This window comes from Oncorhynchus keta, chromosome 22 (genome assembly GCF_023373465.1).
Source record: "Oncorhynchus keta strain PuntledgeMale-10-30-2019 chromosome 22, Oket_V2, whole genome shotgun sequence".
In the NCBI taxonomy this organism is placed as follows: Eukaryota; Metazoa; Chordata; class Actinopteri; order Salmoniformes; family Salmonidae; genus Oncorhynchus; species Oncorhynchus keta.
Window position 1 is genome coordinate 16,183,144 of NC_068442.1, and position 288,358 is coordinate 16,471,501.

The window sequence follows — 288,358 nt, forward strand, 5'->3', positions numbered from 1 at the left end:
CAAAACATTTATTTTGTCATTACAGGTATTTGGCATCTGGAGACTATTTGCAGCCTGGCCTTCACCTATTGTCTTGGATTCGAGACAGTGTCGCAGTGCATTATGGATACCTGTGAGGCCATAGAGAGGAGGATACTGACGACTCATTTGCCACGACCCACTGAGGAAATCTGGAGACAATCTACCCAACAGTTGAATGAAAAATTGGACATTCCCAATTGTTTGGGATCAGTTGATGGAAAACATGACCACCAAACTCAGGGAGCTGTTTTTTTAATTGTAAAAAGGAACCTTTCGCCCTTGTGGATGCTAATTACCGCTTCACAGCTATTCAAGTGGGGGATTTTGGGAGAAACAGCGACGGAGGAGTCTATGCCAACTCCCCAAGGGCAATGGTGTCAAAAACCCTGCAGGTGCCCCAAGATGCCTTTCTGCCTTTGGGTGAAGATTTTGGAAAGATACCATGCACAATGGTGGGGGACACTCCCTTCCCACTAAAGCCCTACCTGATGAGGCCATAAGCTGGGCACAACATCAGCTACGAGAAAGAAATGTTCAACTATCGTCTCTGTCGAGCTAGAATGACAGTGGAGAAGGCATTCGGGATCCTTGCGGCCAGATGGAGGGTCCTCTACAAAAAAATAAACCTACTGCCAAGCAAGGTTGATACCCTAGTGGTTGCAATGTGCATCCGCCATAACTTCCTCACAAAGCCTTGTGATGTGGCTACAGCTGGGTGGAGCAGGGATGAGTCAAGGCATGAGAGGCATTGCCATCCAGGCCAACAGAGCGGGTCACAGGAGGCAGTTTCTGTCAGGGAAAAATTTAAAGTATTTCACCTCTGTGGAAAGCAGAATTGACTGCCAGGACAGAATGGTTGTAGCTAGGCCTACTTAGATGCACTATGTGTCAATGTGTGTAGTTACAAAATCCTTCTACCTGATTGTTTATCAACATGGGACAGTAAGTTCAACTCTGACAAGACCTTAATTTGTTTTGTGTATTCATTATACACTTTAAAACTATGGTACAATTCCACAATGAACAACTAGTAATTTTCAAACAAATTTTCTCACATGGCTGTTGGCTTCAGAGGATTTCTGTATTAAAAGAAAATGCATACAGCACACAAATCACATACATACCTCACAGTGAAATTCTTACTTACAAGCCCTTAACCAACAATACAGTTTAAGAAAATACCTACAAAGGAAGAGATAAGAATAACAAATCATTAAAGAGCAGCAGTAAAACAACAATAGCGGGGCTATATACAGGGGGTACCGGTACAGAGTCAATGTGTGGGGGGCACCGGTGTCGAGGTAATTATGTATATGTAGGTAGAGTTATTAAAGTGGCTATGCATTGATAACAGAGTAGCAGCAGCGTGGGGGGGAATGCAAATAGTCTGTGCAGCTGTTCAGGAGTCTTATGGCTTGGGGGTAGAAGCTGTTCAGAAGCCTTGAACCTAGACTTGGTGCTCTGGTTCAGCTTGCCGTGCGGTAGCAGAGAGAACAGTCTATGACTAGGGTGGCTGGAGTCTGACAATTCTTAGGGCCTTCCTCTGACACCGCCTGGTATAGAGGTCCTGGGTGGCAGGAAGCTTGGCCCCTGTGATTTACTGGGCCGTACGCACTACCCTCTGTAGTGCCTTGCGGTTGGAGGCCGAGCAGTTGCCACACCAGGCAGTGAAGCAACCCGTCAGGATGCTCTCGATGGTGTAGCTGTAAAACCTTTTCAGGATCTGAGGACCCATGCCAAATCTTTTCAGTGTCCTGAGGGGGAATAGGTTTTGTTGTGCCCTCTTCACGACTATCTTGGTGTGCTTGGACCATGTTAGTTAATTGGTGATGTGGACGCCACGGAACTTGAAGCTCTCAACCTGCTCCACTACATCCCCATTGATGAGAATGGGGGTGTGCTTGGTCCTCCTTTTCCTGTCGTCCACAATCATCTACTTTCATATAATTTGTCTTGATCATGTTGAGGGAGAGGTTGTTGTCCTTGCACCCCACAGTCAGGTCTCTGACCTCCTACCTATAGGCCGTCTCATCGTTGTGTGTCATCGGCAAGCGTAATGATGGTGTTGGAGTAGAGCCTGGACGTGCAGTCATGAGTGAACAGGGAGTACAGGAGGGGACTGAGCACGCCCCTGAGGGGCCCCTGTGTTGAGGATTGGCATGGCGGATGTGTTGTTACCTACCTTACAACCAGGATCCAGTTGCAGAGGGAGGTGTTTAGTCCCAGTCCCTTAGCTTATTAATGAGCTTTGAAGGCACTATGGTGTTGAACGCTGAGCTGTAGTCAATGAATAGCATTCTCACATAGGTGTTCCTTTTGTCCAGGTGGGAAAGGGCAGTGTGGAGTGCAATAGAGATAGCATCATCTGTGGATATGTTGGTGCGGTATGGGAATTGAAGTGGGTCTAGGATTTCTGGCATAATTGTGCTGATGTGAGCCTTTCAAAGCATTTCATGGCTACAGACGTGAGTGCTATGGGTCGGTAGTCATTTAGGCAGGCTACCTTAGTGTTCTTGGGCACAGGGACTATGGTGGTCTGCTTGAAACATGTTGTTTATTACAGAGTCTGACAGGGAGAAGTTGAAAAGGTCAGGGAAGACACTTGCCAGCAGTACATGTCCTGATAATCCATCTGGCCTAGCGGCCTTGTGAATGTTGACCTGTTTAAAGGTCTTACTCACATCTGTTGCAGAGAGTGTGATCTCACAGTCGCTTGGAACAGCTGATGCTCTCATATGTTTCAGTGTTACTTGCCTCAAAGTGAGCATAGAAGTTATTTAGCTCGTATGGTAGGCTTGTGTTACTGGGCAGTTCTCGGCTGTGCTTCCCTTTGTAGTCTGTAATAGTTTGCAAGCCCTGCCACATCCGACGAGCATCGGAGCCGGTGTAGTACGATTCGATCTTAGTCCTATATTGATGCTTTGCCTGTTTGATGGTTCGTCGGAGGGCATAGCGGGATTTCTTATAAGCTTCCGGGTTAGAGTCCCGCTCTTTGAAAGTGGCAGCTCTACCCTTTAGCTCAGTGCGAATGTTGCCTGTAATCCATGGCTTCTGGTTGGGATATGTACGTATATTCACTGTGGGGATAACGTCCTCAATGCACTTCTTGATAAAGCCAGTGACTGATGTGGTGTACTCCTCAATGCCATCGGAAGAATCCCGGAACATATTCCAGTCTGTGCTAGCAAAACAGTCCTGTAGTTTAGCATCTGCTTCATCTGACCACATTTTCTATAGACCGAGTCACTGGTGCTTCTTGCTTGAAAGCAGAAATCAGGAGGATAGAGTTATGGTCAGATTTGCCAAATGTAGGGCAAGATTTGTATGCGTATGGAGTAAAGGTGGTCTAGTATTTTCTTCCCTCTGGTTGCACATTTAACATGCTGATAGAAAAACTGATTTAAGTTTCCCTGCATTAAAGTCCCCGGCCACTAGGAGTGCCGCCTCTTAATGAGCATTTTCCTGTTTGTTTATGGCGGAATACAGCTCGTTAGGTGCGGTGTTAGTGTCAGCCTCAGTCTCTGGTGGTATGTAGACCTACGAAAAATACAGATAAATTCTCTAGGTAGATAGTGTGGTCTACAGCTTATCATGAGATACTCTACCTCAGGCGAGCTAAACCCTGAGACTTCCTTAGATATTGTGCACCAGCTATTGTTTACAAATTTGCATAGGCCCCTGCCCCGTGTCTTACCAGAGGCTGCTGTTCTGTCCTGCCGATAGAGTGTATAACCTGCCAACTGTATGTTCTTATTCACCGAGTCGTGGCTGAACGACGACAAACATAAGATATTTGGGGCGGCAGGTAGCCTAGTGGTTAGAGCGTTGGATCGAATCCCCGAGCTGACAAGGTAAAACGTGGTCATTCTGCCCCTGAACAAGGCAGTTAACCCTGTAGCCTGTATTTTTAACTGACTTTCCTCGTTCAATAAAGATACAAAAATATTATAGTTTTTAATGTCCCGTTGGTAAGATAAACATGCTTTCAGTTCGTCCCATTTATTTTCCAGCGATTGAATTTTAGCTAGCAGAATGGAAGGCAAGGGCAGATTTGTCACCTGATCCTCACAAGGCATCTTGATCTCTTTCCACGAAACCTAAAGTTTCCTTTTCCAGCGATTCACGGGGATCTGGGACTGACCGGGTGACCATAGTATATCTCTCGCGTTCGACTCAATGACTCCTCGTACAATTTGAGGGGAGTAATCCTACTTCTGATGTCCAGTAGCTCTTTTCAGTCATAATAGATGGTAGCAGCAATATTATGTACAAAACAAGTTACGAACAACGCAGCCCTACCCTCTGCCGCCAGCTTTCTAAATGTTCACATGCTATTTACAATCAGCTAGGCAAGTCAGTTAAGAACAAATTCTTATTTACAATGACTGCCTACTAAAAAGCAAAAGGCCTCCTGCGGGGATGGGATTAAAAATAAATGTGTTATAAATATAGGACAAAACGCACATCACAACAAGAGAGACAACACTACATAAAGAGAGACCTAAGACAACAACATGGCAAGGCAGCAACACGCTGATGCTGGAGACATATACACTGCTCAAAAAAATAAAGGGAACACTTAAACAACACAATGTAACTCCAAGTCAATCACACTTCTGTGAAATCAAACTGTCCACTTAGGAAGCAACAATAAATGTCACATGCTGTTGTGCAAATGGAATAGACAACAGGTGGAAATTATAGGCAATTAGCAAGACACCCCCAATAAAGGAGTGGTTCTGCAGGTGGTAACCACAGACCACTTCTCAGTTCCTATGCTTCCTAGCTGATGTTTTGGTCACTTTTGAATGCTGGCGGTGCTTTCACTCTAGTGGTATGAGTCTACAACCCACACAAGTGGCTCAGGTAGTGCAGCTCATCCAGGATGACACATCATTGCGAGCTGTGGCAAGAAGGTTTGCTCTGTCTGTCAGCGTAGTGTCCAGAACATGGAGGCGCTACCAGGAGACAGGCCAGTACATCAGGAGATGTGGAGGAGGCCGTAGGAGGGCAACAACCCAGCAGCGGGACCGCTACCTCCGCCTTTGTGCAAGGAGGAGCAGGAGGAGCACTGCCAGAGCCCTGCAAAATGACCTCCAGCAGGCCACAAATGTGCATGTGTCTGCTCAAACGGTCAGAAACAGACTCCATGAGGGTGGTATGAGGGCCCGACGTCCACAGGTGGGGGTTGTTCTTACAGCCCAACACTGTGCAGGACGTTTGGCATTTGCCAGAGAACACCAAGATTGGCAAATTCGCCACTGGCGCCCTGTGCTCTTCACAGATGAAAGCAGGTTCACACTGAGCTCATGTGACAGACGTGACAGTCTGGAGACGACGTGGAGAACGTTCTGCTGCCTGCAACATCCTCCAGCATGACCGGTTTGGCGGTGGGTCATTCATGTTGTGGGGTGGCATTTCTTTGGGGGGCCGCACAGCCCTCCATGTGCTCGCCAGAGGTAGCCTGACTGCCATTAGGTCCCGAGATGGGATCCTCAGACCCCTTTTGAGACCATATGCTGGTGCGGTTGGCCCTGGGTTCCTCCTAATGCAAGACAATGCTAGACCTCATGTGGCTGGAGTGTGTCAGCAGTTCCTGCAAGAGGAAGGCATTGATGCTATGGACTGGCCCGCCCTTTCCCCAGACCTGAATCCAATTGAGCACATCTGAGACATCATGTCTCGCTCCATCCACCAAGGCCACGTTGCACCACAGACTGTCCAGGAGTTGGCGGATGCTTTAGTTCAGGTCTGGGAGGAGATCCCTCAGGAAACCATCCGCCACCTCATCAGGAGCATGCCCAGGCGTTGTAGGGAGGTCATAAAGGCACGTGGAAGCCACACATACTACTGAGCCTCATTTTGACTTGTTTTAAGGACATTACATCAAAGTTGGATCAGTGTGGTATTCCACTTTAATTTTGAGGTTGACTCCAAATCCAGACCTCCATGGGTTGATAAATTTGATTTCCATTGATAATTTTTGTGTGATTTTGTTGTCAGCACATTCAACTATGTAAAGAAAAAAGTATTTAATAAGAATATTTCATAAACTCAGATCTAGGATGTGTTATTTTAGTGTTCCCTTTATTCTTTTGAGCAGTGTATTTCTCTCACTAACTTTAAACATCAACTATCTGAGCAGCAAACCGATCGCTGCAGCTGTACATAGTCCATCTGTAAATAGCCCTCCCAATCTACCTACCTCATCCCCATATTTGTTTTATTTACTTTTCTGCTCTTTTCCAGTATCTCTACTTGCACATCATCTGCTCATTTATCACTCCAGTGTTAATCTGCTACATTTGAATTACTTCGCTACTGTGGCCTATTTATTGCCTACCTCCTCACGCCATTTGCACACACTGTATATAGACTTACTTTTTTTCTATTGTGTTATTGACTGTATGCTTGTTTATTCCATGTGTAACTCTGTGTTGTTTATGTCGCACTGCGTTGCTTTATCTTGGCCAGGTTGCCATTGTAAATGAGAACTTGTTCTCAAATTTCTTACCTGGTTAAATAAAGGTGAAAATAAAACAAACACTGCATGCTAGCAACACAACATGACAACAACATGGTAGCAACACAATGTGGTAGCAGCACAAAAACATCACACAAACATTATTGGGCACAGACAACAGCACAACGGGCAAGAAGGTAGCGACAACAATACATCACGCAAAGCAGCCACAACTGTCAGTAACAGTGTCCATGATTGAGTCTTTGAATGAAGAGATTGAGATACAACTGTCCAGTTTGAGTGTTTGTTGCAGCTCATTCCAGTTGTTAGCTGCAGCGAACTGAAAAGACGAGCGACCCAGGGATGTGTGTGCTTTCGGGGCATTTAACAGAATGTGACAGCCAGAACGGGTGTTGTATGTGGAGGATGATGGCTGCAGTAGGTATCTCAGATAGGGGGGAGTGAGGCCTAAGATGGTTTTATAAATAAGCATCAACCAGTGGGTCTTGCAACGGGTATACAGAGATGACCAGTTTACAGAGGAGTATAATAGAGTGCAGTGATGTGTCCTATAAGGAGCATTGATGGCAAATCTGATGAGCAAATGGTAAAGAACATCTACCCGCTCGAGAGCACCCTTACCTGACAATCTATAAATTATGTCTCTAATCTAGCATGGGTAGGATGGTCATCTGAATCAGGGTTAGTTTGGCAGATGGGGTGAAAGAAGATAAATTACGATTGAGGAAACCAAGTCTTGATTTTAACTTTAGCCTCCACCTTTGATATGTGCTGAGAGAAGGAAAGTGTACCGTCTAGCCATACTCCCAAGTACTTGTATGAGGTGACTACCTCAAGCTCTAAACCCTCAGCGGTAGTAATCACACCTGCAGGGAGAGGGTCATTCTTCTTACCAAACCACATGACCTTTGTTTTGGAGGTGTTCAGAACAAGGTTAAGGGTAGAGAAAGCTTGTTGGACACGAAGAAAGCTTTGTTATAGAGCATTTAACACAACATCCGGGGAGGGGCCAGCTGAGTATAAGACTATCATCTGCATATAAATGGAAGAGAGCTTCCTACTGCCTGAGCTATGATGTTGATGTAAATTGAGAAGAGCATGCAGCCTAGGATTGAGCCTTGGGGTACTCCTTGGGGACAGGAAGTGGCTGAGACAGCAGACTTTCTGACTTTATACACTGCACTCTTTGAGAGAGGTTGTTAGCAAACCAGGTCAAAGACCCCTCAGAGAAATCACTACTCCTTAGCCGGCCCACAAGAATGGAATGGTCTACTGTATCAAAAGCTTTGGCCAAGTCAATAAAAATAGCAGCCATACAAAGTTAATTTACTTTTTTGAACATTTCATATGATTAATTTAAGCGATTATTTTTGTCAAAAATAACGATTCACTTTGCCATTGTCTAAATAATTAGATTTTGTCAATCGTGAACATTAATATTAGGATTTATTTTTAGATGTAGCCTTTCTTTTGGATTAAGTGACTTAAACTTGTTTTGTAGATACTTCCAGTTGATTTAAGCATCTAATGTATGGGACATTGTAACTTAATAAATGCTAGTCAGCATGCAAAGTAAACACTTCTAAGGTAGCTAAAATAAATGACTGAACTAGAAAAGCTACATTTCCTGAAAATTTGTGGGCTTGCTTCAGCTGAATAAAAAGATTTGTAGCCTACCATAACCATTTCATTTTTGATATATTGAATGAGCAAATTATTTAAAAAGGCAAAAAATGTATTTGGTTACAATGTTTTAGATCAAGGGTGGTCAACCATCCTCCAGGAGAGCTAATGGGTGTGCAGTCTTTTATTCCTGTCCCCCTCCAAACAAACCACATTTTTAGAAATAAGCTGCTCAACCGGACCTTGATAAACGGCTTAATCAAAAGCCTGCACACCCAGTAGCTCTCCAGACAGAGGTTTGACCACATTATACAGTTTCCGAACCGGTATTCTTCTTTCTGGGGAGTTAAGGGCCTTGCTCATTGACAGGACATGGTACATGGGATCAGAGAACAGCCTCCCAGTGTCATTACCACATTACGCTTACTATTTTATACAGTGTCCTCTGTAAATATTGGGACAGTGACACATATTTTGTTGTTTTGGCTCTATACTCCAGCACTTTGGATTTTAAATGATACAATGAGTGAGAGTTACAGATGCACAAATATCATACCCCCAAGACATGCTAACCTCTCCCCATTACAATAAGAGGGGAGGTTAGCATTTTTGAGGGGGGTATGATACTAGTGCATTTGTAACTTTCTCACTCATCATTATCCACGATTAATTCAGGACTATCCGTAATCACGGTAGCATCCACAGAGAACTGTTAAGAATCATATTCTGAAACATAACCAAAACAAACAACAAATGCATCTACAAGTTGCAGAGTCAAATCAAACTTTATTTGTCACATGTGCCGAATACAACAAGTGTAGACCTTACCGTGAAATGCTTACTTACAAGCCCTTAACCAACAGTCCAGTTCAAGAAGAGTTAAGAAAATATTTACCTACTTACAAAGCATGTAGAGGTCTGACATTTTTATCATAGGTACACTTCAACCGTGAGAGATGGAATCTCAAACAAAAATCCAGAAAATCACATTGTATGATTTTTAAGTAATTAATTTGCATTTTATTGCATGACATAAGTATTTGATACATCAGAAAAGGAGAACATAATATTTGGTACAGAAACCTTTGTTTGCAATTACAGAGATCATACGTTTCCTGTAGTTCTTGACCAGGTTCGCACAAACTGCAGCAGGGATTTTGGCCCACTCCTCCATACAGACCTTCTCCAGATCTTTCAGGTTTCGGGCTGTCCCTGGGCAATACGGACTTTCAGCTCCCTCCAAAGATTTTCTATTGGGTTCAGGTCTTGAGATGCTTCTTACGGAGCCACTCCTTAGTTGCCCTGGCTGTGTGTTTCGGGTCGTTGTCATGCTGGAAGACCCAGCCACGACCCATCTTCAATGCTCTTACAGAGGGAAGTAGGTTGTTGGCCAAGATCTCACGATGCATGGCCTCATCCATCCTCCCCTCAATATGGTGCAGTCGTCCTGTCCCCTTTGCAGAAAAACATCCCAAAGAAGGATGTTTCCACCTCCATGCTTCACGGTTGGGATGGTATTCTTGGGGTTGTACTCATCCTTCTTCTACCTCCAAACACGGCAAGTGGAGTTTAGACCAAAAAGCTCTATTTTTGTCTCATCAGACCACATGACCTTCTCCCATTCCTCCTCTGGATCACCCAGATGGTCATTGGCAAACCTCAGATGGGCCTGGACATGTGTTGGCTTGAGCAGGGGGACCTTGCATGCGCTGCAGGATTTTAATCCATGACGGCGTAGTGTGTTACTAATGGTTTTCTTTGAGACTGTGGTCCCAGCTCTCTTCAGGTCATTGACAAGGTCCTGCCGTGTAGTTCTGGGCTGATCCCTCACCTTCCTCATGATCATTGATGCCCCACTAGGGGAGATCTTGCATGGAGCCCCAGACCGAGGGTGATTGACCGTCATCTTGAACTTCTTCAATTTTCTAATACAGTGGGGCAAAAAAGTATTTAGTCAGCCACCAATTGTGCAAGATCTCCCACTTAAAAAGATGAGAGAGGCCTGTAATTTTCATCATAGGTACACTTCAACTATGACAGACAAAATGAGTGAAAAAAAAATCCAGAAAATCACATTTCAGGATGTAGGATTTTTAATTAATTTATTTGCAAATTATGGTGGAAAATAAGTATTTGGTCAATAACAAAAGTTTATCTCAATACTTTGTTATATACCCTTTGTTGGCAATGACAGAGGTCAAACGTTTTCTGTAAGTCTTCACAAGGTTTTCACACACTGTTGCTGGTATTTTGGCCCATTCCTCCATGCAGATCTCTTCTAGAGCAGTGATGTTTTGGGGCTGTTGCTGGGCAACACAGACTTTCAACTCCCTCCAAAGATTTTCTTTGGGGTTGAGATCTGGAGACTGGCTAGGCCACTCCAGGACCTTGAAATGCTTCTTACGAAGCCACTCCTTCGTTGCCCGGGCAGTGTGTTTGGGATCATTGTCATGCTGAAAGACCCAGCCACGTTTCATCTTCAATGCCCTTGCTGATGGAAGGAGGTTTTCACTCAAAATCTCACAAAACATGGCCCCATTCATTCTTTCCTTTACACGGATCAGTCGTCCTGGTCCCTTTGCATAAAAACAGCCCCAAAGCATGATGTTTCCACCCCCATGCTTCACAGTAGGTATGGTGTTCTTTGGATGCAACTCAGCATTCTTTGTCCTCCAAACACGACGAGTTGCCAAAAAGTTCTATTTTGATTTCATCATATGACATTCTCCCAATCTTCTTCTGGATCATCCAAATGCTCTCAAGCAAACTTCAGATGGGCCTGGACATGTACTGGCTTAAGCAGGGGGACACGTCTGGCGACATCGACATCATTGATATATACAGAGAAAAGAGTCGGCCCCAGAATTGCACCCTGTGGGACAACAGGCCCTCCGATTTGACACACTGAACTCTATCTGAGAAGAAGTTGGTGAACCAGGCGAGGCAGTCATTTGAGAAACCAAGGCTCTTGAGTCTTCCGAAAATAATACGGTGATTGACATATACCTTTTGCAAATTCGTAACATATTGTACGTTTGCAAATTCGTAACATTTTGTACATTTTGCAAATTCGTAATATGTCATACGAAATGGAGTCCCTCAGATTTACGTACAGAATAATACAAAATGCTCTGAGACCAGGTTGAGGGCCTGAGGGTGATCTCCACAGTACAGAGAGGAGAGCCTGCTGTGCCTTTATGGGAGGGGGATAATGGAGCCAGGGAGGTAGAGGGCTGAGAGGAGAGATGATGCTGGAGGAATCCTGGGGCAACAAAACACTCTGCATTGTAATCCGTTTTATCAGATGGGATTTATTTCTGGATTAACAGAATTTGACCTTTTGACTGACCTTTTTAACAACAGTAATACTATTCCTTATCTTATCCTGTAGATAAGATACTATTTATTCTTTATTTTGTAGCTTGTCTTTGTACTAGACTGGTAGCATTTTATCCTGATTTTCTATGTTTTTGCCCAGTATTTCGTATTCTGTTCCTTGGCAGAAACAGGCATGTTACAGAACTACTCAAATTGAACCAAGAGCTTAAAAGGCCAACTTCGCAAACTAACTGAAACACTAGTGAACAGTATTCCATAGACCATGACTGTTCTACGGGGATCTGCTTAATAGCCAGGAGCAGAATCCATCCTGCCAGCCTTGCCCCCTCCAGGAGATCCAAACCAGCCAGATACCCTCCACTACAGTAGATCCTTCCTCCATCCCCCTGCAGAACGACAAAGAGACAGACTAAATGACCACTGAACAACCCCTACAGCACACCCACACACAAGTACATGGGTCAGTGAATGACAAGTGACTCTCCATCTCCTCAGATTCAACACATGCACAGACACATTAATTCGCTCACTCACTCAACACACATACTTTCCATGCAAGGTATGCACAGGTTCTCCCTGTAGATCTAATTATGGGGTGCATTCAGAATGTACTATTATCTTAGACCTGCTCCCCTCTACTGGGGAATGGAGGACATTTCCTGTTAATGAACTCCACAAATACAACCTACAGACACGCAAAACTTTCCATATGAATCTAGTTTAAATATTAATGTCCTTGTATTTCAGCAGTATTTAGGACGAGAGGAAGTTATTGTATCTTAGGGGGTTGTGGTGATGTTCTTCCGGTAGCTGGAGAAAGTGGAAGAGAAAACGGTAGAGGACAGAAGCCCTAGATATCAGGAAGTGGGCTTGTGTATCGCTGGCGGGCACTGACAAAGCATTAGTGGCGTGTGTGTTGTGAGTGTCTGTAAGCTTTTGCTGACTGCTGTGAAACCACGCCGAAACAGAGCTCCACAAGGGTGATACAGAGCACAGAATGGGTCAACACACCAGCTTTCATCTCACATGACCTACAAAGTCATTTTTATTTTAGCATGACATTTATCCCCACAATATTGACATCAGTTAAATAAAAAAGGATAAAATATAAAAGGATAGAAAATACAATCTATTTAAAATATGCTGTAACTGATCTATAAACATTTCACCATAGCAGTTCTTATCACATACAATACTCAAGAGCTTTGATTGTATAGACCAGTCCAAAATATGTGTTCTTAAAGTTGACAAATAACTTAATAATGCCTGACTCAAATACCTGCAGGCCAATACATTTGCTTGTCAAAATATGTGAAATGTGTAATAACAAGAGAAAGCTATTATCTTTTTTCCACTGATAAAGACTTGGCAGAGAAACAAACCCTGAAAATCAATAGAGCCTCCATATGGGGAAAATGAAGACAAAATTATCTTATTTCTTGCCGATAGCAAGAGAATAGAGACATGTTGAGAAGGTCAAATAGCTTTGGGTTAAGTGTTTTTTTTCATCTTCTACATCAGAAAGATGGGAACACAGTACTGCAGGGTTGGTAATCCTTCTGTAAGTAACCCACTGTGCAAATGAAAAAAGTGTCTGACTAACATTACCTGCCATCCCTTCACCCACTTGTTCTGTAGTGTATCTGTTTGCTGATTGATGCATGAGCTTTCTACTTACATCCCAAAACCACAATACTAGAAGTTTGGCCTTTCAACAATTATCTATATTGGTATTAAGTGCTTGTAAGCTGTTGGTGACAATATTGCCAAGCTAAAGCTCAATAGTTATCAAAACCTTGAAGACTACACCAAAGAAAGTCTGTGCTGTATTTTTGATGTGTTGTCTATATTGGGGTTTTATTAGCTGATCAAGAAATGCTGGAGCCCACTGATTATGGAGAAGAGTAGGAAGCTCAAAAAACAAACGGTAGGAAAAAGTGTCACAAAAAAAGTGTTTGAAGGCCCAGTGCAGTCAAAAATGTGATTCTCCTGTGTTTTATATATATTGCCACACTACGAGATTGGAATAATACTGTGAAATTATAAAAAAAAAGGTTGATAATGCCCTTTTAGTGTAAGAGCTGTTTGAAAAGACACTGTTTTGGTGGGATGGAGTTTTGGCCTGCCTGGTGACATCACCAGGCAATAAGAATGAGCGTTCCAAACCTCTGCCAATAACAGCTAGTTTTCCTCTCCCCACTTAGACCACTCCCAAACAGTCCGAGAAAAATAATTGTTTGAGAAATTGCTCTTGCTAACAATTTTTTCCCCCAATCAAATGGTTAAAAAAACTATCACAGTAATGTACTCAATTGTTACCCCAAAATTATTTGATATTGAGAAAAAACGTCTGCATTGGGCCTAACCCCTTACACTCGTGGGACTATTGATAGGGCTAAATTGAAAGGTTTCTTACAGAATAAATATTAAAAGCATATGCATAACCATGGAAGCAATTGAAAGGAACAGTTTGGAGATTATGGGAGATTCTAAGACTGAAAGGTGAGGAAACAACAGTTCATCTGACTGAATCAAAACATTACACTGTCTATTAGTGCTGAGCGATTAACCAAAATGTCAGTTATTTTTCAGTTTTCAAACAACTAATTGACCGTAGTCGTTCGTTAAAAAAAATGTATCTGTAAACTCAATGCTCACATCACTCAGTTTCTCTAGAGATAATTCCGATCCAGCCTGAACTGTGTGATGTAGTAGGGAGTTGTGGTTTCCAATTGGCCAATATCCTACATAGTTCAGCGCATAAAACGTGGAAATTAACTACAATCACCATAATCCATTGCTCATCTACTTGTTCAGTCGGTCTTTCTTAAATGACAGCTACCGGAGAGAGAAGAATGCGCGATCCTGAGGGAATTTAGAGAGCAGCTGTTGTTTAGCGTGGTGTCTCTACCTGAAAATACATGATCTAAGTGATTGATAGTTGCTATTCAGCAGTCATAAAAGTATGCCTTAATTTACTTTGAAGAACTACAAAATAGTGATTTTGTCAGACAGCATAGGCAGCAGCTCTATAGAGATGAGATGATGACATGGAATGAAACAAATGTAATATACACAACAACTTAAATATTTTATTAAAGTAATGTGAATAAATGATGGTTCATAAGTGATAAACAGTAATGGGCAGTCACTACCATCATTGTATTTTATTAATTGTTTTATTCTGTGTTGTTACAGCATTCAACCTACATAATGCATAGAGCATTTCATGTAAAAAAAAACATCGAAACCGACATCGAAAATCGCTTAGCACTACTGATAAGAGTGAGAGTGAGAGGACTAACTGGTGTCTCCAAGTGGCCACACACCTCTCCAAAGCACGTTTCCTAAGTAATTTCAATGCACTTATATGACTCAAAGAACAGCCTTCAACTATAAGCTGCTGTTTTGAGCTCTCCTAGATGTGCCGTTGAGGAACTAGAGCAAGCACACTTGAAGTTGTTTTGTTTGGAACACAACCCATTGTCCCTGTTCAGAATAACCCAGGGTATGACGCCATGTGATCTTGTAACTGTACCTTAAATATAGATCATATACGGAAATGTGAAGTACACATTTGGACTCATGGGTGTTTGGCTTGCTTGTATGACATCAAAACAGTATTTAGTTATAATCCTCAACGTCTCATCTTTCAAAATACATAGTGTCATTAATTTACAGCTTTCCCTCACTCAGTCAACAAAAAAAGTTGCCCAATTAGTGAGCGAGATTGGGGCAACTTCATATCGCGTGCGGTGTTCAAGTGCAGAACCGCTGTCAGTCGAAACCCATCCGGCGCTGTGAAGCGCAGAGCTTGAGGTCTGACGTCATGTGTAGCATGTTACTGTACAGCCACTGCGTTCAAATGTAGGCATTTATCGGTGCCCAAATCTGCAACTTTCTCTCATTCTCGCACATTAAATAAAACCCTGTTGTGGTCCTCATCCAATCAGAAACTGTGTTGGGAGGCTATTCAGTTCTTGTCTACAAAGTCACTGTCACATAGGCACACATGTATACTAATACATACGGACATATCTTTTGACATCTGCTTAAAGGAAAACTCCACCCCAAAACTATCTTTTGTTTCATTAGTCCATTGTTGATATAGTCCCAAAATGTTTTGCATGTCACAGCAATCAAGTTTTCAAGATATGCAACTTTCAAAATACAGAAATTGGCCTTTCTACAATAAACTAAAGGTCAATGGGAAATAATAGTGAAAACTGTACTTTACCTTTACCTAGACCCTTGGGCCAGGGCAAATAATCTTATTCAAGTGTTTAAAAGCAAAAAATACAACAAAAATAATATATATCTATATAGTCATTATAAAACAAAAACATTTTCAGTTGATTAATGCTTGAGGGTGAATCAGTGGACCAGGAGGTGCTTGCTGGGCTGAGCCATTACATCCCTGGATCAGAATCTCTGTCTATTAGCCAGGGACAATGCCTAAACCAGACTCACACTACAGACCCATGAGCTCTAGCAGAGGGAGGGGCTGGAGAGACCAAACCCTCTGAAGAGAGTTTCCTCCAGATGTAGGGGTCAGAGAGGGGGCTAGAGAGAGCTCTGTGTCCTGATAAAGGCAGTCCTCTCACTGTGGCAGTTCAGCTCTTCACTGTCGGAATCAGAGCCCCCCAATGTTACCTGGTCCTCGTCAACCCACACGGTGGGGATCCCCTTATAGGATACCCTGCCCTGCCTCTCCCAGCCTAGCCCCAGGCCGAAGCCCCCCGAGGCCCATCCCCCCGTCTCCACAGACTGCAGTTTGGTCCTCCGGGCCCAAGGGGCGCCACCAGTGCGCAGCTGCAGCATAAAAAAGACCCCGGCAAAGGCTGCCAGGATGAAGGCACAGCTGAGCACAGCCAGGAGGGTGGCCAGAGGGGAGGACAGGGCCAGGATAGGTCCTGGAGGCTCCCCCACTCCCCCACCTCTCCCCTGCTCTAACCCCACTGGGCTTTCCCCTGGTCCACCCACATCTCCCTGGAGGTCGGGGCCAGTGGGGGACTTGCGCTGGATCTGGTTCTGGTGCAGGCAGGCGGTGAGGACCAGGTGGCTGTGAGGGGGGCAAGAGAGGCAATCGCTGGGCCCGGGGCCGGAACAGGTGAGGCAAGCAGGGTGGCATGGCAGGCAGGACTGGACGGAGGACAAGTCCACCCAGTTGTCCAGGGACATGTTGAGGAGCTGGGGGCCCGTGGTGAAGCCGGGGGGACAGAGCTTCACACAACCCTGCAGGAACAGGGAGAAGCCTAGGCTGCACTCTGGAAAGGGTAGAGAGGGGAAGAGAGAGAGGAAGAGATGAGTGAGAGAAAAAGAAACACTGAGAAAGCAAGATGATACACACACATGGGGATGAGGTGCTGATTTTCTGAGCATTCAGTGGGGACAAAGGCTTGAATATACACCCACACACAAAAAAGCAAAAACATTCCACGAATTAAGCCTTTTTACACTCCTGTTATATGTGCAGGTTGATGTTTATTGTCATGAGTCTTGCCCTGGAGGCAGAACTGAGTGGTTTCGCTAGATGGGCCAGCTGCAAAGTCAAAATTGGCTATATCGTAGAAATGTATGAAAGCAAAAATGTGCGTTTAGGTCTTAATTTAAGGTTAGGTTTAGGCATTATGGTAAAACCGGGTGTACACTACACGACTTTCAAAATCCTAACATCGCTGAGCCTCTCACATTAAACGACTCTCTTTCCTGTGGTTTTTTGTCTTGCCAAAGTAGTGGTACGCACACTATACGATGTGGCACAGATGGGGTGTCACACTACAAGATTCTTCACTTGGCCGTGAGGATTTTCGATACCACCACAATGTCTCACGAAAATGTTTTCAGTCAGACATTCACACCTGCCATACAGAGTTAAAATATTTAGTCAACATTTTGATTTGAATAACATTGCCTGTGAACGTCAGAGGCGTTTGTCACTTTGGTTAAAGGCAAGTACAAATGCATCGCTCCTGCTCGAGAGTCTACACATTTTGTGTGATGCGAAACAACGTCATCATCTCACTGGATACTTTTTTTGAAAGCTCTCATAGGCTATTGCTGATCACCTTTCTTAAAACTTGTCATTGCACATCTCACACTGCAAGAGCATTGAAGATTTTGTGCTGATAAAATCCAACATTTTTGAAAATATTGGGATGTCTGGAACTGCTCAAAGATGGAATCAGATTGTGTCGCTTACTCGCTCACATTAAACGAGTGTTGGGGCCAGCGCGCACCCCGAGTAGGCAACAAGAATTTTGTCTCTGATCTCAAAAACTATATTGGGGCCAAAACCGTGTTGTGTATACCTGGCTTTAGCAGTGTGGTGGAGGTTAAGCATAGGTTTAAAATCCGATTTGATAACTTTGTGGCTGTGCCAGCTAGTGACCACTCTGCAGAGCTGCCTCTAGTACATGAGTCATCTCAAAAAATGCCAACCTGCATCATATGCAGAACCCCACATCCACATGCTGAGTGTCACCAAGAGGCTTCTAATCCCATCTGGAATCTTTTAGTGCTACAGATGTCTGTGTGTCTTGGACAGTCAGTCTCACCGATGCAGATCTGCTGGGAGTCGAAGGTCTTGCAGCTGTTGTTGGAAGGCCGGGGGAAGTCAGGAGACGAGGGGTTATTGGAGCTGGAGCCCGTACCGTACAGGATCAGAGTAAACTGACTCAACTCACCTGGGAGGGGTGGAGGAGAAAGGAAGAGAGAGAGAGAGGGTGAACACATTTCAAATTCATGGGAGAAAGAATAACAGAAGGAATGAACAATTCAATACCTCTAAGAGGAGAGAATGGGTGAGTGTCAGAGAGATACTAATATGATGACGGTGAAGAGGTAGGTGAACTGACTGACAAACACAGGGAGAGGAGAACAATTGCTGATTAAGAACGAGAGAGAGAACTGATATGGTGTGGACAGGAATATGGATGAAGAGGAGGCAGAGGGAGTAAAGAGAATCACTCATCTTATTTCTCCTGCTGTGCTGAGACTGTAACAAAAACGACAGCAGAGACCTTCTGAAGTAAGGAGAAGGGAAAGGAGAGAGGAAAGAGGAGGGAGGAGCCTCTCCCGTGTATGTGAGGAGGGGTATGACGGTACACAGATGTCCTCTTACCATAGTCGTGTCCTTGTTCTGAGACGTTCTCGATCTCCAGGGTCCACTCCCCTCGAGGGTCCTCATCCCACATGTGGGTGGTCATGAATGCCCAGTCAATAAATCCCTCTGGCGAATAGTCTTTAGGCCTGAAAAGAGGGGGAGAAAGAGAGAGACACAGAGAGAGTAGTTAGGGCTCACAGCCAAAAACATAGATATCATAGCAACCATCCTAAACCATGAAGGGCTCTTCAAAAACAATATCTCCCAGAACGGCTGCTAAAAATACACAGCACTTCAAGCAAACATAAATTAAAAACGACAAACACTACACTGTGTTATTCCGTGAATATGTTTATGTTTACCTGGAGGATGGTGTATCTATCAGACTGATATGAGGTTGATGAGGTTTCCTTTGTATTTCTACAGTAGGCGTGTGTGAGGGTGTACCTGGGAGCCAGCAGGGTAGAGCGTGTCCCTAGGGGGCTGATGAGGTGTATAGCCAGGTTTCCTCTGTGGTTGTAGGAGAGAGTGAGGCGGGCCTGGACATGCTCCAGAGAGTTGACATACTCTGGTCTGCCCCAGCAGGAGTCCAATGTCTTACTGAACAGCAGCCGGCTACCTATGTCCCTCGGCTCTGAGAGCATGGTGAGGACACACTGGTGCTGTGGGCCCACGCTGGTCCAGTTCTGAGCCAGAGCCACCATGGCCCCCGCATCCAGCAAACCATACCCATACGAATGACTCACTGACAGAGACAGAAAAACCATGAGTGAAGTTCCAAAGAGTCAGAGTGTCCACTTATCATGTAGTTCAGTCAGCCAAGGCATGTCCAATGAGAGCTCTCCTGTTACCTTTGCGGCCCACTCCATTGGTCCTCCAGTCGTCAGTGCTGAGGTGGGCGGGGTGAGAGGTTCTCACCACCAAGTGCTGCATGTCCCGCCACGTCAGGTTCATACTATACAGAGAGAGAAAGATATGTACTCTTATATTAGAGATGTCAGAATAAAAGAGAGTTTATGAGACATTTCTAGAGAGAGAGAGAGAGAGATGTCCGTCCACATCAGGTTCATAGTTCAGACAGATAGGAAAGAAAGACATGCAACACAAAAAAGGTGGATACAAACACCACTAGAGACATGTCAATGTCAGTCACACACAGCAGTGAAATGGACGTGCACCTGGTCCATAAGGTTTTATCAGCAGTGTCCAGTAACAGCACCATAATAAAAGGCAGCCATAAAACACTGGTGTTTAATGGTGAGAGAACACAGTAACACCTTAAAGTAGTATAGCAGAGTACTGTACTGAACAGTAGCCCACGTAGAGCAGTCAGTAATGCCGTCAAGCCGGGCTGCTAAAGGTTTTGTTCTTGAAGGACGCCAGGACGGGTCACCTTCCACTAAATAGAAGGGCCACATTAAACCTCTCCAGCTGATTTAGCAGGGAGCGGCAGTATGTAGGTAGGTAGAGCAGAGAGGACAAGAAGTTTAGGGAGCTCATGCCTTTGGAGTGAGCAGAGAAATGGAGGCCCGCGGGCAAAGATAATCAAACCATGAATCACATGGGTTTACAGCTCAACTCGCTGCCTGCGCCGGGCAGAGGCAGAAATAGAAGCGCTAGAACTGCTCCGCAGCTTGACAGAGGTAGTGGAAGCAGCAGACTCTCACCTCAACAACCTTTCACATCCATACACTCCCTCCGTCACCATTCACGTCTCACACTCATGTGTTATTAATGGACATCCCTCCATCCACTCAATGTCACCTCGCTGGAAAAACAGCGCTCTCCCTATTAAATGATTCAATCTCCATGAATTCCATCTGCTGGAGAAATGCAGGCAGATCTGTTATTATTGCTCTCTCTCAGGAAATGCTGAGGTGATCTACACTTTGTGGAGAATTATTGGGTTTGGACATTCATTGTCTTTGTATATTGAAGCAAACTTCCTCCCTGCATTGACAACGCCCTTCTCTGTGGCTGCAGTGGCTGGAGGGTTGCAATGACTACCAGTATGCAGTACATACAGTGCATTCGGAAAGTATTCAGACCCCTTGACTTTTTCCTTTATGAAAACCTGATCCACCTAAGCGCACAGCCAAGACAATGCCAGAGTGGTTTAGGGACAAATCTCTGAATTTCATTGAGTGGCCCAGGCAGAGCCCGGACTTGAACCCGATCGAACACCTCTGGAGAGACCTGAAAATAACTGTGCAACAATGCTCCCCATCCAATCTGACAGAGCCTCAGAGGATCTGCAGAGAAGAATGGCAGAAACTACCCAAATACATGTGTGCCAAGCTTGTAGCGTCATACCCAAGACTCTAAGCTGTAATCGCTGCCAAAGGTGCTTCAACAAAGTACCAATGTAAATACTTATGTAAATGTAAAATTTCGGTGTGGAATTGTTTCTACATTTGCAAAAATGTATAAAATCCTGTTTTTTATGGGGAATTGTGTGTAGATTGATGAGAAAAAACAATTTAATCAATTTTAGAATAAGGTTGTAACGTAACAAAATGTGGAAAAAGTCAAGGGGTCTGAATACTTTCCGAATGCACCGTATACTACCATACACACCTTTTTGTCTTTGCCCAGTGACAGTGTTTGTGGGGGGACAGTTCGGACACATACCAGGCATGCGCTAATGAAGATGTAGAGTGTATGAGCCTGAGGACTGACAGCTGACTGGATCTGACAGCCTATCAATAATGAGGGAGGAGATACAAAGAGATGTAGGCTACTATAGGAGTAGTCTACAGACCTGATCACCGGCTGGCCATGCCAGTCTCACAAGCCACCACACACTATTCTTTTCAGGGCAGTTGTCTTATTCTATTGAGATACTATATGTTCTACTGAGAGACTAGTTAAACAGAGGTGTTCTACTGTTCTTGGGGGGGCTATCCTCCTGTAGGTTTTCGCTTCTACCCCAGTTGTAACTAACCTGATTCAGCTTATCAACCAGCCAATTATAAGAATCAGGTGCGCTAGATTAGGGTTGAAGCGAAAGCCTACAAGATGATAGATTTTTATCGGGTAAAAAAACAAAACAAAATTAAACATGCTCTGGACCAATCAGAATGACGCGAATGCACATGGCAGAGGTAAACAGTGGACAGGATGCTTTTCTACATAGTTTTTCGCCATGATAGAACTGATTATGTTACAAAAATAGTTTCTGGTGAGTAATTTTGCATAGATCTGTCAGGTCTAATTGAAACTCTGTATGCGCCCTGTAGTTGCTATTTGAAGTGGGTGGAAATAGCATACTGATGTCAGGGCAGACAAGGGCTAAACGCGCAGCAGTAGGTCAACGGGTGGTTATAAAAAACTACATTCAAAAATGTGTTGTTTTATTAAATAAAGTATTTCAAATGCCACATTGTCAAAATAAGCCTAAAAAGAAATTCTCCAAAAAGAACACTCACTCAAGTTATCGAATACTAACGACCGTTCGGATTTCCAGATAACCGCGCCCATCCCTAAACAGAGGTAACTCACTTGGCCTCCAGAGCCAGGGCGATGATCCCAGCAGCCAGGGGGGCCGATGCTGACGTCCCTGTGTGGGTGTCTGTACACTTCTGTCTCAGGTCTGTGGTCACCTAGGGGAAGAGAGACAAGAAAAAATAACAGTCATATAGATTCCTACAGAAACGGGCTGATCTCACATGCAAATGGAACAACTCATTTAAACGCATTACTTATCTATGCAAAATAAAGAGTTGTGAGTATTTTGACATTGGGTGACTTCTGCCCAGGAGGGACAAAAAAATGATAGAGAAGAAAGGGGGAGGCACAGCAAAGTCCAGAGTGTTGTACCTGTTGTCAGAGGCAGAGTTAATGAGGCATGTATGGAGCAATGTGAAGACACATCAGGTATGACAGGCAGAACGTTAGCTAATCAACCCACTCAGTGTGTGTGTGTCTGTGTAACTTACAAGCTACTGTATGTCCCAGAACACTGAAAATACTACGGTCTAGTGAACACATCTCTTTAGAACCACGCTGAAAAGAGATGGCGTTCATTTTAGGGTATCAAGACAGGTTCTTACAGCTTACATCACTGGAATAATGACACAAAAGCAGAGGGTCTTCCACGAACTGAATCCATGAACTGAAACACCACCTGCAACTTGGTCCTGTCACAAACATTGTGACTGGTTATTGTCTTGTAACCGTACCGATAACAGAGTATAAACATTGAGATTGATTGCTTGTTGAGACAGCAAGCAGCATGCGACTACTAAAACAGAAGTGCATTAGTTGGAGCATTGTGCCTTCAGTTAACCACCTCAGAGTAAGACAATGACACTGCCAGACTGAGAGACGTGTTTGTTCACCTGCAGCAGCCCTCTGGTGTGTTTGGGAGGAACGCGGAGAAAGCATTGAGTTGCAGGAGGATTCATATTAGTTGTGGTCAGGGAAGAGTGGTGTATATTAGTCACTATAGTTTGGTATATTAGTCACTATAGTCATATTAGTCACTATAGTGACTATATTAGTCGCACTATATTAGTCAATAGTTTGGAATGAATCACTATCTGTTTCAAGTGGAGTTTTACGCTGCTGTGTGTTTGTGTTTCAGTGTCAATTTGTTTCTATGAGGTTTCCTCTGATGTGTGTTGGAGCGATCCTAGAGGTGTGTGTGTGTGCGTATCAGAGGTACTTGCTAAATGTTTCTGGTTGAGGTTGAAGTGGGTGTGTGGGTGTTTCGATATGCTTCATTATTAGGAGACGGTTTTATGTTGTACTTTCTGCTTTGTTGTATGTGATAAAGATCATCCTGGACCTCGAGGGATTGCTAATGATGACTCACATCATCTGTTTCTCATTGGGGTTTCTAGAGCTGAAAATGCGTGGAAGATGTGTGTGTGTGTGTGTGTGTGTGTGTGTAAGAGAGTGTGTGTGTCAGTACGACTCACTATCTGTTTCTCGTTAGGGTTCCCAGAGCTGAAGGTGGTGGCGAGTGTGGAGGAGCAGGCCTCGCTGTACCAGGGCACCATGCCGTACTGGGTGGTGCTGCTGATGGACAGGGTGTAGATGCTGTTGGTGTAACCATCACAGTTACAGCTGTCCTTCTCACGACCACCGTTCCCCGACGCCCACACAAAGATGGAGCCCAGCCCGCCGCGGCCCTGGAAATGAACACATATAGGCAAGGATGACACACGGGTATCTACACAAAAAAAAGACATACAGTATAGCACAGACAGACACACAGAGACATACAGTATAGCAGACAGACAGACAGACAGACAGACAGACAGACAGACAGACAGACAGACAGACAGACAGACAGACAGACAGACAGACAGACAGACAGACAGACAGACAGTATAGCAGACAGACAGACAGACAGACAGACAGACAGACAGACAGACAGACAGACAGACAGACAGACAGACAGACAGACAGACAGACAGACAGACAGACAGACAGACAGACAGACAGACAGACAGACAGACAGTATAGCAGACAGACAGACACACAGACAGACATACAGTATAGCACACAGACAGACATACAGAGACATACAGTATAGCACACAGACATATATACAGAGACATACAGTATAGCACACAGACAGACATACAGAGACATACAGTATAGCACACAGACAGACAGTATAGCACACAGACAGACATACAGAGACATACAGTATAGCACAGACACACATAGAGCCATACAGTATAGCACAGACAGACACAGACACAGAGACATACAGTATAGCACAGACAGACACAGACACAGAGACATACAGTATAGCACAGACAGACACAGACACAGAGACATACAGTATAGCACAGACAGACACAGATACACAGAGACATACAGTATAGCACAGACAGACACAGACACAGAGACATACAGTATAGCACAGACAGACACAGATACACAGAGACATACAGTATAGCACAGACAGACACAGACACAGAGACATACAGTATAGCACAGACAGACACAGATACACAGAGACATACAGTATAGCACAGACACATACAGAGACAAACAGTACAGCACAGACAGACACACAGACATACAGAGACATACAGTATAGCAGACATAGACACACAGAGACATACAGTGTAGCACAGACAGACACAGACACAGAGACATACAGTATAGCACAGACACAGAGACATACAGTATAGCACAGACACACAGACACATACAGTATAGCACAGACAGACACAGACACACAGAGACATACAGTATAGCACAGACAGACACACAGACATACAGATAGACATACAGAGACAAACAGTATAGCATACAGACACACAGACACATACAGTATAGCACAGACGGACACAGACACACAGAGACATACAGTATAGCACAGACAGACACACAGACATACAGATAGACTTACAGAGACAAACAGTATAGCACACAGACACACAGACACACAGACACATACAGTATAGCACAGACAGAGACAGACATACAGAGACATACAGTATAGCACAGACAGACACACAGACATACAGTATAGCACACAGACATACATACAGAGACATACAGTATAGCAGACACACACAGATAGACATACAGAGACAAACAGTATAGCACAGACAGACATACAGTATAGCACGCAGGCATAGATATAACACACACGCACGTTCAAGTGTGTGTATGTGGAGAGATGGATGCAGATGGAGTTTGTGTGTGTGTGCGTGCATGCATCTGTATGTGTGAGTTTTCAGTTGAGAGACTGATAGTGTGAAATATTGCACCAGACAAGGATGTTTACCCCTCCATCCTGTAAAAGCCTTGACATCCTTTCACTGGATGTGATATGCTGTTGTATTCTTTCTGACACACACTGCACTGCTGCCGGCATAACTCTTATTAATGCATCATGAACTATATGGTAGACTACTGCTGCGAAAAAGCCAGTTAAAAAATGATCACTTCATCACTGAAGTTAGTTCGATCGCATCCCACAACTGTCCCAGACTGTTTGGAATATTTATTTCCCGCGCAGAATAGGTCTATTTTTGTACTATAGGGGATAGTAGATTGACATATACTAGTGCTTTTGCTGTTCGGTAGGCCTACTCATCTTGTTGGCTGACGAAAACTAAATGTGGACAGTTTTTCCAATCTATTTATTTATTTAACCTTTATTTAACTAATAACAAATTATTATTTACAATGACAGCCTACCCCGGCCAAACCATAACGCAGACGACGCTGGAACAATTGTGCGCCGCCCTATGAGAGTCCCAATCAAGGCCGGTTGTCATACAGCCCGGAATCGAACCAGGGTCTTTAGTGACGCCTCTAGCACTGAGACGCAGTGCCTTAGACCGTTGCGCAACTCGGGAGGGCATGATTGTACTGGACTGGTAGGAGGAGCAGCAGCTGCATGATGATACAGTATAATATTATCGACTGAATACACATACATCCAACTTATCTCCTTCTGTCATCTCCATAAGGAGGCCATTAGTCACAACTGGGCCATTCCATCATAACCATGGAAATGCAGGCATATCACAATAAAGATACACTTTGAAGCTTTTTCTTTTCAGAGCCAAATATATAAGAGGAGCTACATACTGAGGAGAAAATATCCTTCAGATGGAGAGTACAGAGAGAAAGGAGAGAAATAGAGAGTGCAGAGAGAAAGGAGAGAAATAGAGAGTACAGAGAGAAAGGAGAGAAATAGAGAGTGCAGAGAGAAAGGAGAGAAATAGAGAGTGCAGAGAGAAAGGAGAGAAATAGAGAGTGCAGAGAGAAAGGAGAGAAATAGAGAGTGCAGAGAGAAAGGAGAGAAATAGAGAGTGCAGAGAGAAAGGAGAGAAATAGAGAGTGCAGAGAGAAAGGAGAGAAATAGAGAGTGCAGAGAGAAAGGAGAGAAATAGAGAGTACAGAGAGAAATAGAGAGTGCAGAGAGAAAGGAGAGAAATAGAGAGTGCAGAGAGAAAGGAGAGAAATAGAGAGTGCAGAGAGAAAGGAGAGAAATAGAGAGTGCAGAGAGAAAGGAGAGAAATAGAGAGTGCAGAGAGAAATGAGAGAAATAGAGAGTGCAGAGAGAAAGGAGAGAAATAGAGAGTGCAGAGAGAAAGGAGAGAAATAGAGAGTGCAGAGAGAAATGAGAGAAATAGAGAGTGCAGAGAGAAAGGAGAGAAATAGAGAGTGCAGAGAGAAAGGAGAGAAATAGAGAGTGCAGAGAGAAAGGAGAGAAATAGAGAGTACAGAGAGAAAGGAGAGAAATAGAGAGTGCAGAGAGAAAGGAGAGAAATAGAGAGTACAGAGAGAAAGGAGAGAAATAGAGAGTGCAGAGAGAAAGGAGAGAAATAGAGAGTGCAGAGAGAAAGGAGAGAAATAGAGAGTGCAGAGAGAAAGGAGAGAAATAGAGAGTGCAGAGAGAAATGAGAGAAATAGAGAGTGCAGAGAGAAAGGAGAGAAATAGAGAGTGCAGAGAGAAAGGAGAGAAATAGAGAGTGCAGAGAGAAAGGAGAGAAATAGAGAGTGCAGAGAGAAAGGAGAGAAAAAGAGAGAAATAGAGTGCAGAGAGAAAGGAGAGAAATAGAGAGTGCAGAGAGAAAGGAGAGAAATAGAGAGTGCAGAGAGAAAGGAGAGAAATAGAGAGTGCAGAGAGAAAGGAGAGAAATAGAGAGTGCAGAGAGAAAGGAGAGAAATAGAGAGTGCAGAGAGAAAGAGAGAGAAATAGAGAGTGCAGAGAGAAAGGAGAGAAATAGAGAGTGCAGAGAGAAAGGAGAGAAATAGAGAGTGCAGAGAGAAAGGAGAGAAATAGAGAGTGCAGAGAGAAAGGAGAGAAATAGAGAGTACAGAGAGAAAGGAGAGAAATAGAGAGTGCAGAGAGAAAGGAGAGAAATAGAGAGTGCAGAGAGAAAGAGAGAAAGGAGAGAAATAGAGAGTGCAGAGAGAAAGGAGAGAAATAGAGAGTGCAGAGAGAAAGGAGAGAAATAGAGAGTGCAGAGAGAAAGGAGAGAAATAGAGAGTGCAGAGAGAAAGGAGAGAAATAGAGAGTGCAGAGAGAAAGGAGAGAAATAGAGAGTGCAGAGAGAAAGGAGAGAAATAGAGAGTGCAGAGAGAAAGGAGAGAAATAGAGAGTGCAGAGAGAAATGAGAGAAATAGAGAGTGCAGAGAGAAAGGAGAGAAATAGAGAGTGCAGAGAGAAAGGAGAGAAATAGAGAGTGCAGAGAGAAAGGAGAGAAATAGAGAGTGCAGAGAGAAAGGAGAGAAATAGAGAGTACAGAGAGAAAGGAGAGAAATAGAGAGTGCAGAGAGAAATGAGAGAAATAGAGAGTACAGAGAGAAAGGAGAGAAATAGAGAGTGCAGAGAGAAAGGAGAGAAATAGAGAGTACAGAGAGAAAGGAGAGAAATAGAGAGTGCAGAGAGAAAGGAGAGAAATAGAGAGTACAGAGAGAAATAGAGAGTACAGAGAGAAAGGAGAGAAATAGAGAGTGCAGAGAGAAAGGAGAGAAATAGAGAGTGCAGAGAGAAAGGAGAGAAATAGAGAGTGCAGAGAGAAATAGAGAGTGGGAGAGAGAAGAGGAAGAGGGAAAACAATAGAGATGGAGAAAGACAACATTCAACAATGAAAAGCATATGGATATAGCAGAGCGGCACAGTTGAACAAATATGCAGAATACGGATGGGCATTTGACATTATTTCACTGTTCGAATAATATCACATTTCTTCGGATATAGTCGAAATTCACAATAAATAAAAAAAAGTGACTCTTGTCCAGACAGAATGATGCAAATGCACCTGGGAGAGGTAAACACAGGACAGGCTGCTTTTCTCCATAGTGTTCCGCAAAAAGTAACAGGTCATGGTATATCCTTTAACAATGTCACAAGGAAAATCTAATTGAATTTATAACAACACTTTTTCCATGATCAAAATAGGCCTATTACCCCCCCCCAAATGTTACCTATATTTAACTAGGCAAGTCAATTAAGAACAAATTCTTATTAACAATGACGTCCTACCCCAGCCAAACTCAGACAACGCTGGGCCAATTGTGCGCCGCCCCATGGGACTCCCAATCACGGCCGGATGTGATACAGCCTGGATTTGAACCAGGGACTGTAGTGACACCTCTTGCACTGAGATGCAGTGCCTTAGACCGCTACACCTCTCGGAACCCCACTAAGTAATCGAATACTAATGTCCGTTCGGATATCCGTGCTCATCCCCAATGGAGAAATAGAGGGATTGATTGAAAATGTGAAAGAGGTTGCATAAAAGAGCAGGGGCTAGAAAGAGATATGACGGGAAGGAGGGACTAGATAGGCACACACTGTGTTGTGCCTCAACTCCAGCTGAGACTGAGATGAGAAACAGTGGAGGTGGGAGTGGGAGTGCCAACGACATGAACAAAACAAATCGTATCTCACACATGCATTACAGTACTGCTTAGGGAATGCACCCACAGTCTTTATGGATCTAAAGAAGTGCTGTGAGAATGTTATTTCCCAATCCCTATCCCCTGTGGAGGGTTTGTCCCAGCGTGTGACTCAGTGGGACTCTCCTGCTCTCTTACAGCTCACCAGTCCTGATACCTTAAAAAGAAGACCATCTCTTTTCAGCATGGTTCTACTGATGCATTGCTTTGTTTTCTTATGGATTAAATCTAAATCAACAGGTATTCCCCAGTTCAAATCATTATGGGAATCTTTTCAGTAAAACACAAAATGTCCTGTTTTGCTGCAGGCTATTATTTTCTTTCCATCGGTCCATTATCCTAGGAGTGTTAGATGTGAGATTTATGTTATATGAATCATATTTCTTACATTGAAACTCCCTCTCCCCACATTCTTACAGCAATGGCTATCCTCTATTCCCTTCCTATCTAAATCTAACTCTGTGTCAGCGATTTTGCTCCCAATTCTCCTCTGCCATTTGTCATTGCAGATTTGTTTCTAGTTTCAAAGTTTATTGGCCACATGCACAACAGGTGTTGCGGAAATCCAAGATGGCGTAGCAGTCAGATGTATTTGTATATATATTTTATATATTTCTTCCCATATCTTTTTATATTTTTCTAAACCCTTACTTCAAAATACTCTCCTGCAACCCGCCTCACCCAATGTGGTGTGGACCTGCTTTTTCTCTAACGTATTTTTCTTTGCCTCTTACTGGAATCTCTCCAACATAAACTAGCCAGCTAACAAGCCAGCTAACGGTCATCAGCTAACCTTAGCTCGGAAAGCTCTCGCCAGTTTGTATAACGCGATTCAACCATAGCATACCGGACCTATTTTTCTCTCCATACCCCCGGATTCCTATCGCAAGCTCTGAACCTTCTCACCTTCCTACCTTCGCAGCTAACGTCCCCTGAATGCTAGCTGTCTAGAGCACAACGAACGGACTGTTGGCTTACGAGGCCCATCGAATACATTCCGAAGCCACTAGCTAGCAGTCAGCTATCCTTTGCTAGCGGTCATCAGCTACCTTTATCCCGGACAACTCTCACCAGTCTGTACAGCGTGACTCAAACCAGAGCTAGTCGGACTTATTGTTCTCGATATCTCCGGATTCCTACCGCAAGCTCTGAACCTATTTTTTAAATTTTTTAAAAGCTTTTATTATGATATGTTTTTTTTTCTCCACCTGGAATTATAGCAGCTACCGACCCCTGAACGCACAGCCGCTAATCTGCGGCCTGCTAGCTGTCTAAAGCACATTGGACTTCTGGCTTAAGAGGCCCTTCGGACATATTTCTTTGGCCACTATACATATTTTGCCAATTGGCCTGGTTTACCACATGGAGCCCTGCTGATCCGTCCACTGATGTAACTGCACGAGGGGGCCACAACAGACTTCCCTCCGTCGCGTCATCCCTCTAAGGCCTTTCTGTTAGCCTGCTAGCCCCGTGCCGCTAGCTGCCTGAAGCCACGCACTGGACTTGTATGATCACCCGGCTATGCATGCCTTTCCCTAACGTCACCATGCCGTGTCGATTGCTGTTCTGGTTTGTAACTATTGTTTTATTTCACTGTAGAGCCTCTAGCACTGCTCAACACGCCTCGGCTAACAATTTAGTTCCACCCCCACACACGCAGTGACATCCCCTGGTTTAAATGCTATTTCTAGAGACAATATCTCTTTCATTATCACTATATACACAGGTTTACCCCCACTGTATTCACATCCTACTATACCTTTGTCTGTACATTATGCCTTGAATATATTCTACCGTGCCCAGAAATCTGCTCCTTTTACTCTCTGTTCTGAACGTACTAGGCATCCAGTTCTGTTAGCCTTTAGCCGTACCGTACCCTTATCCTACTCCTCCTCTGTTCCTCTGGTGATGTAGAGGTTAATCCAGGCCCTGCAGTGTCTACCTCCACTCCCATCCCCCAGGCTCACTCATTTGTTGACTTCTGCAACCGTAAAAGCCTTGGTTTCATGCATGTTAACATTAGAAGCCTCCTCCCTAAGTTTGTTTTATTCACTGCCCTAGCACACTCCACCAATCCAGATGTCCTAGCCGTGTCTGAATCCTGGCTTAGGAAGACCACCAAAAACCTTGAAATTTCCATTCCTAACTATAACATTTTCCGACAAGATAGAACTGCCAAAGGGGGCGGTGTTGGAATTTACTGCAAAGATAACCTGCAGAGTTCTGTCTTACTATCCAGGTCTGTACCCAAACAATTTGAGTTTCTACTTCTAAAAAATAACCTTTCCAGAAACAAGTCTCTCACCGTTGCCACTTGCTATAGACCACCCTCTGCCCCCAGCTGTGCCCTCGACAACATATGTGATATTGATTGCCCCCCATCTATCTTCTGAGCTCGTGCTGCTAGGTGACCTAAACTGGGACATGTTTAACACCACGGCCATCCTACAATCTAAGGTTGATGCCCTCAATCTCACACAATTTATCAATGAACCTACCAGATATAACCCCAAATCCGTAAACACTCCTGTGGCGTTCTGCATTAGCATCGAATAGCCCCCGTGATATGCAACTTTTCAGGGAAGTTAGTAACCAATATACACAGGCAGTTAGGAAAGCTAAGGCTAGCTTTTTTAAACATAAATTTGCATCCTGCAGTACAAACTCAAAAAGGTTCTGGGACACTGTAAAGTCCATGGAGAATAAGAGCACCTCATCCCAGCTACCCACTGCTCTGAGGCTAGGAAACACTGTTACAACTGACAAATCCACTATAATTGAGAATTTCAAGAAGCATTTCTCTACGGCTGGCCATGCTTTCCACCTGGCTACCCCTATCCCGGTCAACTGCCTGGCACCCTCCACAGCAGCCCGCCCAAGCCCCCACCATTTCTCCTTCACCCATATCAAGATAGCTGATATTCTGAGACAGCTGCAAAATCTGGACCCCTACAAATCAGCCGGGCTAGACAATCTGGACCCTCTCTTTCTTAAATTATCTGCAGAAATTGCTGCAACCCCTATTACTAGCCTGTTCAACCTCTCTTTCGTATTGTCTGACATTCCCAAATATTGGAAAGCTGCCGCAGTCATCCCCCTTTTCAAAGGGGGAGACACTCTAGACCCAAACTGCTACAGACCTATATCTATCCTACCCTGCATCTCTAAGGTCTTCGAGAGCAAAGTTAACAAACAGATTACTGACCATTTTGAATCACATCGTACCTTCTCCGCTATGCAATCTGGTTTCCGAGCTGGTCATGGATGCACCTCAGCCACGCTCAAGGTCCTTAACAATATCATAACCGCCATCGATAAGAGACATTACTGTGCAGCTGTATTTATCGACCTGGCCAAGACTTTCGACTCTGTCAATCACCACATTCTTATTGGCAGACTCAACAGCCTTGGTTTCTCAAATGATTGCCTCGCCTGGTTCACCAACTACTTCTCTGATAGAGCTCAGTGTGTCAAATCGGAGGGCCTGTTGTCTGGACCTCTGGCTGTCTCTATGGGGGTACCACAGGGTTCAATTCTCGGGCCGACTCTCTTCTCTGTATACATCAATGATGTCGCTTTTGCTGCTGGTGATTCTCTAATCCACCTCTACGCAGATGACACCATTCTGTATACTTCTGGCCCTTCTTTGAACACTGTGTTAACTAACCTCCAGACGAGCTTCAATGCCATACAACTCTCCTTCCGTGGCCTCCCAACTGCTCTTAAAACACAAATAAAACTAAATGCATGCTATTCAACAGATCATTGCCCACACCTGCCCGCCCATCCAGCAGCACTACTCTGGACGTCTCTGACTTAGAATACGTGGATAACTACAAATACCTAGGTGTCTGGCTAGACTGTAAACTCTCCTTCCAGACTCACATTAAGCATCTGTAATCAAAAATTAAATCTAGAATTGGCTTCCTATTTCGCAACAAAGCTTCCCTCACTCATGCTGCCAAACATACCCTCGTAAAACTGACCATCCTACCGATCCTTGACTTCGGCGATGTCATCTATAAAATAACCTCCAACACTCTACTCAGCAAACCGGATGTAGTCTATCACAGTGCCATCTGTTTTGTCACCAAAGCCCCATATACTACCCACCACTGCGACCTGTACGCTCTCGTTGGCTGGCCCTCGCTTCATACTCGTCGCCAAACCCACTGGCTACAGGTTATCTACAAGTCTCTGCTAGGTAAAGCCCCGCCCTATCTCAGCTCGCTGGTCAACATAGCAGCACCTACTCATAGCACACGCTCCAGCAGGTATATCTCACTGGTCACCCCCAAAGCCAATTCCTCCTTTGGTCGCCTTTCCTTCCAGTTCTCTGCTGCCACTGACTGGAACGAACTGCAAAAATCACTGAAGCTGGAGATTCCCATCTCCCTCACTAGCTTTAAGAACCAGCTGTCAGAGCAGCTCACAGATCACTGCACCTGTTCATAGCCCATCTGTATACAGCCCATCTATCTACCTCATCCCCATACTGTATGCATTTATTTAGCTCCTTTTGCACCACAGTATCTCTACTTGCACATCCATCTTTTGCACATCGACCATTCCAGTGTTTAATTGCCATATAGTAATTACTTCGCCACCATTGCCTATTTATTGCCTTAACTCCCTTATTTGACCTTATTTGCACTCACTGTATATAGACTTTTTCTTTCTTTTTTTCTACTGTATTATTGACTGTATGTTTTGTTACATCCATGTGTAACTCTGTGTTGTTGTATGTGTCGAACTGCTATGCTTTATCTTGGCCAGGCCGCAGTTGCAAATGAGAACTTGTTCTCAACTACTTTACCTGGTTAAATAAAGGTGAAAAATAAATAAATAAAATGTGTAAAATAGTGCAGTGAAATTCTTACCTTGAGAGCTCTTTCCCAAAAATAGTGATAATAATAATAAAAATATAAATAATAGAAAATAGTATAAAAAAAGAAATAACTAAAAACACACAAGAACTACGATGAGAGTTAAAGAAACACAATAATGCAAGTATATACAGGTCAGTGCCAGTACCTTATTTTTTATTCAATGTGCAGGGGTACTGGAATGGTTGAAGAGGGTTTATACATAAAAAGTGACCAGTAGAAGGATATACATGTAAACAGGGCTGAAAGGTAGCTAGTAGAAGGATATGCATGTAAACATGGCTGAAAGGTCACTGGAAGAAGGATATAGAAAGGTGACTAATAGAAGGATATGCATGTAAACAGGGCTGAAAGGTGACTGGTAGTAGGATATGCATGTAAACAGGGCTGAAAGGTGACTAATATAAGGATATACATGTAAACAGGGCTGAAATGTGATTGGAAGTAGGATATACATGTAAACATGGCTGAAAGGTGACTGGTAGAAGGATATACCTGTAAACAGGGCTGAAAGGTGACTGGAAGAAGGATATACATGTAAACAGGGCTGAAAGGTGACTAGTAGAAGGATATGCATGTAAACAGGGCTGAAAGGTGACTAATAGAAGGATATGCATGTAAACAGGGCTGAAAGGTGACTAGTAGAAGGATATGCATGTAAACAGGGCTGAAAGGTGACTAATAGAAGGATATGCATGTAAACAGGGCTGAAAGGTGACTCGTAGAAGGATATGCATGTAAACATGGCTGAAAGGTGACTAATAGAAGGATATGCATGTAAACAGGGCTGAAAGGTGACTAATAGAAGGATATGCATGTAAACAGGGCTGAAAGGTGACTAGTGGAAGGATATGCATGTAAACAGGGCTGAAAGGTGACTAATAGAAGGATATGCATGTAAACAGGGCTGAAAGGTGACTAGTGGAAGGATATGCATGTAAACAGGGATGAAAGGTGACTAATAGAAGGATATTTTTTTATTTTTTTATTTCACCTTTATTTAACCAGGTAGGCTAGTTGAGAACAAGTTCTCATTTGCAACTGCGACCTGGCCAAGAGAAAGCATAGCAGTTTGAACAGACAACACAGAGTTACACATGGAGTCAACAATTAACAAGTCAATAACACAGTAGAAAAAAAGGGGAGTCTATATACATTGTGTGCAAAAGGCATGAAGAGGTAGGCGAATAATTACAATTTTGCAGATTAACACTGGAGTGATAAATGATCAGATGGTCATGTACAGGTAGAGATATTGGTGTGCAAAAGAGCAGAAAAGTAAATAAATAAAAACAGTATGGGGATGAGGTAGGTGAAAATGGGTGGGCTATTTACCAATAGACTATGTACAGCTGCAGCGATCGGTTAGCTGCTCAGATAGCAGATGTTTGAAGTTGGTGAGGGAGATAAAAGTCTCCAACTTCAGCGATTTTTGCAATTCGTTCCAGTCACAGGCAGCAGAGTACTGGAACGAAAGGCGGCCAAATGAGGTGTTGGCTTTAGGGATGATCAGTGAGATACACCTGCTGGAGCGGGTGCTACGGATGGGTGTTGCCATCGTGACCAGTGAACTGAGATAAGGCGGAGCTTTACCTAGCATGGACTTGTAGATGACCTGGAGCCAGTGGGTCTGGCGACGAATATGTAGCGAGGGCCAGCCGACTAGAGCATACAAGTCGCAGTGGTGGGTGGTATAAGGTGCTTTAGTGACAAAACGGATGGCACTGTGATAAACTGCATCCAGTTTGCTGAGTAGAGTGTTGGAAACTATTTTTTAGATGACATCGCCAACGTCGATGATCGGTAGGATAGTCAGTTTTACTAGGGTAAGTTTGGCGGCGTGAGTGAAGGAGGCTTTGTTGCGGAATAGAAAGCCGACTCTTGATTTGATTTTCGATTGGAGATGTTTGATATGAGTCTGGAAGGAGAGTTTTACAGTCGATCCAGACACCTAGGTACTTATAGATGTCCACATATTCAAGGTCGGAACCATCCAGGGTGGTGATGCTAGTCGGGCATGCGGGTGCAGGCAGCGATCGGTTGAAAAGCATGCATTTGGTTTTACTAGCGTTTAAGAGCAGTTGGAGGCCACGGAAGGAGTGTTGTATGGCATTGAAGCTCGTTTGGAGGTTAGATAGCACAGTGTCCAAGGACGGGCCGGAAGTATATTGAATGGTGTCGTCTGCGTAGAGGTGGATCAGGGAATCGCCTGCAGCAAGAACAACATCATTGATATATACAGAGAAAAGAGTCGGCCCGAGAATTGAACCCTGTGGCACCCCCATAGAGACTGCCAGAGGACCGGACAGCATGCCCTCCGATTTGACACACTGAACTCTGTCTGCAAAGTAATTGGTGAACCAGGCAAGGGAGTCACCCGAAAAACCGAGGCTACTGAGTCTGCTGATAAGAATATGGTGATTGACAGAGTCGAAAGCCTTGGCAAGGTCGATGAAGACGGCTGCACAGTACTGTCTTTTATCGATGGCGGTTATGATATCGTTTAGTACCTTGAGTGTGGCTGAGGTGCACCCGTGACCGGCTCGGAAACCAGATTGCACAGCGGAGAAGGTACGGTGGGATTCGAGATGGTCAGTGACCTGTTTGTTGACTTGGCTTTCGAAGACCTTAGATAGGCAGGGCACGATGGATATAGGTCTGTAACAGTTTGGGTCCAGGGTGTCTCCCCCTTTGAAGAGGGGGATGACTGCGGCAGCTTTCCAATCCTTGGGGATCTCAGACGATATGAAAGAGAGGTTGAACAGGCTGGTAATAGGGGTTGCGACAATGGCGGCGGATAGTTTCAGAAATAGAGGGTCCAGATTGTCAAGCCCAGCTGATTTGTACGGGTCCAGGTTTTGCAGCTCTTTCAGAACATCTGCTATCTGGATTTGGGTAAAGGAGAACCTGGAGAGGCTTGGGTGAGTAGCTGCGGGGGGGCGGAGCTGTTGGCCGAGGTTGGAGTAGCCAGGAGGAAGGCATGGCCAGCCGTTGAGAAATGCTTGTTGAAGTTTTCGATAATCATGGATTTATCGGTGGTGACCATGTTACCTAGCCTCAGTGCAGTGGGCAGCTGGGAGGAGGTGCTCTTGTTCTCCATGGACTTCACAGTGTCCCAGAACTTTTTTGGAGTTGGAGCTACAGGATGCAAACTTCTGCCTGAAGAAGCTGGCCTTAGCTTTCCTGACTGACTGCGTGTATTGGTTCCTGACTTCCCTGAACAGTTGCATATCGCGGGGACTATTCGATGCTATTGCAGTCCGCCACAAGATGTTTTTGTGCTGGTCGAGGGCAGTCAGGTCTGGAGTGAACCAAGGGCTGTATCTGTTCTTAGTTCTGCATTTTTTGAACGGAGCATGCTTATCTAAAATGGTGAGGAAGTTACTTTTAAGAATGACCAGGCATCCTCAACTGACGGGATGAGGTCAATGTCCTTCCAGGATACCCGGGCCAGGTCGATTAGAAAGGCCTGCTCACAGAAGTGTGAGCAGGGATGAAAGATGACTAATAGAAGGATATACATGTAAACAGGGCTGAAAGGTGATTTGTAGTAGGATATACATGTAAACAGGGCTGAAAGGTGACTGGTAGAAGGATATGCATGTAAACAGGGCTGAAAGGTGACTGGTAGAAGGATATACATGTAAACAGGGATGAAAGGTGACTAATAGAAGGATATGCATGTACACAGGGCTGAAAGGTGACTGGTAGAAGGATATACATGTAAACAGGGCTGAAAGGTGACTGGTAGTAGGATATACATGTAAACAGGGCTGAAAGGTGACTGGTAGAAGGATATGCATGTAAACAGGGCTGAAAGGTGACTGGTAGAAGGATATACATGTAAACAGGGCTGAAAGGTGACTGGTTGTAGGATATACATGTAAACAGGGGTGAAAGGTGACTGGTCTTAGGATATACATGTAAACATGGCTGAAAGGTGACTGGTAGAAGGATATACATGTAAACATGGCTGAAAGGTGACTAGTAGAAGGCTATACATGTAAACAGGGCTGAAAGGTGACTAGTAGAAGGATATGCATGTAAACAGGGATGAAAGGTGACTAATAGAAGGATATGCATGTAAACAGGGCTGAAAAGTGACTAGTAGAAGGATATACATGTAAACAGGTCTGAAAAGTGACTGGTAGCAGGAATATACACTGACACCTCCCTATTATTGAGTTACACCCCCTTTTGCCCTCAGAACAGCCTCAATTCATCGAGGCATGGACTCTACAAGGTGTTGAAAGCATGCTGGTGTTGGAAGCATCAACATGCTGGATCATGTTGACTCCAATGCCACAGTTGTGGCTGGGTGTCCTTTGTGTGGTGGACCATTCTTGATACACATGGGAAACTGTTGAGTGTGAAAAAACAGTAGCGTTGCAGACCTTGACACACTCAAACCGGTGCGCCAGGCACCTACTACCATACCTCGTTCAAAAGGCACTTAAATATTTTCTCTTGCCCATTCACCCTCTGGCACACATGACCTGGATTCACCTGATCAATCTATGTAATGGAAAGAGCAGGTGTTCCTAATGTTTTGTTCACTAAGTGGTAATATACTAGTGGTAATGTATACATGTAAATAGGAGTAATTGTGACCAGTAGCAGGATAAATAGGTGAATAATAATGGTAATGGCAGTCAATAATCAATGGACAGCAGAGTAAGGGAGTAATACATCTAATCAATAAGGCCAGCATCCCGGGGTGGTCTCTTCACTGTTGACGTTGAAACTGGAGTTTTGCGGGTACTACATTACATTACATTTAAGTCATTTAGCAGACGCTCTTATCCAGAGCGATAATGAAGCTGACAGTTAAGGACTTCTGAGGCGTCTGTTTCTCAAACTAGACACTAATGTACTTGTCCTCTTGCTCAGTTGTGCTCTGGAGGCCTCCCACTACTCTTTCTATTCTGGTTAGGGCCAGTTTGCGCTATTCTGTGAATGGAGTAGTACACAGCGTTGTACCAGATCTTCAGTTTCTTGGCAATTTCTCGCATTGGAATGGCCTTAATTTCTCAGAACAAGAATAGACTGACAAGTTTCAGAAGAAAGTTATTTGTTTCTGGCCATTTTGAACCTATAACAGAACCCACAAATGCTGATGCTCCAGATACTCAACTGGTCTAAAGAAGGCCAGTTTTATTGCTTCTTTAAATCAGCACAACAGTTGTCAGCTGTGCTGACATAATTGCAAAAGGGTTTTCTAATGATCAATTAGCCTTTTAAATTATAAACTTGGATTAGCTAACACAACGTGCCATTAGAACACAGATAGTTGCTGATAATGGGCCTCTGTACCCCTATGTAGATATTCCATAAAAAATCTGCCGTTTCCAGCTACAACAGTCATTTACAACATTAACAATGTCTAAACTGTATTTATGATCAATTTGATGTTATTTTAATGGACAAAAAATTTGATTTTCTTTCAAAAACAAGGACATTTTTAAGTGACCCCAAACTTTTGAACGGTAGTGTAGGTATTCCTCTTGTCCACGTGTGAGAGGGTAGTGTGGAGTGCATTGTCAGTTGATCTGTTGGGGCGGTATGCAAATTGAAGTGGGTCCAGGGTGTCTGGGATGATGGAGATAATGTGTTCTTGGGCACAGGAATGATGCTGGTCAGCATAAAACAAGTAGGGATTACAGACTGGGGCAATGAGAGATTGAAAATGACCGCGAAGATGCCTGCCAGCTGGTCTGTGCATGCTCTAAGAATGCGCCCTGGAATACCATATAGCTCCGTGGCCTTGGAGAGTGTTGACCAGATGAAAAACTTTACTCAAGTTGGCCTTGGAGAGCGAGATCACCCAGTCCTCTGGGACGGTAGGGGCCCTCATGCACAGCTCGAATAAATGTATTGCGTTCGACTGGTAGGGAGGCATCATGGCTAGGTCTACCTTTGTAATCCATAATGGACCGTAGCCTTTGCCACACGCATCGAGCGTCGGTGCCGGTATAATAGGATTCCACCTCGTTCCTATATTGTTATTTTGCCTGTTTGATGGTTCTGTGGAGGTCGTAGCGGGACTTCTTGTGCGTGTTCGTTTCCTTAGCCGTAGGCTCGGGGTTAGCTGCAATAGCCCTGTGTGCGGTAGCTCTGTCCTTTAGTTTAGCGCATATGTCAGTGTTAATCCGGTGTTTTTGATTGGGGAAGCAGTGAATCTTCACTGTGGAGACAACGTCTGCAATGTATTTCCTGATGAAGCATGAGATGGAGGTGGTTAGCGTGCCGATGGTATCAGCAGGAAAAACATATTCCAGTCAGCGCTAGCAAAGCAGTCCTGCAACATAGCCTCTGAACCTGTAAGCAGGATGCAGGAGTATAGAGACATGATCTGATTTGCCAAAGGGGGGACGGGGGAGGGTCTTGTATGCTTGTTTGTGGGTTGAGTAACAGTGGTCTAGGACTTTATCAGCCCCTGTGGAGAAGGAGATGTGTTGATACGTTTTTTTATTTTTTTATTTCACCTTTATTTAACAAGGTAGGCCAGTTGAGAACAAGTTCTCATTTACAACTGCGATCTGGCCAAGATAAAGCAAAGCAGTGATCGGTAAGCAGCTCAGACAGCTGATGCTTAAAGTTAGAGTATAAGACTCCAGCTTCAGAGATTTTTAAAATTCGTTCCAGTCATTTGCAGCAGAGAACTGGAAGGTGGCCAAAGGAAGTGTTGGCTTTGGGGATGATCAGTGCAATATACCTACCTGCTGGAGCACGTGCTACAGGTGGGCATCACGTGTCTTAGTAACGTGGAATTAAAATTGCCAGCAAAAAGAAAAGCAGCCTCTGGGTGAATGGTTTCCTGCTTGTTTATTGCCTCGTACAATTCATTAAGTGCCAGCTTGTTGTTGTTGTCCTGAGGTGGAATATATTCAGCAGTCACGATAACAAAGAAAACCCTTCTACCCAACCCTTCTACCTCTCGGGAGGTAGAAGGGTCAGTATTTGATCATCAGGTATTCCAAGACGGGTGAACAATAAGTAGAAACTTCCACTGCGCTAGAGTCTGCACCAAGGGTTGGAACCGGTTCAGGGAACAGAACTGAAAAATAACAAAATGATTTGAGGAACAGAACCTGAACCTAATGTGATCTATACTGTTCCGGAACAGAACTTATTTTTAAAGCATGGGAACCGGTTAATAATGTTATTTTAAACTTTAGTCCCACAAAAGTCACAACAAAGCGCCTATGCAAAGCCCTAACTCTGTCACTCAAACTCATTCCAGCGTCTGCCTGCCAGCTGGAAATCTTTGCCAGAGGGTGTGCGTGTGTGTGTAGGCTGGGATTACACGAGATCTGAATGACATGGGTAATGTATTGGGTGTTCTGTAAACTTGTCCCCAGGCTCAATTGCTACTGCATTTAAAGACTGGAAACACTGTGCAACAAAATAGGACTTGAAAGGGGCGTGGGTAGAGAGAGAGCATGCCACAGCTGTATTAAAATTCTGAAAATCGTCAATCAAAATAAATGTTCTATCACAGTGCCAATTTTATTTTTGGGTAGCCCAATTGATTCTGAGTTCAGATATTTAAAGTTATGTGAAAACTATTTCAAGATGCATACTTTCCGATATCCCGAACTCACCTCCTTGTTTGGCCTAAATCACTTGCGCAGCTCGCACTTTGAAACCCAGAGTTCAAGTTCAACTTTCAACTTTTATTTGTCACATGGACATGTACAGTGAAATGCTTAACTTTCAAGCCCCACCCAACAGTGCAGTATTCAATATCAAAATATTATAACTAATAAAAAATAACATGAGAAATAAGGAATAAGTGAGGAAGCTACAGCGCATTCAGAAAGTAGAACATAACGTTCAGACCCCTTGACATTTTACATTTTTGTTACGTAACAGCCTTATTTTTCCCCTCATCATTCTATACACAATACCCTATAACCACAAAGCAAAAAAACAAGTAATTGTTGAAGTACCTATGGCAGCGATTACAGCCTTGAGTCTTCATGGTTATGACGCTACAGGCTTGACACAACTGTATTTGGGGAGTTCCTCTGCAGATCCTCTCAAGCTTTGTCGGGTTGAATGGGAAGTGTCACTGCACTCAACTTTTTAATTTTTTTTAACCTTTATTTAAGAACAAATTCTTCTTTTCAATGACGGCCTAGGAACAGTGAGATAAAATGTGCAGTTTTGTAACACAACACTGCCACAGATCTCTCAAGTTTGGTATGCTGACAGCAGGAATGTCCACCAGAGCTGTTGCCAGAGAATTGAAAGTTAATTTCATCCCATAAGCCGCCTCCAATGTTATATTAGAGACATTGGTAGTACGTCCAACCGACCTCACAACCACAGACCACATGTAACCACGCCAGCCCAGGACCTCCACATCCGGCTTGTTCACCTGCGGGATTGTCTGAGACCAGCCACTCAGACAGCCAATGAAACTGAGGAGTATGTACGTCTGTAATAACGCCAATTTGTGGGAAAAAACTCATTCCAATTGGCTGGGGCTGGCTCCCCAGTAGGTGGGTCTGGCTCCCAAGAGGATGGCTGCACCACTGCCCAGTAATGTGAAATTCATAGATTAGGGCCAAATTCATTTATTTCAATTGACTGATTTCCTATGAACTTTAACTCAGTAAAATCATTGAAATTGTTGCATGTTGCATTTATATTTTTGTTCAGCATACATTTGAAAATAAGTCTAATGAACCATTTAATATACACCATCACATGAAATGCATTATTTATTTTGGTCAGGTCTAAAGAAACATAATATGAAGAAAAGGTATTTAAGAGGAACATAATGAGTTGGCCTATGTTATCTACATATGCTCTATGCCGTAGGTTTGTTAATTTAGCTGAAAAGATATGCTTATAAGTCCCCATGACACTATTTTATTTTGTAATAAGAAGAATACAATTTAACTTAGCTGAATAAAATAGAAAGGATATTTTTCCCATTATGGAGCGAGAGAGCGTATGAAGTGGCTATGTTGAGCGTAAAAGTGGTCATTTGAAACAGGTCCTATATGCTAGATTTAGAGTTATTTGGCAACTTGTGAGTGATACAAACCTTAGAATGTCTTAGAAATCAAAACATATGGGCTGCATGATGTGACTATAGACTATTGATGATTTGAGAAAGTAGAAATAAAAGCTTGAGCTCAGTTTCTTGCCTCAGGCTACACAGCTGTTCTCTCATCAAGTGATCATATTTTCACCCATCAGACTACTCTCAATGTAATTTTGTTTTTACTAATATGTCAAAATAGTTTAGATTTAGAATGACCCATTATCAAACGGGCAGGAACTTGAATAGTGAATGAAGGCTGCATGGTTTCCCATCGGTCTGTTTTGTCAGCTACTTCAGGTTTATAGTGGAGCATGTTCTTAATATGAGCAGCTGAAAAATAATTATAAGAACACTTATTTCACTCCATGCATCAACCACTGTTTGAGGAGCATGCTCTCGTTGCCCAACAGGTGATATTCCGTCCAAACTCTGTATGCCATGGGCTCTCCAACATCGATAGTAACATGTTTACGCACCTAAACATATTTCACTAAACTGTTGACAGCCTATCTGCGCGCTTGATAAAGGAGTAAAGCAGATATGTACTGTATAATGGCACAATCATACTTTTTATATTTATTTTAAAAAATGTGAGGGGGGGGGCTTAGGCTCATAAACTCTAATCTGCTCATGGGAGTCTTGAAATAATCATCACCTTAGAAAGCGCTGTCCATTTCGTTGTGTTAGGCTTTGAAACAACATCCACAACAACCATGTTTTACACTGTTTCAACCTGCTGTTGAACTTCTTTCTTCAAATTGATCATCACAGTGAGGTGAGTTGTAAAAGTATGATAGGCCTACTGTTTTGATGATAAGTGTTTGATGTGAATTTCGATTGTATTTGCATTGATGTCAGAGCGGTTGAGAGACAATAGAGCCCTGAGTACCAGGCCATTAACGACCTAATGGTCGTTAGCAAGTTGGGTACTACCAAAGCATGTCCAGAGTGCATAAAAGGAGATTACCGTGACTCAGGGGTCACAGAATATTTCTGCGGTCACGACTCGTGAATGCTGGTGTGGCAATAATAAGGTCATGGCAACAACCCTAGGTAGGTATGCATCATAAACCATGTGTGCTCCAGTAATGAATTAGCTCCACTGACTGACCTCAGTGACTCCTCGGAGGAATGCCTCCTTGGCCAGCTTGGCGGGGCCGTCTACCGTCTTCCCATCATCCTCTGGGCCCCAGCTGGCGCTGTAGATGTGGATGTGCTGCGAGTTGAGGCTGAGGGAGTGGGCCTCCACCACATCTGTCACCTCTCCATCCAGCATACGCACACCTGAACACACACACGCAAGGTCAGTACACAGATCGAAGGGAGAAAGAGAGGTGACAGAAAGAGAGAGACAGAGGAACATTGTGTCAGAGAGACAGCATGAGCGGTGAAGAGGTAGGGTGCTATAAACATGATGCAGTTGGGATACAAAGCCTTTTGTGTCTGGCTGTCATATTGACAAACACACTGGGGAGACAAAGGGCTTATGAGCCTGTCACTCTTGTCAGATGTGATGAGCAATTGTACTCTCAGACACAAGCATGCAGAAGTGTGCTCACTTACTCACACGCACACAATTTTTACTGTTGTGACTATAAAAAAGCACAGCTGGCCATTAAAACAAGAGTCAATACCTTCTCCTTCATTAAACAACCAGGTAGGAAAACATACATCTCGCAAACAACACAATATGGGCAGAACATTCCTTCTGACGAACAAGTGCGGGAGGGTTTTAGGGTTTTTACAGTGCCTCCAACAGTGTCTGTGACCTGAGGGAAACCAACTGGCCCAGTAGCAGGGTCATTCATTGAAATGAGTGCCTTATTTTTTAAGTAGAAATTGTGCACCAATATTGAATTTGAAAAGCCAGTTATATTAAATAAAGTGCCCTTTAATATAGACCACATAGAGAATTCAATAAATCCAAATTTGTATATGAATAAAGACTTGCTAAATTGTCAAAATTAGTCCCTCTGTATCCTCTGTGACTTCTAGGAAGATTTTAACTGCAAAATGTCTTCATCATAAAGCCTTCGTTGCTTTCGCAATATAATTTCTGAAGATTATTATTTATTTAATGTGATTAGTTTGTCTCTCATTTTAAAGTTAATCCTGTTACGTGAACTCTCGTTTTAATATGATGAAACTATTCATTTTAAAATATTTTTTTCAAAATAAATTTTGAACATCTAATAGTCAAAACATAACGTAAAAGCAGGTTTCTGGCCATTTTCTGGTGTTTTGTGGTAGGAAGCAGGCTAGAAATGTTTTAACAACATATTTTTAAAGCTTGCATTCAATATCCCCTACCTGCAGCACATATTAAGCTTCCATTCCCCCTGTCACAGGGGGATTCATGGCTGATTTAATGAAATCATCAACCCTGTACTTTAATTGACACTCAATAGGCACTTACTAGGGATGTGCATCTTACCCTTTCAAGACGATTCAAATTGAATCTAGATGCAGTGCCTCCAGAAAGTAGTCACACCCCTTGAAATTTCAACATTTTGTTGTATTACAGCCTGAATTTAAAATGTATTAAATTGAGATTTTGTGTCACTGGCCGACACACAATACCACAGTGTAAAAGTGGAAATATGTTGTTAGAAATTAATTAAAAATTAAAAGCTGAAATGTCTTTAGTCAATAAGTATTCTACCCCTTTGTTATGGCAAGCTTAAATAAGTTCAGGGGTAAAGATGTGCTTGACAAGCCACACCCAGTTGAAGTCGGAAGTTTACATACACTTTAGCCAAATACATTCAAACTCAGTTTACACAATTCCTGACATTTAATCTTAGTAAAATTCCCAGTCTTAGGTCACTTAGGATCACCACTTTATTTTAAGAATGTAAAGTGTCAGAATAATAGTAGAGAGAATTATATATTTCAGCTTTTATTTCTTTCATCACATTCCCAGTGGGTCAGAAGTTTACATACACTCAATTAGTATTTGGTAACATTGTCTTTAAATTGTTTGACTTGGATCAAAGGTTTTTCGGGGGCCTTCCACAAGCTTCCCACAATAAGTTGGGTGAATTTTGGCCCATTCCTCCTGACAGAGCTGGTGTAACTGAGTCAAGTTTGTAAGCCTCCTTGCTCGCACAAACTTTTTCATTTCTGCCCACAAATGTTCTATAAGATTGAGGTCAGGGCTTTGTGATGGCCACTCCAATACCTTGACTTTGTTGTTTGTTGTTTGTTGCCATTTTGCCACAACTTTGGAAGTATGCTTGGGGTCATTGTCCAGTTGGAAGACCCATTTGCGACCAAGCTTTAACTTCCTGACTGATGTCTTGAGATGTTGCTTCAATATATCCACAATTTTCCGACCTCATGATGCCATCTATTTTGTGAAGTGCACCAGCCCCTCCTGCAGCAAAGCACCCCCACAACATGATGCTCCCACCCCTGTGCCTCACGGTTGGGATGGTGTTCTTCGGTTTGCAAGCCTCCCTCTTTTTCCTCCAAACATAACGATGGTCATTACGACCAAACAGTTCTATTTTTGTTTCATCAGACCAAAAAGTATGATCTTTGACCCCATGTGCATTTGCAAACCGTAGTCAGGCTTTTTTATGGCGGTTTTGGAGCAGTGGCTTCTTCCTTGCTGAGCAGCCTTTCAGGTTATATCGATATAGGAATCGTTTAACTGTGGATATAAATACTTTTGTACCTTTTTCCTCCTGCATCTTCACAAGGTCCTTTGCTGTTGTTCTGTTTTCAACAGAACATTTGATAAAAATAACTTAGCAAATTACATTGGTTGTCACTCAACTAATAAAGCCTAATATTGAGCAACCCATTTTATAAACATTTGAATGCTGAAGCGCAGATGTGCCAGATCAGGAATAGGCCTACCTCTCCTTGGCCAGTGCGCACAGTTTGACTACGCTACTGATATTGCCTCGGGTTGTTTGGCATGCCAAATGACTTGCAGATTAATGACTGTCAACATAATTACATGCTTAGTTCGACACTGAAGGAGAGGACGCAGTTGTCACAAAAGATGAGAGGTATTTTTGGAAGGTAGAAAGCAAGTAATTTGAGCAATAAACATTTGTGAAACGGTGAATCGTAATGTTTGAATCGATTTTCTGACCGATGCATGCTCATGCATTTGGATCGGTTTGGAGTACCCACAGACTGATGCACTCATAACTTATATATTTGAACTAGAGGATGCATATTGGTGAATCGTTACTTACCTAGCACTTACTATAGTAATTGTTTTATTTAAGATCTTGGGATGGAAAAACTTGCTCTTTGTGACAGGGGCCTGTCTGCAGCTTTGATGTGGACCGCCTCAGATCAGTGTTCTGAACAGTAATGGTAGCAGAATGCGTGAAATGAGCCATCGTCAAATAAGTCCTACACTGCAATGGTACCTGACTAGCTAACCACAGGTTATCTGCTGTATCTCAGAGACAGATGATAAACCAAAGACTTAAATTACACACTCTAGAAAACATACCTGGTTAAATAAAGGTGAAAAAAATCAAATTAAAATAAATTAAATAAAAAAAAACAGGCCCTGCAGAGAGACACAAATTGATTGCGTGTGTATGGAGCAATCAGTCTGGATAAAAGCGTTTGAAATGGCGTTTGAAAGATGAATTGGGGTCAGGTAAATATGAATGGTAATGTCTTGAATCCTGCAGTAGCTAACACATTAATGCCGCTATAACAATCATCATCATAATCATTAGTGTCATGGGGCAGCAGGGTAGCCTAGTGGTTAGAGAGTTGGACCAGTAACCGAAAGGTTGCAAGTTCAAATCCCCAAGCTGACAAGGTACAAATCTGTCGTTCTGCCCCTGAACAGGCAATTAACCCACTGTACCTAGGCTGTCATTGAAAATAAGAATTTGTTCTTAACTGACTTGCCTAGTTAAATAAAGGTAAAAAAAAAAACAATCAAATTAAAATAAAAAAAACAACAAGGCAGTTAAACCCACTATTCCCAGACCATCATTGTGAATAATAATTTGTTCTTAACTGACTTGCCTAGTTACATAACATTTTAAAAATGGGCAGGAGGTTAGAATCCCATGGAGAGACACTGCTGGGTTACTTTCCATCCAGCTGTGTTCACTGACTCCTATCTAAAAGCTGTGAGCTGTGGGAGATGAGTGTGTGTGTGTGTCTTTGGGGGTGGGGTCAACGCAGCCACACACTGCACAGTAATTAGGAACGGCCCAGCAGGAGAACACACACACACTGAGCTGCTAGACCAGGCAGCATGCTAGGAGGAGTAGGAGAGTTATGGCTGACTGCTAGGGACTCCTCTCAAGGCTCCACTGTTGGCTGCTTGTCTTTGATAGAGTGCTTAGGGACACAAGTTGGTAAAGGCCAGACAGTTGCTTGATATAGTCCATTAGACTGATTCAATTACTTGGTTTTGACAAAAGATTAGAGACAAAAGTTTGTAAATATTCAGAAGAGGCAGCTAGCAAGTATAGAGATCGCTACGATGTGCTCTACTGAAATTGACTCCGGTTCAACTGACAGCAGACCCTAGTCAACCAATCACAATTAGCTATTGGCAGAGCATGCCTCAGTCACCTCCAATTTTGGCGTTGTAGGCCACGCCCACCCCACAAACATCGTTGTTGGCAGCCGCAGCAACCTCACCAGCACACCGTGTTCCATGTCTAGATGAGAGAGAGAGAGAGAGAGCGAGAGAGGTAGAGAGAAAGAGAGAACAAGAGAAGTTAGGATTCATTAACAAAAACACTCATTCCTCATAGCAACCACCCTGAACCGCGCAGGGATCTTCAAAAAGGGGCGGCAGCTAAGCCTAGTGGTTAGAGCGTTGGACTAGTAACCGGAAGGTTGCGAGTTCAAACCCCCGAGCTGACAAGGTACAAATCTGTCGTTCTGCCCCTGAACAGGCAGTAAACCCACTGTTCCCAGGCCGTCATTGAAAATAAGAATGTGTTCTTAACTGACTTGCCTGGTTAAAAAAAGGTAAAATTAAAAAAATAAAATAAAATAACTTCTAGAACGGCTGCTAAAAATACACAGCAGCACTAGGCTTGGGCGGTATACCGTATATATAACGTATACCGGGGTATTTGGAAAAATACTGTAATTTTTCAATACCGTAATACCGTCCAAACTATTTAATTTAAGTTTCAATAAATCTGAATATCAGTAGCTACTTTAATTAAGTTAATAACTGCAGTCAACTTGTGCAATACGCTAGAAGATAAAGCAGATTGCGATCATAATTTCACCTGTCACATTATTTTACATTATGAAGCTTACTGTAGTTCCTCAGAACAGTTGAGCCAACCACGTGTTTGTTTGTAAATTGTGCAATGGGAGAAAGCGGGAGCTGTTGAGTCCATAGCGTTCTATATCTATTGGCGAGTCGCTGTTGTGCGACGAACATGAGGTGACAACATTTGTATGCAATTTACTACTAAATGTTTGCCATCAGATATCTTATAACGGCTTTCTACCCTGTTTCAGAAGTCAAACAGCTCTGGATGAGTTCTGTACAGCTGCCATTCATACTATGATTTTTTTTCTGACTCCTTTTTTCCCCCCTTCTCCCCCCTCAATTTTCTCCCCTCCCATGTACACATGCACGCTTTTCTGAAGGAAAAGCAGCATCACAACTAGTTTGTTAGTTTTCGTCTATGTGATGTCGCTATTACTTGTGCTAATTTCGTTAGCATTCTTAGCATTGTTAGCATTTGTTAGCACACCATTGGGCTTTTTTTGATGTTGCATTTTTAGCGCTAACTTGTGTGCTATGCTGGTAATACCATAAATCCCATAATGTAAAAATATGGATACCGCCCAAGCCTAATCAGCACACCAACGAATAGACGAAAAACACTGAGAGCCAACTGTTCTGCCTGTGGCTATGGAACTCTGACCTGTTCACCGGACCTGCTACCTTGTCAAATGTGGAGATAAAACTGAAAGACATGGCACTGTCTAAAACTATGATGGACGGTCACTGGACGCAGGCCAACAGAGAGAAATATGGGATACTATTGATATGTCTGAATTATTTACTGTGACCTTCATCAATGATTATAAGCAGTATTGCCTTGTGTAAAGAGATAGAGACAGGCGATCTCAGGACGGCAGGTTCATCACACCTCTCAGTTCTACCTTGCTGCTGGCATGCTGTTGGGCATCACACAAGCACGCATGCAGCACGTACGTACACAAACACACTTGTAAGGCCGCAGGGCCAGACAGTATTCCAAGGCGTGTCCTCAGGGCATGTGAAGACCAGCTGGCAGGCATCTTGAAGGACATTTTCTACCTGTGATCCCCACATATCAAGCTGACTACGAGTATTCCTGTTCCCAAAAACTCTTAAGGCATCCTGCAACAATGACTACCGCCCTCTAACACTCACATCTGTAATAATGAAGTGCTTTGAAAGGCTGGTCATGGCATACCTCAACTCCATCATCCCAGACCCACTCTAATTTGCATACCTCCCCAACAGATCCACAGACAACACAATCACACTCCACACTGTCCTCTCCCACCTAGAAAAGAAGAATACCTATGTAAGGATGCTGTTTGACTACAGTTCAGCATTCAACACCATAGTTCCCTCCACCGACGACTCCGACTCCATCATCAAGTTTGCTGAAGACACAACAGTGGTAGGCCTGATCACCAACGGGAGGTCAGAGACCTGGCAATGTCGTGCCAGGACAACAACCTCTCCCTCAATGTCAGTAAGACCAAGGAGCTGATGGTGGACTACAGGAAACAGGGGCGGGTGCACACCCCCATCCACATCGACGGGGGCCGCAGTGGAGAGAGTCAAGAGCTTCAAGTACCTCGGTGTCCACATCACACATGGTTCTTTCACATCAGCACAGTCGTGAAGAAGGCATGGCAGTGCCTATTGGCCTTCGGGAGGCTGACATTTTTTCGCATGGCCCCTCAGGTCCTTAGCAACTTTTACAGCTGCAACATCGAGAGCATCCTGACTGGTTGTATCACCGTCTGGTATGGCAAATGCACTGCCCTCGACCGGAAGACCCTAGAGAGGGTGGTGCAGACGGACTAGTGCATCACTGAGGTTAACTCCCAGCCATCCAGGACATACATGCCAGGCGGTGTCAGAGAAAGGCCCGAAACATTTCCAAACACTCCAGCCACCCGAAACATGGACTGTTCTCCATGCTCCCGTCCGGCAGGTGGTACCGATGCATCAAGTCTCAGACCAACAGACTCCTTAACAGCTTCTATCCTCTGGCCATAAGACTGTTAAATAGCTAACAACTACTGCTATCCCTCACACCTAGGCTGCTGCTAAAAATATTATTGATTAGATTTATTACTACCACTAAGCTGCTGTTCATTAATTATTGATTGCCATTACCATTAGTATTTCTACCACTCACTTTGTACTAATCCCTACTTCAAATACTCCAGTATTGATAATCCCTGCACATTGTTAATTTGGTACTGGCACTGACCCTGGATATAGGATATAGCTTCCTCTCTTATTTCTCTTGGTCTTTAGTTCTTATGAGTTACACTATCTTGATATTGAATACTGCACTGTTTTGTAGGACTTGCAAGTTAAGCATTTCACTGTACTTACACGTGACCTATATAACTTGAACACACACAAGTATACGCACACACCTAAGAAGAGAGACATGCACTTGCTTTAGCAACTCCACTACATATACAAAATATATATATACAGCCCTTCAAATGAGTGGATTCGGCAATTTGAGCCACATCCGTTGCTGACAGGTGTATGAAATCGAGCACAAGGCCATGCCACCTCCATAGACAAACATTGGAAGTAGAATGGTCTTACTGAAGAGCTCAGTGACTTTCAACGTGGCACCGTCGCACAAGTCAGTTTGTCAAATTTCTGCCCTGCTTGAGCTGCCAATAAGTGCTGATATTGTGAAGTGGAAACATCTTAGGATCAACTAGGGATATGGTGGTCATGAAATTTTGTCAGCGAGTGATTGTCAAGTAAATAACTGTCAGTCTCATGGTAATTTACCATTATTAACATAAACATATTTAGCATCTCCTGGCTTTCATGCATAGCCTTCAACCCTTTGATGTAAACATTTGGAACATCTACATTTGAAAAAGTCTAATAAATCCATGTAATATATGAAGAAAATGTAGGCTATTTCAGAAGAACAGAATAGCATACTCTGAGATTTACTTATGTTAGGCCCTGATCTGGCTATGGCATATGGCTGTGGGCTACACTAGTTCATTTAGCAGACAAGATTTGCTTAGAATTCTATTTTATATTATGAAGAATACAATTGAACACAGCTGAATAAAATAGAAAGGATATTTTCTCTAAATGATTTGAGGGAATGTTGAGCGGTTAACAAAGAATCATGCTTCATTTTTAGTTATTTAAGTAACTTTAGTTGTGATACAAATGTTGAGCTATATGTTTTGATTTTTAACTTCCTGTAACAAGGGGGCAGTATTTTCATTTTTGGAAAAATAACGTTCCCAAAGTAAACGGGATATGTTGTCAGGACAAGATGCTAGAATATGCATATAATTGACAGATTAGGATAGAAAACACTCTAAAGTTTCAAAAACTGTAAAAATATTGTGAATATAACAGAACTGATATTGCAGGCGAAAGCCTGAGAAAAATCCAATCCGGAAGTGACTCATGTTTTGACATTTCTGCGTTCCGATGCGTCCCTATTGAGCAGTGAATGGGCTATCAACCAGATTACTTTTTCTACGTAATTCCCCAAGGTGTCTACAGCATTGTGACGTAGTTTTACGCCTATATGTTGAAGAATACCCGTAAGCGGCTACATTGTGGAAGTGGTCACCTGATGGCTCTCAGAGTGATTCTCGCGTAAAATACAGAGGTAGCCATTTTTCCTTTTGCTCCTACTGAAAAACCAATTGTCCCGGTGGATATATTATCGAATAGATATTTGAAAAACACCTTGAGGATTGATTATAATCAACGTTTGCCATGTTTCTGTCGATATTATGGAGCTAATTTGGAACAAAACAAAGCTATCTCGCCTACAAAAATAATATTTTTGGAAAAAAGGAACATTTGCTATCAAACTGGGAGTCTCGTGAGTGAAAACATCTGAAGCTCATCAAAGGTAAACTATTTAATTTGATTGCTTTTCTGGTTTTCGTGACCAAGTTACCTGCTGCTCGCTGGACATAATGCTATGCTAGGCTATCGATAAACTTACACAAATGCTTGTCTTGCTTTGGCTGTAAAACATATTTTGAAAATCTGAGATGACAGGGTGATTAACAAAAGGCTAAGCTGTGTTTCAATATATTTCACTTGTGATTTTCATGAATAGGAATATTTTCGAGTAATATTTATGTCCGTTGCGTTATGCTAATTAGTGTCAGTCGATGTTTACGCTCCCGGATCTGGGATGGGTAGTATCAAGAGGTTTTAATACATTCTAAGGCTGCATGATCCAACTCTAATGATGATTTGAAAAAAGTTGCAAGAAAGGCATGAGCTCTGCTTTCTTTTTTTTTTGCGCAGGCTGAACACACTACATCAGTCACTCATTCACAATTTGACAAGCACTTGATAATGCCTTGAATTTCCCGGCTGCATCCCCTTTGTGTGGCCACAATGCCCCCTAAAAAAATCCATGTATTTTGCAGCTAGTGGCCGTTGTGCACTTGGGCTGAATATAATAACTATAATTCCCTTCTCCCGGCTGCGCGCCGAAGCACCTCTCATTCACATGGCTCTCCATCACGTGATCGGGTCTTTCTCACAGGCTATAAGTGAAGTCAGACACATCGGGGACACAACTGCATGTGTCCTTATCCAATTCCGGTGCACACATTGAAGATATGACCGAGTGGCACAGTGGTCTGTGTCGCTACAGACCCGGGTTCGATCCCGGGCTGTATCACAACCGGCCATGAACGGGAGCCCCATTGTGGCTGCGCACAATTGGCCCAGCGTCGTCCGGGTTAGGGGAGGGTTTGGCTGGGGTAGGCCGTCATTGTAAATAAGGATTTGTTCTTAACTGACTTGCCCAGTTAAATAAAAAAGGTACAAAAAAAAATTATATTGGAAGAACAGTCCACATTTACTTTTCGTCAGCCAACAAGATGAGTAGCTCTAACGAACAGCAAATGCATTAGCATATGTCAATCTATTATCCCCCATAGTACAAAAGTAGACCTATTCTATATGAGAAATACATATGTTTGTTGGATGCGATAGATCCCAAATCAATACAACCACTAGCATCAAAAAACCTCTTAAGCAATGAGCCTGACGCAACAGATGAGAACGTTTAGCTTAAAATGTTAATAAACCATTAGGCTATTTCTTCACATTATAAGCACAGCAATGTGCACACGGCATTAGGCTATAAGCGCAAATGTTCCATTAGCAGGAAAACACCATTCTAAAAAGTGACCACAAATGTGATAATGCATGTAGTGCTTTTATTATAGAGGTGCATTTTTATGATGAAAATGATCTTCCCCAAACTTGAAACTCAAGCGCTGCGGATGGGTATAACTAGCCCTCTGGGGTAACTGCCCCCCAGCCCCGCTATTAGGGTTATGAATGCAAGCGGTACCGGAGCACCAGGTCGAGGTCCAAAAGGCTCCTTAACAGCTTCTATCCCCAAGCTATTAGACTGCTGAACAATTTATCAAATGGCCACCCAGACTATTTACATTTACTTTTGTTTTTACACTTATGCTACTTGCTGTTTATCATCTATGCATAGTCACTTTATCCCTAACTACATGTACAAATGACCACGACTGACCTGTACTCCCGCACATTGACTCGGTACCGGTACCCCCTGTACCCCCTTCTTATTGTTACTTTTTATTAGATTTTTACTTTAGTTTATTTAGTAAATATTTTCTTAACTCTATTTCTTGAACTGCATTGTTGGTTAAAGGCTTGTAAGTAAGCATTTCACAGTACCCTGCGCTTGTGACAAAACATTTGATTTGAATGTGTTTCCACCTGTCATTTAGATATTGCCTAGCCCAATTAGCGCTAGTTTATGCTAGCTTGCTAGCTAGCAACTTTACTAGCAGTCCACTAGGCACTGATAGCTTTACAATTAATGTTACTTTATAGCCTTTTAGTTATTTTACACAGCATTTTATGTCACATAGCTAGATAGCTACGTTTTTAAGAGAGCTTTTCAATTGGCATCTCTCCTCCTGTTTTCAGTCACAGGTGGGGACTGGATTAGGTGTGAGCAGTGTAGGAGGCTCATGAGTTGTGCTCTAATTTTATTGGGGATAACTTTGTACAAATTAGAATAGTTAAGAGAGTTGCCACATCAATTAATTTGTTAAGTTATTGTTATTAAATGTTATATTCTAATGTTATTTAATATTAGTTATATTCCATTCCAATATATATATTTTTTCTTTTTCTTCAATGAATTAAAAACAACCATTTTAAACCTTTTGCTCCTGACTGTCTTTTAAAAAAAAACTATCAAAATATATAGGCCTATGGGCTAGGTGTGCGACTATAATTTTAAAAAGTCACAAAAAAAGCATGTGCTGTTTCTTGCCTGAAGCTGGGCATCATTCACAAGCTCTATTATTGTCACCCATCACACAGTTCTTGATTTAATCCTGTCTTTACATATATTAAATACTATATGTTTATTATTTGTTTTGATTTAGAATGGACCATTATCATGCACCTGTCTCAAAACAGGGGCAGTGGAAAATAGCGAATGGAGGACACTTTTCCCATGGTTCATTTTCATACCAGCCAGGTAGACTATACTGTAGACTATACCTGTTGTAAAGCTGATGGGATCCTCCTCTTTTTAATAGAGTCCATCAATCTGTTTTCTCACGCAATTGCATAGCCTATAGAAATGTTGCGCAACATGAGCTAATGGGCTCTCATGAAGTGTTTGTTTGGATTACATTTGCATTGATGTCAGAGTGATTTGAGGGACAATAGAGTGCTGAGTAACAGGCAGTTAGCAAGTTTGGTAGGCTACTAATGACCATCAGCAGCATCAGAGCTTGGAGAAGCCTAATTATCGTGACTAAACGGTCATGTGGAATTTGACTGCCGTCACGACTCGTGACCGCTGGTGTGGCGGTAATACGGTCACCGTAACAACCACATACTTTTGATCATGTAGTGTGTTTTTGGGGAGCTCCTCTGAACAACAGGGTCCTGACGAGAGAGCACATTTTCTATACCAGGCTAAACCGTGCCTCATTAGCTCATTGTTTTTGCAAATGCAGCTACTGCAAATGCAGCTACTGTAGTTATTCTGGCTGTACTGTTTGAAGTGACTAAGTTAGCCGTAGTTGGCTCACTGGCAAGCAAGGGATAAGAACGAAATAACGCACGCTCTAGAATGCCCTTCAAGCCAATAAGAAATGAGTATTTAACAATGCCATGGTATAATTTTTTTATTTTATGAATCTAAGCTTTATTTTATATAATGTATTGTATTATACGGTATTATATGGACTTGAATTACACACCTCGCTCAAACCTTGAAGCTAGGAGAGAACATGCAATGCTGGTGGAAGTTACAATTATAGGCTAGCGAATTAGATTTAAATGTTGAAATATCATAGAACCTATTTTACATTTGTATAATTAGTAGGCGGACGCATATACCTTTCCTAATATTTCACCTAATGTTGTGTGAAGTGTGTATTACCTCCTCCTTGTCTCTTTATTGTTGCTTTATTCCTTCCTCCCTTCCAACAGTTAAAATAAATACGTTTTGTCCTTATCTTCATCATTGTAATGGCATGCTTGAATAATATAGGACTTGAATAAGATGCAGAAGGCTTTCGCTTCTCTTCCTGAAGACTGAATGGTTTTGGGTCTTCTTTTAAACTCCACTCAAGTTCTTTTGGCTGCTGTATTTAACATTCAGCAAACAAGAGCAAGCTTGCATCCATCTTCAATCCCTCTTGTGTGTGTGTGCCATTCAGAGAGTGAATGGGAAAGAAAAAACATTTAAGTGCCTTTGAACAGGGTATGGTGGTAGGTGCCAGCCGCACCGGTTTGTGTCAAGAACTAACGCTGCTGGGTTTTTCACGCTCATCAAGTATGGTCCACCAACTAAAGGACATCCAGCCAACTTGACACAACTGTGGGAAGCATTGGAGTCAACATGGGCCAGCATTCCACAGAGATGAGAAAGTCATTAAAAAATCTTGCTAAACACTATTATTGCACAGAGAGAGTCCATTAAACTTATTATGTGACTTGTTAAGCACATTTTTATTCATGAACTTATTTAGCCTTGCCCTAACAAAAGGGATGAATACTTATTGACTCAAGACATTTCAACCTGTCATTTTTTAATGAATTTTTGGGGATTCAATTTGAATGATATTTGAATGATAGAGGTTGTTTTAAAACTCTGCAGCTCCAATAAAAAAAAGATCTTTACAATAACAAAATAAAGCGAGATGGAGATGTGTAAATTAGACGCGCATTAATATTACTCTAGCATAGGCTGCAGCAAATGTAAAGTACCTGTCACAATACTTTTTTTTAACCAACTGATGACATGATACTGTACACATGCATTGCGAATTGTGCTGCATAATGTGGTGCACTTCCTGTTCCCACCCTGAGCGTTGATGATTGATCATGCAGATAGCAGAGAGGTCACGGAGATGCCAGATTTAGACATTGCATATAATCTAACAGTTCTATTTCACCTCATGCTGTTCATATAAATAATTAATTATAATTTACAGTTTTTCGCACAGTTATTTATCCCAGGATACAGAAGTGGGTTTGGGCAGGAAAACCCGGTTCCTGCTATTAAACCCTAGTACACAGTACCTTGCTGGTGCGTCAGAGGAAAAGGGTAGGTGCTCTATCTCAAGCTGAGAAGCTGATTACACTGGAGCGTCGCTCTGTAATTCATTACATTTCCCACCTGCTATTTACCCATAATGTATAGAAAAAAATGCAACACAAGACACTTTCACAATTCATACTAATCAACACGGAAAAGTTTTGCACAGCTCAAGAGAAATTGTGACAAAGGCTTGGAAAGTAGAGAAAAAAGTAAAATGATGTTTTCTACACTTCACTTATCGCGTGACCTCGGCTGTCACACGTTGGATTAGAGTGATTTATAAGCAATAACACTGTCATGAAAATGGCTATTCTTCACTGACAGCTCTGCCCTTTCCCCCAATATGCCATGCACAGCATATGCTAACATGTCGTACACCATCCGTGAACACAAAGAAGCAATTAAAGTTAAATCTTAGCAATTAAGATGTTGTGCTTGTTCGTTGTGTTGCTTTGGTAACATGTTTATCAGCCAATCCATGAATAGAACAGTCAACTTGTCAATGTGCACACACAATCACACATACCCATGCAAGAATGCACACACTGAACGTGACAGTTAACTCATGAACATGACTAAAAACGTGCACACTAGCGCATGTCACCCACAAACACAGTATATTCCTCTGGCTGCTGGCCAAACATACAAAACAAACCCACATTTTTATCCCTGCCATAGACAGAAACCCCGTGTCGCATTCGTTTCTAAGAGAGTCAGATTGAATTTTAAAGAAAGGGGGGATCCTAAGGCACAACATACTACATGTTTTTAATCACCATCAAGAGAGAAAGCAGCCCTACTAACCCAGAGTCTGTCTATACTGGTCCAATCCAGAACAGTAGCTAGGAGGCAACTGGCCTGTCTGGGCCTGCATTTTTCCTCAATTATTCCTGGCTGCCAGTGATATCATCATTTCATCCATAGGATCTCAAAATGGTATTTGTGGCAGTGGGTATCTTGGCACAATCGTAATTTGGCCAAATATGTGTAAGCGGGGAGGGTATCCACCACACTCATAGCGGCCAACAACTAAAGTACAAGCCATGGATGGACTTTCACATTTTTAAATTTGGGCTGCTTGAGGGTAGCCATCCAAATTTACCAGACACACAAACAGACAAATACACAGATGCAGAATGTAATTGAACTGGACCCCTTTCAGATGAGACAGATGACAGCTTCATGTGTGGAAGAGGCCCAGGAGTGTGGGTCTGACGACCAGATGACATCTTCATTCTACATTTGTCAAAACAAAAATCTCAGGAAATAATTTTAGAGGCACTTTATTGACCCACTCTCTTCCTTCTCTTTTTTCTGTACTTAATGCACTGGTTAAAGTGTCACACAGAACATGGAACAGACAAGACTGTCAAGTCAAAGGCTGTGTACTCGTAAAATAACACCTTCTCTGAACAGAACCTATTGTACCCAATTCCTAAGTCATGGGGTTAACTGAACAACCTGCTACATTCCCTATATGACTGAAGGAAGGGTTCGGTCCTCCAGTTAATCCATGTTAGGTGTTAAACATGTAAGAAGACCAATTATAAAGGTGCTGCATCCATCATGCAGCCTCCCCTCCTCAGTGTAAACCCAGAAGCCTGCATCCCCAAGTAGCTCTCCAGAAAGAGGGTTGGAAGGCCACCCCTGCAGTAGTCCATGGCAGACAAAGAAAGAAAGCCTAAACACTATCTACAAGGTCACTGTGCCCTCTTTATCTTATCTGAGGGATGGAGGGGGACAGCGAGGGAATATTTTGTATCTCTCTCTCCTTCAGGCTAATACAACCTCTTCCAGCCTATTGGTTGCCGTGTCCCTTTACTTCAGAATGGTATGAGGTAATGTGGTCATTTTGTGTTATTGTTTTGTCTCTTCCGCAAAGAATGTTCTGATTTTAGACACAGACAAAAAGGTCTGAAATATGCACCAGACACTATGGTGGACACCCCTTCAAATTAGTGGATTCGGCTATTTCAGCCACACCCGATGCTGACAGGTGTATAAAATCAATCACACAGCCATGCAATCTCCATAGACAAACACTGGCAGTAGAATGACCTTACTGAAGAGCTCAGTGACTTTCAACGTGGCACCATCATAGGATACCACGTTTCCAACAAGTCAGTTCATCAAATTTCTACCCTGCTAGAGCTGTCCCGGTCAAATGTAAGTGCTGTAATTGTGAAGTGGAAATGTCTCGGAGCAACAACGGCTTGTGAAGTGGTAGCCCACACAAGCTCACAGAATGGGACTGGTGAGTGCTGAAATGTGTAAAAATCGTCTGTCCTCGGTTGCAACACTCACTACCGAGTTCCAAACTGCCTCTGGAAGCAACTTCAGCACAATAACTGTTTGTGGGGATCTTCATGAAATGGGTTTCCATGGCCGAGCAGCCGCACACAAGCCTAAGATCACCATGCGCCATACCAACGCATCGGCTGGAGGGGTGTAAAGCTTGCTGCCATTGGACTCTGGAACAGTGGAAACTGGTTCTCTGGAATGATGAATCCCGCTTCACATTCTGGCAGTCCGGTGGACGAATCTGGGTTTGGCGGATACCAGGAGTACGCTACCTGCCCCAATGCATAGGCCCAACTGTAAAGTTTGGTGGAGGATGAATAATGGTCTGAGGCTGTTTTTCATGGTTCGGGCTAGGCCCCTTAGCTCCAGCGAAGGGACATCTTAACACTACAGCATACAGTGACATTCTAGACGATTCTGTGCTTCTAACTTTGTGGCAACAGTTTGGGGAAGGCCCTTTCCTGTTTCAGCATGACAATGCCCCCGTGCACAAAGCGAGGTCCATACAGAAATAGTTTGTCGAGATCAGTATGGAAGAACTTCACTGGCCTGCAGCCCTGAACTCAACCCCATCGAACACCTTTGGGATGAACTGGAACGCTGACTGCGAGCCAGGCCTAATCGCCCAACATCAGTGCCTGACCTCACTAATGCTCGTGGCTGAAGCAAGTCCCTGCAGCAATGTTCCAGCATCTAGTGGAAAGCGTTACCAGAAGAGTGGAGGCAGCAAATGGGGGCCCGACTCCATATTAATTCTCATGATTTTGGAATGAGATGTTGAATGAGAAGGTGTCCACATACATTTGGTCATGTAGTGTGTTATAGTGTGTGACTGATGCCGGAGGGATGTTTGGCTAACTTGGTGGATTTGTGCTCTGCCGCTGCCTACTGTAGTGGAGCTTTTGGCTGTGGGGTATCTGTGCTGTGGCAGTGTGAGTGAATGGGGCTGGATCCAGGGGCCTGCTAAAGGGATTAGGTTATTTTTTGCTTGGCTTAACTGAGCCCAGAGGAAGCTAGAGCCTTGGTTGCTGCTCAAACAGTTACTTGGAGTTCCTCCTGAGCCCAATCGATCGGGAGCATTCTCTCTCTTTCAGGCCTTGGGAAGAGGGCAATCTACTGCCCTTGTCAGTGCTCACACGTCTCTGGTTGCACATCTAAAGAGAATCGCTCATCAGGCAACTCGACCAGGCTCATGCGATTAAGACTACCTAACTGAATGATAAGCTTTCTGAAAATGGCTTTAGAAGATGCACGCCAACTCAATGAGACACACACTTTAACTATAATGAAGTGATTAATTCGGCAGTGGTTTAAAGGAGACTCGTGGGATAAAGCCAGTCAAACAAAGAGGCTTCTAAACAAAGAAACAAAGCAAGCCAAGCTAATGAGACAGACAGTTAAAAACGTGCCGTGTCTCACCGAGGAAGGACTAACTCTTCACACCACTGACACACCTGATTAAATCGTCCATTTATCAGGCCTTCTCAGTGTCTGTATCTGTATATTGGGGATGGTGTCTGGTCTGCTGGGGGTTTCAGGGGCTTAGACCATCTGCAGGGCTCAATCACTGCTCCCCACTGCCCTGGGCCTTATTGAAGTGGCTGGAGCAAGAGCACAGCAGCCTTACATCACACATACAGGCACAATTTCAATCATTCAGCCCTCTGGTCCCTCTCTCTGGACATTGAGGGTAATAATGGAACACACATACAGAGTGAGAGAGACATAGAGAGAGAAAGAGAGAGAGGAATCAGGTGTGAAGGTGGAAGGTTGGGCACCTGCCAACATCCTCTCCTGAAGTCTGTCTGTTGAATCATCTCAAAGCTCTGGGCTGTCTGGGAAATAAACACACGGCCTCAGACAGATAGAAACAGAGAAAGATGGTAAACAACATAGCCAGGCCTTTGAAAAGACGGGCACTTTTTATGTGTTGAACTTTGCGGTTAGGAGTCGGGGGCAAGGCTTTCGATTAAGTTGTGTAATAGAGAGAAAGAGAGGCAGTGAAAGAGGGAAAACATTTTCGTTATACCTGGCTCTCGCTCTTCGTATCACATAACTGCCTCCAACCCTGCATGAGTTTTATTTTTTTATTTACATTTTTTATTTCACCTTTATTTAACCAGGTAGGCCAGTCGAGAACAGGTTCTCATTTACAACTGCAACCTGGCCAAGATAAAGCAAAGCAGTGTGACACAAACAACAACACAGAGTTACACATGGAATAAACAAACGTACAGTCCATAACACAATAGAAAACATCTATATACCGTGTGTGCAAATAAGGTAAGATTAGGTAGGTAAGGCAATAAATAGGCCGTAGTGGTGAAGTAATTACAATTTAGCAATTAAACTCTGGAGTGATAGATGTGCAGAAGATGAATGTGCAAGTAGAGATACTGAGTGCAAAGGAGCAAAAAAATCAAATAACAAGGATGAGGTAGTTGGATGGGCTATTTACAGGTGCAGTGATCTTTGAGCTGCTCTGACGGCTGATGCTTAAAGTTAGTGAGGGAGATATGAGTCTCCAGCTTCAGTGATTTTTGCAATTTGTTCCAGTCATTGGCAGCAGAGAACTGGAAGGAAAGGCGGCCAAAGGGGGAATAGGCTTTGGGGGGTGACCAGTGAATTATACCTGTTGGAGCGTGTGCTACGGGTGGGTGCTGCTATGGTGACCAGTGAGCTGAGATAAGGCGGGGCTTTACCTAGCAAAGACTTATAGATGACCTGGAGCCTCCTTCTGCATACAGCTCAGTTGGTAGAGCATGGCGCTGCACTGTAATAACTGCCATTTGCTGGTAGTGTTGGGTAAATCGATTCAAGGATTGGACCATAGTCAGTTTTACATAGAATGTATGCATAACATGACTGCTTTAAGTTTAATTATTTCAAAGGTTCTTGGTATAAAAGCATCACAGCTAAATGGCATATATTATTATTATTATTATTATTATTAATCCACAGATGTCCATCTGTCTCCCCTGTATCAACACTGTGTTCTGCTGCCGTCCCCCAACACATTCCAACTCATTCCACAGCTATCTGTCTTTCTACAGAGGCCCAGTCTCCATCGATTCTATGCTTCTTTTCTGTCATTTATTTAATATCTAAATGTTCAAAATGTCAAATCCAACAGCAGCATGAGTGAAGGAGGCTTTGTTGCGAAATAGGAAGCCGATTATAGATTTAATTTTAGATTGGAGATGTTTAATGTGAGTCTGGAAGGAGAGTTTACAGTCTAACCAGACACCTAGGTATTTGTAATTGTCCACATATTCTAAGTCAGAATCGTCCAGAGTAGGTATGATGGACGGGCGGGCAGCGATCGGTTGAAGAGCATGCATTTAGTTTTACTTGCATTTAAGAGCAGTTGGAGGCCACGGAAGGAGAGTTGTATGGCATTGAAGCTCGTCTGGAGGTTAGTTAACACAGTGTTTAAAGAAGGGCCAGAAGTATACAAAATGGTGTTGTCTGCTTAGAGGTGGATCAGAGATCCAGGATCAAGTGGATCAGAGAATCACCAGCAGCAAGAGCGACATCATTGATGTATACAGCGAAAAGAGTCGGCCTGAGAATTTAACCCTGTGGCATCCCCATAGAGACTGCCAGAGGTCCGGACAACATGCCCTCCGATTTGACACACTCTGTCTGAGAAGTAGTTGGTGAACCAGGCCAGGCAATCAGGGGTGTAAGAGGTGTCCAGACTAGGTGAAGATTGTTCAGGGGAGGTGAAACAAAGGGAGGACATTCAAACATTACTATGCCAGTGGGTGGGTGTCACAGTAGAGTGCTTTGGATGTGAGAAGACCTGCTACAGCTAGCTGCTTCTCCTCACAGAGCTAAATGTATACTGGAACTACCTCATACTAACCAAGGTGCACCAATTAGGGATCCAAAGTGGAACTGTGTCACAGGATACGTCCACTGTGTCTCCCGATTGATAGGATATACAGTAACAGGGATTAAGGCCAAGCCCAGAGACCGACAGGGTGGTGGTTGGATTAGAAACTACAAGTCTGTGGACAGCAGCCCTGTCATCATGTTTCCCCATCAACAACAAATGGTATGCATACTCTAGAGCAGAGAGTTTCGTCCTATTGTTCACTCGACCTGGAATACCTGATGATCAAATGCCGATGCTTCGATTTCACATCTGTTATCATCATTGTACAAGGCTTTAAACAAACAGGAAACCGTACACCCCGAGGCTGTGTTTATTGTGGTGGGGGATTTTAACTCTGCATTACTAAAATGTGTGATGTATGACTTTTACCAGCACATCTCCTGTGCCACGAGAGCTGCAAAAATTCTGGACCACTGTTATTCAACCCACAAGGAAGCATACAAGGCCCTCCCTCATCCCCCTTTAGCAAATCAGATCACAACTCTATACTCCTGCTTCCTGTTTAAAAACAGGAAGTGCCTGTGATATGCTCAGTAGAGAAATGGTCTTACGAAGCAGATGATAAGCTACAGGACTGTTTTGCTAGTACAAACTGGAATAGGGAAAGTGAGTCAACGGAAATGTGTTTTCACATTTAACCGAACCCATCTGAATCAGAGAGGTGCAGGGGGCTGCCTTAATCTACATCCACGTCATCAGCGACCGGGGAACAGTGCGTTAACCGCCTTGCTCATGCGCAGAATGACATTATTATTTTCTTTACCTTGTCAGCTCAAGGATTCGATCCAGCAACCTTTGGGTTACTGGCCCAACACTTCTACCCGCCAGGCTACCTGCGAATATGTTCAGGGACTCCGCCGATAACTTTCGACAAGCTTATGACCTTTGTTACTGGCTTCATAAGAAAGTGCATCGAAGACATTGTCCCCACAGTGAAGGTCTGCTGTTTCCCCAACCAAAAGATTTATGGTGAGGTACTCGCTAAGCTAAAGGACAGGGCCACCACAAATAGGGCTATCACAGCTAACCCCGAGGCTACGGTTGAGGCCACAAACGCATACAAGAAGTCCAGTTACAACCTCAGAGTCATCAAACATGCAAAAGGACAATACAGGAATACGTTTAAATCCTTCTACACTGGCTCCAACACGTGGCAAGGATTATAGTTTTTTAAAAGGATTATAAAGGAAGAACCAGACGTGAGTTGCCCAACAACGCCTCCCTGCAAGACAAACTCAATGTTTTTTTGCTTGCTTTGATAAATCAGAGCTTTGCATGAGGGCCCCTGCTGTTTCCGGAGGACTGGGTGATCTCGCTCTCCGAGGCCGACATGAGTAAGACTTTTACACAGGTCAACAATCCCAACACCGCGGGCCAGATGGAACACCAGGGAACGTCCTCAGAGAATGCGCATGCAAGCATCTTCACAGACATTTGCAGCCTCTCCTTGTCCCAGTCTGTAATCCCCACATGCGTCAAGTTGACCACCACCATTCCTGTTCCCAAGAACTCTAAGGCAACCTGCTACAATGAATGCCGCCCTGTAGCACTCACATCTGTAATCATTAAGTGCTTTGAAAGGCTGGTCATGGCACACATCCAGTCCTTCATCCCATACACCCTGGACCCCCTCCAATTTGAATATTGACCCAACAGATCCACAGACAATGCAATCTCAATCCACACTGCCCTCTACCACTTTTTTAACAAATCAAAAACTGAAAAATTGGGCTCCTTGGGTGTTGCCATAGACTTACTTTAGAAGTGACCATCCAAGAAGGCTTATCTGTGGTCATCACCATAAATCCAGAGAATGCCAGACTTTGATGACAAAGGGGAGTCCAGAAATGTATTGTATGCTGCTGAAAGTAATACTATGTGTATGTTGTGTATAAAGCTGTTTGTAGCCCATGTGCCTCACCCTAATAATTTGGTCCTTTTGCCCTCCTAATTTAGCGTACTATTCTGACTTGGTGGTGCACATTTAGCCTATAGCCTGTTTTTAGAGATGTGTCATCATTGAATATTGTAAGAGCTTTCATTGTCTGTTTCTATGCCCCCTTTATTTGTCCTACGGTTCTGACTTGGTGTACAGGGAGAATACTGTAAGAGCGGCTCATGTTCTGAATTCTGTTGTTGTACATTTTAAAAGTGCTGAACAAATAGTTATATTGACTACATCCGTTGTTATATTGACTACATCCTGTGTCACTAGAGTCCTGCCTAGGAGTAAAGAACAATGTTTGACAGTTGTGGAGGAGACAGCCTATGAGGAACGGTTAAATATCAGTGCTTGTGTAAAATTGTCCTTGTCTGAATGCAGCTGTATTGACCCTCTGGGAAGAATTAGACTTGGTTAAGCTTTCAGTGTCCGTTGAGTTTTGTACTCTGAGAATTGGAGCCTAATACGAGTAAATCCAATTGCGAGTATCAAGTGTGATGAAATGGATACGATTACGAATATGACGAGATAGGCACACCCCTACAAGTGGAATACCTACACTGAGTGTACAAAACATTAAAGACACCTGCTCTTTCCATGAAAGACTGACCAGGAGAATCCAGGTGAAAGCTATGATCCCATACTGATGTCACTTGTTAAATCCACTTCAATCTGTGTAGATGAAGGGGAGGAGACAAGTTAAAGAAGGATGTTTAAGCTTACAGACAATTGAGACATTAATTTTGCATGTGTGCCATTCAGAGGGTGAATGGCCAAGGCAAAAATATTTACAGTTGAAGTCAGAAGTTTACATACACTTAGGTTGGAGTCATTAAAACTTGTTTTCAACCACTCCACAAAATTCTTGTTAAACTATAGTTTTGGCAAGTCGGTTAGGACATCTACTTTGTGCATGACACAAGTAATTTTTCCAACAATTATTTACAGACAGATTATTTCACTTACAGTGGGTCAGAAGTTTACATACATTAAGTTGACTGTGACTTTAAACAGCTTGGAAAATTCCAGAAAATGATGTCATGGCTTTAGAAGCTTCTGATATGCTAATTCACATAATTCGAGTCAATTGGCGGTGTACCTGTGGATGTATTTCAAGGCCTACCTAAAAAACTCAGTGCCTCTTTGCTTGACATCATGGGAAAATCAGCCAAGACCTCAGAAAAAATTGGAGACCTCCACAAGTCTGGTTCATCCTTGGAAGCAATTTACAAACGTCTGAAGGTACCACGTTCATCTGTACAAACAATAGCACGCAAATATCAACACCATGGGATCACGCAGATGTCATTCCGCTCAGGAGGTAGACTCGTTCTGTCTCCTAGAGATGAACGTACTTTGTGTGAAAAGTGCAAATCAATACCAGAACAACAGCAAAGGACCTTGTGAAGATGCTGGAGGAAACGGGTACAACAGTATCTATATCCACAGTAAAATGAGTCCTATATCGACATAACCTGAAAGGCCGCTCAGAAAGGAAGAAGCCCTGCTCCAAAACCGCCATAAAAAAGCCAACCTATGGTTTGCAACTTCACATGTGGAAAAAGATTGTACTTTTTGGAGAAATGCCCTCTGGTCTGATGAAACAAAAAGAGAACTGTTTGGCCATAATGACCATCATTATGTTTGGAGGAAAAACGGGGAGGCTTGTAAGCCGAAGAACACCATCCCAACCGTGAAGCACGGCGGTGGCGGCATCATGTTGTGGGGGTGCTTTGCTGCAGGATGGACTGGTGAACCTCACAAAATAGATGGCATCATGAGGTAGGAAAATTATGTGGATATATTGAAGCAACATCTCAAGACATCAGTCAGGAAGTTAAAGCTTGGTCGCAAATGAGTTTTCCAAATGGACAATGACCCCAAGCATACTTCCAAAGTTGTGGCAAAATGGCTTAAGTACAACAAAGTCAAGGTACTGAAGTGGCCATCACAAAGCCCTGACCTCAATCCCATAGAAAATCTGTGAGCAGAAATGAAAAAGTGAGTGCGAGCAAGGAGAACTACAAACCTGACTCAGTTACACCAGCTCTGTCAGTAGGAATGGGCCAAAATTCACCCAACTTATTGTGGGAAGCTTGTGGAAGGCTACCCAACACATTTGACCCAAGTTAAACAATTTAAAGGCAATGCTACCAAATACTAATTGAGTGTATGTAAACTTCTGACCCCCTGGGAATGTGATGAAAGAAATAAAAGCTGAAATAAATCACTCTCTGTCACGACTTCTACCGAAGTCGTTGCCTCTCCTTGTTCGGGCAGTACTCGGCGTTCGACGTCACCGGTCTTCTAGCCATCATTGATCTTTTTTTCATTTTCCATTGGTTTTGTCTTGTCTTCCCACACACCTGTTTTCAATCCAATTCATTACCTGATGTGTATTTAACCCTCTGTTTCCCCTCATGTCTTTGTCAGAGATTGTTTATTGTCAGTGTAGTGTTTTTGTTGTATAGGTGCGCGACGGGTCTTCGTACCTATATTTGTTTATGTTCTTTTCCTGTTTAGTGTTATGGAGCATGTTACTAGGACATTATTAAAAGACTCCATTTTACACTCCGTTTGACTCTCCTGCGCCTGACTTTCCTGCCACCTATACACATATGCCTGACACTCTCTCTACTATTATTCTGACATTTCACATTCTTAAAATAAAGTGGTGATCCTAACTGATCAAGACAGGGAATTCTAACTACGATTAAATGTCAGGAATTGTGAAAAACTGAGGTTAAATGTATTTGGCTAAGGTGTATGTAAAACTCAGACTTAAACTGTAAGTGCCTTTGAACAGAGTATGGTAGTAGTTGCACCGGTTCGCGTCAAGAACTGCAACGCTGCTGGGTTTAAGGAAGGTGTCCTTTTTGTCTTGTAAACTCAATGTATGGGAGAATGCTGTTCATTGACTACAGCTCAGCATTAAACACCATAGTGCTCTCCAAGCTCGTTACCAAGCTAGGCACCCTCTGACTGAACACCTCCCTCTGCAAGGATCCTGGACTTCCTGCCCTCGACTGCAAGGCTCTACAGAGGGTGGTGCGTATGGCCCAGTGCATCACTGGTGAAGAGCTCCCAGCCATTCAGGACATTCATGCCAGGCGATGTCTAAGAAAGGCCCGAAGAATTGCCATGGACTCCCATCACCCATACCATGGATTGTTCTCGCTGCTTCCGTTCGGCAAGCGGTACTGGAGCATCGGGTTTTTGACCAACATCTCCAATACAGCTTCTTTCCCCAAGCCATAAGAATCCTGAACAGCTAACTGCACTGACTGTTCACCCAGGTCTCTAGCAACACATTCTCACAATCTTACACACACACCCATCACCATGCACACACCCACTTACGCTGCTGCTATATTAATTAGTATTGATTATTATTACCATTAGTATTTATCCTGTTACCAGTCACTTTTTACATGTACATACCTACCCCATTTACTCCGGTAGACCTGCACATTGTAATGATGGTACTGGCACTGACCTGTTTCCAGCTTGCACGTGTTTTTTTCCCTTTCTTCTTTCATATACACTACCGTTCAACTGTTTGCGGTCACTTAGAAATGTCCTTGTTTTTGAAAAAAAAAGCCAATTTTTTGTCTATTTAAATAACATAACATTTATCGGAAGTACAGTGTAGACTATTGTAGCTGGAAACGGAAGATTATTTTATGGAATATCTACATAGGGGTACAGAGGCCCATTATCAGCAACCATCACTCCTGTGTTCCAATGGCACGTTGTGTTAACTAATCCAAGTTTATCATTTTAAAAGGCGAATTGACCATTAGAACCCCCCAACTACATGCATGCCCCTTTCAAAAAATGTAGAACTAAGAACAGATATAGCCCTTGGTTCACTCCAGACCCGACTGCCTTCGACAAGCACAAAAACATCCTCTGGAGGACTGCATTAGCATCGAATAGTCCCCACGATATGCAATTTTCAGAGAAGTCAGGAACCAATACACGCAGTCAGTTAGGAAAGCAAAGGCTAACTTTTTCAAACAGAAATTTGCATCCTGTAGCTCCAACTCCAAAAAGTTTGGGCATTGTAAAGTCCATGGAGTATGAGAGCACCTCCTCCTAGCTGCCCATTGTACTGAGGCTAGGAAACACTGTCACCACCGATAAATCCATGATAATCGAGAATTTCAATAAGCATTTCTCTACGGCTGGCCATGCTTTCCTCCTGGCTACCCCAACCCCGGCCAACAGCTCCGCACCACCCACAGCTACTTGCCCAAGCCTCCCCCAGCTTCTCCTTCACCCAAATCCAGATAGCAGATGTTCTGAAAGAGATGCAAAACCTGGACCCGTAAAAATCAGCTGGGCTAGACAATCTGGACCCTCTCTTTCTAAAATGATCCGCCGCCATTGTTCAACCTCTCTCTCGCATCGTCTGAGATTCCTAAAGATTGGAAAGCTGCCGCGGTCATCGCCCTCTTCACAGGGGGTGACACTCTAGACCCAAACTGTTATAGACCTATATCCATCCTGCCCTGCCTTTCTAAAGTCTGCGAAAGCCAAGTAAACAAAACAGATCACTGACCATTTCGAATCTCACCACTCCTTCTCCACTGTGCAATCCGGTTTCTGAGCTGGTCACGGGTGCACCTCAGCCACGCTCAAGGTATTAAACGATATCATAACCGCCATCGATAAAAGACAATACTGTGCAGCCGTCTTCATTGACCTGGCCAAGGCTTTCGACTCTGTCAATCACCGTATGCTTAACGGCAGACTCAACAGCCTTGGTTTCTCAAATGACTGCCTCGACTGGTTCACCAACTATAGAGTTCAGTGTGTCAAATCAGAGGGCCTGTTGTCCAAATTGCTGGCAGTCTCTATTGCTGTACCACAGGGTTCAATTCTCGGGCCGACACTTTTGTCTGTATATATCAACGATGTCGCTCTTTCTGAGGGTGATTCCTTGATTCACCTCTACACAGACGACAGCATTCTGTATACATCTGGCCCTTCTTTGGACACTGTATTAACAAACCTCCAAACGAGTTTCAATGCCATACAACACTCCTTCCGTGGCCTCCAACTGCTCTTAATCTAGTAAAACTAAATGGATGCTTTTCAACTGATCGCTGCCCGCACCCGCCAGCCCAACTAGCATCACTACTCTGGATGGTTCTGGCTTAGAATACGTGGACAACTAAAAATACCTAGGTGTCTGGCTAGACTGTCTCCTTCAGAAACATATTAAACATCTCCAATCCAAAATTAAGTATAGAATCAGCTTTTTTATTTCGCAACAAAGCCTCCACTCATGCTGCCAAACATACCCTCGTAAAACTGACTATCCTACCGATCCTCAACTTCGGTGATGTCATTTACAAAATAGCCTCCAACACTCTACTCAGCAAACTGGATGCAGTCTACCAAAGCCCTATAATCTACCCACCACTGCAACATGTATGCTCTCATCGGCTGGCCCTCGCTACATATTCGTCGCCAGACACACTGGCTCCCGGTCATCGATAAGTCTTTGCTAGGTAAAGCTCCGCCTTATCTCATTTCACTGGTCACCATAACAACACCCACCCGTAGCATGCGCTCCAGCAGATATATCTCACTGGTCATCCCCAAAGCTAACACCTCTTTGGCCGCCTTTCCTTTCAGTTCTCTGCTACCAATGACTGGAAAAATTGCAAAAATAGCTGAAGTTACATCTCCCTCACTAACTTTAAGCATCAGCTATCTGAGCAGCTTACCGATCGCTGCAGCTGTACACAGCCAATCTGTAAATAGCCAATCCAATTACCTACCTTATCCCCGTATTGTTTTTATTTACTTTTTTGCACAGTATTGCACATCAATATGCACATCTATCACTCCAGTGTTAATTTGCTAAATTGTAATTACTTCGCTATTATGGCCTATTTATTGCCTTACCTCCTATGCCATTTGCACAAACTGTATATAGATTTTTTTCTATTGTGTTATTGACTGTAGGTTTGTTTATTCCATGCGTAACTTTGTGTTTGTGTCGCACTGCTTTGTTTTATCTCGGCCAGGTCGCAGTTGTAAATGAGAACGTGTTCTCAACTGGCCTACCTGGTTAAATAAAGGTGAAATAAAATGTAAAAAATATATATTTTTTTACAACAATAACAATGTCTACACTGTATTTCTGATCAATTTGATGTTATATTAAATTGACAAAAAAAATGTGCTTTTCTTTCAAAAACAAAAACATTTCTAAGTGACCCCAAACTTTTGAACGGTAGTGTATATAAATATATTTTTTTAACCTATATTATTACTTTATTATTTCCTTCAAATTATTTCCTCTCACCTAGATATTGAATTGTTGGGAAAAAGCTTAGTAAGTAAACATTTCACTGAACTGTTTTACACCTGCTGTATGCTGTGCACCTGACAAATAAACTAAACCTGGGACTACTAGAATCTCAGGCTCTTCTCACCCTCTCTAATCTCCAATCCACAGTATTGACAGCACTATAATAGAGGAGAGGAGGAGAGAAAGCACAGAGGACAAACATTCTGATGATGGAGCACAAAAGAATTACCTGCTTGAGTGAGCCTCACCTGGCTTGAAACCCTTTCAACAGTACCTGCCAGTCCTGCCAACTTGCAGTACAAAGCAGCTACCCAGAACAACTACTAAATGGATGCAAATTCAAAACCCAACCTTGCATGTCACCAATACAAATGAAGCAGCCTTGGCAGGGGAAGGGGACGTAAGCTTCCGCCATAAGTCTCCTGTTCCCTTTTCTCCCCATGAAAATATTCATATAATCCCATTGTGGGGAGGCGGAGAGCATTACTCAGCATCTGGCCGCACGCCTCTATGGGGATTTACTGTACTCATCTGCTATAATTTCTTCTCAGGTCACTCCAAACACACAGTGCTCAGAGCTATTGACAGACACACTTGCTTCTCATTTCATGGTCAGATATTGATTCCGTCCTGGATAATTACCTTGACAGCAACAGCCGAACTCTGTGTGTAGTGTACTGTGTCTGTACTGTGTGTGTAGTGTACTGTGTCTGTACTGTGTGTGTAGTGTACTGTGTCTGTACTGTGTGTGCATGTGCTTGCTTAGGTACCATGTGTATACAGTGCCTTGATAAAGTATTTGCCGTGTTTCAGATTGTCTCAATTTTTGCATATTTCTGACACTGAATATTATGAGATATTTAACCAAAACCCAATATTAGATAAAGGGAACCTGAATGAATAAATAACAAAATGTTGACACTTATTTCATTAACTAAGTTATGCAACACCTAATGACCCTGTATGAAAAAGTAATTGCCCCCTTACACTCAATAACTGGTGGTGCAATAACTGCAACCAAACACTTCTTGTAGTTGTTGATCAGTCTTTGCTATATCTGGCAAAAACCAAACACTGCATACCAACGGTCAAGCATGGTGGTGGTAGTGTGATGGTTTGGGGATGATTTGCTGCCTCAGGACACGGACGACTTGCCATCATTGAAGGAACCATGAATTCTGCTCTGTATCAGATAATTCTGAAGGGGAATGTCAGGCCATCCATCTGTGAGCTGAAGAGCAGATGGAACACGCAGAAAGACAATGATCCAAAACACACAAGCAATGGCTCAAAAGCAACAAATATTTTTTTTATTATACATTTATTTAACTAGGCAAGTCAGTTAAAAACAAATTGTTATATACAATGACGGCCTACCCCGCCAAACCCGGACAACTGTGCACCGCCCTATGGGACTCCTAATCACGGCCGGGTGTGATACAGTCTGGATTCGAACCAGGGTGACACATCTTGCACTGAGATGCAGTGCCTTAGACCACTGCGCCACTCGGGAGCATGGCCTATAGAAATGGCCTATAGTCAAAGTAGCTGAGTTAAAGCAATTCTGCATGGAAGAGAGGGCCAAAATTCCTCCACAGGGATGTGAGAGACTGTTCAACAACTACAGGAAGCGTTTGGTTGCAGTCATCGCAGCTAAAGGTATAATTACTTTTTCACACGAGTGCATTGGGTGTTGCAAAACTTTGTTTATGAAATAAATGAAAAAAGTATCAATATGTTGTGTTATTTGTTCACTCGGGTTCCCTTAATCTAATATTAGGTTCTGGTTGAAGATCTGATAGCATTCAGTGTCCAAAATATGAAAAAAACTGAAAATCAGAAAGGGGGCTAATCATTTTTCAGGGCACCGTCTGTGTGCGTTTTCTGAAGTTCTGTGCAGCAGCAGCAGATCTGGAAAGGAGAAGCTTAACCAACCAAGGAGTAGCCCTGTGTTCCCTAGTCAGCAGAACTGAGTGGAACCTGCCTCAAACAGACAGGGGGGCAGGGGTGTACTAGGCAGAGCTACTCTAGTACTACTCCAGGCAACGATGGAAACAAGGTCCCTGGTTAAAGTGAAAGCCTTGGGCCTTGACAATGCAAACCAAGTGCTTTTCTCCCAGTGGGGAAAAGAGAGAGGGAATCTCTTCTGTAGAGACAGAATAAAACAGTGGACTTAAATGCTTTCGGTAATGCCAATCAATTGTTAAATCACTTCAATATGTACAGTAGATACAGTACAACTCACACCAATATGTACAGCAAAGAGGCAGCTTAAAAGAAGGCGGGGTTCTTGTTTAAGGGAAGGGAAAACATTTGGTGATACAACATGCAAAGCCCTTTTCAGTTCACTGGTAGAAATGCATTGAATCTCTTCAGTATTTACAGTAGAGGCAGAGGCAGCTCAAATAATGTAAATATGGGAAAGTTTAAACCATGCTGTGCTGTGGAGAGATTTTAGTTCTATCTGAAATATGTTTCGACAGTGTTATGAAAGACTCATTTATCATGTTTCCTGACATACTGCAAGATCCTGTTAAGCTTTGAAACAAAATAAATGAGAAAAACAAACAAAAAGACTGTGGGCCTTCAGAGTGGCGCAGCTGTCGAAGGCATTGCAGTGCTGAGGCACCACTACAGCATTGAGTTCGATCCCAGGCTGTCACAGCCGGATGTGCCCGGGAGCCCAAAAGGGCAGCACACAATTGGCCCAGCGCTGTCCGGGTTAGGGGAGGGTTTGGCCAGGGAGGGGTTTCCCCCTTTTCTAATCTCATCCACGGGAGATGGAGCCATGGCAGAAGACACAGCCACACGCTGGGGTCACGGTGAGGGAGTGAGAGGGGCTGAGGAGGAGGCGCTTTGGAGACCCCCTTTTACTTTTGGACCAGCGCTTTTTTACTTCAATCACCAAAAAGCTGTGAGAGAGGAGGTGGTATCAGCCAGGGGCAAATAAACTACTGCACTAGCTACAAACAAAGTTGCTCAGGCTCTGAGGTGGTGGTAGAAGTGGTGGGGTTGACCCTTTTTGCACTAACCCTTCACATACGCTGCTAAAACTGTTTTTTATCTATCCTGTTGCCTAGTCACTTTATCCATGCCTAAATGTACATATCTACAGAGCTTTCGGAAAGTATTCAGACCCATTGACTTTTTCCACATTCTGTTACGTTACAGCCTTATTCATTTTTTAAAAAGTATTAGTCAATCTACACACAATACCCCATAATGATAAAGCTAACCCATGTAAAAAAAAAAAAAAAACCTTAAACCAAATCGAAGTTTATTTGTCACGTGCGCCGAATACAACAGGTGTAGGTAGACCTTACAGTGAAATGCTTACTTACAGGCTCTAACCAATAGTGAAAAAAAGGTATTAGGTGAACAATAGGTAAGTAAAGAAATAAAAACAACAAAACAGGGGTTGGCGGGTGGTGGGGCACAATGCAGACCCTTTACGCAGTACTTCGTTGAAGCACTTTTGGCAGCGATAACAGCCTTGAGTCTTCTTGGGTATGACGCTACAAGCTTGGCACACCTGTATTTGGGGAGTTTCTCCCATTCTTCTCTGCAAATCCCTCAAGCTCTGTCAGGTTTGATGGGGAGAGTTGCTGTACAGCTATTTTCAGGTCTCTCCAGAGATGTTCGATCGGGTTCAAGTCCGGGCTCTGGCTGGGCCAAGGACATTCGACGACCCTAAGCTGTGTGCTTAGGGTCGTTGTCCTGTTGGAAGGTGAACCTTTGCCCCAGTCCGAGGTCCTGAATGCTCTGGAGCAGGTTTTCATCAAGGATCTCTCTGTACTGTGCTCCATTCATCTTTGCCTCTATTCTGACTAGTCTCCCAGTCTCTGCCGGTGAAAAACATACTCACAGCATGATGCTGCCACCACCATGCTTCACCGTAGGGACGGTATTGGCCAGGTGATGAGCTGGGCCTGGTTTCCTCCAGATGTGACGCTTGGCATTCAGGCAAAAGAGTTCAATCTTTCATCAGACCAAAGAATCTTGTTTGTAATGGTCTGAGAGTCCTGTAGGCGCCTTTTGGCAAACTCCAAGCGGGCTGTCATGCACAATTTACTGAAGAGTGGCTTCCGTCTGGCCACTCTACCATTGTGTTCTTGGGTACCTTCAATGCAGTGCATACTGGTATTTCATATGATTAAATCACCAGTCAACAATCCCCTCAAGTTATTAATGGATGACACTGCGTCAGAGAAGCAGTGTTGTTTGACTGCTGTAGGCTGTTGCTGTTTGTAAATGAGAGCAGACAGACTGAAAGACAAGTGCTTGCTTGAGGGCCAATTCTGAAAGAAACAGCGTTACATGATGCAGTGAACCTGCAAAATAAGCTTGCACAATCTAACAAACTTTTGACATAGCTCATTTGGCTGTATGTACTGTATGTATGGTCCAGTTTAGGAGTGTGGGGCAGAGCAGGGAAATCCCATTACAGTACCTGTTCTCGTTGCGCTGTGTGTAGCGTGGCTGGGGGTCAGAGTCTCCATCATTAACATCATAGCTGGCATCAGGGTCCTGGGAACAGAGACGGAAACAGGTGTCTGAGATGTGAGACTCAGGCTATGGCTGAAGAGCATCCTTTCCTTTCATGTTAAGGAAGTAAGCATATGGTAATAGTGAGAGTGACCACTCTCAGGATGAATCTCAATAGCCTTAAAGGCTCTGCATCGTCAATCCGACGTCTGCATTGGCAGTACACCATTTATTGCAATGCGGCCCCCGCAGAAGTCAGAGCCGACCGTGAGTTTCTGTTTTTTACAGAACCTCTCGCCCCCACCTACCGTCAACCAATCATGTCAATGCAGAGCTATACAGAGCCCTCCGCATTGTTCCAAAATTTGAGAAGCGCACGGAGATGCAGTACGGAGATCGATTTGGCCACTGCATATGTCTCCGAAGGCTCCGCAATTGCGTAACACCCTCCATACGAAGCCTCCGACCACATTGTCAGATCAAGCAGAAATTGGATTTTAAGAGTCTCTTTTCCTCCATCTGTTGCTGCACTCAAACGAAAGCAATTCCTGGAAATTTATTTGAGGTAGGTATTAGGGATGTACATCTTTCCCTTTCAAGACGATTTGATATGTATCTAGACACATGGGCTCCGATACAGGAACGATATGTTTTAATTGTAAATTATTCAGTGCGATTCGATTTTATTAGAGAACGAATCGATCGATACACTAACATTTGTTGCATAAATAAAATGAAAATCCGCTGCTGATGGAGCTCATGTGCTGTGCCTCTGAGCTGACTTCTGTGTTTGTGTTTGTGTTTGTGTGTGTGTGTGTGTGTGTGTGTGTGTGTGTGTGTGTGTGTGTGTGTGTGTGTGTGTGTGTGTGTGTGTGTGTGTGTAAATTATGTATGTCTAGGTGAGCCATTAGGGAGACTAGGCATCTACCACCCCACTACCACTATCAGATTTGGGCGGGCAATGTGGCCTATGTTTTTTGTCACTCCACTTTGGTTCTGAAATCACCATCACCCACTAATTAACCTGTCATTTTTGCAGATTAAGTTGTGGGGGCTAGTAATGTATCAATATTTATAATTTACAAATTAATTATGACATAGCCAATGTATATAACAGAACTTTGGATTTCACCCATTTTGACCGTTTGGAAGATTTATGAAGTGAGATTGTTTCTGTCCTCATGAAATGATCAACTTTACTCTGGTGGAAAAAAATATGAAATTGTCATACTTCAGTAAATGTAACCAGATACTTAACATAAAATGACTCAAGTTAAAGTAAAAGTCACCCAGTAAAATACTACTTGAGTAAAAGTATCTGGTTTTAAATATACTAAAGTACAGCTGTGGAAAAAGTACCCAATTGTCATTCTTGAGTAAAAGTAAATGCTATACATCAAATTCCTTATATTAAGCAAACCAAACAGCACAATTGTTTGATTGTATTTTACAGACAGACAGGGCCACACTCCAGCACTTAGACATCATTTACAAATGCAGTATTTGTGTTTCGTGAGTCCACCAGATCAAAGGCAGTTGGGATGACAATGCGTTATATTGATAGCTGCATGAATTGAACCATAATTCTGTCCTGCCTGAGCATTCGAAATGTAACAAGTACCTTAAGGTGCTCGGGAAAATTGATTGGAGTAAAAAGTAAATATTTTATTTAGGAATGTAGTGGAGTAAAACGTAGTCAAAAATATAGAAAGTAAAAGTACAAATACCCTAAAAAACATAAGTATTTTCACTTAATTATTTTTTACACCACTGCCTTTATATCTAAAAATGACCATATACACTGATTGTTTAAAGCGAAATTACCTAAACCGTTGCAGATGGAGAACCTGAACAATCAAAATAAAATCTATTGTAAGCCCTGTTCAGCAGGTAAAGTTAGATAAGAGTGTCTCCGGTAAAACACCATTTTCAACAGCGCATTGACAACAATAACCTTGCAAATTACAGTGCATTTGGAAAGTATTGACCCCACTCCACTTCTTCCAAATTTAGTTACATTACAGCCTTATTCTAAAATGCATTAAAGCGTTTTTTTCTCCTCATCAATCTACACACAATACCCCATAATGACAAAGCAAAAACAGGCTTTTAGAAATGTATGCAAATGTATAAAAAATACAAAACTGAAATATTACATTCACATAAGTATTCAGACCCTTTGCTATGAGACTCGAAATTGAGCTCAGCGGCATCCTGTTTCCATTGATCATCCTTAAGATGTTTCTACAACTTGATTGGAGTCCACCACTATTTTAAAAATGTAATCAATTTTAGAACAAGGCTGTAACGTAACAAAATGTGGATAAAGTCAAGGGTTCTGAATACTTTCCGAATGCACTGTACATGTCAGGACTACCTGACATGATGACTCCTTGCTGTCCCCAGTCCACCTGGCCATGCTGCTGCTCCAGTTTCAACTGTTCTGCCTTACTATTATTCGACCATGCTGGTCATTTATGAACATTTGAACATCTTGGCCATGTTCTGTTATAATCTCCACCCGGCACAGCCAGAAGAGGACGGGCCACCCCACATATGCTCTCTCTAATTCTCTCTTTCTTTCTTTCTCTCTCTCGGAGGACCTGAGCCCTAGGACCGTGCCCAGGACTACCTGACATGATGACTCCTTGCTGTCCCCAGTCCACCTGGCCATGCTGCTGCTCCAGTTTCAACTGTTCTGCCTTGTTATTATTCGACCATGCTGGTCATTTATGAACATTTGAACATCTTGGCCATGTTCTGTTATAATCTCCACCCGGCACAGCCAAAAGAGGACTGGCCACCCCACAGCCTGGTTCCTCTCTAGGTTTCTTCCTAGGTTTTGGCCTTTCTAGGGAGTTTTTCCTAGCCACCGTGCTTCTACACCTGCATTGCTTGCTGTTTGGGGTTTTAGGCTGGGTTTCTGTACAGCACTTTGAGATATCAGCTGATGTACGAAGGGCTATATAAATAAATTTGATTTGATTTTATTTGATACATAGGTTGACACTCGACTAATAAAGCCTAATATAGCGCAAGCCGTTTTCACATTTGGGGCTGGGGCTGTTCAGCAAAATGACTTGTAGATCAATGACAGTTACATGTTTAGTTCGACACTGAAGGAGAAGATGCATCAGTTGTCACAAAATATAAGTGGTATTTTCAGAAGGTAGAAAGAATGTAATATAAAAAAATTAATAGGCGATTCGTAACGTACTTATTCCATCTATCGAGACAGAGCGGGTTGTGGTTGCAATACTCACGTAGTTGGAGGCAAGGTCTGGGTGGTCTTTCTCTATGCCGTCATCCAGGATGGTGACCACCACTCCTCTCCCAGTGTACCCCTGGGACCACGCTCCCCTGGCATTCAGGTCTGCTTCGCTGGGGTTGGACTGGAGAGAACACAGAAGAACAAGCATTCATGAAGCCATTGCTATCACACAGGGTGTTTCTCAATATGCATACCACCGTGCTCCAAACTCTCATGCTCCGAGTGCATTCTCCGACCACGTTCTCTTGAGTACGTTCTTGTGAGGAAGAGTGTGGAGAATGAGCAAAACAATAGATTTGAAAAGGACTCACACTCCCCCTACTGTATTACCTCACCCTTTGGCTCCCCATTCACTGAAACTTCTTCCAAGATATACACAAAGCAAACGTTTTACTTCATAATTATCAGTTATATATGTGAATCGTAATAATCTAGCTAGCCAGCTAGTTAAACAGGCTAAAATTACTTAAAACTAATATTATTCAAGATAGATGTCAATTATTCATTGGTAGCTAAGCTAACAATTCTTTGTGGCCATCTGGCTAGCTAACAGTACTATTAGCTAACCAGTTAGCCCTATTGACTTACTATGAGCTTGCGATCTACAGTACGTAGGAAGGTCAACATTCCAAAATTAAACACACATGTACAGTGTATATGAAAAAAAAAAAATATATGCCATTTAGCTGACACTTTTATCCAAAGCGACTTACAGTCATGTGTGCATACATTCTACGTATGGGTGGTCCCGGGAATCGAACCCACTACCCTGGCGTTACAAGCGCCATGCTCTACCAACTGAGCCACAGAAGGACCACAATGGAAAGTTTCCAGACCCTTTGACTTTTTCCAAAATTTTTTACGTTACAGCCTTATTCTAGAATGGATTACATAGTTTCCCCCTCCTCAATCTACACACAATACACCATTGTGACAAAGCAAAAGCAGTTTTTTTAAAGAAATGTACGCAAATGTATTAAAAATAAAAACCTGAAATATCACATTTACGTAAGTATTTGGACCCTTTAGTCAGTACTTTAAAGAAAGCACCTTTGGCAGCGATTACAGTCTCTTCTTGGGTATGACGCTTCAAACTTGGCACACCTGTATTTGGGGAGTTTCTCCCATTCTTCTCTGCAGATCCTCTTAAACCCTGTCAGGTTGGATGGGGAGTGTCGCTGCACAGATACTTTCAGGTCTCTCCAGTGTCATGACTGTCCTGATCAGGTCAGGTTACAGGAGACCACAACCCTACAGATTATCTCTCAACCCCAACAGAGGAGGAGAGATCTAGGGGTCTGAAGATGTGGAATTTTATGACCCCTCACTCCCCTGGTAAATCTTAGGCCACAGACAAATTCCTTTTGTCCTGTTACTATGTAGAACCAGCCTCAGAACATTAAACATGAAATAAAGGGACTTTGGAACAATGGTTTCCGTCAGCCACAATGGTGGTCATGACAGTAGATGGAATATGAAAATGTCATTTTTGTTTTGTTATTAAAGGTTAATAGATGATGTTATTACGAAAACATTGTAACGTCAACAGTTTACCTAGTATATGTTTGAGGTTTATACATCAAAGAGAATGTTTTGGTAAAGATGAAATGTGAAGTTGTGTAAAATTGGATTTGAGTAAAATCTAGACCTTGCCTCTTAACTAGGTACGCCCAGAGAATTGCCCTAAAGGCGGTTACGCCCACTTCTGACACAAGGGTATAAAACATGTGAATAAAGAATTTACAGAGGAGACTACGTGACCCAAGCTGCAGCCGAGGTCTAAAAAAGTAAACAAACCCAAAACGCAACACAAGTTTGAAGACAAAGAAATATTTTTCTACCCAAGCTACGGATGAGTAGCTGTGTCTAAGCGGGTGAATTCAAGTCGAACCACCTAGCCTCCACTCCTCATCAAATCGGGGTATCTACACTGTTTCATTCCTACGCTGTGAGCTCTGAGCTACAGAGCGGTCTGTCCTCAGAAGAGCCCTTCCAGAACAAGGGCGAGGGAACAAACTCCTAAGCCAAAAGGACACTGACATTGTGAGTACGACCAGAGAGGTGCGCCGGAGAAGTGCCTCATTGAGCAGCCTGGACGGTGCACGCGGAGAATCCACAGAGACCTTTCCCACGTAATTACATCATTATATTCTGACCCATAAGAGCGGTAGTTTGGGGCAAGGCTAGGGTTAGAATAAGCATAGCTGACAAATTCACACAAATGTGTATTTCTCTCATGTACTCTCTCTTTTTCTCTCTCTTTTATATCCCCATTTTGGATAACACGCGCCATAGTGTGTTGGCCCGTTATACTAAGTTCTAATCAATAGCCTAGAATGTGTTTTTGTGTATGTGTATCTTTTATCATCAGGGTAGGGTAGACTAGTGGTTAGAGTGTTGGACTAGTAACCGGAAGGTTGCAAGTTCAAATCCCTGAGCTGACAAATCTGTTGTTCTGCCCCTGAACAGGCAGTTAACCCACTGTTCCTAGGCGTCATTGAAAATAAGAATTTGTTCTTAACTGACTTGCCTAGTTAAATTAAGGTAAAATTACATTTTAGCTTTCTAGTAAATAAATACTCAACTAAGATTGGTGTGGTACGAACTCATTGGTGAGAGCCGGGTCCGTGCAGATTCCCGGATTATGCGACGTTCAGAACGAGACTGTAGAGGTAACTGATTCATTTGCGGCTGTTGTAAAATCAATATTCTGATATTCTTTGAGTTCATTTGGGAAATAGAAACTCAACAAAAACATATTTTCCCATGGTGCCCCAGGTTAATGAGTTAATAATTGCTTGATTCAGTTAATCACGCAATTAGAAACTTTTAATCATTCGATGAGCAACAGTCGTCACATGAACTAATACAACGTCACGACACCAGAGATGTTCGATCGAGTTCAGGCTCTGGCTGGGCCACTCAAGGACACGCAGATACTTGTCCTGAAACCGCTCCTGCGCTGTGTGCTTAGGGTCATTGTGCTGTTGGATGTCGAATCTTCGTCCCCCCCCCCCAGTCCTGAGTCCTGAGCACTCTGGAGCAGGTTTTCATCAAGGATCTCTCTTTGCTCTGTTCATCTTTCCCTTGATCCTGAGTAGTTTCCTGGTCCCTGCCGCTGAAAAACATCCCCATGGTATGATGCTTCCTCATCACCACCTTAGGGATTGTGCCTGGTTTCCTCCAGACGTGACACTTGGCATTCAGGCCAAAGAATTCAATCTTAGTTTCATCAGATCAGAGAATCTTGTTTCTCATGGTCTGAGAGTCCTTTGGGTGCCTTTTGGCTAACTCCAAGCGGGCTGTCATGAGCCTTTTACTTTAGTTACTTCCATCTGGCCACTCTACCATAAAGGCCTGATTGGTGGAGTGCTGCAGAGATGGTTGTCCTTCTGTAAGTTTCTTGGTTGTTCCAAAACTTCTTCCATTTAAGAATGGCCACTGTGTTCTTGCGGACCTTCAATGCTGCAGAAATATTTTGGTACCCTTCCCCAGATCTGTGCCTCGACACAATCCTGTCTCGGGTTTCCATGGACAATTCCTTCAACCTCATGGCTTGGTTTTTGCTCTAACATACACTGTCAAATGTGGGACCTCATATAGACAGGTGTGTGCCTTTCCAAATAATGCCCAATCAATTGAATTTACCACAGGTGGACTCCAATCAAGTTGTATAAAAATCTCAAGGATGATCAATGGAAACAGGATGCACCTGAGCTCAATTTCGAGTCTCATAGCAAAGGGTCTGAATAATTAAGGAGAGGAGGAGGAGAGGAGTAAGGCCAAGTAAGCCCAAGTGCGCACTACCGGCAATCCGGATGGGACCCAAACTGGCTTAAAATTGACAGACTGAAGCCGTGGCTATAAAATACACCACATGGTTAGTCAACTTTCCTTTAATTAGACTAAGGGCTAAAAGAAAATAGTGCATATTTAGTCTGTACTAGTGTACAGCATTATGTGTTTATTTCTGAGCCAACTCCACCAGGACCTCGATGACCCAATGGGTTTGGGCACATTCAACATCAAGGAAAAGAGGGAGAGGCCAGGTGGAGAAGACCAAGACCAGGGAGCAGTTCTGGGCTCGGTTCAGAGAGGAGGTAAAAACATTGGTTTTCAAATGCTGTAATGAAACCAATGTTACATCATGTGCATTGGATAAACTAAAATAAACAGCTATTAATCACTTATTTTCTGTTTCGTGCTGTAATTAGGTAATGGATTCATATCTTGTTGGCCTCCAGGACAGCCTAGACCGGAAGTTCTAACACCTGGAGATTCTGGGGGCCTTCATTGTGTTGGGGCCTCAGGCTGCATTCTCTAGTGAGAGGAAAAGCACCTTTAACCTGACCCTCCTCTCCAGGCCGTTCTGGAGTGCCAGAGGCTGCTGTGTTGCGAGAGTGGCACTCTTACAAGCAACATGTGCTAGTTGGAGCATTTTAGGCCAGTGTTGCCCAACCCTTTTTCCTGTTGAACTACCACTCTGTTGGCTCTTCTTTAATGCTGTACATCTTTTTGTTTTTCATGCATTTCAGGGGTTGGACCAGCTGACGGCAATGACAAATACTGTATCTTCACGCCTAGAATAAAAACCTCCAGGCTTTCATCATAACTGTCAATTTATTGAACAAAACTATAAATTACAGGGGACGGTTTGGGAAAAAACTAATCGAATCGTCCGCTGGAAAAACAAAGTAATAATTACATAAGCAACGTTCTCTAGTAATACTAGTCCCGTGCAAATAGGTATTTGGTTGTGAGCATGCGATGCATACATGTCATGTAAAGAGAGCAAGGGTTGAGGATAAAAGGGAATGTTTTTCCTAAACAAATTAGGGGTTTTGGTAACGGAACTTTTCAGTCAGAAATGTCTGCAATTATGTTGCCGTTTCAGCAACAAGTACAGCTCGATAAACACTTTGACGTTCTGTGGTGGTCGCTGCAGCAGGAGAGAGACACACAATTGGTGCTAGTCACACAGTCACACAGTCACTCGCTGTTTTGTTTTTTACAAGTCTGAGCCTGGCCCGGCACAATCAGGGGCGGCAGGTAGCCTAGTGGTTAGAGTAACTGAAAGGTTGCTGGATCAAATACCCGATCTGACAAGGTAAAAATCTGTTGTTCTGCCCCTGAACAAGGCAGTTAACCCACTGTTCCCCGGTAGGCTGTCATTGTAAATAATGATTTGTTCTTAACTGGCTTGTCTAGTTAAATAAAAATCGAATCAATTGCTGGTCTGACTCCCTCTAGTCATTTGGGTTATTTAATCAAACTGTTTGTTTAAAGCATCAGACAAGCTCAGTGAATATATTTGATTTGATTAAAACACATAGAATTTGTCAATATATGGAAAAATACGTTTTAACATTTCTACCAATCGACTCCTGGTCGATCAAGATTTTTTTTTTAGTCGGGGACAGTCCTAATTGAGTGACAGGTTGGCACAAAAAAATCAGCACAGTGGACAGAGCGCGCAGCGGTGTGTATTGGGGGGCCATGGGAAGCCACTGGCCGGTTATCTTCTCCTTTCCCCCTTCTGATGACCAGGTGGCGAATCGCATCTCTGCATGTCTGGCAGACATATCAGTGTGGATGACGGATCACCACCTCAAGCTGAACCTCGGCAAGACGGAGCTGCTCTTCCTCCCGGGGAAGGATTGCCCGTTCCATGATCTCGCCATCACGGTTGACAACTCCATTGTGTCCTCCTCCCAGAGCGCTAAGAACCTTGGCGTGATCCTGGACAACACCCTGTCGTTCTCAACTAACATCAAGGCGGTGGCCCGTTCCTGTAGGTTCATGCTCTACAACATCCGCAGAGTACGACCCTGCCTCACACAGGAAGCGGCGCAGGTCCTAATCCAGGCATTTGTCATCTCCCGTCTGGATTACTGCAACTCGCTGTTGGCTGGGCTCCCTGCCTGTGCCATTAAACCCCTACAACTCATCCAGAACGCCGCAGCCCGTCTGGTGTTCAACCTTCCCAAGTTCTCTCACGTCACCCCGCTCCTCCGCTCTCTCCACTGGCTTCCAGTTGAAGCTCGCATCCGCTACAAGACCATGGTGCTTGCCTACGGAGCTGTGAGGGGGAACGGCACCTCAGTACCTCCAGGCTCTGATCAGGCCCTACACCCAAACAAGGGCGCTGCGTTCATCCACCTCTGGCTTGCTCGCCTCCCTACCACTGAGGAAGTACAGTTCCCGCTCAGCCCAGTCAAAACTGTTCGCTGCTCTGGCTCCCCAATGGTGGAACAAACTCCCTCACGACGCCAGGACAGCGGAGTCAATCACCACCTTCCGGAGACACCTGAAACCCCACCTCTTTAAGGAATACCTAGGATAGGATAAAGTAATCCTTCTCACCCCCCTTAAAAGATTTAGATGCACTATTGTAAAGTGGCTGTTCCACTGGATGTCATAAGGTGAATGCACCAATTTGTAAGTCGCTCTGGATAAGAGCGTCTGCTAAATGACTTAAATGTAAAATGTAAATGTTATGCATGCTCCTTTGGGTTTCTACAAAAAGCGGGGGAAAAAAACACTTCTCATCTCTACGGTAGCTGAATAACGTCATATGCCACCACCTGTAATATTTGATTTTGATTGATAAGGGCGGTGTCAAGTTTACAGTTGAAGCTGCTTCACTCTTAGCTAGTGTCACGGTCGTCATAATGAGGAGACCAAGGCGCAGCGTGATAAGCGTACATAACTCTTTTAATGAAAAGAACGAACACTGAACAAAACTATACAAAATGAACCGTGAAGCTATATGACTAGTGCAAACAGGCAACTAAACATAGAATAACAACCCACAAAATAATCAAGGAATATGGCTTCCTAAATATGGTTCCCAATCAGAGACAACGATAAACAGCTGCCTCTGATTGAGAACCAATCTAGGCAACTTAGACATTTAAACACCTAGACTAGAAAAAACCCTAGACATACAAAAACCCCTAGACAATACAAAACCTAAACAAACCACCCTTGTCACACCCTGACCTAACCAAATAATAAAGAAATTGGTCAGGGCGTGACAGCTAGCTAGCTGTAAAACGTGTTTGTGTTATTAGCCTTGGCCTATTTAGCCAGCTTGAACCAGCTAATCTGCCACAATGGATATCAGAAATGGCCTTTGCCAAAGTACCCAAACAAAGGAGGAGGAGAACGATGAGCAGCAGCATACCACCGAGGCTGCCGCTCAGCCCAGCAGCGATGATGCTGCCGATTTCCAGCTAGCTCCGTGTGCAGAGCCTACCCACGCCTCCACAAGTTCCGCCAGGACAATGCCTCCACAGCAGTTTCCATCTCAGACTATTTCTGATGATCTTGGAACAGAGGAGCCAGCCCAGGTTAGCCTAGATATCAGCGATTTCAACTGCCCCCTTAGTCACTTTATGCTGGCGCCGCGTCTGACACACAGTGTGTCTCTGGGAAGCCTCTTTGGCGGGGCTAAGCCGAACAAAGCAGGGGCTGACTATAATTTCCCTGTCAGAGGAAGCAGGCCTGCAGCTGGAAATATGAATAAGTGAGAGATCCTGATGAGAGCATTTACCTTGCTCAGGGGAATTATAAAAACAGCTCCACTTTAACCAGCAGGAAGAATTGCAGGAGGGGGAAGCGAGATAGAGGAGAATGTGTAGGAAGTGACAGATAAAGAGTGAAATGTAGGAGATGGGGAGTGAAGACAAAAATATAGAAAAAAGAGAGAAAGTGAAAGAAGGAAGGAGGCAGAGAGAAAAACAGAGTAAAAGAGGTAGAGTGAAAAAATATGCTTCCCCCTAGGGGGTCCTTTTTCCACCTCCCAAACCTCCCTGCTGATTTCTCCTAACAAGGCAATCATCCTGCTGGGCCAATGCAATGCCTTTAGCCCCAGGGACGCCACTGTGCTGCTGACATGGTCTAAGGAACTACACAGACTAAGGCAGTTATTTCCTGCTTGTGTCATCCTTGAGGCATACAGTATAATGTTGTCTTATTTATACAACCTATGAGGAAGCAAATGTTGTAACTATTTTCAATCGTTAGTTGAATAGTCTATGGCAGTACCTACTATGTGCAAACCCTGTATTCCATGAGGAAATACTCAGACAGGACAAATAAAAGGTTAGTATACACTGTCCAAAAGGCTTGTATGCAATATCACCCTATAACATCTGCATTCATCCCATGCAAACCTCATTACAAACAATCCTCCAGTGTTTGGCTTTAGAGGAACGGTGGAACAGCCTCAAACAAACAGCAGAACAGGCTCAGAGCCTTCAGCCGATTAGAGCAGTAATGCTGAATGACAGAGGTAGTTTCACAGTCTTCCATTCACAGGTGATTTATGTCTGGCCCAGTCAATGCTGGAATTAATCCATTCACATCACCACATGGCTTAGTTCACAAAATGAGGAGGAGGATAAGGGGAATTCAAAGCATCCCTGAGCCTATGAGAAGGAGAAAATGAGAGAAGGAGGATAGACATTGTCTATTTTTGAAAGCAACAGTGCTACAGGTTTCATCATGGCCTTCTGTTTCATTAGCTCTGATCTGGAGCCTTTCAAACATATGACAAACTGAGGAGTATTTGGTGACATTTATATTGATGAATGACAACCGGTTGATAACAGAGTCACAGTCCTGTTAATCAGCTTTCAACTTTGGCAAACTGTCCTTCCAGTGCTGCCTGCAGACAATGTATTATTTCCATGTAGTCATTGCCATCAATTATTTATTACACATGGCAAATAAACTTGGGCCTTGAAAGTTGAAGTAAACAAAGTGCCCTTTAGAACTTTTGACGACATTCAGTTTGATAAACGATACCCAGGTGATGAGTGCTCTCAGCAGGCAGCACATCCAGCTGGTTCAGCTAAATATCAAGAGACGTACAGACTGGGGGGAAACAAAGTCGGTTTCTCACTGAAATACTCTGAACATCCTGCCCTTTCTATACGACAGCGGGTTTCTTTGGTCTGAAGGTGTGAACAGGGTAAACAGCAGTGAAGTGCATTTCTATCGTTTCCCTACGGCTCCCTACGGCTACTCTAAATGCCCGGAGACAGCTATTCAATTAGCTCATTTGATTAGATCTTGTTTTCCTTGAGGCATTTAACACAGCTGCCTTGGCTTAATCCCTATATCACTACAGGTATTTGTGTTGCTGTCTTATACATTTGAGATAATATCAAAGGGGTGTTAAAGAGGTTCTAATTAAAATTGTCCAATGTTTTCAACAAGGGAGAACTCCTGGCATCGGTACAGTATAGAGGGTACAGTGTTATGGGGGATCTGACTTTTACCTTTCAGAAAGTGCCTTTGAGATACTTTCTGGAATAAAAAAAAGTGCTATATAAAATAAGTGAATAATTATTATTACTACCTTGCTCACCAGGTACCACTGCTGGGGGAATTTGGGGTCGGAAGGTTCGTTGTAGTCATCCCTCTTTTTCCTCCGCCTCGACACCTGCTGCTCCACCCAACGCACCTAGAGAGGAACACACACACACACACCCATTAGCTCTGGTAATGAAACAACCATGACATGAGAGACAACTATCCACAGTCTGCCTCCCACGTTGGCTTTCATGTGGCCGTCAACACTCTAATGGTTAAGGTCCTACAGCCGCATACAGACTTTACAAACTGTCCAGCGGGGTTAGTTTAGCAACATCTAAAGTGAGAGTTAGGAGGCAAATCTCATTAATCTGCTGAGAAGTTGTGTGTATGTGTGTGTGTATGTGTGTTTCATCACCCTGCTGTAGGCAAATGTGCCAGAACTTTCTGCTCGATATATGCGGTCCAGTGGGTAGTGTCTGTCTAGTGTCTGTCTAGTCATAGTGTCTAGCCCAATAAATTATCTTATTGAAAAAAGGACATGAAGCTAACTACAGTCAAACAAATGCAAATCTAATGCTGGGCTGCGAGACACTGTGTCTGGCTTATAGAGAGAGGAGATACATAAACCATAAGGCCACTGCCACAGCCTCCAGAATCACTGCACCATGTGTGTGTGTGTGTGTGTGTGTATGTGTGACATCTACAAACTCCACAGAGCGAGAGGAGATCAGAGAGAGTAGGGCCTGCAAATATCCCCTCCTAAGTATGCAATAAGTAACGGTGAGGCCCTGAAACATATCGATTCCTTCTGCCCCTCACGGAGAGAGTAGAGGAGAGGAAAAGAGAGAGAGAGAAAGTAGAGGAGAGGAAAAGAGAGAGAGAGTAGATGAGACGAAAAGAGAGAGAGTATGAGAAGAAGAGAGAGAGAGGTGAAAGGAAAAGAGAGAGAGAGAGAGAGAGATGAGAGGAAAAGAGAGAGAGAGAGAGAGTAGATGAGAAGAAGAGAGAGAGATGAGAGGAAAAGAGAGAGAGAGAAAGTAGGAGAGGAAAAGACAGAGAGAGAAAGTAGAGGAGAGGAAAAGAGAGAGAGAGAAAGTAGAGGAGAGGAAAAGACAGAGAGAGTAGATGAGACGAAAAGAGAGAGAGTATGAGAAGAAGAGAGAGAGAAGATGAGAAGGAGAGAGAGAGAGAGAGGTGAGAGAGAGTAGATGAGAAGAAGAGAGAGAGATGAGAGGAAAAGAGAGAGAGAGAAGATGAGAGGAAAAGAGAGAGAGAGAGAGAGAGAGACAGAAGATGAGAGGAAAAAGAGAGAGAGAGAGAGAGAGAGAGAGAGAGAGAGAGAGAGAGAGAGAGAGAAGATGAGAGGAAGAGAGAGAGAGAGAGAGTAGATGAGAAGAAAGAGAGAGAGAGAGAGAGAGAGAAAGGAGGAGAGGAAAAGAGAGAGAGAGAGAGAGAGAAGATGAGAGGAAAAGAGAGAGAGAGAGAAGATGAGAGGAAAATATGAGAGAGAGAGAGAGAGAGGAGAGAGAGAGAGTAGATGAGAGGAAAAGAGAGAGAGAGAGAGAGGATGAGAGGAAAAAGAGAGAGAGAGAAGATGAGAGGAAAATATGAGAGAGAGAGAGAGAGGAGAAGAGAGAGAGTAGATGAGAGGAAAAGAGAAAGAGAAAGAGAGAGAGAGAGAAGATGAGAGGAAAAGAGAGAGAGAGAGTACTGCACACACTACAATTAAAAATAAGCTCAACTGGACACCTTAATGAGGCAGTGAATGAGCTGAGAGACAAAGCATGCAGGGCATTCTACGCCATTAAAAAGCTAATTCAAATTGAAATACCTATTAAAATTTGGCTAAAACTAATTAAATATGTCATTGAACCAATTGCACTTTATGGCAGCGAGGTGTGGGGTCCACTTGCAAAACAAGATTTCATCAAATGGGACAAACACCCCATTGAAACCCTGCATGCAGAGTTCTGTAAGATTCTCCTACATGTCCAGAGGAAAACTACAAACAATGCATCCAGGGCAGAATTAGGCCAATATCCACTAAACATCTAAAATACAGTGACCACCTCTCATATCATTACCAAGCCCTGCAATGCCAAGAGCTGAGCAAAGAAAATAGTCCCCTCATCCAGCTGGTCCTGGGGCTGAGTTCACAAACCTGTTCTACTAACGAACTGAAGCCTCAGGACCAGAACATCCAATCAATCAGGATAGACCAAATTTATTACATAGTCAAAACAAAACTATAATGCTTATTGGGAAACACAAACACAAGCACAAAGCAAAATGCAGTGCTATTTGGCCCTAAATCGACAGTAGACTGTGGCTAAATATTTGACCATGGTTACTGATCAAAACTTTAGAAAAACCTTGACAAAGTACAGGCTTAGTGAGCACAGCCTTGCCATTGAGAAGGATAGACACAGGAAAACCTGGTTCCCTGTAGAGGAAAGGCTGTGCAACCACTGCACAACAGCAGAACCTGAGACAGAGCTGCATTTCCTGACAAAATGTAAAAAATATAAAACAATTAGAGAGTGTCATTTTCCCAAATTTGAAACCCTTATTCAAGGTTTCAAAGACCTCTCTGATGAGGAAGGGGGAGGACGCAGAGAGCTGTGGGTTGGCAGCGCACTACATTGCTGCCTGCCATAAGATTATTGGACAGTGTCTGACAGACCAATCAGCCTGCACATGTCCTCTACTGTATACTTATTGTTATTGTTGAATGTACGGTTTGAAACTTGGTTATTGTTGTTACTGTTGTCCCGTTGACAATTTGATTCTCATTTTTATTTATATTGTAAATATCCAAAATAAGCTTTGGCAATATGTACATTGTTACGTCATGCCAATAAAGCGAATTGAATTGAGAGAGAGAGTAGATGAGAGGAAAAGAGAGAGAGAGTAGATGAGAAGAAAAGAGAGAGAGAGAGTGAGAGAGAGAGAGTTGAGAGGAAAAGAAAGAGAGAGAGAGAAGAAGAGAAGAAGAGAGAGAGAGAGAGAGAAGATGAGAGGAAAAGAGAGAGAGAGAGAGAGAAGATGAGAGGAAAAGAGAGCGAGAGAGAGAGACAGAGAGTGAGATAGAGAGAGAGAGAGAGAGTTGAGAGGAAAAGAAAGAGAGAGAGAAGAAGAGAAGAAAAGAGAGAGAGAGATGAGAGGAAAAGGGAGAGAAGATGAGAGGAAAAGAGAGAGAAGATGAGAGGAAAAGAGAGAGAGAGAGAGAGAGAGAGAGAGAGAGAGAGAGAGAGAGAGAGAGAGGAAAGAGAGAGAGTAGAGGAGAGGAAAGAGAGAGAGTAGAGGAGAAGAAAAGAGAGAGAAAGAGATAGGAGAGGAGAAGAAAAGAGAGAGAGAGAGATAGGAGAGGAAAAGAGAGTAGAGGAAAAGAGAGAGATAGGAGAGGAGAGGAAAAGAGAGAGAGTAGAGAAGAGGAAAAGAGAGAGAGTAGAGGAGAGGAAAAGAGAGAGGGAGGAGGAGATTATAAATAGGGACGGGCACAGTTATTCAAATATATATATATTTTTAAAGGCTTTGTAATTCAATACAAATGTGACATCACTACACAGCCTACAAGGATAGACCATTACATTTAAAATGTTTATAAAACAATCATTTTAATGATTACACTCCACACTTATTGTTATTGTCAGTCAAAAAAGGGGCGTTACAGTCAGAGGCTCCATGTGTGACAAGTGAAGAGGGAGATTTCTAATTAAAATGGAATTCAAATGAAGGAATTAAGTTGGCTAAATGAGAAGGAGTAGGCTACAATGATCAACTAACAGGTAGGCTGTTGTTTCATATGAATGGAGTTACTTTGTACATCCATCTTGGGGAAAACACACACAAACCCAACACTATGAATGTGTTTTATTTAGAACAGGTGTGCATGCACCCACACACATTTGACCTTTTCTTAAGTGTATTGGCAACTCTACTGTTGTGGTCGCTGTCTGACAGAGTGCCCCTGGCCTCGCCCTGGGCAGGCTCTGTTAGAACGAGGTTACCCTGGACAAGCTGTTCCCCAGCCTGAACCCTTTTCATCTGCAGCCTGGGGGACGGGGGACTAATCCCTCTCTCTCTCTCTGTGTGTGTGTGTGACAAAGTTGCCCTATGTAGTAAAATATATCTAGTGAGATCTTTCTCTTCAACATCAGATGTTGTGTTTTTCTGTTTACACTAGCCTTGGAGGTCGTGTGGCCAAAGCCACATTCCTGCTTAATGTGTGAGTGCAGCTATTAGCATACCGTACATTCCATAGTAGACAGACAAACCAAATAAGGACAGCAATTCAAACTATACATGAGCTTCTCATCTTAACCATATTGTGCATAGTGTTGCACACTTGATTAATGCAATGATTCACAAATGTGTGAATATTTTACAAGCCTTTCATTTTCAATTTGGCTAACAGAGCAAAAATGCTGTCTCGTGGTATTAGGGTAATTAGGGTAATTATTACAGGGACGTGGTGTGGGAGAGCCGTTGTCTTAACATTGAACCATTCAGAGGGGGGGTATGTAGTGTGTATGTCTCCCACACTACCGCCGTACCTCCGGATGTAGTGTGGGAGACATACATTAAACTACACACTTGTGTATCTCTTCTGGACCTAGTTTGTGTCGTCAAAGTAAAGAGACCTAAATTGGGATGAAAGCTGATTCTGGACCCAACCCTTTGATATTTTAAGTAGAAATCGTGCCTGTTATATTAAATCAAGTGCCTTTTAGCATAGAACAGACAAAGAATTTAATTCAATAAACCTCATTTTTTCAATTGATTTTTTTACCCCCTTTTTCTCCACAATTTGGTGGTTTCCAATTGTTAGTAGCCACTATCTTGTCTCATCGCTACAACTCCCGTACTGGCTCGGGAGAGACGAAGGTTGAAAGTCATGCGTCCTCCGATACACAACCCAACCAAGCTGCACTGCTTCTTAACACAGCACGCATCCAACCCGGAAGCCAGCCACACCAATGTGTCAGAGGAAACACCATGCTCCTGGCAACCTTGGTTGGCGTGCACTTTGCCCGGCCCACCACAGGAGTCGCTGGTGCGCGATGAGACAAGGACATCCCCAAGCCCTCCCTAACCCGGACGACGCTATGCCAATTATGCGTCGCCCCACGGACCTCCCGGTCGCGGCCGGTTACGACAAAGCCTGGGTGCGAACCCAGAGTCTCTGGTGGCACAGCTGGCGCTGCAGTACAGCGCCCTTAACCACTGCGCCACCCAGGAGGCCTAAACCTAAGGGGATGTTTTACCAGAAGCCCTGAGGACTGGAGGGGCCAAGGGTTAAAGCTAACACACTGTCCGGGCCCAGAAAGCAGCGTGGGCACAACAGCCTGGGGCTGTGTCAAGCTCTTCCAGCGTTTTCATCAGGGTGCATACAGATGTAGGAACTCATTTTTAATTACTCCTTTGTAATGCAAACTTGTAGTGTATTCAAGGTTTAGAAAGGCTTGTTTGTAATTTCCACTTTTAAATGTCAGACTTGATTTGCCCCAATGAAAAATGTATCTTCAACCCCTACACATTTTTTTCTGCAATAATTGTAATCTACATTTCCTTTTGGTGCAGGATTATTTTCCTGCTGTAGCAAAATGGCTCAAATTAAGATCCTACATCTGTATTTGGGCTTTTGGAACATAAGAGTCCTCCAGAATGAGCATCTGGATAACTCCCTTTAGATTTACAGTAGTAGTAGTACATACTCTACCCAAATACCCCAGCACACTAAATTACACATAATAGAGTGTAAACATGATTGTTTCTAGCTTAGGTTAGTTACAATTGTGTCCTGGCTATGCATCAGATCAAAAGATTGTCGAGTGACTGGAGTGACCGCCCGGGAGCTGAGTGGGAGAGCCGTGCAGATAAGCTCAATCACACCATGCATCAGACCGGGGAAAAAAGAGGAAGGAGCTTCCTGTCAAATGAAATGTCCATTAGTCTCAAGTGGAATTCTCGTCTCGTCACATTTTCGTCAACTAAAATGAAAACTAATTTGCTACAGTTATCAAAAACATTTTCATTGCATCTCGTCTCGTTATCGTCATTCGTTTGTCATAGTTATTTTTGACTAAATTAACACTGATCCAAACAATACAGTTCTGCCTGTAACTGTACTGCATAAGGCAGAATGAGAGCATGCTCGAGGATCTGAACTTGAAAAGTAGAGTTTTGATGCACAATTATGCTGGAGGATTTGAATAGAACAAGCAGACTTCGAGGTGAAAAATACTTGTTCTCTGTTGTCGAGAGAGCTGAGAGCGCAGTTACAGCCAGCTGCCTAAACAAAGCAAACTTCTGGTTCTGTGAACGTCCTTGTGTAACAGATGGGCTAATGTCAGGATTCCTCTTCTCATTAACATTTGGATAAAATCAATACGCGCCACAAAATAAGAATGCAAACACAGACAGGTCCAGCTGTTATTGTGTGGTTTGGAGGGACATTTGCATATTTATGACTCAGTAACATACCTGTGGTTCCTTCTGCAGTCGGACATATGTTCCCCTGTGGCCTGATAGGGATTTCTTCACTACGGTGTGATGACGGAAGTGATAATAATCCCCGAACACCTGCAGACACAGAAAAAGAACATTGGAGATACTGATATCAAGTCCCAATGAAAACCAAAGAAACACATCGATAGCATGAGGGCATACATGTACACACACATGACATTTTCAGACAGCTAGAGACAGACAAATCCATTACAAAACCTCCGCCACGTGACACAGAAATGTCCCAATGTGGTACCTGCAGACAAGTGACACAGAAATGTCCCAATGTGGTACCTGCAGACAAGTGACACAGAAATGTCCCAATGTGGTACCTGCGGACAGAGTCCACAATCCCACTCACTCATAAAATAGCTTTTAAGGCTAGGGGAAGGCATATTCTGTACACTACACCCTTCCTCTGTCCTCCATACAGTCGGACAGTTCCTTCTGTCTGTGGCCTCAAACTTTACTGTCAGTCTGGCAATATCTGACTGGTACCAAATCCCTGCAGAGTTCTGTTTCACTGACTGCTCAAATCAAATTATATTTGTCACATGCTTCGTAAACAACAAGTGTCGTTGAGCGCAGGTAGCCTAGCGGTTAAGAGCGTTGGGCCAGTAACCGAAAGGTCGCTGGTTCAAATCCCTGACCTGAATAGGTAAAAGAAATCTGTTGATGTAACTCGCTCTGGATAAAAGTGACTAAAATGTAAACTGTGTAGACTAACAGTGAAATGCTTATCTACTGGCCCTTCCCAAATGCAGAGAGGGAAAAAAATCATTTTTAAAAAATAATAACACGAGGAAGAAATACGCAATGAGTAACGATAACTTGGCTATATACGCTGGGTATCAGTACCTAGTCGATGTGCAAGGGTACAATGCAAATGAGGTACATAGGGGTAATGTGATTAGGCAATGGGAAGGGGGTAGAAGCTATTTAGAAGCCTCATGGACCTATACTTGGCACTCCGGTATTGCTTGTAGTGCAGTACCAGAGAGAACAGTCTATGACTTGGGTGGATGGAGTCTTTGATCATTTTTAGGGCCTTCCTCTGACACCAGCTAGTATAGAGGTCCTGGATGGCACAAGTGATGTAGTGGGCCGTAAGCACTACCCTCTGTAGCGCCTTGCGGTCGGATGCCAAACAGTTACCAGACCAAGCGGTGATGCTCTCAAATGGTGCAGCTGTAGAACTTTGAGAATATTAGGGCCCATGCCAAATCTTGACGGGCCTCCTGAGGGGGCAGAGGCGTTGTTGTGCCTTCTTCACGACTGGGTTGGTGTGTGTGGACCATGCTCCACTACAGCCCTGTGGAAGTGGACGGGGGCATGCTCGGCTCTCTGTTTCCTGTAGTCCACGATCAGCTCCCTTGTCTTGCTGACGTTGAGGTAGAGGTTGTTGTCCTGGCACCACACTGTCAGGTCACTGACCTCCCCCTATAGGATGGCTCATTGTCATTGGTGATCAGGCCTACCACGTCGTGTCGTCAGCAAACTTAATGAAGTTGTTGGAGTTGTGTGCGGCCACACAGTCGTAGGTGAACAGGGAGTAGAGGGGGCTGAGCACGAACCCTTCTGTGGCACTTGTGTTGAAGATCAGCGTAGTGGAAGTGTTGCCTATCTTCACCACCTGGGGGCAGCCCATCAGGAAATCCAAGACCCTTGGAGGGTACTATGGTGTAGAAGGCTGAGCTGTAGTCAATGAACAGTATTCCTATTGTCCAGATGGGATAGGGAGTGTGATGGAGAATGATTCATCCGTGGATCTATTGGGGTTTTATGCAGACTGGGATAGGGAGAGATTGAATATGTCCGTAAACACTCCAGCCAGCTGTTCTGCACATGCTCTGAGGACGTGGCTAGGGATACCGTCTGGGCCGGCAGCCTTGCAAGGGTTAACACGCTTAAATATGTTACTTACATCGGCCACGGAGAACAAGAGCTCACAGTTCTCGGGAGCGGCCCATGTCAACGGCACTGTGTTACGCGACATGGCTGGTTTTCCCTTTGTAATCTGTGATTTTCTGGAGTCCCTGCCACACGTCTTGTCTGAGCCATTGAATAGCGACTCCACCTTGTATGACATTTTTCCTGTTTGATTGCCTTACGGAGGGCATAAGTGGACTGTTTGTATTCGATCATATTCCCAGTCACCTTGCCGTGGTTAAAAGCGGTGTTTTGCACTTTCAGTTTTGCGCGAATGCTGCTTTCTATCCACGGTTTTTGGTTGGATAGGTTTTAATCATCAGAGTGGGAACAACATCCCCTATACACTTCCTGATAAATTCAGTCACAGTGTCAGTGTATACGTCAATGTTATTCTCAGAGGCAACCCGGAACATGTCCCAGTCTGCCTGATTAAAACAGTCTTGAAGCATGGATTCCAATTGGTCAGACCAGCGTTGAATAAACCTTAGCACAGGTACTTCCTGTTGGAGTTTCTGCCTATAGGAAGGGAGGAGCAAAATGTAGTCGTGATCTAATTTGTCGAAGGGAGGTCGGGGGAGGGCCTTGTAGCCATCCCATAAGGGAGAGTAACAATGGTCAGAAGTTTTTGAAGTGCGAGTACGATTTGTTAATAGAACTTTGGTAGCATTTTCATCAGATTTGCTTTAATAAATGCGGCCTCAGGATATGCAGTTTCCAGTTTGCACCAGGTCCAGTGTCTATGAGGGGGGATATACACGGCTGTGATGATAATCAAAGAAAGTTCTCTAGGGAGGTAATGTGGTCCCATTTCATTGTGAGTTGAGTTCCTGTACATTATCATAATCACACCATTAGTTCATGGAACATACACCTCCGCCTTTCTTATTTATTCCTATCAGCACGATGTATTGAAAACCCAGCTGGCTGTATGGACGGGGACAGTATTTGGTTATTTATTAGGATCCCTAATAGCTGTTGCAAAAGCAGCAGCTAACATGAAACATAATACAGAATGACATAATACAGAACACCAATAGACAAGAACAGCTCAAGGACAGAACTACAGTATATCCGGAGAGAGCCATGATTCCATGAAACAGAGTATTTTACAGTGTCTGATGTCTCTCTGGAAGGAGATCCTCGCCCTGAGTTCTTCTACTTTATTGTCTGGGACTGAACATTAGTGAGTAATATACTCGGAAGTGGGGGATGGTGTGCACGCCACGACTAAAAGTCCACTCTGAATACCTCTTCTCTCTGCCGGCAGCGTCTTGGAACAGCCTCTGGGATAAGATAAATCACCCTGGAAGGTACAAAAAAAGGATCCAATTCAGGAAAGTCGTATTCCTGGTCAAAATGTTGATGAGTTACCGCCTCTCTGATATCCAAAAGTTATTTTGGCTGTATGTAATAATGCAAAGAACGTTCTGGGTTAATATTGTGAGAAATAACATAATACATTTTAAAAATACCGGAAAGTTGCTCAGGAGCCTAAAACAAAGCAGCCATGTCTATCGGCGACTTCTCTCCATGTCCTTCGAGAAACATTGAATATTATAGTTCTTCAGGGCCCGTTGATAGGATCTCAAGCGGAGTCTCAGAGAGACCTGCCTGCTATGTTGAGGAGACTGGGGCTCAGCACTGGAATCCACACTGAGATGTGTGTGTGTGTCTGAAATACAGAGACCTTTACACTCCTCAATGAACAGCAGTCTGGACGCACACACACACACACACACACACACACACACACACACACACACACACACACACACACACACACACACACACACACACACACACACACACACACACACACACACACACACACACACACACACACACACACACACACACACACACACACACACACACACACACAAGCATTTCACTACACCCGCAATAACATCTGCATGTGACCAATTAAAATGTATTTGATTTGACAGAGAGCGTGTGTGAGCCCTCAGAGGAATCACTATAGTAACACACAAAGAAGCAAGTCAAACTCAGTCACGCAGCCAATCATACCTTTGTCTTTAAATACACTCACAGCACAAACACATCATACAAAATATGGACGAACACAAAAAGAGATTTGACAGACTGCATGCTTCACAGCACACAGATACAGACGCACGCACAGACACAGACCCACAGGGAGACCAACAGGGTGACCCATACACACAAACACACACCCAGGGCTCCAGACTGCAACCCGTTAGACGCATTTTGCTACCTAAATTTGGAATTGGTCGCACTGGTGCGAGCTGCACCTTCTACCTGGTCACCTCAATCAAAGCGTTATATTTTTGGGGCGGCTAAAACCATAATTTGGTCAAACTGTAAAGCATGTTATCTTCATGATTCCTGTACGTGCCTGTTTCGCTGGGGCTGGCTGCTCTAATGAGAAAACCTCACACTCTCTCTCTTCCCTCGTGCAAATGTTTTTTAACACTTTTTTTAACACTCTATACTCCAGCAGTTTGGATTTGAGATCTAATGTTTTATATGAGGCGATAGTAATGTCACATAATGTCACCTTTTGAGGGTGCTTTCATTCATATCTATTTTACCATTTAGAAATGAATTTCATTTATGTATCTAGCCATTTACTTTATCTTCATATTCTTATCTTTTATTTATTATTGCTGTTGCATTGTCGAGAAGGAACCTGCAATTAAGCATTTCATTTGGACGGTGTATACCATGTGTATCCTGTACATACAACTAATAAAACTTGAAAGTAGTACCCCCCTTTGAAGGTGTCATAAGTGTTTGGACAATTTAACTTATAGTGTATTAAATGTTGTCAAAGGTGTAGTATTTGGTCCCATATTCCTAGCATGCAATGACTACATCAAGCTTGTGACTCCACAAACTTGCTGGATACATTTGGACAAACACAAAAACACAGTTTGTTTTGGATTATGTTGTGCCCAGCGGAAATTAATGGTCAATAATGTGTTGTGTAATTTGGAGTGACTTTTTTTGTAAATAAGAATAGAATATGTTTCTGAACACATCTACATTAACCATAACAGTCTAAACCCTGTCTAAGCTGGGGGGGGGTATGACCTTCTTTTTAAGTGAGAGAACTTGTACAATTGGTGGCTGAATAAATACTTTTTTGCCCCCTGTATGTGTTTGTGAGAGTCTCACCTTTCCACAGAGGGGTCATATTAGTGTGTAGCCCAAACTGTTCGGACCCTACAGACAGAGGTTGGCAGATCAGCTGAACCGACTTCAGAGTCCTAAGATTCTTGTGGCCATAGAGCAAAGTGGAGAACACCATCGTGTTTGAGAGAGTCTCATCTTTAGTTTGAAGGACAAATCACTCAGACACAACAGATTATTTTGTGAGAAGACTGATTTGCGGGATGTCTCATGGTCTGACAAACACAGATCTAGTTCTGTCACCTTTCACAGCAGATGAGGAAGTACGACATAGATGCGTAGAATTGCAAAAAAGCTTAAACTGACAGATATTTATGGTGATTTTGTTATTATGACAATTAGATTTCCGCAGGCCCTCAGACATATTACTCTAGGGGGTTCGTGTGGATGCTACCATGATGCTACCATGATGTGGATGCTACCATGATTACAGATAATCATGAATGAATCGTTAGATGCACAAACACCATCCTTCCAAAACATGCTAACCTCTCACAATTACTGAGAACAGGGAAGGGTAGGATTTTCTTGGAGGGTATGATATTTATGCATTGGTAACTTTTTCACTTATCATTATTTACAATTCAATAATGATTATCCGTAATCATGGTAGCATCCACATTAACACCTAACCCAAAACGCTAAACCTAACCCCAATTCTAACCTAACTCTTAAACCTAATTCCCAAGCTTAAAATGGCCTTTTTCCTTAAACGCTCTCCTTCTCTGCTTCTTCTTTCTTGCACTCTAACTGTTTTCTGACTATCTCTACCTCTTTCTACCTCTCTCTTTTCTGTATCTCTCTCACTCTCTCTGATTGCCCCCCCTCTCTCCACCCACTGTCTCCCAATGTCTTGTTCCCACTCTTGTTTTGCCCATGTCTCTCTTTCGCTTCCCCTCTCGCTCAAGCAGGACTGAATATACAACAGCTGAGATTCTGGCTAATCTCCATCAGTTATTCTGTTTTAGTCCATTGCAGAGCACATGATTTCTGTCTGTTAAGGTAATGAACATAATCCAACGCTACCTGACTTAATAACCTGACTCAATGTCCTGGTGTGTGTGTCAGACCTATTCTGTCTTCTGTTCTGTCCTCTCCTCCAGAGGTATGCTGGCCTCCACTCTCTGTGACAGAGTCAATATTGGCCTCTGGGGATTGGCTCCAGCTCAGTGGTGCCTGACAGAGCTGCTCAGTCTGAGCCCTTATTTCACCATCGCACGTGTGTGTGTGTTCTGGGGGGATGTTGGCAGATGCGGTAGTTAGTTAATCAGCCAGAGACCCTCTTCTTGGTAGCTTGGCTCAGCCTGCCCACAGTGGCTGGATTGACTGAGACTGAGCCTATTTCCTGGTGCCTGAGCAGGGGGAGTGCACAGCAGCCTATCCAGATTATTGGAGACTGTGTCAATCATGTCTATCTCTTAAGGAAGAACATTGGTCTCAATTGTTGGGTAGAGATGACAATACCTGTAATTCACTTGAACCACTATGCACTTTAATTCAGGTCGTGTGTTATACCCTACCCTCCATAAGCAAAGCCAGCCCAATGCACATCAACATTCACATCCTACACAAACCCTCTCACACACAGCAGGATGAGTCAGTGTTTAGTCAGCCACTCTCCAGAGTTGGAAATGTCAGCTTCACAGTCGTAGCTCATTGACTGCTGTCGCTGTGCTTTTTAATGTTGTGTGCCCTCACAGTCACTCACACACACATGCATTGACGTACACGCACACTGCACATCCCAAAGAAATGTATCTGCTGAATTGCGCTTTTGTTGTTCTTATCATGGACGTACGTACTAAATGCACACACACAAACACACCAGGGTTTCCGATAGGAAAATGTGACCGGGAAGATTTACATTTATCTGCCATTTGAGATATTTACCTGATCCATATGTATTGGATGCGTAACCCATTGGGGTGTCCACCAACAGTGCTCAGAATGACAGAAATCACATTTAGATTATGGTAATTCATCTTAACAGGACATGCAACTCCTGTAAGGAAGCAGCCAATAAAAAGTCATTTTGAAACATTTGCCAAAATGCAATTAGTGGGGGAAAAAAACATTCTAAACACTGCACCTGATGAGAGCGGTATATGACAGAGATGAATATCTCAGTTAGAAACTTCGAAAGATGGTGAATCTAAAGATGGAGCAATTTAGTATGGGTTGCTAATACTGTATGACTAGGATTACAACAGGAGAACGATGGCATATGAGGAAGTCTTTCATAGGCAGCATGTGTGGCAAAAGTCCTTGCTGATTATTGAGTTGCATCTTTCAGTGAAAAGCATCTAAAATATGTGTTTAGATAATGTGTCTTGAGAATAATGAAAAATGGTGAGACATTTTTTTCATCCCTTGCTTTGCTAGCTAGCCAACTACGGCTAACTTACAGTCGTGTCAAAAAAGTGCAGCCAGAATAACAGCAAAGTAGCCGCATTTGCATTTTTAAGCTGTTTTCTAGTGACATTTATTTGGATACATAACAATGAGCTAATGAGGCGGTATTTCGCCTGGCATAGAAAATGTGCTCTCTCGTTAGGACACTGTTGTCCAGAGGATCTAGCCAACAACACAGCTAATACAATAACTTTAAAATGAAGCTGGAAAGACTGCAAACTAGCTGCACTTCGTTTAATTTGACCTTTTTCAATTGACATTTCTTTGTATATATCCATAAAAATGATGCCAGCTGATTCATGATTTTGACTGGCTAAGAAACGCTGCCTGCCTGTCTGTCTCGTCCAGACACATTCATTACTATGGAATAGCTGGAATATTTGAATATTGAAACAATGTTGCAAATGTTGGAGAGACAGATACCAAGGTTTAATTCAAATTCAGCTGTTGAAAACTAAATGTTAGTCTGAAAGAAATGTGAGATAATGTCTATATGTTTTTTATAGTGGAGATCAAGTGTCACACTCTGACCATTATTTGCGTTGTTTGTTGATATGTTTTGTTTGGTCAGGGTTAATATTTCAGTGGGCATTCTATGTTGCATGTCTAGTTAAGTCTGTTTCTATGTGTTGTGGCCTGATATTGTTCTCAATCAGTGGCAGGTGTTTGTCGTTGTCTCTGATTGGGAACCATATTTAGGTAGCCTGTTTTGTATTGTGGTTCGTGGGTTATTGTCTATGTCTAGTTGCCTGTGTCTGCACTCGTTGGTATTAGCGGCACGTTCGTTTTTGTTGTTTTTGTTTAAGTGTTCTTCGTGTTCTTCCTTCAATAAATAAGAATGTATTCTAATCACGCTGCGCTTTGGTCTCCCCTTTACGACGATTGTGACATCAAGTTTATAAAGTGCCTGGCTGGGCCCATGAGACAGTGGATTGTGCAGTTAGATGGAACAGAGTAAATAGGCATTTTAACGTCATAGATTTAGCCGGTGGTTACTTGTGGAATAGACACCAACTGAATGCGGTTTTATATAATTTTAAGATTTTTATGATTAACCATGTGACAATGATTTTGAGAAACAAAAACGTTATTATTGAAATAAAACTGTTCCACAAAAATGTGTATTAGGAAAATCATAACTGGCACGCAGATTGGTAGAAATGGTAGTAGTATAAAGTGAATGCATCCCCAAACTTGAAACTCATGCTCCTCCTATGAAGTATTTAAAAAATAATTCCCTACATGTTTCTATGGTCAGATTTTGAAGCAAGGTAAGACATGCTTCATAATATGAAGTAAAACATTCAGGTTTCAAACAATTAAGTATGTTTTCAAAATGCATACAGCCTCCAGCTCACATTGTAAAGTGGTTGGTGGCCAGGGTTGGGTAGGTTACTTTCTAAATGTAATACGTTACAGTTACTAGTTACCTGTCCAAAATTGTAATCAGTGACGTAACTTTTGGATTACCCAAACTCAGTAACGTAATCTGATTATTCAGTTACTTTTAGATTACTTTCCCCTTAAGAGGGAAACATTAGAAGAAGACACAAATGTATGTTACCAATTGAACGACATCTATGGCAGGATAAATCAATGTTAAAGTTTACATAGCTGGCCTTATATGGATGTTACATTTTACTTTATGGGTTGGTTATGTAGGCTTCTTCTAACCTATCGCTTTCTACTTCATATAATAATGATTAAATTCTATCTTTACATTAATATATATAATTTATAAGTCCAAAAATTGATGTAGCAACTACAGATTGCCCCTTTAAGTCTATCAAAAGTGTTTTATCAGCATGAATTAGATTGAGCAATAAAAGCCCCACTTTTATTCCATAGGCTGGGATCCGCGCTATGCAGCTGTTGCAAGAGTGCATTTTTCATTGGCTGTCCACTGGTTAAAAAAAAAAGATTGATAGGCAGTGTAAACTTCTTGAATTCAACCAATATTGGGTTCAAATGCACATTTAGATTTGTGAACAGCCATCCACAACCACAATACGTAAGGCGCAAATAGCTAAATGAGAGAGCAGCAGTGTGATTCACATCAATGCGCTATGTAGATATGAATAATAAGTGATATTCGTATCTCCGTAGACTACACCACTACTGTCATCCTTACCTCCAAGCGTTTATTCAAATTGGATAATCTTTGGATGCCAACAGCAGTCCCACCATTGGAAGGCATAGCTTGGACTGTAGCCTACAAAAGCTATTCCTGCTCTTTTCCCAGAATCCATCAAACACATGTGGTGTGTCATCAGAGTGGTCTCTGACTTGTGGTCAGACTCGCTCAGGTGGAACAAATTTAAACTTGCGCCTTCTTTCAATGCTGATTTGAATATGATTGAGACAGAGAAGTGTAAAATATATATTTTTACAAACATCCTCTAGTAATCATCTAGAATTTCAAAAGTATCTGTAATCTGATTACAATATTTTTGCTGGTAACATAACGAATTACAGTTACCGTTTTTTGTAATCCCTTACATGTAACAGATTACATGTAATTTGTTACTCCCCAACCCTGTGGTTGGCATGCTGATAGCCTGCCTACCGTTGTTTTTTGTCCCGGTAAATTTGGCCGGCAACAATATTTTAATTATCAGCTTTCATTGGGTTTTATTTTCGGACAAAAGCCAGCAATTTACCGGCTAACGGAAACCCGACACACACACACAGGTGCAAAGTGGGCTAATCAAACCTCCATGGTGAGTCCCTGGCTGGCAGACTCAGTCCTGGTCCACTGACTAAAGCACAAATTAAAACAGAAACTCTAGGGTTTCTCTCAGAAACACTAATTATTCATTTTGAAATGCAAACTAATTGTGTTTTTGAAATGCAAGCTAATTATTCACTTTGAAATGCAGGCTAATTGTTTATTGTGAAATCCAGACTAATTGTTTGGTTGCTCCCTCAGAGCTAATCCAGTGTGTTTCATATGTCTATCTGGATCTGGGCTTTGTCTTTCCATGACACCTGTTATTCAGGGAAACACTGTAACAAGAGCCAGTTCATAAGGAATTACCTGGCAGAATACATACATAGAGAACAATTCAGTGGTGTCAGAAACACAACTCCGTGGCATTGTGAAATGTGTGCATAACAGTGAAGGGAAGATTGAGTAGAGAATGAAGTGGAGAATGAAGGGAGGCTAATGAAAAAGGTTAATTACTAGAAGCTGAGACTGTGACAGTCAGGACGACCAATGATAAATCATGAGTTGGACTGCTTCAAATCCATTCTGCTGTCTGTCTGCTGCAGGAGATGAGGGAAAGAAGAGAGGAGGGGAAAGACCTGAGGGAGAGATTTGAGGGGAAGAAACTAAGGACTGGAGAGGGAAAATAATATAAAAGAGAGGACAATGGAAGAGAGGACAGGATAAGAGGGGAGACATTAGGGAAGAGAGGTGATTTGAAGGGGAGAGATGGGAGAGATTGGAGACAAGAGAGGAGACATGGACTAAAGAGGTGTGAATTCTGAGAAGCTCCACTGCTGTTCTCCAGCCTCTATCTCCTGGCCAGCCATATGTCACACATCCCACACTACAAAGCCTCATCATCCCTCATTTCACAGTACACACAAACCAAGATCTCCCTCCCTCTCCGGAGTAATAATATATTCCCATTCAAAATCCTATTTTCCCTAAACCCTAACCTTAACCCCAAGCCTAAAATAGCATTGTAACAAATTCAGGAAATTAAAAAAGTCCTGACATTTCTGGTGATTTGTCAGGACATTCTGGTCCTGATAAGGTAGGAAAACACACACCTATAGATAACTGCCCTGCCACGTATCTCTTTCAAACACACACAGAACCAGAGTTTAGAATACCATGATGACACAGATTACCAGTCCTGAGAAGAGAAAGATATAACAAAAACAGAGAAAGAGAGTGAAAGAGAGTGAGAGGAAGAGTAAAGAGGAGATTGGAATTAATAGTGAGGGGGAGGGATCGAGGGAAATAGAAACATTTTGAGAAAGGCAGATGAAACGCATTGTATACTCAATGTAGCCTTTTCTAATTCAAAATGTTCCCACTGGGATGAATGTTTAATCTTAAATCCCTCTATGGGGTTTGGAAATATGCTAACCAAATGAGTAAACACTGAGTTCTCAACCTGCTTCACTGGGGCATTGAATATTAAATGGGAGTTGGATTCATCTCGACATTACACACACACACACACACACACACACACACACACACACACACACACACACACACACACACACACACACACACACACACACACACACACACACACACACACACACACACACACACACACACACACACACACACACACACACACACACACACACACACACACACACACACACACACCTCCACAGCAGTAAGCCTATTCCTCACATCAGTAGCATTAGAAATCACACAAGCCTATATCGTTGCTCCAATGTTATACAGAGTAATGGTTTGTCTGGGGACAAGAGGAGAGAGAGGGGTGAAGGCTACTCCCGGTAATTCCTTCTAAGTGTGAGAGGGAGGGAGAGAGAGAGAAGTTCTCCATCATTGGCATATGAAACAGAATGTGTAGCTAGCTCCTGCTTTGGCCACAGGGGATTTTACTCTGTTGACCCCATATATCTTCAAGGAGTGAGAAAAGCCAGAAGAAAACACCCCTTTTCTGCTAAATGCCTACATAAAACATCTGATAAATGCTATGATAACTACACACAACACTGACAGAGAAACTCCAAAAGAGAAGTAAGCGCCACTAAAAATACAGAGAAGGAACATTCAAGACTCAAAATGGAAATCAAACAGGCTTGAGAGAAACTGTGTGCAGCTATTTCTACTCCTTTCAAATGTTCCTGCACTTGGATAATTATTTGATGTGCTTGTATTACTTTGGAGCTGGCTTTAGAGGTCTCACAATGACTTATTTCTAACTAGGGATGGACAAGAGTACTCTAGCACTCAATTCAAGGTTTGTATTAGTTTAGCCTACTAATAAAGTACTCCAAATGTACAAATGCAACTATTTAGCAGGTTAAATGTATAAGCAATGCCAAAATCTCTAACTCAAAGGTGTGTTTATTGTTTGGAATATGTCAAGTGAAGTGAAACATTTTCATGTTGTGTGTCAGATCAACCATTAATTGGAACAAACGCTAGCATACTGAAACCGTTTTAACCTTCAGCCCTGTTTCATGCTAACCTGCGAGTACTTCAACTCATGAGAGTACTCAAACACATACATTCTTTCCAACATATAACATATAGTGCATTCGGAAAGTATTCAGACCCCTTCCCCTTTTCCACATCTTGTTACATTACAACCTTATTCTAAAAAAATATGAAATTAATTTGTTTCCTCAATCTACACACAATAGCCCATAATGACAAAGCGAAAAAAAACAAGGTTTTTGCAAATGTATTTAAAAAAAAAACTAAACAGAAATACCTTATTTACATAAGTATTCAGACCCATTGCTATGAGACTTGAAATTGATCTCAGGTGTATCCTGTTTCAATTGATCATCCTATGTATGACAGCGCTGATATTTATGGCAGTTCCCCTTCTAGGTCCTAAGCAACTTTGCAGTAATTGGATTTTTTGGGGTGTTATTTCTTGCATTATTAACCCAGAATTGTTTTGCTGTTATTACATATGGCCGGAAATAACTTTTTGGATATCAGAGGGGCAGTATCTCACTATCCTTATGACCAGGAATACGACTTTCCCGATATGGATCCTTTGTTCGTTACCCCCAGGGCAATTGAACTTATTCCAGAGGCTGAACCAAAACACCGCCGGCGAGAAGAGGTATTTGGATGGCGTACACACCGTCCACCGCTTCCGAGTATATTACTCGCTAATGTTCAGTTTCTGGATAATAAAGTAGACGAGCTCAGGGCGAGGATCAGTGTAGTTATTCCCTCCGTAAGGAAATCAAACAGGAAAAACATCCGTACAGAGACAAAGTGGAGTCGCAATTCAACAGCTCAGACACGAGACGTATGTGGCAGGATCTATAGACAATCACGGACTACAAAGGGAACACCAGCCACGTTGCAGACACCAATGTCTTGCTTCCGGACAAGCTAAACACCTTCATCGCCCGCTTTGAGGATAACACAGTGCCACCGACACGGACCGCTACCAAGGACTGTGGGCTCTCGTTCTCAGTGGCCGACGTCAGTAAGACATTTAAGCGTGTTAACCCTCATAATGCTGCCGGCCCAGACGGCATCCCTAGCCGCGTCCTCAGAACATGCGCAGACCAGCAGGCTGGAGTGTTTACAGACATATTCAATCTCTCCCTATACCAGTCTGCTGTCCACACTTGCTTCAAGATGTCCACCATTGTTCCTGTACCCAAGAAAGCAAAGGTAACTGAACTAAATGACTATCTCCCCGTAGCACTCACTTTTGTCACCGTGAAGTGCTTTGAGAGGCCAGTTAAGAATCATATCACCTCTACCTTACCTGACACCCTAGACCCACTTCAATTTGCTTACCGCCCCAATAGATCAGCAGACAATGCAATCGCCTTCGCATTGCACACTGCCCTATCCCATACGGGCAAGAGGCATACCTATGTAAGAATGCTGTTCATTGACTATAGCTCAGCATTCAACATCATAGTACCCTCCAAGCTCATCATTAAGCTCGGGGCCCTGGGTCTGAACCCCGACCTGTGCAACTGGGTACAGGACTTCCTGACGGGCTGCCCCAAAGTGGTGAAGGTAGGCAACAACTTTGCTGATCCTTATCACAGGGGCCCCACAAGGGTGCATACTCAGCCCCCTCCTGTACTCTCTGTTCACCCATGACTGCGTGGCAACGCATGTCTCCAACTTAATTAGCAAGTTGGCAGATGACACAACAGTAGTAGGCCTGATTACCAACAGTGACGAGACAGCCTACAGGGAGGAAAAGAGGGCCCTGGGAGAGTGGTGCCAGGAAAATAACCTCTCACTCAATGTCAACAAAACAAAGGAGCGGATCGTGGACTTCAGGAAACAGCAGAGAGAGCACGCCCCTATCCACATCGATGGGACCGCAGTGGAGAAGGTGAAAAGCTTCAAGTTTGTCGGCGTACATATCACTGACGATCTGAAACCTCAGGAGGCTGAAGAAATTTGACTTGACCCCTGAAACCCTCACAAACTTCTACAGATGCAGAATTGAGAGCATCCTGTCGGTCTGTATCACTGCCTGGTACGGCAACTGCACCGCCCGCAACCGCAGGCTGCACAGCCCGCAACAAGCATTTAGATAAATATGTGTATGTGACCAAACAAAATGTTATTTGATTTGATTTTGACATATTTCTATAACTTGATTGGAGTCCACCTGTGGTAATTTCAATTGATTGGACATGATTTGGGAAGGCACAGACCTGTCGATATAAGGTCCCACAGTTGACAGTGCATGTCAGAGCAAAAACCAAGCTTTGAGGTCGAAGGAATTGTCCGTAGAGCTCCGAGACAGGATTGTGTCGAGGCACAGATTTGGGAAGGGTACCAAAAAATGTCTGCAGCATTGAAGGTCCCTAAGAACACACACTCCATCATTCTTAAATTGAAGACGTTTGGAACCACCAAGGCTCTTCCTAGAGGTGGCCGCCCAGCCAGACTGAGCAATCAGGGGAGAAAGGCCTTGGTCAGGGGGATGACCATCATTTCTTGGTCAATCTGAAAGAGCTCCAGAGTTCCTCTGTGGAGATAAGATAAACTTCCAGAAGGACAACAATGTCTACAGCACTACACTAATCAGGCCTTTATGGTAGAGTGGCCAGACGGAAGCCACTCCTCATTGAAAGGCACTACAGCACGCAAAATGAACCCAAAGAACTCTTAGACCATGAGGAACAAGATTCTCTGGTCTAATGAAACTCTTTGGCCTGAATGCCAAGGGTCACATCTGGAGGAAACGTGGCACCATCCCTATGGTGAAGCATGGTGGTGGCAGCATCATGCTGTGGGGATGTTTTCCAGCGGCAGGGACTAGGAGACTAGTCAGGATCGAGGGAAAGATGAACGGAGCAAAGTACAGAGAGATCCTTGATGAAAACCTGCTCCAGAGCGCCCAGGATCTCAGACTGGGGTGAAGGTTCACCTTCCAACAGGACAACAACCCTAAGCACACAGCCAAGACAATGCAGCAGTGGCTTCAGGACAAGTCTCTGAATGTCAATGAGTGGCCCAGCCAGAGCTCGGACTTGAACCCGATTGAACATCTCTGGAGAGATCCGAAAATAGCTGAGGAGCGACACTCCCCATCCAACCTGACAGAGCTTGAGAAGATCTGCAGAGAAGAATGGGAAAAACTCCCCAAATACAGGTATGCCAAGCTTGTAGCGTCATACACAAGAAGACTTGAGGCTTTTATCGTTACCAAAGGTGCTTCAACAAAGTACTGAGTAAAGGGTCTGAATACTTATGTAAATGTGATATTACATTCTTTAATTTTTTATACATTTGCAAAGAATTCTAAAATACCTTCGTCATTTTGGGGTATTGTGTGTAGGTTGATGAGAATAACAACATAATACATTTTAGAATAAGGCTGTAACATAACAAAATGTGGAAAAAGCCCATGGGTCTGAATACTTTCCTGAATGCACTGTATGTCAATGGAAGGGACAAAAACACCCTCCTGACCACTCATCACTGTTCTTTGGGATTTGACTGGTGTTAGAAATACGTTTGATGACACAAACACTCCACTTTAAAAATGTAAAATTATATTATGAAACACTACCTTGTAGAAACGTCCTGGTGTGTGTGAGTGTCTAGCTAGATTATTTCAGTCTCGCAGGCACTGAGTGTCACTAACTGTACAGAATAAGCCTGGAGGCACTGTGTTGCCTGGATGGCAATGTCAAAAGTTTCAGAACTATTGTGATGTGAACAGTATGCAATCCGTTCACCCAGTACAGCCCCAGCAATCACTAACTTTCTCTCTCTGTATCTCTGTTTTTATATCTCTCTTTCCATGTCTCTGTCTCTCGTTCCTTCTATCCATCTCTCTCTTTCTGTCTATCTCTCAAAAGAGAGCTGAAGCCTCGTTAGTAGAGGGCCTAGTTTTCTATGAGAAATCTATAGCCAAGCACTCAGAGAACTGTCCTATTGATTTGAAACCAGATTCAGTCAATCAATCAATGACTACAGATGGGATTGCATCAGTGAGAAGCATTGAGCCTGTGTATGTACGATAACCTCTTGTTAGCCATCTAGATAAATTAAGAGTGTGCGTGTATGTGGTAATGATGACAAATTAGTGAATGGAAGGAAAGAATACAGTTGAAGTAGGAAGTTTACATACACTTAGGTTGGAGTCATTAAAACTCGTTTTTCAACCACTCCACAAATTTCTTGTTTACAAACTATAGTTTTGGCAAGTCGGTTAGGACATCTACTTTGTGCATGACAAGTATTTTTTTCAACAATTGTTTACAGACAGATTATTTCATTAATAATTCACTGTATCACAATTCCAGTGGGTCAGAAGTTTACATACACTAAATTGACTGTGCCATTATACAGCTTAGAAAATTATGTCATGGCTTTAGAAGCTTCTGATAGGCTAATTAACATAATTTGAGTCAATTGGAGGTGTACCTGTGGCTGTATTTCAAGGCCTACCTTCAAATGCAGTGCCTCTTTGCTTGACATCATGGGAAAATCAAAAGATATCAGTCAAGATATTAGAAAAAAAATTGTAGACCTCCACAAGTCTGGTTCATCCTTGGGAGCAATTTCCAAACGCCTGAAGGTACCACGTTCATCTGTACAAACAATAGTATGCAAGTATAAACACCATGGGACCACGCAGCCGTCATACCGCTCAGGAAGGAGGCTCGTTCTGTCTCCTAGAGATTAAAGTACTTTGGTACGAAAAGCGCAAATCAATCCCAGAACAACAGCAAAGGACCTTGTGAAGATGTTGGAGGAAACAGGCACAAAAGTACCTATATCCAGATTAAAACCAGTCCTATATCATCATAACCTGAAAGTCCCTCGGCAAGAAAGAAGCCACTGCTCCAAAACCGCCATAAAAAAGCCAGACTACGGTTTGCAACTGCACATGTGGACAAAGATCATACTTTTTGGAGAAATGTCCTCTTGTCTGATGAAACAAAAATAGAACTGTTTGGCTATAATGACCATCGTTACGTTTGAAGGAAAAAGGGGGAGGCTTGCAAGCCGAAGAGCCCCATCCCAACTGTGAAGCACGGGGTGGCAGCATCATGTTGTGGGCGTACTTTGCTGCAGGAGGGACTGGTGCACTTCACAAAATAGATGGCATCATGAGGCAGGACAAATATGTGGATATATTGAAGCAACATCTCAAGACATCAGTTATGAAGTTAAAGCTTAGTCGCAAATGGATCTTCGAAATGGACAATGACCCCAAGCATACTTCCAAAGTTGTGGCAAAATGGCTTAAGGACCAGAAAGTCAAGGTATTGGAGTGGCCATCACAAAGCCCTGACCTCAATTCCATAGAAAATGTGTGGGCAGAACTGAAAAAGCGTATGTGAGCAAGGAGGCCTACAAACCTGACTCAGTTACACCAGCTCTGTCAGGAGGAATGGGCCAAAATTCCCCCAACTTATTATGGTAAGCTTGTGGAAGGCTACCTGAAACGTTTGACCCAAGTTAAACCATTTAAAGGCAATGCTACCAAATACTAATTGAGGGTATGTAAACTTCTGAACCACTGGGAACGTGATGAAAGAAATAAAAGCTGAAATAAATCACTCAACTATTATTCTGACATTTCACATTCTTAAAATTAAGTGGTGATCCTCTGACCTTAGACAGGGACATTTTACTAAGATTAAATGTCAGGAATTGTGAAAAACTGAGTTTAAATGTATTTGGCTAAGATGTATGTAAACTTCCGACTTCAACTGTATGTCGTCTACCCATAAGCGCCCTTCACTTCAATAACACATAGCTCACACAACTAAGGGAAGTGGAAGCTGTCAGACCCTGTAAACACACAGACTCACAAGACGCACTTATGCTTCACAAACCTAATGTAGGTGTCTCTTTCTCTGGCTCTGTGTGTAAAGTATCCCTCTGCAGGTTAGCTGTCCCTTCCAGCATGTACTGTAGCTCAGACAGCAGGGCTGTTAAGAGCAGTGGGATGCTGAGAGGGTCTCGTAAATGATTCATGGGTGTGTTTTACCCACCCTAGCGCCCGCCGCTCTTCCATGTAACATATCCCAGGGTCCCCTGTGCCAAGCCAGCCGCCCAGCCACTGAGGCCTTCTGGGAAACAGACTGGGTAATGACATCCATTTCATTTCCATTTACCACTCACTCATCGCTCAAACTCTTCCATTCTCTAAAGCTCCTCCCCTCCTCTCTAAGTCTCTCTCTCTCTCTCTCTCTCTCTCTCTCTCTCTCTCTCTCTCTCTCTCTCTCTCTCTCTCTCTCTCTCTCTCTCTCTCTCTCTCTCTCTCTCTCTCTCTCTCTCTCTCTCTCTCTCTCTCTCTCTCTCTCTCTCTCTCTCTCTCTCTCTCTCTCTCTCTCTCACATGCCCTCCTTCTCACTAAATCTCTGTAACTCTATATTTCCCTATAGCCTAACTTTCCCTCCATTCTCTAACCCTCTCCCTCCCTCTATACACCTTACCCTTTCCATCTATCTCTTTCACTCTCCATATCTAACTCTCCCCTCTCTTTCCCCCTCTCCCTACCAATGTACTATCGTGTCAGTCTCCAGCAGTTTCAACCTGACTAGATACATACTGCTCAGCGTCTGATACAGCTGAACGATACAAACAGCTCAATGTCTCCCACTCAACTCATTAACACTGGACTAGAAAGTTATAAAGCCCTATAAATGAAAACCCACAGCCCCATATTTGTAAGCTCAGTGCTAATGTTATAACTGACTAGCTACCCGTAAACATCCCTCAGCAAGACTCAACATAGAATATTCCTTATACATCTATGGTCCAAAGCACCATTTAGGCTCACTATAGACTTAAAATCCTCAGCACCAATTTATCAGAGTTCAGTGAGGTCAGTCTCATTATTAGAGTTAACCAGCTAACACGAAGTCTTGTTCTGGGGCCAACAGCTCACAGATTTGTCAGAGAATATTATTATTATGGTACTTTATATTAAAAGCTAACCTTTTCAAAGTAATTTAGTAGGTCATTTGACTAGACATTATACTGTATATAGGCTAGCAAGCGAGTTTTCCTCATAGGATCACAAGTACTGGAAAAACTGTCAGTATATTCAAGCCGCTGATGCACGCCTTTGAAAAGTCTAATAAATCAATTTAATATACACCATCACAATAAAATACATGCATTTTAGTCAGGTCTAAATAAACATTATGATATGAAGAAAATGATTTCAGAAGAATATGCGTTGGCCTACTCTGGCTATGCTCCATGCCATAGGCTGTAGGTTTGTTCATTTAGCTGACAAGAGTTTATGCTTAGAAATCCCGTGCCATTATTTTATTTTATATGATTTCATAGTAACTCAGCTGAATAAAATAGAAAGGATATTTTCCCCATTTCGTAGCGAGTGCTCATATGAAGTGGCTATTTTGAGCGTAAAAGTGATCATTTGGTCCTATATTCTAGATTTTGGCAACTTTAGTTGTGAATGATACAAACCTTAGAATGTCTTAGAAATCCAAACATATGGGCTGCATGATGTGACTATAGACTATTGATGATTTCTTGCCTCAGGCTACACAGCTGTTCTCTCATCAAGTGATCATATTTTCACCCATCAGACTACTCTCAATTTAATTTTGTTTTTACTAATATGTCAAATTTGTTTAGATTTAGAATGGCCCATTATCAAACGGGCAGGAACAGATGCATCTGTATTAGTGATGCGTGGGTTGACTCATTATCTCAGCTTTCTTTTTCCTTACAACTGTCCAAACTGATGTTATTTGGACATTTTCCACAGTAAATCTTTCCCGTCTTTGCTTCTCGAAAATTGACAGATCATTTTACCGATGTCAACTCGATTGAAGCATTCATTCTCGTGATTTATTACATTATTCTGTTGAACAAGGGTTTATTTTAATATTCCAGGGCAACATATAATGACAAAAGAGAAGCTACATGTATCTAATTATAGACAAATTGAACAATAAATAGTCTACAAAAATTATAAGCAGAAACCAACACAACATGAGTGTGATATTGTGTTGGCAGAAACAAAAAAGTTCTGCACCCCCTGTCAAAAAAAATCGTTCTGCCATCTTCAACTGTAGCCTATAGCTGATTTTCTATATTTGTGGGTTATGTTTGGGTGCGGGCCTCAGTTTTCACTTCATCACATATGTAATCGGGCGGTTGCGGATGGGTTATTAGCAATTGCGGGCCGGTGAACAAACAGCTGACCCCTGCACTACGAATCTGCATGGACTCGAATAGCGAATGTAGGCGGTGCGCTTTCCCGCCGGTCTGTTTTGTAGGCTACTTCGGTTTTTATAGCGGAGCATGTGATTAATATGAGTAGTTGAGAAATAATTATAAGAACACTTATTTCACTCCATGCATCAACCACTGTTTGAGGAGCATGCTCATGTTGTGCAAAATGTGATATTCCGCGTAAACTCTGCATGCCATGGGCTCTCCAACCTTGTTCCTGCAGCTACCCGGTGCTTCATTTGGGTAACCATGTGAAATATGTTTGGGAACATCGCAACAAAATATATTTCACTAAACTGTTGAAAGAGAGGAGGAGATGGAAACGTAAGGTGGTGAAATATTCTGTACAACTAGAGGTAGTGTCACCCAATTAATTATGAAAATATAAAACACTCCCTATTACTAGGCTATTCAAAATCAAATACAAATGCACTAATTGTAGGCTAACTGTAAGCCGCCCTGCACAATCAAAAAACCAACAGCATTGCCTAGGGCTATATGTTTGCTCCTGGACTCATGGATATACATTTTGGAGCGTGGTATAAGGTAAGTCCATCCAGTATGCATAATACAGTCCACACTCAAAGGCTATACCAATTATGTACCAACAACATAATAAATCAATTTAGTTTTTCTTCCATGCATAATATGCAGTAGGCTATGTACTGTATAATGGCACAATCATTATTTATATATTTTTTTTGGGGGGGGGCTTGATAGACAGGACTCAGATCAAGGACCAAACACAGGCTGTCCAGACCGGTCACTCAAAGTCTGGGGCTTCCGCCTCTGGAAAGAGCGGAGGCATAGAGGTAGGAGAAAGGGGATGTGTTCCTTTGAACCTAGCAGGCAATTTTAAAATGGCTGGTACGTTCCATTACAACTCGGCACCACAGGCCAGCCTGCAGGCTTTCTCTATGTGAGGAGAATAGACTTGTGTTTCTACACAGGCTCATCCAGGATGCCCTCATACAACCCCAGGAAGGAGCCGCGCTGAACTGAGCGGAGTAAAGCTGTCCCTGTGCCATCGAGTGATGGAGTAATGCAAAGCGGCTCGACCACAGTGTCACATGCCAGCGCACACCCATGTACACACACGTACATGCACTCACACACAGACACAATACACACACTGAGAGAACACGAACACACCCACACACAGACCAGCTTCCTGCCGCTAAGACTCACCATAGGCATCAAAGTTACAAGGCGGGGAGCTTATCTGGGATGACATTCAGCCATTTCAGGTAGGCTTTGTTACAGTGCTATTAAAAGGAGAGATGTCCCATGGCTGCAAATGGCATGACATTTACCACCATTCCATTTTAACACTGTTCTGTGTGATCACATGGCCAAGTCTCATCACTCTGTTGGCAGCCAAAACCACAAACAAACACAGTAAAAACAGGGAGAGGAGCTGGTGGTGAATGGTATATTAAAGGTCTTTTTTTCATGGCGTTAAGAAGTGTTGAGCTGATTATTCATCTGCTGTTTGAGGAGCCTCATTAGGATGCTACGGAGTCTGGATCTTTTGCCGCGCCGAGCATGTAATGTATGTGGTATAAGATAAAAAATTAAGGCTATCACTCGATTAATATCTCAGTGTGTGTGTTTGTTTGTGTGTGTGAAGATGGGAGTAGAGAAAATATGGAGGAACAGAGCGGTTATTGTAAGATCGTCTCATGCGGGGTCCCATGATAGTCCTCATAACGACGATAAATGGGTAATGCACTCTATTTGGGTAGATCACATGACCTTCACCCTCATTCTCGCAGGAAACAATCAGTTTCTCCTCAGATTAGAACATTCTGGAAGGTATTACCTTATCTACTGAACAAAACAAATGCCCTGGAGCAACTGATTGGGAATCAACAACATTGTGTTCGAGGAAATGTTTTTAATACGGGCTATTTTTGCCCCTTATGGCCACGACAAGAGTATTGTTTATTCTGTGGCTAAAGAGGGAAACAGTTGTTCTAAGAAAGGAACGAGCATTATCATATTTTGTAGTGAAGCCATTTATAGCATTCCTTGTGGTTGGACATACGTAGAAGCTTAGCTATAAGGGGTTTGTAGCACCATTATGGAATGCATTCACTCCATAGTGAAATATATAACGATTTGTTGAAGACATTCTGATGATGCCATCTCTTTACACATTCCAGACTCTTTCCCCATCATCCAGTCATCATTAGGCGACTGTGCACACAGACTGGAAGTTCAGATGGCCTCTTCCCATAAGCTCTAAACAGACTGCGATAGAGAGATGGGGAATAGGCTAGTCTTATTACTGTACTACATGGCATTTCACACGACACCATGGACCACAGTCGACAAACACATTGAGGAAGTCAATACTGCTGCAGTTTCTGGAAATCACTTCCTCCTGCACAAACATCCAGTAAGCAGAAGCCTTAAACCTGCATGGTTAACCCCTTACATACCACTGCCTCCCAGCAGCCTGCTGGAGAGAGGGGAACATATTCAGCCACACTTGTGTGAAGCTTATACATCTAGGAGTGGACTTCATAAATTATACATGTTGACAATGTGGAAAGGCATTGGTGCTTTAGTATTATGTAGATATTCTCCTGCATGACTCCAGTAGCTAATACACACACCAGGGCAAGCTGTCATTCTCTCTCTGGTTGTGTTGAGTTCCCTGGGAGTTGCAGTTAAACACATGAAGGGAAATGTGAGCTGCCGTTGCACTCCTTTTATCAGGGTGGGATGAAAGAGGCCTCCTACTATTTGAAACAAATGTGTGTCTTTCTCTAGACAGAGTCAGACTTGTTTCATCTACAGAGCAGAGGGGAGAGAAGGTAGAGTGGGGTTAGAGTCACAGGGGAAGAGCAGCCACCTGACTTGGTTGGAAGGCTTGATAAGAATCCAGGAGGAACACAGGGAAGATAAGAGTCCTTGGCTGCAGGCATGTGTTCCAATAGAACAGCTCTGGCATTGTTTCCTAGAACGTTTAAATTATTCTAGATTATATTCTGCATAGAATGGTGCCAGACCAATTTAGGTTGATAATGATTTTCTTGATGTGAAGATGAACAATGAAACTTTCCTTTCAGAGAAATATGCCAGCAGCTACTCAGAATTTGGAAAATAAAGATTAGAGAACTACATTTTTCTACAGGCATTTGATGACTAGTCAAGCAGTATTGCAGTCAGTCTTAGTTTGCAATGATTCAGTAAAATAAAAGGAAGCGCTGAGAGAGATTCTTAGCCTGTGTGCATCCTCCTCGTACATGAGCAGTCCCCAGACAGGCCAGACATCCTCAAATAAATGTGTTATCACTGTGCTTCATCTAATAGCAGAACCAAATGACCTGGATTGCTGTGGAGATTACATTAAAAGTACAGTACGTTGTGTTTCTGAAGTGGATACGGTAGCTAGCCTGACAGCTCTCACACACGGCTGGTCACATTACAGGTCTCTGAGATAGAGAAATAGGCCAGGTCAATAACCTTAATCCTCCTACACCTCACTGCTCTCTCCAGGTTAGCCCACATGTCACCCTGTCACCTGACCTGCTGTCTACTCTGCTCCCTCCTCCCACTATTTCCACCCCATCCCCCACACTTCCCTCTCGGTCTTTCATGACTTAGATCTGCCCCTTTGTCTGACCTCTAGTTTGCCCTGCTGCCACGCTGCCCTCATCCTTCTTCAGCTCTAGACGGTCTCTGAAGCCTTGATCATTAACGAACAATTCACGTTTTACCAACTCTTTGACCTGTACTCTCATCTTTCCCTCTGCCCTCCTCCTTTCTTCCTTAATTTCTCCGAAGTGTACTTAGCCATTAACAGTTACACACTCTGTACAGAGTTCCAGTGGTCAAACTCTCTTCCATTGTGATATGTCTTTTTGAGTACATTTTGTGAAATTATTTCTGGTGCTCTGGCGCGGTGTCAACACATTACTGGAACTATTTGAAACAAATAAAAGTCTGTGGCTGCAGGCTCCTCATAATGATGTGGTGCATTTAAATGAGAGATCTCTGGGGCTGAGGTAGATATAGTAGTCAGAGGAGAGGGGGAAGAGCGAAAGAGGGGACGAGACCTGAGGAACTTCCAACACAGAGAGCACAGAGAGGTGGATTAAAGGAGTCGAGAGAGGAGGTGAGGGCACACCTGAGGATTGGAAGAGGTATTATGAGAACAGGAGGTGATGGAATAGAGGGAGAGGTGAAAATAGGAGGTGTGTATAAGTAAGAGATATGAGAGTGAGAGGGTGTGATGGAAGATGGGTTAGTGGAGCTGAAAAAAAACACCTGCCAAATGTGGGTAGATTTTGGCATTAGCGGGTAAGAATATCTATTTCACCAGCCACGTTGGCGGGTGGTCACACAGAGCATTTGGGAGAAATAGTTTTTCAGTCCAAAGCACACATGTAAAGAACATTAAAGAATATTACAGAATGCATCATGATGATTTGTATCAATCGGGTGGGTATTTGTTTAGCAAACTCTGCTATCGCACGCATTACCAAAACACCACTAGCCAAACACCAGGACAACTAACTACACACTCCAAAAAACAAAAAAACTAAAAATTCAAAGTTGTCTCATGATGTGAGTTAAGCATTGATGTGGACTTAAAACATCAAATGTGTATGTGTATATAAAAATATAAATCAAATCAAATTTATTTGTCACATACACATGGTTAGCAGATGTTAATGCGAGTGTAGCGAAATGCTTGTGCTTCTAGTTCAGACAATGCAGTAATAACCAACGAGTAATCTAACCTAACAATTCCAAAACTACTACCTTATACACACAAGTGTAAAGGGATAAAGAATATGTACATAAAGTAGTGATACATGTATTACATAAAGATGCAGTAGATGATATAGAGTACAGTATATACATATACGATGAGTAATGTAGGGAATATAAACATTATATTAAGTAGCATTGTTTAAAGTGGCTAGTGATATATTTTACATCAATTTCCATAAATTCCCATTATTAAAGTTGCTGGAGTTGAGTCAGTGTTTTGGCAGCAGCCACTCAATGTTAGTGCTGGCTGTTTAACAGTCTGATGGCCTTGAGATATAAGCTGTTTTTCAGTCTCTCGGTCACTCCTTTGATGCACCTGTAGTGACCTCGCCTTCTGGATGATAGCGGGGTGAACAGGCAGTGGCTCGGGTGGTTGTTGTCCTTGATGATCTTTATGGCCTTCCTGTGACATTGGGTGGTGTAGGTGTCCTGGAGGGCAGGTAGTTTGCCCCCGTTGATGCGTTGTGCAGACCTCACTACCCTCTGGAGAGCCTTACGGTTGTGGGCGGAGCAGTTGCCGTACCAGAAGTTTGTGAGTGCTTTTGGTGACAAGCCAAATTTCTTCAGCCTCCTGAGGTTGAAGAGGCGCTGCTGCGCCTTCTTCACGACGCTGTCTGTGTGGGTGGACCAATTCAGTTTGTCCGTGATGTAAACGCCGAGGAACTTAAAAACTTACTACCCTCTCCACTACTGTCCCATCGATGTGGATAGGGGGGTGCTCCCTCTGCTGTTTCCTCAAGTCCACAATCATCTCCTTTGTTTAGTTGACATCCCAATCCACATGATCGAAGCAGTCTTGAAGCGTGGAATCAGATTGGTCGGACCAGCGTTGACCAGACATCAGCGCGGGAGCTTCTTGTTTTAGTTTCTGTCTGTAGGCAGGGAGCAACAAAATGGAGTCGTGGTCAGCTTTTCCCGAAAGGAGGGCGGGGTAGGGCCTTATATGCGTCGCGGAAGTTAGAATAGCAATGATCCAGGGTTTTACCAGCCCTGGTTGCGCAATCGATATGCTGATACAATTTAGGGAGTCTTGTTTTCAGATTAGCCTTGTTAAAATCCCCAGCTACAATGCATTTAGCCTCAGGATATGTGGTTTCCAGAGTCAAATAAAGTTTGTTCAGGGCCATCGATGTGTCTGCATGGGGGGGAATATATACGTCTGTGATTATAATCGAAGAGAATTCCCTTGGTAGATAACACGGTTGACATTTGATTGTGAGGAATTCTAAGTCAGGTGAACAGAAGGACTTGAGTTCCTGTATTTTGTTATGATCACACCACGTCTAAGGCATACCCCCCCGCCCCTCTTCTTACCAGAAAGATGGTTGTTTCTGTCGGCGCGATGCGTGAAGAAACCAGCTGGCTGCACTGACTCCGTTAGCGTCTCTCGAGTGAGCCATGTTTCCGTGGAGTAAAGAATGTTAGTCTCTGATGTCTCTCTGGAGTGCTACCCTTGCTCGGATTTCATCAACCTTGTTGTCAAGAGACTGGACATTGGCTAGTAGAATGCTAGGGAGCGGTGCGCGATGTGCCCGTCTCCGGAGCCTGACCAGAAGACCGCTTCGTTTGCCTCTTTACGACGTCGTTCTTTTGGGTCGCCGGCTGGGATCCATTCCTTTATCCTGGGTGGAAGGCAGAATACAGGATCCGCTTCACAAAAGTCATATTCCTGGTCGTAATGATGTTGACGTTGCTCTTATATTTAGTAGTTCTTCCCGACTGTATGTAATGAAACCTAAGATTACCTGGGGTACCAATGTAAGAAATAACACGTAAAAAAACAAAATACTGCATAGTTTCCTAGGAATGCGAAGCGAGGCAGCCATCTCTGTCGGTGCCGGAATATATGTATATACATACACACACACAAATGCCTTCGGAAAGTATTCAGACCCCTTTACTTTTTCCACTTGTTACATTACAGCCTTATTCTAAAATTGATTAAATAAATAAGACATACTCAGCAATCTACACACAATACCCCATAATGACAAAGTGAAAACAATTTGTAATTTTTTATTTTAGCAACAAAAAACCCCAGAAATCCTTATTTACATAAATATTCAGACCCTTCACTACAAGACTTGAAATTGAGCTCAGGTATATCCTGTTTCCATTGATCATCCTTGAGATGTTTCTACAACTTGATTGGAGTCCACCTGTGGTAAATTTAGTTGATTGGACATGATTTGGAAAGGCACACCTGTCTATATAAGGTCCCACAGTTGACGGTGCATGTCAGAACAAAAACCAAGCCATGAGGTCGAAGGAATTTTCAGTAGAGCTCCGAGACAGGAATGTCTCGAGGCACAGATCTGGGGAAGGGTACCAAAACATGTCTGCAGCATTGAAGGTCCCCAAGAACACAGTGGCCTCCATCATTCTTAAATGGAAGAAGTTTTGTCCTAGAGATGGCCGACAAGACTTGTCCTAGAGAAGGCCGCCAGGCTAAACTGAGCAATCGGGGAAGAAGGGCTTTGGTTAGGGAGGCGACCAAGAACCCAATGGTCACTGACAGAGCACTAGAGTTCCTCTGTGGAGATGGGAGGACCTTCCAGAACCATCTCTGTAGCTCTCCACTACATGATTACTGCATTCAATAGCTATAGGATCAACAGAGGCATTCAGGGCAGTTAGAGGGACATACATTAGGTTACTTACATTGTGTCTTTTATTTTACCTTTATTTAACTAGGCAAGTCAGTTAAGAACTAATCATTTTTTCAATGATGGCCTAGGAACACACTCACTTCCGTAATAACTGCCTTGTTCAGGGGCAGAACGACAGATGTTTACCTTGTCAGCTCAGGGATTCGATCTTGCAACCATTCGGTTACTAGTCCAACGCTCTAACCACTAGGCTACCTGCCGTCTACCAACACCCCTGGTGTAATGTATATTTGCTGAAGCATTATGACAACTCTGCGTCACATGACTGTAGTATACACAAATAAGTACAAGGACCGCTATGACTTCCGTGGAGTCATCAAATGAGCAAAAGGACAATATAGGAATACGGTGGAATCATATTCCACAGGCTCCGATGCCCCTGCACGTGGCAGCGGCTACAGTCCATTATGGATTACAAAGGAAGACCCAAAAGTGATCTGCACAACAATGCCTCTCTACATTTTCTGCATGCTTTGACAACAACAACATCGAGCCGGGTGTGAGGGCCGTCACCGACCCAGAGGATTGGGTGATCTCGCTCTCTGAGGCTGACTTGAAAATGGTCTTTAATCAGGTCAAAACGCGCAAGGCCATGGGCCAGACGGTATTCCTGGGCGCGTTCACAGAGGATGTACAGAACAACTGCCAAGCATCTCCTTGAGCGGTTGAACATGTTTTAAGATGACCACAATCGTTCCTGTTCCTAAGAACTCTAAGGCTTCATGCCACAATGAATACCGCCCTGTAGCACTCACTTCCGTAATCCTGAAGTGCTTTGAGAGGCTGGCACACATTAACTCCATTCTCCCAGCTGCCCTAGACCACTCCAATTTCCATACTGCCCTGACAGATCCATAAACGATGCAATCATAATTGCTCTCCACACTGCCCTCACCCACCTAGATAAGATGAATACCTATGTGCGAATGCTGTTCATTGACTACAGCTCAGCGTTCAACACCATTGTCCTCTCTAAGCTATTCAACAAGCTAGGACTCTGGGTCTGAACAACTCCCTCTGCAACTGGATCCTGGACTTCCTGACAGGCCGACCCCAGGGCGTGAGGGTACGCTGACTCTTAACATAGGGGCCACACAGGGGTGTGTTCTCAGTCCCTTCCTGTACTCACTGTTCACCCACGACTGTGTGGCCATGCACGACTCCAACACCATTATCAAGTTCCATTATCAACTACCACTGTTGACGACACGACAGTGGTAGGCCTGATCACCTGTGACGATGAGTCAGCCTTATAGGAAGGAGGCCAGTGACCTGGCAGTATGGTGCAAGGCCAACAACCTCTCCTTCAACATCAGCAAGACCAGGGAGCTGATTGTGGACTACAGGATGGGGTGGCAGTGGAGCCAGTAGACAGCTTTAAGTTCCTTGGTGTCCCAATTAGAGGTCATCCATTTAATCGGAATTTCGAGTTTTCATAACAATCGGTAATCTGCATTTTTGGACACTGATCATGGCTGATTACATTGCACTGCACAAGGAGACTGCGTGGCAGGCTGACTACCTGTTATGCGAGTGCAGCAAGGAGACAAGGTAAGGTACTAGCTAGCATTAAACTATCTTATAAAAAACAATCAATCTTAACATAATGGTTGATGATATTACTAGTTTATCTAGCTTGTCCTGCGTTGCATATAATCGATGTGGTGCCTGTTAATTCATTGAATTCATAGCCTACTTCGCCAAACGGGCCATTTAACAAGCATATTCACGAAAAAAGCACTGTCGTTGCACCAATGTGTACCTAACCATAAACATCAACGCCTTTCTTAAATTCAATACACAAGCAGTTTAAACCTGCATATTTAGTTAATATTGCCTGCTAACATGAATTTCTTTTAACTAGGGAAATTGTATCACTTCTCTTGCGTTCTGTGCAACAGAGTCAGGGTATATGCAGCAGTTTGGGCCGCCTGGCTTGTTGTGAACTGCGTGAAGACCATTTCTTCCTAACAAAGACAGCCAACTTTGCCAAACGGGGATGATTTTTTTAAAAAGCGCATTTGTGAAAAAAGCACAATCGTTGCAAGAATGTACCTAACCATAAACATCAATGCCTTTCTTAAAATCAATACACAGAAGTATATTCTTTTAAACCTGCATATTTAGTTAAAAGAAATCCAGGTTAGCCGGCAATAATAAACTAGGGAAATTGTGTCACTTCTCTTGCGTTCATTGCACGGAGAGTCAGGGTATATGCAACAGTTTGGGCAGCCTGGCTCGTTGCAAACTAATTTGCTTGAATTTTACGTAATTATGACATAACATTGAAGGTTGTGCAATGTAACAGGAATATTTAGACTTATCAATGCCATCCGTTAGATAAAATATTTCACTGAAAGACTAAACGTTTTGTTTTCGAAATGATAGTTTCCGGATTTTACCATATTAATGACCTACGGATCGTATTTCTGGGTGTTATTATGTTATAATTAAGTCTATGATTTGATATTTGATAGAGCAATCTGGCTGAGCGGTGGTAGGCAGCAGCAGGCTCGTAAGCGTTCATTCAAACAGCACTTTCGTGCGTTTTGCCAGCAGCTCTTCGCTGTGCTTCAAGCATTGAGTTGTTTATGACTTCAAGCCTATCAACTCCTGAGATTAGGCTGGTGTAGCCGACATGAAATGGCTAGCTAGTTAGTGGGGTGCACGCTAACCACGTTCCAATAGGTGACATTACTCACTCTGAGACCTTGAAGTAGATGTTGCTCTGCAACGGCCGTGGCTTTTGTGGAGGGATGGGTAATGATGCTTCGAGGGTGGCTGTTGTTGATGTGTTCCTGGTTCGAGCCCAGGTAGGGGCGAGGAGAGGGACGTAAGCTATACTGTTACACTGGCAATACTAAAGTGCCTTTAAGAACATCCAATAGTCAAAGGTATATGAAATACAAACGGTATAGAGAGAAATAGTCCTATAATTCCTATACTAACTACAACCTAAAACTTCTTACCTGGGAATATTGAAGACTCATGATAAAAGGAACCACCAGCTTTCATATGTTCTCATGTTCTTGAGCAAGGAACGTTAGCTTTTTTACATGGTACATATTGCACTTTTCCTTTCTTCTCCAACACTTTGTTTTGGTATTATTTAAACCAAATTGAACATGTTAATTATTTATTCGAGGCTAAATTTATTTTATTGATGTATTATATTAAGTGAAAATAAAAGTGTTCATTCAGTATTGTTGTAATTGTCATTATTACAAAGAAATAAATACATTTAAAAAACGGCCAATTAATCGGTATCGGCTTTTTTGGGTCCTCCAATAATCGGTATAGGTATTGAAAAATCATAATCGGTCGACCTCTAGTCCCAATCACCAAAGACTTAAAATGGTCCAAACACACTAGCAACAGTAGTGAAGAAGGCGCGACAGTGCCTCTTCCCCCTCAGGAGGTTGAAAACGTTTGGCATGTGGAATCAAATCCTCAAAAGGTTCTACAGCTGTACCATTGAGAGCATATTGACTGGCTGCATTACTGCTTGGTATGGCTTTAGCACCACCCTCGATTGCCTGGCACTACAGAGGGTTGTGCGGACAGCCCAGTACATCACTGGGGCCGAGTTCCCTGCCATCCATGACCTCTAAAATCAGGCGGTGTGAAAAGAAATCCCAGAAAATCATCAAAGTCTCCAATCACTCAAGTCATAGACTATTTTCTCTGCTGCTGCACAGCAAGAGGTGCCGGTGCATCAAGTCTGACACCAACAGGCTCTTGAACAGCTTCTATCCCCAAGCAATACGACTGATATATAGCTAACAAAATAGCTACACGGACTGAGTTAACCTTGTATCTTTATTGATCTTTTATTTCAAATTTTTATGCACACCCACAGGGCCCTGCCCACTCACTCACACTGTCACTCCAACCCACACACAAACACTCACTCCAACATTTTCTCACTCACAAATCATACATTTATACTAACTCTACACACCCACTCACATACTCCGTTTATCTTATATCCTGTTGCCTAGTCCCCTTACCCCTATACATATCCCTGCACATGTATCCCTGCACATGTAAATATGATATTGGAACTGACTTTTCAAATATTTCCTGTATATAGTATGCTTACTTACTTATTTTATTGTGCATCTCATATTTCCTATTCTTATTTATTGCTTTTTTTTCTGGTAAAACATTTGATTGATTATTGCATTGTTGGGTTTTGAGTTTGCAAGAAAGGCATTTCACTGTACTTGTGCATATGACATTAAAACTTGAAACTATACTATTCGCCATACCTTTTTTGCAGATTTTACCTAGTATTCACTGTAGTTTTTGCGGACATTTACTGTAGTGCAGTGTTCACCAACCTTTCTCACTCAAGATCACTTTGAGTCAAAATGCAAGCCAAGATCTGCTGCTCCGATTTTTTGTTAACATGACTTAAAAAACGTATCCCTATGTAACATGAACCTATTAAAAACAGTACTGTCGAAATGAGGTTTGTGCAGTAGACTATAAGCCCAATACATTATCACCGTATATTGGCTTTGCTTGAATTGCCCTACCAATGCATTGTTGATCAGACCATTTTTAAATTACATTTCAAAATTTGAGGTAGACTATATGATCACAATAGATCAGTTGCTGTATTACTTGAGGCACAGCTGAATGAGCATACATTTAAATAATTTGCTTTTTATTTTACTGTGCTGATGGTGCCTGCATCTGATGGTCAGTCTCAGCGGATGGAGAGAGCAGCAGACTGAGGGTCTGTCTCAACGTTCCTCTGCTCTCCCTTTTTCTCCACTGACCAAAAAGGGTCACCGTCTTCCAGCTGATGGCTAAACTCGAGTCGTACCGGATTCATGTTGTTACTCTTATGAACAGAAAAAGGGAAATATTCCTCAATATTAAAAATGACCCAAGATGCTAATAATAACAACGCAAGCCTATCGATGCACTTTTCTCCTCATTAATTACAGATGCAGTGTAACAGTTTTCGTCCTCCTCTTCTGAGGAGGAGTAAGAAAGATCGGACCAATGCGCAGCGTGGTAAGTGTCCATAATATAATTTTTACGAAATATAACTGAACACAGAAAATAAAAGAATACAAGAGTAAATGGAAATCGACAGTCCCGCATTGAGCAAATACTGACACGGAAAATAATCACCCACAACCAAAATGTGGAAAACAGGCTACCTAAGTATGATTCTCAATCAGAGACAAAGATCGACAGCTGCCTCTGATTGAGAACCATACCAGGCCAAACACAGAAACACAACATAGAAAAAAGAACATAGACTACCCACCCCAACTCACGCCCTGACCAAACTAACACAAAGACATAAGAAAGGAACTAAGGTCAGAACGTGACATACAGTGCTGGTTATAGTGCGAGTGGAAAAAGGAAGATGCACATTCTATGGCTTATATAGCCGAAGTGCTGAATAAAAAGTTGACAGTGCTGAGCAAGAACTTAAACATAAACTCACTCATAAAAACAGCAGCTCTTTGCTGTATTCGTTGACAAGCTCTCTCTAGTCATGGTTTTAAAAGTCTAGAAACCTCACAGTATCAACTTTGCTGTTGTATTTTATTTAAAAAAATATATTTTTGCTTGCTACGCTACTGCAGACACATCTGAGTAATTTGATTGGCCAGTGGTAGGCCTATATAGAGCACTTGATTTATTCTCTGGGCCCGCCGGGTAGGTGGATTTGTATCTTCAGACACATGAAATGGTTCTAAATCGGAACACTTCACATTTCCCGACGGGCAGGTGAATTGGGTGCACCTATCGCCAACAGCACGAGACAACAAAAAAATGGAACGCAATGCTTTATTGTTCTTTTTTTAACGTAAATATTTGACTAGAAACAGTTGGAGACCACTGCTGTAGTGTTATTGTGGACAGGACTAGTATACTATAGTATTTATTGTAGTGTTTTTGCAGACATGACTGTAGTATATTGTAGTAACACCTGCCGACTAGGGTTAGCTAAAATGGCACAACTACCAGACTACGTCTACTGTTGAATGAGGGGAATACCTCAACCAGAACATAAAGACAAACAGGTTCGTGAGTTGGGTCAACAGTTCTGAGCAATGCAGCAGACAAGACCATTGCAAAAATATATTTATTTTATTACAATTGTAACATTTGAATATTAGACAGGTTCTAGGCCCATTAAAGGAAACAGTACAGAAGTAGATGTAAAGAACAAGCAAAGTTCATTAAGCTTAAAGGATGTCTCTAGTATCTATAGTATTTACTGTAGTGTTTTTGCCAAAATGACTAGTACACAGTATTCACTGTTGTGTTTTAGCTGACTTTGCTGTAGTATAGTATTAACTGTAGTGCTTTTGCGGATATGACTGTAGTATTCACTGTAATGCTTTTGTGGACATGGCTGTAGGGTGTCCCAGCCCCTGAAGTGACTTATCAACCCTCTATGGAAAAGGTTTCATTATCACAGGAATTGATCTCTCTAAACCATTCTCTCACACCTCTGGTTAGCAGAGGTTCTGTTTTCATTACATCCTGTAGTTCTGATATCTGATCCCAAAATAGAGAAACTCCCTAGTTCAGTGGACTTGTGACATTGCTGGATGCAGGCCTTGCTCTGCTCCGTTGCCAGTGAAATCATGATTCACAAATCCATGAAGTGTGGAAACATTTGTTGTTTTATTAAAAGCGTATGACCAAATTAGCCATTTTTGTCAAAAGTACTATCAGTTTTGTCAAGAAGCCACAGCAGTGGAGATGGGTAACAACTGCACATATGTTCGCCTTTGATGGGGGAGAACCTGGTACTTAGAAACGTCATGATATGCCCATATAAGGAGGTTGATGTCAAGTTGATAGTTAGGCATATCGCAGATAGGCATATCGCAGATGAAGTTAGTCATGCAAAGTGTAAAAAGAGATGGCATCCAGAGTTGGCTGCAAAAACGGGTCATTGAACACGAGCTGTTTCAGTACAGCACTATAGGGAGAGAGGACAAACTCTACAGGGAAAGAGCAAACCCCTCTGAACTACTTTCAATGTATGGAATCACTTGGGAGTTAACTGTTGCACTTGTTGTGCATTATGCTATCAACATGTTTCCATTAACACTACAAGTATCGAAGAGAACAGATCAATAGAGGCAAAATGGCTGTTTGACTGAGCCGTTAGCAGCCGATATCTACTATACAAAACAAAAAATGGTGAGCGAGTCCTAGTGATTTTATGTTTGATACTGGTGCTCCAGATAATGAAGCTCAGAGTAATTAACTGTTTTTCGAAAACCTCAGTTTTCCATCAATAGTGAGTTATTTTCTTATCCTCTTTTATAAGATAAAAGGCTTGTACTCACATTTCAATGACTGGTTGTTGTTTGTGAGAGTTGTTTGTCATGCTTAACTACTCAGCTCGGTCTGGATGCTGGACCCGGATTGAAAGAGGCACCTTTGAACCTGCCCATATAAATACATTTGCCATAGAGTATAGAAGGCACACCTGCTAAGAGTGCCCTCCATCTTCACGCGACAAAAGAGATAGGTATAGGGTACAGCTGCCACAAATGCCCTCCCCAGCATCCACATCACAAGCATGGAATTATGTACAAAGATGAAAAACCAACTGGCAGTTTGTTTTGGCTTTACCAATATAAATAACCAACAATCATCAGACAAAAAATAATACATACCCAGATACTTGTAGTGTTATGGTAACATGTTAATAATTGTTGCACTTTTTGTGCATGGCCACTTTTTGTGCATGGCCATTGTTATGCTAGGCCTGCTTTATGGCTATGGTTACTCTTGTTAGCTTTATATTGTTTGTTTGCTTGCCATGCTATGTAGCTATTGATAAATTAGCCTAAATTAGCCTATTACAGCTACAGGCCTACAATGCCGCATGCTATTGCACCCCCTTTCTGGCAGTAGTGCTACAATGATATTGATTACTGCATTGTTGGGTTTAAAGCTAGCAAGAAGGTAATTTCACTGTACTTGTGCACGTGATATTGAAACATTCATTGTTAACTGCTGCTATACTTATGCATAGCGTTACCAACTTATATGAAAATTGCATTTGCATATTGCCATTAACAGCTGATTAATTATGTATGTTCATTGCCTTTATTATTTGCTTAAATAACATACATAAAAGTGAAATGAGAAAGAAAGTCTACAATGACCAAAAGCCAACAGGTAGGCTGTGTCACGACTTCCGCCGAAGTCGGTCCCTCTCCTTGTTCGAACACCGCCCTTCTAGCCATCACTGATCCATTTTTAATTTTAATTCCATTTTTAATTTTCCATTGTTTTTGTCTGTATTTAACCCTCTGTTTCCCCTCATGTCCTTGTCGGAGATTGTTTGTTTGTATGTTATGTTGGTGTGCGGCGGGTTTTGTACCCGCTTTTGTTATTTTGTACATTTTGGTTTTTGGAGTTGTATCAGCATTTATTAAACAACTCCATTTTTACCAAGTTCGTGCTCCTGCTCCCGACTTCCCTGCCACCAACACGCGCCCATTACAGGCTGCTATTTAGGCTATAATCTGATTGGAGTTGTGTAGAATAACTGTAGGATGGTTTAGAAGCACAGTAATGTTATAGCTAGATTAAATTAGCCAAGTTAATTGACTGCATCAAACTGAGCTGCTCTCAGTTTGATGCAGCCAAAACAGGTACTATGTATTTTAGATTAACTGTCTTCAAAGTAATGACTCGGTACGTCGGGTTTGATATGAAAGCTTATTTTAGTAATAATACTTGTTCATGTTACATTTAACAACTTTAGATTCTACAGAGCAATGAAAAAAAGATGCTAGTGAAAAGGTCAGCTTAATCACTTTGCACCTGCACATAACTGGTGCGTTCTCTCTCATTCCTGTCGCAAGGTATTCTGGAACTTGCAGTCAAAAGCGTAATTCAATACTAACCAATACAATGAAATATGTAAATAACTGTAAAGAAATGTCTTTAGATACAGCTCAATGAATTAACTTAAACATTAACTCTGTAACACATTAAAGTTACAACAATGTAATCTGATGGGATGATAAATAACTATCAAGAAGTTCGTCTAGAGTGGTTGCGGTCTCTCCCTCCGTGCCTGTTGCATCCCTCACTCGGATCGGACCGGTTGTCCTTTCGGAATGGTTAAAAAATAAAAAATAAAGTATTTATGCATATTGTGTCCTGGTCTTTCCCCTGTCCATTTCAGAACAGGAGCTCTAACTCAATCACCATTTGTCCACATCATTCAGATTATTCAAATTAAATCATTAAGTGTTTAAGAGTGATTAGTGACAATGGAGTGCTGAGTACCAGGCCATTAGCAAGGGCCATTAGCATGTTTTGGATGGGATTTTGACTGCGGTCATGACCCGTGACTGCCGGTGTGGCGGTTATACGATCACCACGACAGCCCTAATTACCATAACCCTCACCTGAACCTCAAGCAAAGCAGTTACAATCTTGTAACTGAAGAATATTGTGACAGGCTAGGAACCAATGTTTAGGTCAGTATTTCCCTGGGCACCCTTATTAGGGGAGGACATGCAGGAAATGTATAAAACCTCCCCTTGGTCATGTTCAGGTGAGGACCTTGTATCTGGAAGGTAGTGTATGTGTAGTTTGTGACCACTCTGTCTTGAACAAATATTTGAGTTTTGAGTTTGACCATCAGTGAGTTTATTAATGTGTGACAACCATTCAAGATGCTCAAAATATATATTTTTTAATTTAACCTATATTTAACTAGGCAAGTCTGTTAAGAACAAATTCTTATTTACATTGATCGCTTACAAAAAGGTAAAAGGCCTCCTGCTGGACAGGGGCTGTGATAAAAAAAATAAAAAATAGGACTAAACAGACATCACGACAAGAGAGACACCACATCACTACATAAAGAGATACCTAAGACAACAACATAGCAAGGCAGCAACACATGACAACACAGCATGGTAGCAACACAACATGGTCGCAGCACAAAACATGGTACAAACATTTTTGGGCACAGACAACAGCACAAAGGGCAAGAAGGTAGAGACAACAATACATCACGCAAAGCAGCCAACTGTCAGTAAGAGTGCCCATGATTGAGTCTTTGAATGAAGAGATTGAGATAAAACTGTCCAGTTTTAGTGTTTTTTGCAGCTCGTTCCAGTCGCTAGTTGTAGCGAACTGACCCAGGGATGTGTGTGCTTTGGGGACCTTTAACAGAATGTCACTGGCAGAACGGGTGTTGTATGTGGAGGATGATGGCTGCAGTAGGTATCTCAGATAGGGGGGAGTGAGGCCTAAGATGGTTTTATAAATAAGCATCAACCAGTGGGTCTTGCGACGGGTATACAGAGATGAGCAGTTCACAGAGGAGTATAAAGCGCAGTGATGTGTCCTATAAGGAGCATTGGTGGCAAATCTGATGGCCGAATGGTAAAGAACATCTAGCCACTCGAGAGCACCCTTACCTGACAATCTATAAATTAACCATTCTACCCATGCTAGATTACGGAGACATCTGAATCAGGGTTAGTTTGGCAGCTGGGGTAAAAGAGGAGCGATTACGATAGAGGAAACCAAGTCTAGATTTAACCTTAGCCTGCAGCTTTGATATGTGCTGAGAGAACGACAGTGTACCGCCGAGCCATACTCCCAAGTACTTGTATGAGGTGACTACATCGAGTCCTAAACCCTCAGAGGTAGCAATCACACCGGTGGGGAGAGGGGCATTCTTCTTACCAAACCACATGACATTTGTTTTGGAGGTGTTCAGAACAAGGTTAAGGGCAGAGAAAGCTTTGTTGTAGAGCATTTAACACAAAATCCGGTGAGTGGCCAGCTGAGTATAAGACTATCCTCTGCAAATAAATGGATGAGAGAGCTTCCTACTGCCTGAGCTATCTTGTTGATGTAAATTGAGAAGAGCATGGTGTCACGCCTTGGTCTTAGTATTTTGTGTTTTCTTTAATTATTTGTTCAGGCCAGTGTGTGACATGGGTTTATTGTATTGTCGTATTGTTTTTTTGTAGGCATTGGGATTGTGGTTGATTAGGGGTGTGTCTAGTATAGGCTTGGCTGCCTGAGGCGGTTCTCAATCAGAGTCAGGTGATTCTTGTTGTCTCTGATGGGGAACCGTATTTAGGTAGCCGGGGTTTCACTGTGTATTTCGTGGGTGATTGTTCCTGTCTCTGTGTGGTTTCACCAGATAGGCTGTAATAGGTTTCACGTTCCGTTTGTTGTTTTGTATTTTGTATAGTTATTTCATGTGTCACTTTTTCATTAAAGTCATGAGTAACCACCACGCTGCATTTCGGTCCGACTCTTTTTCTACAAACGAAGAACGACGTTACACATGGGGCCTAGGATCGACCCTTGGGGTACTCCCTTGGTCACAGGCAGTGGCTGAGACAGAAGATGTTCTGACTTTATACACTGTGCTCTTTGTGAGAGGTAGTTAGCAAACCAGGCCAAAGACCCTCAGAGACAACAATACTCCTTAGCCGGCCCACGAGATTATGTAAAGCTACTGCAATAATGTCATTTTTTTCAGTTGGGTTGTTTGGAGAGGTTTGCTGGTTTGAGGTCCAGGCAGTTTATTGGCAGTGCCCTCCAATAAGGTGACTGTCTTTAAGTAAATTAATTTGTATTTCTAAAATATCTATTGTTTATGTAAATGCAGTGGCCATTTCAGAAGTACATTATTGTTTGTCAATGCTTTTGGTCATCTTGTGAACTTGGTCAGCTGAATCTGTGTGAAGCACTGTTGTATTTCAGAATCTATCTAGTGGAAGTATAAGATCAAAGTCATTTTGATGTACTCTTGTTAATTAATGTGTTATCTGTGTCAAACGAGCAAACCTAATCCTCTAACCTTAATATACTTAGCTTGTTCTTTATATCTGCTTCTGTACCGTTTCCCTTTGGGCTCCTGAGTGACGCAGCGGTCTAAGGAAATGTATCTCAGCGCTAGAGGTGTCATTACAGACCCTGGTTCGATTCTGTATCACAACCGGCAGTGATTGGGAGTCCCATAGGGCGGGGCACAATTGGCCCAGCGTCGTCCGGGTTAGGGTTTGGCCGGGGTAGGACGTCATTGTAAATAAGAATTTGTTCTTAACTGACTTGCCTAGTTAAATAAAGGTTAAATAAAAAAATAAATAATGGGCCTGGAACTTATCTAATGTTCAAATATAAAATGTTTATTACAATTGTAATATTTTTGCTAAAGTGTTTTCTGCTCCATCGCATTGCTCTGAGCTGTTCACTCAACTCAGTAGGTGGCCTTTCACAAACCTGTGACTTATGTTCTGGTGGAGGTGTTTCACTCATTAAACGGTAGGCATAGTCTGGTTAGCCAATTTAGCTAACCCAGTCTGCAGGTTTTACTACAATATACTACAGTCATGTCCACAGAAACACTAGTAAATACTAAGGTATACTGCAGTCATGTCTGCAAAAACACTACAGTGAATACTACAGTATATACATTTATTTAGACCATAGTATAGTATTTTTTCATGTGGGTTAGCTGTAAATGTGTAACATATTTGAACAAAGACAACAATGGAAATAAATGAGCAACGCCACCCACAATGCAGCAGCACACATGAAAATAGAATGAATAGAACATTCTTGGAACCTCTAACCCTGGCAATTTGACTGGTAAACTCATGAGTACACTCGCAATGTCGAACTGGTATTGTGATGCAATTTACATGGCCATGTAGAATGTTAATTCAAATGATGAGTGACGTAGCTCATACAATGGAATGTATTTTTTGTAAAGTCAGCTCAGTTGAACAATTCACAACACCTAATATGTTTGATGGGAACATTTCCTGCTTTGCTCCTATGTTAGGGTGTTAGGAGATCAACATGAAACATTGGTACTGGTGTTATACTTTGTATTCCATGTTATAGAGCAGCATCTCAGGAACACATGCCACTTTTCATGAGGATAGGACTTACTATTGCTGGGATCTTGTTTAAAAGTGACGGAAAAGGTTGGGGACAGGTCAATGATTAATCCCTTGTCAATAAGGCACCAAATCACCAGTCTCGATTCTTAAACAACACTTTTTGTCCAATATCTCAAGATAGGGTGATCATACGGTTATGACATTTTCAAGGCTGATGTAGAACACATGATTGAAATGAAAGCAATATTTCTGAAATTAAAATGCAATATTATGCAAATTAGGCACTTCATATGCAAATTAGGCAGTATGGAATACACCATTACAGTAATTTAAGCCCAATAATTGTAGGGTGGTCATATTAATATTTTTTAAATCTTGATGCTTTATGCAAAACAGAGCTTGTAACAAGTTCTATACTTAGAATACAACTTTTCCTACTACTTTATGCAAATTAGATAATGAATATCTCAATATCGCTGTATAGAATATATAAATACAGCATGTTATTACCATTAATTTAAAGTAAGGTGGTAACTGAAGAGTAAGGCACCACCCATTTGCATGCAAACACACACACACACACAGCCGGCACACACACACAGCCGGGTGGCAGGTAGCCTAGTGGTTAGAGCGTTGGACTAGTAACCGAAAGGTTAAGAAAATCTGCCGTTCTACCCCTGAACAAAGCAGTTAACCCACTGTTCCTAGGCTGTCATTGAAAATAAGAATTTGGTCTTAACTGACTTGCCTAGTTAAATAATAATTAAAATAACACACACACACTTACACAGCATCCCCACATACAGACACACACAGCCTAAAAGGTGCTTACAGACTGGCTGCGTTAAACGGAAATTAAACCGCAGAAACATCTTCCACCATGTCAAGAGACCAGCGGTCCTGGTTGTTGCCAGCTCATTGTCATTAAAACATTGTTTGACAACATGAACTCTGCTCATTTGTCAACCATGCCCGGCGGCCGCTCAAGATTTCAGATATTTTCATGCTTTAGTGCTGAGCCAGCGGCTCCGTACACGGGAGCGAGCACCACGAACACAAACGATTGTAAAAGTGCTTGTGTTTGGCCACCCTACTCCCATTGAAGTCTGAGACCTTCACCGCGACCTGTCTCTAAGCGCCTTAACAGACACACACTTCTCACCAAGTCTGAACTGTAACACAGAAGGCTACACTAGTCTAATAACATAGCTTACTAAGGTAGGCCTTCACCTGAGTTGGGTTACATTGTTATTTTTGGTGTTGATGAGATAGGTCTAGTGATGGGAGGATAAACTACACTGTTTCCAGCAAACGATAAGGCTCAGAAGAGACTGAGGCTGAAAACAAAGATAGTCCCATCTATAATTAGGGCTGTTGCGGTTACCCTATTACAGCCACACCAGCGGTCACGAGTCATGAAGGCAGTCAAATTCCACATGACCGTCTAATCACTGTAATTAGGCTTCTCCAAGCTCTGATGCTGCTTATGGTCATTAGTAGTCTACCAAACTTGCTATCTGCCTGGTACTCAGCACTCTATTGACCCTCTAATATCAATGCAAATGTCATCGAAAATCAAATCAAACACTTCATGAGAGGCCAAGAGCTCATGTTGCGCAACATTTCTATAGGCTATACAATTGCGTGAGAAAACAGATTGATGATACATCTATTTAAAAGAGGAGGATCCCATCAGTTTTCTATCGGCTAGGCCTACTAAATTTATTTATCAACTTTCCTAATATTAAGCACATTGCTTCTCTTTACAACAGGAGTATTAGCCTATCACTTGTGAATTATATATTATAACTTGTGAATGATGTGGACAAAAAACATTTAAAAAAACATACAAAAAACATAAGCATATTAATCCGCTTTACAAGGGGTTTAGAGCCTAACTGGCATACATAAGCAGCGCATGATTTTAAAATTTAAGGAAGATAATTTTCACCCAAAAAGTGCTCCCGCTCCCCCTCTCTGGCACTCGAGGTTGCCAGGCTGCTCATCATTACGCACACCTGTCACCATCGTTACGCGTAACAGCGCATCATCGGACTCACCTGGATTTCATCACGTCATTGACTGCCTCCCCTCTATTTGTCACTTCCTCAGTTTCATTCCTGTGTCTGCATTGATGCTGCTTTGTTTCTCTTGTCCAGATGCTGTTCTTGTTTAGTTTCATGTCTATTTATGATTAAATCCTCACCTGTACTTGCTTCCTATCTCCCAGCATCTGTGGTTACGTAACCGTTACACCTTTAGAATAAAAGCATTACATGCATAATCGCCTTTGTGGTCACTTTTGATAATGGTGTTTTCCCACTAATGGAATATTCCAGCTTATAGCCTACTGTCATGTGTGCATTACTGTGCATATAATGTGAAGAAATAATTATATAAAATAAAATATCCATATTAAACACAAAGGTTTACTTCTCCATGTGCTGTTGTCTCCTCATCAGGGTCTATATAGACTGTTTATCAACATTTTAAGCTAAACTGTTCTGTCAGACTCGTTGCTTAAAAATGTTTATGTTCGTGGTTCTATTAATTTGGGATCTATTGTATCCCACAACTGTCCCAGACTATATTTGAAATATTTATTTCTCGCACAGAATAGGTCGACTTTTGTACTATGTGGGATAATAGATTGACATATACTAGTGCTTTTGCTGTTCGTTAGGCCTACTCATCTTGTAGGCTGATGAAAAGTAAATGTGGACATTTCTTCCAATGTCTTATATGTGCCTCGGAATTGGTTAAGGACACGTGCAGTTGGGTCCCCAATATGTCTGTCTTCACTTGTAGCCTGTGATAAAGACCCAATCACGTGATGGAGTGCGAGCAGCACTCAGGGAGTAGGGCACAACAAAGGCATGGATTTTTTTATGGTGCATTACAGCCACAAAGGGGAGGCCGCTGTGAAACTCAAAGTATTATCAAGTTCTTGTCAAATTGTGAATGAGAGACTAATGAAGAATGTCCAGCCTGCGCAAAAAACTAAGCAAAGCTTGTGCCTTTTATTCGAATCATCATTAGAGTCGCATCATACAGCTGTAAAATGTATAAAAATCTAAACATAAACGTTTTTAGAACAACTAAAGTTACATTAATAACTCTAAGTTAGGCATATAGGAGTACCTATTTCTTTGTTAACTCTCAAATAATTTGGAGAAAATTCTAAGCAAATCGTGTCTGCTAAATGAACTAGTGTAGCCCACAGCCATTTGGTATAGCCACACCAGGACCTGACACAAGGACAACTCAAGAGTATGCTATTCTGTTCTTCTGAAATAGACTACATTTTCTTCATATCATACTTCTTTAGACCTGTCTAAAATAAATAATGGATTTATTGTGAAGGTGTTGGCTATATTACATGGATTTATTAGACTTTTAAAAATGTACCAAAGGTCTGCATCACTGGCTTGTAGGAAGCCAGGAGATGCTAAATGTGTTTATGTTAATTAACTGTCAATTACCGTGAGACCGACAGTTATTTGCTTGACAATCACCGGCTAACGAAATTTCATCACAAAATTCGATGGTTGCACAATAGAGCCAATGCCGCGCAGCCCTGCCTCTCGCCCGACGAGTTGCCTTAGTGAACGGCGTCAGGCAGTCCCACACACTAGCAAGCTAGCACTCGTCATGGAAATGGGGGTGGCGAAATGTGAATTTGGATCAATCCCTGACAACAAATACAAAAATGAAGCTACAAGGCTCTACTTTGTAACTTGCTATGTTTTTTTGTGTCTCTGAGAACATAATTGACATAGCTGGGAAAAAAACGTTTGACCTTATATTTCAGGCCAAGGACGTCCGATGACCCTCAGGACATTCCAATACTTCTTAGCAATACAAATTCATATTGATCTTACTCTGGTAGGTTGAGTAAGAGCAAATATAAACACACCGATTTTGCTGGTTTCACAAAAGGTCTGTACCACAGATTTGAACGTTCAAACACGGCACTTGCTTTATATTTGGGATCATATTGCGTAAATATCATAATGTACAGTATTTTAGATTTTTAGACATAGATAACAACTGCCATATTCATGTGATCTATGATGTATTTTGACAACCACATTATTGACATTTAGTGAAAATGCATTTGTTTCTTAGCATCACCTAACACAGCTATGGGTACACTTGCAATTGGCCGCTAGTCCACACATTATGCAATCATTGACATTCTATTTCTATGGCAGCACATGTAGTCAGGAGCAAAGGAGAGGAGAAAAACTATTACTTTTTTTTTTTTAAATGCTGTTATTTGGCTGTTACTGTCATTCAAAATTACCTAAGGAGAAAAGTATAAAACAGGAGGTATAGAGAATGGAGGGAAGAAGATAAAGACGAGAGGTGTGAGTGAACAACACTAGCAGGAAGGAGTTGGATGTGTTCCAATCTGCCATGTGGCCTGGGATCCACAGAGACTCACTGTTCCCATCACAAAGGCAGATGCAGGGTGTGTACTGGAAGGGAGCTGCAACAAAACAGACCTCCTCCCTCATGGGCAGACTATATTGGAGCATAAGGTCTGATAGCAACAGGCTCGGACACCGTTTCTATCGACAAGCCATCAGACTGCTGAACATTTGAACTGGACTGACCACCTGCAATGACTCTCCGCACCTTAGGCACTCATTCACACCCATACACATCACAACTGCTACTACCAGACTCTTAATATTATTGTTAAATACTGAACAATTTAAATACTTGCTCCCCAAAACACGTGTAAATATTGGACTATAAATTGTGCTTTCCTGTATTATACTTATGCTAAAATGCTAATTATGTTTTATTGGTGAACGTCCAGTCACTGGAGAACAAACTGGATGAGCTCCATTCGAGACTATCAACAGGACCTACATTTTTTTTCATATTCTATGTTTCTCAGAGTCATGGTTGAATGAGGACATTGATAATATACACTGAGTGTACAAAACACCTTCCTAATATTAAGTTGAACCCTCCCGAAAGTGTTCCACAGGGATGGTGGTCCATGTTGACTGCAATGCATCCTCCAGTTGTGTAAAGTTGGCTGGATGTCTTTTGGGTGGTGGACCATTCTTGATACACATGGGAAACTGAGCATGAAAAACCCAGCAGCGTTGCAGTTTTTGACACAAACTGGTGCCCCTGGCACCTACTACCATACTTTGTTCAACTTAAATATTTTCCTTCTTTAACTTGTCTCTTCCCCTTCATCTACACTGATTTGAAGTGGATTTAACAAGTGACATCAATAGCCTTCACCTGGTCAGTATCTCATGGAAAGAGCAGGTGTGCCTAATGTTTTCTACACTCAGTGTGGATGCTGCAGAAATGTGCTTTTTATGTCATTTAATACATTAACCTATTTAGCTGTAATGAATAATAAATCATAGATCTAATGAATAATTTGACCCAATATTATGGCCATCAGATGAGCAAATTAACCCTAATATGCATCAAATATTATTTTAAAACAGTTTAGACGATATGGACAATTTCTTGATATTATTCTGTTATTTAATATGCAGTTTTATTTATTTTTTATAACTTGAATATACACTGAAAGAAGATGGCGCCGACAGATAGGGCAGCCGTGCTTCTAGCTCCTAAGCAACTTTGCAGTATTTCGTTTTTTTGTGCGTTATTTCTTAAATTATTAGCCTAGCATTTATATTACATACAACCGGAAACAGACCTCATCTCATATGTATATACTGTACTTTATTCTATTCTACTGTATTTTAGTCAATGCAGCTCCGACATTTGCCTGTCCAAATATTTATATATTCTTAGTTTAATTCCTTTACTTTAGATGTGTGTATATTGTTGTGAAATTGTTAGATATTACTTGTTAGATATTACTGCATTGTTGGAGCGAGAAACACAACCCGCAATAGCATCTGCATCACGTGTATGTGACCAATAAAATTAGATATGAACAAAAATATAAACGCAACATGCAACGATTTCAAAGATTTGACTGAGTTGCAGTTCATATAAGGAAATCGGTCAATTGAAGTCAATAAATTAGGCCCTAATCCATGGAGTTCACATGACTGGGCAGGGGTGTAGCCATGAGTGGGCCTGGGAGGGCATAGGCTCACCCATTTGGCAGCCAGGCCCGCCCACTGGGGAGCCAGGCCCAGCCAATCAGAATGAGTTTTTCCCCACTAAAGAGCTTTATTACAGACAGAAATACTCCTCAGCATTCCCCCCCGCCCCCTCTTCAGATGATCCCACAGTTGAAGAAGCTGGATTTTAAGGTCCTGAGCAGGCGTGATTACACCTGGTCTGCATTTGTGAGGCCGGTAAGACATTCTGCAAAATTCTCTAAAAATGACGTAGGAGGCGGCTTATGGAAGAGAAATTAACATTCAATTATCCGGTAACAGCTCTGGTGGACATTCTTGCAGTCAGCATGACAATTTCACACTCCCTCAAAACTTGAGACATCTATGCCATTGTGTATAGGTACAAAACTGCACATTTTAAAGTGGCCGATTTGTCCACAGCACAACGTGCACCTGTGTAATGATTATGCTGTTTAATCAGCTTCTTGATATACCACACCTGTTAGGTGGATGGATTATCTTAGAAAAGTAGAAATGCTAACTAACAGGGATATAAATAACTTATATTTACTTTATGTTCGTATTGTTATCTTTTTATTATTTCTTATTGTTGTTGCATTGTCGAAAAGTAAGCATTTAGTTGGACAGTGTATACCATGTGTATCCTGTACATACAGACTAATTAAACATGAAACTGGGCCCAATCTGCTGATAATAACCTGCTGGCTGGCAACCTTCTCCATGGCAACAACGGGGTTGTGGTGGCAGAGCAGCACTGTGCTCTGTGGCGCGAACAGGGTGCCAGGAGGCGGCTAATCGCCTGGGTTTTTGTCTACTCTATCTATGGCCATGAGAAGGAGGAGAGGAGATGTAGTTTACACCAATGAGAGAGAGAGAAAGAGACTAGAAACAGTGGGAAGTGGGAGGGCAGAGGGGATGGATGAAAAAAACAAAGATGACGGAGATTGAGGGCGGAATAAAAAAGTGATGATGTTATATATAAGCTACACAATATAAACTACCTCATGAAAGACTGCAGGAATTATGATTCAATATTACTTTTTCAAACTCTCTGTTTTTAGCTGACGGCCTTTATAGTTTAGCTGTTGAGAGGAACTGAAGACATGCTCCTTTTCTTCCTCTAACAATCCACAGGGATTAGAAAACTGCTCGAATGTCAGGTGCTAATGGCAGTGTCTGCTTAATGCAGCACCATAATGTTCTTCTGTGCTGGGTTTGTGGGTTTGCGTGTCTGTCTAAATGTGTAGGTACATTATTAAAGTGTGTGAGTATGAGTTTGTGTGTGTGTGTGTGTGTGTGTGTGAGAGAGACTGTGGCATTGAAGCCACTCTCCACTGAGCAAGTTGAGTCACCTCTCACAGAACAATGAACCTGACTGGCTCACGCTGCAAAAAGATCTCATAGTTTCCCTTCGAAATTCTATGCATTATGGATGAACTTCTATTTTTGACACATTCATTCTGTGTGTTTACAGGGTTAATTCTGCATGGCTGCAGGATTAAAACAGAAACAACTCTAAGGTTAACAGTTTCGGCATTAGTTCCCGAGTGGTTAAGGGTATGGTTTGGGGAAGGCTATGGTTTGGGAAAGGCTTAAAACCAAATAATTAAAAACGACAGGCTATTACCATCAGGTATCATCAGTATTCTCATGGCTTGCTAAAACATTGTGAACTGCCATAGTGGTCTGTGCAACGCGCTTCGGCTCCAAGCACCATGAGTTCGCACAGAGTTCTCGGCAATCTTTTTTTTTTGTTGGTGAGCGCTGAGGAAGGCATATATCGACGTTCTCGGGACCTTTACAAACATCCAAAATCTATTTCTCGTGATCAGGCTGCAAAAGGAACACTGCATGACATTTAAACATAGACACACACACACACACACACACACACACACACACACACACACACACACACACACACACACACACACACACACACACACACACACACACACACACACACACACACACACACACACACACACACACACACACACACACACACAGAAAGGAATGTGTCCTAACAATAAAGAATTTAGCACAACACTGAAGGGAATAATCAGTTACATGATGATGATATCACCTCAGCGATAAACATCTCATGACTTCCTGAATACACACACCCTCTGCCAGCTCTCTGTGTGTGTGGCTGGCAAGGATGTCACCAGGACTTGGCTTTCTGGGTTTTAACCAGGAATGATTTTGGGTCAGCCCTGAATCCTTTGCGCTGCTGCGGAAAAAAATGCAGTCAACTGAATGCGCCGCTTAGTTCGTAGAAGTCATCCAACCTTATAAGTGAGGGCACTCCGCCACTTCTCAGAATGGTGCGATGTCTCAAGATCACTTAATGACTAATTAGTATTCTACATAACCGACTGAATATAATAGCATAGATAATGTTAGGCTACTGTTAGACCAAAAACATATCATACTTTCTTATGACAATTTAGGATGATTGTGTAGAGATGTAAAAAATTGTGTGCAGCAATCAACAGCATGCAAAATATGCTTTGATTGAAACAAAATACAGGTGGCTGTGTTTAACTCCATCTGCTCAAGAAATTGATTAAACAGTAGTTAAGCTACTTATATATATATCCAAGAAGATCGAAATGCATATTCCAATTAAACCGATTGGGATCAAATGGTTGCCATGCATGCAGCATGGACGTTTCACCCAGAAAACATAAAGAAGTATCGTTTAGGTTACCCCCAAAAATAGCACTACACCTGGTTATAATAAATGTAAAGCACTTGCCGTGTGTGGTCAACTGATCATTTCAGTAGCGTTTTCATTGGGACAGCGGCATTGTGTTAGTTTTAGACAAGCATGGGAACTCCTCTTGATAAATCAATCAATGTCAGATTTCTGAATCTCCGTTTGGCTATTTGGTTACAATTCGGCTGGGAAATGTGAGTGCTCATGATCTAGCTAAATTGAAGTGAGTGCCTATAGCCTACCTGATGAGCTTCTCTGATGTTTTCCAGATCTTTCCAATACTTTTTTGATGCATTTTAGCCACTTAGCCTACTGATGCAAATACAAAATTGTGCGTTACTCGCTGATAGATGATTTTATATATTATTGTAACAGTTGGCCTACCTAAGCAATAAAGCCACATTGGATTACTGACCACAATCCATGGAAGGGGTGCTGGAAGTGCTGCAGATACATTTTAATAAATGTGCCAAATGTAATTACTCCTGTCTGTACAGAAATAACTAAAATCAACTTATTTAAAAAATAAATTCTGTGGATTGTGTTTTGGCACAAGCGCATAGGTCTACAGTTGGAATCTCGCAATTGAGCAGCCCATGGCAAATATCAAACAGCTGAGTGTTGAGTTGTGGCTGTTAATATGGCTGTCAATGAACAGCAGGCAAAAGCTACAATATCTTTCGCAATATTTTAAAACACAATTGAGTGAAAAAACGATTTGGATAAGTGAGTGCCGCTGGAAAGTTGGTGGACTATACTTTTCTCCTCATATTGTAGACTTAAAATGTATGTATCCATTTTTTTCATTGGCCTACGCTATTGATTGCATTTAGGACATGGGTTCTTCGTTTTATTGATCTCAGTGTGTCAATGTCTTTTTTTAAACCGTTTATTTAACTAGGCAAGTCAGTTAAGAACAAATTCTTATTTACAATGACGGGCTACACCGGCCAAACCTGAACGACACTGGGCCAATTGTGCGCCGCCCTATGGAACTCTCAATCATGGCTGGTTGTGATACAGCTTGGATTTGAACCAGGGTGTCTGTAGTAGAGGTCGACCGATTAATCAGAATGGCCGATTAATTAGGGCCGATTTCAAGTTTTCATAACAATCAGAAATCGCTATTTTTGGGCGCCAATGTTTTGTTTTATTTTTTATACCTTTATTTAACTAGGCAAATCAGTTAAGAACACATTCTTATTTTCAATGACAGCCTAGGAACTGTGGGTTAACTGCCTGGTTCAGGGGCAGAACGACAGATTTTCACCTTGTCAGCTCGGGGGAGCCAATCTTGCAACCTTACAGTTAACGAGTCCAACGCAATAACAACCTTCCTCTCTCTCATTGCATCCCACAAGGAGACTGCCTGTTACGCGAATGCAGTAAACCAAGGTAAGATGCTAGCTAGCATTAAACTTATCTCCTAAAAAACAATCAATCATAATCACTAGTTAACTACACATGGTTGATGATATTACTAGATATTATCTAGCGTGTCCTGCATTGCATATAATCTGATTGAGCATACAAGTATCTGACTGAGCGGTGGTAGGCAGAAGCAGGCGAGTAAACATTCATTCAAACAGCACTTTCGTGGGTTTTGCCAGCAGCTCTTCATTGTGCGTCAAGCATTGCGCTGTTTATGACTTCAAGCCTATAAACTCCCGAGATGAGGCTGGTGTAACCGAAGTGAAATGGCTAGCTAGTTAGCGCGCGTTAACTAGAGGGACGGAAGCTATACTGTTACACTGGTAATACTAAAGTGCCTATAAGAACATCCAATGGTGGAAGGTTAATGAAATACAAATGGTATAGAGGAAAATAGTCCTATAATTCCTATAATAACTACAACCTAAAACTCCTTACCTGGGAATATTGAAGACTCATGTTAAAAGGAACCACCAGCTTTCATATGTTCTCATGTTCTGAGCAAGGAACTGACACGTTAGCTTTCTTACATAGCACATATTGCACTTTTACTTTCTTCTCCAACACTTTGTTTTTGCATTATTTAAACCAAATTGAACATGTTTCATTATTTACTTGAGGCTAAATTGATTTGATTGATGTGTTATATTAAGTTTAAATAAGTGTTCATTCAGTATTGTTGTAATTGTCATTATTACAAATAAAATACAAAATCGTCCGATTAATCGGTATCGGCTTTTTTGGTCCTACAATAATCGGTATCGACGTTGAAAAATCATAAATCGGTCGCCCTCTAGTCTGTAGTAACGCCTCAAGCACTGAGGCCTTACACGGAACTCAAACTGGCTGCGTGCGTGCGCCATTGTGCATAAATGTATTTTGTCCCCCCACACCAAACACAATCATGACACGCAGGTTAAAATATCAAAACAAACTCTGAACCAATTACATTAATTTGGGGACAGGTCGAAAAGCATTAAACATTTATGGCAATTTAGCTAGTTAGCTTGCACTTGCTAACTAATTTGTCCTATTTAGCTAGCTTGCTGTTGCTAGCTAATTTGTCCTGGGATATAAACATTGAGTTGTTATTTTACATGAAATGCACAAGGTCCTCTACTCCGACATAAAATGGTCAACCCAATCGTTTCTAGTCATCTCTCCTCCTTCTAGGCTTTTTCCTTCTCTTGACTTTTTTTATTGCGATTGGCATCTTTCATAAATTAGGTGCATTACCGCCACTGACCTTGTTCGTCTTTCAGTTACCCACGTGGGTATAACCAATGACGAGATGGCACGTGGGTATCTGCTTCTATAAACCAATGAGCAGATGGGAGAGGCAGGACTTGCAGCGCGATCTACGTCACAAATAGAATTTACTTCTATTTTATCCCTTGGCAACGTAGATGCTTGTTGGCGCGCGTGAGCAGTGTGGGTGCAATTATTGAATAATATAGATTTAAAAATGTATTTTGCAACTCTCGCGACGCAGTCAGCCTGTTAGACCGCTTCGCCACTCAGGAGTCCCGAGTATCCTTTATCCTGTCATTTTGGTTATTTGTGTGGTATTAAAACATTTTATTTTAATGTCTCCAGTCATGTAGAATTGCAGGAAATCATTTTAGAAAAGACAATTTATTGTTCTTCAGGGTTAAGGCCCGAATGTTATGAAACTCCAGTGACGTCCCTGGTGGCTGGCCCTAGAGAACATCCACCACAAGAGAGAAAGGAAGTGAGAATGACAAAGCCATCATTCCCCCTGTTCACTCAACCATCCCCAGGCCACACATCCTTTATCTAACCCACCCATCTCCCCAAATAAAGCCACTGTGTAGCCGAGACATTGGAAGACTGCATTAGTTATGTTTATCTCCCTGCTGCCTCCTATCACCTACTCAGAGACAAAAGTCTGAAATACGGCTCATTATTCTCGTGCGGCTGGTGCCTAAACGAAACAATGACTAAGGATGTACGCCTCCATAATCTCATTTCAGACAACTGTTTAAATGTTGCTTAGCAATCCTCCCCTCTGTCTCTTCCTCTCACTCTCAATCTCAGTCTTTAGCCACTGTTCATCCATTCTCTCCCACTCTTTTTCCCCTCGACAAAACCTCCCACTCACTCTCCTGCCTTCATAATCTCTCCTCTTTCCTCTCAGTTCCGATCACTCGCTTCTCTCTAACTGGATCCTTTCATTTTAAACTTCTCCCCTACTCTATTTATATCTAGCTTTCTGCCTCCCTATCTACAACAAATAATAACAATAATTCCCCCAATCCCTAAATGTCTTTGCTTCATGAAAGAAGCAGAGATGACAGAACTTTACCGATGTCAACTAGATTGAAGCATTCATTCTATTGATTTATGACATTCTGTGATACAGCCCAGGATCGAACCAGGGTCTGTAGTGACGGACATCTGGGCAAGAGGCATACCTATGTAAGAATGCTGTTCATTGACTATAGCTCAGCATTCAACACCATAGTACCCTCCAAGCTCATCATCAAGCAAGAGGCCCTGGGTCTGAACACCGCCCTGTGCAACTGGGTCCTAGACTTCCTGACAGGTTGCCCCCAGGTGGTGAAGGTAGGAAATAACACCTCCTCTTCGCTGATCCTCAACACTGAGGCCCCTCAAGGGTGCATTCTCAGCCCCCTCCTGTACTCTCTGTTTACCCATGACCGCGTGGCAACGCACGCCTTCAACTCAATCATAAAGTTTGCAGAAGACACAACAGTAGTAGGCTTGATTACCAACAATGATGAGACAGCCTATAGGGAGGAGGTGAGGGCTCTGGGAGTGTGGTGCCAGGAAAACAACCTCTCACTCAATGTCAACAAAACTAAGGAGATGATCGAGGACTTCAGGAAACAGCAGATGGAGCAGATGGAGAAGGTGGATAGCTTCAAGTTCCACAGCGTACACGTCACTGACAAACTGAAATGGTCCACCCACACAGACAGTGTGGTGAAGTTGGCGCAACAGCGCCTCTTCAACCTCAGGAGGCTAAAGAAATTTGGCTTAACACCTAAAACGCTCACAAACTCTTACAGATACACAATTGAGAGCATCCTCTCGGGCTGTATCACCGCCTGGTAGGAAACTGCACAGCCCACAGCCGCAAAGCTCTCCAGAGGGTGGTGCGGTCTGCCCAACGTATTACCGGGGGCAAACTTCCCACCCTCCTGGACACCTACAGCACCCAATGCCATAGGAAGGCCAAAAATATCAGCAAGGACATCAACCACCTGAGCCACTGCCTGTTCACCCCGCTATCACCCAGAAGGCGAGATTAGTACAGGTGCATCAAAGCTGGGACCGAGAGACTGAAAAACAGCTTCTACCTCAAGGCCATCAGACTGCTAAACAGTCATCACTAGCACATCAGAGGGAGCTGCCTATATTAGGGATCACTGGCCACTTTAAGGAAATGAAACACGAGCCACTTTAATAATGTTTCCGTATCTAGCATTACTCATCTCATATGTATAAACTGTACTCTATACTATTCTATGGTATCTTAGTCACTTTAATTGTGTGTAGATATTGCATCACCCATCTCATATGTATATACTGTCTTGTATTCTATATTACACCACTGACTGTTAAACAGCCATCTCCAGCACATCAGAGGCTGCTGCCTATAGACATAATATTAGGAATCACTGGCCACTTTAAGGAAATGAAATACTAGACACATTTATGTCTCCGTATCTTGCACTACTCATCTCATATGTATAAACTGTACTCTATACTATTCTATGGTATCTTCGTCACTTTAATTGTGTGTAGATATTGCATCACCCATCTCATATGTACATACTGTATTCTATACTACGCCACTGTATCTTAGTCCAATGCCACTCTGACATATATGTATATATATTCTTAATCCATTCCTTACTTAGATGTATGTGTATTTTGGGTATATGTTGTAAAACTGTTAGATATTACTTGTTAGATATTACTACACTGTCGGAGCTAGAAGCACAAGCCTTTCACTACACCCGCAATTACATCTGATAAACACGTGTATGTGACCAATACATTTGATTTGATTTGGAGAAAAGAAGAGAAAAGGAGAGAACGGGAGAAGAGAATAGAGATTAATGAGAGTAGGGCTTTACTATGTAGCCTACTGTTTGTCTGTGGGATGTGAGCAGGACTCTGTACCATATGGCATCAGACATCCATCTCTGACAAACCGACCCATCTTCAAGGAGTCCTCTGTTTCCAAACCCACTGTTCAGCATGAGTGAGTAATGACAGAAAAAAACGCAGACGTATGTTTCCCCATTAAATTGATCTATCGGTTTTAGACTTACGAGTCCGAGCATATGGAGGGAGTGAGTGATGGGAGGGAAAGAGAAAAAGAGCAGAGAAGGACAATGCTTTGGAGAGCTTTTGAGAGAATAAACAGAGAGAGCAGAGGGAGATGAAATATATGTGTGCATAAGGAAAGAGTGAAAGTGGACGAGAGCGCAGAGTGAGATGACGAGACGGGGAGGATAGGGAGAGAGAGAAAAAGAGAGCGAGAGAAAGACTAAACTCATGACACATCACCAGAGGACAACGCCCGATACCAAGGTTAAAAAAGACAGGCCAATTTAGGTCCCCCAAAATAACAATCAACCCCTGCCAGTCCTTACAAGCCCTGGATCTCTGATTGGATAAGTCTCTGTCTGCCCTGTGCTTTACTGGCAGAGGCATACAGGTGTTTCAGGCTCGAAACTATGGCATCAACTGGGAATACTGGTGTGGTAGTGGGGCTACAAGGCTGTAGAGAGGGAAAAGACAGAAGAACCCACTTACTATTATTCCATTGTTCCTGTCTACCAGAAGTACCTTCATGACGTGTTCGTAACAAGCGATGAAGGTATAAACATATAATTATACTATGGGGGAAAGAATGTGTGAGACTGTGTGTGTGACTGTGTGTGCGGCGTGCACATGTGCGTCAATCTGTGTGGAGCTTGATTGCTTGGCAGTCTCAAAGCAGAATAAGGCCTATTCAATAGAGCAAATAATGACTTGCATTCAAAGAGCCAATTATGAATAAAAGGTTATTTAAGGCACATTTTTCTAATGGCCTCCTCCCCCTCTCCCTCTCTCTCTACAGCAGAATCCTTTCACAGCATCCCAACAGCAGTTCCTGCTAGATGAAATCAATAACCAAAGAACTCCAATCAAAGCCAGCTGAGAGCGAGAAACTACAGTACACAATCAGAGCCAAGGAGACAATTGAGTGGTGATGAGTGTGACAACGAGAGGCATCTCACAAATTAAAAATATCACATCTCATCCTACTACTTTATGACCGCCGTAGGATCTACTACTATAACAGGAGAAAAAACATCTGTGATGGAGCTCAAGACAGAAGCTGCATGGACAGCAACATAAAGAAAGCAGAAGATAAGCCTAAATTCAATTTGTAAACCGCTCTGAAAATCCTCTTTTTGTGGGGGATAGGGTGGAGGGAGGGTTGGTACTGTAGTTCAGAGCCTCCTACGCATGTATTCGATGCAGACAGTGAAGTCTCCTGTGGAGTGACTGGACCAGGGATTCTGTTTGCCGGTAATAGCCGGCTTTTGGCCTATACATTTGTTTCGAAATGCCAATAAATAAAACTGGCCAATTGTCCGGGAGAAGAAACAATCCCATTGCGAAATAATGCTTTTTAACCGATTCATGAATGTAAAAGTCGAATGAAATACATTTGACTGGTCATGCTTATCGGTCTATAAGTTAATTTGCGTAATTTATTTGAATGAAATTGTCGCATGTGTAGGCTACACTATATTCATTTATCACACGCTTACAGCATACAGATACAAAGCCTTTCAGACAGACAGTACGAGAGCTACTGCTGCAGCATCTCAAACAGCAACGGAAGGCAGGCTTCATCAGGACGTCACACACTGCTTTGTAATGAGCTAGATAGAGGCAGTAGGCTTTGCATTTTGAAAACATGTACTTCATTGTATCAAACCTGAACATTTTAATACATATGAGGCATGTCTTAGGCCTGCCTCGCTTCAAAGTAGCCTATTACATCTCCTCTATTTCTAATGGATATTTAATCTGTCACATCAAACCGCGAGCATGTGCAGTGTCCTTTTGACAAAAGTGTTTTCCCGCTAATTGCATTATGGAATGAACATTTGGGTGTAGCCTAATGCCTTGTGGGCATTGCTGCACTTATAATGTGGAGAAATAATCATTTATCAACATGTTAAGCTAAACATTCTGATCTGTTGCATCAGACTCATTGCTTTTAAACGTGTAAAAGAATATGTAGCCTAGGTCTGTCTACTGGTTGTATGAATTTGGGATCAGTCTTCCCACAACTGACCCAGAATCTGTTTGGAATAGGCTACTTCTCGACAAGCTGACCAATAGAATAGGTCAACTTTTCTACCATGGTGGATAGTATATTGACATAGGATAGTGATTTTTATTTTTGTTACTTGTCTTGTTGGCTGAGGAAAAGTAAATGTGGACAGTTATTCTAACATCTACAAAATCAGAATAGGGTAAGGACTGTGCATCGTTGCATCCTCTACTTGCATGTTCTGTTAATATGAAGTACCATAATCTAAAATGTCATTTCTGTCATTCTGAGCACCGTGGGTGGACGCCCTGATCAGGTTACACACCCAATGCATATGGGTCCTAAAATGCTGCTGGTTAAATGTCCACTTTTTCCTAACAGAAACCCTGACACACACATGGTATGCCCAAATGAACTATACTGAACAAAAATATAAATGCATCATGCAACAATTTCAGATTTGACTGAGTTATAGTTCATATAAGGAAATTAGTCAATTTAAATAAATGCATTATGCCCTAATCTATGGATTTCACATGACTGGGCAGGAGTTCACCCATGTGACTGAGTTTTTCCCCACAAAAGGGCTTTATTACAAACAGAAATACTCCTCAGTTTCATGAGCTGTCCAGGTGGCTGGTTTCAGACAATCCCGCAGGTGAAAAAGCCAGATGTGGGGGTCCTGGGTTAGTGTGGTTACACATGCTCTGCGGTTGTGAGGCCGGTTGACAAAAGTGCACATATTAGAGTGGCCTTTTATTGTCACCAGCACAAGGTTCACCTGTGGAATGATGATGCTGTTTAATCAGCTTATTGATATGCCACATCTGCCAGGTAGATGGATTATCTTGGCAAAGGAAAAATGCTCACAAACAGAGATGTAAACGAATAAACCTTTGGTGCATATGGAACATTTTGGGGATCTTTTATTTCAGCTTGTGAAATATGGGACCAACACTTGACATGTTGCGTTCATATTTTTGTTCTGTATAGAACCCATAGGAGGAGTGCAGGCTTTAGCTGACAGATAAACTCAGCAAGGGATGGAAGAGTCATGACATGCACTCTGACTCTCAACACGAGGGCTTATAGGCTGTCCTGTCTGTATATCTTGTTGCACATTAAAGCCTGTTGAGCAGGCTGTCACTGAAATAGAACAGAGTTTCAGCTGACCACAGATGCAGGGCATAGAGAGATCATACACTCTGACTGACTAGAGCGGTTCCACAGGGTGCACTGCTGTGCTACTCACATTGCCATGGTTGATGAAGCCGTGTTTCCTGGCAATTCGGTCAGCCTCCTGCGGTCCCCCCTCTATGTGGACCGCCCAGGTGTTAGTGTAGACCTCCTCTCCAGCAGTCAGCTTAGGAGTCGACTCCAGTGCTGCGGACAGGAGGACCAGGAGAGTCCCAAGCTGCAGCAGGGCCAGCCTGGCATCCATGAAAAGGAGAACAGGGGCACTGGGCAGGGGAACTCCGTCCGTCTGTCTTTCTGGGGTGGAGAAGTCTCAATGCTCACCAGTAACAGCACTGGCCTCCCTCACAGCAGCCAAATAGAGAAGTTACCTAAAGAAAAAAAGAACAAAGTTATAAAACCACACATTGACTCGTAAACACATACATGCATGTATGCAGGAATGCACGCAAACACACACAGGTACTTGTTCATTCAGTGTGCAGTGCGCACAACCCCACATGCCACAGCACAGAGCAAAAATAAAAGACCACAGACCACAGCATGCATTCTGTAGAATGCATTCACTTTCTACCACCACAGTTTATTCTAGAGACACAGACAGACTTTCTCTAGCTGAAAGAGGCTACAACAGCATGAGAGACTGCCTCTTCAAGTGTTTGTGATTCATGCTTTGAGCCGATCAGCAAAACACAAGGAATAACCCTAAAACAAGTAGAGCGGTAATTGAACAAGTTGGAGCGCAATCCATATGAAGGCGAAACAGGATCAAGAGAGTAGGGTTGCTTGCGAGAGAAGTCCTACTGTGCGAAGGCAGCTTGCATTGTTCTGGGCTTTTGACAGTCTGACTTCAATCTTAGTTGTGAGCCGTCATGTGGGGGAGAGCTAAGCTGTAATTTGTGCTGAGGCGGTGGTATCTAAAAACAGAGTGGGTAAAGCTCTGTCTGTCTCCCCTGAGAACACTCAGCCTTTCCATAGATGGGCTTTTCAGTTACACACAGACAGTACAGTAAGAATAGAGACTCAGGAAGCCCCCCAGGCATAACTTACGGTGATGATGCAGGTCAATTCCACGGTAACGGAATTACGCTACTCGATACACAATTGCTACTTAAAACTGTGGAGATACAAACTTTGGTAATGGAATTACAGTAAAATCTCCCTCAGCTTTTTATGAGACCATGTTTCCCAAAAAGTCTTAAATATCTGCTCCGAATTAAGATTCAAAGGTGCATATTGCAGAAAGAATGGGGTGTCAGCTATGATATGTCACATTGAGTTTGAAAATAATCTATTTTGGTTATTGAACTACAGTAAGTGAAGTGGATTTACACCCGGTAACGGAATTACAGTAACAGAAATACATCATGGGTCCCTGATCAGTACAGATCAGGGACCCATGATGTAATTCTGTATTGTGGATATGAATGTCAATCTCCTTATGTTTCACAAGTTTGGACATCACAGCGCAGCACAGTAGAGTACAGTGCAGAACAATACAAAACAGCAGAGTAGGGTGGAGTTTCAGAACAATATACTGATACCGATACGCATCGGTCCCCAAAGCAAATGTTTAAGATAGGCCTGCATCGGTCCAAGGACCCCAAACCCGCATTGGTCAGAAAATCAATTCAAACGCTATGAATTGCAGATTCATTTTTTCCCCCCTCAAATTAATTTCTATCTACCTTCCCGAAAATACCTAGTATTTTGTGACAACTGATGTGTTCTCTCCTTCAGTGTTGAACTAAGCGCATGTAACCGTATTGACAGTAATTGATCTACAAGTAATTTTGCATGCCGAACAACCCTAGGTAATATCAGTAGCTTAGTCAAACTGCGCAGTGTCCAGTGTCGCACACTGACCAACGCGAGATAGGCGGCTTGTTCCTGATCTTCTGCGGGGCACCTTCAGCATACCAAATGCTAAAGTGGCTAGCGCGATATTAGGTTGTCAAACAACTAATAAAGCCTATGTAATTTGCTAGGTTACTGTCATCTATAAGCTGTTTGTAAATTGTGTTTTACTGGAATAAAAGTAAGCTACCCGAGACACAACTCATCTGGCTATGAGCTACCTGCTGAACAGGTACAGTACTTGCTTGTAGTTTTCCTTTAAACAATCAGTGTACAGTATATGGTGATTTTTAGATATACAGGGTAAAGTTTCACATTACTAGCTCAAACACAATCTGTAAAATGACAAGCTAATTAGTGGGTGATGGTGATTTCAGAACCAAAGTGGGAGACAAATAACATAGGCCACATTGCCCGTGATAGTGGGTTGGTAGATGCTTAGTCATTTCAGACTAGGTGCCTACATACAGTGGGGCAAAAAAGTATTTAGTCAGCCACCAATTGTGCAAGTTCTCCCATTTAAAAAGATGAGAGAGGCCTGTAATTTTCATCATAGGTACACTTCAACTATGACAGACAAAATGAGAAAAAGAAATCCAGAAAATCACATTGTATGATTTTTTATGAATTTATTTGCAAATTATGGTGGAAAATAAGTATTTGGTCACCTACAAACAAGCAAGATTTCTGGCTCTCACAGACCTATAACTTCTTCTTTAAGAGGCTCCTCTGTCCTTCACTCATTACCTGTATTAACGGCACCTGTTTGAACTTGTTATCAGTATAAAAGACACCTGTCCACAACCTCAAACAGTCACACTCCAAACTCCACTATGGCCAAGACCAAAGAGCTGTCAAAGGACACCAGAAACAAAATTGTAGACTTGCACCAGGCTGGGAAGACCGAATCTGCAATAGGTAAGCAGCTTGGTTTGAAGAAATCAACTGTGGGAGCAATTATTAGGAAATGGAAGACATACAAGACCACTGATAATATTCCTCGATCTGGGGCTCCATGCAAGATCTCACCCCGTGGGGTCAAAATGATCACAAGAACGGTGAGCAAAAATCCCAGAACCACACAGGGGGACCTAGTGAATGACCTGCAGAGAGCTGGGACCAAAGTAACAAAGCCTACCATCAGTAACACACTACGCCGCCAGGGACTCAAATCCTGCAGTGCCAGACGTGTCCCCCTGCTTAAGCCAGTACATGTCCAGGCCCGTTTGAAGTTTGCTAGAGAGCATTTGGATGATCCAGAAGAAGATTGGGAGAATGTCATATGGTCAGATGAAACCAAAATATAACTTTTTGGTAAAAACTCACGTTTGGAGGACAAAGAATGCTGAGTTGCATCCAAAGAACATCATACCTACTGTGAAGTATGGGGTGGAACCATTATGCTTTGGGGCTGTTTTTCTGCAAAGGGACCAGGACGACTGATCCGTGTAAAGGAAAGAATGAATGGGGCCATGTATCGTGAGATTTTGAGTGAAAACCTCCTTCCATCAGCAAGGAAATTGAAGATGAAATGTGGCTGGGTCAGCATGACAATGATCCCAAACACACCGCCTGGGGAACGAAGGAGTGGCTTCGTAAGAAGCATTTCATGGTCCTGGAGTGGCATAGCCAGTCTCCAGATCTCAACCCCATAGAAAATCTTTGGAGGGAGTTGAAAGTCTGTGTTGCCCAGCAACAGCCCCAAAACATCACTGCTCTAGAGGAGATCTGCATGGAGGAATGGGCCAAAATACCAGCAACAGTGTGTGAAAACCTTGTGAAGACTTACAGAAAACGTTTGACCTCTGTCATTGCCAACAAACGATATATAACAAAGAATTGATATAAACTTTTGTTATTGACCAAAAACTTATTTTCCACCATAATTTGCAAATAAATTCATAAAAATCCTACAATGTGATTTTCTGGATTTTTTTTCTCATTTTGTCTGTCATAGTTGAAGTGTACCTATGATGCAAATTACAGGCCTCTCATCTTTTTAAATGGGAGAACTTGCACAATTGGTGGCTGACTAAATAGTTTTTAGTCATGGGTCCTTTTGATGGAAATGCCCTACAGTCTTAGATGTCAATGTCTGCTCTGCGCTGACTCGACCACCCATTATTCAATAAGCTGAAGGCAATTTAACATGATCAGGCATAAGGTGGGAAAACATAGTTATTGATATCCCAGTCTCGCGGTGACCATTAAAATCTGAATCTGTCAAAAAACATTCCATAAAACATCTAGGACACAATGTTCCTTATCTTTAATTAGGAGGATCTATCTATCTTAGACAACAGAGGCAGAGGATAGGACTGAGTGGGAGAACATCACATCCAGTGTTTTCCTACAGACTAATTTTCAGCTAGCCACTTCATATTAACTAGACTACTTTTAATTTAAAAGCTTTAGTTCGCCAGCCCGACGATCCCTTTCCTTCTAGAATGAACGATACGCATCTTCTAGCAATCTAATGATAGGATAGGCGCCTGTAACTCACACTGCGAGTGATGACAGGTAAACGCAGTATGTCTGTGTCAAATTTCTTTACACGGAGGAAGGAGAAAACATGATGCTTGTTAATTTGCACATCCCATGTAATGTAAGTGGTAACGATGAGTTGAAATCCACTTAGCCTAATTATTGTTTTCTGGCACACTCATTTTGTTTAGCATGTTTCACATAGCCTATGTGCCACAGGCTATGTGGTTATATGTCCATGGTATTGCATTGGGACAAGTAAACCAAAGGATTTTCTAGGTTTCCTTTCCTCGGATGTTGGGGCTTGCCAGACAGTGACGCTAAAGTGAGTGACTCGTCTCATCAATCAGCGTAGTCTACCGAATCATATCGGTGAGTTCATTAGGCTCCCTAATTTGCATAGGCTACTGGTAGATGTAGGCTTTTAGGCGTTTATCTGAAGATGAATAATGAAAACATCTGATGAAAATGGTGAATCATCACTGCAGCAATAGGTAGTGGAGAGCCTCATTCTGGTCCAAATACACTACATACAAAAGTATGTGGACTCCCCTTCAAATTAGTGGATTCGGCTATTTCAGCCACACCAGTTGCTGACCGGTGAATAAAGCACGCAGCTATGCAATCTCCATAGACAAACATTGGCAGTAGAATGGCCCGAACGTCCAGGCGCAACAACGGCTCAGCTGCAAAGTGGTAGGCCACACAATCTCACAGAATGGGACCGCAGAGTGCTGAAGCTTGTAGTGTGTAAAATTCGTCTGTCCTTGGTTGCAACACTCACCACCAAGTTCCAAACTGCTTCTGGAAGCAATGTCAGCACAAGAACTCTTAGTCGGAAGCTTCATGAAAGAGGTTTCCATGGCCGAGCAGCCAAGAGTCTGGAGCAGTGGAAACGCGTTCTCTGCAGTGATGAATCACGCTTCACCATCTGGCAGTGCGACAGACGAATTTGGCAGATGCCAGGAGGCTGATATAGCAGCAAAGGGGGGGACTAACTCCATATTAATGCCCATGATATTGGAATGAGATGTTCGGCAAGCAGGTGTCCACATAATGAAATACATTACATAACCAAAAGTAAGTTAGTTTACGCAAAGTTCCCTATGCTGGACAGAACGTGTTACTACATTACACAGACTAACATTTTCACCACACAAGAATTACAGGAAATACACATCCTTTTTACCTCAGATTCTTGATGTTAGTATTAAAGTGTATAGTTATTACAATCTCATGAAATAATTTGCTTAAAACAGATCAATATCTTTGAGTTAGTACCCGTGTTTGTCATACGTGGCAGTCCGTAGTGGGACTGTCCTTTTCAAACCACATGGCAAAAAGAAAAAATGTGGGCGCTCCTCTTTGGGTTCACATTGATGTGAGGGTTAAAAACTTTCATTCTAATGAAAACCAACCCCTGTCACTACTTAGAAACAGATTTGAAGTAGTGATTTGTTTAAATTATTTAGTCAAAAAAAGTGTTGCTTCCTTTTCCGTATTGGCCATCTACCGGAAAAAAATCTCAGAGAGATATGTTGATAAATGGCTATGACAGGTTGTCATCTATCAACAGATATAGAGTGCATTTGGAAAGTATTCAGACCCCTTGACTTTTTCCACATTTTATTACGTTGCAGTCTTATTCTAAAATTGATAAAATTGTTATTTTCCCTCAATCTACACACAATACCCCATAATGACAAAGCAAAAACAGATTTTTTGACATTTTGCAAATGTATAAAAAAAAAACTGAAATAATACATTTACATAAGTATTCAGACCGTTTACTCAGTACTTTGTTGAAGCACATTTGGCAGCGATTACAGCCTCGAGTCTTGGGTATGACGCTATGGGACTTTCTCCCCTTCTTCTCTGCAGATCCTCTCAAGCTCTGTCAGGTTGGATGGGGAGCATCACAGCTATTTCAGGTCTCTCCAGAGATGTTTGATCGGGTTCAAGTCCAGGCTCTGGCTGGGCCACTCAAGGACATTCAGAGACTTGACCCAAAGCCACTCCTGTGCTGTCTTGTCTACTTAGGGTTGTTGTCCTGTTGGAAGGTGAACCTTCACCCAAGTCTGAGGTCCTGAGCGTAGTGGAGCAGGTTTTCCTCAAGGATCTCTCAATACTTTGCTTTGCTTCGTGCTTCATCTTTCCCTCGATTCTGACTAGTTTGCCTGTCCCAGTCGTTGAACAACATCTCCACAGCATGATGCTGCCACCATCATGCTTCACTGTAGGGATAGTGCCAGGTTTCCTCCAGATGTGACGCTTGGCATTCAGGCCAAAGAGTTCAATCTAGGTTTCATCAGACCAGGGAATCTTGTTTCTCATGGTCTGAGAGTCCTTTAGGTGCCTTTTGGCCACTCCAGACAGACAATTCCTTTGACCTCATGGTTTGATTTTGCTCTGACATGCACTGTCAAATGTGGGACCTTATATAGACAGGTGTGTGCCTTTCCAAATCATGTCCAATCAATTGAATTTACCACATGTGGACTACAAGGATGATCAATGGAAACAGGATGCACCTGAGCACAATTTCAAGTCTCATAGCAAAGGGTCTGAATACATATTGTAATTTAATACATGTGCAAAAATTTCAAAAAAACTTGTTTTTTTCGCTTTGTCATTATGGGTTATTGTGTGTAGATTGATGAGGATTTGTATTTATTTAATACATTTTAGAATAAGGCCGTAACGTCACAAAATGTGGAAAAAGGGTCTGAATACACTATATGCAGCATACCCAAGTTCATTGGGGGTTGTCTGTTAGAAGAGCGCAAACGGTACATGTCGCCGCAGTTGTTATCCCAGTTCCATTGATTTCAATACAATATTGATGTGAGTGATTAATTTGCGCACACTATTGATTACAGTAGAACAAGCAAATCAATTCCAGTCTTGAGTGACCGCTTGGTAAATATTGGTGCGTGTGCAGTTTAAGGTACTAATTTAGCAAAATACAAGTAATCTGAACACAAGTGTGACGCTTGTGTGTAGAGAGCAAATTTTCTGTATTGGTCCTCAAAATATTAGGACTTATTTCAGCATAATGATTATGAATTTAGACATCTAAAACCGGTGTTTTGACACTCGCTGACAACAGGAAGCAACAACAGTATCACAAATATAGATGGCACTTTTAAGATTATTTTTCAACAGGATTCTATATCTGGTAAAAACTACTGAATGAACCTGGAAACGAACTATGATTTAATGATATGAGTGAATACGGGAAAATATGTTTGTCTTGGCCACTATGCTTACCAATAATATCATGCAATGATATCATTGTTATTTGAATCAATCCAGTGGGTAGGCCTATTTGTTTTCACAAATTCTACATTACGTGTGCACAACAAAAATAATACTAAACAACAGTCTATTGCTAGATGCACACTTGAATTAAAAGGGTAACTACACCCAAAAATCGAAATAACCCAGACCTCAAAACTGGTCTCCTGATGTGGTTTAAGCATTGGTATGGACTTATAACATCCAATTGTGTTGTTTTTCTATTTAAAAAGTGTGACTTTGAGGGCGAGATCCTGAAAAAAAATGGGGGGGGGGACTAAAACCTGGAAAAACAAAACTGAGAAAACAGATTTTATAGGGCCCTTCCACATTTTAAATTAATGTAGGCTATGTAAAATCTGAACGATATAATACTTAAAACTGATATAACCCTTTTATTAATTAAATGTAATGTATTTTCTAAATATTTTTTTAATGTGGTGTCACGCCCTGGCCTTAGTATTCTGTGTTTTCTTTATTATGTTGGTTAGGTCAGGGTGTGACATGGGTGATTTATGTGTCTTGTTTTGTCTAGGGGTTTTGTAGTCTATGGGGTTGTGTTCAGTTGAGTGTTCTAGGTAAGTCTATGGTTGCCTGGAGTGGTTCTCAATCAGAGGCAGGTGTTTATCGTGGTCTCTGATTGGGAACCATATTTAGGCAGCCATATTCTTTAGGTATTTTGTGGGTGATTGTTCCTGTCTCTGTGTTTTGCACCAGTTAGGACTGTTTCGGTTTTCCACGTTTTCTTATTTTGTATAGTGGTCACATTTTCATCTTTCATTAAAGATGTTTATAAATAACCACACTGCATTTTGGTCCTCCTCTCCTTCCCAGGAAGGAAACCGTTACAGAGTAACCCACCACAACAGGACCAAGCGGCGTGGTGACCGGCAGCGGTAGCAGGAGCAGCACAAGGAGGAATGGACATGGGACGATGTGTTGGACGGCAAGGGTTGCTACACATGGGAGGAGATCCTGGCGGGAAAGGATCGCCTCCCATGGGAACAGGTGGAGGCAGCTAGGAGAGCAGAGGCAGCCGGAGAGAGGAGCTGGCGATACGAGGGAACACGGCTGGCAAGGAAGCCTGAGAGTCAGCCCCAAAAATGTATTGGGGGGACACACGGGAGTATGGCAAAGCCAGGTAGGAGACCTGCGCCAACTTCCTGTGCTTACCGGGGGCTAGAGAGACCGGGCAGGAACCGTGTTTTCTGCTGTAGAGCGCACGGTGTCCCCAGTGCGGGTGCATAGCCCGGTGCGGTACCCTACCAGCTCCTCGTATCGGCCGGGCTAGAGTGGGCATCGAGCCAGGTGCCATGAAGCCGGCTCTACGCATCTGGTCTCCAGTGCGTCTCCTTGGGCCGGCGTACATGGCACCAGCCTTACGCATGGTGTCTCCGGTTCGCCTGCACAGCCCAGTGCGGGCTATTCCACCTCGCCGCCCCGGGGGGGTGTACTGTCACGACCTGGCCTTAGTATTCTGTGTTTTCTTTATGTTGGTTAGGCCAGGGTGTGACATGGGTGATTTATGTGTCTTGTTTTGTCTAGGGGTTTTGTAGTCTATGGGGTCGTGTTCAGTTGAGTGTTCTAGGTAAGTCTATGGTTGCCTGGAGTGGTTCTTAATCAGAGGCATGGTGTTTATCATTGTCTCTGATTGGGAACCATATTTAGGCAGCCATATACTTTAGGTATTTTGTGGGTGATTGTTCCTGTCTCTGTGTTTTGCATCAGTTAGGACTGTTTCGTTTTTTCCATGTTTTCTTATTTTGTATAGTGTTCACATTTTCATCTTTCATTAATTAAAGATGTTTATAAATAACCACGCTGCATTTTGGTCCTCTCCTTCCCAGGAAGAAAACCGTTACATGTGGGCTATTTATTTACTTCATTTTTCTGTTTAATAAAATACATAATTTGAAGAACAAACATCTTTGGCAATGCATATCGTGCACTAAAACTGTAAATAAGATTTTAATCTCGAGAGGACAGGTTAAATGTTAAAGTTTTAATGTTGTCTTACTTTCAAAATAGTCGATCATATAGACTTAGATGATATCCAAAACTACTAACAATACATTAATTTTACAGTTGTCATTTAAATTGTCTTTCTACACAATACCACAACAAATGTTAGAAAATCGATAAAGTATTCAATCATTTCACTGTGTATTTCAGATGGAATCAAGGCATTAGAATATACTGGAGGCCACCAAAATAGACCCAAACTGGTATACCGGTATAGACGATATGTCGCCCAGCCCTACTGTGGTTTAGCCTATTAGATCAGCCGGTAATAGCTCATGCGAACGCTAGCTAGGTACCGTCTGACATGATCCTATTTGGAAATTTAGAAACAATCTTTACAAGCTGGAATGTTGACTAAAATTACATTTCAACTTACTCTACTGGTTGTCTGAGTGGTTGGTCTCAACGACACTGGGAATTTGAGACAATCTGCATTTCTCAATATGCATACTACCGTGCTCCACACTCTCATGCTTCGAGTGCATTCCACGAGGAAGTTCCCTTAAGAAGGTTCGTGTGAGGATGAGTGTGGAGAATGCATAAAACATGACATTTGAGAAGCACTCGCACACCCCTACTGTATTACTTCACGCTGCACCTTTCCTTCAGTGAACCTTCTTCCAACTAGGACACTGGCAACGGAGACAAAACAAGATATACACAAAGTAAACATGTTTTCTTCATAACTATCATCTAGCCATATGTGAATCGTAGTAATCTAGCTAACTAGATAGTTTAACAGGCAAAAATGACTTAAAACGAATGTTATGCAAGGTAGATGCAAATTCTTCGTGGGTAGCTAGCAAGCTAACAATTCTTATCTGGCTAGATAACAGTAGTAGCTAGTCATTTAGCCCTATTGACTTACTATCGGCTTGCGATCTACACACACTACAGTGGGTATTGTAGCCAGGTAGAGTGCTGGGCCAGTAACCGAAAGGTTGCTCGATTGAATCCCTGAGCTGACAAGGTAAAAATCTGTCATTCTGTCCCTGAACAAGGCAATTAACCCAGTGTTCCTAGGCCGTCATTGTAAATGAGAATTTGTTCCTAACTGACTTGCCTAGTTAAATAAAGTTTAAATAAAAAATGAACAAAAGCCTTAGATCTGTTTAAAACAGTCCTACCATAAGATATCCTAACTCTAGACTGAACCTCAAACTGTCCAAATGAGATAGAGGACCATCTTAGTGCTCATCACTGGACTGAGAAGAGTGAGGCAAGCAGGCCAATGAAATGTCATTGCTGATCATTATCACCATCAGTGTTTGCTGAAACTTCTGTTATAAAATGTAATTGATTTAGATACAGGTAACTGCCAAAATACTGGAAACACTTGAGTAAATGAGGGATAAAAAGTATATTGAAAGCAGGTGCTTCCACACAGGTGTATTTCCTGAGTGGTGGTTCCTGGCTTAATTAAGATCCCATTATGTAGGGCCCTATGATATCCGTCACGCGGACAGAATCTGGTAATAAAAAAATGGAATCAACTGTAAAACGTGGAATATTGCAGAATTTTCCATAATTTGGCTAAATTATTTCATAATTGTACAATTACAGACGAGTAGGTCTAGAGAAATAATTCTGTTTTCAATTGGGGTGGGTCGTGGGTGGAACCCTTACGTCACCTCACCACTTGGCTGTCACTTTGAGAAACATGTCGAAGAGGCGCCAATTAGTTTTAAAAAACGAATCATTCGACCCTATCCCCTAAATCTAGAGCAATACCCAGTTATTATTATGAGTCAGGCAATAAGCTGTTTTGCAAATTCTGTCAACATACTATTGATTGGACACGTAAAATTACGTGTGACAACCACTTAAAGTCTAAAGCCCATGTGGCACCACTACAAATATTTCTCTGAAGTTGCATCACTTGTGACATGGATGAGATCTGTCTTCTTCGAGAAGCCTGCCAAAAAGGTAATATAGGTGAGATTCCTCATTATGAAGGAGTTTGAGCAGGTCAAGGCTCCTCCTGAAGCATTGAGAATAGCTGGTTTGAAACAGTGAAGTACCTTGCAGAGCATGTTCATCTGTACAGAGTTTTTGTTGGCAGAAAAGTCATCAACCCGGGCAGTCACAAACATCCTCAGCCAGCTGGAAACATGAGGATACGGTTGCGGCATTGTCGCCTAGATTCTTGCATTACTTTTTTTCCATTTACAATGAAACACTCAGTAGAACTCTGAATTGAAGCGCTAGCCTTGATTAAAAAAGTGCAATGTGTTGCATCATTACAAATGTACTGTTATCTTATTTCATTGTTGACGTTTTATTCATTCACATTATTAGACACTTTTTCTGATGATAAAATTAGCATAAATCATAACACAAAATTCAGAAAAATGTAAACGGAAAGAACAGAATTTGGGGAAAAAATTGAATAGATTTCATAAGGCCCTAATTATGCTTAGGCTCATGTATAAAAATACTGGGCAGGCCATTATTTTGGCTACCATGGCTATCCCCTGATAGATTGACAATGCTCCTATCCACAGGCAGTGAGTAGTCACTGAATGGTTTTATGAGAATGAAAATGATGTAAACCATATGCCATGGCTGTTTCGGTCACCAGATCTCAACCCAATTGAACGCTTTTGTGAGAATCTGGAGCGGTGCCTCAGACAGCTTTTCCACCACCATCAACAAAACGCCAAATTATGGTAAATATTGTGGAAGAATGGTGTCACATCCCTCCAATAAAGTTACAGACAGTTGTAGAATCTAAGCCAAGGTGCATTGAAGCTGTTCTGGCTCGTGGTGACCCAACACCCTATTAAGACACGTTGGTGTTTCCTTTATTTCGGCAGTTACATATTAGGCCTATATCTGAATCCTACTTTTGAAACACTTCTGGAGTAGCTATCCAGCTTTCCTTTCTTCCAATGCCATCTTAAAACATAATGGTCAAGTTACCAGGTTGTTAACCAGAGTTCATCTTGGAAACACAAAACTACATTCTGTTATGAGATATTTTGAAGAATGCCTAATCAGACTTCTTACAGGTGACATGCAAAGGGAAGTGAACTTTTACAGATTCAAAAGTGCTTCCCATTCTTAAGTTTTGTTTTTGCATCTTTAACATTCTGTTTTGTACATCAGCTTCAAACAGCCGAAAATACAATATTTTTGGTAATTGAAAAGATATTTCACAGCGGTTTCGATGGCACATTGATTCTCTCCCAAACTCGGTTCTGGGGCCCCCCTGGGTGCACGTTTTGTTTTTTGCCCTAGCACTACACAGTTGATTTAAATAATCAAAGCTTGATGATGAGTTGGGGGGCCCAGAACCAAGTTTGGGAAACCCTGCTCTAAACTATACATTGCTTGTTTTGTCACATAAAATGAAATTAGGCGAACTATTAGAATGTTAGAAACCAGGAAATGGGGGCGGGATTTCTGCATATTGCACCTTTTAACTTTCATATCAATGAGATCATTTTCAAAAAACAAAAAAGGTTAAATTACTCAAAACACAGTTTAAAATTACACTGCCATATTTCCATGTTACGATGACCACCTGTTCTAATTAGCTAGATAGCGCCTTCAAACACATGTCTGTAAGTCGCTCAGGATAAGAGCGTCTACTAAATTACTAAAATGTCAAATGTAGACGAAGAACGACACCAGAACATTTTTGCAACTGAAAAACACTGCCGGCTACAACTGTTAAAACTGGTTAAACCAGAGTATAGAAAGTGTTTGTTTTGCATTTGTGAAATTATTTTGATGTGATATGAAAGTCACTTTATGTTTCTACAATACGATTCACAATTAGATAGAATAATTGGTTGTTTTGTGTGCCAGAGCCAGTTTCCCTCTGAACATAACCTATAAAGGTCCTTGGACGTTAAAGGAGTAGGCTCGCCTACACTCCTTAACAGTCCATTCTTGGGCTAACTGGACACTAAACAATGATACAAATCTATACCACACAAATAAAACATTGCCATTCAGTGTATTATCTGGGTGAATATTAAAGCTACAGTTAACTGGCAATTATACAAAATAAATTGACTGCTGTACTTACACATGCAGCAGCATACTGTTTACCTTCTGTAACAAACTGATACTGGAGTTTGGTGATGCTGTTTCACTCAAAGACTTAGTGAAGCTGATATCTCCTTCAGAACTCTCTTTCAATATAGTAGCATTGAATGACCCTATCCCGCCCTTTTTCCAGCTGACTTGAGTTCCAGTCACTCCTAAAGCGCTCTCTGGTCCCTGTATACGCACCACTACCAATTTGAAAGGAGAACTCCCTAATTTGACTATAGTATCCACCCTTTTGGCGCTGTTGTAGATCTGAAAGAAATGGATAGGTGTTAGCATCAATATGGCAAAACCCAGGCAAGGTGAAATACAGTAATTACATGGTTTAAACCTATCCATGCCTCAAAGCTAATGGCGAGCCTTGGGAGCTATGGGTCGATGTGGGATTCAGCAGCACTACACTACTGAGGAGTGGAGGAGTTCAGCACAGTGATTACCACACTGTGTGTGTGATTCATTACTGTTTTAATGTGATCAAAAAGTAGTTGGGTGGCAGCTATAACTGGCGGTAAGTCTGCGTATCAGCAGCTGTAAACGACACCAACTTGTCTTTCTCTCTGCATTATCAGACTGGAGAGTGCCAAGGATTGATCAGTATTGGTCTATACAAAGCAGGTAGGTAGATCTTGTAAAATGATACAGGAAAACTGACAAAGTGATCCAGGATGAACCCATCTGCTGTTGAAGAGCATGAATTGGCAGTTTGAAACAGTTTCTCCTGATAAAGATGAAGATAAGCAGCGACAAAGTGTTCTCAAGAACCTAAACACCCACCAAGTGCGTGTCAACACCCATCCACAGAGCTCTAGACTAACGTTTTCCACTGGTGACACCAACTTTTTCAGTTGATGGCACGAGCACATGATTTGGTCACACCAATGTTTTACCACTGCGCGGTGATAATGACCTGAACTGTGTCCATAATGTGTTTGCATTCCATTCAGAACCAGGCTAATAATGACTAGCAATCTTGAAAATTAGCATGCCCTTGCAGGGCTTGACATTCAGGTTAATGGCACACCTGGCTTGTACCAACTTCAAACTACTGGCAAGAATGAAAAGAATACTGGCCTGGGAAAGCAGATGATGCGTACATCAGCAAAAAAAGAAACATCCTCTCACTGTCAACTGCGTTTATTTTCAGCAAACTCAACATGTGTAAATATTTGTATGAACATACGATTCAACAACTGAGACAAACTGAACAAGTCACAGACATGTGACTAACAGAAATGGAATAATGTGTCCCTGAACAAAGGGGGGGTCAAAATAAAAAGTAACAGTCAATATCTGGTGTGGCCACCAACTGCATTAACTACTGCAGTGCATATCCTCCTAGTGGACTGCACCAGATTTGCCAGTTCTTGCTGTGAGATGTTACCCCACTCTTCCAACAAGGCACCTGCAAGTTCCCGGACATTTCTGGGGAGAAATGGCCCTAGCCCTCACCCTCCGTGCTCAATGGGATTGAGATCCGGGCTCTTCGCTGGCCATGGCAGAACACTGACATTCCGGTCTTGCAGGAAATCACACACAGAACAATGGCTGGAGATGATTGTGAACTACAGGAAAAGGAGGAACGAGCACGCCCCATTCTCATCGACGGGGCTGTAGTGGAGCAGGTTGAGAGCTTCAAGTTCCTTGGTGTCCACATCACCAAAAAAAAATAGAATGGTCCAAACACAAAAGACAGTCGTGAAGAGGGCACGGCAAAGCCTATTCCTCCTCTGGAAACTAAACAGATGTGGCATGGGTCCTGAGATCCTCAAAAGGTTCTACAGCTGCAATATCGAGAGCATCCGGACTGGTTGCATCACTGCCTGGTACGGCATTGCTCGGCTTCCGACCGCAAGGCACTACAGAGGGAAGTGCGTAAGGCCCAGTACATCACTGGGACTAAGCTGCCTGCCATCCAGGACTTCTACACCAGGCGGTGTCAGAGGAAGGCCCTAAAAATTGTCAAACACCCTAGTCACATAGACTGTTCTCTCTACTATCGCATGGCAAGCGGTACCGGAGAGCCATGTCTTGGACAAAAAGGCTTCTCAACAGTTTTTACCCCCAAGCCATAAGACTCCTGAACAGGTAATCAAATGGCTACCCGGACTATTTGCATTGTGTGCCCCCCCAACCACTCGTTTACGCTGCTGCTACTCTCTGTTTATCATATATGCATAGTGACTTAACTATACAGTGGGGCAAAAAAGTATTTAGTCAGCCACCAATTGTGCAAGTTCTCCAACTTCAAAAGATGAGAGGCCTGTAATTTTCATCATAGGTACACTTCAACTATGACAAACAAAATGAGAGAAAAAAATCCAGAAAATCACATTGTAGGATTTTTAATGAATTTATTTGCAAATTATGGTGTTATTTACTTTTGTTATTGACCAAATGCTTATTTTACAATGTGATTTTCTGGATTTTCCCCCGCATTTTGTCTGTCATAGTTGGAGTGTACCTATGATGAAAATTACAGGCCTCTCTCATCTTTTTAAGTGGGAGAACTTGCACAATTGGTGGCTGACTAAATACTTTTTTGCCCCACTGTACCTATTGTTCACCTTATACATTGTTTGCACTATTGGTTAGAGCCTGTAAGTAAGCATTTCACTGTAAGGTTATATTCGGCACACGTGACAAATAAACTTTGATTTGGTGGCATTGTCATGCTGGAGGGTCATGTCAAGATGAGCCTGCAGGAAGGGTACCACATGAGGGAGGAGGATGTCTTCCCTGTAAAGCACAGTGTTGAGATTGCCTGCAATGACAACAAGCTCAGTCCAAAGATACTGTGACACACCGCCCCCAGACCATGACGGACCCGCCACCTCGATCCCACTCCAGAGTACAGGCCTCGGAGTAACGCTCAGTCCTTCGATGATAAAGCGAAAATCGACAGGTTATTTCACTGTATCACAATTCCAGTGGGTCTGATGCTTACATACACTAAGTTGACTGTGCCTTTAAACAGCTTGGAAAATTCCAGAAAATGATGTCATGGCTTTAGAAGCTTATTGTGGGAAGCCTGTGGAAGGCTACCCAAAACAATTGAAAGGCAATGCTACCAAACACTTAATTAGTATATGTAAACTACTGACCCACTGGGAATGTGATGAAAGAAATAAAAGCTTAAATAAATACATCTCTATTATTCTGACATTTCCCATTCTTAAAATAAAATGGTGATCCTAACTGATCTAACTGACTGGGAATTTTTACTAGGATTAAATGTCAGGAATTGTGAAAAATGAGTTTAAATGTATTTGGCTGAGGTGTTTGTAAACTTCCAAACTTCAACTGTATGTACACACACACACATTTGTTTTGTTCATTTAAAATAAAATTGATCAGAAATACGGTGTAGACATTGTTAATGTTGTAAATGACTATTGTAGCTGGAAACAGCTGATTTTTAATGGAATAGCTACATAGGGGTTCAGAGGCCCATTATCAGTAACCATTACTCCTGTGTTCCAATGGCACGTTGTGTTAGCTAATTCAAGTTTATAATTTTAAAAGGTTAATTGATCATTAGAAAACCCTTTTGCAATTATGTTAGCACAGCACAAAACTGTTGTTCTGATTAAATAAGCAATAAAACTGTCCTTCAGACTAGTTGAGTATCTGGAGCATCAGAATTTGTGGGTTCTATTACAGGTTCAAAATGGCCAGAAACAAATAACTTTCTGCTGAAACTCGTCAGTGTATTCTTGTTCTGAGAAATGGATTCTATTCCATGCGGGAAATTGCCTGTGTACTACTTCCTTCACAGAACAGCGCAAACTGGCTTTAACCAGAATATAAAGAGGAGTGGGAGGCCCCGGTGCACAACTGAGCCAGAGGACAAGTACATTAGAGTGTCTAGTTTGAGAAACAGATGCCTCACAAGTCCTCAACTGGCAGCTTCATTAAATGGTACCCACAAAACACCAGTCTCAACGTCAACAGTGAAGAGGCGACTCCCGGATGCTGGCCTTCCACACAGTACCAGTCAAAGGTTTGGACACACCTATCCCTTCAAGGGTTTTTCTTTATTTTGACTATTTTCTACATTGTTCTGACATTAAAACTATGGAATAACACACATGGAATCATGTAGTAACTAAAAATCGTGTTAACCAAATCAAAATATATGAGATTCTTCAAAGTAGCCACCCTTTGCCTTGATGACAGTTTTGAACACTCTTGGCATTCTCTCAACCAGCTTAATGAGGAATACTTATCCAACAGCCTGGAAGGAGTTCCCACATATGCTGAGCATGTCTTGGCTGCTTTTTCTTCTCTGTGGTCAAACTCGTCCTAAAACATCTCAATTGGGTCAAGGTCGGGTGATTGGAAGCTAGGTCATCTGATGCAGCAATCCATCACTCTCCTTCTTGATCGAATAGCCCTTACACAACCTGGAGCTGTGTTTTGAGTAATTGTCCTGTTGAAAAACAAATGATAATACCACTAAGCGCAAACCAGATGGGATGGTGTATTGCTGCAGAATGCTGTGGTAGACATGCTGGTTAAGTGTGCCTTGAATTGTAAATAAATCACTGACAGTGTCACCAGCAAAGCACTCCACACCACCACCTCCATGCTTCACGGTGGAAACCACACATACAGAGATAATCCGTTCACCTACTCTGCATCTCACAAAGACCCGGTGGTTGGAACCAAAACTCTCAAATTTGGACTCATCAGACCAAAGGGCAGATTCCCACCAGTCTAAAGTACATTGCTCATGCTTCTTCACCCAAGCAAGTCTCTTCTAATTGGTGTCCTTTAGTAGTGGTTTCTTTGCAGTAATTCAACCATGAAGGCCTGATTCACACTGTCTCCCCTGAACAGTTGATGGTGAGATGTGTCTGTTACATGAACTCTGTGAAGCATTTATTTGGGCTGCAATCTGAAGTGAAGATTAACTCTAATGAACTTATCCTCTGCAGCAGAGGTAACTCTGGGTCTTCCTTTCCTGTGGCAGTCCTCAAGAGAGCCAGTTTCATCATAGTGCTTGATGGTTTTTGCGACTGCACTTGAAGAAACTTTAAAAGTTCTTGACATTTTATGGATTAACTGACCTTCATGTCTTAAAACCTGTTATGGCTGTCAAGTGGTCATTGGACAGAAATGGCTGTCAAGTGGTCATTGGACAGAAATATAGTCAATCAATGAAGCTTCGCTAAAATTATTGGTGCGTAAGGTAGTCATTTATCGTTGTCTTCAAATCAGCTCACTTCGGTCAATACTCCCCGCAAAAAAACAATGACGTTTGGCTGTGTTGCAAACATCCAGAGGAATGCACTGAAACCAACCATGACTAGATAAACGATTGTTTACAGGGGGGAATCACGTTGAATGCTCCGTAAAAAATTGATGGAGATGGAATTCACGGCACAAACGGTTTACAAAATGTTTCGATTTATGCTATAAAAATTGATTTTATCAAAGAAAACGGCACTTCATTTGATCACTGGGACCCTCAGGAAGAGAAATAAGAGCAAGATATCAGAATGTAAGTCATAATTTTACCTTCAGATGTGAATGTGTAACAACTGTCATAGCGGGAAATGTTTGTGTTGTTGATTGCTCTTCTCAAACAAAAGCATGGGATTTGTTCTCTGTAATAGCTATTTTAAATTGGAAAACGTAGTTTGATTACCAAGATTCTAATCTTTTGAAGGGTGTAAGACACTTGCATTGTCAAGAATGTTTAATTTTACGAAGTTGTATTTTTAGTTGTCACTCTGAAATTTCCCCTGATGTTGGTCCCTGTACGGGGATCGCAGCCATAACAGGTTTATTAACCTTTATAGCGCAGGCGTTCCGCTCGCGGAACCCCTCGACAACATTCCTCTGAGAAGGCAGCGTGCGAAATTCAATTTTTTTTTTTTAGAAATATGTAACTTTCACACATACAGCAAATGAAAGATACACTTCTTGTTAATCTACCCATCGTGTCCGATTTCAAAAAGGCTTTATTGCGAAAGCACAACATATGATTATGTTAGATCAGAGCCAAGTCAAAAAAAATAATAATTCCCAGCCAAAGATAAGAGTCACAAAAACCAGAAATATAGATAAAATGAATCACTAACCTTTGATGATCTTCATCAGATGACACTCATATGACATCATGTTACACAATATATGTATGTTTTGTTCGATAATGTGCAAATTTATATCCAAAAATCTAAGTCTACATTTCCGCGTTACGTGCAGTAATGTTTTGATTCCAAAACATCCGGTGATGTTGCAGATAGCCACATCAAATCCCAGAAACACTAATAATAAACATTGATAAAAGATACAAGTGTTATTCACAGAATTAAAGATAGACTTCTCCTTAATGCAACCGTTGTGTCAGATTTCTTTTCTTTTTTTACGGAAAAAGCATAATCTGAGTACGGCGCTCAGAGCCCATTCCAGCCAAAGAAATATCCACCATGTTGGAGTCAACAGAATATTATAAATATTCACTTACCTTTGATGATCTTCATCAGAATGCACTCCCAGGAATCCCAGTTCGACAATAAATGGCTGATTTGTTCCATAAAGTCCACCATTTATGTCCAAATATCCACTTGTTGTTAGCGTGTTCAGCCCAGTAATCCATCTTCATGAGGCGCGAGCACTACGTCCAGACAAAAACTCAAAGTTCCGTTACAGGTCGAAGAAGCATGTCAAACAATGTATGGAATCAATCTTTAGGATGTTTTTAACAAAAAACGTCAATAATGTTCCAACCAGAGAATTCCATTGTCTGTAGAAAAGCAATGGAACGAGAGCTAACTCTGTCGGGAACGCGAGTCACGAGTCTGAGACACTCTGCCAGACCACTGACTCATTCAGCTCCCATTCCCCCCTCCTTTATAGCAGAAGCCTGAAACAAGTTTCTAAAGACAGTTGACATCTAGTGGAAGCCTTAGGAAGTGCAACTTGACCCCATAGACACTGTAGGCCAAGCTTTGAAAAACTACAAACCTCAGATTTCCCACTTCCTGGTTGGATTTTTCACCTGCCATATGAGTTCTGTTATACTCACAGACATCATTCAAACAGTTTTAGAAACTTAAGAGAGTTTTCTATCCAATACTAATAATAATATGCATATATTAGCATCTGGGACTGAGTAGGAGGCAGTTCACTCTGGGCACGCTATTCATCCAAAAGTGAAAATGCTGCCCCCTATCCCAAACAGGTTAAAGTAATGATGGACTGTTGTTTCTCTTTGCTTATTTGAGCTGTTCTTGCCATAATATGGACTTGGTATTTCACAAAATACCCCTATCTTCTGTATACCACCCCTATGTCATATCACACCTGATTGGCTCAAACGCATTAAGAAGGAAAGACTGGAAAACCCACCACCGGCCGATGCCGATAGTGGTAAAGTTCCTGAGGTTCAAGGACAAGGTAGCTGTTCTGGAAAGAGCCACGAACTTGAGAAGAACGTATATCTTTCTCAATGAGAACTATCCTGAAGCTGTGTGTCAGAAAAGGAAAGAAATTATCCCAGCCATGAAAGCTGCCAGAGCGCGTGGGGACATTGCTTACATCTGCTATGACAGGCTCATTTTCCAAGCCTGGAAGGGACGAGAGAGCAAAGCCTATGGGTTCGTAGTTTAAACCCATAGGCTTTCCTCTCTCATCCCTTCCAAGCTTGGAAAAGGTAATCTGAGGCAATCTGATGTATTTCCATGGTGTCTTTAACCACTTGCAACTGACTCTGCACTGCATCGTCATATCTACACACGTCAACTTCAGATATCCAAAAGTACTTTACGCTTGAGCTTGTGTTTTCCTGTAGTTTGCTGTACAGATCTTTTGGGGTCTGGATATCTGCTCCCATTTTCACCATGTCATCAGCACTACGTACGTTTTCCTGCTCCACCGACTTCATCAGGAGCACCTTTACCGTATCCCTTCTCTGAGAAGTTCCATGTTACTTCTTTGAATCCCAAAAGAAATGGTGAATAGGTCAAATATTATTTTTGCTCCTGTACTGTGTGACAGGATAGCCGCACATGAAGTGAAGAATAGTTAGAGGGATTTTGCCCCTTCACTTGCTTCAAAATAGGCTCAAGGTGTGCTCACATGGCTCTTTCATCGTGGCGGACGCTATCTGTTAATGTAGCATATGACTGGCACCCCTGAAACGTGTACAACACACTAGTATGCAATTAACATGCATAGTTTTCTGAGAAGGCCATGTGAACAACTACTTCATTGTCACCAATGTTTTCTTTAAGATTTCGGCACTTAGTGCCTCCCAGGTGGCGCAGTGGTTAAGGGAGCCAGCTGTGCCACCAGAGACTCTGGGTTCGCGCCCAGGCTCTGTCGCAGCCGGCCGTGACTGGGAGGTCTGTGAGGCGACGCACAATTTGCCTAGCGTCATCCGGGTTAGGGAAGGTTTGGCTGATAGGGATATCCTTGTCTCATTGCGCACCAGTGACTCATGTTGCTGGCCGGGTGCAGTGCGAGCTAACCAAGGTTGCCAGGTGCATTCCTCCAACACATTGGTGCAGCTGGCTTCTGGGTTGGATGCACGCTGTGTTAAGAAGCAGTGCGGCTTGGTTGGGTTGTGTATCGGAGGATGCATGACTCTCAACCTTTGTCTCTCCTGAGCCCGTACAGGAGTTGTAGCGATGAGATAAGATAGTAGCAACTAAACAATTGGAAACCACAAAATTGGAGAGAAAAAAAGGGGTACCGTACAATTTTATTTTAAATAAAAAAAGATTTCGGCAATTCTCAACTTGATGAAATGGTGCTTGGTGAGCAGGTCGAGTTTTGGATTCAGGATTCTGTTCAGATCCTGCCATGCGCCTAGCTTTTGTTTTTTTTCACGTCTTTTCTTCATTGCTGGTCTCCTCTCTTTCACATTGCTGCCATGTGGTGTTCACTTCAGGCAGAGCTAGTTCTACCTCACTGTAATAACTTTGGGAAGGACTAGTCTCTGAACTTTTTCTTTGTGCTTCGTTACGGTGTCTTTCTTCCCAGGCAGAAGTCTGCTATTTTCATCCCTACACAATAATTTAGTGACCTTTGCCTTCTTCTCTGCAACCAGTTTCTTTCTCCCTCTGTGCTTGTTTCTTTCTCATTTTCTTTTTGACAGTGCAAGGTATATTTCAAGTCTGATCATTTGTTGCTTCAACTGTGCTTTTTCTTTACCTAACTGGATATATTCTCTACATCACTTCTCTCTGGGGTTGATGAAGCAAGTGGTTGTCCCTGCTATGTTGGTGGCATCTCAGGTGGGTAATGTTAAGGTGGTTGGCTTTGCTGTGGAGTTGAGGGTTGAGGTGGGTGCTGCTGTTGAGCTTGTAGATTGCTCAGGGTGCCCCCCAAGATGGTCACCATCCATGGACACTGGAGTGAGGTTTATCACAGCATGCATTTGCCACTGACTCCTCTGGTTTTCCCTCTGTTTATCCCTTCTCTTTTCAGCTGCAGAGGTCGTCATCTCCCTACCTGGGCAATGGTCTATGTGCCCATCCTCCTTACATTTGCGGTAGCTAAACACAAGACAAATATAATTACAGAGATATAGTTCAGGCTATAGTCAAAATGACTTACAATACATGAATATTTCCTAAACGCTATTGTAAACAACCTTTGCGTAATAGCCCACAGCTTAGTCTGACACCCATACATTGTATTGATTACCTAAAAGATCTAGCCTTCTTCAAATGAGTGTGAACCTAATTGAACTTAGTCTTAATTCAGGTTTGCTGGTTACTGAACTGCACTTGTCACTGCATGACCACTATAATAACAAGGCTTCCTGCTCAGATGCCACTCTTCCCTAACAAGAGGATCTGAGTTCTTCCGGGCCCTGAACATGCAACTCTCTCTTTGTTGGATAGAAGCACCTATCTATAAGTACATATATTCCCTCAATATCAAAACTGTACTGATAAAACACTAATAAAACCTTATATTAAGTTCTTATGACTTGAATATGTGACTTCACAAAAAACAAATAACTATGATAATGTTGTCATTACATTTGTTTTTCACAATGTAATAGATAGACAAAATATTCCTTAACACATAAAAATACATACACAGTTGAAGTCGGAAGTTTACATACACTTAAGTTGGAGTCATTAAAACTAGTTTTTCAACCACTCCACAAATTTCTTGTTAACAAACTATAGTTTTGGCAAGTCGGTTACGACATCTACTTTGTGCATGACACAAGTACTTTTTTCCAATTGTTTATAGACATATTATTTCCCTTATTCACTGTATCACAATTCCAGTGGGTCAGAAGTTACAGAACATACACTAAGTAGAACAGAACATACACTAATTTGACTGTGCCTTTAAACAGCTTGGAAAATTCCAGAAAATATCATGGCTTTAGAAGATTCTGATAGGCTAATTGACATAATATGAGTCAATTGGAGGTGTACCTGTGGATGTATTTCAAGGCCTACCTTCAAACTCAGTGCCTCTTTGCATGACATCCTGGGAAAATCAAAAGAAATCAGCCAAAACTTCAGAAAAAAATGTATACCTCCACAAGTCTGGTTCATCCTTGGGAGCAATTTCCAAACGCCTGAAGGTACCATGTTCATCTGTACAAACAATAGTATGCAAGTATAAACACCATGGGACAACGCAGCCGTCATACCGCTCAAGAAGGAGACGCGTTCTGTCTCCAAGAGATGAAAATTCTTGTGAGAAGTGCAAATCAATCCCAGAATAACAGCAAAGGACCTTGTGAAGATGCTGGAGGAAACCGGAACAAAAGTATCTATATCCACAGTAAAACAAGTCCTATATCATCATAACCTGAAAGGCCGCTCGGCAAGGAAGAAGCCACTGCTCCAAAACCGCCATAAAAACGCCAGACTACGGTTTGCAATTGCACATGGGGACAAAGATCATAGTTGTTGGAGAAATGTCCTCTGGTCTGATGAAACAGAAATTGAACCGTTTGGCCATAATGACCATCGTTATGTTTGGAGGAAAAAGGGGGATGCTTGCGAGGCGAAGAACACCATCCCAACCGTGAAGCACAGTGGTGGCAGGATCATGTTGTGGGGGTTCTTTGCCGCAGGAGGGACTGGTGCACTTCACAAAATAGATGGCATCATGAGACAGGACAATTATGTGGATATATTGAAGCAACATCTCAAGACACCAGTCAGGAAGTTAAATCATGGTCGCAAATGGGTCTTCCAAATGGACAATGACCGCAAGCATACTTCCAAAGTTGTGGCAAAATGGCTTAAGGACAATAAAGTCAAGGTATTGGAGTGGCCAACACAAAGCCCTGACCTCAATCCTATAGAACATTTGTGGGCAGAAATGAAAAAGCGTGTGCGAGCAAGGAGGCCTACAAACCTGACTCAGTTACACCAGCTCTGTCAGGAGGAATGGGCCAAAATTCATCCAACTTATTGTGGGAAGCTTGTGGAAGGCTACCCGAAACATTTGACCCAAGTTAAACAATTTAAAGGCCCTACTAACAAATACTAATTGAGTGTATGTAAACTTCTGACCCACTGAGAATGTGATGAAGAAATAAAAGCTGAAATAAATAATTCTCTCTACTATTCTTCTGACATTTCACATTCTTAAAATAAAGTGGTGACACTAACTGACCTAAGACAGGGGATTTTTACTAGGATTAAATGTCAGGAATTGTGAAAAACTGAGTTTAAATGTATTTGGCTACGGTGTATGTAAACTTCCGACTTCAACTGTAAATGTCATCAATAAAACATACACTACATTCCCATAAAGCTTAAGAATAGTCCTAAAAAACAAAAACTATATACATGTGTCATGCGAAGTAATGAATGACATAATTGACACTCCGTATGACAAAATACAGCTTGAACTATTATTTGACCCTGTTGGTCATCTCTGAACATTTGAACATCTTGGCCATGTTCTTTTATAATCTCTACCCGGCACAGCCAGAAGAGGACTGGCCACCCCTCATAGCCTGGTTCCTCTCTAGGTTTCTTCCTTGGTTCTGGCCTTTCTAGGGTGTTTTTCCCAGTCACTGTGCTTCTACACCTGCAATGTTTGCTGTTTGGGGTTTTAGGCTGGGTGACATCAGCTGATGTAAAAAGGGCTTTATAAATACATTTGATTGATTGAACTTATTCTACAGTCCCATCCAACTATGAAAAAACTATGACCTTGATCTACAGCTTTTTAAAGTAATTTCACATCAAATATGACATCTTAAAATATATATTTTTTAAAGAGTTGTATCGTATCACAGGACATTATAGTGTACCAGTGACCAAAAAGGTGAAATAATCAACATTTTACGAGAGACTTACTGACCTTTCTGCACTGTGTGGAGGTCTTCTGAATCTTCTTTCTGATGCAATATCCTGTCATGTGACTATCGCAAAGAATCGTCTGAAATGCCTCCTGAATGTCTGTTATACTGAATGACATTTAATGAAATCCCAATGTATGGACTAAAGTATTTTAAAGCATAAAAATGTAATACATTTTACGATCCTCACCATTATTTTGTATTTATCAATACAGATACCCTCACAATTATGCCAGAGGAGTTTATTGGATTTTTATGGTTGTTTACAAAAAAATCTATGCATATTGATTTTAGTTGTGGACAGTTAATCCTAATGGCATTTTGCTACTTCCAAATGGAGGGTGTACTTGCCCTTTACTTCAATTGCACGCCTATCAAGAGATCATTGTGTTGCATTGGCTGGCGGTGTTTTTTTACTGTACAATGTGAAGTGTAGGCTACATTTTATGACATAGTTTGCAAAACAAATGCCCCTGCAATTGGTACAAATCATCATGATATCATTCAGCTAGGTAGGCCTCCTTTGCAGTCAACATTTGATGAGGAAGGTTTTTTGGGGAAAGCCTTTAGAAATGTTAATTCAAACAGCGCATGATGACTGAATTGCGCATCACATTTGACAGAGAATTGTGAAAGAATAATAAACAGGGTTGTTTTTGTTTATATTTCCATAGAAAAGATAACTCAGAGGACCTATCATCTGTCAATTGCGCATCACCAAACTTTTTAAATACCTGGTCTACATACCCATTTGAATAAATCTCAATAAAAAATAAGCTAATTGTTAACCAAAAACTAGTGTGACCAGCTAAAACAATTTATACGCCACCCTAGAGACCAATAAACTTTTTTTTTTAAGAGTGTAGCACTGCCAAGTCAAAGGGTCGCAAATGCGAGTGTTTTGGTTGCAGTTTTGAGCCCTGTGTCCTAGCTCTGGCCGACTCATTCTTAGAAAGGCTTATATTCCAGGAGTTTCTACTGAACCGCAGAGGAGTGAAACAGAGCATACCACCACACCACATCCTCTCTAGAGACACACAATGCTCAGGGAGTGGAACAATAATCATCACAGCAGTGGGAGACACACACACACACACCTGGAGGCCTCCTCATGGCAGGCAGTGACCTCGGTTCTCATCTTCAGTGTGTGGATCTGCTGTGTAAAGGTGAGTCAGAGGCTGCCGTGGCTAGGTATCACTGTCTCCTCTCTCTCTGAGCTCAGCTCACTTTGTACAGAGGAGCATACTTAAGGAAGAATGCAGCAACTCTTGGAGGACAATGAAAGTGAACTTCTAGTTTTTTGTTTTAAACTCACAAAATAACATTTTTGGAAGTTAACTTTATTTGTCTTTGAAAAGTTGCTGAATTTCCCCTTCATTTTCAGTCTGACTCAGCTACTGTCTACTAAGGAAAACACAAAGAGAGTGGGTGAATGCTGCCAGCCACTGACAAGCACCAGCCCATAGTACTGCATGGTGCATTAATCCACGGATACAACCTGAGTCAATGGAATCCTCAGGAGGGTTGTATGTCAGCATTACCATTATATCACCCTGACAGTGACTCTATACCTCCTTAGAACCAATGAACAAAACATCAAGGCCCTCCCTGCAGATCTGTGTCACCTAAATAAAGGCCATTCCCAAGTGAGTGTCATTTCAATAGGATTCAGGTCACTCTAGAAACCATCCGGTCAATATGTTCAACAGTTACAGCCAGAGAAGTACACAGGTAAACAAAACAACCGCTCCTGAATGTAGAACGAAAAGGCTAAGACGTTGGACCTGATAAGTAACCAAACATCTACTTTAAAAAGTGCAAATTGTGTCATGCAGTGTAAATCCTATTGGAAAACTCTGCATATGTACAGTACAACTCCACCACACTTCACGTTATTTTGCATTCTACAGTAATGTAAGACCTTCGTTTTACCCTGCTGAGATTCCTATGGGCATGAATGATCAGATATACAATAGCCCTAGGATGGATTAGCTGGGTCACAGAAAGTTCATTTTTAGAACATAAACTGACTCTCCTATAAGCTTTTAATGTGTTTCTTTGATACTTATCTTCAGACCAGTCATATTATGTCGGCTCACTGTAACTCCTGATCTTATTATCAATGACGTATGCTACTCAAAATGCCAATAACATAGTAATAAGTAATAACAATATTTATGCAAAACAAATCATACAAAAGTGATTTAGGCATTTATATAGGGAACAAAATCAAATGAAGGAACAAATAAAAACACACAATCGACTATGTTGAAGGCAAGTAAATGTCTTACTTTAGAAACAAACAAAAAATATATTATGCCAAGATCTTACCACGAGTTATCTCTTTGAGGACCTGCACTTCAATAAGCAAGCTTCGTAGATCTGGTTTAATTTCATCAAATAAAACATAACATCAGACTGCTGGCTGGTCCTGTGTTGCTAAAGCACCAATGTTCGCCGAACTCCCGAGTCCTAGCTCCAAATTGTGAAGTGAAGTATTGACAGCGCTGTCAGACTCTGGAAGAGAATGTGCTCTTATGCTACCCTATGCCTCTCATTAATTCGTTCCCTCCCAGCCCGCCAAGGCACTACCCACATCGGGATACCTCCAACTCCAACCTCTTTGCTCAAGGAGCAAAACAACACACGTTGGCTATGACTTGTACCATTCTGTCGGATGAAAGAACCAAATCATGTCTCAACTGCCTGGTTGACAGCTCTCTCTCCTCTCGAGGCGTGGCTCGGAACTCTGTGGAGTTACTCGTGTGACATACCCAGACACCAAGTCCCCCGGTGTATCGTGGTACTGCAATATTGTCACCCCTCTGTTATCTTTGGTTCGGAGTAAACTTTCCACGTCTTGTCGTTGCCTCTCATGGTGGTCGTTTCAGCTAGCCTCAGTCCGAGTAACGTTAACTAGCTAGCTAGGACTTCCAACACGTCCCCCCCCCCCACCCCTATGTAACGTTAGGGCATTCAACACAATTCCGTGACATGCATACTGCTCTATTCGAACAAACTATTATATTTAAAACATGTTGTAAAATTCTAAAAATGTCATAAATTCCTTTATACGAGAAACTGACATCGTCCACTTGGCTAGGAATCGTGCCGCGTTCAAGTGCTAGTTGGAACTAAGAAACTCTGATATTCCCGACTCGCTAACTGGTTGTAAGTTAATCACGTGCCACGTTCAACGAATTCGTACATCGGATATGTGAACGCTGCATTTACAAGCTACAAATCCCAGGAAGTAAATCCACACGCCCCAGCCCTACGTCATCGTTAGATCACAGAGTTTCTAAACCCAGAGGCGCAACATCACGAGACTTCCGGGAACGCTTGCGAAATAGACCAGTCCGGGTTTGAGAAGTCAATGAGAGAAGTGAACAATTCTTCCTTAGTTGTTAAATTTCTCGAAATCGAAAAAACCCCCACCTAAATTCCACCCAATGACTTAAGTAGTTGAACATGTTATTACTCTAACCTCGTGAAAGTAACCTTATATAGTGGCACATGCGCAGTTCTTCGCGACCCGATGCCATGCAAAGTCGCCATGACAATTTCAGGGTGCGTTCGTAAATTAATTTCGGATATCTTCTCCTTTCTCTCGTCTGAGTGTGCCAGAGCGCAGAATATGCATTTATGAATGCACAACACCCGTTGAATATGACAGGTGGCAGTAAAGGTTGGAAAAAAACGGAGTTTAACTGGTGCTAGCAGCACAGTTCGTCACTACCTCCCAAGATAACATGAAAACAACCTAGCTCTGCTAGGGCGAGTAAAATGATCAGAATGATGTGTTCTCTCATTTTTGTCAGGAAGTAGCTAGCAAACTAGCCAATTTAAGCCAGTTAACTTGGGTGATTGGCTGCCGTTGTGTGGTCAGAACGCTCGGATCAACTCCGTTAGAGCGTTCAGTCAGCGCTCTGAACGCTCCTGGAGCGAATCGCTCTGAATTTATGAACAGACAATCTGACGATTCTGAATTTACGAAAGACAGGAGCGCACTCGAGAGGAATTTTACGAACACACCCTTAGTCTATCTTCATAATTTAATGTCTTTGGTTAGATCATACGTGGTGCCACCACATTTCCAAACTGTCTACGAGCGGCATCTACCGGATTTATACCGTGCATGCATAAATAATGGATTCCATGCAATGTTGTATGGGAGAGGGCGCAAAAGAGCGATCCTGTTTATTCTGACTCGCTTGCTAACACACAAACCCAATCAGAGATAAACCCAGGGTCGTTACACTATTTTACCCTACGGATTATTTATTAGCTAATTTCGTTATAATAGGCATAGGCCTATTTGGCTACATTAGCCAAACTCAGTCTAATGATTGGTTATTTGATATAAATATTAAAAAGAATAATAAACAGGGTTGTTTTTGTTTATATTTCCATAGAAAAGATAACTCAGAGGACCTATCATCTGTCAAAGTGACATCTAAAATGAACTTCTGCAGAATAAAATATAAGCGGGGCAGCAACTGGTCTTACCCAGAGGTGGCAGAACTCCTCCAGCAGTGGTCAGATGAGTCGGTCCAATTTGAGCTGGAGAGTTTCCTCAGAAATCAACATGTTTTCAACCGAATAGCGGGCGTCCTGTGAGAGAAAGGCATCTATCACACTGGCGACCAGTGCAGGGAGAATATCAAAAGGATTCAACTGGAGTACCGCCGCATCAAGGTCAATCACAAGATGATGCGCGGCGGGAAGTCGTGGAAGTCTTATGATGTAATGTACCGGGTTTTAGCGAACCAACCCGGCCATAGTCTACTCCTCTTTGGGCAGTACTGTTATAGCCCACCAGGTCATCCAGAGCTGGTAAACCCTGTGGCAGCTCCACACACCAGGCTGCCTATACGTCTCCTCACTCCAGTGAGGATCCATGGCACGAAGCCTCCGGTGATGATCCATGGCACGACGCTTCCAGTGATGATCCATGGCACGAAGCCTCCTGTGATGATCCATGGCATGAAGCCTCCAGTGATGATCCAGGGCACGAAGCCTCCAGTGATGATCATTGGCACGAAGCCTCCAGCATTGATCCGCGGTCCGCCTCCAGCGGCGGTCCCCCGGTCCGGAGCCTCCAGCGACAGTCCCCTGGTCCGGAGCCTCCAGCGACAGCCTCCAGTCCGGAGCCTCCAGCGACGGCCTCCAGTCCGGAGACTGCAGCGAGGGTCCCCAGTCCTGGGCTTGCATCGAGGGTCCCCAGTCCGGGGCCTGCAGCGAGGGTCCCCAGTCCAGAGGCGCCACCTAAGTGGGGGGAGCCAGAGGTGGAGCGGGGTCTGCGTCCCGCACCGGAGCCGCCACCGAAGTAGATGCCAACCTGGACCCTCCCCTATAGAGTCAGGTTCTGCGGCCGGAGTCCGCACCCTTGGGGGGTCTCTATTTTGGTTAGGCCAGGGTGTGACTAGGGTGGGCATTCTAGTTTCTTTATTTTGGCCGGGTATGGTTCTCAATCAGGGACACCTGTCTGTTGTTGTCTCTGATTGGGAATCATACTTTGGTAGCCTGTTTTTCCACCTTAGTGGTGGGTAGTTTACTTTGTTAGTGGCCTGTATAGCCTAAGTAAACTTCACGTTCGTTTTTTTTGTTTCTTGTTTTTGTTGGCGACATTCATAATAAAAAGAAATGTAGGCTCACCACGCTGCACCTTGGTCCGGTCATTTCCCTGACGATGTTCGTTGCGGGTTCTTCTTTGGTCTTTTTGGTCATCTGCCCAGGCTGGGGGAGATGCTGGAGACAAATTGCGAGGATGCAGAGTCTGAGAATTGACTGCTGAACTCTGATGCTGCGCACCCAGAGATGCTGTACCATATCGGGTTTGGAGATGAGCATGACACCAATGGGAAGTCTGCCGGACTGGGTCAAGAGGGCTCAGTCGAGATGGTGTGAGAAGAGCGTATGCCGAGCGCGCAATTCTCTACTTCAGGTTGACTAAAACAGCAGATGAGGTTGATTGGCCTAAGCTCCTGTATTATTTTGCATGGATATTCATTCAGAAATGTTATCGGAAGTTAGGGTAGAGGCAACTTTTATTTTTAGCCCCAACACTTTCATAAGGAGATGGCACATGGGTATATGCTCCTAAAAACCAATGAGGATATGGGAGAGGTGGGACTTGCAGCGCGTCAAGCGTCACAGATAGAACCAAGTTCTAATTTAGTGCCTGGCTACGCAGTGGGTCGTTGACGCACGTGTGCAGTGAGGGTGCAAAGATTGAATAACATGTATGTGTACATTTATTTTGTAACATGCTGACCACACTGCTCATGTCGTGTTACATGTTATTCAATCATTGCTCCCATACTGCTCTCGCGCTTCAACGAGTGTCTGCGTAGCGTGGTTCTATTTGTGATAATTTGCGACACTTGACATGCTGCAAGTCCTACCTCTCCCATCTCCTCATTGGTTTTTAGGAGCATATATCCATCCACATGTCGGATTGAAAGATGAACTGAGGTCCTCACTCCAATCCAGTTGTGAGTGGTAATGCGCCTTAAAGTTGGTTGCCAACTGCCATATAAATGTCGAAAGAATAAGAAGAAGCCTAAAGGAGGAGAGATTACTAGAAACATACTCGGTTGACCCTTTTATCTATGGATTAATTTTCGGAGTAGAGGACCTTGTGCATTTCAGGTAAAATAACAACCCAATGTTTATAGCCCAGGACAAATTAGCTAGCAACAGCAAGCCTACCGTAGTAATAGCTGTATTATTGTACAATTCAATGTTGATGTTTCAAGGCTGTACGAACTGGACTTTGTTACTGTATAAACACACCACATAATTAAACTTTTTTTTTCTTTTCTTTCTTAGGGGGTAGATCAGCCTTAATATTGCAGATAGATTGTAGCTTCAATACATTTACATTTACATTTAAGTCATTTAGCAGACGCTCTTATCCAGAGCGACTTACAAATTAGTGCATTCACCTTAAGACATCCAGTAGAACAGTCACTTTACAATAGTGCATCTAAATCTTAAAGGGGGGGGGGGGGGTGAGAAGGATTACTTATCCTATCCTAGGTATTCCTTAAAGAGGTGGGGTTTCAGGTGTCTCCGGAAGGTGGTGATTGACTCCGCTGTCCTGGCGTCGTGAGGGAGTTTGTTCCACCATTGGGGGGCCAGAGCAGCGAACAGTTTTGACTGGGCTGAGCGGGAACTGTACTTCCTCAGTGGTAGGGAGGCGAGCAGGCCAGAGGTGGATGAACGCAGTGCCCTTGTTTGGGTGTAGGGCTTGATCAGAGCCTGGAGGTACTGAGGTGCCGTTCCCCTCACAGCTCCGTAGGCAAGCACCATGGTCTTGTAGCGGATGCGAGCTTCAACTGGAAGCCAGTGGAGAGAGCGGAGGAGCGGGGTGACGTGAGAGAACTTGGGAAGGTTGAACACCAGACGGGCTGCGGCGTTCTGGATGAGTTGTAGGGGTTTAATGGCACAGGCAGGAGCCCAGCCAACAGCGAGTTGCAGTAATCCAGACGGGAGATGACAAGTGCCTGGATTAGGACCTGCGCCACTTCCTGTGTGAGGCAGGGTCGAACTCTGCGGATGTTGTAGAGCATGAACCTACAGGAACGGGCCACCGCCTTGATGTTAGTTGAGAACGACAGGGTGTTGTCCAGGATCACGCCAAGGTTCTTAGCGCTCTGGGAGGAGGACACAATGGAGTTGTCAACCGTGATGGCGAGATCATGGAACGGGCAGTCCTTCCCCGGGAGGAAGAGCAGCTCCGTCTTGCCGAGGTTCAGCTTGAGGTGGTGATCCGTCATCCACACTGATATGTCTGCCACAATACTCCTAATTGTCTGCATCATTTCCAATCCCCCGTTTATGTTTGGGTAAATATCTACAGTGCATTCGGAAAATATTCAGACCCCTTCACTTTTTCAACATTTTGATACATTACAGCCTTATTCTAAAATTCATTCAATTGCTTTTTTCCTTAATTAATCTACACAGATACCTAATAATGACAAAGAACAAACTGATTTTTAGAAATGTTTGTGTCACACCCTGGCCATAGAGAGGCTTTTTTTTCTCTATTTTGGTTAGGCCAGGGTTTGACTAGGGTGGGCATTCTATGTTCATTTTCTATGTTTTGTATTTCTTTGTTGTTTGGCCGGGTGTGGTTCTCAATCAGAGGCAGCTGTCTATCGTTGTCTCTGATTGAGAACCATACTTAGGTAGCTTTTTCCCACATGGGTTTTGTGGGTAGTTATTTTTTGTTTAGTGTTTTTCACCTTTCAGGACTGTTTCGGTTATTCACCTTGTTATTTTTGTATTTAGTGTTCAGTGTCAATAAACAAACATGAACACGTACCACGCTGCACCTTGGTCCTCACCTTCTTCCACCAACAGCCGTTACAGTTTGCTAATGTATTAAAATAAAAAAACTGAAATATTACAATTACGTAAGTATTCAGACCCTTTACTCAATACATTTTTTCACTTTTCCTTTCTGTTCTCTCCATTCCTTCCCCCTGCCTCAGGTATGAGTTGCACACCATTATAGATGAGGTGTACATGCTGATGGTGTTTGAAGAGACAGCCACCTTCCACAGCGTCCTTAGTATGGAGAGGTATCACACACACACACACGCACACGCGCACGCACACACGCACACACACACACACACACACACACACACACACACACACACACACACACACACACACACACACACACACACACACACACACACACACACACACACACACACACACACACACACACACACACACACACACACACACACACACACACACACACACACACACAAGCCCTTCCTATTGAATGTACATTAACAATGGTGTGCTTGCATCTTGCCGGACCACCAGAGAACACATGTGATGTGGGGGATCAGCAAGGTAAGAGTTCAAAGTGAGTGTGTATGCGTGCGTGTGCCTGCACACTCCTTGACTTTTTCCATATTCTATTACATTACAGCCTGGATTACATCGTTTTTGGCCCCTCATTATACTACACACAACTGTATTAAAAATAAAAAACTGAAATATCACATTTACATAAATATTCAGACCTTTTAATCAGTACTTTGATGAAGCACCTTTGACAGTGATTACAGCCTGGATTCTTATTGGGTATGATGCTACAAGCTTGGCACACCTGTATTTGGGGAGCTTCTCCCATTCTTCTCCGCAGATCCTCTCAAGCTCTGTCAGGTTGGATGGGGAGCGTCGCTGCACAGCTATTTTCAGGTCTCCAGAGATTTTCGATCGGGTTCAAGTCCTTGCTCTGGCTCAGCCACTCAAGGACATTCAGAGACTTTTCTCGAAGCCACTCCTGCGTTGTCTTGGCTGTGTGAATAGGATCGTTGTCTTGTTGGATGGTGAAACTTCGCCCCCAGTCGGAGGTCCTGAGCGGTCTGGAACAGGTTTTCATCAAGGATCTCTGTACTTTGCTCCTCTCATCTTTCCCTCGATCCTGACTAGTCTCCCAGTTCCTGCCCCTGAAAAACATCCCCGCGGCATTTTGCTGCCACCACCATGCTATACTGTAGGGATAGTGCCAGGTTTCCTCCAGACGTGACACTTGACATTCAGGCCAAATCTAGGTTTTATCAGACCAGAGAATCTTGTTTCTTATGGTCTGAGAGTCCTTTGGGTGCCTTTTGGCAAACTCCAAGGGGGCTGTCATGTGCCTTTTACTGAAGAGTGGCTTCCTTCTGGCCACTGTACCATAAAGGCCTGATTGGTGGAGTGCTGCATAGATGGTTGTCCTTCTGGAACATTCTCCCATCTCCACAGAGGAACCTGGAGCTCTGTCAGAGTGACCCCCTCCCTGACCAAGACCCTTCTCCCTCGATTGCTCAGTTTGGCCGGGCGGCCAGCTCTAGGAAGAGTTTTGGTGGTTCCAAACGTTTTACATTTAAGAATGATGGAGGTCACTGTGTTCTTGGGGACCTTCAATGCTGCAGAAATGTTTTGGTACCCTTCTCTAGATCTGTGCCTCGACACAATCCTGTCTCGGACCTCTACGGACAATTCCTTCGACCTCATGGCTTGGTTTTTGCTCTGACATGCACATCTGTGCAGGACGGCACTCCTGCTGAACTTTCTCAATTTTTAGACAATAATTGTCTTACCGTGGACTGATGAACATCAAGGTTTTTAGAGAGACTTTTGTAACCCTTTCCAGCTTTATGCAAGTCAACTGAGATCTCTTTTGTTCGAGGCATGGTTCACATCAGGCAATGCCTCTCATGAATAGCAAACTCAAATTTTGAGAGTGTTTTTTATAGGGCAAGGCAGCTCTAACCAACATCTCCATTCTCATCTCATTGATTGGACTCCAGGTTAGCTGACTCCTCACTCTAATTAGCTTTTGGAGAAGTCATTAACCTAGGGGTTTACATATTTTTCCCAACCTACACTGTGAATGTTTCAACGACATATTCGGCTTTTGCATCACTATCTCTAGCTATCAGTAGCTAAGAGGGAAAGGTAGCTAACTTGATTATTTTTACAGTAAAATAAGCATTGGATTGAAGTAAATATGGGCGAGTATTTCCTTCCACCATATTTTTTATTTACCATGTGGTAAATTAGCGTATAGACCAATAAGAGTTCCAAACCTTTCTGCCAATAACAGAAAATGTTCTCTTTTCCCCTCCACACTCAGACCACTCCCAGACATTCCTTGCAAAATTGTTGCATGAGAAATTGCCCTTCGCAAAGAAGCTATTTTTGTTTCTTTTTGACGATTTTAATTGAAAACCATCACAGTAAGGTACTTAATTGTTACCCAGAAAATATTTGATATTGAGATAAAAACGGCTGCATTGGACCTTTAAACCTATCCCAACCTTAGCTCCAGGGAAACAAGGCCATACAGCCATAGGGTTCTCATTTGAACAATTGACTAGGGCCAACATGTACGACCAAAGATATTTGGAACTAACACAAGATAGACCAGAGCCTGTAATTTCCAATGGGAGCAAATTAATCATAATGGGCAGAAACAAGTAAGGAGGTGGGCAGAGCCAAGCATGAGCTAGTGAGATTCTATTGGCGCGTTCTAGCATTTATTTGCATATTTGCATTCGGGAATGCCTACTCTTTGAAGTGCACGCACATGTGCAATAACTAAATTCGCCGTTGCACTCTATCCACAGACAGAACAATGAGGTAGATAATTGCACTGGATATATAAATGTGAAGCATCCGCTTGGCTTTTCCACAAGCCAAATGTCCGGCAGTGGGAGAAGATGGAACAACATGGATTTTGACTGATTGTCTGCTAATCATTTTAACAATGAAATACTTAATCTCAATACAGTTTTCTGTTCCCAAAAATTGTAATATTTTACAAACAGAGTGGACAAAGTTTATCAACTTTACCCATTGCTTAAGTTTTTTTTTAAATCGAAGGATTCAAATTTCTGTTTGAAAAAGCTAGCCTTTGCTTTCCTAACTGCCTGTGTATATTTGTTCCTAACTTCCCTGAAAAGTTTCATATCGCGGGGCTATTCGATGCTAATGCAGAACTCCACAGGATGTTTTTGTGCTGGTCAAGGGCAGTCAGGTCTGGAGTGAACCAAGGGCTATATCTGTTCCTGGTTCTACATTTTTTAAATGGAGCATGCTTATTTAAGATGGTGAGGAAAGCACTTTTAAAGAATAACCAGGTATCCTCTACTGATGAAAGAGGTCAATATCTTTCCAGGATACCCGGGCCATGTCGATTAGAAAGGCCTTCTCGCTGAAGTGTTTTAGGGAGCATTTGACTGCCATTACGGACGTAGGCAATGAGGCAGTGATCGCTGAGATCCTGGTTGAAGACAGCAAAGTTGTATTTAGAGGACAGGTTGGTCAGGATGATATCTATGAGGGTGCCCAAATTTACGGATTTGGGGTTGTACCTGGTAGGTACCATGATAATTTGGGTGAGATTGAGGTTAAGCATATCCCAGTTTAGGTCACATAACAGTACAAACTCTGAAGATAAATGGGGGGCAATTAATTCACATATGGTGTCCAATTAATTCACATATGGTGTCCAGGGCACAGCTGGGGGCTGAGGGGGGCCTGTAACAAGCGGCAACAGTGAGAGACTTATTTCTGGAAAGGTGGATTTTTAAAAGTAGAAGCTCGAACTGTATGGGCTCAGACCTGGATAGCATGACAGAAATCTGCAAGCTGTCTCTGCAGTAGATTGCAACTCCACCTCCTTTGGCAGTTCTGTTTTGGCGGAAAATGTATACACATGCATAGAGACATTTTTCAGCTATGATTTTACCACTCAGAATCCAGAATGGATATGACAATGGGTCCAGCACAGGAAGTAAGACACCCTTACAGCAATCTACTTTTTGATCTTCTTGACTTCTCATCTGGTAAACTGCTACTGTGTGTATAGAAAAGAGCCCCAATTAGGGGTTAGTGTACTCCAGTAAAAAAAGGCTGGTTTAGATTAAAAACTATTGCCTTGTGTCCCTGTTCATAGGGGCATGAGAGACTCGTCACTGGTAGAATTGAGTTGGCCCTTTATTGGCCCAAACACCCACAGACTCACAAGATTGAGGTTACTCATGGACAGTAATTAGTAAAAAAAAAAATTGATGCATTGTGTCTTCTAACTGTCCACGAATAGGATCCAAAGTGTTAGGAAATATTTGTTCCCATAAATATTTGTTCCCATAAATCTGGCACTTTAGTCAGACTGCCAGACTGTGCACCATAGAGCCAATCAGGAGAGAATACATGAAAGTCAAGGGGTGTGTCTGTGCCTTTTGGATTACTCTCTCTTTACAGAGTACCCCTGTGGTTCAAGTCAAGAGCTACCCTTTCAGTCTGCTCTGCGCATGTCTGAAAGTGACAGAGCCAGCAGCCAAGAGAGTTTTTCACAGTATGTCATGTAAAATGCTAATATGTATTAGATCCAGTGCAATAGACTAAGACCTGAATTTGAATGCAGCGTGTTCCGATTCCTCCTTCTCTTTCTGTCCAGCAGGGTCAACCAAAAACACTTGGCCTGATGGTTCATGCAGAAACTGGGGAAGCAATATAGAAATGTATTGATCCCTTAAATGATTTAACTATTCAATGACCCATATCACAATCCTCATACCTCTTCACAAAAATGTACCTAAATCAATTCACTCACAAAAGACGTAGGAATTTATTTTTCCAGTTATAAATAGTAGGCCATGCATCAAATAACTATTTTCATCAGAAAAACGAACCCTCAAATGCACTATTGCATTTTGTAAGTTGTCTGCAAGTGACTTGTAGTGAATGCACTCAAATATCAAGTCATTATCAGGTTATGTAAACTGTCCTAATGTACAGTATATGAAAATGATGCTATGAAAAGGATTCTTTCACATCATCAAGCTCACGCTGACTGACAAATCACAGCCTATTACTGTGATTAAAATGAGCATATGAAACATTGTTTTTCATTAGGCCTACCTGTCGTCTTCCTTTAAGCACCTCTGTTCGAACATCTCTCATGTCCTTGGTCCATACCACATACAGCCATTTGCGGATCTTTTCAGTGTACATGTGACAGATAGTTATTACGAGGCTGGAACATCCCAAAATAATGTTTTATAACACCCATATAAAATGAAGTCCATGCAAGCTTACACATTTAAGTCTTATAGCATGAGATGAAAGTAGACAAACAGAGTGTATAGGTATTCTGAACCTTTTTTGAGGTCAGTAGGTCACATGACCAAGGAGGTATTGAAATGTTAAATGTAGAGAAATTAATGTAAAATCATGTGAGATGAAAATGGACAAACTAAAGGGTGTGCAATATAGAAGGGTAGTGAGTGGACATTCTGAACCTTGTTTGAAGTCATAGGTCGTATGACCATTGAGCTATTGAAAAAAAAAAATGTAAATACATCATTTAAAATAGTGCAAGATTTAAATTGACAAAAAAGTGTGCAATGTCTCTCTATGCCATTGGGTTAGCTGTAACCAGTTTTGAAAGTTTTAGGAGTAATGGTTAAAGAGCTGTTGAAATGTAAACATTTTGATTTGTCACTATGTTGACAGTCCCTATCTGCTGTTGGTGAACGTTAGGAAAATTATAGGCGAATATCCAACCTAAAACTGTTTTTACCTTGGTGTAATGAACGTGTAGGAGTCGGGACGAGAGAGAGAGGCAGGCAGCGTTTCTCAGCCAGTCTAAATCATGAATCAGTTGGCATACTTTTTATGGAAATATACAAAGAAATGGCAATTGAAAAAAGGTCAAACGAAACAAAGTGCAGCTAGTTTGCAGTCTTTCCAGCTTCAGTTTGAAGTTATTGTATTAGCTGTTGTCAGGACCCGGTTACAAACCCGGGTCTCCGGAGTGAGAAACAGTCACTTAACCAACTGAGCCACGAATAGTCGGCAGAACCCAGAAGATGAGGCAGACACAGCAGTACTTGAGACGGTGTATTTAATGAAGTAAAAAGTGAAGTCCTTCAGGAAAACATGAAACTCCACAACCTCAAAAGGAATTCCACAAGAACAAAGGTAATCCTCCAAGACAAAAAGGTAAATCCACAAGGTGGTAGGTATAGCATAAAAGCCTCACAGATACTCAAAAATAAATAAACAAGAACAAAAAAAGAATTCCACAAGAGAGTCCACCGGGATCAACAAGAGTTCACAGAATACTAGGGCTGGGTGCTAACATACAAACACAGAGCAAAGAACTGAGGAAAACTAAGGGTTTAAATACAATCAGGGGAAACGAGGCACAGGTGCAAATAATAATGGGAATCAAGGGAAAACAAAAGGTCAAAAAGCACAATGGGGGCATCTAGTGACCAAAAACCGGAACAACCCTGGCCAAATCCTGACAGCTGTGTTGTTGGCTAGCTCCTCTGGACAACAGTGTCCTAACGAGAGAGCACATTTTACATTACATTATTTCTGCATTGTTTCTGCATTGTTTTCTGCATTGTTTGACGTGACTAAGTTAGCAGTAGTTTGCTAGCTAGCAAGCAAAGGATAAGAATGCTGCTAGCCAGTATGGCAATGGAACATTTAGAACGAACGACTGGATACAGAACAAAACAATACTGAACTAATGTTACTGGGTTGCGTCTCTGGCAAACAAACTAATAGAACCCATTATTTGTTTCGGGACTATATCTTGTATAACTCTTTACATTAAACTATGTCAATCATTATTTGAAGATGTTGGTAACCCGTTAAAAGTGGTAATGCCCTCGAAGCCGGTGTTTGGAGGATATATTGGTACGGTTTGCTGGCCATCGACTTTGTCTCGGCCTAAAAACGTGGTTCCAATATATCCTCCAAACACCGGTATCTCGGGCATTATCACGTAAGTAAGCAGAGTAGCGCTGTTTAACCTCTCTGGGATATGTGGGACGATAGCGTCCCACCTCGCTAACAGCCAGTGAAAGTGCACGGCGCCAAATTCAACACTACAAAAATCTCAAAATTAAAATTCCTCAAGTATACAAGTATGCATACATATGTATATGTATACATGCATGCTTTCTGTCCCTATCACTAAAACTGAAACTAATTAAATAAAAATGAAATATAAATATTTGTATAAAACTAATTAGAAACTAGCAAACTGAAACTTAACTGAATTCAAAATAAACATTGAAAAACTAATAGAAATAAAAACGAATATAAAAACACAAAACTACAATAAACTTGGCCCAGACATTATACATTTGGTTCGGGCCGGGTAGGGCCTGTTTTCTTCATCCATAACTAGGGTACGTGCAGGGCTCGGGTATCACTAAATTGATCAGTAGCATTTACAAGCTAAGCCATTTGCTCGTGCTCTGCTGCGCAGTCATATCTGACTAAGATCATAACATACTTCAACCTTGTCAAATATAAAATGAAAGGTTATTTCATGGAAAATAAGAATGTTCTTGTCAGAGTTTAGAGTGACAAAGTATTTCACAGCAAACTGTCTCATCATTGAGCAGAGCAACCCAAGCTGAGTCGTTGCTATGGATTCTCAGAGCCGCCATAAGAAGAATACATGCAGATTACGCTGCTTGCAGGGAGCGAGTGACAGACCGAGAGGAGAAGTTAATGGAGGAAGTTAATACTGGTTTCGGGCAGGGCCTTAAATTTTGCAGAAGCAATTGTGCCAGGGTAGGGTAGGGGCTGAAAGTCGTGGACATGGGTAGGTCTCGGGCTTAAAAGTCATGCAGTCATTATATCTGGAGCTGGAGCACAATGGCTTTGAAAATCGGTAAGTATGAATTCAATAAGCAAAATAAGTGTTTGTGATGTCTTCTTCCCTCTCCTCTTTCTCTCTTTCCTTCCTCAAGTGTCAGTGAATCGCACTGGGTCTTCAGGCACATGGGCAATCAAGGCTGGTCCTGGTGGCTGGGACACAGGGAACCAGCGTGAACCAGAGTGCTTCCGACCTGCAGCCCCTGTGAGGCAGAGGAAGCGTCCGGTGTGCAGGGAGAGGGGCTGGTGGGGGAGGTGGGGTCTGGGGTCCCCTGGACGAAGCTGTAGTCCAGTTCCTGAGTTGGCAGAGGCTCCTCTCCATGGAGGAGGCACGGCTGGAGAGGGAGGAGCTGGCCAAGGATAGGCGGGAGCAGCAGGAGGAAAGAAGGGCAGAGAAAGAGAGACAGCATGAGCTCCTTCTGTTTAGCAAGTTAAATGGGGCCCTGGTCACTGTCACACAGACTGCCCCCTACTGGCCCACTGTTTGCTCTTCCTGTCACTACAGACTCAACTGTATCCTCTGCCACTTCTGGACACAGCGCTCTACTTAATGCCCCTGCTACTTCATCAATCCCATTTGGCACAACTGCAGCACAACCACATTTATTTTTCACCTTTATTTAACCAGGTAGACCAGTTGAGAACAAGTTCTCATTTACAAGATTAATAAGATAGTAAGATTAGGGCGGTAAAGGCAATAAATAGGCCATAGTGGCGAAGTAATGACAATTTAGCAAATAAACACTGGGGTGATAGATGTGCAGAAGATGAATGTGCAAGTAAAGATACTGGGGAGCAAAGGGGCAAAAAATAAATAATATGGGGATGAGGTAGTTGGGTGGGCTATTTACAGATGGGCTGTGTATAGGTGCAATGATCGGTAAGCTGCTCTTGACAGCTGATTCTTAAAGTTAGTGAGGGAGGTATAAGACTCCAGCTTCAGTGATTTTTCGTTCTAGTCATTGGCAGCAGAGAACTGGAATTAAAGGCAGCCAAAGGAGGAGTTGGGTTTGGATGATGACCTGTGAAATATACCTGCTGGAGCGCATGCTCCGGGTAGGTGCTGCTATGGTGACCAGTGAGCTGAGATAAGGCGGGGCGTTACCATGGAAAGACTTATAGATGACCTGGAGCCAGTGGGTTTGGCGACAAATATGAAGCGAGGGCCAGCCAACGAGAGCATACAGGTTGCAGTGGTGGGTAGTATATGGGGCTCTGGTGACAAAACGGATGGCACCGTGATAAACTGCATCCATTTGCTGAGTAGAGTGTCGGAGGCTATTTTGTAAATGACATCGCCAAAGTCAAGGATCGGTAGGATAGTCAGTTTTACGAGGGTATGTTTGGTAGCATGAGTGAAGGATGCTTTGTTGCGAAATAGGAAGCAGATTCTAGATTTAATTTTGGATTGGAGATGCTTAATGTGAGTATGGAAGGAGAGTTTACAGTCTAACCAGACACCTAGGTATTTGTAGTTGTCCACATATTCTAATTTAGAACCGTCCAGAGTAGTGATGCTGGACGGGCGGGCTGCAATCGGTTGAAGAGCATGCATTTAGTTTTACTTGCATTTAAGAGCAGGTGGAGTCCACGGAAGGAGTGTTGTATGACATTGAAACTCGTCTGGAGGTTAGTTAACACAGTGTCCAAATAAGGGCCAGAAGTATACAGAATGGTGTCGTCTGCGTAGAGGTGGATCAGAGAATCACCAGCAGCAAGAGAGACATCATTGATGTATACAGAGAAAAGAGTCGGCCCTGTGGCACCCCCATAGAGACTGCCGGAGGTCTGGACAACAGAGAAGTAGTTGGGGGACCAGGCAAGGCAGTCATTTGAGAAACCAAGGCTGTTGAGTCTGCCGATAAGAATGCGATGATTGACAGAGTCGAAAGCCTTGGCCAGGTCGATGGAGACGGCTGCACAGTATTGTCTTTTATCAATGGCGGTTATGATATCGTTTAGGACCTTGAGCGTGGCTGAGGTGCACCAATGACCAGCTCGGAAACCAGATTGCATAGCGGAGTAGGTACAGTGAGATTCGAAATGGTCGGTGATCTGTTTGTTAACTTGGCTTTCGAAAACCTTTTAAAGGCAGGGTAAGGATAGCTATAGGTCTGTAACAGTTTGGGTCTAGAGTGTCTCCCTCTTTGAAGAGGGGGATGACTGCGGCAGCTTTCCAAATCTTTGGGGATCTACGAAAGAGAGGTTGAACAGGCTAGTAATAGGGGTTGCAACAATTGTGGTGGATCATTTTAGAAAGAGAGGGTCCAGATTGTCTAGCCTAGCTGATTTGTTGGGGTCAAGATTTTGCAGCTCTTTCAGAACATCAGCTATCTGGATTTGGGTGAAGGAGAAATGGGGAGGCTTGGGCAAGTTACTGTGGGGGGTGCATAGCTGTTGACTGTGGTGGGGTAGCCAGGTGGAAAGCATGGCCAGCCATAGAAAAATGCTTATTGAAATTCTTGATTATCGTAGATTTATCGGTGGTGACAGTGTTTCCTAGCCTCAGTGCAGTGGGCAGATGGGAGGAGGTGCTCTTATTCTCCATGGACGTTACAGTGCCCCACCACCATCCCTCCCAGCCCCTGGCTCTTCTAAACTTGAGAGAATGCTGGCCACACTGAGTGTTGCAAAGACCTCTGGCCACAGTGTGTACCTGTTTTGCTGTGGCAACTCCATCAGACAGCATCAGGGTATTCTGCAGGAGGGCTACACCCAGTACCACGCTGACAAATACCACGATACTGACAACCCCAATGTGAGTTTCCAACACTGCTGCTGCTCCCCATGTTGAGTGGAGTTGTTTCAGAGCTGTGTTTGGTCTCATACCACTTGTCATGTCACTTTGTGTAAAATGTATCTGTAAAAAGTGCTAGACAAAACAATTGATAGATTAGTTGAGAGATTGATAGATTTTTGTGTCTCTCGTCTCCAGGGCATAATCAATATGGGCACCAGTGAGAACAAGCTGTGCTATGATCTGCTTCACAAACAGGTGAGAAAGGTGTCATGGTTCCACCTGTCACCATAGGGCAGCAGAGACTGTCCTAGAGACATTAACAACAATCGTGTGTGTCCAATTTACTCCTTGTGATTTTCTTGTTAAAAGAGCTGTGTTTTATGTTGTCTTTTGCTGAAGCTTTTATTGTTTACCCTATACGTTAGTTTCCTGAGTGAGTTTGAAACTTGTGTTTATTGTTTTTTCAAGTATACTGTGATCCTGTGGCTACCGTTTCTCAGTAAAGTATTATGTTTATCCTCAACCACTGATTCCTCATATGGTCTCTTCTCTGTCCAACCTTACCATGTCACAGCAAGCTTCTGCCACAACATGGAACCAGCAGATATCACCCAGATCAAGAATGTTGTAACCCACCAAGGGGCACTGCTGGGGCGACAGCAAGAACAACTCTCCAAGTTGTTCCAAGTTTCATTGCCCAGTGCTACAGGCGTCGCGTCGCCGTAGTTCCTCCAGGGAACCTGCACCGGGAACCCAAGATCCCAGCCCCTGAGCAGTATGACAGCCACCTGGGAGGATGCAATGGGTTCCTCACTCAGTGTTCTCTGGTGTTCGAGCTATAGTCCTCCTTGTTCCACACCGATCGGTCCATGATTGCCTACATCATCTCTCTACTCCCGGGCAAAGCCCTGGCGTGGGAAACGGTGGTGTGGGAACAGCTACTCCATATTAGCCTTCATTGCCAAGCTGCAACAAGTCTACGGCCACCCAGTCGACAGACGAGAAGCGGGCAGCCGACTGTTCAACATCCACCAAGGGGCCAGACCTGTGGCTGACTTTGCCATTGTGTTCCGCACCCTCGCTGCCGAGAGTGGGTGGGATACGGAGGCCCTGGTCACCACTTTCCACCAGGGTTTGTCTTCCTCCATTAAGGATGAACTGGCCTCTCGGGAACTGGGAGAGGACCTTGAGGCCCTGATAACGCTGGCAATCAGGATCGACAACCGCCTCAGACAACGTGTGAGACAGCACCTTTTTGACACCACGCTAGTATCCCGGGTTCCTGAGCACCCCAAGCCCCCAGAACCCAGCATTGAGGAGCCCATGCAGCTGGGAAGCACACGTCAGCCCACAGGTGCGTGACAGGCGCATGCGTGAAGGCTGCTGCCTCTACTGCAGAGGTCTCGGCCATCTCCGTGCTACATGCCCAGAACTGACGCGAGGGCTCACCAGGACTGGGGGAGACCCTGAAGAGCTGTGCAGTTACCTTCCGGCTACCCAGTCACCGTCTGTCACTACCCACAACCCTCCACTGGGACAACCATCATCACCAGATTCAAGCATTTGTAGACTCCTGGGCCGCAGATAATTTCATTGATCACAACTTCGCCAGAGAATGACAAATCCCCTGCGTGAAGTGTCCCATTCCTCTGCCGATTCAAGCCCTTGATGGACTGCTGGAATATCAGACCAAGTCCATTCTACTTCAGGTTGGGGTGAACCACTCAGAGACTCTTGGTTTTCTTTTGATCATTGCTCCCGAGAACCCCCTTATCCTAGGGTACACCTGGCTAGCGCTACATAACACACTATTCTCCTGGTCCACGGGACACCTACTAGACTGGGGTAAGGACTGCCAGACTAAATTTCTTAAGACCCCCACCAAGAGCCTTGCCGTGTCCTCCTGCATCCATTGAAGACCAAGACTTCTCCACTCTCCCTCCCGAATACTTCAACTTCCGGGAGGCCTTTAGTAAGAGGCAAGCCCCCATCCTTCCCTCCCATTGTCCACATGACTGTGCCATATAACTCCTACCCGGCTCCACACCTCCCGGGTCTGTCTGTACTCCCTCTCGACCCCACTTTAAACAATGCTACCTAATATAAGGTTTACATACCCTACATTATTCATCTCATATGCATACGTATATACTGTACTCTATATAATAATAATATATGCCATTTAGCTGACACTTTTATCCAAAGCGACTTACAGTCATGTGTGCATACATTCTACGTATGGGTGGTCCCGGGAATCGAACCCACTACCCTGGCGTTACAAGTGCCATGCTCTACCAACTGAGCCACAGAAGGACCACTACTACCACTACACTATCATCTACTGCATCCTTATGTAATACATGTATCACTAGCCACTTTAACCATGCCACTTTGTTTACATACTCATCTCATATGTATATACTGTACTCGATACCATCTACTGTATCTTGCCTATGCTGCTCTGTACCATCACTCATTCATATATCTTTATGTACATATTCTTTATCCCCTTACACTGTGTATAAGACAGTAGTTTTGGAATTGTTAGTTAGATTACTTGTTGGTTATTACTGCATTGTCGTAACTAGAAGCACAAGCATTTCGCTACACTCGCATTAACATCTGCTAACCATGTGTATGTGACAAATAAAATTTGATTTGATTTTGATTTGAAGCAGCATGTACAATTACATCCCGGAGTCGCTGCAGGCAGGTTTCATTCGCCCTCTACATCCCCAGCTGGTGCAGGTTTCTTCTTTTTGGGTAAGAAGGATGGAGGCCTGTGTCCTTGCATCGATTACAGACGGCTGAACCGGATTATGATCAATAATCGTTAACCCTACCCCTGATGTCCGCCGCCTTGGAGTTGGCCCAAGGGGCCAAATTCTTCACCAAACGGGACCTCCGCAACGCTGAGTGAGAGTCAGGGAGGGAGATGAGTGGAAAAATGCCTTTAACTTCACTAGGGTTGGGGGCAGTATTCAGAATTTTGGATGAAAAGTGTGCCCAAATTAAACTGCCTGCTACTTAGGCCCAGAAGCTAGGATATGTATATAATTGGTAGATTTGGATAGAAAACACTCTAGTTTCCAAAACTGTTAAAACAATGTCTGTGAGTATAACAGAACTGATATGGCAAGCGAAAACCTGAGGGAAATCAAGGCAGGAAGTACTATTATTTTGAAAGGCTGTTTTTCCATTGAAAGCCTATCCACCATACAAAGACGTAGGACCCAGTTCACAATATATATGGCTTCCTCTACATGTGGCCAGTCGTTAGGCATTGTTTCAGGCTCTTACTCTGAAAAATGAGGGAGATACAACACTTTCAATGAGAGGCCAATGGAAGTTTCCAGCCATGAGACCTGTGCAGGATCGGGAGCGTGCATTTCTTGTTTCTCCTTTTCTATTCAAGAAGCTTTTGTCCGGTTGAAATAATATTTATTATTTATGACAAAAACAACCTGAAGATTGATTTTAAACATCGTTTGACATGTTTCTACTAACTTTTATTGTACTTTTTTGACTTTTCGTCTTGATATTGAGAGCGCGCATTGCGCCTTTTGGATTTCTGAACTAAACGCACCAACAAACAGAGTTAAAAAAAAAAAATCAGACACTGTGGTTGGATTTACAAGACGTTTATCTTTAAAATGGTGTATAATACTTGTATGTTTGAGGAATTTTAATTATGGGATTTTGCGCCCTGCAATTTCACTGGCTATTGCCGAGGTGGGACGCACTTGTACCAGAGAGGTTAACACCCCTAGGGGTCACTATGAGTATTTAGTTATGCTCTTCAGATTATCGAACTCACTGTCAGTCTTTCAAGCATTGACCAATGACACTCTTAGGAACATGTTGAATCGGTTTGATTTTGTTTACCTCGACGACATCCTGATCTTCTCCAAAACCCTTCCAGAACACATACTGCATGTCCGCCAAGTCCTGAGACGCCTGCTGCAGAGCCAACTATATATCAAGATAGAGATGTTTGAGTTCCAAGTTTCCTTCCTGGGTCACGTTATCTCTACTGCAGACATCCAAATGGACCCCGTAAAGATTGAGGCGGTCGCCGACTGGCCCCGTCTCACCTCACTCAAGCAGGTCCAGTGGTTCCTCGGGTTTGCCAATTTTTACAGGTGTTTTCATACGCAACTTTGGTGCTGTGGCAGCACCTCTCACGGCCCTAACCCGCAAGTCTCAGACCCGTTTTTGCTGGACCCCCGAGGCTAACAGGGCATTCATGGAGCTCAAGGGACGTTTCACCTCTGGACCCATCTTTGTTCATGCTGATCCTACCATTTTCTTGTTTATTGTATTTACTTATGGATACCTAGGGGCATACTCCAACACTCAGACATAATTTACAAATGAAGCATTTGTGTTTAGTGAGTCTGTCAGATCAGAGGCAGTAGAGATGCCAGGGGGATCTCTTGAGAAGTGCGTGAATTGGACCATCTTCCTGTACTGCTAAGCATTCAAAATGGAACTAGTACATTTGTGTGTCAGGGAAAATGTATGGAGTAAAAAGTACATTATGTTCTTTTTAGTAACGTAGTAAAGTAAAAGTTATCCAAAATATGAACATTAAAGTACAGATACCCCAAAAAAATCCTGTAGTAGTACTTAGGTATTTTTACTTAAGTACTTTACACCACTGCTTATCAATGACTTTGTCAATCAGAATGAACCATTTATTCTATGGTGTTGACCAGCAAGTGGGATGTCCATTAGAGAGGTGGTTCTGTACTTACCATAGCTATATTTAATCTGTGGCCCTGTGCATGACACTCCTATTGAATGTAACCGTTCTGTCTCTGTCCAGAAAATGAATCCCTTTCGTGTTCCTCACTGCCACAGATGACCCAGCCTGACATGCAACATATCGACCCAGCCTTGCTGTAGTATCATGACTGGAAAGGCCACCACTTGTAAGAAATCTCCTTGTATATGACTCCATATGTCATGTGTTATTTGAAAAGGATGGTTATGGTACATTAGAGACATTTAAACTACAATTTGATAACAGGTTTATTACACAGAAGGAAGATGTTTATTAGAGCAGCGATTAGGATGATGGTGATGGTAATAGTGGTGGGGGAGATGATGATGACGACGACGATATCCGATCTGTAGTCTGAGAGAAGAGGTGTCCAGGTTCTTGTCTCACTACTGTGGTTTCCCTGACCCAGGTGAGTAAACTGCCTCTCCTTAGCCCTTGTACTGTATAATGGCTCTAGTCTAGTGTATAATCCTGGCCTTTAAGGAGTGATGTGATTTCTAGACTACTTCATTATATTATTACTGTATTATAAGTATAGTGACTCATTTAGGCTTGTGATACCAGTGGATTCGACTCAATTAATGACTTTCATTTACCACATTAATGACAGTAAAAGTGCTTAGGCCCACAGAAAATGGAATGTATTCATCAAGTATTGGAGGCTATTAATCCATGGGTATGAATAGTTAAAGACAGTGGTGGCTGCTGGTGGCAGAATACCCGGGTGCAAGGTGGTTGGGAGTTGTCAACAAAGCAGCATGAAAGAAATATGATGCCAAGTTTTTGAACTACCAGTAGTTTCTTTGAGACGATATATAAAGTGATCTGTGCATTTGAACAACAGCATAAATACACCTATTTCGCTTTTGCATGTCAAAAACCGAATGACAACTGCTGCACGTTGCCACTGTTTTGAACAGATTAGCTGATACTATTTAGAACGAGCAGCCAGCTCACGAACGAACGAGTGCACCAGGGAGAAAGGTCGTCACTAGTTACCACAGTTACAAAGTCGTATAGCCTGCCTATTTCTAAAATGTCTCTTATGTCATTTTAAACCTAACCCTAACATCAAGCACACTGCTAACCTTATGTCTAACCCTAACCTTAACTTAAGACCAAAAAGTCCATTTTGACGGCCTAGGAACAGTGGGTTAACTGCCTTGTTCAGGGGCAGAATGACAGATTCAATATCTCACTTCAAAACATGATTTGTGAATCTGTTGAGACCGAACTGCTAGAGCGACAGCTAAAATGGCTTTGAAAATGGCTTTTCAGCTAATAGGGGGAAGTATCTAACAAAATAACTACATTATGGCATTCGCTGATCGTCAACTATTTACATATAGTAGATGTTTCGGTACATTTGTGGAGAACATTTGTACTTACTCAACCATTTAAATTATGAAGAATGTTTTTACTCATAAAGCTAGTGTCTTATTTGTGTGTGTGTGTGGGTTCAGGTTATGGTGATGAATGGCTGTGGCTCCCTCTTCTCATTCATAGCCGCAGTGCTTTGTGACCTGCAAGGTTAGTTCAACTCACTTAAAGTACACTCAAATAGTATGTCCAGTTGTTTCACCTATGGATTGCATAATATACTGTAACTGAACCTTTAAATGTCACCCATGCCTTATCATACGGCAGTGTAGCCTAGTGGTTAGGGTGTTGGACTAGTAACCGAAAGGTTGCAAGTTCAAATCCCCGAGCTGACAAGGTACAAATCTGGTGTTCTGCCCCTGAACAGGCAGTTAACCCACTGTTCCTAGGCTGTCATTGAAAATAAGAATGTGTTCTTAACTGACTTGCTGAGTAAAATAAAGGTAAAATATATATATTTTTAAATACTGTGAAATACATGGTACTGTATTTAATTAATGGATTTTGAGTTTGTTAGAGAGGTGTACTCAGACTCAGTGTGTGTGTTTTAGATGCAATCCTTATTTCAACGCCATTCTATAGTGGTCACTGAGGATGTGCATCCCTACAGTGGTGTTCGGCTCGAAATTGAGCTTACGTGCGTCTTGTTTCCATTGATCATCCTTGAGATATTTCTACAACTTGATTTGAGTCCACCTGTGGTAAATTCAATTGATTGGACATGATTTTGAAAGGCACACCTGTCAATATAAGGTCCCACAGTTGACAGTGCATGTCAGAGAAAAACCCGATCCATGAGTTCAAAAGAATTGTCCGTAGAGCTCCGAGACAGGATTGTGTTGAGGCACAGATCTGGGGAAGGGCACCAAAACAGTTCTGCAGCATTGAAGGTCCCCAAGAACACAGTGGCCTCCATCGTTCTTAAATGGAAGGAGTTTGGAACCACCAAGACTTTTCCTAGAGCTGGCCGCCCGGCCAAACTGAGCAATCGGGGGAGAAGGGCCTTGGTCAGGGAGCTGGTCACTCTAACAGATCTCCAGAGTTCCTCAGTGGAGATGGAAGACCCATCCAGAAGGACAACCATCTCTGCAGCACTCCACCAATCAGGCCTTTATTTTAGAGTGGCCAGATGAAAGCCATTCCTCAGTAAAAGGCACATGACAGCCTGCTTGGAGTTTGCCAAAAGTCACCTAAAGACTCTCAGACCATGAGAAACAAGATTCTCTGGTCTGATTAAACCAAGATGGAACTCTTTGGTCTAAATGTCAAGTGTCACAACTGGAGTAAACCTGGCACCATCCCTACGGCGAAGCATGGTGGTGGCAGCATCATGCTGTGGAGGTGTTTTTCAGAGGCAGGGACTAGGAGATTTGTCAGAATCGAGGTAAAGATGAGAGGAGCAAAGTACAGAGAGATCCTTGATGAAAATCTGCTCCAGACCGCTCAGGACCTCAGACATCGGGCAAAGGGTCACCTTCCAATAGGGGAACAACCTTAAGCACACAGCCAAGACAATGCGGGAGTGGCTTTGGGACAAGTCTCTGAATGTCCTTGAGTTGCCCAGCCAGATTCTGGACTAAGACACAATTTGAACATCTCTGGAGAGACCTGAAAATAGCTGTGCAGCGACGCTCCCCATCCAACCTGACAGAGCTTGAGAGGATCTGCAGAGAAGAATGGGGAAAAACTCCCCAAATACAGGCATGCCAAGCTTGTAGCCTCATACCCAAGATGACTCGAGACTGTAATCACTGCCAAAGGTGCTTCAGCAAAGTACTGAGTATGAATACTTACATAAATGTGATATTTCAGTTTAATTTGTATACCTTTTCAAAAATATCTAAAAACCTGTTTTTGCTTTTTCATTGTGGGGTACTGTTCGTGGATTGATCGGGGAGGGCGACAATTTAATTCATTTTAGAATAAGGTAACAAAATGTGGAAACGGTCAAGGGGTCTGAATGCACTGTACCACCCTCGGTTGTATTTGATGTGTGCTTATTGTGTGTGTTTAACCTTTTGGCAGTCGGCTTTCCACCTCGCTGTGGAAACACTGGAGAAAGCTATGGGGAAGGCCACTAGCGAGGTACCCCCCCTACCCCCCAACCCAACCGAAATAGTTATCAATTCATAAATTAAGATAGAGGCACTAGAATCATCATCGGTACAACTGTCCCTTGTTGTGTTCCTGCCAGGGAGTGAATGTCAGAGTCATGATCCTGGTGAACTCCCATAACCCCCTGGCTGAGGTCCACTCCCCTCAGGACTGGCTTCCTGAAGTTTGTCAAGAGGTAATTTTTTTTCCTCACACCACATTTCCATATTGTACAATATGTTTTCCCTCAGCGCATAAAACGCCCAAGTATCATGACTGTAGTTTTACTGTAAAGTACAACTAAGGGCTGAGGACTCTCCCAAAACCATCTGTTCTAGTTTTAGTGGCGCTCTCAGCATTAACACCCTCTACAGACCTACTACCCATGCACTGAGTTGCAGTAGCCATAAACCAGCCCTGTTCTGTTACACACTGCTCTCTCAGGCTGTCTACCGATAGTGTTTAAAATGCCTGCTTGCATTGCCTTTGTAATAAAGAACAATAAACATCGTAAAACAATGCAATACAAATTAATAATACATTATTTCACTTTTCCTCCCTGTTCTCTCCTTTCCTTCCCCCTGTCTCAGGCATGAGTTGCACACCATTGTAGATGAGGTGTACATGCTGATGGTGTATGAAGAGAGAGCCACCTTCCACAGTGTCCTTATCATGGAGAGGTATGACACACACACACTCAAACCCTTCTTATTGAATGTACATTAACAATGTTGTGCTTGCAGCTTGCTGGACTGACTGAGAACACATGTGATGTGGGGGATCAGCAAGGTTTGAGTCTAAAGTGAGTGTGTGTGCGTTTGCCTGCACATGCATACAGTGCATTCGGAAAGTATTCAGAACCCTTGACTTTTTCCACATTCTATTACATTAAAGCCTTATTCTAAAATGTATTAAATTGTTTTTTCCCCCCATCAATCTACACACAATACCCCATAATGAAAAAGCAAAAACTGTTTTAAAAAAAAAATATTGTTTGCAAATTAAAAATGAATAAAAAACGGAAATATGACGTTTACATAAGTATTCAGACCCTTTACACAGTACCTTGTTGAAGCACTTTTGGTAGCGATTACAGCCTCGATTCTTCTTGGGTATCACGCTATAAGTTTGTTTCTTCCATTCATGTGTGAAAACCTTGTGAAGACTTACAGAAAATGTTTGACCTCTGTCATTGCCAACAAAGGGTATATAACAAAGTATTGAGATAAACTTTTGTTATTGACCAAATACTTATTTTCCACCAGAATTTGTAAATAAATTCATTAAAAATCCTACAATGTGATTTTCTGGATTTTTTCTCTCATTTTGTCTGTCATAGTTGAAGTGTACCTGTGATGAAAATTACAGGCCTCTCTTATCTTTTTAAGTGGAAGAACTTGCACAATTGGTGGCTGACTAAATACTCTTTTGCCCCACTGTATGTAAATAACGTATTTCTGTTTTATGTTTAATACATATACAAAAAATGAGGTATTGTGTGTAGATTAATGAGAAACACAATTACTTTTATGTATTTTAGAATGAGACTATATAACTTAATAAAATTTGGAAAAAGTCAAGGGGTCTGAATAATTTCCAAATGCACTGTGTGTGAGTGCATGAGCATACGTGTCTGAATGTGTTTGTACATACATGTTGTTGTGGGGACTATCTGGCCCCCCGCTTAGATTCATGCCTGTCTCATTTGTGTTGTCCTTGTGCAGGACTTTGCGATGGCAGGATGTGTGTGGGAACTGTGTACTCTGACAACAGGGACTTGGTCGAAGCTCTGGATAAGCTGTGGATGTTCCATGGTGTCCCTGATACAATACAGCATCAGATGGCAAGGCTGCTCCAGGACAGGTGAACGGACACACACACACACTCACACTAGATGAGAGGACATACTATATCACCCTGATTAGGGAGTTTAACATACCTGTTTTCTATTGTAGATTGGATCGATGGGATATTTCTTCCATATAACAGGCTGAGAATGCAGTCCGCTCACATGAATGAGGAGCTACAGAGCCTGGGAGTCCACTACCTCCACCAGCCTGCTGGCTTCTACATCTGGGCTGACCTCAGGAAGGTAAGGACACTGACACAGGGTTGGGGTTAGAAGACTGGATAGTGAGGAGATGCTGTGTTGGTTCTTCCTGACATGGTTGCTCCTCTCTCTCTTTCTTTCTCACTCTCTCTCAATTTAATAGACTTGATTGACATGGCAAGTTAAATTTACTTACATTGTCAAAGTACACATGCAACAACAATGGTCGGACTAACAGTAATAAAGCAATAATAATAGTAGGCCTAGTAGTAGTGGTAATGATAATAACATTAACAGCAACTACAACAACAACATCTCTCTCTCCTTCCTCCCCCTGTCTGTCAGTACCTGCGTGAACCATCGTTTGTGGAGGAGCTGTCTCTGTGGAGGTGTTTACTGAAATACAAGGTGGTGCTGAGCTGTGGCCAAGCCTTCCACTGCTACACTCCTGGCTGGTTCTGCATCGTCTTCACCGACCGACATCAATACCTGACGCTCGGTACCTTCATCAATCACTTCATCTGTTTTTCTCCTCTCATGACGATAGAAACAGGAAACAGTTTTAGCCTTTTTTCCTCCTCTCTTTCTACTCCCTTTCTCTGTCCTGTTTTCCTTTACTTGCCATATCTTCATTGTGTTATGTGTGGTTGTTATAGGCATGCAGAGGATCAGGAAGGCCCTGGAGGAGACAGATAAGGCCACATCCACCCCTGACATAGGCACAACCAACGAGGCCACCGAGAAGGAAGGGACAAAGATGACATCAAAGAGGGACACAACAGGCTCACACAAAGCTGTGGCTGTCAAGTCAACACCCTTGCCCAAGAACAGCTCATCATCAGAAGAGCCAGGGGAGAAGGATAAGCCTGACCCTGATGCCATCCCATTAGCCAATGAAGACTTTGTCTTGCTGGACTGCTAGACGTCCCATCCCACAGGCAGTCTGGACTCCCTGATTGGTGCCCTGAGGCAACAGATCCGCTCCTCTGATTGGCTGGAGAAGAACACTCCTGAACTCTCAGCCGGGCAGGAACCAGAGCTGCTAGATGTGTTCAAAGGGTTTTTATTTATTTTTACTATTTCCTATATTGTAGAATAATAGTGAAGACATCAAAACTATGAAATAACAGATATGGAATCATGTAGTAACGCAAAGTTTTAAACAAAATATTTTATATTTGAGATTCTTCAAAGTAGCCACCCTTTGCCTTGATGACAGCTTTGCACACTCTTGACATTTTCCCAACCACCTTCATGAGGAATGCTTTTCTAACCGTCTTGGAGTTCCCACATATGCTGAGTACTTGTTGGCTGCTTTTCCTTCCCTCTGCGGTCCAACTCATCCCAAACCATCTCAATTGGGTTGAGATCAGGTTATTGTGGATGCCAGGTCATCTGATGCAGCACTCCATCACTCTCCTTGGTCAAATAGCCCTTACACAGCCTGGAGTTTTTTTTTACACAGCCTGGAGGTACACAGCCTGTTTTGAGCCATTGTTCTGATAAAAAACAAATGATAGTCCCACTAAGTGCAAACTAGATGGGATGGCGTATCTCTGCAGAATGCTGTGGTAGCCATGCTGGTTAAGTGTATCTTGAATTCTAAATAAATCACAGACAGTGTCACCAGCTCCTCCATGCTTCACGGTGGGAGTCACACATGCAGAGATCATCCGTTCACCTACTCTGCGTCTCACAAAGACACGGTGGTTGGAATCCAAATTCTCCAATTTGGACTCATCAGACCAAAGGACAGATTTCCACCGGTCTAATGTCCATTGCTTGTGTTTCTTGGCCCAAGCAAGTCTCTTCTTATTGGTGTTGTTTAGTAGTGGTTTCTTTGCAGCAATTCGACCATGAAGGCCTGATTCACACTGTCTCCTCTGAACAGATGATGTTGAGATGTGTCTGTTACTTGAACTCTGTGAAGCATTTATTTGGGCTTCAATTTCTGAGACTGGTAACTCTAATGAACCTATCTTCTGCAGCAGAGCTAACTCTGGGTCTTCCTTTCCTGTGATGGTCCTCATGAGAGCCAGATTCATCATAGCGCTTGATGATTTATGCGACTGCACTTGAAGAAACTTTCAAAGTTACTCAAATTTTCAAAATGTGGAGAAAGTCAAGTGGTATGAATACTTTCTGAAGGCACTGTAGATTTGTTTGAGAATTTAAAACACAATACAACCACATGTGTGGACAATGCATTTAAAATCAGAGGATTACTCAAAAAAGTTTGAAAAAATATTTATTTCGCTCTGCCATTTAATTGCTTGCTAAAATTCAAATAGTTCCCCTACTTTCAGTTTGTGACAAAACAGAGATTAATTGTACCATGGAAACAGCTGTGAAATATCTTTTCAATAACTTAAAATATTGTATTTTCAGTTTATTGAAGATGGTGTACAAAACCGAAAGTAAATGATGCAGAAAAGAAACCTCTGAACGGGAAGCATATGGAGTTGAAGTCGGAAGTTTACATACACCTTAGCCAAATACATTTAAACTCAGTTTTTCACAATTCCTGACATTTAATCCTAGTACAAATTCCCTGTTTTAGGTCAGTTAGGATCACCACTACACCATTCACCAAGAATGTGAAATGTCAAAATAATAGTAGAGAGAATGATTTCAGCTCTTTTTTCCCTTCATCACATTCCCAGTGGGTCAGACGTTTACATACACTCAATTAGTATTTGGTAGCATTGCCTTTAAATTGTTTAACTTGGGTCAAACGTTTCGGGTAGCCTTCCACAAGCTTCCCACAATAAGTTGGGTAAGTTTTGGCCCATTCCTCCTGACAGAGCTGATGTAACTGAGTCAGGTGTGTAGTCCTCCTTGCTTGCACACACTTTTTCAGTTCTGTCAACAAATGTTCTATAGGATTGAGGTCAGGGCGTTGCAATGGCCACTCCAATACCTTGACTTTGTTGTCTTTAAGCCATTTGCCACAACTTTGGAAGTATGCTTGGAGTCATTGTCCATTTGGAAGACCCATTTGCGAACAAGCTTTAACTTCCTGACTTATGTCCCGAAATGTTGCTTCAATATATCCACATAATTGTCCTGCCTCATGATGCCATCTATTTTGTGAAGTGCACCAGTCCCTCCTGCAGGAAAGCACCCCCACAACATGATGCGGCCACCACTGTGTTTCACGGTTGGGATGGTGGTGTTCGGCTTGCAAGCCTCCCCCTTTTTCCTCTAAACATAACAATGGTCATTATGGCCAAACGGTTCTATTTCTGTTTCATCAGACCAGAGGACATTTCTCCAAAAAGTACAATCTTTGTCGCCATGTACAGTTGAAAACTGTAGTCTGGCTTTTTTATGGAGGTTTTGCAGCAGTGGCTTCTTCCTTGCTGAGCGGCCTTTCAGGTTATGTCGATATAGGACTAATTTTACTGTGGATATATATACTTTGGTGCTTGTTTCCTCCTGAATCTTCACAAGGTCCTTTGCTGTTGTTCTGGGATTGATTTTCACTTTTCGCACCAAAGTACGTTCATCTCTAGGAACAGAACGCGTCTCCTTCCTGAGCTGTATGATGGCTGCTTGGTCCCATGGTGTTTATACTTGCGTACTATTGTTTGTACAGATGAACGTGGTACCTTCAGGTATTTGTAAATTTCTCCCAAGGATGAACCAGACTTGTGGAGGTCCATAATTTTCTTTCTTAGTTCTTGGCTGATTTCTTTTGATTTTCCCATGATGTCAAGCAAAGAGGCACTGAGTTTGAAGGTAGGCCTTGAAATACACCCACAGGTACACCTCCAATTGACTCAAATGATGTCAATGAGCCTATCAGAAGCTTCTAAAGCCATGACATAATTTTATGGAATTTTCTAAGCTGTCAACACAGTCAACTTACTGTATGTAAACTTCTGACCCACTGGAATTGTGATACAGTGAAATAATCTGTTTGTAAACAATTGTTGGTAAAAATTACTTGTGTCATGCGCAAAGTAGATGTTTTTACCCAATTGCCAAAACAAGTAAAAAAAATGTTTACCCCCCTTTTTTCTCCCCAATTTCGTGGTATCCAATTGTTAGTAGCTACTATCTTGTCTCATCGCTACAACTCCCGTACTGGCTCGGGAGAGAGGAAGGTTGAAAGTCATGCGTCCTCCGATACACAACCCAACCAAGTCGCACGGCTTCTTAACACAGCACACATCCAACCCGGAAGCCAGCCGCACCAATTTATGCCAATTGTGCATGGCCCCATGGAATTCCCGGTCGCGGCCGGTTACGACAGAGCCTGGGCGCGGACCCAGAACTAGTTTGTTAACTAGAAATTGGTGGAGTGGTTGGAAATCGAGTTTTAATGACTCCAACCTAAGTATGTATGTAAACTTCCGACTTTGACTGTAAATATCCACATAGAACAGATATACCGCTCCTTAGACCCGCTTTCAAGGAGAATGACAGATATATAACTGACATTTCTTTGTGATTTGTTTTCAAGTCACACAAAACGTTTTGAATAAAATGAATAAACATTTTGTGTGCTATTTGTTCTGTACAAGACCAAGGTAATGTTGATTAGAAAATCTTTACTTAAGCATCACTTGGTAGCATGCATACAGCTCCATTCAGTGCATAATAAGTCATCTCTAACTTGGCTCGCTAGCACTAGTATCACACTCAGATACACATAAAAGCCATCTATTGGTTTGGCGACATCTCGTAACATCTTCCTTTACACAACAAATTAAGATTACTGCTCCCCGACTCATAAACAGGGTTAGACACTTGCCAGTGAAAACATTACACTGTTAACAAAAAACACAACTGTTCTTATTCAAGTACCTTCAATAAGCATCAACTTTAAAGTCAATAAGCAGACTACCCTCTTCCCCAAAAAATATTCCCTCTTACAGCAAAAGATTAAACAACATAGTCTCTGGAGTATCTCACGGGCTGCCTGATATTTTTCCTGGTTCTGGTTCTGGAGTTATATTTTCAGGCAGTGGGGCTGCTTCCATATCAGCAGTCTGTTGTTCACCACCTGCTTGGATGGCAGGTTCGTTCCATGGACCCCAGTCACCCTCATCCGTGTTTGTTTGTTGGGGGATCCTGAGTTGTTCAGTCACTGCACGGATGTCTTTTCTGTTTCTGCTGTATTTTTTACCATTCGGCAGTACTTCATTTGACCGGTCACTGAGATGATCAGTGCATATGTCCAGTGTCCAATTGCTGGCTGGGTTGTTGGGGTGGAGAAGAACCCTTACTGTTTGTCCTTGGATGATGTTTGGAATGTCAGTGGCATGTGTGCCATTGTTTTGCTGTCAGCCCTTTTTGCTTGTTTTCTTTGAATTACATTTTGTACCGCTTGGAGTTCGAGCAGATTTTTCATGATGGGTAGGATTGTGCGTCTGGACATGAGTCGCTGTACCGGAGAACTGTTAAGTCCCCCTGTTGGAGTATTCCGCCATGCCAACACTGCATTCCATGGGTCTCCACCATCCATCGCAGACTTTTTTTAGAAGCGTTTTGGCAATTTTCCATTCTGCCATTGCTTTGGCTGTGATACGGTGATGATGTCGCATGTTTAAAGTCTCACTAATTAGCATATTTTTGAAAGTCCATTCTGGAGAAGGGGGGAGGCATTATCAGAAACAACAGTGTGGGCAACGCCATGTCTGCTGAACTGCTTTTTGCAGCATTCAATGATGGTGTCTGATGTGGAGTCATTCACCTCGTCAAGCTCGCAGTAGTCCAAGAAATAATCGACCATGATTAGGTTGTTGTTTTTGTTGGCTGTGAGTAAGTCCATCGCGATCTTGGACCATGGGAGGGATTTGGTGGGGGATGAGTGTCTCCTTTTGTTCTCTCTTCTGGATGGAGTTGCAGGTGGCACATTTGCTGATAAAGATCTTTACGATCTTTTAGATCTTTTGTAATCCTTGGCCAGAAAACAGCATCACATGCCTTTCTGAGACTGGCCTCTACACAGTGTATTTTGTGTAGGAAATCAGCACGTAACATGTCAGGGATGAAGACCCTGTTTCCTTTAAATATCAGTACATTTTCTGTGGTGAGCTCCTCTTTGTACGTCCATAAATCTTTCAGTGTGTGACTCACAGCCTGTTTGGTTCCAAGCCAGCCTGTTTGGTTCCAAGCATGATTTGTGTGTACAGAGCCTGAAACAGTGGGTCCTGGGAACAGTGTGCTTTGATTGACTCCATTGTCTTAGTTGAGATGTTGACATCACTGGTGTGATCCACCTGTTCCAGGTCAGTTGTGGATAGACCCATAGCGTAGACCGTGGCTGGTGTTTTGCATTTCTCTGTGCTCTGTGGTTGATTGAGCTGTTCTGGACAGGAAGTCAGCTACATGTTGTTATTTTCATAGTTTGTATTGCACATGGAGTTGGTATATTCAGCTACATGTAGTTATTTTCCTTGTTTGTATTGCACATGGAGTTGGTATATTTGTAGCCTTAGCAACATTCTCTGCAGTCGCTTGGGTGCTGTGAGTAGGGATTTCATGAATATCGTCTCCTTTAGCAACATTCTCTGCAGTCGCTTGGGTGCTGTGAGTAGGGATTTCATGAATATCGTCTCCTTTAGCAACATTCTCTGCAGTCGCTTGGGTGCTGTGAGTAGGGATTTCATGAATATCGTCTCCTTTAGCAACATTCTCTGCAGTCGCTTGGGTGCTGTGAGTAGGGATTTCATGAATATCGTCTCAAGCGGTTTGTGGTTGCTGTTTATTGATTAACTCTCTGCCTTGTAGGTACTGGTCAAACTTGTCACAAGCAAAAACAATGGAGAGACATTCTTTCTCAATCTGTGCATATCTTTGTTCTGTCTGAGTCAATGTTCTGGAGGTAAATGCAACAGGTTGTCCTTTCTGTAGAAGGGCTGCGTCCAAACTGGCATCACACTGCAGTGTGACTTCTTCATTCAGGTCGTAGTATTTGAGCACTGGGTGTTGTGTGACTAACTGTTTGATCGTCTCAACTGCTGCGTCATGCTGTGGTAGCCATGTCCAATCAATGTCCTTGTCAGTCAGTCTTCTGAGTGGCTCACACAAATCCAGATAGGCAGGGCATGAATAATGCTAGATATTGCACAAACTCCAACAGCCTCTCTAGTGACTTGACATCAGTCGGTGTATCCATGTTCTGAATGGCTGTTATTCTATAAAAGAGGCAAGGCTACATACAGACACCGGTTAGATTGAGGTAGTATGTACATGTGATATGGTTAAAGTGACTATACATGTATGTTTAACAGAGAGTAGCAGGAGCGTAAAGAGAGGTTGGCAGGTGGTGGGTGGTGGGACACAATGCAGATAGCCTGGTTAGCCAATGTGCGGGAGCACTGGTTGGTCGGCCCAATTGAGGTAGTATGTACATTAATGTATAGTTAAAGTGACTATGCATACATGATAAACAGAGAGTAGCAGCAGCGTAAAAGAGGGGTTGGGGGGACACACAATCCAAATAGTCCGGGTAGCCATTTGATTACCTGTTCAGGAGTCTTATGGCTTTGGGGTAAAAATTGTTGAGAAGCCTTTTTGTCCTAGACTTGGCACTCTAGTACTGCTTGCCATGCGGTAGTAGAGAGAACAGTCTATGGCTGGGGTCTTTGACAATTTTTAGGGCCTTCCTCTGACACCGCCTGGTGTAGAGGTCCTGGATGGCAGGCAGCTTAGCCCCAGTGATGTACTGGGCCGTACTCACTACCCTCTGTAGTGCCTTGCGGTCGGACGCTGAGCAATTGCTGTACCAGGCAGTGATGCAACCAGTCAGGATGCTCTCGATGTTGCAGCTGTAGAACCTTTTGAGGATCTGAGGACCCATGCCAAATCTTTTTAATTTCCGGAGGTGGAATACGCTTTGTTGTGCCCTCTTCACCACTGTCTTAATGTGTTTGGACCATTCCAGTTTGTTGGTGATGTGGACACCAAGGAACTTGAATCTCTCAACCTGCTCCACTACAGCCCCATCGCTGAGAATGGGGGCGTACTCGTTCCTCCTTTACCTGTAGTCCACAATCATCACCTTAGTCTTGGTTATGTTTACAAACTCTGGTAAAGTGATTTACAGGTGACACTGTATGCAGGGCATTTGGCTTTGACATGTACTGAACCACAGTCTTGACAGGGTACATCGTTTGGCATTCTGTTTCTTATTATCCCCTGTAAACTCTGTCTGTTTATGACCATATGTTTGGCATTTTGATTCTGAACGTCGCTCACGGGAGGTATAATGTACAATCTCTGGTTCACCTCCATCAATTTTCCTGTTTTGCCTTTGTGCTTGTTTACTTGAACGACACAAGTCAATAGCTTTGTTCAGTGTGAGGTTTGGTTCTCTGAGCATGCGCAGCTATATCTTTAGTGCCTATGACAAGCCTGTCACGGACCAGTTCCTCTCGTAATATGCCAAATTCACATCTGCTATCTTTCTCAGATTTGCAGTGTACTGCTCTGTTGTTTCACATTGACTTTGTTGACAAGCATTAGACATGTACCTCTCATAGATCACGTTCCTGGATGGCTCAAAGTGTTTCTGTGGCGCCTTTACCGGGTCAGTTCTCTCTGCTTCTGGCATATGAAGATGCCGCTGTAAGAGATTACATTCCTTTCTCATTACGGTTAGCAGAGTTGCTATGCAGACTTTTGCTTGCTTTTTTTGTCCAGACTGGTAGCTATCTCATAGTTTTCTCATTGTGCTCGAAAAAATGTAAAGTTGTTGTATGTATCACCCTTCATGTCCTTAGGCTCTGGTACTGGAATTACTTATTTATTGTGTACAAGACCAAGGTAAGGTTGATTAGAAAGCCTTTACTTAAGCATCACTCGGTAGCATGCATACAGCTCCATTCAGTGCATAGTACTATATAGTATCACACTCAGGTACACATAACAGCAACGCCATCTATTGGCTTGGCGACATCTCGTAACACCTACTAGGCATACTCACTCGGGTTACACAAATAGTGCCTTCAGAAAGTATTCACACCCCTTCACTTTTTCCATATTTTGTTGTTACAGCCTGAAATTAAAATGGATAACATTTTGATTTTGTGTCACTGATTGACACATGTCAAAGTGGAATTATGTTTTTAGACATGTTTACAAATAACATAAGTTGCATGCATTAACTCTGTGCGCAATAAGTGTTTAACATGATTTTTGAGTGACTACCCCCATCTCTGTACCCCACATACACAATTATCTGTAAGGTCCCTCACTCGAGCAGTGAATTTCAAGCACAGATTCAATGACAAAGGCGAGGGAGGTTTTCCAATGCCTCGCAAACAAGTGCATCTATTGGTTAAAAAAAAGCAGACATTGAATATTCCTTTGAGCATGGTGAAGTTATTCATTACACTTTGGATGGTGTATCAATGTACCCAGTGACTACAAAAATACAGGCGAGCTTCCTAACTCGTTTGACGGAGAGGAAGGTAACCACTCAGGGATTTTACCATTGGACTAATGGTGATTTTTAAACCAGTTGGAGAGTTAAATGACTGTGATAGTAGAAAACTGAGGATGGATGAACAACATTGTAGTTAATTCCACAATACAAACCTAAATGACAGAGTGAAATGAAGGAAGCCTGTACAGAATACAAATATCAAACTAACACAGCAAAAAATGTGGCAAAGAAATTAACTTTTTGTCCTGAATACAAAGCATTATGATTGGGGCAAATCCAACGTACACACATCACTGAGTAACACTCTTTGTATTTTCAAGCATGGTGGTGTCTGCATCATGCTATTGGTATGGTTGTCATCGGCAAGGACAAGTGAGATTTTGTAGGATGAAAAGGAATAGAACTAAGCACAGGACAAATCCTAGAGGGAAACCGTCTTTACTCTGCTTTCCAACAGACACTGCGAGACAATCCACCTTTCAGCAGGACAATAACCTAAAATGCAAGGCCAAATATACACTTACTTACAAAGATGAAATTGAAAGTTCCTGAGTGGCCTAGTTTCTGTTTTGACTTAAATCAGCTTAAAAAAATATATGGCAAGACTTGAAAATGGCTGTCTCACAATGATCAACAACCAACTTGACAGAGCTTGACATTTCTTTTCAAGAATAATGGGCAAATATTGTAAAATCCAGGTTTGCAAAGCTCTTAGAGACTTACCCTGAAATACTCACAGGTGATTCTAACATGTATTGACTCAGGGGGTTGAATACTTATCTAATCACAGTATATTGGTGTTTTATTTTCCATAGATTTTAATAAAAATTCTCTAATTTGATATTAGAGTATTTTGTGTAGATCGTTGACCAAAAAATGACAATTAAATCAATTTGAATCCCACTTTGTAACACAACAAAATGTGGAGAAAGTCAAGGGGTGAACACATAACAAAACAAAGGGCAGGACAACATTGTTGTAGTCATACAGCAGGACTTACTCAATAGATCAGCGATCTTGGGCTCCTAAACTGAGGTAGATGATGATTTGATGATGGTGATGCCAGATGATGGTGATGCAGTTGGCTTGATGCTATCCTCGGCCTCTCTGTAGCCTGTGATGCCAGGTAATTGGAGTTGTTTTACTGGCCCTGATGTCATTCTTAGCTCAGACTCTCTTTAGCCTGGACTTTGTAGTCCTCCACAACTAACATGTAGCACCCACTTGGGTAATGTCTCTGCTGCTGCTACAGTGGAAAAAAAGCCCATACCACACATTAGTCCAGAGCAGTGGTCATCCTCACTGCCATGGTTATGTGATTATGACATTTGGCTATCTACAGAACATTTCCTGAGCTTTTAAGATGCAGTCAGGTCTAATTGATCATGAAGCAGTTGGTGTTGAGATGCATCTTTTAAGTTATGAGAGCTGTTCTTGACTATTTCAGCCAGAAGTCAGTATATCAGGCTGTGCTGTAATCTATGAAGTTCTGTTCATTCAATGCCAAAGGTGACTCAAATTCATTTTACGTTAAGTTTCAGTCTCTGTCAAATACCTTTTGTTATACAGTTCTATCTCATTTTCTGGTTGTGCTCTTGTTCCAAATGTACTATAATGATTCACTTTTGAATATGGTTATATTATAATGGAATGTGGCTATCTACAGAACATTTCCTGAGCTTTTAAGAAATATGTTGTTAGTACTGTATACATATGTACAGTAAATGTTTCTGAATATTTTATATAAATTGGTCAACTTTCCAGAAATGCCTTATTTTTTACCACTTATGGAGAAGTACAATGTGTGTTTTTCCAGATCAATTCTAGTGAAAGCCTAAATACTATAGACTCAAATGTTTAACTGGTAAATCAAGGAAGTGAAACTCACATTAAATAGGTTTGAAACCCTAATGATTTAAGTATAATGTTGCCTATTTTTTGTTATTGTAGGTAATCCAAGGACACAGCCTGCCTCTTGATACATAGTAAGTGAGCAGTAAAAGTTTCATACAGTATGTATCCCAGGCTGTTAATTACAGTTTGGCTATGGGTTGTTGGGGTTTTTCCATAATGACTGTGCACTGACTGGGGACAAGAGGAGGAAGGTGGAGGTCTTGATTTGTGTGGCGCTACACAGTGTCTGCGTGTGTGTGAGAGAGTGGGGTTTTCTTTCCTGAGCTGAGTCACACTCTCTCTCTCTCACACACACACACACACACACACACACACACACACACACACACACACACACACACACACACACACACACACACACACACACACACACACACACACACACACACACACACACACACACACACACACACACACACACACACACACACACACACACACACACACACAAACACAGTAAGACCTTCTGTTCACCTACACATAGCAGCCATAACGTCATGACTGAGTTGGAGAATGTGGTGTGTGGCTGATTGTGACTTAGTGAAAGCATCATGCCACTTACACTGGTGGGCGATTGTGAAACACTAAGTGTTTGTGTGTTATTGGGGGTGGGTTATTTTTTCTCCCATGATGACAACCTGTCCTCTGTTATACCCATGCAGAGGGAGGGAACAGGAGCAAGGATTATGTGACAAATAACATTTGATTTGATTTAAAAAAAAATAAGTTATTTGACTGTCATCCATTCACTGCCTTGGTGAAGATAGTAGAGCGAGACAGATCTGCTTTCACTTTTCTAATGGCACAGCCGTTGTCACAGCCAGGGGATTCTGGGGGAACTCAACCACTGAGTAGCGGGGTTTCCACTGTAGTGGGGAAGTGGAGCGCAACACGGAGGGAAATATTTACAGTGTCATATTCCATCTCTCTGTGTGTGTGTGTGTGTGTTCCTGTGGTACACTGGCAGTGCGTGTCACTGTATCGGTGTGTTTGGTAGCACTGAGCTCATTGTACACTAGTCCCTCTCACACGTCTGACGAGCTCCTGTTCTACTTATGCCAGGAGGAATTTACACAAAGCTTCATAGCACAATTTAAAAGGTAAGAGGAACATTTCCTATACAATCTGACTGTTGCTAATGTTATCATGAAGCTGATTTACTGTACATGTTTGTTTTGCTTTATGGCACCATTTGAATTTCAGTTATTTATATACACCTTTATTGAACTAGGCAAGTCAGTTAAGAACAAATTCTTATTTTCAATGACGGCCTAGGTACAGTGGGTTAACTGCCTTGTTCAGGGGCCGAACGACAGATGTTTACCTTGTCAGCTTGGGTATTCGATCTTGAAACCTTTTGGTTACTAGTCCAATGCTCTAACCACTAGGCTACCTGCCACCCCATATACCTATATACCTTACCTTTGAACTATTCCTGAACAGAATTATGCTGTAGTAGATGTACCTGTGAATGCTCCACTCTCTGTCTCACAACACTACCCCCTTCTCTCTTCCTTTCCCTCCTCTCTTCTTTTATCCCTGTCTCCTTGTTCTCTCAGCCCTCTGTGTCAGTATGAAGGTGTTTGAGGTGGGAGACTCGGTGAGTCGTTTCAGGCTGGCTGAGTCGTGTGTGGGGCTGGCAGGGTGTCTCTGTGTGGCTTACTCTGTGTGGACCCCTCGCTGGCTCAATGACAAGGGACTGTGGACTAATGGCGACAACAGCACCAACACTGACATTGACCAGACCAGGGGCATTATCTTTAACGGTGAGTCAAGAAGCTGCATTGACCATCAGCGTCCATCTATTTAATACACCCCTGTGTATTCAGGGTGTATTATTGTCAGTGACATGATTACAGAATTTAGTTAATTTAAATCAAGTACGGTAACACCAGCTGTTCCTAATTCAAAGTGTGTGTTACATTGCACCTAATGGAATGCTCAGGTAGCAGATGTACAAGGAAAAGCTTAACCATGAGTGTTGATAAAATGTTTAGTTACACTTGAGTTTGGCTTTGTGCATTTGGCCCTTCTGGAGTTTTTCCTCAGAACACAGTGAACATGACTTGAGGGGAAACAGCTGAGGAGTAAGATATGCACAATAGGATTGCAGTGATGTGAACAGGTGTGGACTTGCGCCTGTAGCAATCATCCACATTCTCAGAGAACAGGATGAGGCGGAGATGGGGGATGTTCAATGTTTAGGGCTGAAGGAGTGTGTAAAGTAGGTTATATACACACACACACACCACATTTCTACAGTGCTGGGCCAAATAAATATCTGATGGTAAAGAAAGAAAAAGTTGAATACAGTACATGCTGCTCCCCTGCTTTATTCCTTCAATACAACTGTATACACACAGCAGCAGCTGTGTGCAGCCCCCCTAATTAGCATTTAGGGCTCCAAACCAATTTCCTGACAGGTTTATTAGGTTAGCTGATAACTGTGTTTTGTGGCATCTAGGGTGTCTGATTACATCATCTGGCTCTTACTGTTTTTTTCTGTTTAGTATGACATCAAGGAATGACAGTGTGAGTGATAGATTAGCAGTCAAATTGACAATACATGCCATTGTGTATTGTCATTGTATTGACAGCCTGTTATTGCTCTCTCCTCTGTGTTGAACTCAGAAATAGCATGCAGATGTAGACAGCTTGAAAATCTTGTCACTGTTTACATATTTTAACCCCTGCCTGTCTTCGTGTGTGTATGTGTGTGTCTTCAGCCCTGGAGGCAGAGCAAGTGTTTGGTGTGCTGTCTTTCTTCATGGCTGTGAGTTCTGGGGCTCTGTGTCTGGTGTTCGCCCTCTGCTGGACGTCCCAGACGGTGCGCTCCTACTCCAACACCCGCTCTCTACTTATGGCAGGCCAGGCCCTCTACCCCACTGTCCTGCTGCTCCTCGTTTTGGGACCCACAGGTCAGTATGGGTCCGGGCCACAGACTTGAAAAGAAGAAAGGGTGCACTTCATGTGTAAAGTATTGGAGCTGGAGCTCTAAGTCCACCACCAGCTGATGGGGTGCCAGGTAGCCTAGCAGTTAGACAAGCAAGGGTTGCCAGTTTGGAGGGTTGACAGTTCAAATCCAGGGTCCGAATGGAAACATTTGTCAGGAAGTGAGCTGGCAACCACTCCTATCAACTCCTAGATGCCATTGCCTGCTGTTGTGCCCTTGATCAATGACCTGACTGACCTCTCTCTCTAGGATTTTTCTTCCTGCTCAGCTGGTCCCTCTTCACCTACCAGCACTGGGTGGAGATCAACGATGACTTCACCTGCCTGGGCTCCTCCTATTGGATGGGCGCCCTAGGCTGGGCCCTGCTATTGATTGCTCTGCCCGTGGTCTTCCTGGTGGAGCAATGTGTGGTCCCGGACATCCTGACGGACCTCATGAAGGCCAGCGAAGAGTGGCGGCGTGCCTCTGAGGTACCGCATGCCAAACACTCGTTCAGCGAAAGCCAACAACATTGTCAAGAAGACGAGTGTCATGAAGACGTAGAGAGAAGGCTGAAGATGTACATGTCAGTGCCCTGAGAGGAGGAATGGAAGACAGAGAATTAGTGAAGCCTTTTCAGGCTCAGAGACTGAGCTGACTGCAGAACTGGACTGGACTGGACACACAGCTGATAGATGTCCTGTTCACACTAGCAGCACCAGGGAGAGAAGCTTCTCGTGCCTGTCTGGATCAGAGACTGACTGCTCCCCTGTAGGAGAACGCTCCCAGACACACTCTGAGAATGTGATATTAGACAAAAATGCCAATGCTGTGATAGTGTTCTTGTCAGTCTTTGTTGTTGTTTGTTGCCAAGCAAGGTTTTCCTTCCTTATAAAGGAAATATTTGTTACAGTAGCACCCTCATGTGGTGAGCATTACTAAGGTTTGTATGTTGAAAACAAAAGTATTAAACTATAAAATAAATAAATGGGGGGTTGTTCAGATGCAAAGGACCACTTCTTATAGAATTTAGAGGAATTAGGCCTAATGATGTAATATATTCACAAAGCTGTACATTACAGTTAAACTAATGAACATTCAAAATAGGCCTATTTTTTCAATCTAAGTGTGACTTTGAATATCTTCATAAGTTAAATAAGTGTGTAATACATTCTTGAAGTTGTACATTTTAAAAAATTGATTAATAAATTGCCACTGTTAATGTATTACTGAATTATTTATTAATCCCTTTTAACTCTTATCTCCGCCAGGCACCTCTTTTATCAAAGGAGCGTGCACACAAAAAAATACTCAATCTTGCCTGAGCCAGTTTTTCTGCAGAGGTTGGTATTTATACATTTTGATCTTGACAGAAAAGTGTGCATATCTCCATGCACAGCTCAGTCCATGCATAACTTCTAGTGGTTGATCAATTGTATTGCAAGCAAATATTATTATTTAATCCAGGCCCTGCAGTGCCTAGCTCCACTCCCTTTACCCAGGCGCTCTCATTTGTTGACTTCTGTAACTGTAAAAGCCTTGGTTTCATGCATGTTAACATTAGAAGCCTCCTCCCTAAGATTGTTTTATTCACTGCTTTAGCACACTCTGTCAACCTGGATGTCCTAGCTGTGTCTGAATCCTGGCTTAGGAAGGCCACCAAAAACCCTGAAATTTCCATCCCTAACTATACATTTTTCCGACAAGACAGAACTGCCAAAGGGGGCGGAGTTGCAATCTACTGCAGAGATAAAACTCTGCAGGCTGTCTTCCTATCCAGGTCGGTGCTCAAACCATTTGAGCTTCTACTCTTAAAAATCCACCTTTCCAGAAACAAGTCTCTCACCGTTGCCGCTTGCTATAGACCACCTTCTGCCCCCAGCTGTGCCCTGGACACCATATGTGAATTGATTGCCCCCCGTCTATCTTCAGAGCTTATGCTGTTTGGTGACCTAAACTGGGACATGCTTAACACCCAGGCCATCCTACAATCTAAGTGTAACGGATGTGAAACGGCTAGCTTAGTTAGCGGTGTGCGCTAAATAGCATTTCAATCGGTGACGTCACCTGCTCTGAGACCTTGAAGTAGTAGTTCCCCTTGCTCTGCAAGGGCTGCGGCTTTTGTGGAGCGATGGGTAACGATGCTTCGTGGGTGACTGTTGTTGATGTGTGCAGAGGGTCCCTGGTTCGCGCCCGGGCATGGGCGAGGGGACAGTCTAAAGTTATACTGTTACATTGATGCTGTTGACCCGGATCACTGGTTGCTGCGGAAAAAGGAGGAGGTCAAAAGGGGGGTGAGTGTAACGGATGTGAAACGGCTAGCTTAGTTAGCGGTGCGCGCTACATAGCGTTTCAATCGGTGACGTCAACTGCTGTGAGACCTTGAAGTAGTAGTTTCCCTTGCTCTGCAAGGGCCGCGGCTTTTGTGGGGCGATGGGTAACGATGCACAACAACCACCCGAGCCACTGCCTGTTCACCCCACTATCATCCAGAAGGCGAGGTCAGTACAGGTGCATCAACGCTGGGACCGAGAGACTGAAAAACAGCTTCTATCTCAAGGCCATCAGACTGTTAAACAGCCACCACTAACATTGAGTGGTTGCTGCCAACACACTGACACTGACACTGACTCAACTCCAGCCACTTTAATAATGGGAATTGATGGGAAATTATGTAAAATATATCACTAGCCACTTTAAACAATGCTACCTAATATAATGTTACATACCCTACATTATTCATCTCATATGCATACATATATACTGTACTCTATATCATCTACTGCATCCTTATGTAATACATGTATCACTAGCCACTTTAACTATGCCACTTTGTTTACATACTCATCTCATATGTATATACTGTACTCGATACCATCTACTGTATCTTGCCTATGCTGCTCTGTACCATCACTCATTCATATATCTTTATGTACATATTCTTTATCCCCTTACACTGTGTATAAGACAGTAGTTTTGGAATTGTTAGTTAGATTACTTGTTGGTTATTACTGCATTGTCGGAACTAGAAGCACAAGCATTTCGCTACACTCACATTAACATCTGCTAACCATGTGTATGTGACAAATAAAATTTGATTTGATTTGATTTGATGCTTCGAGGGGTGACTGTTGTTGATGTGTGCAGAGGGTCCCTGGTTCGCGCCTGGGTATGGGTGAGGGGACGGTCTAAAGTTATACTGTTACATAAGCTTGATGCCCTCAATCTCACACAAATTATCAATGAACCTACCAGGTACATCCCCAAATCCGTAAACACGGGCACCCTCATAGATATCATCCTAACATGCTGACCAGACCGGACACGTTGCGTGTGTGAACATCGCACAATAAATTTAGAAATCCATGTTATTCATTTATTGCACCCACACTGCTCGCGCCCGCCAACGAGCATCTGCATTACCAAGGACTAACATATAAGTCAATCCTATTTCTGACACAGATTGCGCTGGAAGTCCTGCCTCTCCCATCTCCTCATTGGTTTATAGAAGCAGGTACCCACGTCTCCTCATTGGTCATATCAACGTAGGTGATTGAAAGACGAACTGTTTTGTCGGTTGTCGTGGTTAAAGTGTAGATGCCAATCACCATATAAGTTTAAAGATGAAAAAGCCTGGAAGGAGGAGAGAAGACTAGAAACGAATCGGTTGTCCGTTTTATGTGTGGATTAATTGTGCATTTCAGGTAAAATAACAACTCAATGTTTATATCCCAGGACAAATTACCGAGCAACAGCAAGCTGGCTAAATAGGACAAATTGGCAAGCAAGTGCAAGCTAACTAGCTACATTGCCATACATGTTTAATGCTTTTCGACCTGTCCCCAAATGAATGTCATTGGTTCAGAGTTTGTTTTGATATTTTAACCTGTGTGTCGTGATCGTGTTTGGTGTAGGGGGACAAAATAAAGTTATGCATGATAACGCACGATGGCGCACGTGCGCAGCCGGTTTGGGTTCCGTGTAACCAACCTACCCTCCAAATACACCTCTGCTGTCTTCAACCAGGATCTCAGCGATCACTGCCTCATTGCCTACGTCTGTAATGGGTCTGCGGTCAAGCGACCACCCCTCATCACTGTCAAATGCTCCTTAAAACACTTCAGCGAGCAGGCCTTTCTAATCGACCTGGCCCATGTATCCTGGAAGGATATTGACCTCATTCCGTCAGTAGAGGATGCCGGGTTATTCCTTCAAAACTTTCCTCACCATCTTAAATAAGCGTGCCCCATTCAAAAAATGTAGAACCAGGAACAGATATGGTTCACTCCAGACCTGACTGCCCTTGACCAGCACAAAAACATCCTGTGGCATACTACATTAGCATCGAACAGCCCCTGCGATATGTAACTTTTCGGGGAAATTAGGAACAAATATACACAGGCAGTTAGGAAAGCAAAGGCTAGCTTTTTCAAACATAAATTTGCATCCTGTAGCACAAACTCAAAAAAGTTTTGGGACACTGTAAAGTCCATGGCGAATAAAAGCCCACTGCACTGTGGCTAGGAATTACTGTCACCATCGATAAATCCGCGATAATCAGGAATTTCAATAAGCATTTATCTATGGCTGGCAATGATTTCCACCTGGCTACCCCTACCCCGGTCAACAGACCTGCACCCCCCACAGCAACTTGCCCAAGCCTCCCCATTTCTCCTTCACCCAAATCCAGATAGCTGATGTTCTGAAAGAGCTGCAAAATCTGGACCCCGACAAATAAGCCGGTCTAGACAATCTGGACCCTCTCATTCTAAAATTATCAGTCAAAATGGTTGAAACCCCTATTACTAGCCTGTTCAAACTCTCTTTCGTATCGTCTGAGATCCCCAAAGATTGGAAATGGGGAGACTTCAAAGGAGGAGACACTCTAGACCCAAACTGCTACAGACCGATATCCATCCTACCCTGCCTTTCTAAGGTCTTCGAAAGCCAAGTTAACAAACAGATCACCGACCATTTTGAATCCCACCGTACCTTCTCCGCGATGCAATCTGGTTTTCGAGCTGGTCATGGGTGCACCTCAGCCACGCTCAAGGTCCTAAACGATATCATAACCGCCATGGACAAGAGACAATCCTGTGCAGCTGTATTCATCGACCTGGCCAAGGCTTTCGACTCTGTCAATCAAGACATTCTTATCAGCAGACTCAACAGCCTTGGTTTCTCAAATGACTGACTCGCCGGGTTCACCAACTACTCCTCAGACAGAGTTCAGTGTTTCAAATCGGAGGGCCTGTTGTCCGGACCTCTGGCAGTCTCTATGGGGGTGCCACAGGGTTCAATTCTCGGGCCATCTCTTTTCTCTATATACATCAATGATGTCGCTCTTGCTGCTGGTGATTCTCTGATCCATCTCTACGCAGACGACACCATTCTGTATACTTTTGGCCCTTCTTTGGACACTGTATTAACTAACCTCCAGACGAGCTTCAATGCCATGCAACTCTCCTTCCGTGGCCTCCAACTGCTCTTAAATGCAAGTAAAACTAAATGCATGCTCTTCAACCGCATGCACCTGCCTGAGGGGCAGCTCGGGACTGAGGGGAAGCCCGGGACTGAGAGAAAGCCCAGTACTGAGAGAAAGCCCAGTACTGAGATGAAGCTCAGGCAGGTAGTAGGCTCCGGTAGATCCTGGCTGGCTGTCGGATCTGGAAGATTCTGGTTGACTGGCAGATCTGGAAGAGACTGCTTGACTGGCAGATCTGGAAGAATCTGGTTGACTGGCAGATCTAGAAGATCATGGCTGACTGGTGGATCTAGCTGCTCTATGCAGACTGACAGCTCTGGCTGCTCCATGCAGACTGACAGCTCTGGCTGCTCCATGCAGGCTGGCAGCACCTTGCAGACTGGCAGCTCCTTGCAGACTGACAGCTCTGGCTGCTCCATGCAGGCTGACAGCTCCTTGCAGACTGACAGCTCCTTGCAGACTGGCAGCTCCTTGCAGACTGAAAGCTCTTTGCAGACTGGCAGCTCTGGCTGCTTCATGCAGACTGACAGCTCTGGCTGCTTCATACAGACTGACAGCTCTGGCTGCTTCATGCAGACTGACATCTCTGGCTGCTTCATGCAGACTGACAGCTCTGGCTGCTTCATACAGACTGACAGCTCTGGCTGCTTCATGCAGACTGACAGCTCTGACTGCTCCATGCAGGCTGACAGCTCTGGCTGCTTCATGCAGACTGACAGCTCTGGCTGCTTCATGCAGACTGACAGCTCTGGCTGCTTCATGCAGACTGACAGCTCTGACTGCTTCATGCTGGCTGACAGCTCTGACTGCTCCATGCAGGCTGGCAGCTCCTTGCAGACTGACAGCTCTGGCTGCTTCATGCAGACTGACAGCTCCTTGCAGACTGACAGCTCCTTGCAGACTGGCAGCTCCTTGCAGACTGACAGCTCTGGCTGCTTCATGCAGACTGACAGCTCAGGCTGCTCCAAACAGGCAGGAGGCTCTGGCAGCGCTATAGAGGAGGAAGGCTCTAGAAGCGCTGAACAGGCGGGAGACTCCGGTAGCGCAGGAGAGGAGAAAGGCTCTGATACCGCTGAACAGACAGGAGACTCCAGCAGCGCTGTAGAGGAGGAAGGCTCTGATAGCGCTGAACAAGCAGGAGACTCAAGCAGCGCTGTAGAGGAGGAAGGCTCTGATAGCGCTGAACAGGCGGGAGGCTCCTGCGGCGCAGGAGAGGCGAGGCGCACTGTAGGCCTGATGCGTGGTGCTGGCACTGCTGGTACTGGGCCGAGGACACGCACAGGAAGCCTGGTGCGGGGAGCTGCTACCGGAGGACTGGTATGTGAAGGTGGTACAGGATGGACTGGACCGTGAAGGTGTACTGGAGAGCCTGAGAGCAGGACTGGCACAGGACGTGCAAGGCTAGGTAGGTACACAGGAGGCCTAGTGCGTGAGGCTGGCACATTTTTCACCAGCCGACTAACACGCACCTCAGGACGAGTATGGAGCGCTGACCCAGGTGCCATCAAATCCCGACACGCTCCGTCAGACGAATCTTGTACCTAAAGCACCAAGCTAGCAACTCCCTCATTACTCTCCACTCCACCTTCCCCATTAACTCCTTCACAGTCTCTGCTTCGCTCACCTCTAACACCAGCTCTGGTTCTGGTCTCCTCCTTGGCTCCTCACGATTAACAAGGAGAGTTGGCTCAGGTCTGTCTCCTGACTCAGCCACTCTCCCTCTGAGCCACCGCCCCAATACATTTTTGGGGCTGACTCATGGGCTTTCCTCTGCGCCATCGTGATTGTCTCTCCAACTCCATTCTCCTATAGCCCTCTTCGCACTGCTCCAGCGAATCCCAGGCGGGCTCCGGCACTCCCTCTGGGTCGACTGCCCACCTGTCTATTTCTTCCCACGTCGTATACTCCATACTTCTGCTGTCCATAACGTCCTCCCTTCGCTGCTCCTGCTGTCGTTGCCTGTTACCACGCCACTCGGTCCGTGTGTGGTGGGTGATTCTGTAACGGAGTTCTTCGTTTGTCGAAAGAGAGTCGGACCGAAATGCAGCGTGGTGGTTACTCATGTCTTTAATGAAAAAAGCGATACATGAAAATACTATACAAATACAAAACAACAAACGGAACGTGAAAACCTATACAGCCTGTCTGGTGAACACTAACACGGAGACAGGAACAATCACCCACGAAATACACAGTGAAACCCAGGCTACCTAAATACGGTTCCCCATCAGAGACAACAAGAATCACCTTACTCTGATTGAGAACCGCCTCAGGCAGCCAAGCCTAAACTAGACACACCCCTAATCAACCACAATCCCAATGCCTACAAAAAACCCAATACGACAACACAATAAACCCATGTCACACCCTGGCCTGAACAAATATATAACGAAAACACAAAATACAATGACCAAGGCGTGACAGTATGTACATGTAGGTAGAGTTAATTAAAGTGATTATGCATAGATGACAACAGAAAGCGGCAGTGGTGTGGAGATGGGAGGGGCAATGTGAATAGTCTGGGTAGCCATTTGACAAGATGTTCAGGAGTCTTATGGCTTGGGGGTAGAAGCTTTTTAGAAGCCTCTTGGACCAAGACATGGCGCTCCGGTACCTCTTGCCGTGTGGTAGCAGCGAGAACAGTCTATGACTAGGGTGGCTGGAGTCTTTGATCATTTTTAGGACCTTCCTCTGACACCGACTGGTAAAGAGGTCCTGGATGGCAGGAAGCTTGGCCAGTGATGTACTGGGCCATTCGCACTAGCCTCTGTAGTGCCTTGCGGTCGGATGCCAAGCAGTTGCCATAACAGGCAGTGATGCAACCAATCAGGATGCTCTCGATGGTGCAGCTGTAGAGCCTTTTGAGGATCTGGGGACCCATGCCAAATCTTTTCAGTCTCCTGAGGGGGAATAGGTTTTGTCGTGCTCGCTTCACAACTGACATGGTGTGCTTGGACCATGTTAGTTTGTTGGTGATGTGGACACCAAGGAACTTGAAGCTTTCAACCTGCTCCACTGCAGCCCCGTCAATGAGAATGCTCGGTCCTCTTTTTCCTGCAGTCGGCAATCATCTCCTTTGTCTTGATCACGTTGAGGGAGAGGTTGTTGCCCTGGCACCACGCGGCCAGGTCTCTGACCTCCTCCCTATAGGCTGTCTTGTTGTTGTCGGTGATCAGGCCTACCACTGTTGTGTCTTCAGCAAATGTCATGATGGTGTTGGAGTCGTGCCAGGCAGTGCAGTCTATCTTTTTATGACATGACCGATTTATTCTTTCCACATCATAAATTAGACTACCAACGGGCATTCAATAGCGAAGCATGCTCAAAAATAAATAGATCTCAATTGGTTGCTTGCCTCCTCTCCTCTGTCCTTTTCTCACCTCTTTTTGAAAAAGGACAAAGGTAATCAAGGAGCGGAGGCAAGGAGAGGACACATGGAAATGCGCTTGCATGGGAGAATCTCAATTTGTTTTCTTCGCCTCTTCTTGAAAGGTCCAAGGTAATTGGAGGCGTGGTGAGGAAACGGTGAAACAAATGAGCTTGGGTGAAATTAGACTCTCCTTCTCTACTTGAACGTCAACAGGCAAATTATGTTTTCAGGGGTGGAATACCAAAATAAATGTGTGTAAACTGTTAGTTGTGCAATAAATTGTAAAGATAAAAGGATAAGTAGTGTATCGTTGTATATGCCTGTCTCCATAACACTTCATTTAAGGGGTCCTTATTACAGTGTAATTAGGCCTACATGTGTAATTACACGTTCCTTCCATTGAAAGGAAACATGGCGCCACACATACAGTAGTTGGCAATTAGCTGATCGAAACTGAAGCCAACTTTACCCCGGTTGCACCTGAGCTCAATTTTGAGTCTAGTAGCAAAGGGTCTGAATACTTACTTAGTTAATAAGGTATCTTTTTTTTATACATTTGCAAACATTTCTAAAAAGCTGTTTTCGCTTTGTCTTTATGGGGCATTGTGTGTAGATTGCTGAAAATGTTTTTTTCATAAATTTTAGGTTAAGGCTTGTGTGTGTGTGTGTGTGTGTCTTTTCACAGTCCCCGCAGTTCCATAAGATGTATTTTTATCAGTTTTCTTTGAATCTGATTCTACTCCTTGCATCAGCTTCCTGATGTGGAATAGAGTTCCATGTCGTTATGGCTTTATCTAGTACTGTGTGCCTCCCATAGTCTTTTCTGGACTACGGGATTGTGAAGAGACCTCTGGTGGCATGTCTTGTGGAGTATGCATGGGTGTCTGAGCTGTGGGCTAGTACTTTAATAAATAGACAGCTCAGTGTATTCAGCTTGTCAACACTTCGTACAAAACAAGTAGTGATACAGTCAATCTCTCCTCCACTTTGAGCCATGAGAGATTGACATGCATATCATTCATGTTAGCTCCACATGTACATTTAAGGTACATGTTCTTAGCCAATTGTACTTTTCCTAAGTCCTTCTTTGTGGCACATGACCACACGACTGAACAGTAGTCCAGGTGTGACAACTCGTGCCTGTAGGACCTGCCTTGTTGATAAAAAATAAGAAGGCAGATCAACGCTTTATTATAGACTGACTTCTCCCCATCTTAGCTACTGTAGTATGAATATGTTATGACCATGACAGTTTACAATTTAGGGTTACTTCAAGCAGTTTAATCACCTCAAGCTCATTTTCCACAGTTTTCATTACAAGATTTAGTTGAGGTTTAGAGTTTAGTGAATGATTTGTCTCTAACACAATGCTTTTAGTTTTTAAATATTTATGACTAACACATTTCTTGCCACCCAGTCTGAAACTAACAGCAGCTCTTTGTTAAGTCCTGTAGTCATTTCAGTCACTGTCTGCTGGCTGTTGTATAGTGTTGAGTCATCCACATATATAGACACACTGGCTTTACTCAAAGCCAGTGGCATGTTCTTAGTAAAGATTGAAAATGGTAAGGGGCCTAGACAGCTGCCCCGGGGAATTCCTGATTCTACCTGGATTATGTCAGAGAGGCTTCCATTAAAGAACACCCTCTGTGTTCCGTTAGACAGGTAACTCTTCATCCACAATATAGCAGGGGATGTAAAGCCATAACACATACGCTTTTCCAGCAGCAGACTATGATCGATAATGTCAAAAGCCGCACTAAAGTATAACAAAACAGCCCCCACAATCTTTTTATCATCAATTTCTCTCAGCCATTTGAGCCAGTAAAGGGGGCTTTACTTTTCTTAGGTCGAGGAATGACTTTTGCTTCCCTCCAGGCCTGAGGTCACCCACTTTCTTGTAGGCTTAAATGGAAGATATGGCAAATAGGAGTGGCAATATTTTCTGCTATTATCCTCAGTAATTTTCCATCCAAGTTGTCAGACCCCAGTGGCTTGTCATTGTTGAGAGACAACAATAATTGTATGCAGGCCATGGAAGAACTGGGACATTTTCAGCTTCTAGGAATTGTGTACAGATCCTTGTGCCATGGGTCTGTGTATTATCATGCTGAAACATGAGGTGATGGCAGCAGATGAATGGTACGACAATGGGCCTCAGGAGCTTGTTACGGTATCACTATGCATTAAAATGACCATCGATAAAATAAAGTTGTGTTCATTGTCCCCAGCTTATGACCATAACCATGGGGCATGCTGTTCACAACATTGACATTAGCCATCCGCTGACTCACACAATGCCATACACGCTGTCTGCCATCTGCCCGGTACATTTGAAACCAGGATTAATCCATGAAAAGCACACTTAACTGCCTTGTTCAGGGGCAGAACGTCAGATTTTTAGCATGTCAGCTCGGGGGTTCAATCCAGCAACCTTGCGGTTAGTGGCCCAACACTCTAACCACTAGGCTACCTACCACCCATGTTTCAGACGATCCCGGATGTGAAGTAGCCGGATGTGGAGGTCCTAGGCTGGCGTGGTTACATGTGGTTGTGAGGCCTGTTGGAAGTACTACCAAATTCTCTAAAACGACGGAGGTGTCTTATGGTAGAGAAATGAGCATTCAATTCTCTGGAAACAGCTCTGGTGGACATTCCTGCAGTCGGCATGCCGATTGCACACTCCCTCAAAACTTGAGACATCTGTGACATTGTGCTGTGTGACATAACTGCACATTTTAGTGGCCTTTTATTGCCCCCAGCACAAGGTGAACCTGTGTAATGATCATACTGTTTAATCAGCTTCTTGATATGCCACTCCTGTCAGGTGGATGGATTTTCTTGGGAAATGAGAAATGCTCAATATCAGGTATGTAAACAAATTTGTGCACAACATTAGTGAGAAATAAGCTTTTGGTGCTTATGGAATATTTCTGGGATCTTTTATTTCAGTTTATGAATCATGGGACCAACTCTTTACATATTGCATTTATATTTTTGTTCAGTGTATTTAACCTAACTTTTTCTTCATTACCCACCCTAACTCATAAAGTCTGCCTCATGGGGATAGGGCTGTCTACTGCCCCCGCTGGAGTAATTGCGTGCCCATAGTAAACATATATTTTTTTGTCAAAAGTTGCTAATATATGCAAATAAAAAATATTATTGAATAGAAAACACTCTAAAGCTTCTAAAACCGTTTACATTATGTCTGTATGTAAAGCAGAACTCTCAGGGCAGTCATTCTCCCAAACTCTCTCTTGTGATCAGAAAAGTTGGCCCAACTTTGACGTCATCGCCCCCACCCTCCCAAGCAGTTACAGTTCTGGGAATAGTCTCTCTGCCTTCAGCGCGATCTCAGCTTTCAATGGGGCTTCTCATTGTGAGAATCGTGCACTCAGTTTTGGCTGGCCGAAACCTTTCGGTCACGCGAAAAAACAGGTCACTTTTATGCGCGCTCTGGTCAAGTCCTGTCTTTTTTCCAAGATCGATTAAACGGTGCCTGTGTTTCTGTTCGTCCTCACGATTGCTGTACACCTTTATAACATTACATTTACATTTAAGTCATTTAGCAGACGCTCTTATCCAGAGCGACTTACAAATTGGTGCATTCACCTTATGACATCCAGTGGAACAGCCACTTTACAATAGTGCATCTAAATCTTTTAAGGGGGTGAGAAGGATTACTTTATCCTACCCTAGGTATTCCTTAAAGAGGTGGGGTTTCAGGTGTCTCCGGAAGGTGGTGATTGATTCCGCTGTCCTGGCGTCGTGAGGGAGTGTGTTCCACCATTGGGGAGCCAGAGCAGCGAACAGTTTTGACTGGGCTGAGCGGGAACTGTACTTCCTCAGTGGTAGGGAGGCGAGCAGGCCAGAGGTGGATGAACGCAGTGCCCTTGTTTGGGTGTAGGGCCTGATCAGAGCCTGGAGGTACTGAGGTGCCGTTCCCCTCACAGCTCCGTAGGCAAGCACCATGGTCTTGTAGCGGATGCGAGCTTCAACTGGAAGCCAGTGGAGAGAGCGGAGGAGCGGGGTGACGTGAGAGAACTTGGGAAGGTTGAACACCAGACGGGCTGCGGCGTTCTGGATGAGTTGTAGGGGTTTAATGGCACAGGCAGGGAGCCCAGCCAACAGCGAGTTGCAGTAATCCAGACGGGAGATGACAAGTGCCTGGATTAGGACCTGCACCGCTTCCTGTGTGAGGCAGGGTCGTACTCTGCGGATGTTGTAGAGCATGAACCTACAGGAACGGGCCACCGCCTTGATGTTAGTTGAGAACGACAGGGTGTTGTCCAGGATCACGCCAAGGTTCTTAGCGCTCTGGGAGGAGGACACAATGGAGTTGTCAACCGTGATGGCGAGATCATGGAACGGGCAGTCCTTCCCGGGAGGAAGAGCAGCTCCGTCTTGCCGAGGTTCAGCTTGAGGTGGTGATCCGTCATCCACACTGATATGTCTGCCAGACATGCAGAGATGCGATTCACCACCTGGTCATCAGAAGGAGGAAAGGAGAAGATTAATTGTGTGTCGTCTGCATAGCAATGATAGGAGAGACCATGTGAGGTTATGACAGAGCCAAGTGACTTGGTGTATAGCGAGAATAGGAGAGGGCCTAGAACAGAGCCCTGGGGGACACCAGTGGTGAGAGCGCGTGGTGAGGAGACAGATTCTCGCCACGCCACCTGGTACGAGCGACAACATGCGATAACATGTTAAAGCTTGATTATGAAGTTAGTTTGACAAGTTTAATCGACATGTAATATGTAAGTTCAACGTTTTGGTGCGCATCCACTTGACTTTTGGCTACATTTCAACCGAAATGTGTCGTTTTTGAGAACCGAAAGACACAGACTGCAAAACTAAACGCTGTTTTTGGTAAGTATAATTCCTTCCAGGTCTTTTGATGGAAGAACAGCAAAGGTAAGGGAATATTTATGTGGTAAATTTGGGTTTATGTGGACTCCAAGATAGAGGAGCCATAATGCTACTTTTTGAGCGCTGACTCATAGTATAGCCTAGTGAACGAAACCTGTAACGTTAAAAATAAATGTAACACAGCGATTGCATTCAGAAGAAGTGTATCTAACTATATATATGTAGAACATGCATATTTAGACAAAGTTTATGATGTGTATTCCTTGTTAGCTGACGTTATCTGCCGGAGCTATCGGCATTTCTCCTGACATTTTAGTAGCATTTTTTGAACGATGCATCATTGTAAACAGAGATTTATGGATATATACTGCAGATTATTGAAAAAAAATGAATGTACTGTGTAACATGTTATATTACTGTCATCTGATGAAGATTTCAAAAGGTTAGTGAAATGATTTTTCTTTTAATCCTGCGTTTGTTGATTGCATATTTTTTCCTACTTGGCTATGCAAATGAGCTATGTCTGTGGTGGTGGTTTGACATAAATATGTGCTATGTTTTCGCCGTAAAACATTTTAGAAAAAATGAACAACTTGTTTATCTTTCATTTGAGCTATTTTACTTGTTAATGTGTGGAGGTTAAATATTTTTAGGAATATTTTTTCGCATTGTGCGTTATGCTAATGAGCTTGAGCCGTAGTCACGAACCCGGATCCGGTATTGGTAGACTATGAGGTTAAGTTTCTGTCTGTAGGCAGGGATCAACAAAATGGAGTCGTGGTCAGCTTTTTTCCGAAAGGGGGGCGGGGCAGGGCCTTATATGCGTCGCGGAAGTTAGAGTAACACTGACCCAAGGTTTTACCACCCCTGGTTGCGCAATCGATATGCTGATAAAATTTAGGGAGTCTTGTTTTCAGATTAGCTTTGTTAAAATCCCCAGCTACAATGAATGCAGCCTCCGGATAAATGGTTTCCAGTTTGCAAAGAGTTAAATAAAGTTCGTTCAGAGCCATCGATGTGTCTGCTTGGGGGGGGATATATACGGCTGTGATTATAATCTAAGAGAATTCTCTTAGATTATAATGCGGTCTACATATAATGCGGTCTACATTTGATTGTGAGGAATTCTAAATCAGGTGAACAGAAGGATTTGAGTTCCTGTATGTTTCTTTCATCACACCATGTCTCGTTAGTCATGAGGCATACGCCCCCGCCACTCTTCTCGTTCTCGTTGTCTCTGATTGGGAACCGTATTTAGGTAGCCGGGGTTTCACTGTGTATTTCGTGGGTGATTGTTCCTAGTTCTCACGTTCCGTTTGTTGTTTTTGTATTTGTATAAGTTATTTCACGTATCGCGATTCATTCATTAAAGAACATGAGTAACAACCACGCTGCATTTCGGTCCGACTCTCTTTCGACAAACGAAGAACGCCGTTACAACACCAGCCAGCTGGTCTGCGCATGTGCTGAGGACACGGCTAGGGATGCCGTCTGGGCCAGCAGCCTTGCGAGGGTTAACACATTTAAATGTTTTACTCACGTTGGCTGTGGTGAAGGAGACCCCGCTGGTTTTGGTAGCAGGCATTGTGTCTATGGCTCTGTATTGTCCTCCAAGCGAGCAAAGTTGTTTAGTTTGTCTGTGAGCAAGACGTCGGTGTCCGCGACGGGGCTGATTTTCTTGTTTAAATCCGTGGTTGACTGTAGACCCTGCCACATATGTCTCGTGTCTGAGCTGTTGAATTGAGACTCTACTTTGTCTCTCTATACTGACTCTAAGCTTGCATTGCGGAGGGAATAGCTACACTGTTTGTATTCGTTCATGTTTCCGGTTGCCTTGCCATGATTAAAAGCAGTGGTTCGTGCTTTCAGTTTTGCGCGAATGCTGCCATCAAGCCACGGTTTCTGGTTGGGGAAGGTTTTAACCTCTTGAACCTATGGGGGCGCTATTTCATTATTGGATAAAAAAACGTGCCCGTTTTAAGCGCAATATTTTGTCACAAAAAGATGCTCGACTATGCATATAATTGACAGCTTTGGAAAGAAAACACTCTGACGTTTCCAAAACTGCAAAGATATTATCTGTGAGTGCCACAGAACTGATGCTACAGGCAAAACCAAGATGAAACTTCAAACAGGAAATGAGCAGAATTTTTGAGGCTCTGTTTTCCATTGTCTCCTTATATGGTTGTGAATGCGCCAGGAATGAGCCTGCCCTTTCTGTCGTTTCCCCAAGGTGTCTGCAGCATTGTGACGTATTTGTAGGCATATCATTGGAAGATTGGCCATAAGAGACTACATTTACCAGGTGTCTGCCCGGTGTCCTTTGTCTAAATTGGTGCGTAATCTTCAGCTGCAGGCATTTTCCCATGGGATTCAGAGGAGAAAGCACACTTCCACGAACGATATATCATCGAAGAGATACGTGAAAAACACCTTGAGGGTTGATTCTAAACAACGTTTGCCATGTTTCAGTCGATATTATGGAGTTAATTTGGAAAAAAGTTTGGCGTTTTGATGACTGAATTTTCGTTTTTTTTGGGTAGCCATACGTGATGTACCAAATTGAGCGATTTCTCCTATACAAAGAATCTTTTTGGACAAACTGAACATTTTCTATCTAACTGAGAGTCTCCTCATTGAAAACATCCGAAGTTCTTCAAAGGTAAATGATTTTATTTGAATGCTTTTCTTGTTTTTGTGAAAATGTTGCCTGCTGAATGCTAACGCTAAATGCTACACTAGCTATCAATACTGTTACACAAATGCTTGTTTTGCTATGGTTGAGAAGCATATTTTGAAAATCTGAGATGACAGTGTTGTTAACAAAAGGCTAAGCTTGAGAGCTAGCAGATTTATTTAATTTCATTTGCGATTTTCATGAATAGTTAACGTTGCGTTATGGTAATGGGCTTGAGGCTGAAGTCATTATCCCGGATCCGGGATGGCTCGACGCAAGAAGTTAATAGTCACCGTAGGTACAACATCACTCGCTCACCGAATCAGTGTATACACAAATGTTGTTGTCTGAGGCTATCCAGAACATATCCCAGTCCACGTGATCGAAACAATCTTGAAGCGTGGAATAAGATTGGTCGGACCTGCATTGAACAGACGTGAGCACGTGCGTTTCCTGTTTTAGTTTCTGTCTATAGGCTGGGAGCAACAAAATGGTCAGATTTGCCGAAAGGAGGGCGAGGGAGGGCTTTGAATACGCCACGGAAGTTAGAGTAGCAATGATCCAGAATTCTGCCAGCGCGGATCGCGCATTCGATATGCTGATCAAATTTAGGGAGCCTTGTTTTCAGATTAGCTTTGTGAAAATCCCCAGCTACAATAAATGCAGCCTCAGGATATGTGGTTTCCAGTTTACATAGAGTCCAATGAAGTTCATTTAGGGCCGTCGAGGTGTCTGCTTGGGGGGGGGAGGAGAGAATTCGAAGAGAATTTGAAGAGAATTCTCTTGGTGGTAATGAAGTCGGCATTTGATTGTAAGGAATTCTAGGTCAGGTGAACAAAAGGACTTGAGTTCTTGTATGTTGTTATGATCACACCATGACTTGTTAATCATAAGGCATACAAGCCCTGCCCTTCTTTTTAGCAGAGAGATGTTTATTTCTGTCGGTGCAATGCGTGAAGAAATCGGGTGGCTGGGAAAAGAGAATGTTACAATCTCGGATGTCTCTCTCGAAGGCAACCCGTGCTTGAATTTCGTCTACCTTGGTGTCAAGAGACTTGACATCGGCGAGTAGTATACTCGGGAACGGTGAGCTATGTGGCCCGTCTATGGAGCCTGACCAGAAGACGGCTCCGTCTGTCCCTTCTGCGGTGGCGTTGTTTTGGGTCGCCTACTGGGATCTGATCCATTGTCCTGGGTGGTGGTCCAAACAGAGGATCCGCTTCGGGTAAATCGTATTCCTGGTCGTAATGTTGGTAAATTGACGTTGCTCTTATATCAATAGTTCTTCCCGGCTGTATGTAATAAGACTTAATATTTCCTTGGGTAACAGTGTAAGAAATAATACATAAAAAAACAAAATACTGAATAGTTTCCTAAGAACGCAAAGTGTGGAGACCATCTCTGTTGGCGCCATGTCACTGTCACCTGTTTCAGTCTTCCAGAGATTTGAGACTGGGACGGAGGTTCACCTTCCAGCAGGACAATGACCCTCAGCATACTGCTGAAGCAACACTTGAGTGGTTTAAGGGGAAACATTTTAACATCTTGGAATGGCCTTGTCAAAGCCAAGACCTCAATCCAATTGAGAATCTGTGGTATGACTTAAAGATTGCTGTACAGCAGTGGAACCCATCCTACTTGAAGGAGCTGGAGCAGTTTTGCCTTGAAGAATGGGCAAAAATCCCAGTGGCTAGATGTGCCAAACTTATAGAGGCATACCCCAAGTGACTTGCAGCTATAATTGCTGTAAAAGGTGGCTCTACAAAGTATTTACCTTGGGGAGGTGAATAGTTATGCACACTCAAGTTCTGTTTTTCTTGTTTAATTTCTTGTTTGTTTCACAATAAAACATATTTTGCATCTTCACAGTGGTAGGCATGTTGTGTAAATCGAATGATACAAACCCCCCCAAAAATCTATTTTAATTCCAGGTTGTAAGGCAACAAAATAGGAAAAATGCCAAGGGGGTGAATACTTTCGCAAGCCACTGTATGCTCATCTATGGAGTTCCTTGGGAAACCCAACTACCGAACCATCCAATGATGGGATTTATAAATAAATTATCTGAGCTCCCGAAAGGACTGATCTCTATAATATATAAACAACTTTTGGAAAGCTTATATTCTGAGCTAACCATTTAAAAAGTATGGTCCACATATATAATTGAATCTGAACAACCCTTTAAATTGAACAGAATATGGAAAAATATGACCTTGACAGTCTATAATCTGAATCATAAATGTATACATTTTAAGGTTGTTCACATCATTTATTTAACACCAAGGAAACATTTTATAATACAATTGGCCCCAACTCTCAACTGTTCACTGTGTCCCCTAAAGCAGGTAGGCACATTCCTTCACATGACATGGGAGTGCCATGCAGTTAAATGCTTCTGGGACAAAGTAACAACATTCCGTTTTGTTACTTAATTATGGCAAGGCGATCCCCGAGGGGAACTCCACCCCAGATTCAGCTGAAAAGGTGGCACAGGGAATTCAAAAATATTCTTTACAAATATTTAACTTTCACACATTAACAAGTCCAATACCTCAAATGAAAGATAAACATCTTGTTCATCTACCAATCATGTCCGATTTTTAAAAATGTTTTACAGCGAAAACACAATATGTTAGACCACCACCAAATCAAAGGAAAAACGCAGCCATTTTTTTCCAGCCAAAGATAGAGTCACAAAAGCAGGATTAGAGATAAAATGAATCACTAACCTTTTGGAAATCTTCATCAGATGACACTCATATGACATGTTACACAATACATTTATGTTTTGTTCGATAATATGCATATTTATATCCACAAATCTCGGTTTACATTGATGCCATGTTCAGAAATGCCTCCAAAATATCAGGAGGAATTATAGAAAGCTACGACAGATAACAGAAATACTCATCATAAACTTTGACGAAAGATACATGTTCGACATATAATTAAAGATACACTGGTTCTTAATGCAACCGCTGTGTCAGATTTTTAAAAAACATTTCGGAAAAAGCCTACCATGCAATAATCTGAGACAGCGCTCAGACGTAAAAGTATTTTTCTGCCATGTTGGAGTCAACAGAAATACGAAATTACATCATAAATATTCCCTTACCTTTGATGATCTTTCATCAGAATGCAGTGCAAGGAGTCCTAGTTCCACAATAAATCGTTGTTTTGTTCCATAATGTCCAATACTAGTGTCCATTTAGCTGCATTTGCTACCACTTTCAGCTCACGTGCCCAAATGCTGACGCTGGTCCAGGACAACTCGCACGAAAACTTCAAAAATATATATTCCAGGTCAAATAAACTGGTCAAACTAAGTAGAGAATCAATCTTCAGGATGTTATTTTCATATATATCCAATAACGTTCCAACCGGATCATACATTTTCAGCTGCAGCCAAATGGAACGACAGTGGCACCCACAGAGAAATGCGCCACAGGGAAATTGCATTCTGTTGGGACATTGACTATCCCTATCCTCAACAAGTTAATGATGATCCAGCCACGAGAGTCATAGACTGTTCTCTCTGCTACCACATGGCAAGCGGTGCCAGAGCACCAAGTCTAGGTCCATGAGGCTTCTAAAAAGCTTCTACCCCCAAGCCATAAGATTCCTGAACACATAATCAAATGACTACCCAGACTATTTGCATTGCCCCCCTTTTACACTGCTGCTTCGCTCTGTTGTTATCATCTATGCATAATCACTTTAATAACTCTACCTACATGTACATGTTACCTCAACTAACCGGTGCCCCCGCACATTGACTATTTACCAGTACATCCCCATATATAGTCTCTCTATTGTTATTTTACTGCTGTTCTTTAATTACTTGTTACTTTTATTTCTTGTTCACATCCATATTTTTTAAAACTGCGTTGTTGGTTAGGGGCTCTTAAGTAAGCATTTCACTGTAAGGTCTACTACACGTGTTTGTATTCGGCGCATGTGACTAATACGATTTGATTTGATACAGTTACTATTAGAAGTTATTACATTTGAATTATCGACGGCGAGAATGAATGGTGCTGGTCAAGGAACAATTTAGGCCTGGACAAACACACTGAGTGTACAAAACATGCTCTTTCCATGACAGACTGAACAGGTGAATCCAGGTGAAAGATATGATTCCTTATTGATGTCAATTGTTAAATCCACTTCAATCAGCGTAGATTAAGGGAGGAGACCATTCAGAGTGTGAATGGGCAAGACAAAAGATTGAAGTGCCTTTGAACGCGGTATAGTAGTAGGTGCCAGGCACACCAGTTTGAGTGTCAAGAACTGCAACATTGCTGGGGTTTTCATGCTTGGCAGCTTCCCAAGTGTATCAAGAATTGTCCACCACCCAAAGGACATCCAGCCAACTTGACACAACTGTGGGAAGTATTAGAGTCAACATTGGCCAGCATTCCTGTGGAACACTTTCCACACCTTGTAGAGTCCTGAGGGCAAAAAAGGGGTACAACTCAATATTAGGAAGTATTCCAAATGTTTTGTGCACTCCGTGTATTCTTGACTCACACATAAAAAACAAATAGAATTATTTTACTTGTTACTTTCTTTGCTTTCAGGCCCACAGGGAAGGGGTGGTACGGGGGAGGGATCAGTCTCTGGTTATTGTGGGGGGATTGGGGGGAATGTAAGGGGAGACTCAAGGGATGGATGGATGAACTGGGTGGGGGAATCATGGTTTCCAGGTGCGGAGGGAGGATGCGGCGGGTGGCTGGGGATTGAGGGTGGCAATGGTTCAGAGGTTATCTTAATATGCTTTAAAAAAATGTGTACCTGTTACCCCCCCCTCTGAAAAAAAAAACGAGATTCTTTTGGCGACCATCTGGACAACGGTTGCCAAGGCAAAACAGAATTCATTTGATTTTCAGTGTTCATGGTACGTCCATGGTTAAGAAAAAGAAGGGAGAGGGACAGAGGGAGAGGAATGTTGTTTGGCCTTTTGGTGGTGCTAGTGTAACGTGATATGTGGGCTCCTTGAAATTGGGGGATATATATCTTATTTTTTTGCTTTCATTTGATGAGTAATGAAATTACAGAAATTGATTCATGCCACGTGTCTGTGTATGTTTGTGTGTGTGTGTGTGGATGTTTGTGTGCGCACATGTTTCTGTGTGTTTTGATTTGTTACAGACATACCCTGACGAAGTATACCCCAACATTTTCCTGAATTGTAGGAGTCAGAAGGCGGTTTTATTTGGCTGTCTTGGAGGATGATTATTTATGAAATAAAGCAGGAAATCGGAGCTCACTGCAGTTGTATTTTTCTGTGGTTTCTATAATTCCCTCTGAATATCTGTAATTTCTCTGACAGTTTAATACTGTTACATTTAGAGCAGAGACACTGAGGGGACATGCAGAAAGACAAGACAGCAGGAGAGAGAGAGAGAAAGAGACCGAAGATGGTTTAACTTTTCGACATTGCAGTCTGCAAAAGGTTTGAATTGTGCTGTGTCACAGACCTGTCTTGATAAAAAGCGTCACTCCCGTCTCTCTCTTTCACTCTCTCCTCCCTCTTCTCTCTGCTCTAATGTAAAATTATTATCTCTCTATCAGCTCTCTACCTTCAATTCCATTGCAATTTACACTTTAGTCATTCATTGTAAATAGTGATTGTATGCTAATGGAAACGTCAGAAGATTTTTGGTGTCCCAGAGAAAAGGAGGTAGAGAGTAATAGAGAGAGAAAAAAGACAGAGGAAAAGGTGGACAGGGACGTGGGGAGAGTAAATTTGGTGTCCTGGTGTCCTTCAGTCTCTCCCTTCTTGTTCCTCTCCCAGAAAGGACCCCAGCTGTCCGTCACTCCCGGTGAATGTTAAGTGCGCCTTTGCTCTTTGTGACTAGCGTTCTGTCCTGTCCAGACCACCCCTGCTGATTATATTCCCTTCAGCCGGATAGAGAAAGGAAGAGAGCACAAGAAAAAAAGAAAAAAATCTGAGATTGTTAGTCAAAGGTCACAGTCATTTGTCTATATGTGTGAAGGTATGTATGTGTGTTGTGAGTGTATGTGGGTAGAACATATACTGAAGGCCTTTATACTGTCTTTGTCTCATTGGGTTTGTGTGTCTATTTAAGTGGGCCTGATTGTGTGTGTGTGTGTGTGTGTGTGTGTGTGTGTGTGTGTGTGTGTGTGTGTGTGTGTGTGTGTGTGTGTGTGTGTGTGTGTGCGCGCGTGTGTGTGTGTGCGCGCGTGTGTGTGTGTGCGCGCGTGTGTGTGTGCGCGTGTGTGCGCGCGTGTGTGTGTGTGTGTGTGTGTGTGTGTGTCTTTTTGTGTAGGCCTAGCCTGTGTGTTTGTGTCTGTATCATTTTTTGCATGCCTGTGTGTTTGTGTGTATCCTTGTCTCTCCTCTTGGACATCTTTGTCCAGACGATGAGGCTGTGGCTCCATTGTCATCTCTCTTTTCATCCCTGGACAACTGCAGCCGCTTCCGTCCCTTATCTCCTGGCGACCAAGGAAATTAAATTACAAATATAATCACTCAGTGCCAGTTTCTTTAACTGCGTACCTCTGCTTTGCATATAGAGTGTGCTTGCTTTGGAGACGCGTGGAGTGAAGTTACTCATACAGATGTAGGACCTTAATTTGAGCCAGTTTGCTACAGCAGGTAATAATCCTGCAGCAACAAGACATTTAAATGATTGTGAATTATTATGTGGATTATAATAAATGTACAGTTTTTTGTAGGGGTTGATAAAAAAAGTGTTACTGCAAATCAAGTCTGAAATCTAATTATTAAAAACCTCTTTGGGATCGGTGTCCCGCTAGCGTGCCACTATGACAACTTCTAGTGAAATTGCAGAGCGCGAAATTCAAAATAAAAATATGTAATATTAAACATTCATGAAAATACAAGTGTTTTACATTGTTTAAAGCTTAACGTCTTGTTAAATCCAACCGCGTTGTCAGATTTCAAAAAGGCTTTACGGAGAAAGCATACCATGCGATTGTCTGAGGACAGCGCCCCACATCAAAATACTTTTTCAAACCAGCACAGGCGTCACAAAATCACAAATAGCGATAAAATAAATCACTTACCTTTGAAGATCTTCCTCTGTTTGCAATCCCAAGGGTCCCAGCTACACAATGAATGGTCATTTTGTTCGATAAAGTCCCTCTTTATATACCAAAAATTCAGTTTAGTTGGCGCCATTGATTTCAGTAATCCACTCGTTCACCATGCATACAAACAAATCCAAAAAGTTACCGGTAAAGTTTGTCCAAACAAGTCAAATTATGTTTCTAATTAATCCTCAGGTACTCTAATATTTAAATAAACTATAATATTTAAGATGGAGAAGAGCACGCACCTCATTCACGCTCGCAACAAGACTAATTTTCTAATGAGGGACACCTTGGATAAACTACAACTACTTGTTAATTTTTCAAGAAACAAGCCTGAAACCCTGTCTAAAGACTGTTGACATTGAGTGGAAGCCATAGGAACTGCAACCTGGGTCCTATCTATTTGTTTTTCTCATAGGCTAGCATTGAAATGGCCTGTGACCACAAAATAAAATGTCCGGATGGATTTTTCCTCTGGTTTTCGCCTGTCATATCAGTTCTGTTATACTCAGAGACATTATCAGAGTTTTATATCCAATGCTACCAATTATATGCATATCCTAGCTTCTGGGCCTGAGTAACAGGCAATTTACATTTACATTACATTTAAAGTCATTTAGCAGACGCTCTTATCCAGAGCGACTTACAAATTGGTGCATTCACCTTATGACATCCAGTGGAACAGCCACTTTACAATAGTGCATCTAAATCTTTTAAGGGGGGGGGGGGTGAGAAGGATTACTTTATCCTATCCTAGGTATTCCTTAAAGAGGTGGGGTTTCAGGTGTCTCCGGAAGGTGGTGATTGACTCCGCTGTCCTGGCGTCGTGAGGGAGTGTGTTCCACCATTGGGGAGCCAGAGCAGCGAACAGTTTTGACTGGGCTGAGCGGGAACTGTACTTCCTCAGTGGTAGGGAGGCGAGCAGGCCAGAGGTGGATGAACGCAGTGCCCTTGTTTGGGTGTAGGGCCTGATCAGAGCCTGGAGGTACTGAGGTGCCGTTCCCCTCACAGCTCCGTAGGCAAGCACCATGGTCTTGTAGCGGATGCGAGCTTCAACTGGAAGCCAGTGGAGAGAGCGGAGGAGCGGGGTGACGTGAGAGAACTTGGGAAGGTTGAACACCAGATGGGCTGCGGCATTCTGGATGAGTTGTAGGGGTTTAATGGCACAGGCAGGGAGCCCAGCCAACAGCGAGTTGCAGTAATCCAGACGGGAGATGACAAGTGCCTGGATTAGGACCTGCGCCGCTTCCTGTGTGAGGCAGGGTCGTACAGTGCGGATGTTGTAGAGCATGAACCTACAGGAACGGGCCACCGCCTTGATGTTAGTTGAGAACGACAGGGTGTTGTCCAGGATCACGCCAAGGTTCTTAGCGCTCTGGGAGGAGGACACAATGGAGTTGTCAACCGTGATGGCGAGATCATGGAACGGGCAGTCCTTCCCCGGGAGGAAGAGCAGCTCCGTCTTGCCGAGGTTCAGCTTGAGGTGGTGATCCGTCATCCACACTGATATGTCTGCCAGACATGCAGAGATGCGATTCGCCACCTGGTCATCAGAAGGGGGAAAGGAGAAGATTAATTGTGTGTCGTCTGCATAGCAATGATAGGAGAGACCATGTGAGGTTATGAGAGCGCGTGGTGAGGAGACAGATTCTCGCCACGCCACCTGGTAGGAGCGACCTGTCAGGTAGGACGCAATCCAAGCGTGGGCCGCGCCGGAGATGCCCAACTCGGAGAGGGTGGAGAGGAGGATCTGATGGTTCACAGTATCGAAGGCAGCCGATAGGTCTAGAAGGATGAGAGCAGAGGAGAGAGAGTTAGCTTTAGCAGTGCGGAGCGCCTCCGTGATACAGAGAAGAGCAGTCTCAGTTGAATGACTAGTCTTGAAACCTGACTGATTTGGATCAAGAAGGTCATTCTGAGAGAGATAGCGGGAGAGCTGGCCAAGGACGGCACGTTCAAGAGTTTTGGAGAGAAAAGAAAGAAGGGATACTGGTCTGTAGTTGTTGACATCGGAGGGATCGAGTGTAGGTTTTTTTCAGAAGGGGTGCAACTCTCGCTCTCTTGAAGACGGAAGGGACGTAGCCAGCGGTCAGGGATGAGTTGATGAGCGAGGTGAGGTAAGGGAGAAGGTCTCCGGAAATGGTCTGGAGAAGAGAGGAGGGGATAGGGTCGAGCGGGCAGGTTGTTGGGCGGCCGGCCGTCACAAGACGCGAGATTTCATCTGGAGAGAGAGGGAGAAAGAGGTCAGAGCACAGGGTAGGGCAGTGTGAGCAGAACCAGCGGTGTCGTTTGACTTAGCAAACGAGGATCGGATGTCGTCGACCTTCTTTTCAAAATGGTTGACGAAGTCATCTGCAGAGAGGGAGGAGGGGGGGGGGGATTCAGGAGGGAGGAGAAGGTGGCAAAGAGCTTCCTAGGGTTAGAGGCAGATGCTTGGAATTTAGAGTGGTAGAAAGTGGCTTTAGCAGCAGAGACAGAGGAGGAAAATGTAGAGAGGAGGGAGCGAAAGGATGCCAGGTCCGCAGGGAGGCGAGTTTTCCCCCATTTCCGCTCGGCTGCCCGGAGCCCTGTTCTGTGAGCTCGCAATGAGTCGTCGAGCCACGGAGCGGGAGGGGAGGACCGAGCCGGCCTGGAAGATAGGGGACATAGAGAGTCAAAGGATGCAGAAAGGGAGGAGAGGAGGGTTGAGGAGGCAGAATCAGGAGATAGGTTGGAGAAGGTTTGAGCAGAGGGAAGAGATGATAGGATGGAAGAGGAGAGAGTAGCGGGGGAGAGAGAGCGAAGGTTGGGACGGCGCGATACCATCCGAGTAGGGGCAGTGTGGGAAGTGTTGGATGAGAGCGAGAGGGAAAAGGATACAAGGTAGTGGTCGGAGACTTGGAGGGGAGTTGCAATGAGGTTAGTGGAAGAACAGCATCTAGTAAAGATGAGGTCGAGCGTATTGCCTGCCTTGTGAGTAGGGGGAAGGTGAGAGGGTGAGGTCAAAAGAGGAAAGGAGTGGAAAGAAGGAGGCAGAGAGGAATGAGTCAAAGGTAGACGTGGGGAGGTTAAAGTCGCCCAGAACTGTGAGAGGTGAGCCGTCCTCAGGAAAGGAGCTTATCAAGACATCAAGCTCATTGACGAACTCTCCGAGGGGACCTGGAGGGCGATAAATGATAAGGATGTTAAGCTTGAAAGGGCTGGTAACTGTGACAGCATGAAATTCAAAGGAGGCGATAGACAGATGGGTAAGGGGAGAAAGAGAGAATGACCACTTGGGAGAGATGAGGATCCCGGTGCCACCACCCCGCTGACCAGAAGCTCTCGGGGTGTGCGAGAACACGTGGGCGGACGAGGAGAGAGCAGTAGGAGTAGCAGTGTTATCTGTGGTGATCCATGTTTCCGTCAGTGCCAAGAAGTCAAGGGACTGGAGGGAGGCATAGGCTGAGATGAACTCTGCCTTGTTGGCCGCAGATTGGCAGTTCCAGAGGCTACCAGAGACCTGGAACTCCACGTGGGTCGTACGCGCTGGGACCACCAGGTTAGGGTGGTCGCGGCCACGCGGTGTGGAGCGTTTGTATGATCTGTGCAGAGAGGAGAGAACAGGGATAGACAGACACATAGTTGACAGGCTACAGAAAAGGCTACGCTAATGCAAGGAAATTGGAATGACAAGCGGACTACACGTCTCGAATGTTCAGAAAGTTAAGCTTACGTAGCAAGAATCTTATTGACTAAAATGATTAAAATGATACAGTACTGCTAAAGTAGGCTAGCTGGCAGTAGCTGCGTTGTTGACACTACACTAATCAAGTCGTTCCGTTGAGTGTAATAATTCTACAGTGCTGCTATTCGGGGCTAGCTGGCTAGCTAGCAGTGTTGTTTACGTTACGTTGAGTTAAAGAACGACAATAGCTGGCTAGCTAACCTAGGAAATCGGTCTAGACTACACAATTATCTTTGAAACAAAGACGGCTATGTAGCTAGCTACGATCAAACAAATCAAACCGTTGTACTGTAATGAAATGAAAATGTGATACTACCTGACCGGTGATTGAATTCGAAACAGTAGACGTTGGCTAGCTGTTAGCTGTTAGCTGTTGGCTAGCTAGCAGAGTCTCCTACGTTAAGGACGACAAATAGCTGGCTAGCGAACCTCAGTGAATTAACATAATCACTCCAAGGCTACACACACTAAACTACACAATTATCTTGGAAACAAAGACAGCTATGTAGCTAGCTAACACTGAACTAATCAAGTCGTACAGTTGAGTGAATAGCACTACAGTGATGCTAATCTGTGTGCGTTAGCTAGCGTTGCTAGCTCCTGGGCGAATAGCAGTGAAGGCTACGTTAGGGCGACGAAATACGAAATACGATAATTATGCAATTATCTCTGATACAAGGACGGCTATGTAGCTAGCTAAGAAGAATGGCTAAGATTATGTAGCTAGCTAACAGTAAACTAATCAAGTCGTACAGTTGAGTGAATAGCACTACAGTGATGCTAATCTGTGTGCGTTAGCTAGCGTTAGCTAGCTCCTGGGCGAATAGCAGTGAAGGCTACGTTAGGGCGACGAAATACGATAATTATGCAATTATCTCTGATACAGGACGGCTATGTAGCTAGCTAAGAAGAATTGCTAAGATTAGACAAATCAACCGTTGTACTATAATGAAATGTAATGAAAAAGTTATACAACCTGCAGAGCGAAGTGCGAATGCGACCGCTCGCTCCAACCGGAACCGGAACCGGTTATGACACCCCTACTCAGCCGCAATCCCAATAATACAAAAACCCCAATACGAAATACAACAACATAAACCCATGTCACACCCTGGCCTACCAAAAATATAACGAAAACACAAAATACAATGACCAAGGCGTGACAAACGTCAGGTGAAACTTTCCACTATTCTGTCTCAAATGTGTCCTCTGCTAACTTTTCACACTTATAGTTTACTGCAAAGGGGAGTCTTATAATATTTTTGGGGTAGGTAATAACTTGATAATGATGGTGCAATAACTTGAAATCATAATAATTTAAATGACATTTTATTGGTTGAATACACAGTTTAGTAGGTGTTAAGGCAGGTGCAATGAAATGTTCCTCGTTACTATCATTCAATGCCAGGTCAAGATTGTAAATGAGAACTTGTTCTCAACTTGCGTACCTGGTTAAATAAAGGTGAAATAAAATAAATAAATAAAATGCAGTAAATGTCAACAAGCACACTAATAACAAATAGTACAGCAGTAGATATATAAATAGTATGTGAACATTATTAAAGTGACCAGTGTTCAATGTACTTTACATAGGGCAGCAGTCCCTTAGGTGCAAGGTAAGAGTACACGGTGCTAGTCAGCTAGTGACTGAGGGGCAGAGTAGGGTGCTGGGCAGAGGGCAGGGTACTGGGTGGAGGCCATTTAGTGGTGGCTGTTTAACAGTCTGATGTCCTGGGGATACTGTTTATCAGTCTCTTGGTTCCAGCTTTGATGCACCTGAACTGTCTCGGCCTTCTATATGGTAGTGGGTTGAACAGGCTGTGGCTTGGGTGGCTGAGGTCCTTAATTATCCATCCTCTGGAGAACCCTGCAGTTGTGGAAGGTGCAATTGTCGTACCAGGAGTTGAAACTGCCCAACAGGATGCTCTCAATGGTGCATCTGTAGAATTTGTTAGGGTCTTACGGGCCAAGACACAATTCTTCAGCCCCTGATGTTGAAGATGCTCTGTCATGCCTTTTCAGTGATGTGCACGCTGAGGAACTTGAAGCTTTTGACCATCTCTACTGTGGCCCTGTTGATGTGGATGGGGGTGTGCTCTCTCTGCTGTCTCATGTAGTCCACAATCAGCTCCTTCGTTTTCTTGATGTTGAGTGAGAGGTTTTTTTCCTGGTACCACTCCGCCAAGGCTTTCACCTCCTTCCTGTAGGCTGTCTCGTCATTGTTGGTAATCATGCCAACCACTGTTGTGTCGTCAGCAAACTTGATGATTGAATTGGAGATGTGCATGGCCACGCAATCATGGGTGAAAAGGGAGTACAGGAGGGGGCTGAGCACAGGGGCTCCCTGTGGAGCCCCTGTGTTTAGGATCAGCTTGGCGTTTGTGTTGTTGCATACCTTCACCACCTAGGGTCGGCCAATCAGGAAGTCCAGGACCCAGTTGCACAAGGAGGGAGTTCAGTACAGGAGGGGACGGCAGGGTAGCCTAGTGGTTCGAGCGTTGGACTAGTAACCGGAAGGTTGCGAGTTCAAACCCCTGAGCTGACAAGGTACAAATCTGTCGTTCTGCCCCTGAACAGGCAGTTAACCCACTGTTCCCAGGCCGTCATTGTTCTTAACTGACTTGCCTGGTTAAATAAAGGTATGTTTTTTTTTTAAGACTCAAGGCTCTGAGCAAATGTGGTGTTTAAGGCTGAGCTGTAGTCGATGAACAGCATTCTTACATAGGTATTCCTGTTGTCCAGGTTGGATAGGGCAGTGTGCAGTGAAATGGCGATTGCGTTGTCTGTGGTTCTGTTGTTGTGGGTCTAGGGTGTCAGGTAAGATGGAGGTGATATGGTTCTTAACTAGCCTCTCAAAGCCCTTCATGATTGCAGAAGTAATGAGTGCTACAGGGCGATAGTCATTTAGTTCAGGCTCCCGTGATCCCAAAGGCAGCTTCCCCAAATCAAATCTATTCAAGCCATGTTAGACTATCTGACTGAATAAATAAGTGTTCTCTCTGTCTCCCTCTCGGTGTCTCTCTCTGTGCCTCTCTCTCTCTCTCTCTCTCTCTCTCTCTCTCTCTCTGTGGCTGTCTGGCTCTTTTTGTCTTTCCCTCGTTCTGCAGGTCTTTCACAGGAGGAAATGGAAAGCGGTTTGTATTAGAATGAATGAGGGAGGTAGAGGATGGGAAAGAGAGAATGAGAGTGCACTACAGGAAAGAGAAAGAAGAGAATTTTATCATCAACATTATAAACAAGCAAGTTGCAATCCTATCACTCCACATTCCCTTATTACCCTTTCAGTTTGGAGTCATATAAACATATTAACATGTTAATATGAAAAGCAACAGAGTATCAATGGCTCTGGATCTATCTCAAAACACTTTCCTAAGCAGGTGTTATGGCTTATTTATTTGCCTTCATTCAATGTGAGCAGTGTGGTTGTACGCCAGACCGAGACCGGTCTTGAGTCTGGTCTCTAGACACCATTTTCCAGACCACATATTGAGTGTCTTGGTCTTGTCTCAGTGTCAGATACATTTTTACTCCGTCTTGACTCAGTCTCGGACAATGAGGACTCATAATTTCTTCCTGAGACTAGACTACACCAGCTGGATAAAAAACTCATACAGTAATTATCAGCTTCCATTCAGTCGATGCATAACACCTCTTCATCAGGCCAAATATGTCACTGACCATAGAGAGCTTTTTATTCTCTTTGTTGGTTAGGTCAGGGTGTGACTAGGGTGGGTCATCTAGTTGATTATATTTCTATGTCGGCCTGGTATGGTTCCCAATCAGAGGCAGATGTTTATCGTTGTCTCTGATTGGGGATGATATTTAGGCAGCCATTTCCCCTTTGTGCTTTGTGGGATCTTGACTATGTATAGTTGCCTGCGAGCACGATAGTAGCTTCACGTTGCGTTTTGCGATTTATTGTTTTCTTTGAGTTTCACTTCAAAATAAAGAGGATGGAACCATACCACGCTGCATCTTGGTCCACTCATTATAACGATCATGACAAAATATATACACTCCTCCTAATTTACACTTATCATTACTGTTCTTTGCTTTCATTGAAAAATATCCTCAAACAATGTTGCTTTTCCCAGAATTTTGTTGATTCGTCTGTAGGGAAGAGTTTGGGGCGACTTGTTGGAAAGTTGCTTGCTCACTATTAGTAAGGGGAGACCGGGGGGAATTGTAACAGTCTTTATACAGTTGAAGTCGGAAGTTTACATACACTTAGGTTGGAGTCAATAAAACTCGTTTTTCAACCACTTCTCAAATTTTTGTTAACAAACTATAGTTTTGGCAAGTCAGTTAGGACATCTACTTTGTGCATGACAAAAGTCCTTTTTTCCAACATTTGTTTACAGACAGGTTATTTCACTTACAGTGCCTTGCGAAAGTATTCGGCCCCCTTGAACTTTGCGACCTTTTGCCACATTTCAGGCTTCAAACATAAAGATATAAAACTGTATTTTTTTTTGAAGAATCAACAACAAGTGGGACACAATCATGAAGTGGAATGATATTTATTGGATATTTCAAACTATTTGAACAATTCAAAAACTGAAAAATTGGGCGTGCAAAATTGTTCAGCCCCTTTACTTTCAGTGCAGAAAACTCTCTCCAGAAGTTCAGTGAGGATCTCTGAATGATCCAATGTTGACCTAAATGACTAATGATGATAAATACAATCCACCTGTGTGTAATCAAGTCTCCGTATAAATGCACCTGCACTGTGATAGTCTCAGAGGTCCGTTAAAAGCGCAGAGAGCATCATGAAGAACAAGGAACACACCAGGCAGGTCCGAGATACTGTTGTGAAGAAGTTTAAAGCCGGATTTGGATACAAAAATATTTCCCAAGCTTTAAACATCCCAAGGAGCACTGTGCAAGCAATACTATTGAAATGGAAGGAGTATCAGACCACTGCAAATCTACCAAGACCTGGCCGTCCCTCTAAACTTTCAGCTCATACAAGGAGAAGACTGATCAGAGATGCAGCCAAGAGGCCCATGATCACTCTGGATGAACTGCAGAGATCTACATCTGAGGTGGGAGACTCTGTCCATAGGACAACAATCATATTGTCGTATATTGCACAAATCTGGCCTTTATGGAAGAGTGGCAAGAAGAAAGCCATTTCTTAAAGATATCCATAAAAAGTGTTGTTTAAAGTTTGCCACAAGCCACCTGGGAGACACACCAAACATGTGGAAGAAGGTGCTCTGGTCAGATGAAACCAAAATTGAACTTTTTGGCAACAATGCAAAACGTTATGTTTGGCGTAAAAGCAACACAGCTCATCACCCTGAACACACCATCCCCACTGTCAAACATGGTGGTGGCAGCATCATGGTTTGGGCCTGCTTTTCTTCAGCAGGGACAGGGAAGATGGTTAAAATTGATGGGAAGATGGATGGAGCCAAATACAGGACCATTCTGGAAGAAAAGCTGATGGAGTCTGCAAAAGACCTGAAACTGGGACGGAGATTTGTCTCCCAACAAGACAATGATCCAAAACATAAAGCAAAATCTACAATGGAATGGTTAAAAAATAAACATATCCAGGTGTTAGAATGGCCAAGTCAAAGTCCAGACTTGAATCCAATCGAGAATCTGTGGAAAGAACTGAAAACTGCCGTTCACAAATGCTCTCCATCCAACCTCACTGAGCTCGAGCTGTTTTGCAAGGAGGAATGGGAAAAAATGTCAGTCTCTCGATGTGAAAAACTGATAGAGACATACCCCAAGCGACTTACAGCTGTAATCGCAGCAAAAGGTGGCGCTACAAAGTATTAACTTAAGGGGGCTGAATAATTTTGCACGCCCAATTTTTCAGTTTTTGATTTGTTAAAAAAGTTTGAAATATCCAATAAATGTCGTTCCACTTCATGATTGTGTCCCACTTGTTGTTGATTCTTCACAAAAAAATACAGTTTTATATCTATGTTTGAAGCCTGAAATGTGGCAAAAGGTCGCAAAGTTCAAGGGGGCCGAATACTTTCGCAAGGCACTGTATTTCACAGTGAATTCACTGTATCACAATTCCAGTGGGACAGACGTTACCATACACTAGGTAGACTTTGCTAATTGACATAATTTGAGTCAAGTGTGGATGTACCTGTGAATGTATTTCAAGGCCTACCTTCAAACTCAGTTTATTTTATTTTTTTATTTCACCTTTATTTAACCAGGTAGGCTAGTTGAGAACAAGTTCTCATTTGCAACTGCGACCTGGCCAAGATAAAGCATAGCAGTGTGAACAGACAACACAGAGTTACACATGGAGTAAACAATTAACAAGTCAATAACACAGTAGAAAAAAGGGGAGTCTATATACAATGTGTGCAAAAGGCATGAGGAGGTAGGCGAATAATTACAATATTGCAGATTAACACTGGAGTGATAAATGATCAGATGATCATGTACAGGTAGAGATATTGGTGTGCAAAAGAGCAGAAAAGTAAATAAATAAAAACTGTGGGGATGAGGTAGGTGAAAATGGGTGGGCTATTTACCAATAGATTATGTACAGCTGCAGCGATCGGTTAGCTGCTCAGATAGCTGATGTTTGAAGTTGGTGAGGGAGATAAAAGTCTCCAACTTCAGCGATTTTGCAATTCGTTCCAGTCACAGGCAGCAGAGTACTGGAACGAAAGGCGGCCGAATGAGGTGTTGGCTTTAGGGATGATCAGTGAGATACACCTGCTGGAGCGCGTGCTACGGATGGGTGTTGCCATCGTGACCAGTGAACTGAGATAAGGCGGAGCTTTACCTAGCATGGCCTTGTAGATGACCTGGAGCCAGTGGGTCTGGCGACGAATATGTAGCGAGGGCCAGCCGACTAGAGCATACAAGTCGCAGTGGTGGGTAGTATAAGGTGCTTTAGTGACAAAACGGATGGCACTGTGATAAACTGCATCCAGTTTGCTGAGTAGAGTGTTGGAATCGATTTTGTAGATGACATCGCCGAAGTCGAGGATCGGTAGGATTGTCAGTTTTACTAGGGTAAGCTTGGCAGCGTGAGTGAAGGAGGCTTTGTTGCGGAATAGAAAGCCGACTCTTGATTTGATTTTCGATTGGAGATGTTTGATATGGGTCTGGAAGGAGAGTTTGCAGTCTAGCCAGACACCTAGGTACTTATAGGTGTCCACATATTCAAGGTCGGAACCACCCAGTGTGGTGATGCTAGTCGGGCATGCGGGTGCAGGCAGCGATCGGTTGAAAAGCATGCATTTGGTTTTACTAGCGTTTAAGAGCAGTTGGAGGCCACGGAAGGAGTGTTGTATGGCATTGAAGCTCGTTTGGAGGTTAGATAGCACAGTGTCCAATGACGGGCCGAAAGTATATAGAATGGTGTCGTCTGCGTAGAGGTGGATCAGGGAATCGCCCGCAGCAAGACCAACATCGTTGATATATACAGAGAAAAGAGTCGGCCCGAGAATTGAACCCTGTGGCACCCCCATAGAGACTGCCAGAGGACCGGACAGCATTCCCTCCGATTTGACACACTGAACTCTGTCTGCAAAGTAATTGGTGAACCAGGCAAGGCAGTCATCCGAAAAACCGAGGCTACTGAGTCTGCCGATAAGAATCTGGTGATTGACAGAGTCGAAAGCCTTGGCATGGTCGATGAAGACGGCTGCACAGTACTGTCTTTTATCGATGGCGGTTATGATGTCGTTTAGTACGTTGAGTGTGGCTGAGGTGCACCCGTGACCGGCTCGGAAACCAGATTGCATAGCGGAGAAGGTACGGTGGGATTCGAGATGGTCAGTGACCTGTTTGTTCACTTGGCTTTCGAAGACCTTAGATAGGTATCAGGGGTATGAGGAGTGGGACTAGGGGCTCCATTGTGAACTAAAACAATGATAACTAACCTGAGCAACAGTATACAAGGCATATTGACATTTGAGAGAGACATACAGCGAGGCATACAGTAATCACAGGTGTTGAATTGGGAAAGCTAGCTAAAACAGTGGGTGAGACAACAACTAATCAGCTAGCATAACAACAGCAGGTAAAATGGCATTGACTAGGGAACGGGGCCGACAGATAAATCAAACAAGCAGAATGGAGTACCGTGATTAATGGACAGTCCAGCGTGCATCAGCTATGTAGCCAAGTGATCAGAGTCCAGGGGCAGCGGTGGATGGGGCAGGGGGGCTGGACTGGCGAGTGTTATCCAGGTTAAAAAAAACTAACAATGACTAAGTAGCTTGTAGCTAGTTAGCTGGTTCGCTTCTGGAGGTTCTTGAGTGTGTTCTAAAATTAAAAATAATAGCGATTCCATATCACATTGGGTGAGGCAGGTTTCCGGAAGGTATAAACACATTTTTTAAATCGGGAAGAGATAGAAAGTACATATGGGCCAATGCGATGCAGACGGTTAGCAGGCCTGTGCTAACAAGCTAACAGATTAGCAGGCCGGGGTAAACAAGGTAGTAGTTAGCGGACCTGGGCTAAACAAGCTAGCAGTTAGCATGCCGAATTAGCAAGCAAGGAGATAGCGAGGGCTAGAGAGTTAGCCTTTGGAGGACGTCGCGATGGGGTGAGTCTGTTTATTCCTCTTCATGCAGTGACATCGATAGACCGGTCGTGGATCCGGGTATAGAAGCCCAGGAGTATGCTAGGAACACAGGAGCTCTGGCCGGGCTAGCTTCAAGCTACGTGGGTGGAAACGCTAGCCAGGAGTAAACAACCAGGGTTGCGGTTTAGCTCGATAGCTAGTTGTGAAGATCCAGCTGAAAAAAATGTTCCGTTTGCGGAGGGAATCCGGGGATAAAAAATAAATAGGTCCGTTATGCTCTGGTTAGCGTTGCGTTGTTCGAACTGGCGAGAGCTTTCCGAGCTAAAGGTTAGCTGATGACCGGTAGCTGAAGACCGCTAGCATAGCTGGTGGTTAGCTGGCTAGCTTCAGTTGAGGGGTTCGGGTTCCGAAGTAAATATAAATACTTTAGGAAAAGTAGTTACATTGGGTGAGACGGATTGCAGGAGAGTATTTGGAAGCTTAGGTTTAGCAAAATGTTTTTAAAGATATGCCTCAGTGCCTCTTTGCTTGACATCATGGGAAAATCAAAATAAATAAACACCATGGGACCACGCAGCCATCATACCGCTCAGGAAGGAGACGTGTTCTGTCTCCTAGAGATGAACGTACCTTGGTGCGAAAAGTGAAAATCAATCCCAGAACAACAGCAAAGGACCTTGTGAAGATGCTGGAGGAAACAGGTACAAAGTATCTATAGCCACATTAAAATGAGTCCTACATTGACATAACCTGAAAGGCTGCTCAGCAAGGAAGAAGCCACTGCTCCAAAACTGCCATAAAAAAGCCAGACTACGGTTTGGAACTGCACATGGGGACAAAGATCATACTTTTTGGAGAAATGTCTGATGAAACAAAATTAGAACAGTTTGATCATAATGACCATCCCTATAGGTTCAGGTTTTGCGGCCGGAGTCCACACCTTGGGGGGGTACAGTCACGTTCTGACCTTAGTCCCTTTGTTTTGTCTATGTTTTAGTATGTTCAGGGTTGGCGTGGGAAGTCTGTTCGTTTTTCTATGTTGGTTTTTGTGTTCGGCCTAGTATGGTTCTCAATCAGAGGCAGGTGTCGTTAGTTGTCTCTGATTGAGAATCATACTTAGGTAGCCTTTTTCCACCTGGGTTTCGTGGGTGTTTATTTTCTGTTCAGTGTTTTTCCAGCACCTTTTAGGACTGTTTGTCTGTCGTTTTATTTATTGTTTCAGTGTTCAATTACTTTATTAAAGAATATGGACACTTACCACACTGCACCTTGGTCCTCACCTACGACGACGCTCGTGACATAAATCCTTTTCTTTTTGTTGTTGTTGAATTTTACCCCTTTTTCTCCCCAATTTTGTGGTATCAAATTGTTTTTTTAGTAGCTATTATCTTGTCTCATCGCTACAACTCCCGTACGGGCTCGGGAGAGACGAAGGTTGAAAGTCATGCGTCCTCCGATACACAACCCAACAAAGTTGCACTGCTTCTTAACACAGCTCGCATCCAACCCGTAAGCCAGCCGCCCCAATGTGTCGGAGGAAACACTGTGCACCTGGCAATCTTGGTTAGCATGCACTGCCGCCCGGCCCGCCACAGGGGTGGCACTGGAGTACAGCGCCATTAACCACTGCGCCACCCGGGAGGCCCTATAAATCATTTTCAAAGAGATAGCTAACAACAGCAAGCAAGCTGTAAGAAATAACACAGTTCCACTGACCAGATGATGATAATTTGAAACTAACAAGCTAACGTTCAGGGGATAAACTAGTTGGCTACATCCAAATATTGTTTGATTTGCTTGCCATCTATTGTGGTGATGACTGTAGTATGACTGACTACTTTACCAGGACGATGACTTGCAAATGTCAAGCCTAATCTCACATGTTGTTTGATTATCTAGCTAACTACATGTCAAATGGATCTGGCTACCCTCACGTATATGAAAATACATGGTCAATTGATGTTTACTGATCCCAAAAAGCATGCTCGTACTTGCTGTATAACTCTGATGATAGAGCTACATGTGGAATAATCGAAAATGTGTAGTTTTGACTATGCTCTTCAAGAGGTGATATTTAAACCAAATAGTTATACCATTTACTTAATAATGAAAACGGCAAGTAGTTGTCAATTATTTTAACGGAGCTGTGTTTGCCTGTCATTTCTCTCTCCAATTAGACCTCCCAGCCTCCAGAAGACAACCATCTCTACCTCTCTGTGCTCTCCCACTACCTCTCCTCCTGCCTGTTATTTCTCTCTCCAACTTGACCAGACAGCTTTCAATTGACAATTCCCTCAATATAAATATAATGATACATGTCATTTAGCAGACACTTTTATCATGAGCGACTTAGTCATGCGTGCATACATATGGGTGGTCCCGGGAATCAAACCCACTACCCTGGTGTTACAAGTGCCATGCCCTATCAACTGAGTTACAGAGGACCTCTCCTTCCCCCTCTCCCTGTCCCATATTTCTCCTGCTCTCCCCCTCAGATAAATGGCTGTGAATTGGTTTACAGATTTGTCACTCTTAATCAGTCCTGAATCGGCTTGAATCACAGTGCCATTATCCCCCGTCTGAGCTATGACACAGTCGCTGCTGAAAAGGGCACGGTCATCCTAACATTTCCCATAATGGATGTTTTAGTTAAGGGACAGAAAAATAATAACCAGATCTATGTGTGGGAGCAGCTCTGTTTTTCTTCCTCCAGGAGAGTGGAGACCAGATAAGGAGACAATCAGGGGTTGGGGGGCCTGATGGGCATGGGGGCTGGAGCTGATACACAATGCTGCTCTTTTCACACTCAGACAACCAGGATGACTGTTTTTTTCCTCTCTCTTCACACCTTTCTCCTGTGGCCAGTGATTTGCCCACTGCACTGATCAAATCAAATCACATTTTACTGTCACATACACGTGATGTTATTGCGAGTGTAGCGAAATGCTTGCGCTTATAGTTCCCACAGTGCAGCAATATCTAACAAATACCTAATACACACAAATCTAGGAAAAGGAATGGAATGAGAATATATAAATATGAACATATGGATGAGCAATGACAGAGTGGCATAGGCTAAGATGCAATAGATAGTATAGAATACAGTATATACATATGAGATGATTAATGCAAGATACAGAGAAAGCCGGAAGTTTACATACACTTAGGTTGGAGTTATTAAAACTTGTTTTTCAACCACTCCACAAATTTCTTGTTAAACTATAGGTTGGCAAGACAGTTAGGACATCTACTTGGTGCATGACACAAGTCATTTTTCCAACAATTGTTTACAGACAAACCATGTCACGTTCTGACCTTAGCTCCTTTGTGATGTCTTTGTTTTAGTATGGTCAGGGCGTGAGTTGGGTGGGCAGTCTATGTTCTTTTTTCTATGAGTTGGTATTTCTGTGTTTGGCCTGGTATGGTTCTCAATCAGAGGCAGCTGTCAATCGTTGTCCCTGATTGAGATTCATACTTAGGCAGCCTGTTTTCACCCTTGAGTTGTGGGTGATTATGTTTTCTGTTACACTGTATGTGTCTGTCACCTTACAGAACTGTTTCGTTTCGTTCTCCTTTGTTATTTTGTTTTGTGTTCTCTGTTGAATAAATATAATAATGAACACTTACAAAGCTGCGCTTTGGTCCTCACATCATTCCAAAAACTAGCGTTACAATAATTCACTGTATCACAACTCCAGTGGGTCAGATCTTTACATACACTAAGTTGACTGTGCCTTTAAACAGCTTGGAAAATTCCAGAAAATTATGTCATGGCTTTAGAAGCTTCTGATATGCTAATTCACATAATTCGAGTCAATTGGCAGTGTACCTGTGGATGTATTTCAAGGCCTACCTTCAAACTCAGTGCCTCTGCTTGACATCATGGGAAAATCAAGCCAAGACCTCAGAAAGAAAATTGTAGACCTTCACAAGTCTGGTTCATCCTTGGGAGAAATTTCCAAACGCCTGAAGGTATCACGTTCGCCTGTACAAACAATAGTATGCAAATATAAACACCATGGGACCACACAGCCATCATACCACTCAGGAAGGAGACGCGTTCTGTCTCCTAGAGATGAACGTATCTTTGTGCGAAAAGTGCAAATCAAACTCAGAAAAACAGCAAAGGACCTTGTGAAGATGCTGGAGGAAACAGGTACAAAAGTAGCTCTATCCATAGTAAAATGAGTCATATATCGACATAACCTGAAAGGCTGCTCAGCAATGAAGAAGCCACTGCTCCAAAACCTCCATTAAAAAAGCCAGACTACGGTTGGCAACTGCACATGGGGACAAAGATCGTAAAGGGGGAGTCTTGTAAGCAGAAGAACACCATCCCAACCGTGAAGCACAGGGGTGACAGCATCATGTTGTGTGGGTGCTTTGCTGCAGGAGGGACTGAAACTCCTCACAAAATAGATGGCATCATGAGGAGGCAAAATGATGTCGATATATTGATGCAACATCTCAAGACATCTGTCGGGAACAAAGCCAAGGTATTGGAGTGACCATCACAAAGCCCTGACCACAATTTGTGGGCAGAACTGAAAAAGCATGTGTGAGCAAGGAGGCCTACAAACCTGACTCAGTTTCACCAGCTCTGTCAGGAGGAACGGGCCAAAATTCACCCAACATATTGTGGGAAGCTTGTGGAAGGCTACCTGAAACGTTTGACCCAAGTTAAACAATTTAAAGGCAATGCTACCAAATACTAATTGAGTTTATGTAAAGTTCTGACCCACTGGGAATGTGATGAAATAAATCAAAGCTGAAATAAATCATTCTCTCTACTATTATTCTGCCATTTCACATTTGTAAAATAAAGTGGTGATCCTAACTGACCTAAGACAGGGAATATTTACTAGGATTAAATGTCAGGAATTGTGAAAACTGAGTTTAAATGTATTTGGCTAAGGTGTATGTAAACTTCTGACTTCAACTGTATGTAAACATTATTAATGTGCCATTATTAAAGTGACTAGTGTTTCATTTATTAAAATGGCCAATGATTTAAAGTCCATATAGGCAGCAGTCTCTCTGTGCTAGTGATTGCTGTTTAACAGTCTGATGGCCTTGAGACAGAAGCTGTTTTTCAGCCTCTCTGTCTCAGGTTGATGCACCTGTACTGACCTAACCTTCTGGATGATAACGGGGTGAACAGGCTCAGGTGGTTGTTGTCCTTGATGATCTTTTTGGCCGTCCTGTGACATCGGCTGCTGTAGGTGTCCAGGCAGGTAGTTTTCCCCGGTGATACGTTGTGCAGACCTCACTATCCTCTGGAGAGCCCTGGGTTGTGGGCAGTGCAGTAGCCGTACCAGGTGGTAATACAGCATGACAGGATGCTCTCAACAGTGCATCTATAAATGTTTGGGAGGGTTTTAGGTGTCAAGCCAAATTTCTTCAGCCTCCTGAGGTTGAAGAGGCGCTTTTGCGCCTTCTTCACCTCACTGTTTGCTTGGGTGAACCATTTCAGTTTATCAGTGATGTGTATGTCGAGGAACTTAAAACTTCCCAACTTCTCAACTGCTGTCCCATTGATGTGGATAGGGGGGTGCTCCCTCTGCTGTTTCCTGAATTCCACGTAATCTCCTTTGTTTTTGTTGACGTTGAGTGAGAGGTTGTTTTCTGACACCACACTCCTAGAGCCCTCACCTCCTCCCTGTAGGCTGTCTCGTCGTTGTTGGTAATCAAGCCTACCCCTGTAGTGTCGTCTGCAAACTTGATGATCGAGTTGGAGGCGTGCATGGCCACGCAGTCATGGGTGAAAAGGGAGTACATGAGGGGGCTGAGCACCCCTGTGGGGCCCCAGTGTTGAGGACCAGTGAAGTGGAGATGTTGTTTCTGTAACGGCGTTCATCTGTTGAAGGAGAATCGGACCAAAATGCAGCGTGGTGGTTACTCATGTTCTTTAATGACGAAAAGACGATACATGAAATAACTATATATATACAAAAACAACAAACGGAACGTGAAAATCTATACAGCCTGTCTGGTGAACACTAACACAGAGACTGGAACAATCACCCACGAAATACACAGTGAAACTCCGGCTACCTAAATATGGTTCCCAATCAGAGACAACGAGAATCACCTGACTCTGATTGAGAACCACCTCAGGCAGCCAAACCTATGCTACACCCCTACTCAGCCGCAATCCCAATGCCTACAAAACCCCAATACGAAACACAATATTTTAAACCCATGTCACACCCTGGCCTGACCAAATATATAACGAAAACACAAAATACTATGACCAAGGCGTGACAGTTTCCTACCTTCACCACCTGGGGTGGCCCGTCAGGAGGTCCAGGACCCAATTACACAGGGCGGGGTCTAGACTCAGGGCCTCAAGCTTAATTATGAGCTTGTAGGGTACTATGGTGCTGAATGCTGAGCTATAGTCAATGAACAGAATTCTTACATAGGTATTCCTCTTGTCCAGATGGGTTAGGGCAGTGTGCAGTGTGATGTCGATTGCATCGTCAGTGGACATTTGGGGCGGTAAGCAAATTGAAGTGGGTCTAGGGTGACAGGTAAGGTGGAGGTGATATGATCCTTAAGGTCCTCTGTGGGACGGTTGAGCTAACATACAACCTCATGCTAATCGCTTTAGCCTAAGTAACAAGAACATTTCCCAGGACATAGACATATCTGATATTGTCAGAAAGCTTACATTTTTGTTCATCTAACTGCATTGTCCAATTTACAGTAGCTGTTACAGTGAAAGAATACCATAATATTGTTTGAGGAGAGTGCTCAGTTTTGAATTTGAAAAGTTATTAATAAACAAATTAGGCACATTTGGGCAGTCTTGATACAATATTTTCAACAGAAAAGTTTCATTGGCTCAGTCGGAAACTTTCACATACACTGCTGTCTTCTAGTGGCCAAAATCTAAATTGCACCTGGGTTGAAATAATACATTATGGCCTTTCTCTTGCATTTCAAAGATGATGGTACAAAACAAATGCATTGTAATATCTTTTACCAGATCTAATGTGTTATATTCTCCTACATTCCTTTCACATTTCCACAAACTTCAAAGTGTTTCCTTTCAAATGGTACCATAATATGCATATCCTTGCCTCAGGGCCTGAGCTACAGGTAGTTGAAATTGAAAAAAAGGTGCCTATCCTTATGTTAACTAGTCTCTCAAAGCACTTCATGATGACAGAAGTGAGTGCTATGGGGTGATACTCATTTATTTCAGTTACCTTTACATTCTTGGAACAGGAACAATGGTGCCCATCTTCAAGCATGTGGGGACAGCAGACTGGGATAGGGAGAGATTGAATATGTCTGTAAGCACACCAGCCAGCTGGTCTGCGCATGCTCTGAGGAAGCGGCTGTGGATGCCGTCTGGGCCCGCAGCCTTGCATTGGTTAATACGTTTAAATGTCTTACTCACGTCGGCCACAGAGAAGGAGAGCCCACAGTCCTTGGTATCGGGCCGCGTCAGTGGCGCTGTATTATCCTCAAAGCGGGCAAAGAAGGTGTTTAATTTGTCTGTAAGCAAGACGTCGGTGTCCGTGACATGGCTGGTTTCCCTTTGTAGTCCGTGATTGTCTGTAGACCCTACCACATACGTCTCGTGTCTGAGTCATTGAATTGTGACTCCACTTTGTCTCTATAATGACATTTTAATAATAACTACACTGTTTGTATTCGGCCATATTCACCTTTCCATGGTTAAATGCGGTGGTCTGCGCTTTCATTTTTGTGAGAATGCCACCATTTATCCATTGTTTCTGGTTAGGGTAGGTTTAAATAGTCACAGTGGGTGCAACATCTCCTATACACTTCCTTATAATCACACTCAACGAATCAGCGTATACGTCAATATTATTCTCTGAGGCTACCTGGAACATATCCCAGTCCGCTTGATCAAAACAGTGTGGAATCTGATTGGTCAGACCAGGGTTGAATAGTCCTTAGCACCAGTACTCTCTGTTTGAGTTTCTGCCTATAGGAAGGGAGGAGCAAAATGGAGTCATGGTCAGATTTGCCCAAAAGGAGAGCGGATGAGGGCCTTGTATGCATCGCAGAAGTTAGAGTAACAGTGGTCCAGTGTTTTTCCAGCGTGAGTGCTGCAGTTGATTTGATGATAGAATTTAGGTAGCTTTGTTCTCAAATTGGCTTTGTTAAAATCCCCAGCTACAATAAATGCAGCCTCAAGATATATGGTTTCTAGTTTGCATAAAGTCCAGTGAAGTTCCTTGAGGGCCGTCGTGGTATTGGCTTGAGGGTTGATATACACGGCTGGGACAATAACCGAAGATAATTCTCTTGGGAGAAAATACAGTCGGCATTTGATTGTGAGGAATTATAGGTCAGGTGAACAAGAGGACTTGAGTTCCTGTATGTTATTACAATTACACCATGCGTTGTTAACCATGAAACATACACCCTTCTTCTCACCGGAGAGATGTTTATTGCTGTCGGTGCGATGCACTGAGAATCCAGGCTATACCAACTCCGACAGCATATAATACATAAAAAAAAAAAAACACGGCTAGTCCTAAGGACTAAAAGCGAGGCATCCCTCTCTGTCGGCGCCATCTTGATGAAGAGAAAGATCAGAAGAAAGAGAGAAAGAAAGAAATAGAAAATATCCCAAGGCTTGGGAGGAATCTGTGCTTTCTCTTTTGGGGAAGGATGGCTACAACTTTTCAAACTCTACTTACCAACTCTGTAGAGTTCCATGATACTGTTGCTAATAACCAGCTAAGCATGGAAGGACTCCACCACATCTGTGTGTGTCCAGGTGAAGCAGTACCATGCAGTATGTGTGTCTTGACAGAGACTAACCAGTGCACACTCCTGTAATTGTTTGAGAAGTTTTGTCTGAGAGACACTAATCTGCTGGTGATGGGCCGGCTGTGTAAATTCATATGGGTTTATTAAAAAACAAATCCTCAAAGCGAGTGTTTATGTGTTTGAAGGCTCCCGTGGCACTGGTGCCCCTTCCTCACTTAGGGAAATCTACATTTAATTAACACAGAATTAAAGAGCATTGTTATTTTGATTAAAGACGCCAGGTCGTATTCCCCACACTACCCCAATGTCCCTGAATCCGGCTTTAATTTTATTTGGTTTGCAGAGAGTGGATCAGACCCATCTGGAGTGGCTGTCACTTGATCAGTCCCAGGTTTCTTTCCCTTCTGGTGTAGGGTACTGTCTGTAAACACACTACCAGGCTACACCTGGGATTGGTATTAGGATTAGTTTGCAATAAAGAAGTTCTTTGATCGGATATGTTTCCTATTTTGTCTAGACTCTACAGAACAGAACAATGTAATAGAACAAGATCGGCACAATCTCGAGACACCAGCAAAAAAATAGACTTTTTTAATTTATCGGGCTTCCATTTATATGTATGTCCAGCCCTTATATTTAGCCTCACAACAAAGTGAAGGCAAATAGCTGACCCAAAGCAAATACCTGATAAAAATGCATTTATATGAATGCTTTAAGTACATAAAATGTTGCTCAGTGGGAAATAAATATCCAACAAGTCAGTAACACCTTTGTGGAGTTTGGATTTTGTGACAACTACAGTGCTTTCAGAAAGCATTCACACCCCTTGACTTTTTCCACATTTTGTTGTGTTACAGCCTGAATTGAAAATGGGTTGAATTTAGACGTTTTTGGGGACTACACAGAATACACCATAATGTCAAATTGGAATTATGTTTTTACAAATGAATACAAGTGTTTAAGCTGAAGTGTCTTCAGTTAATACGTATTCAACCCCTTTGATATGGCAAGTCTAAATAAGTTCAGGAGTAAACATTTGCTAAATAAGTTGCACGGACTCACTCTGTGTGCAGTAATGATGGCTTCAAAACAGTTACAGAGTTTAATGGCTGTGATAGGAGAAAACTGAGGATGGATCAGCAACATTGTAGTTACTCCACCATACTAATCTAATTGACAGAGGGAAAAGAAGGACACCTGTACAGAAGCAACATATTTGATAACATGCATCCTGCTTGCAACAAGGCAAAACATGTGGAAAAGCAATTCACTTTTTGTCCTGAATACAAAGTGTTATGTTTGGTGCAAATCCAATACAACACATACATGAGTGCCACTCTCCATATACTCAAGCATAGTGGTGGCTGCATCACATTGTTGGTATGCTTGTAATTGTTAAGGACTGGGGAGATATTCAGGATGAAAAAATAAATGGAATGGAGCTAATTACAGGCAAAATACTAGAGGATACCTGGTTCAGTCTGCTTTCCACCAGACACTGGAAGATGAACTCACCTTTCAGCAGGACAGTAACCTAAAACACAAGGCCAAATCTACACTGGAGATGCTTACCAACAAGGCCATGAACGTTCCAGGGTGGCCGAGTTAGTTTTGACTTAAATTTGCTTGAAAATGTATGTCAAGACCTGAAAATGGTTGTCTAACAATGATCAACAACCAAATTTGACAGAGCTGGAATAATTTAGAAAATAATAATGGGCAGATGTACAGTCCAGGTGTGGAAAGCTTTTAGAGTCTCAGAGGGTTGAATACTTACATCATTTTTTAAAATATATGTTTTTATGTTAGAATTTTCTTCCACTTTGACATTAGAGTATGGGTAGATCGTTGACAAAAAAAAACAAAAAAACAAACATTTTAATGCCACTGTAAAACAACAAAATGTTGAAAATAATCTCACATACAGTGCCTTTCTGAAGGCGATTATGCGATTATTACATACTGGAGACACAATGTCCTGGGATTCATTATGATATATGTAGAATCCCTTACTTTCTAATCACTCTTGTGTAGCTTGTGAGCATCATAGAGCAAAACATTTTACACGTACGTGTTCTTGAGAGTCAGCTTTTAATAGGGAGCTCAAACCAATCAGACTTTTTGTAAAAAGACCCCATCCTGAGCCACTTCGGGATCTGACCATGTGTCACAAACGCCGCTTTGCAGCTCAGCCCCTGTTATTGGTTGGCATCAATGGATGCAGAAGACATAGACAGATCCAATTGTACAGCTCAGAAGTCTGTAGCTCAAACACACAATGTTTTGAAGAGGTTAGAAGTCCAAAACGCGCTAGCGTCACGGTGGGACTGTAGGAGTTAGTTAGAACACTGACGTTACTCGCACTCGAGAGTAAAACCTTTGAGGAAAAATTGTAAGAGCAGTGATGTTGAGTGTGTGTATTCCAGCTCTGTGTTTAAGCCCTATAACTCTCCACAGGGTGACTCCAATACAGCCCCATCACACAGGGTCACATAGCAGGGCCAGACCCAACAAGACTTCTAGAAGACATCACTCACCTCCCCTATGCCCTCTGTCAGCCTGTGATTATATGAGCTCTACCTGAAAGGCAGGGAGAGAAAGATGGAGGGAGGGAGGGTTGGCGCGAGCAATGAATCTCCATCATTCTGATAATTGCATTAATGGCTATTAGTAAGGCGTGGGTGACAAAAGAGGGAGACAGCGGAGAGCGATAAGGAAAGAGAGTGGAAGAGACTGATAAGGGCATTATGAGTGCTTTGGATAGGAAGCTGTTCTGGCAGGTAGTGTTGATAAATGACTGAGCATCAGGAACCAGGTTTCAATCCAACCTTTTTATGCGAGTCAAGTACATGTCGGATAAAACATTTCACGACAGGCCTGATGGAAACAGAAAATGTGTCGTTAAACCTTCCAAATATCAACAAAACAAAATACGCTAGACAAGGTGGGAACTTTTTGTGTCTGTAAAATGAATTATGAGAGAAACGGATTAATGAGCAAACATTGATATAATAACCATCATATCAAAGTAAACTTGGAGTGACATGATATGTTGTGTGGTCCTCCCACTACGACTAGCGAAAGCATGTAGTTTATTAAGCTGCATTAAACACAATTTATTTCTAGTTTCCGATTAGGCCACCCCTGCCTTTTTGTGTGACCCATTGTGGGCCAGTCAACTATAATTACATAGCCTTGTTAACAACAACTGCTGAGTGATGTCTAATGTTAAGGAAGTCTCAAGTTTTTGTTTGCCTGAGTTAGAATACCTCATGATAAGCTGCAGACCATACCTATAATTGTTTTTGTAGTTGTCTATTTACGAACCGAAGCTGGCACTAAAATGATACCCTCCAAGCTCATTATTAAGCTAGGGGCCCTGAGTCTGAACCCCGCCCTTTGCAACTCCGTCCTGGACCTCCTGACGGGCCTCCCCCAGGCGGTGACGGTAGGAAACAACACCTCTACTTCACTAATCCTCAACACAGGGGCCCCACAAGGGTGAGTTCTCAGCCCCCTCCTGTACTCCCTGTTCACCCATGACTGCGTGGCCACGCACGCCTCCAACTCAATCATCAAGTCTGCAGACGACACAACAGTAGTAGGCCTTATTACCAACAATGATGAGACAGCCTACATGGACGAGGTGAGGGCCTTGGGAGTGTTGTGCCAGGAAAAAACCTCCCACTCAACGTAAACAAAACAAAGGAGCTGATTGTGGACTTCAGGAAACAGCAGAGGGAGCATCGACAGGACCGCAGTGGAGAAGGTGGAGAGCTTCAAGTTCCTTGGCAAACACATCACTGACAGACTGAAATGGTAAACCCACACAGACAGTGTGTTGAACGCATCACCGGGGGCAAACGACCTGCCCTCCAGAAAATAAAGAAATACTAATAATGTAAGAAAATCATTGCAAGTTTGAATTATGTGAAGTTAGTGTGGAAAAGAGTTGGATTTTTTTTGTTATTGATGAATAATGACAAACCTCCTGGCATTGACCACTTAGATGGAAAGCTACTGAGGATGGTAGCTGACTCTATAGCCACTCCTATCTGTCAAATTGTTTATCTGAGCCTAGAGGAATGTCTTTGTCCTCAGGCCTGGAGGGAAGCCAAAGTAATTTGGCTACCCAAGAGTGGTAACGCGGCATTGAATGGTTCTAACAGCAGATCTATACGCTTGCTGCAGACATACTGTCATGTATTGTCATATATTGTCATGTCTTGTCCCTGTGCTTTCTCTTCTATTCGTTTCCACCTGCTGGTCTTATTAGGTTTTTTTCCCCTCTCTCTATCCCTCTCTCTCTCTATCGTTCCGTTCCTGCTCCCAGCTGTTCCTCATTCTCCTAACGACCTTGTTTACTCTTTCACACCTGTCCCCTATTTTGCCCTCTGATTAAGTCTCTATTTCTCTCTCTGTTTCTGCTTCTGTCCTTGTCGGATCCTTGTTTGCTGTGCTGTGTTCTTGTTCCGTCCTGTCGTGGTTTGCCTTCATCAGATGCTGCGTGTGAGCAGATGTCTCTGTCAGCTACGGCCTGCGCCTACCCGAAGGGACCTGCAGTCTGTGGCCGCTTATCCTGTTATTCCCCTCTACAAACTAGAGGATTTCTGTTATCCCCGTTTGGACATTTCCTGTTAAGGATTCAGGATTTGTTATTTTCTGTTTGGACTTGAATAAACTCAGTTTCTGTTAAGTCGCTTTTGGGTCCTCACTCACCTGCATAACACATACAGTATAAGCTTGCTGCCAGCTCTTAGCAAACTGTTGGAAAAAATTGTGTTTGACCAAATACAATGCTATTTCTGTGTAAACAAATTAACAACAGACTTTCAGCATGCTTATAGAGAAGAGAACACAACATCTACTGCACTGACACAAATTCCTGATGATTGGTTGAAATAAATTGATAAAAAGAATATTGTGGGAGCTGTAATGTTAGATTTCAGTGCAGTCCTTGATATTATTGACCATAACCTGTTGTTGAAAAAAACGTGTGTTATGGCTTTTCAACCTCTGCCATATCATGGATTCAGAGCTATCTAATAGCACTCAAAGGGTTTCCTTTAATGGAAGCTTCTCTAATGTCAAACATGTAAAGTGTAGAGTACCACAGGGCAGCTCTGTAGGTACTCTTTTCTATTTTTACCAATGACCTGCCACTGGCATGAAACTCTCTGGGATATGTGGGACAGTATAGTCCCACCTGGCCAACATCCAGTGAAAATTCAGATCGCCAAATTCAAATAAAATACTATAAAACTTAAACTTTGATGAAATCACACATTCAATATACCAAATTAAAGCTACACTTGTTGTGAATCCAGCCAACCTGTAAGATGTAAAAAATGCTTTACGGCGAAAGCAAACGATGCTATTATCTGAGGATAGCACCCCAGTAAACAAAGAGAGAAAAGCATATTTCAACCCTGCAGGCGCGACACAAAACGCAGAAATAAAAATATAATTCATGCCTTACCCCTTTGACGATCTCCTTCTGTTGGCACTCCATTATCCTCTTGAAACTCTGGGGGCAGTATTTCATTTTTGGATAAAAAACGTTCCCGTTTTAAACTGGATATTTTGTCACGACAGGATGCTCGACTACGCATATAATTGACAGCTTTGGATAGAAAACACTCTACCGTTTCCAAAACTGCAAAGATATTGTCTGTGAGTATAACAGAACTGATGTTACAGGCGAAACCCTGATAAAATTCCAATCAGGAAGTGCCCCATATTTTGAAAGCGCTGCATGCCAATGACTCCTTATATGGCTCTGAATGGGCTACGAATGAGCTTACGCTTTCTACGTATTCCCCACGGTGTCTACAGCATTGTGACGTATTTTTACACATTTATGTTGACGAATAGCCGTAAGGGACGACATTGAGCAAGTGGTCACAGGATGGCTCCCGCAGAAAATCTTGTGTAAAGTACAGAGGTATCCACTATTCCAATCGCTTCTAATGAGAAACCAATTGTCCCGGTGGATATATTATCGAATAGATATGTGAAAAACACCTTGAGGATTGATTCTAAACAACGTTTGCCATGTTCCTGTCGATATTATGGAGCTAATTTGGAAAGAAGTTTGGAGTTGTAGTGACCATTTACCGGTCGATTTCTCAGCCAAACGTGAAGACCAAACGGAGCTATTTCGCCTACAAAAATAATATTTTTGGAAAAAAGGAACATTTGCTATCTAACTGGGAGTCTCGTGAGTGAAAACATCCGAAGTTCTTCAAAGGTAAATTTTTATTTATTTCACCTTTTTTTGACCAGGTAGGCAAGTTGAGAACAAGTTGTCATTTACAATTGCGACCTGGCCAAGATAAAGCAAAGCAGTTCGGCACATACAACGACACAGAGTTACACATGGAGTAAAACAAACATACAGTCAATAATACAGTATAAACAAGTCTATATACGATGTGAGCAAATGAGGTGAGATAAGGGAGGTAAAGGCAAAAAAAGGCCATGGTGGCAAAGTAAATACAACATAGCAAGTAAAACACTGGAATGGTAGATTTGCAGTGGAAGAATGTGCAAAGTAGAAATAAAAATAATGGCGTGCAAAGGAGCTAAATAAATAAATAAATTAAATACAGTAGGGAAAGAGGTAGTTGTTTGTTCTAAAAAATGATTTAATTTGATTGCTTTTCTTATTTTCTTGAAAATGTTGCCTGCTGCTAGCAGGGCATAATGCTATGCTAGGCTATGATAAACTTACACAAATGCTTGTCTAGCGTTGGCTGTAAAGCATATTTTGAAAATCTGAGATGACAGTGTGATTAACAAAAGGCCAACCTGTGTCTCAATATATTTCATTTGTGGTTTTAATGAATAGGAACATTTTCTAGGGATACTTATGTCCGCTGCGTTATGCTAATTAGTTTCAGGAGATGATTACGCTCCCGGATCCGGGACGGGTAGTATCAAGAGTTAAGTCCCATAAACATCACAAATGGTCCTTTTGTTCGATTAATTCCGTCGATATATATCCAAAATGTCCATTTATTTGACGCTTTTGATCCAGGAAAACACCGGTACCAACTTGCGCAACGTGACTACAAAATATCTCAAACGTTACCTGTAAGCATTGTCCAAACATTACAAACTACTTTTGTCATACAACTTTAGGTATTTTTTAACGTAAATAATCAATAAAATTGAAGACCGGATGATCTGTGTTCAATACAGGAGGAAAACAAAGTGGAGCGTGCTTTTAGGTCACGCGCCTCTAACACAGAGTACACTTCCCTCGAGCCTCATTCTGAACAGTGTTACTTCTTAATTTCTCAAAGGAAAAACCTCAACTAATTTCTAAAGACTGTTGACATCCAGTGGAAGCGGTAGGAACTGCAAGAAGGTCCCTTAGAAATCTGGATTCCCAATGAAACCCATTGAAAAGAGAGTGACCTAAAAAAAAAATCTGAATGGTTTGTCCTCTGGGTTTTGCCTGCCAAATAAGTTCTGTTATACTCACAGGCATGATTCAGACAGTTCTAGAAACTTCAGAGTGATTTCTATCCAAATCTACTAATAATATGCATATCTTATCTTCTGGGCAGTTGAATTTGGGCATGCTTTTCATCCAAAATTCCGAATGCTGCCCCCTATCCTAGAGAAGTTAAACAAAGCATGTGTGTCCATGTGTGCTGATGATTCAACCATATACACATGAGCATTATATAGAGCCCTTGTTGCATGGAACTTTCTTCCATCTAATATTGCTCAAATAAACAGCAAACCTGGTTTCAAAACACAGATAAAGCAACAACTCTCTCCTATTGGACCTAGATAGTTTGTGTATGCATTGATATGTGTGCCTTTTTTATGTAGTTCTATCCTTGAGCTGTTCTTGTCTATTGGACCCCAGGAAGATCCTAATAAAATAGCAAATACCAAAAATACCAAACCTACACCACACAATGTTACAGGAAGACCAAAAAGATAATCAAGGACAACAACCACTGCCTGTTCACCCCACTATCATCCAGAAGACAATGTCAGTACAGGTGCAGCAAAGCAAAGCAGACTGTTAAATAACCATCATTAGCTCCTTAGAGGCTGCTGCCCTATATACATAGACTTGAAATTGCTGGCCACTTTAATAATGGAATACTGGTCACTTGATTAATATATTTTGCATTACTCATCTCTATATACTGTATTATATTCTACTGTATTGTAGTCTATGCCACTCTGACATTGCTCATCCATATATTTATATATTCCCAATTCCAATCCTTTACTTTAGATATGTTGGTATTGTTGTGAATTTAATTGTACCTTTATTTAACTAGGCAAGTCAGATAAGAACAAATTCTTATTTTCAATGACAGTCTGTTCAGGGGCAGAACAACAGATTTGTACCTTGACAGCTCAGGGGTTTGAGCTTGCAACCTTCTGGTTACTAGTCCAACACACTAACCACTAGGCTACCCTGCCACCGCAATTTTTAGATATTACTTTTAAGAAATTACTGCACTGTTGGAGCTAGAAACACAAGCATTTCACTACATTCGCAATAACATCAGCTAAACACATATATCTGATCAATAACATTTGATTTGATTTGACTAAGACTGCACTCAATGAGCTGTATATGGCTATAAGCAAACAAAAATGTTTTACATCCAGAGGCGCCTCTTCTCATGGCCAGTTATTTTAATGCAGGGAAACTGAAACCTGTTTTTCAACATTTTTACCATGCATGTCACCTGTGCAACTAGAGGCAACAAAACTCTAGATCACCTTTATTCCACACAACAAAAAAGCATTCAAGGCTCTCTCTCACCAACCCTTTGGCAAATCTGACCATAACGATACCAGCCTGATTCCTGCTTACCAACAAAAACTCAAACTGGAAGTACCAGTGATGCGCTCAATACTGTACGCGAGTGGTCCGAAGAAGCGGATGCTAAGTTACAGTTACACTGTGTTACAGCTTCACTAACACAGTTAGCCACATCAGTCACCGGCTCCATTAATAACTGCATTGAGTCCTTCAGAGTCTACTGACCCGTGCATCAATCAAAGTAACATAAACAATCCCCATCAAAATCTGTCAATTTAAGCTAGAGATATCATTTTTTTTGCATGGCCTGCGTCTCAATCCAAAGTATCTGCGGTGGAAGGGGGCCGTGCTATTGCACTCCACACTGTCCTCTCCCACTTGGACAAGAGGAACACCTATGTGAGAATGCTGTTCACTGACTACAGCTCCATGTTCAACACCATCACTAAGTTCAGGACCCTGGGACTGAACACCTTCTGAAACTGGATCCTGGACATCCTGACTTGCCGCCCCCAGGTGGTGAGGATAGACAACAACACATCCGCAACAACACACTGACCCTCAACAAGGGGGCCCCTCAGGGGTGTGTGCTTAGTCCCCTCCTGTACTCCCTGTTCACCAACAACTGCATGACCACGCACAACACCAACAATGTCATTACGTTTGTTGACGACACGACGGTGGTAGGCCTGATCACCGACGAAGATGAGACCACCTATAGAGAGGAGGTCAGTGACCTGGCAATGCCATCCAGGACCTCTATACCAGGCTATGTCAGAGGAAGGCCCTAACAATTATCAAAGACTGCAGCCACCCAATTCACAGACTGTTCTCTTTGCTTCCGCATGGCAAGCGGTACTGATGCACTGAGTATGGAAGCAAGAGGACCCTGAACAGTTTCTACTCCCAAGCCACAAGACTACTAAATTGTTCACCAGATAGCTAACATACACTGCTGCTACTCTTTATTATCTATCTTGTTACCTAGTCACTTCACCCCTGCCTACATGTACATATATACCTCAATGACCTCATACCCTTGCATATCAACTCAGTACTGGTTACCGTATATATAGCCAAGTTATTTTTTACTTGTTGTGTAATTATTCCTTATGTTATCATTTTTTCTACATTTTTCTCTCTGAATTGTTTGGAAAGGCCCATATGTACGCATTTCACTGTTAGTCTACACCGGTTGTTTATGAAGCATGTGACAAATACAATTTGATTAGATTTGACCTAACATCCTTCTCAACAGTCAAACCCCACCACTGTACAGTACTGTTTAAATTACACAACAAACACCACAGTCTGTGTTCCCTCCTCCAGTGTGTGTGGAAGGCAGAGATGAGTAGGAGAGAACAGAGGTTGAATGACTCCACTGTTGCTGCTAGGGCCAGCTTATTGTGTGTTTAATGACTAGGTGGACAATTCCAGCATAGTGGCAAGGCAAGAGGCTCCAGTTGCAAGGCACTAAACAAGAGGGATCTTAGACAGACAGTATTTGCCCATCTGTCTCCACGGAGATAGCATATCAAACAATGCTTTCTAATTAGTGTTTTGTCATAATGGAGACAGGGAGGGAGGCGGTTTGGAGACAAAATGAAAGGGATTGCTTGATTGCCCCCAAAGCAAAACAGAATCAAATGAAGGATCAATTCCACACTCCAGTGATCTTGTCATTTAAAACATTTGGTCTGCTTGGTAAGACTGGAACCAGCATTCATCTGATGAATTAAAAAAGGTTATTGCACACTCAATATTATGTTTGCATTCTTCCCTCTGATCTTATTTCATTTCATTACTGATACATTTGGAAAGTTAAGTACACTGAGTTGAAGAAGCATCAATTCAACTTTTCTCCATTACAACCCTGCACTGATAACCTCTCCTTTTGTACCACCTGGTTGTGTTGAATTCACAGATGGAGGGTTGTAAAGGGAGAGGGGTGACACAGAGCAATACCCACTTGGTGAGGAGTTTGTGAGATTCAGCGTTTGTGTGTGTGTGTGTTGATGCTTATGGATATGTGTTTGTGTGTGTTTGCGGTTAACCTCATAATTTTTTCTGATCTGCTGTGAGTGTATCCTTCCCGTGGAGTAACAATCCATAGTGGGAGAAACACCAAGTCAAGAATCAGCCCAAGGCCCAGAGACAGAAACAAACACACACATACACGCACACTGTGCAGGCCGTGGCTCTAAGGTTTCCCCTGTGTCCTCATGTGGAGAGAAGCCCCAGGGGAACTGATGCCAGCTGAAACCGAAGAACAAGGTAAGGGACCCGCTGACACACACACACACACACTGGCTCAGCTGTTAGAGGTATGTTTGAGCGATACAGAGAGAGCTGGGAGTGAAGCAGACTGCCAAACTAACCAGGAAGAACACACACTGTGAAAACAGACACACAGAGATGGAGACAGGGAAAATTCCACGTGCCATAGTACAGTGGTTCCTCCTTTAAAAGTTGGGTCATACTGCGGCACACCCTGTGTGCTGCTGCAGCATTCTGTGGCACGTCATTTAATTCTCAGCCATTTCTTCTGTTACTGCAAGTTATTGCTAGTTTGACCACCAGAGGGCATCTTTGAGCATTTGATAGCATTTGATAGTATTCCGTATCGACATTACCAGAGAATTTAAAACCTTGTTTGTAATAACATAGTATACGGGATAGATTTTAGGAAATTTGGCTTAATTAATTTGATTAATATTATGATGTTTCCATTCAGAGAAAAATTTGTAAATTCAGACCATTTCGCTCTCAGAGAGCACACTGGATGTTCGGGCCGAGGAGTAGGGTTGATTTGAGCATTCTGGCCTTACAACGGCAGTCAAGCACCCAAGCTAACGTTGGCTAGCTACTTCCAGACACAAATGAGACTACTCTGACCATTTTACTTGCCCTAGCAGAGCTGGTAAGGCAGTTTTAGTGTTAACCAGAGATTGGTGAATGTGCTGTTGGAAACAATTTAATTATGCTTTTTTTACTGACACCGGCCATATTCAACAGGTGTTGACGATTCGTAAAGCAATTATTCTGCGCTCTGGTACACTCAGACAAAAGTGCTCTGAAATCCGTGTAGATAGCAGTCTTTTGTGGAGCAACAATGCTTCGAGAGTGGCTGTTGTCTATGTGTGCAGAGGGTCCCTGGTTCAAGCCCAGGTAGGGGCGAGGAGAGGGACAGAAGCAAAACTGTTATACTGGTACCATTTTAATCAAGAGAATCTCCTCTTTGTAATTATGTAAGTCTGGGCAGAGAGCTCATAGATCGCTAGACCATAAATAGTCATAAGTTTTAATTTTTCCATTACGCAGACATAAACACAATTGAGGTGTGGATGTTTACTTTCTACACAAGTTGTTTTTTCCCAGTTTCGTCCAACGAACAGATTGTAGAGGTAAAATAAAAATATATTTTTTTAATGGAATTCTAAGCATCACTCCAGTCAAAACAGGCTCTGCTGACGTTCCATTCCATTAATTTCCTATGGACTCGCGCTAGTGTTCCAACTTAGCCAACATTCTTAAGCTGTTTTTCAGCCTTGGGGGAATTTTGACTCTAACGGTTTAATTCCGCTGAAGGAGAGGAGGACCAAAATGCAGCGTGGTTAGAGTTCAACATGTTTAATAAAGACCATACACGAGAACACTACAAAATACAAAACAACAAATGTGAAAACTGAAACAGTCCTATCTGGTGCAATGGCACAAAGACAGAAGACAATCACCCACAAAATACCCAAAGAACATGGCTGCCTAAACATGGTTCCCAATCAGAGACAACGATAAACACCTGCCTCTAATTGAGAACCAATCTAGGCAACCATAGACCTATATAAACACCTAGACTAGAACACACCCCATAAACATACAATACCCCTAGACCAGACAAAACACATAAATCCCCCGTGTCACACCCTGACCTAACCAAAATAATAAAGAAATCAAAGATAACTAAGGCCAGGGCGTGACAGTACCCCCCCCCAAAGGTGCGGACTCCCGGCCGCACACCTAAATCCATAGAGGAGGGTCTGGGTGGGCGCCTGTCCACGGTGGCGGCTCTGACGTGGACCCCACTCCACCATAGTCTTTGTCCGCTTTAGTCTCTTCCTCTAGCTCTGGTGGATCCTGGCTGACTGGCGGCTCTGGCGGATCCTGTCTGACTGGCGGCTCCTGGCTGACTGGCGGCTCCTTGCATACTAGCGGCTCTGGCCTATAGTTAGCCAGAGCGAATTTATGAAAGCACCGAATGTCCATTGAGAAAGCACAACCACTATGCAATTTAGGTAAGCTACGAATGACGAGAATAATCAAGTCAGTAAATGTTGAGTAGTTAGATAACTATAGGCTAACATACTGGCAAATTTGATGTATAACTACTAACGTTAGGTAGATAGCTAACATACCGGCACATACTGCTGTAATGATATGCTGTGTGGTTCGTAAAGACAGCGTAGCTAACAAATTGTCAGCCAACATAACATGTAAGGTAACTTATTTGAAAAGTCATTACTTTATTTAATTGAGTAGCAAGCTACCCCTTGGTCATTAGGGCAAATCTGGTCTGTGATAGGAGGGGGAGGTTTCACACCTAGCTCGGCTATTAGACTATTCTTTAGTAAAGGTTGAATAGGGGGACAAACTACCTGCCCTCCAGGTCACCTACACAACCCGTTGTCACAGGAAGGCCAAAAAGAGAGACTGATAAACAGCTTCTATCTCAAGGCCATCGCTCCACAAAAGTCGCTCCACAAAAGCCACGGCCCTTGCAGAGCAAGGGGAACAACTACTTCAATGTCTCAGAGCGAGTGACGTCACCGATTGAAACACTATTAGCGTGAACCCTGCTGTTAAACAGCCATCAGTAACATTGAGTGGCTGCTGCCAACATACTAACTCAAATCTCCAGCCACTTTAATAATTAAAAATTGTATTTAATAAATGTATCACTAGTCACTTTAAACAATGTCACTTTATATAATGTTTACATACCCTACATTACTCATCTCATATGTATATACTGTACTCTATACCATCTACTGCATCTTGCCTATGCCGTTCGGCCATCGTTCATCCATAAATTTACATGTACATATTCTTATTCATTCCTTTACACTTGTGTGTAAAAGGTAGTTATTGTGAAATTGTTAGATTACTTGTTAGATATTACTGCATGGTCGGAACTAGAAGCACAAGAATTTCGCTACACTCGCATTAACATCTGCTAACCATGTGTCTGTGACAAATACAATTTGCTCCGATTTGATTTGTCTATTGTTCAGCCATTAGCCCTCCTCCCCAACTTGCAAGAAATTACTGTTCCCATCGCATTCCTTTCCCTCTTCCACACATCATCATTCTGCTCCTGAGGAGCTCACTTGTGGTCGTGCTGGCAGGATATGGCAGCATCTTTGGGTGTGCGTCAAGAATTCTGCATACAGTAGCACGTGTGTATGAAGGTGTGGTTATTCACAGGCAAATTGTTATATGCTATGGAGGTTTTTGTCGAGAGCAAAACCTTTTTTATTTTCAATAAAAAATAATTGTTCTGAAAGAAACTTTTTTCCGACACAAAGGAAGTCAAAGCGGACACCTACGAAGATGGCATCTCAGGTGTGCAGCACTGGGCTGTATTGACATATCCTAAAAATGACATCTGCTAATTTAGATTGAACGGTCATATCTCAGGTATTGTTTTCCTATCTATAAAAAATAAGCTGTTTTCTTTACGTTCAGAGAGTGAGCTGATCAAGGGGTCGGAAATGTAGACATTGCCAGATGTTCACTGTCCGAGGAGCAGGCCGTGGAAGCTTTATTGCTGGCAAAAGTGTCCATAACCAGAGGTAATTCAACTGTTATGTGTCCTTTTTCTCCATCTCTGCCTGTCTTGTTGTACATGGAACCTGTCTCACATGCATTAATTAAAAAACCTTAATAGGGATAAGCGTCCCGTCAACGGGTCAGTTGTAAATCATGCAGCGCCGTGTGTCACGATCGCACATTTTTGAGACACAACAAATGTCAGTACAAATCAAATCAAATGTATTTATATAGCCCTTCGTACATCAGCTGATATCTCAAAGTGCTGTACAGAAACAGATGTGTCTTATATTGGCTGAAAGCTTAAATTCGTGTTAATATACTGCACTGTACAATTTACAGTAGCTATTACTGAAAAAAATACAATGCTATTGTTTGAGGAGAGCTTCTAACAACAAAACACTTTTTTCACCACGATAGGTTTGATAAATTCACCTGGTGAAATGTGTACTTACATTCTGAAATCTTGCTCTGATTTATCATCCCAAGGGTCCCAGGATAACATGAAGTGTCGTTTTGCTAGATAAAATCCTTTTTCATATCCTAAAAAGGTCCATATAACATGCACAATCGATTTTGTATTTCCACTCAATTTGCAAAGAAAGGAATTTGTGAAAATCTAACCCTAAACGTTGTTTCAACCAGTCAAATTACGTTCATATTCATTCCTCAGAGATCCTAGAACGTAACCAGACTTCACTATATTATTAGGAGTGTAGTATATCTTATAGGACACCAAATTTGGTCAGAGAGCGATGCCTTCATGGCGTGACGATGACACTGGCGGTCTTCACTTGATTTACTGTAACTCTGTCAAATAAGCACTAATCGGGCTCAAACAAAGCTAGCTAGATAACCAATGAGCAGAGCTTTACAGGAGGACCTGTCACTGCTAACCTTGTGTGACAGCAAGCCTTTTCATTTTGGACAAAAATTGCAAGAATATGGAGTTATGAAAACTGGGTGTTTTGCAAATGTTGCACTTACAATATGGCTACTAATACTGGAAAAGCTAAATCAAAGTCCAAGTATGCAGATTTGACGATATTCTTGCAGAAAAGTGTACCGTAATTTCTGGACTATAAGCCGCTACTTTATTCCCACACTTTTTATACAGTGACGTGGCTAATTTATGGATTTTTCCCGCTTTCACAAGATTCATGCCGCCAAAAAACTGAGCACCGTCACATAATGTGACGTAAATCGAGCGCGCTCAAACTTCCCATGATTCTGATTACGGTAGTGATTTTGTCACCCTCATCATGGCAAAGACACGGAGAAATGCATATGATGCAGCTTTCAAGTTGAAGGCGATCGATCTGGCTGTTGGAAAAGGAAATAGAGCTGCTGCATGGGAGCTTGGCCTTAATGAGTCGATTATAAGACTTTGTAAACAGCAGCGTGAGGAACTGACTCAGTGCAAAAAGACAACAACCCTTTCAGAAGGAAGAAAAGCAGATGGCCCAAAGTATTTGCAGCCACTCGACATCAGTGTAAATCGTGCATTTAAGGTGGCGCTCCGTGTTCAATGGGAGGCTTGGATGACAAGTGGGGAGAAATCATTCACTAAAACGGGCCACATGCGAAGAGCAACTTATGGTCAAGTCTGCCAGTGGGTCCTGACAGAGTGGAGCATTGTCAAAAAATCCACTATCATTAACGGGTTTCGAAAGGCTGGACTGCTGCGTGTTGAAGGGGCAGCATGAGCTCAGCGGGGTATTTGCCTCCGGATAAAAGTGACGAGAGCGACAATGAAAACGATCCAACATCGGATGAAGCAATTCTGAGGCTATTCAATTCCGACACCGAAGGAGATGACTTCAGTGGTTTCAGTGCACAGGAGGAGGAAGATAGTGACCAATGACTTCCTTGGTAGGCTACTGTTTTAATTTTTGTTACAAGCCGTGTTTCGTTAAAGCCTATTTATTTTTGTTACAAGCCGTGTTTCGTTTAAAGGCTGTGTAAAGTTCATTTGTTTCAATGTACCGGTAGGCACCTGCGGCTTATAGACATGTGCGGCTTATTTATGTACAAAATACATTTTTTTATAATTCAGTGGGTGCGGTTTATATTCAGGTGCGCTTAATAGTCCAGCAATTACGGTAATGTAAATGTAAAAGTGTCATTCACAATTTGCCCAAATGTACCTGGGTAACTTCACACTAAATGTAATGTACCTTGCTCATACTTGAAGTTATCAATCTGAAACTTTGCACATACACTGCTGCACTCTTGTGGACACCATCAGAATTACAACCAGAGTGATGGCTAGATTTGAGACCTTTCTGTTGCTTTTCAAAGATGGTGGTAGAAAAAAATACAAAAAAGGTTGGTTTCTTCATTGTATTTTCTTCTACCAGATCTATTGTGTTATATTCTCCTACATTCAATTCACATTTCCACAAACTGCAAAGTGTTTCCAATCAAATGGTAACAACAATATGAATATCCCTGCTTCAGGGCCTGAGCTACAGGCAGTTAGATTTGGGTATGTCATTTTAGTCAACAATTGAAAAAAACGGGGGCTATCCCTAAGAATTTTTAAGATGTCAGCTGCTAATTTTCAGATTTACACCACATAATCACAGCCATTTTCACTGGACTATATGTTGCTGCCAAGTCATGATCTCCCTGGGGGTTAGCCTTACAATAACCAAGTGGTGAGACACATAGCCCTCTATAATTACATGTGTCAGGTACACTCCGATAGGTGTCTGCGTCACATACAGTATCTTCTATTGACATTATCTTCTATTGTTTGTCCTCATATGTCTGTTTTTCAGCATAAAGTACTCTGTAGCCACATAGTCTGGACACCAGGTGAGACCACACACACACAACAGTCTCTCTTCTTCACTTCATCCCTCTCCCCCTTCTCCCTAAATCCTCTATGTTATATCAGCTGTTTTGGTGAACCCCTCCCGCATCTGAACTGGCTGACACAAAGGGCACAGCATGATCATAGGTGAGATGTCACTTGGTCAGGTCAACAGGAAGTATTATTAAAGAGATGCTTTACATTTAAATACAGAGAGAGATGTAGTCATCCAAGAGTTAATGATCCAAGGTCAGTTTTGCACTTCACCTCCCGATTTAAGATGACTGACCATGTTAGAATTTTAAAAAACAAGGCTTAATCATGCTCTCGCTCTATTTGTCACTCATCTGCAGGTATGTTTTGATGTGAGAGAGGAAGCCAGTCCCATCATCGCCACCTCACTCGCTCTTAAGATAACCTTCGGTCCAACTGAATCATGAATCATGCTGTCTGCCACTGTTCTTACCTCTTTCCCTTTCTGTCTTCTACACCTCTCTATTAGCCCCGAGGACAGACGTGATTATGGGGCCTTAGTGGGAGCAGTGAGGAGGCGCTTTGGACAGTGTGTACAGCCCGGGCTACTGCACTCCAAACTAAGTTATAGATTCAGGCAGCCTGGAGAGCCACTACGGGCGCTAGCTAATGACATTGAGAGCCTCTTTCGGCGGGCATATGCTCACATGCCCCCCTCCGTGCAGAGCGAGCTAGCAAGGGACCAGTTCATACAGGCGCTCTCCTACTATGCGGGCTGGTGGGCAGAGCAGCCCAGAGTTGGAAAAGCCTGCATGAGTGGCTGAAATGACTGAACTCATTTGTGCTGTGTCGCTACAGGTGGCACGAAACACACGCCCCTGGTCCCAGTGTCTGCTGGGGGTGTGGCCAGCCAGGCCATATGTGCCGGAATTGCCCCATGTCCCCCAGAGCTTAGAGAAACGGCTCGGGGTCCGCATATACCGGGGTGTGCGGAACCCTGGCTCTCTTTCCCAACCATCATCATCTTCAGGAGGAGCAAGGCTCCGCTTTTTAAGGAGCACAGGCTGCCAGTTGGACCTAAATGGGGGCACACTGAGCTTCCAGGGAGGGCCGGCAGTCACCATGGCTCCCCCTAATGTCACATTTTCTCAACCCAACAAACCCTTTACTCCAACAGTTAAAGCAGCAGAGACTCATGGCTGCCCCCCTCACCCACATATGTGTGTGACTTTTCCCCAGCCCCTCCAGCGGCAGACAAGGCTGTGTAGGAGATGCAGCGGGCAGACTTTATCGAGCACTCAGACAGCCCCTGGGCGGTGCCAGTCATCATGGTTCCTAAGAAGGGGGGCAAGCTGAGGTTCTGTGCGGACTACAGGCGGCTGAATGAGGTAACCGGGAAGGACTCATACCCCATACCATGTATCGATGAGTCTCTGGACCTGGTTAGGGGGTCCTCCTGGTTTTCCTCACTAAACCTTCAGGCTCCACTTACTACATGCTGTGTGACGCCACTCAGGCAGAGGCCTCCCACAATATGACTCTCTACTCTATTACTCGCAGCCATGGCGAAAACCTGGAGCGCTACGTCCTCTGGAGGACCAACCCTTATTCTGAATCCACTGAGGAGCTGTGAGACCCGGTCAAAGGTGTCTCTGCTAAGCCCTTCATGGAGACCCAGCCCACCCTGCACTGCAATGTCGGCAACGCCACCGAGTTCTACAAGATCTTCCAGGATGAGATAGGGGAGGTCTACCACAACACCAACCCCAGTCGGCTGGCAGGCCACACTGAGGAAGAAGATGAAGATGTGGAGGTGGTGTGTGAGCTGGTGCACAAAGCGGAATGGCAGGATGCCCTGAGGAAGATGATGGTTCTTTACCTCCAGATGGAGCCTGTGTGGCGCTCCACCTGCTCGGCCAAGGACTGCCCAGACCAACTCTGCCGGTATAACTTTAACTCCCAGCACTTCGTAGAGCTGTTCACCATTCTCTTCAAGAACAGGTATGACGGCAAGATCACCAACTACCTGCACAAGACCTTGGCCCACTTGCCGGAGATCATGGAGAGGAATGGC

The 288,358-nt window shown here is 43.0% G+C and overlaps 2 protein-coding genes and 2 pseudogenes across 4 annotated transcripts; 3 read left to right on the forward strand and 1 right to left on the reverse strand.

Annotated features, from left to right (window-relative positions):
* Window positions 1–14,539: 14,539 nt before the first annotated feature.
* Window positions 14,540–184,029, reverse strand: LOC118401133 (furin-like). 3 transcript variants are annotated; one of them, XM_035798402.2, is made up of 15 exons: window positions 183,214–184,029; window positions 154,921–155,233; window positions 95,787–95,885; window positions 89,353–89,448; window positions 79,969–80,097; window positions 76,671–76,747; window positions 48,474–48,562; window positions 44,017–44,189; window positions 23,495–23,707; window positions 22,074–22,174; window positions 19,424–19,527; window positions 19,020–19,317; window positions 18,591–18,718; window positions 18,025–18,153; window positions 14,540–16,734 (listed from the first exon to the last, which is right to left on the reverse strand). In XM_035798402.2, exons 2-15 carry the CDS (start codon window positions 155,107–155,109, stop codon window positions 16,031–16,033), a joined length of 2,529 nt encoding a protein of 842 aa, XP_035654295.1. In that variant the 5' UTR covers window positions 155,110–155,233; window positions 183,214–184,029; the 3' UTR covers window positions 14,540–16,030. The 3 variants fall into 3 exon arrangements, with proteins under 3 accessions (XP_035654295.1, XP_035654294.1, XP_035654293.1); XM_035798401.2 differs by having other exon boundaries at window positions 89,344–89,448; window positions 183,657–184,028; XM_035798400.2 differs by having other exon boundaries at window positions 89,344–89,448; window positions 183,214–184,028.
* A 15,673-nt stretch (window positions 184,030–199,702) lies between these two features.
* LOC118400833 (1-aminocyclopropane-1-carboxylate synthase-like protein 1) lies at window positions 199,703–216,411 on the forward strand (annotated as a pseudogene).
* Window positions 216,412–222,141: 5,730 nt separating this feature from the next.
* LOC118400750 (uncharacterized) lies at window positions 222,142–226,021 on the forward strand. Its single transcript, XM_035797755.2, has 4 exons — window positions 222,142–222,558; window positions 223,018–223,224; window positions 224,185–224,376; window positions 224,661–226,021. The coding sequence occupies exons 2-4, from the start codon at window positions 223,032–223,034 to the stop codon at window positions 224,987–224,989; spliced, it is 714 nt and encodes a 237-aa protein (XP_035653648.1). The 5' UTR covers window positions 222,142–222,558; window positions 223,018–223,031; the 3' UTR covers window positions 224,990–226,021.
* Window positions 226,022–287,555: 61,534 nt separating this feature from the next.
* LOC118400834 (V(D)J recombination-activating protein 1-like) overlaps window positions 287,556–288,358 on the forward strand; it is a 1,078-nt pseudogene continuing 275 nt past the window's right edge.

Bases quoted from the DNA above. Each gene is read 5' to 3' on its own strand.
- LOC118401133 (XM_035798401.2), bottom strand. From the start codon at position 155,109: ATGGATGCCAGGCTGGCCCTGCTGCAGCTTGGGACTCTCCTGGTCCTC. The intron at 18,154-18,590 runs GTAAGAGGACAT...CACCCCTCCCAG, and splicing joins AGAACAAGGACACGACTATG to GTGAGTTGAGTCAGTTTACT. The intron at 16,735-18,024 runs GTGAGACTGACT...TACCCTTTCCAG, and splicing joins CTCCCAGCAGATCTGCATCG to AGTGCAGCCTAGGCTTCTCC.
- LOC118400750 (XM_035797755.2), top strand. From the start codon at position 223,032: ATGAAGGTGTTTGAGGTGGGAGACTCGGTGAGTCGTTTCAGGCTGGCT. The intron at 223,225-224,184 runs GTGAGTCAAGAA...GTGTGTCTTCAG, and splicing joins CAGGGGCATTATCTTTAACG to CCCTGGAGGCAGAGCAAGTG. The intron at 224,377-224,660 runs GTCAGTATGGGT...CTCTCTCTCTAG, and splicing joins CCTCGTTTTGGGACCCACAG to GATTTTTCTTCCTGCTCAGC.